Source organism: Mustela nigripes, chromosome 14 (genome assembly GCF_022355385.1).
Source record: "Mustela nigripes isolate SB6536 chromosome 14, MUSNIG.SB6536, whole genome shotgun sequence".
Lineage (NCBI taxonomy): Eukaryota > Metazoa > Chordata > Mammalia > Carnivora > Mustelidae > Mustela > Mustela nigripes.
In genome coordinates this window covers 86080431-86315135 of record NC_081570.1, presented here as the reverse complement: position 1 = coordinate 86315135, position 234705 = coordinate 86080431, and the positions used below count along the sequence as shown (strand labels likewise).

Below are 234705 nucleotides of genomic sequence, written 5' to 3'. Positions count from 1 at the left end.
AAAAAAAAAAAAAAAAAAATTTTAAAAAAAAAAAAAAAAAAAAGAAGCTTGGAAGAAGTGACCTCAAGACTTAAGTGTGAAAGCTGAGCAGGGAATAGCTAGGAGAAAAAAACTGGAAGGGGAAAAGAGGGAAGCATGGAAGGTGGAGAGTGGCGTGCTCCCTGGGGCTGAGACAAAGCCAAACTGTGTATAGGCAGTAAGAGTTGTGGTTAGAGAGAAACACAGGACCAGTACATAAGACGCTCATGTACACTGTGCAAAGAAGTTTGGATTTTATCTTGAATTTGGAGGGGAAGCATAGAAGAATTTCAAGCAGAAGGATAAATTCATAAGAGATGTGTTTCAGAAAAAAAAAATTTGGAGCAGTGTTATAAATGGGTTATATGTCAGATGAGACTGGAATCAGTCTTGAGAAGTGATGAAGTAATTCTGGAGGAAAACAGTAAGGCCTTGGAATTAGGATAGAAAAAAAGCAATTAGAACCAAGAGACATAAGAAGATAAAATTGTATTGGATTCAAATGAATTTGAAGGCATAAGCATTGGGGAGACATCAGGGTTTGGTTTCAATGGTGCTTCTTTTTACTAAAGGGAATTCTGGAAGAAATGCATCTATGGTGGGAAAGAGTAGAGTTCAATTTTGCACATTTTGAGATGCTGTAGATCAACTAAGTATAGCAGACATGCAGTTGAATGGAGGAGAAGGTAGCTTGGAAGAGAAATTGCAAGTGAAAATACAGATATGAGAGTCATAACTTTAAAAGTGATTTTGGAGCCACAGGAGCAAATAAGATCATTAAGTAGGAGTCTGTAAAGAAAGAGTTAAGACTAAGAAAGGAATCCTGAGAACACCAATATCTGAAGAGTAGACGGAATTAGGATACAGAGAAATTCAAGAGACAATCGTTTCTGCATCTAGTAGCAGATTGTTCCCCAGTTTAGTAACATGCAGGTCGTTAGCGACCGTGGCAAGAGTAGCTTCACTGAAACAGGGATGGAAGTCAGGCAAAATGGATTAAGAAAATAGAGGGGACAAGGAATCTGAGATGCCCTCTGGTAATATTTTCAATACGCCTGTGTGTGAAAGGAAGGAAAAGTACAGGGAAATAGCAAGATGGGGGCGACAATCAGAGGAAAGCTGTTCTGATTATTCTTCTCATACGCTAAAGGGAAAAAGCAAGCAGGGAGAGAAAAGCTGAAATTATGAGAAAGGATAATAGACGAAGCAGCGTCTCTGTGAATGTGGGAGAAGAGATTCAAAGAAATTCAGGCAAAGGGTAAAGGAATATATGTTTATCAAACAAGATGAGGAATACTTTATTCTGAGTAGGGGAGAAAGAAACAATGGTAGGGAAAGCACTACAAAGAGAAAATTTAAGTTACACTCAAAGATAAATTATTTATAGGACAGAGAATTCAGGGACTATAGAATTCCAACTAATTAACCTGATACTCTTTGAAAATGATACACAAGTAACAATTTATGTACATTCTCTACAGAGGAATACCATACAAAATATCAGGGCCAAAGAATAAGAAGTATTTCCATGCCATGTTTCCTTTTCCTCAGGATGTCAGGAATTAGCCATGGAAATGAATACCTAAGTGGAGATTCCTGTTTCTGCTGAGTACCCAGAAAGCATGACCACACTGCAGAGGGGTATTTACAGCATTTTAAACTAGTAATTACCGTTCATTTTTCTATGAAAACAGTTTTATTAAAACTACCCACAAAAATTGACTGAATTCATCCTCTAACTAAAATTTTACAATAGAACTTTGGCAGTTTGCATAAAAAAAAAAAAAAAAGCCACATTGAAGTGATGATGTTAAGTACTGCGCTAGAATCCTCTCAAGTTGAGTGACTCATTCCTGCATACCAACCTCACTGGGCACCTGATTCACATTTATGCCTCTGCAAAGTAAAATTACTTCATGTGATGGACCCTCAAGATTGCTTGCAAATTAGAAAATCAAATCCAAAATATCAAGTATCTATTTCATTCATTTAATCAAAAAAATAATAATAACTATGTCCCAGTTGCAAAAATGAAGAGAACACAGCCTCTGCCTTCCAGGAGTACAGACTCTATCGGTGGACCTGAAAACAATGAACTACTGGAAGAAGGTATATGCTACTACGTGTAGGAATGAGAACATGAAAAAGGCAGTGCTTCAGGCTGAAGATAAGAAAGGTTTCCTGGAACACCGAATATATAAACTGACTCTTGACAATGAAGAGGAGTCTACCTGGAGGATGGCTGTAGGGGTTCTCAAGAGAGTGGGTACAGCAGCAAAATGGCAACAGCAAGAAAAACCTGAGTTCTAGAAAGTGGGTCTAGCAAGGCTGCAGTAAAGGTATAGGATTCCTAAAATAGGAAAAATCTAAATTAGAAATTCTGTGACTTATTCTAAGGAATTTGGACTTTTATATGTAGATATGGCAGAAGGACTGAGGAATTTTAGAGAAATTACTATGCACTATGCACACTATTGCAGTGTAAACGATGGTTCGGAACAGTACTTGAGATAGGGAGACCAGTTAGGAGGCTACTCCAAGTGCCTGTGAGAAAGGACAAAAGCTAGGATTAAAGCTTGAGCAGTCGACATGGAGAGTACTGGAAAGATTTACGAGTTACTTAGGAGCTAAAACTAACAGGACATGAAGAAAAATTAATTAGGGGATAAGAGAGGGCATTCTTACTGTTAGTGTATTGCTAAGAAGCTGGCATTCTGGGTAACCTGGAAACTCTAGTCTGTAAGGACTGAAGTGCACCGGCAGTGTTGTTCCATCTGCAACAAGCTAGGATCCCTGGACAATACCCCATCAAAACAATCACCCCAGACTGTGACATAAATAAACTGTGGTCATCTGGTTAGCAGTCAAACATCCAGAAAGAGCTTCCATGTGTTACTTAAATATGTAAAAAGAACAGCATTAGACCAATCTATTAGAGCAGTAACCAGTATAATTAGTCTCCCCCACCCCGTTCTCTCGCTGCACTACTTGTGCCTGTGATCGTATGTATCACTGTGTATTATCAACTTGTCCCTATGGAGCACAGCTGTTTACCCTGTTTTCCCCAACTTGAGTATAACCTCTAGAGGGTCAAGATAGTAACTTTCACTCCTCTGTATCCCTGAAAGTACAGAACATAGAGCCTTATGCATGAGAGGCACATCAATATTTTTTGTATCGAAGCAGGCACAATTATGGCCAATTATAGGGCTTCAAATTAGTTGTAGAAGGACTTAAGCTAAATCTTTGCATGTGATGAACACTCATGAGTGTGCAGGAATCTGTCAAAAATGTGATCCTCCAGCAATAAGTCAGTCTAGCTCTCAGGAGGCTTTCTGGGGGAGGGGTATAAAAATATTGCCCAAAGATCTGCAGAAATGTGTAAAAACCTCAGTTCCTTCCATGCTTATTCATTCCTGTGTCCAACTGGTTACAAGAAGGGAGGAAAATCCCCAACTCATTCTAGTTCTGTTGAAATCTCACCATAAGATGGGGTTTTTGTTATTAATTTTGTAATAATCCAATGTGATGACAGCCCAGAAAGTCCAGATGAGAGCTCTCCTAGGACCTATTTCTTCATGGTTTTAAGCATCAAACTGAATGTAGAGTGTTATTAATATATAGCTGAATTTATTTCTATTTTTCTGACATTTGACAAAACTTCTAAATGTAAGAAACTGGTTCCAGTTTGGATTGATGTCAGGCTCTAATCAATCCCTGCTCTCCTCTTTCCCATTTAATTGGGCTCATGGTCCTCTACATTGATTTATATAATCAACACATCTCAACTTACTTTGCCATTGAGTCCATTCAAGACTGATTACCCCCTCTGACATATGTCAGTACGCTTCCTTGTTGCCAGCCTCTCTCCTCTTGATTCCAGTAAGCACATCATTCCTGGAGTGCTCCTGTGAAGCAGCACTTTCAACAAGACATTCTACAAGTACTCAGCGTCTATTATGAGCGAAGCACTGACCCAGGTGTTACAGAAAACGTAAAGACAAAACACTGCCCCTTTCCCTTAAATTCTACAGCCCAATGAGAGAAATAACCAAAGATAATAAAAGAAATCAAAGGAGGAAGGAAAAAATTTGCAGCTTAGGTGAGGTGTGAAGATACTATAGATGAAGAGCTTCTAAACTACAATTTAAAAAGAGTGAGATTCCTGAGGGATTAAGTAGGAAAGGAATATTCCAGGTGACGGCAACAACACTGAACAGTGGGCAGCCACTAATGCTAAGGGATGGTATCAAATAATTCAAGAAGACTATTAAACATCGGGACAGGAATCTCAGCCCATGTTGTCTACTGAAGACCACTCTTTCAAGTGCTATTTCATCACATAATGATAGGGCATGTATCCCTGAAAACGAACAAACAAAAAGTCAAGTAGCCCCAGATCCAGGGTATCTATCAAAGCAGAAACACAGCAGGTGAAAAAGTTTAAGAAACAGGCAGTTGGTCACCGGGCCATCATGATCAGCTGAGCAGTTGTATGTAGTCCCTGTGAATGGCACTTCCTAAAGGTGCCCAACCTGTTCAAAAGTACTCACTGATCCTGACAGTTTCAGATAGATAAGTACTTAGGGTTTTGGGAGGTCTTGCTTCGCAAAAGGAAGTCATTTAAGGTGAGATGGAGCCGAGGGCAAGAAATCAAGTCTCTCTCAGAAGACTGAAATCAGTTGTATGGTTTATCTCCTGAAATAACAAGGCAGAGCTGCATGTAGTGATGAACTAGGTACAAGATAAGGAACTTGATTAATGAGAAACACAGGGAGGCCAGACAAAACAGAGATGAACAGAAAATGAATAAAAATGTTGAGTGATGCCAGTATCAAGATTAGTATGATTCCGAGTATAATTTCTCTGGCCCCAGCATATTACGAAGCCATGCCCCCAAAACCGCCAATCTACCAATGGAGTTTAACTGGCCACAAACAAGATTATTAGAAACTGAAAAATGTCATCATTATTCAAGAAAAAAATGTTCAAAACTACATTTTTTAAGTTATTAACACCACTTTCTTCTTTCATTACAAATAACATTTCAGTCACATTATAATTTTTAAGACCTTCAAGCATTATCTTGGAAATCCATGTTATTTGAGTTTCAAATATTCTAATTGCAAATTCACTTTTTTTATGGGGATGGGGAATGGTCTTGAAGTGCAATTTTACCTGAAGACATAGAAACTGTGTAAAACCAACTGACCAGAGAAAATCTTTGTTCGGTACTAACGTTAACCAGTATTAACTGGTTACTAAATTGCAGGCCTTTTGACATACACTTTACTCATGTTATTATATTTAATCCTCACAAAAACCTAAAGACAGTAATATTTATAATGGCAGCTAACATTTACTGACTACTAAGTACAAGACACTGTTAAAAATACTTAATATCGGGGCGCCTGGGTGGCTCAGTGGGTTAAGCCGCTGCCTTCGGCTCAGGTCATGATCTCAGGGTCCTGGGATCGAGCCCCACATCGGGCTCTCTGCTCAGCAGGGAGCCTGCTTCCCTTCCTCTCTCTCTGCCTGCCTCTCTGCCTACTTGTGATCTCTCGCTGTCAAATAAATAAATAAAATCTTTAAAAAAAAATACTTAATATGGACTATTTCCTCATTTAATCCACATGACAGTCCTATGAGATAAGAACCTTTATTATCTACATTTTACACATAATGTAACTGAAAATTTGGGAACTTTCCTAAGGTCACTAGTGCTAGTAAGAGAAGCCAGAACTCAAGTCCTATAGTCTGACCCCAAAGCCCAGGCTCCTGACCACAGCTTTTTACTGCTTCTGCAATTGGTATACTAGGAATAAACAATATTTTTGATACTACTGTTGGAATCCCATCAAATATTATTTAATGAATACCACGAGAGGAATAATAGTCAGAAGAAAAGATATGACTAAAACTGATTCTATATGAGCCTGGATTCCCATAAACCATTATTTTCAGAAAAAATTTTTTGTATTTTTTTTATAAAGGATTTTGTTTATTTGAGAGAGAGGGAGAGGGAGGAGGACCTGGGAGAGGGACAGAGGGAGATGCAGACTCGCTGCTGAGCTGGGAGCCTGATGTGAGGCTGGAGCCAAAGGCAGTCACTTAACCAACTGACCCCCCAGGCACCCCTATTTTCAGAAAATGTAATGAGTCCTGACAGTGAGTTAAAAAAAAAAATGCTAAAAAGACACAATGCTATTCAAAGGAAAAACAGAAAACATTATTACAAACAAACCAAAACCAAATAAAATCAAGTAAAAATCCAAAGAAGTAAGTTTAGGGTAAATCATATCCTATGCCTGCCTAGGATTTCGAAAATGCAAACCAAATCCACTCCAAGAAAATTAAATTTGTGGAAATTCTGCAATTTCACATAGACAAGGGTTTAATTTTGGTTGAAAATATTTTTAGATTTATTGTGGGGGAAAAAAATCACTCTCTATAAGTATGATAAGTGACATACTGCTAAATTTTAATAACTCAAGGTCTATACAGTTTATTAGTATACAAATTTAATCACAACTTACATGGTTTAAAAAATATATTCTGGTTATGTTAATTTCCAGGCTTAAGGAATTATTATATTGCTCCCTCTCATATCAAATCTTTTAAAAGAGGGAAAGTAGGGAAGGAGAATGAAGAGGAAGAGACTTACTGTTGGGGTTTAGAACAAGCAAAGCAAATGCCACAAAAGTGCAAAGAGCCCAGGTTGATTCCTAAGCTAGAATCCACAGAAGGAAGTTCTGAATCTTATAAGATGTGTTAGAAGCCATTGTGCTTAAAGCATTCATTTTACTGATAGCAAAACCAGTTCTATTTACAGTTACTGGTAACAGACCAGAAGAAGTGGGCAACCTGATCATAGGCATTCTCTTTGTGGGTAACTATATTCTTTAAGCACATGGTCATTGTTGCACGCATATTAAGGCCCATTTAGAAAATGGGTTTAAATTAAGGTACAGATTCAGCAGTTAAGTAACATTGTGGTGCAGGACATAAATACTTCTCCTTTTAAAAAATAAATTTACTTAGGGGCACCTGGGAGGCTCAGTGGGATAAGCCTCTGCCTTCAGCTCAGGTCATGATCTCAGGGTACTGGGATCGAGCCCCACATCGGGCGCTCTGCTCAGAGGGGAGCCTGCTTCCCTCCCTCTCTCTGCCTGTCTCTCTGCCTACTTGTGATCTCTCTCTCTGTCAAATAAATAAATAAAATCTTTTTAAAAAAATAAAATAAATTTACTTAGAAATGTTCTCAATTAATACTAACTTTTTTCATCAGAACTGCAAATTAAAACCATGAGATATCACTACACACCCACCAAAATTAAAAAAACTCACAATACCAAGTGTTGGCAAGGACATGGAGAAATTAGAATCGTCAACAGCTGGCAGAAACATAAATTATACACGTTCTCTGGAAACTTGTCTGGCACTATCCATTAAAGTAAAAACACATATCCTATAACCTAGCAATTCCAATTCCTGCATAATGTCTGAAGAGAAATGAGTGTTTGTAAAGTCCAACAAAAGACAAATATGATATTCATGGATTTATTCTTATTGGCCCCAAATTAAAACTGCTTAAATGTCCCATCAACAATACAAATAGATAGCGATATGTTCATAAATCTATTCAGCAAAGAAAAAGGATGAACTATGCAACACCAAACAACATGGATCTCATAGAAATAAAGGTAAGCCAAAGAAGCCAGACACCAAAGACAGCATAATAGATGATTCCGTTCATAAGAAGAGACAAACTGATTTATGCAATTAGAAGCCAACTAGTGGTTACCTTAGCAGGGGGAAGCATTTCCTGGGAGGGGGACAAAGGGAACCTTCTGGGATGCTGGAAATGTTCCCTATCTTGAACTGGGTGATGGGTACATGGTTGTACACAAATGTAAGAATTCATCCAATTTTACACTTAAAATTTTGAGGACTTTACTAAATGTAAGGTATCTCCCATCTCCACAGCACTCTTTTGCTCAACTTTCTATGAGATTTATCCATGTTGTTTTGTGCTAATAGTAGTACATTCTTTCTCTTTATTGCAGAGTACTGTATGAATATACTAATGTACCACAACTATCCTTTTTATTTTTGTTGGGCATCTAAAAGTTTTTATAAGAAGACTAAATTTAATTTTTAGATCCCAAATGAACATCTTCGCTCGCTACATTTCATGTACTAAAATACTATTTGCATATTAGCCTTCTTACACTTTAAATATTAACAAATTGCCAGGCAACACTTATTTGGCGCTGACCAGGTCTACAGTGCTGAACTCTGTAACAGAATGATAAAACCAAAGACAGGTTTTCTCAGAAAGAGCACTTCAGAGTATAACAATGTTTAAGATGACCTTTTGTGAATCAATAAAATATGGTATCTAATGGATTGATCTTAAAAGTAATGAACTCATGTAATTATATCATAGAACTATTGTGAATAGGGAAAAAAGAATAAGAACTGGTCCAAGTGGGATAGAGAAGGCTAATTCTCATAGTCTGATGGACTCTGTAGATAATGATAAAATAAATTTCAAACTCTATTATTAGTCAACATTTATTGAGTCTTTACCAATTGTCAGCCACTTATGCTAAGCCCTTTATATGTATTCTTTCATTCAATCCTCACAACAATCCTATGAGACGTGGTACTATTATGTCTATTTCATAGATGAAGCAACTTGAGATTTAGAAAGGCAATAAGGAAACTACTGAGTGGAAACTCCTGGACTTAAGCCAAGGTCTCAATGACACTAAAATCTTAATTTTTTTTTTTTTTGAGAGGGAAGGAGGAGGGCAGGACAGAGGAAAAAGGAGAGAATCTCAAGCAGACTTCCCATTAAGCCTGGAGCTCTATGTGGGGCTTGATCACAATCCTGAAATCATGACCTGAGCTGAAATCAAGAGTAGGATGCTTAACTGACTAAGCCACCCAGGCACCCCTAAAATCTTAATTTTTAACCATTAAGCAAACTTTCCCCTGCAGAGTCATTCCCTTATAAATAAAAATTTTATTTGTAATTTATTTACATATGTACACTGAGCATATGCCAAAACACTGTTCACATTAGTAAACCAAATGGATAAAAAATAAAATCCTGCCTTTATGGTGTTTATATTCTAGTAGAAGGAACTGACAATAAAAATGGACACAATAAATAAGTAGATCACCCAGCTATGTTTGAAGGTGAACAGTGCTATGGAGGAAAAGAACAGATGAAGTAACTGGAAGTGCATAGTTCTTTGTTTCTTTATTTTTTCCATGAACCCCAGGAAAACTCAACTCTGGATATGTACAGTTTTATAGTTTTTGTAGCAGGAGGTGAGTTCAGAGAAGCAGGACAGAGGTACAGTGAGTGGGAGCATCTGGCTAATATACAGCCTGGTAGGTCCTTTTTAAAATTATTGCCTTTGAGTGAAGGGGAAACCACCCTCCTTCTCCAACTAAATCTTGGCTAGGTGCCATATGCTTCCCTGAATATATCTTAAAAGGGCACATTTTAATTATTTAAACATAAGAAGAGTGAAACTATGTACCCCCAATTCTACCTTTTTAACAATAGACTTTGGAGGAAGGAATCATCAAATATAACTTCTCCTAAAGCAATGCTATCTTTAATTATCACTATTTGTGAACTGATATAAAATAATGACTATCAATCAATTGAGGTCTCTAAGCTCCAAGAATATTAATCAAGATTTCCTCTAACAATGAGGCAATCTCTGGGAACATGTAGGTTGAAAGGCCAGCTTCAGAGTAAAATAATATTCTCTATTCACAATGAGGTCAGATGGAGTTTACTCAGTAGCCCTGATGTCTTCTTTTCAATAGACAAACAATGAACTGAAATAAGAAAATTGAAGGATGACTTCTTTTAGATGTAAGTTAATTACAGTTGTTCATAATATAGCAGTGTCTCAACTGTTATCACTTTAAAATATAACTACTATATGATGTGTTGATGACAATGGAATGGAAAAGCCATCAGTATTAACTTCTTATTACTCTCTACATCTTTCACATTTTATGACTATTGCCTGAAAGTCATAGATTAGATATAAGGAAGAATTTCTGACAGTGTGGGTACTAAAAGTGAGTTACTGACAAAAGTTATGAAAACATCTTAAAGATCTTTCAGGAAAAGCATAAATATTCACCCTCAGGGACAATTTGGTACTCTCCTATCTGCAAGCAGGAATATAAAGAAGAAAACTCTTTAGGCTTCATTTCTCTTTGTTATTCTTTAAAATAAAAAGGCTTTCACTGCATCCTTCTTTTTTTTTTTTTTTTGCTCTAGAATTGCATTTCTTTATAATCATCCCCCTCTCTTCTGCTAGATGTGAGATTCAAATTTGCTATGACATTATAAATATGTATTCTAACTGCTTTCATTATCATCAAAATAATGCTACCATATTGATTAAAAACTGAAACTGTTTTAAGGAGAATTCTCAAAGCTCTGCCTAAATTAGGTGAAGAAATGATATCATTTAATCAGCTACATACTTAGCTATGTTTTGTTAATCTGTTACCTAGATGAGGGGTTTATCTTTCATGCAAAATGCAATCAATATGTCTATGTATGTCTGCAACTCTCTTGGAAATGCATCAAAAAATAAGATGGGGTTGATGGCTGGGTGAATGGATAAACATGTGGTAAAGCAAATACAGAACAATGTTAACAACTACAGAACTTAAGAGGTGACTAGATGAATGTTTACTGTAAAACTGTTTCAACTTTTCTATATGTTTTTGAAATTTTTAATAATAAATGATTGGGGAAAATGCAATTATATTTGAAACTGTTTTAAATGGTATGGGAGAATGTCCATATCACAAAGAATAATTCTGCAAAAAAGACTATGCAAGATTTTGCTGATTATATTTAATGAATTGCGGGGGATTGAGGGGGAAGATTTCCATAACACCTTTCTCTATCTCCAGAAAAGTCCCCCAAATTTACACTTTTATTGAGAAATGGAGGCAGGCAAAAAGGTTTGAGAACTCTATAGGGAAAGTAGTTTCTTTGACTGAATTCTGAAGAGCAAAATCTGAAATCCCTTCAGTATCTAAAGAGAATATTACCTTACCTACTGAGGATAACTTCATTTTCAATACAGATTTCCTGAAAGAACATAAACTACACCTTCTTTTCGATTAATTACTCCTTTTGGCACTGTCCTTTCCCTGTAAATCTACCTGAACTTACTCAAAGCAAATCTGACAAAAACACATAAAAAAGGAACAGTGTGTTGGAAAATTTACCTACTTGACAGAATGCATATGAGGTATATGTGAACTGTGTCATAAATCTTTTAACATAAATAACTTTCTGAAGTGGCATGAACAAGGCATGTTTTTGTTTGACATTCTGTCAATGACTTTTGGTAGTCATCTAAAACATACTATACCCTGCATCTCATAAAGATAGAAAAAAGTACATCATAACTCAAAGAAATTGCTAAGCTACCAGTGTATATACATAATGATCTGTTTAACAAACATTTACTGAATACTATGTGCCAGACACTGTGCTAAACCTTAGGCAGGACCTAACTATGAAATTGATGGTTTGGTAAGGAAGATACACAAACAGACAATTACAAAGCACTTAAGTGATTGATAAGTATATGCACAGTATTACCCTAACTGAAAGCAGATACCTAACCTAGCACATGGATCTCTGGAAAGGCTTCCTAAACTTAGTCTTTTTTTTTTTTTTTAAGATTTTATTTGAGAGAGAGCTCACCTGTGTGCATGAGCGGGGTTGGGGCAGGGGTAAGGGCAGAGGGAAAGGGAGAAGCAGCCTCCCCGCTGAGCACAGAGTCCATGGGGCTCAGACATGGGGCTCGATCCCAGGACCCCAAGATCATAACCTGAGCCAGAATGAGAGGCTTAACTGACTTAAGCCATCCAGGCACCCCCTAACCTTAGTTTTAGAGAATGAGTAGCAGTGATCTAGGTAGGAGAGAATGGGAGAGAGTGAGTATTCTCTGCTGATATGGCAGTCTGACTAAAGTCATCACAAAGGAGAATGCTGTGAGCACAGAAGAGTACTGCTAGGGAAGAAGCTCATGATTCAGAGTGGAGAGACATGAGGCTAGAGAGAGGTAGGCAGTAGTTACTCCAGGGATGATCCTGTGGGATACGATAAAGAACCTGGACTTTCTCTTGGCTTCAGAAAGACTTTTTTAGAAGAGAATGACATTTTCAGACTGCATCTTAGTGAGGTCTTTTTGGACCGTGAAAGAAGTATGAATGTGATGGAGACATGGTGACCAGCTGTGGGAGTGACATGAAGACCTAAGGAAACACTGTGATAGTAGGCACGGTTTATATTAAGAGAGGCAGATATGTTAGATTTGATGCGGGGTAACTTCCAAGTGTCTGGCTAAAGATGATAATGCCTTCCATCTGAAGGAAGGTAATATAGAAGGAAAAGCCAAGCTGAAAGGGAAGATAATGGGTTTGGCTTTGGATGTGTTGAATGTGATATGCCTCTGGGTTATCTAGGTGATTTCCAGCAGAAAGTTAAATACAGGAGGCTGAAGGGGAGGTCTGAATGGGAGGCTAAAATGTGAGTCAGCAAAATACTAAAGATAGTCAAAATTACATATTCAGAGTTTTATTTTGTTATTGCTTTCAATTTCAGTCTTTCCAACAGGTATGCACTAGTTTTTCACTATGGTTTTATTCCTTATTTCCCTAATGTCTAATGATGTTTAGCATCTTTTCAAAGCTTCTTTGAGATTAGTGTATCTCCTTTGGGGATTTATCTTATTCTCTCTGAGATTCTTGTTCAAATTCTTTGCCTCTTTAAAAATTTAAGGTGTTTTCTTATTTTTGCCTTTTGAGTGTTATTTATGTATTCTTGATACAAGTCCTTTACCAAATATTTTCTTCCCTTGCGTGTCTTCAACAGTGCCTTTTGAAGGACATACGTTTAATCTCACTGAACTTCAATTTAATTGTTTCTTTCCTACATCATGCTTTCGGTGTTGCACCTGAAAAGTCTTTGCCCAAGTAAAATCACATGTATTTTTTCTCTACGAAGTTTTATGGTTTTATGTTTTCCATTTACATCCATGATCCATTTTGAATTATTTTTTGGTTTTGGTATGAAGGATGGATGGATGTAATGATACTGGATAGGCTTAGCCATGAAAACTGTATTAAATGAGAGATGCAAAGGGTAGATGGAAACTAGGGAAAAAAATCAAAATAAAGGCTTAAGAAACAGGAGCTGGGCAAAAAAAAAAAAAAAAAAAGACTCAAGGCATTGTCTGAAAAGTAGCAGGAAAATTCTGAATAATCAACACTGCCTACTAAGATAAACAATGGAAATTGTCTTTTTAACTTGGATGAGGTCACCAGTGACCTTACCAAGAGCATTTACAGTCAAAACAAACCATTCCGATATCGGAACTACATCTAACCAACCACTTGATAGGAATTCCCCCAGTGGAAGCAAATGAAGTTTGAAATTCCTGAGCACTCTTAAATGTCACTTTTCTAGGCACAGGGGCATGGCCGGGGCGGGGGGAATGTCTGGGCTTCCCGACAATGAGGAAGACTGAGGCATATCCCAGTCACACCCCTCGGGGCACTCCGGAATGAGGTCTTGGGGTTGGGGGCAAACCCCAAGCATCATCGCCCCGCTGGGAAATCAGGATCACACTGATGGCCAGATTCGCCAAACTGATACCTCACCAGGGAGGCAGCTGGTTAAACAACAGCAGAATGCAAAGGCGAGGTTGGAAATCTCTGCACTCGGGCAAACCCGGGCAAATTAGAAAAGTCCCTCCCACCCGCCACCCATTCGTGTGACTGGAAGAGGAAAGGCGCACGCCGAGGGGCTGCGCGGCCAACCTCGGGGCCAGCTCCTCCCGGACGAAGAGCTCCTGCACTTACCCTGTCCTAGGATGGGGGTGTGTAAAGCCACGGGCTAAGGGGACCGCGGGTACTCCCCGTCCTTTACCAGCGGTCATGCTGGGGGGCTCTGGATGGACTCCCTTGGCCAACTCACCTCTCCCTCCCCGCCCCAGCAGCGGGCCAGCCGCTTCTGGTCCAGTTCTCCCTAATCCCCGCCCCCCAGAAGAGGCCGGCTTGCCCGCCCCACCAGCTAGTCGTAAAGTGCAGTAAAGGCGCCATCATTTTGCGGCACCGTAGGTGAGGCCGGCGGCGTGCGTATTCGCTCTGCGCGAATCCGCCCGTTCGGTAGCTGGTATTTCGGAAAGGCTGCACTTAGCAGTTTGGGGACCCAACTGCAGTTTTTAGAGGGTAACTGACTGCTCTTAGTTTGGTGTAACGAGAAAAAAGGGAGATGGGGTTCTTTAAAAACTCATCCCAGAATCCATATTTAAGAGGCGTGAAGTAAGGTCCTCAGACCTCGCTTGTGACTTGCCGTTCCTTCTTGTGCTATCTTGGTTTTCATTTTCGTGTTCATCGCCAGATTTTACGTATCTTCCGTGTAGCTGACGCTTGTTTTTCTTGTTCACTTCGTCCTGCAGTCTTCATCCCCCTGGACTTTGAAATGCTTTATTTGATCGGCTTGGGCCTGGGCGATGCCAAGGACATCACAGTCAAGGGCCTGGAAGTTGTAAGATGCTGCAGTCGAGTGTATCTAGAAGCCTATACTTCAATCCTGACTGTAGGGAAGGAAGTCCTGGTAGGTGGTTAAGGTTCTTCAGTTCCTCCGAAGAAAGCTAACAGCTGATTTTCATTACGCTAAGCTGAACCCAATTTTCAGGTCTACTTGTTTAAATCCTTTAAAATACATCCCTGCTCATTAAGGATCACAGGAATGGGAATAATACAACAACGAAGTGACTTGGAAAATGAAAGGGTGCTTTGTCTTACTTTACAAGTCTAATTTTGTGGCTTTCGCTAGTAAATAGGAAAGTTATTTTACACTCCTGGGGATAGTTATCAAAATCCCTTACTTCTTGAGATAGCCAAATTTTTTTCTGAGTTGAGCGCTAATGAGGTACTGACATAGCCTTAATGAGTTGGTTATATATTCAGAAACCAAGCTGAAAGCTTCTGCCTTTGAAGTATTTCCATAGGGAATGGTAATCGCCTTTCTGTCAGTACCCTATCCAGAGAGGTCTTAACTTTAAGAAGACTGCCTGTAAGGCTAATATACATAGTCTCCTATGAGACTCTCTACGAGAGAGAGAGAGAGTGAGCCTGGAACTTAATAAATACCTTAGGATTTGTTAATGTATCATACATTTAGCTTGCTCTTGTTAAGGGCTCTACATTTTGGAGGAGGGGTTAAGTAGTTCAGGTTCATTGTCAAACTCCAAATAGAATGTAAATTAAGATGAAGAGAGTGATGGATATGTTATAGGAGGAGAGAGAGGATTTTAGCTGGTCTATCAAGGCTTCTGAACAAAAACGTGACCTAGAGAATTTCTTCTATTCTCTCCGATTCACAAGCCCAGAGAATTCTCCTCTCCCAAGTTACTTCAAAAATCTTAAGGAATATTTAAAAAAAAAAAAAATCTTAAGGAATTAAAGACTGCTACTTGAATTGGCCATGCACTGATGTGGAAGTTGTGTCTAATGGCCAGCTTTGATTTGTTGACTCTCATTTGTTGGGTTGGAACCAAAATATCTCAGTTCAAGATAATAAATATTCCTCTCTTACCAGTGATCAAGGAAAACTAGAATGAACTTAAATTCATCCAAGAGAATAGAGACAGATAATAAGTCAGCGTTTCTATAGGATAAGGTATCACGGCATGGCATAGAGGAAAGTTGGACCTGACTTTGTCTTCTCTGTTACATGTTACCATGTCAACCTTGGACAAGTCCTTTAGCCTTAGTTTTTTTACTTTGTGAAATGGGGATAATAATGCCTACCTCATAGGTTCTTAACATAGTACCTGTAGCAGAAATGTTGAGAAATGGTAGTTGTTAATGGACATTTCCAGATTTCTTTAAACCTCAGTAGCTTCATTTGTGAAAATGGAGACAATAACCAATTGGAGGGTTATATAGGATTTTATTAAGATGATGTATTTGAAAGTGCTTTATAAACTTTAAGTGCTAGCTAAATGGTAATTTTGGTTGCTATAATTTTTACAAGTTTTTTTTTTTTCCCCAAAACATATTGTTGGGGCTAGGCCCAGCCTCACCTACAGGTAACTTACGTGTACTTTGTTAAGGTGCTGGACTGTCTGTTCCTTCACAATAATAAGTGCTAATATTTATAGAAGGCTTACTATGTACTGTTCTAAGTGTTTTATATGTAGAACAGGATTACCGCTCTGTAACTACTACTCACATTTTATAGGCACAGAGAAACTTGCCCAAGGTCATACAGACAATAAGTGATAGCGACAGAATATAAGCCAAGACAGTCCTGAGTTGAGAAGCCCCAGTTTTAACATTTATACCATAGAATGTCTGTCTATACTCCAGGATGGATAATAGCTTTACAAAATAATGATTTCAGAAAATGTCCCAAGAGAAGGTAGGATTCAAGCAAAATGCTTTGTGTATCACAAAGTTCCATTGGTCTGCTCTCCATAACCTCCTCCAGGTCCTTAGTTCATATTTTTCCCTGAGCAACTGGCTGTGCAACATCAGCCACCTTTCATGACTCTTTTCTGGAATAAAGTAAGGTATAAATAAATTCATGCCTTATATTGCCTAGTAAAATCTCAGAGCCACTTTCTCTTCAGTGACTCTATTTCCTTTCATTTTTACCTTTTTTTAAAAAGAAATTGATTTTTAGAAAAATTGTTATGTGTTCATACCTATATTTATAATCTGGTTTCAATAACTAGATAATTATTGTGTAGCAGATAAAAAAGATTGGAAAAGTCTATTTTCCTCATGAATATGTGCTTGCTTTTATCAATAATGACACAAAATAGTATTTTATAAATGGCATACATGGATGTTGCTGAAGAAATCTTGAATTTTGGGTACCTGGGTGGCTCAGTTGGTTAAGCATCAGACTCGGTTTTAGCTCAGGTCATGATCTCATAGGTCCTGAGATGGAACCCCAGTCATGCTTTGCACTCCATGGAGAGTCTGCTTGAAGATTCTCTCCCTCTGCCCCCTTCCAACCCTCCTGTGCTATATCTCTTTCTCTCTCTCAAATAAATAAATAAATCTTTATTTTTTATGGTTTTTTAAAAAGATTTTATTTGAGAGAGAGACTGAGCAAGAGAGAGCACAACCAGGGGAGGGGCAGAGGGAGAGAAGGAGGAGCAGACTCCCTGCTGAGCAGGGAGCCCCATGATGTGAGACTTAATCCTAGGACCCTGAGATCATGACCCAAGCCAAAGACAGATGCTTAACTGACTGAGCCATCTAGGCACCCTCAAATAATTAAGTAAATCTTTTTTTAAAAGTCTGTAATTTATCTTTTTTTACACTGAAAGCTGTTGTTTTCAAATTGCCAAATAGGTAGTATTATATATATGTTCTGTATTATTCAAAAGTTAATTAAACTAGAGACTTTGAATCCAGGAAAGAGGTTTAGTGTATACACTTTGAATTTTGGGGCACTTTCTGTGAATAAATTATAATTTTATGTGCCATTTGGTGTAATAAACCTGTAGTGCCTTATACAAAGAGGCATAAGCTATGGTCTTTGTTCTCAAGTAGTTCATGATTCATCTGTATTATACTCAGGAAAACTTAATAATGGGAGATTTAAATACAATTCATGACAACAGTGGGAAGAAGAAACTGTAAAATTATATTGCTGGGAAGAACTTAGATGATCTTATTTAAGCCAGTGTTGTTTTCATGAATTAAATAGTAGAAGCTGTCTCAGATATTAAGTAATTACCGGCTATTAATTCCAATTGAAATACATATAAGAAGATCACCTTAGGTCGTGGTGGTCAGAGAATACTATAGAATAGATGGTATTTGAGCTGTCTCTTAAAATAATGCATCCCAGTCTTTTTGTTTTGTTTTTCGTTTTCATGGTCTAGATAGAAAATGCTAATATTTATACAGCTCGGTAGGGTAAATAGATGAAGCCGCTTTGGCCAAAGGGGGCTAACCTTGGGGCTGTAGCTATCATGCAGAAAGCAGAGGCAATCACTAAGCTCTGTCAGTTCCTCATTTGGTTTTTTGGTCTTTTGCCTTTTTTTTTTAAGATTTTATTTATTTATTTGACAGAGATCATAAGTAGGCAGAGAGGCAGGCAGGGGGTGTGGGGAAGCAGGCTCTTTGCTGAGCAGAGAGCCTGATGCGGGGCTCAATCCCAGAACCCTCAGATCATGACCTGAGCTAAAGGCAGAGGCTTAACCCACTGAGCCACCCAGGCACCCCTGTCTTTTGTTTTTTTTTTTTTTAAGTAGGCTCCACATCCAACGTGGGGCTTGAACTCACAAGCCCCATGACTCTGAGATCAAGAGTTGCATGCTCTACCAATTGAGCCAGCCAGCCACCCCTCTGTCTAATCTGTAGTACATGTAAAGTTTTGCAGTCAACCAAGGTTCTGTGACCTTGGGCAATCACTTAACTTTGTGTTCTTTTTTTTCATTTCTTAAACAGAGATAAAAATAGGGACTGTCTCATAGATTGTGGTGAAGATTAAATGAATTCATATGCATAAGTTCTTAGAACTATGCCTGACCCAGAGTGATCTAATGTAGACGTATTACAATTTTGTTAGTATAGATAAGACTTGGTAAAGGGAAGAAAAAGAGTATTCCTTACTAAAGAAAAAATAATTGTGAGCAAAAGCATGGAGGAGATAACCATAATAATTTGCTATACTTGTTCTTGGGCATCACAAAAATAATTTCCTTTTCTTCCAGTGTGTCATTTCCCTCTCTTTTCTTCCTAATCTACTTCATCTGGATACCAGCTCACTCTGTCCTTGTCCTCCTATCCAGCTGCTGTGGCTTGATAGTGGAGAGACAGACTTGCCACTGAGAAAACTGAGGCAATCATCTGTGACCTTTATTAACTTCCCATTTGTCCTTCCCTTAAATCTGAATCTGTCTTACCCCAAGTCTTAGAAAATGACTTGTTAGATGAGGTTCTCAGTGTGTTGAAGACAACTCTACTAGGTGTGTTTTTTCCAAACCTCTTCCTTCCTCTGAAACCTTATTCCCATCAATTATTCTTTCTTTGTTATGTTTGATATATATTAACATCCTTCCCCCCTCATCTTGAGACCATATTCAGATTTTGTTCATTCTGAAATCTCTCCCCTTTTCAACATCTCTTCTCCATAGTTATTATTGTTTCTGTCTCTTTATCCAAAGCCCTTTGAAGAAGTGGTATACTTTTCTTGTCCCTACTTCACTCATGTCTCAGACTCCTGCAAGTTTACTTCCATTCCTCTGAAATATTTCTGTTTGTTGAACAATTATTTAGTAGCTGAGAATGCCACAGGATAGTTTTCACTTTTTGTTTTACTTCTGACATAGTTAATCACTGTTTGAAACTGGCTTTCATGACATTACTTTCTCTTGGTTTTACTTGTACTTTTCCAATTTTTTTCAGTCCCTTTCGTAAGCGCTTACTTCTCTGTTCCTTCTTTCAGTGTTAGAGTGTTTGGGGTTTTCTTTGGGTTTTGTTTTCTTGTTTAGGTATCCTACTTCTAGCCTCTACTTTTCTATTTTTTTTTCAAACTAAATTAATACTTTTTCAAACTAAAGTTAATACTTTAAATGGCATAAAATTTAAAAGATACTAAATGGTATATTTAGTATTGAAAGATTTCTATCCTGGTTCCCCTTCCAGGAAGCACTTATTGCTAATTGCTTACGTATCCTTCCAGAAATACCCAAAAGCAATTTTAATTTTGAATTTTTACCCTGTCCTCCTTACAAAACCTGTCACCCTAAAGCAGGAATGAATTTTGAGTTTTGCCTTGATTTTCATGAGTGGAGAAGATTAGGGGTGATACTGTACAAAAACTGTCTCATCAGTCATTGAATAATATATAAATGTAAAACTATTTGTTAAGTAATACTACCCTTTTTTAACCACCCCCCTTCCCTGACTCTTACTAGGTTCCGTGCTCTTAAAACACTTAATGATGTGGTAGGTAACTCCCTACTAAACGTTATAAGCCACAGGACAGGGGCCACATATGTCTTATTCACCACTGTTTCCCAACATCAGGCCTAGAATTTGGTGTGGAGGTTGTGCACAAGAAATCTTCTTTGAGTGAGTGAATGAATAAATAACCAGGTAGATAAATTAAAAAGAATGTAATACCAGGTTTCTTACTGGTTGTGCTTTCTTTTCTTTTTAACTTCCCCCCTCCCTAGGAGGATCAGCCATTTGGTTATACTGGAGTGTTTGGGTATGTGTGCACAGGTGTGCATATGTGGATAATTTTTTTAAAATAAACGTGTTTCTTTTTTTTTTTTTTTTTTAAAGATTTTATTTATTTATTTGACAGAGAGAAATCACAAGTAGTTGGAGAGGCAGGCAGAGAGAGATAGGGAAGCAGGCTCCCTGCTGAGCAGAGAGCCCGATGCGGGACTCGATCCCAGGACCCTGAGATCATGACCTGAGCCGAAGGCAGTGGCTTAACCCACTGAGCCACCCAGGCGCCCCAAAATAAACGTGTTTCAATTAAATGATGAAATGTTTCTTAGGTAGGATAAGTGATAAATATGGAGAGATATATGATAGAAGTCTTGAGAGTGGGGTTTTTTGTTAAATCATTTATAAAATATTGGATAGGATTTAGGATTACTGCTAACATTAAGCTAGTAGCATGTGCCTTTTGATCTTAAGTGTTTGTTCAGGAAAAAATAATCATTTCCTTCAATTTTCAGTAATCATATGTGTCTTAGATATATGTGAATATAAATGTTCTGCCACTAATAAGTTTTCTGGGCTCATGAAATTGAAGTAAGTTATATACAAATTCATGATTAAGAAAAAATAACATGGTAAAAGTGAAAATAAGGAGAATATTTTTCATCAAACATTGTTGTCATTGGGAACTTCTAGAGCATTATCTCTGAGAAGATATGCAGAAAAAGGGAAAGGATCTTTTTTCACATTTTAGGGACCGATTCTAGTTAAGTATTAGGCAATAATTATCAGAATTGGTACTATGACCTTTATCTTCAAATGCTTAGTTATTTGTTTATTTACTCTTTTGCTTGACAGGTATTATTGAGTACAGCAATCCTTGTAATATTTGACATCTGATATAATCCTTAATAATTCAAACAGACTTATCAGCATGTAAGAAATATTATTTGTCTATGCATTCACTTTTACTATATTTGAATTACATAATACTCCACAGGAAATCAGTTAATAAGATTCATGACCTTGCATAATCATTTGTAACCACTACCACATGACCATTAGCACACTAGTTCACTCTCTCTACTTACATGCTGCCACTCCAGTTAAGGTCAGCCTCCTAGGTTTATTTTTTAGAGTTGAACTTCAGGGGATTGGTTCACAAAGCACTTTATCCTAGAGCCTTCCTTTATAATTAGAATTTTTTTTCTTTTCTCTGCAAGTCTGCCTTTTTAGCAGGATCTGACAGTTTTAAATTAATGTTTCCTGCAATTATATAGCAATATTTGCTGCTTTTGTAGGTAACTAAATCTTAATTTTCTGGTTTTTTTCTTATTGAATTTACCTTTTATTTTAGCCAGGGTCCTGTAGGTTTTCCAATGGAAAATTTAATAAAACCTAAATTACCATGTGTGTTTATAATTATTATTTAACATAGTCTGTATTATTCTGTTTCTGAAATAAAGCTCATGCATGCTTGTTCTCTGTTCATTCTACAATGTTCTGCCTGATCTGTTAGACTCAAATTTAGAGGTAAATTTAAAATGCAGAAAGCCTCAGATGTTAGGTCTACCTCCTCTTGGGATATTAAGATAGCCCCAAAGACAGAGTTTAATTGCAACATGATATAGAGTGCTAGCTCACTGAGGAGTCCTATTCAATGATCTGTGTTTGGATGGTTGCCAAGATTTGCACCAGCCCCAGACAAAGATTGATAGTGTGTGTGTGTGTGTGTGTGTGTGTGTGTGTGTACACGTACATGTGTTGAAATGGTCACCTGCTCTCTCATTTTGATATTGAACTTAAATCTGTAGGAAGAGTTTTATGGAAGAAAATTGATTCTTGCTGATAGAGAAGAAGTGGAACAAGAAGCTGATAATATTTTAAAGGATGCCGATATCAGTGATGTTGCATTCCTTGTGGTTGGTGATCCATTTGGGTAAGTAAAAGCAGGTATTTTGAGTTTTAATTTATTTGCTTTTTTAAAAAAAATCAATAAGAATTACTCTGTTATATTTAAAACCTTTTACTTGCCAGGTCCTAATAAAGGACTATGTTTCTCTAGGTTCTAAAATTTCATTAACTTTAATTATCTTTGAGCTTAATGAAGAAAATCTGCTTGATAAGGATGTCATCATATGTATCACTTGCATTGGTTAGTTAGTGTCAGTTCTAAAGTTTGTATCATTGTTCCTGCTGTTCTTTTAGAAGGTAACTTAGGGCATCAAATAACTTTACTATATTATTATTAATAAGTTTATTATATTATCAAGAGTCATACATACCATTTATTTTGCAGGTAAATCACAAACATCTTCTACTTCTTTTTTCTTAGACTCCCCCCCCCCTTTTTAATCACCTCATATTTAGCAGTATTGTCACTTGCCTTGAATTTAAAATCTGTCCAGCTTCAAATTTCAACTTCTTATATCTGTTGGGAGCTCTTTTCTTCCCTGTTACTAAAAAGGTAGGTTTCTACTTGTCTTGTTAAGCATCATCAATCTCTAATGTCAAGCCAAACATAGGAGTTCTTTGTTTCCAGCTGGTGACCCAAGATTTATGTCACAGATTTAAGGAACATAAGGACAATTAAGTCACTATGAATTCACCACCAAGGATGTTTTTCAAAGGAATGGAGTTACATGTGCATGTGTCTGTCAAAAAAAAGTAGTTTACATCAATGTGGTATACCAGAGATTGTGTTACATAATTTTTTTTCCTTAATTTTTTTATAAACATATAATGTATTTTTAGCCCCAGGGGTACAGGTCTGTGAATCGCCAGGTTTACACACTTCACAGCACTCACCACAGCACACCACACCCCCCCCCACAATGTCCATAACCCCACCACCCTCTCCCTGTGTTTCATTATTATACTTGGTTGCAAAGGACATTGTGCAATCACATATTTTAAAATGTCCAAATTGTTTTCTGTAAAAGTAAGTCTTTCTCCAAATTAGCAGTACCTATTTTCCTTTTTTGTTTCTTTTCAAGATTTTTATTTATTTATTTGACAGGCAGAAAGAGCACAAGCAGGGAGAGCAACAAGCAGAGGGAGAAGGAGAAGCAGGCTCCCCACTGAGCATACAACCCAGTGTGGGGCTCCATCCTAGAACCCTGGGATCATGATCCGAGTTGAAGTCAGATGCTTAACCCACTGAGCCACCCAGGAGTGCTTTTTTCTTTTCTTTTTTTTTCTTTTTCTAAGCCACAAAATAGTAAAAGGTAATGAAAAAAACCTATATATTAAATGTCTTGAAACTCTTAGGATTTTCTTATTGCACTGGATTCCAGCCAAAATCCCATATTTTTTTTTTCCAAATATTTTTTATTTACTTATTTGACAGAGAGAGAGATCACAAGTAGGCAGAAAGGCTGGCAGAGAGAGGGGGAAGCAGGCTCCCCGCTGAGCAGAGAGCCCAATTTGTGGCTCGATCCCAGGGCTCTGAGATCATGACCTGAGCTGAAGGCAGAGGCTTTAACCCACTGAGCCATCCAGGGTGCCCCATATTTTATTTTTCTAATCACTAATTTTGATTGCATTTTGCAGAACTATTTTTCCATGACAATTTAAAACTTAGAAAGTATTAGCTTTTCACTAGTATGAGAAGCACTGCTTTTGAGTTTCCTTTTTTTTTTCTTACAATTATTGGTTTGTTATATAATAAGGGATATGATAAAGGCTATAGAGGAACAACCAGATGAAGAGGTACATGAAGAGAGAAGAGTCCCAAGCATGGGAGCTTCTGTCCTGGAGTTGGAATGGGCCATCCTCCCGGCACATAGATGTGTTCACCAACCCAGATGCTCTTTGAATGCCATAGTTCAAGGATTTTTACGGAGGCTTCATCATGTCGACATGACTAATTATTAACCCAATATTTATATCGTTTTATTCCCAGTTCAGTACAGTAACGTATTGCCTGGTCCCGATGTAGACCCATGTTGTGGTTAAATTTATATTTATGAAACTACAATTTGGAAATCTTATTTGAGCTCAGAATGAGAGTTACTACCTCCATCCATTGGCCAGATATGAAAAATACTGTCCAACTTTCCCTTCTGCCTGTCCTTCTTGTCCTAAAGCTCACACTCATGCCAACCAGCTTCCCTTCCCTGATCATCTGCTTTCTCATTCTATACATCTGTTCAAACTCTATCCTTCATCTGTAGTGCCCTTTGCTCTATATCTGATTGTCAGAAGTCCAGCCATCTTTTGAAGCCTAACTCAAATACCACATTCTCAGTGATGCAGTCATTTTTTACCCAGATCAGAAGTTCTATCTCTTCCTAACTGCTGACACTTCATGTGTTTTCATACATTGCTTCACAATGTTGTTGTTTTTTTTTAATAAAAAGAAAAATCTACTCTTTAGGTTTGTAGGCTGTCCTTCACACTCCTATCTCTAGCTTACTTTACAATATAGTAGATACCAATTAAATAATAAGGTAAAGAGTTGTCTAATATTTTGCTTAGGGGTCACAAGAGAAGACCAGGCATATCTTAGACTGACATTGTCCATTCAACAAATATCTTTGAAACATCTATCTCATGGCAAGAACTCTGACGTGCTGGATGTATGTTAGATGATAAAACATGGGGTTTATAGTTTAGTAGAGGAGATCCACATCAATCAAAGAGAAAATAACAAATTTAAAATTTTGGTAGGCCTGTAAGGGAAAAAATAAGGACTAACAGGAATAGGCTAATTTCTGTGGGGTCATATGGGAAATCCTTTTTGTTGGGGTAATTTAACTAGGTATCTGAAAAATAAAAGGCATCGCAGAAGAGAAGAGCACTGTAAGCAGAGGGAACTACAAGACTGTATTCGAGGATCTGGAAGAGCACAGGGAGTAGGGCTGGGAGAGGGAGTGAGGAGTTCAAGAGGTAGGTGGGACCCAGATCATGTAAGACCTTGGAGGGGGTAGGAATTTTGTTTGAAGTACTCTGGTAGGGACACCTGGGTGGCTCTAGTCGGTTAAGTGTCTACCTTTGGCTCTGGTCATGACCCCAGGGTCTTGAGATCAAGTCGGGCTCCTTGCTCAGAGGGGAGCCTGCTTCTCCCTCTGCCTGCCCCTCTTTCTGCTTATGTGTGTGCACTCTGCAAAAAAATAAAATATTAAAAAAAAAAGTGAAGTACTCTGGTCAATCTTTGAAGGATTTTAAGCAGGAAAAAATCACAATCTGATAGACATTCTTAAATGATCACTCTGACTGCTTTCACTGAGTGCATTTTAGGGAGGCAGGGTGGCTTTGGTAGAGGAGAGAAAAAGGCTAAGTGGAAAAGTTGAGAAGGAAGAATCCCAGTGTGTATGTGATAGGTGAGGAAGAGGAAAGAAGCAAATTTTCCAGAATTCCAGCTTTAGGAACTGATAGTTGTTGGTGCCAGTTCTTGAAATGATGAAAACTTGTAGGGAAAATAATTGCAGAAGATAAGAATTGGTTCTGGAAATGTTTTAAATTTGAGATGTCTTGCAGACAATTTGATATCTGCTGCTAGAGCTCAAGGGAGGTGTTACCTGGGATATGTGGTTTTTGAAGTTATGAGTATATATCGGGGAGAAGGAGAGATAGGGTGTTTAAAGCCAGAGAAATGAATGAAATCAGTAGGAAAGAACAAAGGGAAGAGAAGGTGATCAATCCTTAGGAGACTTGCATTTTGTGGTCTGTCAAGAGCCAGAGGAGGAAGAAAATCAAGAGAATGTGTTATCACAGAAACCAAGAAAAGAGAAGACTTTAGAGAGGAAGGAATGATTAACTCATACACTGCTGAAAGGTTGGGTCAAGGATGAGGATAGAAAAGTATAAATTTAAAGGCATAGAGTTTGGAGTTTTTCATTGGTGGCTTTATGGGGGAGTTGGTGCTTGAGCTGGGTCTGGGTAGAATTCTGTAGGTGGAAATTGTAGAGGAGGTCAACGGGGTGAGAGGGGGATAAATGAAGAAATGAGGCCTACCAGAAGTACCTTAGTGATGTTACTACTCTGCTCCAAAACCTTAAGTGACTTTCCATGGCCTAAATCTTTTAACAGTCTATCTCCTTTCTCCTTCGGCTACTCTTCTTTTTAAATATGTTAGAACCCAGTTTACTTCTTTGCCATTTCATAAATGTTTTTGCAGTATTCATCCTCCATGTCCTTGCTCTACTTTTTTCTTAAAATAGACTTTTCTTACCAGTTTGTTTCTTTTATTCCCAATTTCATTGAGATTTAATTGATGTAAAGCACTGTGTAAGTTTAAGGTACACAACAAAATGATTTGACTTACGTCATTTCTTTTGATGGCTGCATAGTATTCCATTGTGTATATATACCACATCTTCTGTTGATGGACATCTAGGTTCTTTCCATAGTCCCTGTACGCGCCCGATCTCGTCTGATTTGACTTACATCAAATCATTGATTACCTCAGTAAGTTTATGATTTATAACATCCATCATACAAAAAAAGAGGGGTGCCTGGGTGGCTCAGTGGGTTAAAGCCTCTGCCTTTGACTCAGGTCATGATCCCAGGGTCCTGGGATAGAGCCCCACATCGGGCTCTCTGCTCAGCGGGGAGCCTGCTTCCCCCCCACCCTCTGCCTGACTCTCTGCCTACTTGTGATCTGTCAAGTAAATAAACAAAATTTAAAAAGAAAGAAAGAAAGAAACTTTTTTTTTCTTGTCATGAGCAATCTTAGGATCCACTCTCTTAACTTTCAAGTATACCGTACAACATGTTAACTCTAATCTCCCCAGTTTCTACTCAGTAAAATAGATTAAGACCCTGTTCAGATGCTACCTCTTCCATGAATCCTCCATTATTTATTCAGAAGCGAGTGCCTTTCTTTTTTTTCTTTTTTTTAAACTCTTAGACAATTAATTTGCTCTATGTCATTGACTAATCATGTAAAATCTTGTATTCAGAGTTGTGTAGTAATTATTGTCCTACAATTATTTTTCATTTTCTCACTGGATTACTATTGAGAAACAGTTGTTTGGATACAGTGTTTGGGAGACAGTATGGTAGGGAATATGTACATTTTAATTGATGCCTTAAATGGATAAACCTTAAATGGATAAACGGTATGGTAGGGAATATGTACATTTTAATTGATGCCTTAAATGGATAAACCAGGAAGAGAATACAGAATGCACAAAGCACTGAAATTCCTCCTTACATATAACAATAAAAAATTATTTGTTTACTTTTAAGCCCCTTTCCACGTATCCAAATAAAAACTTTAAAAAGAAGAGAAAATTACTTAAATTCCTTATTCTCATATTTCTTAAATTGTAGTTTATATAACATATTTACCATTTAGTCCTTTTTAATTGTGCAATTCAGTGGCATTAAGTAGTGTAACCATCATCATTATCCACTCTTAAATTCCTGAAGAAGGTAATTGAAAGTCAGTTAAGTCAGTTGATGAAGTTCTTTTTCCCTTTTGTCCAGGTTATTGATAGAAATGTGGACATTAATCACATAAAGAATATAAATGACTTTTAAAAAAAACAGTACATCGATAGATCCAACCCAGTCATGTGAAAAATGACAGTCTTAAGCTTTCTGTCCCCATAAAGAATAGTTGAACAGGATCATCATGAAACAAATTTTAATGATGGTTCCATTTTGTTATTAAATTCCTTATTTTAAAATGCTCTGTAACAGGGCACCTGGGTGGCTCAGTCGTTAAGCATCTGCCTTCAGCTCAGGTCATGATCCCAGGGTCCTGGGATCAAGCCCCTTACTGGGCTCCCTGCTCAGCGGGAAGCCTGCTTCTCCCTTTCCCACTTCCCCTGCTTGTGTTCCCTCTCTGGTTATGTCTCTTTCTGTCAAATAATAAATAATTTTTTTAAAAATGCTCTGTAACTATATGTATTTTATAATCATTGAACACATAATTTTTTATCCATAATGTTGTGTACCTTTTCCTTCATGGCATACACATTCATTCATAAAAACATCTTTATTCACTTGTCTTCTTTGTGCTGTTATGTAGGGATTTGATTATTTCCATTCCATGTAATGCATTTGAACACTACTTGGTATCTAGTAATTATCCAATAAATGTCAACATTATTACTTATTAGTCCATTTATTTCTCCAGTATAAGTAAAGCTTCCATGTTTAGATTAATATATATGATCCTTTTTCCCTCCTTCCATTCTCCCTTCCCCACATTTTGGATTTTTTTTTTTTTTCTCCAAAATCCGTTTATAATACCCAGAAAATCAGAAGTTTTGAATTTGGGTATTTTCAAGCATATATTGTTTAATTACTTTTCAAAAGGACTGTACCAGGGTGCCTAAGTGACTCAGTTGGTTAAACATCTGACTTCAGCTCAGGTCATGATCTCAGGGTCCCAGGATCAAGCCCTGCATTGGGCTGCATGCTCAGCAGGGACTCTGTGCCTCTCCCTCTGCTCCACCCCACCCCTCTCTGTCTTCAAATAAATGAACAAAATCTTTAAAAAAAAAAAAAAAAGGACTAGCAATTTCAGTGCTTCTGGTGGTCTGTGAGAACATCCCTTTCACCATATTATTGCAAATACTAGTGAATTTTCAGATCATAAGCTGTAGCACTGTCAAGGCAATACTTTATCTACAAACTAATGTTATTATAAGATAAAGTTTGTTTATTTTTAAGTGAGCTCCACTCTGGGCCTGTATACACACACACATACATAAATACACACGATTTTGACTAGAGCCAAGTGCCCAGAAATAGTAATAAGTCTGTCTTTACACACATGTACTTTTCCAGTCACCATTAACTGAAGCGTTTTCATGAAGCCGGACTAGAAGAAATGCCCAGTGTAATGGTGTAAGCCTGTGTTCAAACCAATTTTTTCTTTTCATGAAGCAATATAATTTGGGTAATCATGGTGACAAAATACCAGTTTTTCATAGCAGAAATCTGAGGGGCTTACTTAATCACATTTATGGCAGCTTCACAAAATCAAATCACTTCGCCAGGTCATTAAATCTCCATAGTATACCAGCCACATCTGGTCATTTTAAATGAAGTTGTGATAAAGAGAGATACAATTTTAAACCAGATTTTCTTTCTGCTCATCTATTCAGATAACTCAGCAAGTAACTAATTCAGTTTTCCTTAATGTTAAGTAGTAAAAGTCTGAAGATGATATTAAAAACATTCTTTATAATTGGTGTTTATATTATTTTTTAAAAGCTTACTCTAAATCAAATTAATGATTGTTTTTCATACTAGTTTTTATTTTATGTGTGATTAAAAACAGACTTCCCTGGTGGGCGTTTGCTAATCTGTTCCTGACTGCCTCATGGGGTGAGAGCCCTTGATCTTCCTACTTGGTATGCATTGACCAGTTGACAGGTTCTGGTGGTTTAGATGTAGTTTCTCAAACATGCTAATGTTGTTTTCCCCAGCAGGGCCTGGAGTTTTCATGAAGGGGAAAAGCCTTTAATAATGCAGTTCTAAATTGATGTGGGGTTACATTTCACAGTATCCATATTTATATTAATGTATATTCTCTATCCTCACAGTCTTATCTAATTATAACCATTAGATTTATCTCAAAAAAGGAAAGGCAATAGGCAGGATACGCACACATGTACACATGCACACGCACTAATTATATATACAGTAACCAGACTGAAAACAGTTATAAATAAAATCACTGGTAGACAGATGTAAAGTCCAACTACGATTATATCAGAGGGAACCCTAATATAAAGGCAAAGAATGACAGGCTACAGAAATGTTCTGTACCATCTGCTTTGTTGTATTTCAAAACACAAAAGAGAAAACTTCAAAATAGAGTAGGTCTAATTGTGCCATAATTTAGAACTCAGAGCAGTCATTTTAAGAGTTTAAAGGAGACCTAAAGCTAAGAAGTTTGAGAATTGCTGCTCAGTTCAGTTGCTGAGCTTACATTCCACAGATGTCTTTGCAGTTATTAACGGGACAAAAGAGCAAGTGAAACTTCCCTTTCTCTATAGCTGCCAAGGCTGCTTTTAGGAGTGTAACAAGTGCAGTTCAGCTTTATGATGGGCATGTGGAGACTTAACGCTTTTCTTGTCAAAAAGCCCGAAAATTGAGGAAAAGCAGCCCCCATAACCCTTTGATCAACTAGAACTCATGAAATATTACACTTTTACCATCTTAAAAAGTCAGTGTTGGTTACTTTCATCCAACTTGATCTTTTCTCACTACAGGGCTACCACACACAGTGATCTTATTCTGAGAGCAACAAAACTGGGAATCTCCTACCGAGTTATTCACAATGCTTCCATAATGAATGCTGTAGGCTGCTGTGGTTTACAGGTAATACTACAAAGAAGGTGTTTTTTTAATAGTAGTTAGCAAAAATGTTTTGGAAAACTATAAACTGCAGATAGATTTTGTTACATATCATGAATTTTAAGATGTTATCATTTTATATAATACATTAGTGGGTACAAAATTTTTTAATACTGAGTTTTTTATACTATTTTCCTATAACTTTTTTCTCCTGATTGGAATGGACCACTGAAATTTAGCTGCAGAAAAATTTTAATATTATATCCAACTTCTGCCTACAAAAACAGGGAAATTTAATTAAATTGGCTAAGTTTTCCTAAAACCTTTTCACATTCTTCCAAATAACTTATTCTGCATTTCTGAAGCATGTATTATAACACAATTGTTATTTTCTGTGCTGGCAACAGCTTTGTGACACAGCATTTCTTAAAAGAATCTGTAGGAGAACCAAAAGCCAGTCGTATTAGGCTTTTAAACCACCTTTGTAATTATTGCTATGTGAAGTTGGTTAATTTTAATCCAGCAGTCTTGATTCCAGGGGGCTGAAAGAGTTTCCAGGGTTTTCTTCCAAGCTGCTGATACTCGCTTTTCAAATTTGGTATTTGTGTTCTGATGTTGGTCTATATATGATCTGTGACAACTCTTGACTGCCCATGGCCAACACTGGTTTGTTGGACACCTTCCTATTTCAGATATATCATAATACAAAAAAATGTGCATCCTAGAATCTATGAAATGAGGTATTTCTCAATATGTCTTCCTGGAATGCATAATTTAAAATAGATATTTATAGCAAGAAGATATATTAGCATCGGACACCAGTGCTGTCTCTACAGCTTTAGAGGTTTCTGTATTTTCTGTGTTACCTAGGAAGAGTAACACAGTAATTGACATCCTGGCCAGTCATCTCAGAAATACTGCCTTTGGTTCTGAAGAATCAGAGAAAAGGTATAAATGATTCACCTTTTAGTATTCATCACTTGCTCTTAGTTATTACATTGAAATGGGCAAAAAATTTTGCTATCTCTTTTGTCTTTTGTCTTTTGATAAAATGCATACTTTAAAAAACCTTGCCAATTCAACTGCTTTACACTTTAAAGCCCTTCTGAACATTTCTGTATTGGAGTAAGTAAATGGAGTTTCTTGATTCTCAGTCTAGTATTCTTTTTTGTAGACAGTGTACTTTTCAAGAACTGATGATTGCCATGAAAAAGGAAAAAGGAATGAATTAATCTTGTGATAGACAAGGGTGTATAATAATCCTTAAGCTAATGGGTTATATATTTTCTTTCATATTGGTTTTATTTTTATTTCTGGTAGGGAAAGTTAACCTAGCCCATTTCCATCATATTTTGGTCTAAATTATCATAACTTATCATTTAGAGGCATTTGCTTCTTTTTAAGCATAACATTTTTTAAAAGATCCTTGTCTTCATCGTGTGTATATCTATCATTCAGACTGACAAGAACTAAACTATGGTGAACCTGTCCTGATTCTCTAGACTGGTAGAGGGGTGCATTGTTATTGTTTTCATGTTTAAAATAGATGAAGGTATTTGAGAGGAAGTATACTGCGAGAATTGACAGTCTCCATATAAGCCCTATCCACATGATACATAGATTTTTTTTATTTTTTTCTTTTTTTTTTTTAATTTAGCTTTCTGGGCACCTGGGTGGCTTAACCCACTGAGCCTTCGGCTCAGATCATGATCTCAGGGTCCTGGGATTGAGCCCCGCAGCAGGCTCTCTGCTCAGCAGGGAGCCTGCTCCCCCCCTGCCCCACCCCCGATGCTGCTCTGCCTATTTGTGATCTCTCTCTCTGTCAAATTAATAAATAAAATCTTCAAAAAAAAAATTTTAGCTTTCTTGTCAGTCTCATATAGGATTTTTCTAGGCAGCCACAAAGCATTGTTTCCCCATCTGGGTTCTATTCTCTAATCTGGGTATGAAAATGACTTACTACTTATGTGAAAAACAGGAAGTACCTTTTTAGGTTCTGTCTTATGTATCTGATGAAATTGCTATGAAAGTATATTTTTTGTGCCACTCAAGCTATTTATATTCCAGGAGAAAGAGGTAATTATTGATACCTTTTACACAGTCTTCTAAGATTAAAGGCATTAAAAATACAGTCATGATAATTCATGGCACTTTTAAATTTTTAAAACAAATGTATGGATACCCAGCATAATACATAAACTTTGGCAAAGTCCCCTTCCTGATAATGGCTGCTCTTTTTCTCTTCAGTATTTGGATCAGCATTCATGGGAAAAACAATAACCTATATCAGTGGTTCTCAGATTTTAGTATTCATTAGAATTACTTAGAGAGTTTATAAAACAGATGGCTGGTCTTCCCCTTTAGTTTTCAGATATAGTAGATCTGGGGTGGTAGCTTGAGAATTTGCATTGCTAGCAAATTCTCGGGTGATGCTGAAGCTAGTATAGGTACCCACTTTGAGAACCACCAACCTAGGCAGATAAAAAATTTCTTAGAAAGTTAAATAACTGTACTTTTTTTCAGCATGGCAGAACTGGAAAAGTAGACTGTAGTTCCCAGAAATACACTTGCTAAATGTAGAATATATTACCTTGCCATGTTCTCTTTCTCAATTTTTTAAAAGGGAAGTGGGCACCACTTTCGAAAGACATTCTGTCATCTCTGTGAACACTTTCCCATGAGTTATTGGGAAAACAGCCATCAAGTTATTGAACAGAAGTGCTATTTTGGGTGCTGTGACAGACCTAAACGGTACATGCTTTGCAACATTTTTAAAAAGATTTTATTTATTTATGAGGTGGAGAGAGAATGAGCATGAGCAGGGGTGAAGGGGTGCAGAGGAAGAAGGAGAAGCAGACTCCCCACTGAGCAGGGATCCCAATGCAGGGCTCGATTCCAGGACTCTGAGATCATGACTTGAACTGAAGGCAGATGCTTAACCGACTGAGGCATCCAGGCACCCCGCAATATTTTTATATTAAGTTAAAGAGTAGTAGTTTTGAAATTCCTAACCTGGAAATTGATACAGCTTTTTTTTAAAACATCAATTTGTTAGCCTTTCTGAATTAAATTTATCAATTTGTTAGCCCTTCTAAATTATCTTATTGTTGTTTGCTAAAGCAGCATAGAGAGCTCAGAATTTACTGTTAAGTATTTTTCATTCATTTTATAATTTATTAAACTAGCAAAAGATGCCTTATAATCAGTATTAATGAAGGTAAGTAACACTTCTAAACACACAAAACCAATTGATACGCATTGTTATAGGCATGCCATAAAATAGAATTTTTTATTGCAAACCCCATATTCCTATGAAAATTTTCCTTGTTAAATGGAATGTATGTTAGTGACTACCAAGTTAGACATCATTAAGAGGAATAGCGATCCATATATTCAACAATATTGTTTGCTTACTTATTGTTTTCCTATTGAGTGCCTTTGGATAAACTGATAAACCTGTCCAAGAAAGTCCCTGCTCTCAAAGAGCTTATATTCTAGTAGGAAGGAAAGGCAATAACAGCAACAACAGATAAATGTCAGGTAGTGGGAGGTATAAGAAATTCGCATACACTGATAGATGTTAGAGAGTTGGCTTCACTGTTGTAGTTGGGTGGTCAAGAGAGGTCTCACTAAGGTGGTGTTATTTAAGATTAGATAAGAATCAAGAAAAAACTAGCATATTCTAGTCACATGGAATGGTTTATGCAAAGACTCTAAAGATGGAAATGACCTTGGCTCCTCCAAGGAACCAGAAAAAGACTTGTAAGAGGCTAGTAGGCAGGAAAAAAGCAATCTGAGGTCAGATGGATAGGTAGATAGGCTCTCTAATCCAATGTCAAGCATTTGAATTTTATTCTTAACTGAATTGATCATGTAGAAAAGTATGATTAGGTTTAATTTATTTCCAGACACTGAAGTCTCTCCTTTTGTCTTATGAAGAATTAGTAGTTCTATCACAGATATTAAGTACATGTATGTTAAGTGAAAGAAACATGACCCAGGAGACCATAGGTTGTAGGACTTTGTTTATATGAAATGTCCAGAGAAAGCAAATTTATGAGGACAGTGATTAGTTGTTGGCTGGGGCTGGAGGTGAGAACAGATATTACTTATTAATTGAAAATAAGGGATCTGATTGGAGTGATAAAAATTTTCTAAAATTATGTGTGGTAGTGGTTGCACAATTTGGTAAATGTACTAAATATCATTGGATGTCACTTAAAATGGGTGAATGTTGAGGTATGTAAATTATATCAATAAAGTGGTTTAAAAAATGAATTACAAGAGATTTGCTCAATGAACAATAAAGGAAATGCATTCCCAGCAGAGAGAAATGTTCAGTTAAAGAAGAGAGTCATGGGAGCACTTTGGGGAATCTGTGAAGTATTACAGAAACACACACACCCCCAGAGAATACATACATATGTACCACAGACCCTTAGCTCCCTAGAGATTAGTTAACACAAGATTGCAAATATATATGTTGGATAAAAACTGAGTATATAAATTGGATAGAAATGGCAAAGGAAAAGTAATAATGGGAAAGGTTTAGAGTTTAACTGCAAATTAAAAGGTCTAGGTTTTGCTCAGGCCAAAAAAAAATATATATATATATTGGGGGGGCTCTTGATTTTGCTCAAGCAGTTAACTAAGGATTCTTCTAACTTTTCTGGATCTGGATAGTCAGGTTTCCTAACTGTAAGATAGTGAGATGGGGATGGGGAGGAATGCCAGACAAGATCAGTGGTTTGCTTCAGCAATTCTGCAGAAAATGAAGTACTTGTGACCAAATAGCAAAAAATAAATCCCCAGGAGCCCAATCTTTATCTTTACCCCTATTGATGTTCTGTTTAAGAATTGATTTGGAAAAAAGATCTGGCACTAAGAAGTATGAGGAATACTAAACTGCATAAACTTTAATGTCCTCTAGATTTAGAAACCAAAAGCTGGGCTGTTTTCTAACTTGAGGCAAAAGACCTTGACCAAGATACATTAGATACTCAAATTTTCATTAAGTATATCTTTGGATTTTTTACAATTTAAATATTAGTTTTAAACACGTGTAATTTAAAATCATGTTTTTTGAAATTCCTAAATAACAGATATTTCTAACACTTGTGTAATTTGTATTTTGAGGATTTCTCTAGTAAAAAAAAATCCATCTATTTGTGAAGAGCCAGGCAAGTTGGTTGTATTTAGGCATTCCCAATAATGAAAAATTGGGGGTTTTTGTCAGTATACAAAAGGCGAGAACAAAGTTCTTTTCTCAAATTCTTCAAATTAAGCATTTAGCACCCTAATCATGTAGAATCAGAATTGTTTTCCCATTATTTCCTCTTTAAAAGAATTGTTTCAAAAAGTAACTTTGTTTTCCTTGATAATGAGTGTCTTATATACTCATAGAAAATTGGGAAAATGCAATAAGTATAAAGACGTACATGCAAGCAAGCATCTATAGTCCTACTACCTGGAAGTAACCAAAGTTAGTTCCTAGTTTGGTATGTTAATTTTTAGTCTTCAACTCTTACCAGTATACATTGGCCTAAAGGTGACAAGCTTAATAAAGCAGAAATGACAAATTCTAGCATATTTTCATTGTGCAGTATTTATCATTTCTTGTTATCATTTGTGTGATAGAACAGATTCTTTTTATAAAATGTGGTGACTAAAAATATGGAGACTGAAATGTGGTCACTAAAATTGTGTTTGAGACGTTTTAAAGAATAGATAAGTGATACAGTTCAGGGAAACCAGGTAGCAATGATTTCTTCATTAAAAACTGCATTATCAGTTGCAGCTGACTTCAGGGAAAGGTTGTATAATTTTCTCATTATGAAATGCTTCCACTTTCTCTGTTGCGTGAGTGACCTTAATTATTGCCATATGTTCCTCTGTTTATATAATACATTTTTACTTTGGGAAAAATGTATATTACTTTTAAAAAGCAACAACTCATTTCCTTCCTTTTTTTCATAATACAACACTCACTGCGATAAACAGCATTGTTTTGGCCTTGTAGTAGTTCTTGCTGGTAGTTTTCAAAAGCATTGACTTGATTTCATTGTCCAGGAACTGATGTAGAAATGATAAAGTCTAACCTAGTCCAGAGAACATTAAACTAGGTAATGAGGAGATACACGCTCTACATTGCAAAATAACCTTAGAAGAACTCATCTAAGTAAGCTCCCTGTTCTTAGTCACCTCGGAAATATTTTGACCACCTGCTGAATCATGGGCATATTAAAAATGTTTTTTCTTTCCATTTCCACTCTGTTTTGTTTTTTGTTTTTATAGATTTTATTCATTTGAGAGAGAATGTGTGTGCATGAGTGGGGAAGGGGCTTAGGGGGAGGGGGAAGCTGACTGCCTGCTGAGCAGGGAGCCTGCTCTGCTAAGCAGAGCCCAATCCCAGGACCCTGAGATCATGACCTGAGCCAAGGTCAGATGCTTAACCAGTGGAGCCACCAGAAGCCCCTCAACTATCATTACCATCATTCTCTTCCACTTAATAGTTTTCTTTTTAAAATCACAGGTGTGATTGTACCATTCTTCTACTCCCGCAATTCTTCTCCTGTGCACAGTATTCAGTTACTTTCTATGTTAATGTGTCGGGCATACTAACTTCTTGGTTTACTCGTCTTCCTATCTTCCATTGTACCCACCCCATCCCAAGTGGATTCATCTTTAGAATTACATGCTTTAAATGAAAATTCTTTCATTTAATTCATGTGTGAATTCTCTCATATGTGATAATATAAATTTTGTGGCTCTTTTATCTTCAGCTTTATCTGTGTACATACTATGTGGCCATGTGCATAATCTTTCTAAGCGTCAGTAAAATCATTGTTACATCAGTGTTAAGAAAAATGCATGTGCAAATTAAAAAAAAAAACAACTCCAAGACCAATATTTTGTATAGGAAACCAGTAACTCTTGAACATGTGGTTTTGTGGTATGTTTTTTGACAACTCTGCTGGGTCAGCTTTCCTTTACTTCACAGATTTAACTGATCTGATTTAGGATTTATGTTTACATGTAAAAGGTAACATGTAAGGCTTCACAGAGTTCTTATTAGCAAGTTAAATTTTCTAACTTTCCTGTACATAAAGGTTTTTTTTTTTTCAAGATTTTATTTATTTATTTGACAGAGATCACAAGTTGGCAGAGAGGCAGGCAGAGAGGCAGGCAGAGAGAGAGGGGGAAGCAGGCTCCCTGCCGAGCAGAGACCCCGATGTGGGGCTCGATCCCAGGACCCTGAGATCATGACGTGAGCTGAAGGCAGAGGCTTAACCCACTGAGCCACCCAGGTGTCCCAGAAGATTTTTTTTTTAAGATTGATTTTATATTAGAGAATGCACAAGTGGTGGAGAGGAGCAGAGGAACAGGGAGAGAATCCTCAAGCAGACTTCCTACTGAGCACAGAATCTGAAGCAAGGCTCAATCCCAGGACCCTGAGATCATGACCTGAGCCAAAACCAAGAGTTGGATGCTTAACCAACTGAGCCACCCAGGTGTCCCAAGATGTTTTTTAACTTAAAAATTGTAAATTATTTTAATTTGAATATAAATGATGAAAGCATTAAAACCTAAGTATAAAATGAATTTTATAAAATTTCTGTGCTTTTGAAAGGAAGTATTGTGGCAGTGAGATAAATTAGAAGATTATTAAGGTCAGGCAATGAGAACTCAAGCTATAAAATAGAGGTAAAAGAAATGAAGTCAGTTCTAGGTAAGTTATAAAGCTGGAATTGACAGGAATTGTCACATAGTAAGCTGTCAGGAATTAGATACTTGCTAAAAACGAGTCAGGCAATGGCTATTTCTAGATAATTGCTCAATGCCATGCTAAATATTGCCTAAGGGTTCCCACCTCTGGTAGGTTGTTCATACCATCTTGCTCTTTCCCCATGATTAACTTCCCCCATCTTATTCACCCTTAAGTTCGAGCTTATATCCAGTCTTTAGAAGTCATATTCAGGTGCTTTCCAAGTAGGAGTAATGCTCAACTCTTTCAGTACAGCCTATATCTCATTTTTTATGATTATTATTTACTACCTAATATTTGTCTTGTGCATCTTCTCACTTTAGCGATTGCCTTATCTCTAATTAAATGGGTCATTTTGAGTTTTTATCTTCAATAGATGAAAACATAATCCAATATCAAGTTAGATAAACTACTTTCTTTATAACTTCAGATTAAAACCAAAAAAAGACCCTGTGTTTATCTACTGTTCTTAAAAAGCAGCTCTTTTTGTGGTCTCTAAATTTATATTTGCGTCAGTAATGTTTTGGGGGAAAATGATCAGAGCACAAAGGCTGATATTTATGAGACAGTGCCAAGACTTCTGCAGCCTCATTCTCATCACTGTATGATTTTACTTCAGTTTCTTTTATGGTTTACTGGTAAGTCCTTGGATTGTGAAACACAAAGGACTGATCTTTCTGTTCTTTGAGGGACTGACATCTTAAATGGTGAAACCGTTTGCATAATGTTTCAGAATTCATTGAAGAAGTTTGCAGCACAGCTATGAGAATGGTTACAGTCTATAAATCAGGGTCCTAGAAAGCAGTGCTTATGTGAGGCTTTCTTTAATCCCCAAATTAGACAGTTCCAAGCAGCTTTTCCACTGCATGCTGCAGCTAGTGTTTATATGTGACTAGCATCCCAATTCTCTCTTAAACCTTCTATCCCTTTTCTCTCTGAATGAGGAATTTGCCTTCATGAGTATATTTCTATGGCATTTAAAATATTGGAGATCTATTTAAAGGGTTTATATATGGTTGCATATAATATTTTCTTTAACCTCAGTAGTTTTCTTTTTTCCAGAGTAATAATAATATTTCAAAGTCTAATCAGAGATGCCAAAAGTCCTTTTTAGAATGTAAACAGTTGAACTTGTCAGAATCAAATCATACAACAACAATAAACATCAACAACAACTATGTCATTTCAAATATTTGGTAATATTTTTGAGTTCACTCCAGTAAGGAGAGCAGTTGGATTATGGCAAGACACAACATTTTAGAAAATTTTCATATCATCATTATGAATATAATGGTTATTATATTATCAAATCCCTAACGTTTATTGTTTTTACTCTGTGCAATGTATTAGGTACTCTACACACTTTATGTCATTTAATCCTTTTTTAAAAAGCACATTATTAGGTTTATACTTACACACATTTCACAGGGGAGTGTCTCTTGGAAGTCAGTAAGGTTCCTTGTCAGTGATCACCGGGCTGGTAAGAACCAGAGCCATGACTCCAGGCTTTTGCCTGCTCTGTGAGGAATAAGCAAGACTACATTCTCCACGAAGGCCAGAGCTTTGATTTGCTTCTCGCTTTTATACCTATGCACAGCATAATGCCTGGCACATAGTGGAGGATCTGTAATAAATATTTTTAGATAAATTTGCCTCTCGTAGAACAGTAATAATAGTGGAACCCTCCAGTAAGACTAGGTCTAGTCCTTGTAGCTTGGGTGAATGTATTCCAGGAATCCCACATTGGAACACATTGGAACTCATCAGTTGGATGCATTTTTCACAGAGAAACATTATATGTGGCAAGAAGATTCAAGACTTGACATTCTTGCAGTTACATGGGTCTTTCCACACTGGTCTGAGAATTCGACTGCCACTGGATGGCGTGGATTCCATAGACTTTTTAGACAGTTTTCAAGTGGACTTTGGGAATAAAGCTCATTGGTAGGTAAGTTGGAAGTTGTGGCTGTGTAAGGGACATGATGAGCTTTCTCTTAGGAACTCAAAGTCACCATTAAGAGTATTGATTACAGGGCGCCTGGGTGGCTCAGTGGTGTAAGCCGCTGCCTTCGGCTCGGGTCATGATCTCAGGTCCTGGGATCGAGTCCCGCATCGGGCTCTCTGCTCAGCAGGGAGCCTGCTTCCCTCTCTCTCTCTCTGCCTGCCTCTCCATCTACTCGTGATTTCTCTCTGTCAAATAAATAAATAAAATCTTTAAAAAAAAAAAAAAAGAGTATTGATTACAGTTTGTAGGACCTTAGTGTACAAAAAATGAGAAAAGTTGAGCTTTTCTAGGAATGAAAAATGGAGGACCCTGAATGCCCCAGCTTTTCTGTTTCCTTTCTTTCTGCCTTCCCCTTACCTCTTACAACAGCTTCTTAAAATGGTTTGAGAAGCCTTAGGATGATAATCCCTTCCTCAGGCTTAGAAAAGTTCAGTGATGTCCTGCAGTCACACAGCTATTCCAATCACAGTTTGTGGCAGAGGACTAGATTTGATTCCCCATACCTAGTGCTTTCCAGCTCAGTTATAAATTCTTTCAAGCACTGTTTAAATTGGGTAATTAAATCTTTATGTAACAGCTTCAGTCGCATATTACTTCTGAAAAATTTTTCCATGTTCACAACCTCAGGTGTAGGAAAGGACAGTGTGTTTTTACTATTCCTGTTTTGTAGATTGAGACTTAGAGCATTGTCACACAGCTAACAAGTTGCAGAACCAGGATGCAAGACTGAATTTTCTTAGCATAGGTTGGAGTTGCACTTACTTAAGTGAATTGTACAGCCAGACTGGAAGCCAGCTGGAACCAAGCAAGCCTCTTGGTTGTGGGATGGTCAAGTGGGATGGGTGGGCCACTTGGGAAAGGGACAAAGGCCCCTTTCATTGAGCTTTCTATGGAGGAAGCAAATAGTGGGTAAAGTAAGGGGGTAGATTTTGAGAACTAGCTGCAATGAGTGTCCAATGTGTGAATTTTACTGAGCTGGCAAGGTGGAAAGGAGAACTTCTCAGTCCTGGGTTTGAGTCTTTTCCATTATTCACTAGCTGTGCAACCCTAGACAAATCAGCTTGATCTTTCTGAGCCTTGGTGATCTCATCTGTAAAGTGAGCATAATAATTAATAGTAATAATCACCTCACTAGTGAACCCAGCTCTGGCTGCTCAGAAATCTTTATTTCCTTCTGTGTTCCTTCTGTGTCAATATTTTTAGCAGCTACATGGCTGAATCATAAAGTGGTTACAAATATTGCTATACTGAATGGAGAAACACTGGAAGCACTACTGGAAGGGCACCAGAGAGACAGATATCACCTGCCAGAGACAGAAGAGAACATTTATTACCTTTGTGACAGATTTGATCCCCAGCCCATCTCAAGTCTGGTTCTCACTTTTTGTTTTGGTGGTTATCTTTGAAATAGTAAGTAGTGAATTGTTCCATCATTAATTCATGCTTTTATCTTTTCTAGTTGTATAAGTTTGGAGAGACGGTTTCTATTGTTTTTTGGACAGATACTTGGAGACCAGAAAGCTTCTTTGACAAAATAAAGAAGAACAGACAAAATGGCATGCACACATTGTGCTTACTAGGTAAGGGTTCGGGAGTTCCCTTAAAGTCACAATATGGAGTTGTCATTTTCTCATTTTGTTCTGCCGCTCACTAGCTGGAGCTAAGAAAGGACCCAGCCTAGCCACTCTGCACACTACAACTTATTCATACTCTCTGGGAGATAATGCATTTTCTGCTCCAGACACCACATGGCTATTCCTGCATGCATGTGTACCATAGTTCACGCTCCTCTCCTCTAATGCCCTAAGGGACCCTCTCTAGCATTCTGTATCTTACCCATTTACCCATCAGGACCCTGTTGTCAGTTGACTGCAGTTCAGCAGACCTATAGTAAGCATTTATTCTTACCAAGGGCCGTCCTGTATCTTCCTAGAGATGTTCTTTGAATACTCTAGTATTGATGCTATCAGAATTACAGATGTAAAAGAGACTCTGGAGATCATCTTACTGAAGCCCATTTTATAGATGTAGTTGAGTCCCAGAGATATTAAATTGTTTTCCCACTGTGTTACCCTATTTTATTGGTGGCAGAATTGGTAAAATCAAGATAGCCTGTCATTCATAGTTGTTTACTGTATCTTGCTGTACTTTATGTCCTTTGGAGAGTTAGGTTTTTTTGGAACACTAAGGAAGTATTAGACATGGGTCCTGCCCTAAGGGTTGTGAAATCTTGTTGCTAAGTCCATGAAAGTTTAAAGAACAATTAAGTTCTGTTATATGGACAGGCAGGAAGGACAAACCAGAACTTTGGCTCTTGAATTCTCTAAGAGCTGCCCCTTTTCTCGGCTTTCCTGGGAAAAGGCAAACAAGGTTAAACAATATATCTTCCTTGCTCCATGAACAAAAGCAGGAACAAGGTGTGAAGTATAAGATACCATGATTCCAGATCCTCAAACCATAGATCTCATCATTTAATCATCTGGAATTCTCATCATTTAAATTAGTATATATTATTGGATGCCTATTATGGCCCAGACCCTATAGAGTTTAGTGAGAATATACCATATTAGGAAACTACAGGGAATTTAAATGTACTTGGAAAGACAAGATATGTATGATATAGTTAGAGATTAACAAAATATAGTAATAACTATGTAGGTATTTCAGAGAACAAAGAGCTTTTGAGGGGAAGTTAACGTAGTTTTATGAAGGAGTTAGGATGTATGCTACTTAAGGGGTAGCTTAAGATGGGCTTGTGGGTGGGTGGTAGTAGAGCCACATGAATAAATTTATTGAGTAGACCTTTATAGAGTGTCTGCTGGGTATTTTGCATTATTCTGGGTGCTTCTAAGATGAATAGGAGATGCTTACCTTCCAGCAAGTAGAAGTAGAAAGAATAATTGTGACCTGTGTGAATACAAGGGAAAAATATTAAGACTGGTCTGTCTTAAGATTAAATATTCAATAATGCAGTCTAAATGCAGTTCGATCAAAAAGCATTTGCCTATAAAAATTCTCCCCAACACTCTTCGTTTTTAAAACCAGGTTCCATAGAACATGTTACTTAAAAAGTTAAAATATTAAACTAAAAACTTTACTAACATTAAAACTAAAAACTTCACATTTAAGAACCTCAAGATGAATAATAAATGTTTTAAATTTTAAAAAATCAAAACAGATACCATGTAAAGGCAGTCTAAGGTTGACATGCACTGTTAATTGTACTGTAGGCCATTTTCAGTAACCAGTATGCATTTTTTTCTTCTATGTGCTAGACAAGTGCAAGTATTAAATTTAATACTTGAACCTGAAAAGTACATTGACTTCTGGTTCCAAGAACATTTATGGATACTTCTAAGGGATTAACCTCTTCTGTATTTTCCTAGGAAGCTCTTTTAGTCTCCTTTATAAGAACAACTTTGATAGTCACTTAGGAAAGCTATAGAAGTCTATCAAAGAGACCCTTCAGTTGCACCGTATTTATTTTTGCAAAAGCAAACTTTGGCTGAACCGTTTGTTTTTAGCATGTAGAACAGGAAGCAGCTGTTGCTCTTGCTGTTGTATACTGAGTTCCTGTGAGGATGTAGAGTGCTTGTGCTCTTTTACCTTCTACCATATTGTTCGGCTGAGCATCAATGATTAACAAGTGTAAAGAATCAAATATTTGTGATACTTGCATTTCAAGCTTTAGGGGAGCAGAGATTATGTGTGTCCCTGACAGTCAGTGCTTAGGAAAGCCCTGCTGAAAGTATGAATGATATTAAAGTGCTTATTTATAAGTTATTAGTCCTGTCTTACCTGTTCACAGGAAAGCAAAGGTTTCTTTTCAAAATGTCGTGAGAATTTTCTTCTGTTATGTTACATATATTAAAGTTTACATCCTATGCCTGAAAAATAGGTAAAGAATAGGAATATAACAAGACTTCTCAGTTGAGTCTCTGCGGTTACCAGCTAGTAGAAATGAACACAGTGATTTTGATTAGCTGTTAGGTAGTGCATATGCCAATATTTATCTAACTCTTTCCTGTGTCTTCTTTTCCAGCAGGAAATTGGGTCCTTTCAGGATGGTCTGAGGGCCAACCTCATGTTTGTTTTCTAACTAATGATCTTTACACACCACAAGCTTCCATTCTTCTCTTCACTTTTTCCATAAAAAAGTGGCTAGATAACAAGTGGGAGGGAAGATTGTCATAAGCTCTCATATGAGCATTTGGGAGACTTGAGAAGAATGTTTCCCAAAAATTTAGGTGACTCAGCTGAAGTTTACACATAGGGTTTTGGATAGTTAATTAAAAGAGAACTGTTTTTCACTTCCTACAGACATCAAAGTAAAGGAGCAATCTTTGGAAAATCTAATCAAGTAAGTTCTTATTCAGAGAATGTTTACATCTATATTTAATTCCTTGGACAATAAATTCTATTTCAACAACAGGAGTTCTAAAGATTATTGAAAATCAGCTTTCAGGGATACCTGGATGGCTTAGTCGGTTAAATGTTTGCCTTTGGCTCAGTCAGTTAAAGCGTCTGCCTTCAGCTCAGCTCAAATAAATAAATAAAATTTAAAAAAAAAAAAAAAAAGAAAACTTTTATTAACAGTTAAAAATTAAATACTTAATCTTATGAAATGAGAAAGCAGTGTGATAGGTTAGAAACAGCAGTAGACCTCACAGATTCAGTACTGAGAATGGTGGTTGGCACCTAATAAGCACTCGTATTTATGGAATGAATTAATGAGTTGGAAGTCAGAGACATGGATTTGAGTTCTGAGTCTCTCTGGTTTTATGTGCCCTTAGGCAAGTTACTTTGGTTTCCGAGCATATTTTTCTCATATGTATATAATGAGAATTATAATCCTTTTTTTGGCTTTCGGGGCAATGTGCAATAATATAGTAGCTACTACCCACATTTGACTGATGAGCACTTGAAATATGGCTAATGTAACTGAGGAACTGAATTTATAATTTAACTTATTTTTTTTAAAGATTTTATTTATTGGGGCACCTGGGTGGCTCAGTGGGTTAAAGCCTCTGCCTTCGGCTCAGGTCATGATTCCAGGGTCCTGGGATCGAGGCCCGCATCGGGCTCTCTGCTCAGCGGGGAGCCTGCTTCCTCCTCTTTCTCTGCCTGCCTCTCTGCCTACTTGTGATCTCTGTCTGCCTAATAAATAAATAAATAAATCTAAAAAAAAAAATGATTTTATTTATTTATTTGTCAGAAAGAGCACAAGCAGGGGGAGTAGCAGGCAGAGGGAAAAGCAAGCTCCCCACTGAGCAGGGAGCCCGATGCAGGACTCAATTCCAGGACCCTGGGATCATGACCTGAGCTGAAGGCAGATGCTTTAACTGACTAGGTCACCCAGGTGTCCCTATAATTTAATTTTAATTAATAAAAATAATATTCAACATAGTTACTGGAAAAGTGTATTTAGAATAACTTCAATATGTAAATCTACTTTTATAACCATGAATTTTATGACATTTATATGCAAATTAGGTATTTCTTTTTTTTTTTTTTTTAAGATTTTATTTATTGATTTGACAGAACGAGATCACAAGTAGGCAGAGAGGCAGGCAGAGAGAGAGAGAGGAGGAAGCATGCTCCCTGCCAAGCAGAGAGCCTGATGCGGAACTTGATCCCAGGACCTTGAGATCATGACCTGAGCCAAAGGCAGAGCCTTGACCCACTGAGCTACCCAGGTGCCCAGATTAGGTATTTCTAATGAAAATTTAATACTTGAATTATGTGCTATCAGTATGAAATAGCAGATGTCAAAAACTTAGTACAGAAACAATCTCTTTAAGAATTCTTACAGGAAAAAAATAATTTTTATAGGAGTAAATGTTGAAATAAATAATATTTTGGATATATTGGATAAAATAATATTAAAGTTAATTTTGCCTTTTTTCACTTTTTTAAATATGGCTACTAGAAAATTTAAAATTATGTTTGTGGTCTGCATTATATTTCTCTTCAATAATGCTGACTTAGAGAATTGTTTTGAGAGTCAGTAAAATATATGAACTGTTTTGTAAGTTTACAAAAGCAGTATTTTTATTATGCTTATTGGACAGACATGGTAGGCTTTAGAAATAAACACATCCAACACATCAGAAATAAACACATCCAACCCCTCAAGATTTTCAGATATTTATCACTTTAGTTTACTTTTCTTAGAGAAAGAAGTGAAAAGAGGAATATGTGGTTTAAACACATATTTTAAAAGTGAACACCATAGAACCTGATAAAGCAAGGATCTAGAACAAAATGCCACTTAAACTATCTTTGCCTAGGGTATCACTTTAAATAAAAATAACTTTGATTTGAACATTTGTCATTAAGTTGTTGGACTTTTACTTCTGCCGACATTTCAGTGAGATCAGAGGACTGTAAAAGTAGAACAATGAAAAAAGCTTAAGCTTAAAAAATTATGGTATTCATGCTTTAGTATGCTTAAAGTGAGTATTGTGCGAGTGCTTTAAACAGAATATGGACTGTGGTACTTGACTCTACCTGGGGGGATAATTGCATTAAAAATGTATTATGTGATTTCATGGCTAAGAACAGTGGCATCTAGTTTTATACTTACAGAGGAAGGAAGATCTATGAACCTCCTCGGTATATGAGTGTAAACCAAGCAGCCCAGCAACTCTTGGAGATTGTTCAGAATCAGCTAATACGAGGAGAAGAACCAGGTACTCAAGGCCCTAAAAGGGTTCTTTTATTCCTCTACTGCTGCACTGAGATATGTACATGATATAACTTCACATACACACTCACGCTCCACCACCTCTGCTATCATCACTGAAGCAAGGGTCAGTGTGTTTGCACTGTGCTTTTTCTTGTCCTTTTTTTTTCTTTTTTTTTTTTAGATTTATTTATTTATTTATTTGACAGAGAGAAAGAGAGAGAGAGGGAGAGAGAGAGAGAGATCACAATTAGGCAGAGAGGCAGGCAGAGAGGGCAGGTGGGAAGCAGGCTCCCTGCCAGGTAGAGAGCCTGATGCGGGACTTGATCCCAGGACCCTGAGATCATGACCTGAGCTTAAGGCAGAGGCTTAACCGACTGAGCCACCCAGGTGCCCCTTTCTTGTCATTTTTTAAATCAATTCTAACTTGTATTTCATAGGCTGAAAGGTGTACTGAAGGAAAAATAATGGAGTTCATCCTAGGAAAATTACTACCATTCCAGAAAGTGAGGATTTTTCACAAATTAACTCTAAATCAGATTTTATGTGAATATGTTAATATACAAATATTTAGGTAAAATGCAGAACTCCCTTTTTAGCTTAAATCTATGTATGGTGAAATCTTTCCTGCAAAAAAATGAACTTATTCTGCTTTTTCTCTTTAACAACACTGAGCCCAGGGATAGTTTTCTTCGGGATAAAAACAAGAGAATTTATCCTTACATTCTTAACACTTTGTCGCACATGTGTACTGTGGACTGGGGAGGACCATTGCACTCCTTAATTATCACAGGAGACTGCATGCATGCACTGGAGATAGAGATGCTACATCTGTTTCCCTTACTGGACTGCGTGTGGTATATAGTGAAGTGGTGGTCATCAGAACATCTTCATTGAAAGAGCATCATTATATGAGATCATTATATGTTTTGAGGTGCTTTGAGTATCTGTCTTGATGGCATAAGATACATGAAGAGATTCTTGAATGACTGTTGCTTACTGTTTTTTCATTAATAGGCCTTGTTAAACATGAAACAGATAATTTGCAAGAGTTTTCCATATCCATAATTTTGTACACTTAAGCCTAAATTTGCATGCCTGCTTGCCCTTGTAGATATCATTTGCCCCATTTTGATCATATTCAATTGGGACAGCTTTCCCAAGTAAAGAAAAGGTCAGCACTTAAAAGTGAAGGTCAGGGGGGCCTGAGTGGCTCAGTGGGTTAAGCCTCTACCTTTGGCTCAGGTCATGATCTCAGGGTCCTGGGATCGAGCCCCACATTGGGCTCTTTTCTCAGCAGGGAGCCTGCTTCCCCTTCTCTCTCTCTGCCTGCCTCTCTGCCTACTTGTGATCTCTCTCTCTCTCTGTGTCAAATGAATAAATAAAGTCTTTAAAAAAAGAAGTGAAGGTCAGCACTTAAAAGCATAAGTGATGTCATAATGCTTGTTATTTGTTCAAGGCTCCGTAGTTTACTAAATACTTAATGTCTGTTATCTTATCCCTTACAACCACTATTTAAGAAAAGTAGTATTCTGCTTTTTAAAAATGAAAAAACTAAAGTTTGACATAGCTGATTAGGTGGCCAAGCAAAAAATCAAATCTGTGGATTTATCTCATAATCCCCTTGTTTTTCTTGTAATCCCCTTGTATATCTTGGTCAGTGTGAACATATCTCAAGCAACCTACTAAAAATATAGGCAAGTAATAAACATTGTTCACTCAGAAGCTATTGAAAGACAAATGCTATGCAGTTGTAAAAAATATGGATATACATAATTGTTTACTGAATCCTAAAAACTTAAACTAGGGCAAGCCTTTGGAATTCTGAAAGAGTAGAGTTAGGAAATATCACTTTATATGTCAGGTAGTTTATATAATTTGGAAAAGCATTAGATAAATCAATAGATAATTGATCTGTAATGAGTGAATGAGGAGATTTAGGATATTTAGGGCTTTTTTAAGAAATGTACTTTTGGTAGTAATTTTAGTTTAAGTGTTGGACAGGATAATGCATTTATTGAATTGAATGGCAATATTTTTTTTTTTTCTCTTAATAGCAGTCACTGAGAAGACACTCTGTGTTGGCTTAGCCAGGGTTGGAGCTGAAGACCAGAAAGTTGCAGCAGGCACTTTGCAGCAAATGTGTACTGTGGACTTGGGAGGACCATTGCACTCCTTAATTATCACAGGAGACAACATGCATCCACTGGAGATGGAGATGCTAAGTCTGTTTTCCATACCAGAAAATAGCTCAGAATCCTGTTGATGAACTACATGAACATTTTCTATTGTTAGATACTAATTTCATTCATATATGCATATATACATATTTGTATAATGAACAGTTCTTTTGGATTACCTAATAATTGTAAAGCAAATGACCAAGAAAAAAAGATACTGATTCAAAAATACTTGGTTTCCTGTGGCAATGATTTTTTTTTTCCCTATGACATCATTAGTTGTTGCTATTTTGGCAGTTTTTCAGTATGTACACACCTGGAGCAGACCAAGCCTGAAAACTTGCAGAGACATTCCTAAACAGAGTTGTTTAAAAGCAGTTTTGGGGCACCAGGTGGCTCAGTGGGTTAAAGCCTCTGCCTTCGGCTCAGGTCATGATCTCAGGGTCCTGGGATCGAGCCCCGCATCAGGTTCTCAGCTCAGCAGGGAGCCTGCTTCCCCTTCTCTCTCTGCCTGCCTCTCTGCCTGCCTCTCTGCTTACTTGTGATCTCTGCCTGTCAAATAAATAAATAAAATCTTTTAAAAAAATAATAAAAGCAGTTTTTACTTATGAAATGAGTTTATACAACATAGAACTTTCTTGTTTCTTAAAAAGTCAGCTGTTAAGACCATAAAATGAGTTGTCCTGATAACAGGTGGTATTAGAGCATATAAGCAGAGGTGGGAAGAATAAGTCCCACCCATCAGTCCTACTTACTTAAAGATCAGCAGAGCACATGCCACAAAATGACATCCTTCTGAATTGCCTTGTCTTGTTTAGCTGACATCCTAATTATGTGGTTCATATTCTGCTGTATTTTGGAGGTTATGTAATTGCTGAATTATAAATGTTCAGCCAGCCATGTACAGTTGCTGTTTGGTTTTAAATAGCATCTTTCACATTCAAGTTGACAAATGGAAAACTTACTGACTACAAAATACAGTTTTAAAAAATTTAAGTTTGGAAGCAGTGGATTAGTTAAGATTTGTCATATCACTTACCTCAGTTGACACACCACTGTATCTATGCGGGTAGTCATATTCTTTCTCCCAGTTGGAAATAGCACCTATTTATCATATTCCCTGACTGTAGAGTCTTGTACTTAGTTCATAACAGAAATAGCTTTGCTATATGCTAGTTTAGTTGGTCTAACTTTAAATATTTCCATGGCTTAATCAACCATAGCTTAAATTTCATTAAATTCATTAGAAGTTGAATATACACTTTTCCTACTTCCTGGGAGCATTGATTAACAAGACATTTTGGCTTTTTTCTTTTCTTTCTTTCTTTCTTTTTTTTTTTTTTTTTTAAGTGTTCTCCATGCCCAGCATGAAGCCTAACACAGGGCTTGAACTAATGACCTTGAGGTCAAGAACTGAGTTGAAATTAAGAGTCGAACACTCAGCCAGGCGCCCCAACTTAATTCATTTGAGATAAAAGATATTTTATATATATGAAATATTCCATATTTAGTCTGTTACACAAAAGAGGTGAGAGCCAAGGACATTTAAGTGCTAATTCTCTGTTTTTTTCTGAAACATTACAGCAAGCATTCAGTAATTATAAAAGGAAAGACTTCTGCCTTTGGTCTTGGTGGAATAGCTTGTAATGTTCAAGGCCTCCCAATTAATAAATGCTGGACAAAATATAAATATAACTGTTGAAATACACTGGGGAATGACCAAAAGCAGGCTGAAAATTATGCTTGTATATAGGTTTTTCCCTCAGGACATTCCCCAGATTGCTGGTAAGGGATGCTAGTACTCAAGAGAATGTTGCAGTCTTAGTGGCTAGAGGGGTCAAAGAAATTGGGGGCTGCTAGAGGACCTATATATTGAGGAGGAAATTCTAGAAATGAAGGTGGCACTGAAGGAGGAGCAAGCCTTCCAATCTGCATGTAGATCTCTTAACTCTTTGGCCAACTCCTGAATTGTGCTGGTACGGGGAAGTCTCCATGAACCTGTTGATGAAAGCCAAAGCTAGAAGGCTGAAAAATCAGAGCAGATCTTGTTGCTCTGTATTGCAAGAGGAAACAGAATTTCGAGTTTGAATCCTGACAAGTTGGAAGGCTTGGTAAGCATCTTAGGGTTTCTGTCAAATCCCTAAAATGGCTGTGTACTAGAAAAGACTGTGCACAGGACTAAGGATTGCACTGAAACTAAAGACAAAACCTTGAACGTAATGTGAAACCCATCCTCCATAAAATCAAGGTGAATAGTCAATGATTTAACTGCCTGCTGGAACAAAACACTTCCAGGGCATGATAACAAAATGAATCTCTTTAGCATATCAACAATGACTAGAACATAATATAACACATTAAAAAAAAAAAAAACAGGAAGATGTGATTTTTGGTCAAAACCAGGAGGGAAAGGAAAAAAAAAAAAACAGTAAAAAGAGATCCTAACACAATCCAGATCTTAGAATTAGCAGATGGGGATTTTAAAGCAGTTGGTAGAACTGTGCTCAAAGATGAAAAGGAAAAATGGTTGTAATGAATGTATATAGATGGGTGCTCTCAGAGAAATGGAAACAAAAACCCAAATGGTTGGACTTAACAGCAGAGTGTAGATGGCAGATGGATAGAAATTATCCTGTCTGAGGAATAAAGAATAAAAAAAGGGAAGAAAAAAAGCACAGAGCCTCAAAGCCATGTTGGGTGATATTCAGCAATTCAATGGATGTGTAATTGGATTTCCAGAAGGAGGAGAGAAAATAGGGCAGAAAAAAGAGTAAATAAAGGTCAAAATTTTTCCCAAGTTTGGTGAAACTATCAGTACATAGATCCAGCTCAGTAAACTCTAAGCAGAATAAATACAGAGAAAACACCTAATAACATCACAGTTTAAACTGAAGAGAACCAAAGATAAGAGAAAATCTTAAAAACTGCTGTGAGTGGTAGTAGGGAACCCACTACCCACCAGGGAGCAATACATGTTGGCTGCTTCACCTCAGAAACAGTGAAGTCATGAGACAACAGAAAAGGATCTCTAAAGTACTGAAATTAAAAAGCAAAACCAACCAAACACTATCAATCCAGAGTTCTATATCCTGTAAAAATGTCCTCCAAAAATGAAAGCAAAATAAAGCAATCTTCATAAAAATAGAATTTGTCTCTAGCAGACCTGTAAGAAAAGCTGAGGGAGGATTTTTAGGCTGAAGGTAAATGATGTTAGATGGAAGGAAATAGTAAGTATATGAGTAATAAAAGGCTCAATTTTTTCTTAATGTTTTTTAAAAGATAACTGACAATTTAGCATGGTATGCTGGCATATAGTTAGATTTCAACAGTAATACAAGTTACAGAGTTTAAAGTATATCACACCATGGCAATTCTTATATTTTACTTAAAGTGGTGGAATACTGGGACGCCTGGGTGGCTCAGTCATTAACCGGCTGCCTTGGCTCAGGTCATGATCCCAGGGTCCTGGGATTGAGTCCCAACCACATCAGGCTCCTGGCTCAGCGGGGAGTCTGCTTCTCGCTCTCCCTCTGCCTCCTGCTCCCTTTGCTTGTGCTGTCTCTTTCTCTCTCTCTGTCAAATAAATAAAATCCTTTAAAAAAAAAAAAGTGGTGGCATACTAACTGTAGACTGATCAGGTTATGTATATTATGCTTTGAAACCGCTTAGTAACTGCTATAAAAAAAAAACAAGGCAGAAGTTAAAAAAAAAAAAGGAATTAAAATTGAATTGTGAAAGGTTCGATTTGTCAAAAAAAAAAAAACAACAGGGGAAAGGAGGAAATATAGGTAAAAAAATATACAGGACAAATAGCAAAATGGTAGACCTAAATTCAACCAAACTAGTAATTATGTAAATGTAATTATGTAAATCAAACGCTCTAATTAATACATTTTTTTAAAGCGCAACTATATGTTGTCTACAAGAATTAAACTTCAAAGACATAAGATGAAAGTAAAAGAATGGGGGAAAAAATAGAACATACAAACTGTAAGCATAAGAAAACAAGTGGCTGTATTAATATAAGACAAAATAGACTTTAAAAGGAGTACACTGGAGATAGACTTTTCATTGAAGAGGGGTAGTTCTTCAAGAAGATACAATCCTAAACGTGTCTTCATCAAATACCAGCTTCAAAATACACAAGGCAAAAACTAACAGAGGAAGTACAGACCAGTCTACAATCAGTTGAGGATTTTAATGAACCTCTTAGCAACTGATAGACAAAAATATTGATGATTTGAACAAAAATTATTTGGACAAAATTGATATTGTTAGATCACCACATGCAGTTGTGGTAGAATAGACATTATTTTTCAAGTATGTATGAAACATTCATCAAAATAGACTATATGCTTGGCTATTAGCCACAATGGAGTTAAGTTAAAAATCACTAACAAAAAGGGGTCTAGAAAAGTCTCAAATATTTGGAAATAAAACAATACATTATTTTAACTGAATAAAAACAAAATCATAAAATGTGGAAATTTGTGGGATGTAGATGAAGCAGTGCTTAGAAATTTATAGCTTTAGAAGCCTATATTAGAGGGGCGCCTGTGTGGCTCAGTGGGTTAAAGCCTCTGCCTTCAGCTCAGGTCATGATCCCAGGGTCTTGGGATCGAGCATCATCCCAGCCTGCTTTCCCGCGCCCCCTGCCTACTTGTGATCTCTTTCTGTCAAATAAACAAATAAAAAATCTTTAAAAAATAAGCCTATATTAGAAACAAAGGATGTTTTAAAAATCAACGATCTATTTCCATTTTAACTAGAAAAAGCATCTAAAAACTGTAAGTAGAAAGAAGGAAATACTGAATATCACAGCAGAAATCAGTGAAATAGAAAATGAACAATAAAATTAACAAAGCCGGGCGCCTGGGTGGCTCAGTGGTTTAAAGCCTCTGCTTTTGGCTCAGGTCATGATCTCAGGGTCCTGGGATCGAGGCCCGCATTGGGCTCTGCTTCCCTCTCTCTCTCTCTGCCTGCCTCTCTGTCTACTTGTGATTTCTGTCTGTCAAATAAATAAATAAAATCTTTTTAAAAAACAAAATTAACAAAGCCAATAGAATGTCAAAAATTTTAAAGGCTATCAATAGTAAACGTTACAAGGATATGAAGTAATTGAAATTTGCCTGCTGTTGGTAGAAATATAAATGACACAACTACTTTGGAAGGTAGTTTTAGTTTTTTTGTTTTTTTTTTAAGATTTTATTTATTTGAGAGAGAGATCACAAGTAAGCAGAGAGAGAGAGGGAGGAAGAAGCAGGCTCTCTGCCTAGCAGAGAGTGGTTTGTTGCCTAGCAGAGGGCCTGATGCAGGACTCAATCCCAGGACCCTGAGATCATGACCTGAGCTGAAGGCAGAGGCTTAACCCACTGAGCCACCCAGGCAACCCGGTGGTTTTAGTTTCTTACAAATTAAATCCTGTGAACTGGCAAGACCAGTTCTAGGTATTTACCCAAAAGAAGTGAAAACATTGACAAAAATTATACAAGAATGTTTATAACTGCATATATTTATTCATAGCCCCAAACTACAACCAAGCAATGTGTCCATCAATAGGAGAATGGATTTTAAAATTTTGCTGTATTTTACAATGGAATATTACTTAGCAATAAACAGAACAAACCATCGACTTCTACATGAATTTAATCATTTTTAAAAAATTTTTTAATTTAAAGATTTTATTTATTTGACAGAGGTCACAAGCAGACAGAGAGGTAGGCAGAGAGAGGGGGTGGGAAGCAGGCTCCCTGCTAAGCAGAGAGCCTGATGCGGGGCTCGATCCCAGGACCCTGGGGTTGTGACCTGAGCCCAAGGCAGAGGCTTTAACCCACTGAGCCATCCAGGTATCCCTCCTACATGAATTTAAATACAAGTGAAAGAAGTCAGACACGAAAGAGACTTATAATTCCATTTATATGAAGCTTATCAATAGGAAGAAATAATCAAAACAGGGTTTGCCTGTGGAGAGAATGAAGATTGTCAAGGGATAAAAGGGAATCTGAAGTAATGGAAATGTTCTGTATCTTGATTGGGGGTTGGTTGTATGGATATAACCATTTACCAAAACTCATTCAAATATATAGATTTAGGATCTGTGTATTTTTCTGTATAAGGATTGTTAAATACAATAGGGTACCCAGTTAAATTGAATTACAGGTAAATAATGAATATATATTCATTATAAATATATATATCCCATTCCATATTTGGGGCACATTTATGCTAAAAGAATGGTTATTTATTTGAACTGAAATTTTTTTTTTAAAGATTTTATTTATTTATCAGAGAGAGAGGGGGAGAGAGTGAGCACAGGCAGAGGCAGAGGGAGAAGCAGGCTCCCTGCTGAGCAAGGAGCCCGATGTGGGACTCGATCCCAGGACGCTGGGATCATGACCTGAGCCGAAGGCAGCTGCTTAACCAACTGAGCCACCCAGGCGTCCCTTTGAACTGAAATTTAATGGGGCTCCTTTATTTGCTAATTCTTGTGACACTGTTCTGTGTGTACTTTAACCTCAATTTAAATGAAATTATAGTGGCACCTGGGTCACCCAGTCAGCTAAGTATCTGATTCTCGATTTCAGCTCAGGTCATGATCTCAGTCAGGGTCTTTTTTTTTTTTTTTTTTTTTAAAGATTTTATTTATTTATTTGACAGAGAGAGAGATCACGAGTAGGCAGAGAGGCAGGCAGAGAGAGAGGAGGAAGCAGGCTCCCCACTGAGCAGAGAACCCGACGTGGGACTTGATCCCAAGACCCTGAGATCATGATCTGAGCCAAAGGCAGAGGCTTAACCCACTGAGCCACCCAGGCGCCTTTCAGTCAGGGTCTTGAGATCAAGCCCCACTCTATGTTGAGCATGGAGCCTGCTTAAGATTCTCTCACCCTGGGGCGCCTGGGTGGCTCAGTGAGTTAGGCCTCTGCCTTCAACTTGGGTCATGATCTCTGGGTCCTGGGATCGAGCCCCACATCGGGCTCTCTGCTCGGGGGAAGCCTGCTTCCTCCTCTCTCTCTCTGCCTGCCTCTCTGCCTGCTTGTGATCTCTGTCAAGTGGATAAAATCTTAAAAAAAAAAAAAAAAGATTCTCTCACCCTTTCTGCCCCTCCACTACTCCCACATTCTTTAAATAAATAAATGAAATTGTAAAATGAAAAGTGTGCATTATGCATCAGGAAAAGGAACACTATTATCTTTGGTCTACTATCTTGAAATCCTAGTGTTTGATAGTTAAATTAGAAACACCTGAATACTACATTTATTTGTTTAGTAGTTTCTAGCTCTTCAATAGTAAATTCTCAAACAGTGAAACCACCCCTATAATCTAGACAAACAGAGTTTCAACACCAAAAATACTTCTTCCCACTATCCCTTTATATTCAAGCCTCTACCCACCCACCTTTTAGTGACTATATATAGAGTTAAAAGATTCCCATTATGTTTTTTTTAAATCATCTTTTTAAAAGATTTTATTTATTTATTTGAAAGAGAACATGAGAGGAGAGAGGTCAGAGGGAGAAGCAGACTCCCTGCCCAACAGGGAGCCCAATGTGGGGCTCTATCCCAGGACTTGATCCCGGGACTCTAAGATCATGACCTGAGCCAAAGGCAGTTGCTCAACCAACTGAGCCACCCAGGTACCATTCAGGTTTTTATGTGACACGAGTTTTTATTTTTGCAGAGTAGATACTCAGGAGTGGGATTCCTGGGTCATGTGGCAAATGTATATTTATAAGGAATCACTGAGATGATTTGCAGAGTGACTCTATTATTTTGCATTCTCACCAGTATTGTAAAATAATTTCCATTGCTCTGTATCTTTGCCAGTATTTCATATTGGGAGTATTTTTTATTCTAGCTATTCTGATAAGTGTGTTGTGGTAGTTTTAATTTGCACTTTGCTAGTGCAATGATGGTAACATCTTTCACATGCTTATTTATCATTTTTATATCCTATTTTTTATATCCTATATATCCTATATCCATTCATGTCTTTTGTTTTCTTATGCTTAAGTTTTGAGCATTCTTTGCATATTCTGGATACAAATTCTTTGTCAGATAGATATGTGATTTGTAAATATTTTCTTCCAACACACAGCTTGTCCTTTTATTCCCTTAACCGTCTGGTAAAGCAAAAGTTCTTTATTTTGATGAAATACAGATTATGAGTTTTTTTCTTGTGTAGATTATATTTTGTTACCATATCTAAGAACCCATCATCATACTGAAAGAGATGTAGATTTTGTCCTATGTTTTCTTGTAAAATTCTTAATAGTTTTGCATTTTGCATTTATTATTTATTTATTTATTTTTAAAAAAGATTTTATTTATTTAACAGAGAGAGATCACAAGTAGGCAGAGAGACAGGCAGAGAGAGAGGAGGAAGCAAGCTCCCTGCTGAGCAGAGAGCCCGATGTGGGGCTCGATCCCAGGACCCTGGGATCATGACCTGAGCCGAAGGCAGAGGCTTTAACCCACTGAGCCACCCAGGTGCCCCTGCATTTTGCATTTAAGTCTAGTTTTAGATTTTATTTTTGTATGAAGTGTGAGTTTTAGTATTGTTTTATTTGCACACAGATGTCCAATTGCTCCAACACCATTAGTTTTTATTTTTATTTCTTTAGCTTTCACCATTAGCTTTTTAAGACTGTCCTTTCTTTATTGAACTGCTTTTGCACCACTGTCAAAAATAGTTGGCGATATTTGTGTGGATCTTTTTGATGTTTTGTTAATTTATGTTTCCCCTCTGTGATACCACATTATCTTGACTAGTTTGGGTTTATGGTAAATCTTAAAATAGGGAATGTGATTCCTCTCATTTTATTCTTCTTTTTTTGAAATTGTTTTATTTATTCTCATTCTTTTGCTTTTCCATATAAATGTTAGAATGAACTATTATCTATAATAAAGCTTGTGAGATTTTGATTGAAATTATTTGACTATGATGTGTTTAGGTGTGGGTATTTTGGGATTTGTCGTTTTTGGAGTTTCTTATAGCCTCTTATAGCCTTTTGTAGGTTTATTTGCCAGGTTAGGAAGTTTTCAGCCATTATTTCAAATATTTTTCCAGCACTGTCCAGTTCAGGATGGTATACAGAGTCTTTTCTTTCCAGGGGTCTGATAACAAATGTTCGACATTTCTTCTTATGCCACAGGTCCCTGAAATCTGTTTTTTGTTTTTTACTCCAGTTTATTTTCTCTGCCATTCAGAGTGGATAACTTTTATTGCTCTATCTCCAAGTTCATTGACTCTTTTCCCATCTTCATTTTCTGTTGAATCCATTCTGTGTGGTTTGGGTTTTTGTTTGTTTTTGTTTTGTTACTGGTATAAAATTTCCATTTGTTTCTTTATAACTTCTATTTTCTTTTTTTTTTTTTTAAAGATTTTTTATTTATTTATTTGACAGAGAGAAATGACAAGTACACTGAGAGGCAGACAGAGAGAGAGAGAAGGAAGCAGGCTCCCTGCTGAGCAGAGAGCCCGATGCGGGACTCGATCCCAGGACCCTGAGATCATGACCTGAGCCGAAGGCAGCGGCTTAACCCACTGAGCCACCCAGGCGCCCTATAACTTCTATTTTCTGTCTTAATATTTGTTGCAAGATTATTTCTGATGGCTTGTTCAAGTATTTTTATAATGGCTGCTTTAGAGTCTTTGTCAGATAATTACAATATTGACATCATATCAGCCTCATCTGTTGATTTTTTTTTTTCTTCCACTAGTTGAAATTTTTATGGCACTTTGTGGAGTAATTTTTTATTGTAGTGGGACATTGTGAGTATTATGAAATTCTGGATCTTGTTCAGATTCTATGGAGAATGGCAATTTGTTCTAGTAGGAAATCAACCTGATTAGGTTCAGAATGTAATTGCTAATTAACTTCTGTGGGCTATGGTTCCTCTATCAGTTCAGTTTTCAAGGATTGCTTTTTTCTTTGGATTTATTTCAGGTTTGTGCCCCTCTGTAAAGGACCTAGACAATTTAGGGCCTAGCTGATTGGATAGTTTAGTTCTGAAGATGTTCTGGTATGCTGAATAGGGTCATATCCAAGCATTAGTGACTTGAGGGTTCATAAACAACTTTATGCGGTTGCTTTGCTGTGTCCTTCCCATGCCATGATCTCTGCTGCTTCCTGGTTTCCTAGGGTCCCCTTCTCAAACCTCTGGCCATAAACTTGGGTTTCTTGTTAATCTACATTGTTGCTTTGTCTCATACCTTCATCCTTAGCCTACATCCTAACCCATGTGGAGGGACAGAAAGAAAAAAAGCAGAGGGACTTGTTCTACACTTTTGAAACTACAGGTCCACTAAACAGAGAAAAATTCCCTCCTCTTATGGGATTTCATCATTTTTGGCCACCACTGCAGAACTGCTTGGGGGAGAAGTCTTTGGACGCCAATAGGAAGTCTTTGCTCCAACTAACAGAACTACAAATGTAGTAACTTAGTATTGTTTCGAAGTTCTGTAGAAATCTATGATCTGCGTAGAGATTATTGCTCAAGGGGAAATAGTATGAGACACATACAGGACAGATAACCCCTGTAAAGTTGAACAGCAGTTTGATCTAACTTAATGCCTATGATGGGAAAACAGTGATGGCTCATCAGTTACTATTTTACTTATCATTTTGGAAGTGGTACTATATTTTCAAAAGTCCAAGCCAAATGGAAGGGTTTTAATTGTTGCGAAACTATGATTAGATGTGAATCTGAATTTCATGTTTATTTATACAATGTTACCCTTTAAAAATACTACTACTACTACTGTCCACCTATATTCAGGAGATACTCTTTTGAATGCCTTTGTTTTTATATTTTTTGTTTTAGCAGTTGCTGTCTTAGAAACAATGCAGTTTTCTTTAACAATGCATACAGAACGATTTTCTAAGGAGGAATTAATCTTCATATTAAATTCATTATTTTTTCCAATAAATTTTGATTGCCTAAAGTGTGCCAGACTCAAGGCATTTGATTATTATCTGTTAACTTTATTATTTCTCTTGGTTATAGGAATTTAGCAGATTAAGTTGTACATCTAAATGTTAGTAGTATGTGCTAAGCCCGAACATTATGGTAGAGTTTTTTGTTTTGGTTTTTGTTTTAAACCTGAAATAGGGCTGATTGAGCTAATAGATTGTTTGAACGAACTGGAATCCCATTGATATGCTGTTTTCTTTTTCTTTCATTTCTTTCCTTCCTTCCTTTTTTCATAATGAAAAATATTAAAGTGCTGTCCTTCTATCTGCATCTATTGGACCAGTTGGTCTCTGCCTGTCTGCTCTTTCTGTGGTTTAATGACAAGTTTATTGTCATACTGTAGGTAATGAGATTGGATAAGGAGGAGAGGGAAAGCATTACAGTTTCTAAAGTTGTTCAGAGGATTTGTATTTGATGAGCATTAGGAAGGTGCTCGATTCCTGAGCTGGAGGACTGAAAGTGGAAACTGAGAAGCTTACCTAGTGTGTCAGTACAACATATGGTGGCTTCTGTGGGGAAGGAAACAAAACTCTAGATAAAGATTGGGTAGTGAGGTGTTCTAATACATAACTTGCTTATACCAGCATGTAAACAGAAGAGGCTGCTCTGAGGGAGTGGTGATGGGCCACTGCAGAGTTCTCTTAGGTGAGAGGCTAATTCTAGAGAACACGGGAAAGACAGGGAGTCCCTCATAGGTGCTCTAGATCTAGGTCAAAGTCCAGTGTGCAGAAGGGCCAGCAGAAGGTAATCAGGAAGCCAGCATAGAGGAAATGTTTCCAGAGTATCTGGGTAAAACGTCTGATTCAGCAAAAATTCCTCATACTTCTTGCCTAAGGCCAGAATTGTTTGTGCTGACAGTTGGAGGAGAGGGTGTCATGGACATGGCTCAAGCCAGGCATTCCACAGTGACTGCATGGAGTCATCAGTGATGTCCTAGAATAAGGCAGTGGGAATGAAAAGGTGAATATAAAATATTTCAAAGGAATGAAGGGAAAGACTTCACAATAGGGAATCTAGGAAATGAAGGGGAGAAAGGCAATGTTTAGATGTCCAGGAACTAAGTAAGGGATTCTGACAGAAATTGGTGGTTGTGAAGCTACTTGAGTGGAAAAAATAAATTATTTTCTCTTTGCTGATGTTGAGATGTTAGTAGTTCTGCCATGGATGTGGCAAGAAGCCACTAAGGGCCTTTGATTAACTTCTACAAAATAAAGAGGACTGAAGCCATATTAGTAGGAGCTATGGAAATAGTTAGAAAGGACACATTAGAAGCACATTCAGACCACATATGAGGTATTCAACAGCACAAACACTGAATATAAAGCTGTTGTTGTGTGGCAAAGATTGATAGTAAAGAGGCTGCTTTGATAGAACAGTATGTTTGAGAAGGTGGGATAAATGGGATCTGGGGTTTTGTGGCGAGGTAAAAAAAATAAATTAAAAAAAGCTTTTTTATTGCTTTTGATTAGAGGGGGAGAATTTTGGAAAGATAACAGAGGCTCATGTTGGTTTTAGTCTTTATTTCCTATAAATTGAGGTCATGCATAGAGAATGAGGTAAAAGAAGAATTTGGAGTTAATGCAAATATCTGGAAATAAATACTGCAAATGTCTTTATAAAGTAAAGTAACGGATAAGAACCACAAGGAGGACCTTCACATATTAAGACCTTTCCAATTTCCTAGTATCTCCTCCCTCTGGTGAGTTCTCCCATTTTCTGGTCCTGAACACCATTCTTTCTCTTTCATTCCTCAAGTCCTCTAGCTCTGAATCCAGTAATTGTTAGGTTCACAATATTCCTTTCAACTGATCAAACTGATAGACAGAAATCAGGTGAAGATTTTGAAACAAATTTTATTGGAAGAATTTTGATACAATTATTTATTCTTTTTAAATACACCTGAAGTTAAAATATATACATGATACATGAATATCTTCAAGTAGAAAAAAAAATGAAATATACATGATGGATTCATTGTATATTTAGGCAAATCATAATTGCTCACTTTAGCACATCCAAACCAAATTACAACACAGTCCTTGAAATCTGACATTCCAATCTAGCCTTGTATTCAAATGTTTGTTTAGAAATGTCTTGGTGCCAAAATCTTCATATAGAAATCAAATCCAAAGTCAAACTTGGCCACATGATTAGAAACCACTAAAGACAGGGAGGTAAAGTGTTGTAGGGGTGTTTGGAATATATCGAGAAGGGATTTGGCAATTTTTAATTCACAGTATTTCCGATATTAAAGATCAATTCTGTTTATTGATCAAACTCACAAGTGTTGGGGCAAAATATCACTTGGGAAGAAGTATCACAGAATTTTTGCTATTAGAGGAAAATGTGATTATTTGGCAAACTCCTGACAGGATACATCTAGTTCAAAACAGAATCTTCACTGAGGCTAACTGATACATGGTATGTGGTACCTTAAACAAAATTCCAATATTAAAATTCAAAATAAAGCTTTTTCTTTTTTTACTAGTAAAAAGGGGGAAATTTTGCCATGGCAGCAGCAATTAAAAGATGAAAAATAAGAAATATAGAGAAGCTCTACTAAAATTTGGTATTTAGAGGGGAAAAAAGAAAAAAAGAAACTGTTCTAGGAATATTTAAATCACTAAATGAATATATGTAGTGTTTTGTTTGTTTGTTTGTTTGTTTGTTTTTTAGAAGCACCTTCAGGTTATACCCCTGAAAGAGTTTTGGATAATAATATATCTGGAGATAAATGAAACAAGGTATGTCATACACAGATCCTTAAAGTAATATCAATATGGCAGTCTTCTATAGAAACCAAGGAGGCGATGTGGTTTCTCATTTGGCAATACATAATGTAAAAATTCAAGTGACCCAGCTTCCAGTCTCAGTTCTGCCAAATTTCTATCCAAAAACATGGATAACATCTCTTTATGTCTACTGTGCCTGGATTAAAATAGCGAAGCAGCTCACAAGGCTCCTTGAAAAATAATGGCCAAAGTGGATACAAAGTCACTTTTTTGTGCAAAAATGCCAAAGAAAAGGTGAGGTGTCTTCTGTAATAATAAATCACTGATTCTATCTGTCCCCAACCATGAGTTTTGTATCCACTACTACCTACAATATTTACTCACTAGTTAATCATTTACTGAGCATGTAAGTGGAAGTTCATACTAAGTTTGGGGATAATGAGATAGATGACAAGACAAAGACATTCTTTTCTACAAACTTTCCAATATCATCAGATTTGCCAAGTACTAAATTTTCAAAGCCACGGAAAGAGTTCAAAATTCAATACTATTACTAAGCATAGACTGCTACTAATTATGAAATAGATTTCTTCCTTGGAAAGGTATCTATAAAATGTAATGTTGTACATCCTCAGATCCCTCTCAAGCAGCACAAATTATTCTTGGAAGATAATTCCCTCAACAATCATGTTAACCTCTCTTAGCCAGGATGGAATCAGTTTCTCTTTACTTACAGACTGGCAAGGACTCGCTTCTGAGTCAGTCCCTTTTTTAAGCAACTTTGAGCATCAATAAAACTTTCTTTTGTAAAGGTTTTAAAAATTCTTAAAGGAGTTCTGATTATTCTTTTTAGTCTGCACAGTTTAAATTCAATGGCAAAGGTAGGAAATAAGCATGAGAGCACTGAATGAAGGAATGAGTTTAAGCAATGTATATGTAACAACTGCTACCCCATAATCAGTTTTGTCATGCTAATTGTTCACTGATTTTATTGCAGAGTCTGTTCAAATCTGCTACAACCTCTTGTATTTTTTTTACCACTGTAGAATGATATACATAAAACGGAGCCCTCATCCAAAAAAGCTCTGGATTTAAAGTCAGTGCGTTACCACTGGCTATCCCTTAGGCAAGTCATTTAAATTCTCCCACAACAGCTTCCTCATCTGTAAAATGCGGTGATGGTTACGAATTCCTTCCCCAGGGAGGGAATTTGAAAATGCTCAAAAAAGCATGCAAAATTTCTTTCTTTATTGAAATGTGAGGCTTTCAAATGTGACAACACGGAGAAGACCATACAAAGACACAGAAATACTTAATGAAGGTTGAATCCCACCCTTTCCATATAATTTGTAGTTGGGAAATAGTCAAATACAAACCAAAGATGTCCTCATCAAAAAGACTCACATCCATTTGGCCTTTAAATATAATGATACTTCTCAGCAGATACCTTTTTTGATACATAAATTTTCACTGTAAATAAGTCTATCTCCATGGTAGAGATATGGATCACTAAGGCTGCTGGTGGGTCATGTCTTGAGACAATCTTCTTCTATTAATAAAACTTTTAATGACTGTTCTCAAAAAATAAAATTTCTCTCTCTCTCTTTTTTTTTTTTTGCCAAAGTTCTTGTGAACTGGAAAATGATTTCTGTTTTGAAGATGGTAACAGAAAGAAAAAAGTTCAATTTTATCAAGGTAATGCTTTTACGTTGAGAGTAAGCAATTTAACATTTGGGGTTCTGGTAAGACCAAAATTTCACCCTACTGAATTAAAAGACTTGTTTTGTTCTCTATTTCATTTAATGCCAAATTTTGTGTGGTTCTGAGGATAAATGTTAAAAATCCAAAAACCTCCCCAGTAAATGAAAACGGAAGTATCAAGACCGAAATGATATGACCTGTGAGAATTAGCCTGGTTTCTAGAAAGTACCAGCTCACAGACTATAAACAGAATAAAGAAACTTAGCAATCCTTAAACTGGATTTAGCCTTGGGCAATTAACAGAAAAATTCACTCACAAGTTAAAAGTATCCAAAGTACAGAAATCATCATATTTTAAAAATCAGGAACTGGTTTCATAAGAGTAAAAAAGTAAAAGTACAAAAATTATTATTTTCCATAAAGAATATTCTAAACCTCATAATGGAAGTATGGAAATAATATTCTGAACTTCATATTTATGAAAAATAAGACAATAAAACTCCATTATAAAGTGCCTTAATGTACCAAAAATGGAGGTCAGCTTTCCTTTATTTACAAATGCTTTTTCATCACATTTACAGAAAGGCAAATATTACACTGGTGAGGCAGCACAGTAGAATAGAAAGAACTTGACTTGGAGTCAGAAGACCTGGATTCTAGTCTTGGCTTTGCCACTAATTATCTCTGTGACCTTGAGGAAATGACAGCATTTCTGGGCTTCAATGTTCTCATCTGTAAAATGAGAGGTAGAACGAGACTGCTTTTAAGGACAGTCCCTTAGATGTAAAATTCTGTGTTCAGCAATGACGTATTTTTGTTCTTAAATCCCAGCATTATATGAGGATGACACCATATTAGTAATCTTTATAAAATTGATAATTCCATAGGTAAAAACATTATAGAACTCTGACCAACTGCATTTGGAGTCACCAATGGGGCTGTTTTATAAGGTGCACAAGTCACAGTATTTTGGTTACTGGTGTCTACACGGAGGCTTTGAAGAATGCTGAAGCATCTGGAGACAAGGGACATTCCGATGTCACTAAACGTCTGCTGCTACTTGCTTATGCCTCTGCAGAAAACCGCTTGGCGATGACAGGAATACAGAGATACAGTTGAACTACACACTGTCCTTCACAAAAGTGCACAGGGAGTCAGCAAAATAAAGCCACACATATGGTAAGCCCTTTGAGTAATATAATCTAGATTTTAAAAACACAAAACTAAAACAGGTGTATTTCTGTTTGGGGATGTTTACTAAGCAAGGTAAACTTTCCCAGAGCAAAACAAATTTGTTCTCCAGGGAATATTCTGATTTTTAAAATACCAGCAAACTTATACTCAGAGACTCACTGCCTAACCTTAGAGACATCTCCCATCTATTACAACAATCAGGTAGTTTCTCAGTGAAATTGCCTACTTTAGCAGTAGACCTGTGCCAAAAACACAGGTGAGACAGAATATTTGTTAGAACGAGAACAAAATTGCTTTTTCTCACACTGATTTGTTACTGCTGCACGCACAGGTTTCAGGACATTTAATTAAAGCATAAATGTTAATGCCAACCTGCCAAATGATACGAGCTGGAAATCTCTTAAATAAGGTGCAAAATTAGAGTTCCATATCAGTCTAATCATCTGTATGCTCGATGCCTTATCAAAGACAAAACACATATGCATGCACTTGTGTATTCAGAGTATAGTTAAAATGACGCGTACTTTCACATAGAATGGAGGGCCTGATGAAAGGCAGAATCCGACCTTCAGAATGCGCTGTCAGGTATACAGGCCAGTGCAAATACTGTCTCCATATGTGAACAATCAGTACAATCAGATATAATACTAGCTTTTAAAGGCACACATCCCAAATTCCCACCTTCATCTACATCTGACATTTTCCACGATATGCCAAAATGCACAGAATATCCCAGGCTTGGTAGCGGATACAAACTTCCAAATGGCCATTTACATATATAATGAAAAAAACAGTACATTATCAGAACATTTCTTTTTATACTTTCCCTCCCCAAACTCTCAAGAACTGTTTTAGTTAAACACATTCTACTGCAGGGATTCTTAGCTTTAGAACTGCCTGGCAGCAAGTAAACATGTTTTGAAAATACTGCTTAATCTGCAAAAAGGGGACTATCAACAGCTCATAGCAATCTGCAGCAGTTTGGGAAAGCATAAAGAAAGTAGTCCAGTTCTCCTAATACACTTTAGTTCATAAATTGTAGATCAGAAATAAGGAGAAAGATATTCTAAAACTTACACAAAATCAACAGCAATTCCTGCCCCATCAGTGAAAAGTGCTTATTACTGGCCTACATTCTCAACAATCACATTTCCATCCTGCAGAGTTTTTTCCCCCCAAGAATTCTCGTTTTTTTTTTTTTAAAGTTAAGAGGGAACATACATTGTGATAAAATGAAGAACAATGGGTAAATAGCTTTCCAGATCAGTATTTCTTCAAAAACACAGAGAATATTTGAGTGTTCAAGCACCTGCATCTCAAATCACAATTTTATTTTTCAAATACACAAAAACCTAGAAATCAACTTATTAACTTCTAAGACACCTGTTTTATCACAACTGATCTGTATCTTCAATAGTTCAAACAATAAAATGTTGCTTTTAGGATTTCTGAAAGCAACTGTATTTGTGCAATGCTTGCACAGGAAAACAAATTGTATGACTTGGCATTTGAAGAATGAAAAAACAAAGTAACATTGTCACAACCATTTCTGCCTTCCCTCTACATTGCCTTTCGTTAATAAAATCCATAGGGGCTCCTGGGTGGCTCAGTGGGTTAAGCGTCTGACTCTTGATTTCGGCTCAGGTCACTGTCTCAGGGTTGTATGATAAAGCCTGGTGCCAGGCTCCATGCTGGGCGTGGAGCCTGCTTAAGATTCTTTCTCTCCCTCTCCCTCTGCACCCCCCACTAGAAAAAAATTAAAAAAAAAAAAAATCCATAAAAATAGCAAGGAGACACACAGGGAAGTTTTCACAGACACAGTAGCTTTCAGAGAAATTTGGGATTTAGCAAATGTTTTAAGTAAGTCAGAACAATCATCTATATAACATGTGTTTGCAGAGTTCTGAAAACACAGTCCATAGGATAATGTGATAACTGAATTTGATTTAAAAAGCAAAGTAACACCTACTTTTTTTTTTTTTTTAAGATTTTATTTATTTATCTGACATAGAGAGAGATCACAAGTAGGCAGAGAGGCAGGCAGAGAGAGAGGGAGAAGCAGGCTCCCTGCTGAGCAGAGAGCCCGATGCGGGACTCGATCCCAGGACTCTGAGATCATGACCTGAGCCGAAGGCAGAGGCTTAACCCACTGAGCCACCCAGGCGCCCAACACCTACTTTTTGACGAGACCGAGTAGTAAGAGAAAACTTTTCATGTATTTAAACCTAGGCTGGAAGTACACACAAAGACAATCAGTATACATCACTTAGAAGAGTCTTACACTTTGTACAGATTATAGAATTATCCATTGGAAAAAACCATTCACATGACCTTTGATGGTACATTTTTATGCTGGCAAATACATTTTCTGATACAAAGGCACTTTGAAAACCCAATATGGTTTGGTTCATAAGTTTGCAAGGTACAAACAATTTTACAAACATATGATTATACTGAAGAATGTCAACCATTGTGACATTACATATAAAACGATTTCCATTTTTTTTTTTAAATAACACTAGTTTTGTGTAAATGAAAGCAGTGGTTTCCAGCAGCTTCAGTGAAGACTTTCCAGATGACTCGACGCCCAGCATCTGGATTTGTACTGGCTAGGATGATGACTGGGAGTGAGGGCATTTTTGAAATGGAAAAAAAAAAAACCCAGTAAACAAAAAACAACATTCTGGGACAAAACTACAAACGTCAGAAATCAAAATGGTTTGGAGGGAAGAGCACAAAAGACAAGACCAAAAGTCCAAGAGAGATCCTCTTAATTTTGCTCCCTTAGCTGTGCGCTCTTGGCCGAGCACAACTGCGGACACTACCTGGTCTACTTGGTGCTGGGGAATTGTAGTGACGAGTTTTCTGTTTTAAAAAGCTAGCTACAACATTTTGAATTGTACAGTACCGGAAATATTAGGTGCCCCAAGAAGGATAACTTCTTTCATTTGTTACATGGCCGCAAAATCAATCTGTACATAAAGCTGTCTCACTCCAGCCTGAAAAGTTAAAAAAAAAAAATCAGAAAATCGAACCAACCAATAGCAGCCTATACATTTTAGAAAAGTAACAGAAAACAAAACAAAACAAAATCTCATTTTTTTGAAAAAGGAAAGCATTATTTTTCTTTTCTGTCTCTGGAAAATAATTCTCCATTCTTCATCAGAAAGGGCCAGTCATTCTATCTTAGAAATAATTATATTCATAATTGCAGAAAGATCCTCCATTTACCTCTACAGAAGCCATGCTCTTCATTATAGACAGTGTCCAAGTGAAATCCAGAACAGTAAGGTTACCCAGCTACTGGTACTCTGCTAGCAAACAGCACAGTGCTTGCCTAACTGGCTACTAAAATCATAAACTGATTCAGTCTCAATCTTCCTATGACAGACGATGAGCAAACACTTAAGGAGGACCATCTGTTGGTTATTTAATTACATTCTAACGCCTCTCTTCAATTTTGGATATGAACCCGCTATTCAAGGACTGCTCTCAAAATTGCTCCCAGCTCTCCTATGTTATCAATTGTTGTACATTTTTGCCTACAATTCCTTTTCTCTGTTCTCTCTTGAACGCATTTCAACTGAACTTTTGCCACCCAGCACTTTGCAGAGCTGTTGGTCAAGGTCACCTCCAAGTTGCTTGGACCAGTGCTCACCTGTCCATCCTCTAAACATTTACTTTAAAGGCAAGGACACAGGCACATACTCTTCCCTACTGAAACACTTCCCTCTTGCTTGGCTTTCAGAGAAGACTCACTGGTGACCTTCTACCTCAATTATCAGTCTTCCTCAGTCTCCTTTGCTGGTTCTTCCTCCTACCTTTGAGCACTTAACACTGAAATACTTAAAGGCTCAGTCCTCACAGATTCCTTCTTTTTCTCCATTTGTTCCCTAGTTGGTCTCATCTAGTATCCAGACTTTTAGTACTATCTGCATGCTCACACCTCCCACACTTGCACCCCCCACTGGGACCTACCTGCCATCTACTTCACAGTTCTACCTAGATGTCTGACCTCCTCCCTGAAAGTCTGGTGATCTTGTATATTCTATGGCTCAATGCCATCCTCGGTGTTACAACCTAAAGACCTTTCTTTCTCTCACACCCATTAGGAAAACCTGTTTGCCTTACTTTCAAAGTAGCCCAATCCCAGAACCTGACCATTTTACATCACCTCCATTGCTATGTTTACTGTCACTCACCCGTTATAACGTAATCTCTACATAACAAGGATTCCGTCTTTTTTTTTTTTTTTCCATTGCTGATTCCTAGTACCTGAAATAGTGCCTGGCCCACAGTAATTGCTCAATAAATGATTACTGGATGAACAGAAATTCTATTAAATTCCTTTCAAACAAAAATAACTTTTAAAAATTAAAGCACAAGTAGTTACAATAAGCATTTTCTTGCCAGTATCAAAGAATAAAAGGTAAATTAGAATATTAATGGAAAGAGAAAAAAATCAGTCAGGGATTAACACTACAGTAAATTCTAGCATGGCCTTTTTTTCTTAGCATTCAAATGGGCGCACAACATGAATCAATGTGTGAGAGGAGCAGGAACTACTCAAATGGGATAAAAAGCTGAGTAGACCCTAGAAGCTTATCAGCACAGAAGAGGTTTTAGCTTTCTTGACTCATTAAAAAAAAGTAATAAAAATGAAAAAAAAATGATAGTAATAATCATAATAATAATAATAATAATGAAATAAAATTTAAAAATCCTTGCTTTGGTCAAGTAAAAGCTCTGCAAAACTGCTTGTTATTCAAATTTATGGAAACTACATTTAAGAGCAGCCTTTCCTTAAAGAGGCTTACGGCAGAAAAAAGACAACTCAACATCTGCATGATTTTGAGCCAAGATTTAAAATCAAATCTCAGTTTTTCTCATTTTATTTATTTTTTATTTTTTATTTTTTTTAAAGATTTTATTTATTTGACAGACAGAAATCACAAGTAGACAGAGAGGCAGGCAGAGAGAGAGGAGGAAGCAGGCTCCCCGCTGAGCAGAGAGCCCGATGTGGGACTCGATCCCAGGACGCTGGGATCATGACCCGAGCCGAAGGCAGCGGCTTAACCCACTGAGCCACCCAGGCGCCCCGCAGTTTTTCTCATTTTAAAAGCATTGATTCATACCAAGTTTACCTATCTCATAAGATTGTTCTTTGTTCATCTAATATTTGACATGTATTTAATAAACCCTTGTTACATCCCAGGATTGTATATGAATATATGAGAAAGGATTTCATATGCTGAAAAGGCTATTTAAATAAACTATTATGACTCGTTGTACGTATATCTGATTTACTCAACCGAGACGGTCTCTGAAATAAGTAAGGAACTCTTCTGCAAAATTCTTCTATATCTAACCTTAAGAAAAAAACTACTGCCCCAAGTAAATTGGCTTAGTTCCTTTTCTCCTTTTCTCTTTTAACAAAATTGTTAATGAAAGTAAAATGGGCAAAGTAAGTTGGTTTCCCATTACTATCCCAGCCACTTCCCTCAGCCCCAGCCTAACACAGTGAAGACAGTAATAAGAAATGAAGTTAGCCCAAGGCAATTAAAAAAAAAGAGGAAAAACAAAGAGGCTAGGTAAATTGATCTTTGCATAATCATGAGTTAATTACTCAAGCTTGTATCTTTCCCCTGAGGGGCTACAGCTTTCCATAAAAAGTCAGTCTAACAGAAAAAGGCATTTTGCTTCATCCAGCTGTCCTGAGGGGGATGGCTTCAAGTTTTCCACCCTCCCATATTCCTTTCTCTCAATTTCCTTCAAACTAGAAAGAAAAGCAGAATTTCCAAAGAATCCTATAGTGAGTCACCTACTCCCTGAATGCAAACTAGGTTTTCTATAGTTTATCCACACCATAAACACAAGACAAATACTCTAGCAGATCAAAACACCGCTCAGTTGCAGCAAACACTACTGCTGGGATGGCACTGGGAGCTGGAGCCTGGTCTTTAAAAGCCTTGTCTTTACCAAGTGAAAACCATATAAGATTGTGTCTTATATCATGGGAGTCATGTAAACCATGATTCAGTCAATACTTTTTGAATCATTAAGACATTTTTAACACAATAAATGTGAACCTGGTGCCATAGACTTAGGATACCCTCATGATCAATATTCATCGTTGCGGAAAGGAAACAAATCAGGAGTTAAAAAAAAAAAAAAGAGGGGCGCCTGGGTGGCTCAGTGGGTGAAGCCGCTGCCTTCGGCTCAGGTCATGATCTCAGGGTCCTGGGATCGAGTCCCGCATCGGGCTCTCTGCTCAGCAGGGAGCCTGCTTCCCTCTCTCTCTCTGCCTGCCTCTCCATCTACTTGTGATTTCTCTCTGTCAAATAAATGAATAAAATCTTTAAAAAAAAAAAAAAAAAAAGAAAGAAAGAAAAGAAAAATATCACGCAGGAATATGGCTACAGAAAATTATTGGTTTGTCTATATTCTCTACCAATTCCACAGAAACTTTATACTTTATACTTTAGTTTTCGACTGAACATATAACAGTAATCTTTATCCCTTTAAAATGAAGTCTTGAAAACTGCCTTCGTCCTCCGTGTGAAACCTAAATCGTCTCACAATTAGTGAAACAGTGAGTGAGTATGATGAAACGGTAAGTCATGAGCAGTAACTTGGGCCTGGCTTCCTTTTTCTATAAACTACAAATAGCAGCACCTGTTCTGCAGGAGGCTGAGGCGAGGCGTTAAGCAGCTGTCGCAGCGCCTGGCGCATGCTGGGCTCTCACTGAAGGCCCGGCGGCTGCTGTTGCTGCTGCTGTTTCTGCTCTCTACCAACCAACTAGTGAGGGCTTAAACCTTGTGGCTTAATTAAAAACAACGAACCCAGGGGCCTGTTGGCCTCCCATCCCATGGCCATTTACTCCAACCTCCTCAGGAGGTTAAGTTCTGGTGGGCATCAAGCACACAGGATGAAGAAAATGGAAAACTGGCTAAGGAGAAGTTGCAGAGTTGGCAAGCAGAACTGACACTTAGGACAGATGAAAACCTTCTACAGACAGGAAAACAAACAAAGGGTGGAAGACTAGCTAGCCCCCAGAAGAGGGGTAAGTAGCTTCTCCCACTCTCTGGGCGGGGTCAGCAGTCAGGCCGGAAGGGATCAAGAGCATGGAGGCTGGTGAGGCTCCTGAAACTCGGGGAACTCCCATCTGGGCACAGGAGGAGGTTTTCTGGTTCCTTCCTGGGTATCAGTGTGAACTTCTATTTTGAGGCCAGAGACTACAGCACCAAAAGCTGAAGCAGGAATCAGGGGGTTCAGGACTTAATATGCAGAAGAGGAGAAAAGATGAGGAAATCACAATAGAAGTTCTATCAGGGGGGCACGTGGATGGCTCAGATGGTTAAGCCTCTGCCTTCGGCTCAGGTCATGATCCCAGAGTCCTGGGATCAAGCCCTGCATCAGGCTCCCTGTTTGGTGGGAAGCCTGCTTCTTTCTCCCTCTCCTTCTACTGCTTCCCTTGCTTGTACTCTCTCTTTGTGTCAAATAAATAAATAAGATCTTTTAAAAAAAAGTTCTATCAGGGAGCAAAGTAGGTTTGTCTTCTGTGCTTTGTGGAACTGAAGAGGGTACAAGCATATTCTAGATTTTTTTCCTACCATTATTTCTAACAAAATAGTATATTAAAAAATTAACAGATGGTATCAGTAAGTTTAAAAGACACATAAAATGTTAAACTGCCATCTTAATCTTAATCTTCTGGTTCATATATTAAATACAAAAAATACCTATTTCATCAATTCCTGAAGGATAACTCCTTTTTAAAAAGTTAGTGCAGGGGAGAATGGAAGAGAGAACTTTTTCTATGTCAACAGAAAATCTTGTAGTTTAAAAACTGGATTATCCCTTACCTAATAATCCTTAAGGAATCTAAGTTCACCCAGTCACTTATTTTACTCTTTAGTAATGCACAGCTTTAGCTGGCCATTAAAGACTTAATGAGAATAAAACCATGCTTAATATTCAGTTCTAAAATAATCATGCAGCTTAAAGTTTTATCAACAGAAAAGAAAGCTGTAATTCTCAAACTGATGTTGGTTTTTTCAGTTTAAAGTTGTCTTCACAGATATTTTAACAAGGACAACTTTTTAAACCAAAACTATCATTTAAATTCTGATTTAAGATCAGTTATAAGGGTGTCTGGGTGGCTCAGTTGGTTAATCATCTGCCTTCAGCTCATGTCAAGATCCCAGGGTCCTGGGATCGAGTCCCACATCGGGCTCTCTGCTTAGCAGGGAGCCTGCCTCCTCCTCTCTCTCTCTCTCTCTCTCTCTCTGCCCGCCTCTCTGCCTATTTGTGATCTCTGTCAAATAAATAAATAAAATCTTAAGAAAAAAAAAAAAAGATTATATCAGTCATTTGCACTTTAGTGAGAATGGTTAATCAGAGATTTTACTCAAACAGGTCATGATCTCAGGGTCCTGGGATCGAGTCCTGCTGAGCAGGGAGCCCGCTTCCCCGTATCTCTCTGCCTACCTCTCTGCCTTCTTGTGATCTCTCTCTGTCAAATGGATAGGTAAAATCTTAAAAAACAGCAACAACAACAAAAACCAAAAAGTATTAACTTATTACTGAGTAAATCCTTCTTTTAGTCTTTCGAAGCTTCAATTCTGCATATGTTGGAACTAAAATAATGATCACTAAGCAATTTGAAAATAAAGAAAGGTATGGAATATAAGTCATTAGTAGGGTGATTCCTCCTCCCCTCTGGAAAAAAATGTGTTGAACCATCTTCACTGCAAGGCCCTGCTCTGCAAGGAATGAAATAGAGTGGGCTTGACCTTGGTTGATGAAAGGGCTGAAAATATTCTTCAGAGCTTAAAAATTTCAAAACCCCAATACAGATTCCAAAACCAAAGCAGCAGCTGAATAAACTTTCAGCTTCAGCCATTTTAAAAGCCAAGATGTCTAAGGTTTCCAGAAGAAGCCTCCGCCACCTACTGCAGTTGCGACTTCAGCAGTTCCTAAGCCCGGACACAGCTGCTTGCGCATTTCTAAACCTAGAAACAGCATTCCTTTTCAGAGGGAAAACCGTGACTAAGTGCCCAAGTCTTGGGAGAGTACTGCAGCATGTCCGAGAGGTCAACAGAAGCTCACACTAAGGAGGGCAGAAGGACTAGGAGACAGGGGAAAGGAGAGAGCGATGATGTAGAAATGACAGTGAAAAAGCAAGGTTATTGCAGCCACATTCTCCTTTTGCCTCTAAAACTCCTCCTGTTTTGAGATGTGAGGATTCAGACATACTGTGCAGGTCTTGCATGCCTCATTACGACATGACAGTCATACAGACTTCAAAGTGTCTGTTAAAGAGACCTAGTTCTTGAAATTCTGGAGTAAGCGGTACAGCATACAGCTTCCCAGTAGAGTAAGTCTTGCTTTGCCTACATAAAATTATTTCATTATTTATCCCCAAAGGAACATAACCATACATTTCTCATTATTAGAGAAGAGAGATCATTTAATTTATGCTAAGATCCTGAATTTAAACTGCATATTATGTTCTGTTTTCCATGTCTGAAGATACATTGTGTCTGTTTCTCTTCCTCTCATCCTTTTCCCCACCTTCTTTCCCTCTTTGTGTGTGTGTGTGTGTGTGTGTATCTCTATTTCTATATATCATTACCACCTTTCATGCTGTGGTTAAACAGACCAATGGGAACCCAACCATATTTTTTCATACTTCGCACATGTAAAGATGGTGTTGGTCAAATACAGTTTGAAGAATTTGTTTATTTAACAAATTTTTTATACACATACATTTTTCTTAAGCATTGAGAATGGAAAATCATGACGTTCGGAAGAAACCTGCAGATAAATATGTGTATCACAAGATAAAGTTATGCAGCTTAGAGGGGTCTTTAGGCTTCAGAGAGAAAGTAACAACTAAATTGGGCCTTTAAGTTAGAGGAGAGGATCTTTGTCCCACACAGAAAAGTTAACAGTCTACAGGGGTATGAGGTATATAGGAATGAATAGTGGGAGGCTTGAAAAGTTAATGGGGTCATACTAGAAAGTTTGGGTTTTATCCTGGTGACAATGAGAAACCTCCAGTTTTTGTTTTTTTTAACTTATTTTGAAAAAATAAAATCAACTATCTTTAATATTTTTGCCACATTTGCTTTATTTCTCTATATTTATTTATAATCTTTGTACTTCTGTTGAATAATTGAAATTAGACATCCTGATCCTTTGCCACTAACTCCTTCATGGATCTGGTAAGAATGGGGACATTCTTCGATAACCACAATCCATTATCACACCCAAGAAATCTAACACCTACAAAATTATTATGAACTATTATGCAGTCCATATTTAAATTTCCCAATTACCCAATAATTTCCTCTGTGCCTGTTCCCCCCCCCCAATCTAAGATTCAGTTAAGGATAAAACACTGCATTTAATTGTGAAGTCTCCTCTAATCTAGCATAACCTCCCACTATTCTTCCCCCCTTTGTAGGCTAACAGTCTCGTACAAGTTTCTACAAGCTGGGTTTCTCTGGTGGTTTGCTACTGATTAGACTCACATTAACCATTTCTGGCAGAAGTACCACACACTCACTACATCACACCAGAGGCACAGGCCAGTTTTTAAGAACACATTTTTAAGGCATGGAAACAGTTCCTCATTAGATCTACGTGTTAGATAATTTTGGCAGCAGTGTCAACAACCAGATTTTTCACCAAATATTTCCAGCAAAATAGAATGAAAAAAGAATTTGTATTCTCTCACTCTCTCCTTAGATGTTGTTGACGTGATGTTCTTATTCTCCCAACAGATACCTAGTTGATTATCAGTCACATGACTATGTCAACTTCAGACAGCATAGCATCAAGTAAAGTGATTTGGCTGCAAGCTATGCACTAATTTATGATTCCAAATACAATAGCATATTAAGCTTTTAAATCTCACAAAACTATGGCTTTGCTATCACACAAAAATGTTAACATAGTCTACTTTTAGCTAAAGCCACTGACAAGGCATTATTCTTATTCCAAATGTTATTTTAGTTCTTGGCTTTAAACAGCATTTAACATGTCTCATAAGGAGTATACATACAGTAAAGGAGAATCTACTTTTTCTTTCTTTCTTTCTTTTTTTTTTTTTAAGATTTTTATTTATTTATTTGACAGAGATCACAAGTAGGCAGAGAGGCAGGCAGAGAGAGAGAGAGGAGGAAGGAGGCTCCCCACTTGAGCAGAGAGCCCAATGTGGGGCTTCATCCCAGGACCCTGAGATCATGACCTGAGCCGAAGGCAGAGGCTTAACCCACTGAGCCACCCAGGCACCCCGAATCTACTTTTTCTTAAAGGAATTCCAATCAGTATAATGACAGAACGAGACTATCTTCCTTAAGCGTATTAGCTAAAATAAGAACTCCCAATTTTGACTATATGGTTGAAAGAAAGTACTGTTACGTTTCCTTATAGTATTGGGGGTGTGTGTGTGTGTACGTGTATTTATATACATACATATTTAACATGCTAAGTAGTAAATATTTCTTAAACTAGTAGATAAGATAAATTCAAAGAATTTTAAGAGTTAGTGAAAAAGTCATACCTGAGTAAAAATATTATGTGTTTGGCTTAAAATCCACCTGGCATCAGCATCAGGGGCTACTACTAATTTCAAGGTTCCAACATAAACATCAGAACATAAGGTCCAGAAATGCTGTTCTTGTAAACTGTAAACTCCTTGCAACTGCTGCACCTGGAACAGAAAGGGCAGATATTAACACTGTAATCAAACATAAGGGCCCCCTTGTTTTATTAGGTATGCTGTTTTATTATTATTTTATTGTTTTATTATTTTTATTAGTCAACAGTTCAGTAAACTATTTATTTAAAGATTTTATTTATTTATTTGACAGACAGATCACAAGTAGGCAGAGAGGCAGGCAGAGAGAGAGGAAGGAGGAAGCAGGCTCCCCGCCGAGCAGAGAGCCCCACGTGGGGCTCCATCCCAGGACCCTGGGATCATGACCTGAGCTGAAGGCGGAGGTTTTAACCCACTGAGTCACCCAGGCGCCCCAGTAAACTGCTATTTAGATTATTAACTGTAACACTGTTATTATACGACGTATCAGTAAACATGGATTCTATTCTCTAGCTCAAAGGAGGAGTCAGAGATTATTTGAATTAGTTAACAAATACTTATTGAGTACTCTTTATGTGCCATGGCAGGTGTTTGGGAAATGTGAATGATCACATGCCAAAATCTGCAGGGCACAGCTGAGAGAGCACCTAGACAAAAATTTAGACTTTCAAGTACATTGATCAGAAAACAGGCATAAACTCATTTGCATTTAGAAACTAGAAGAACAAAGTAAATTCAAGGAAATAGTAAGGAAGGAAATAAAGGACAGAAATTAATGGTCTAGAGACTTAGGAACTATTAGAAATCACAATATCAAAAAACTAGTTCTTTGAAAGATTACTGAAAATAGAGAAGTCAGTGTTTCTCAAAAGAGGCAGATTTAGGACAGGACGGTTCTTCCCTGTGTCAGAAACTATGGGACCCTTTGTATCTCCAAGCCCCGAGGGAGCTAAATGCCAATATATACTTTTCTCTGAATCGTGTTACAACAAAAAGAAGAAGGACATCTCTCAGTTTTTCCAATGGCTCCTTAAGGTTTCCACAGCCTAAGGCTGACAACCACTGGCAAGACAAACTTTGATGGAGGTTTAAAAACAAAACAGAGGGATGCCTGGGTGGCCCAGTCGGTTAAGCGGCTGCCTTCGGCTCAGGTCATGATCCCAGTGTCCTGGGATCAAGTCCCATATCGGGCTCCTTGCTCTGTGGAAAGCCTGCTTCTCCCTCTGCCTCTGCCTGCCACTCTGTCTGCCTGTACTCTCTCTCTCTCTCTAACAAATAAGTAAATAAAATCTTAAAAAAATAAAATAAAATAAAACCAAAACAGAAAAAGCAGAATGAAAAAATAAAACTACAACCACTTTTAAAAACCATAAAAGGGAATACAAGATGAATGTGTAGCTTGTGAATATACAGAGCGCTGCCACTAAGTGGAATCCAAACACCTCCCACCGTCTCTACTGTTATCAGCATAGCTGACATTATCCCTAGTGTGAATTATTATAATAGTAGAAGTGTAAAAATATAGTATTATAATAACTGGTCTATTTCTGGCCTTGCACCTTTTCCACCTATTCTCATCACTATATCCCACGTGCGATCCTATTACCTTAGGTCAGATCCTGCCTCTGTTCAAAATCCTCCAATGGCTTCCCACCTTACTCTGAATTAAAATCAAAGCTTTCACAATGACTTATATGGGCCCATGTCACATGGCCCGCTTGTTACCTAATCACCTCCTCTCCAAGTAGGCATCCCCATGCTCTCTCTTTCTCAGCTAAATCAGCCTCCTCACCATTGGCTGGAAAGTTTCGCATACTCCTGGTGCAAGGAACTTGCTATGCCCTTTGCCTGAAGTGTACCTTCCTTCCACATTTCTACTGGGTTCATTTTGTCTGGGTTTTTACTCAGATGTCATCTTCTCAGTAAGCTACTGTAGCTCCTGTACTCTTGGTCTTCTATTACTCTATATAAAATAATAATGTTTTCATTTTTATGTTTCTTTGCCATGTTTTACTTTTTGGAGCATAATATCACACACTGTATTATTCATTTATATTATTTATATTTTTTTACTGTCTGTCTCTCCAGCAGAACTTAAGCTAAAAAAGGCAGGGTTATGTGTATTTTTTAATGTTTTGTATCCTTACCATCTAAAACAGTGTCTGGCCCAAGTAAGTGCTTAGTAGATTGTGTGTGTTTAAAGACTTAGAAACTCACTCCTTAGAGTACTTTTAAGAAGGGTAATTTTAAGGAGACAGTATATGTGTATAAGATACACACACACAATAAACACACAATTTTGAAAATCTAGACAAAATGGATGTTTCTGGAAATATAGAAAATGCTATAATTAAAAAAAAAGAAATGCCATAATATAAGAAAAATAGAAAATGTGAAAGGACCATTAAAAATTGAAGAGGTAAAAAAAAAAATTCAAAAGTTAATGGTTAATATCCAAAATATAAAAAGAACTCATACAACTCAATAGCAAAAAAACCAATCTGATTAAAAAATGGACAGAGGATGGGAACAGACATTTTTCCAGAGAAGACATACAGATGGCCAAGAGTAAAACGTGCTTAACTCACTAATCATCAGGGAAATGCAAATCAAAAACCACAATGAAATACCATCTCACACCTGTTAGGATGCCTATTACCAAAAAGATAAGATCTTTTTCAATTCTGAGATTCTCTGATTTTTAAGTAACCTATTTGGGATGTTAATTAAGAACAAGTTGACTTTAGAGCTATCAAAAATATTTATTTTTTTTTCAGAATTTGATTAATGTAGGCATTATTTTCTATAAACTCCAAAACAGTTGGTAGGAAATTTGAGAAAATACTAACAATGGCCTTTTTAAAAACTGCTTTTACTGGGAAAAGTGGTCAAGGTGGACTTTTTCTTCCTCTTTCACGACTCTGATGACACAGTGGCTTGAACCTGATATCACTCTACATGTTTCCAAATGGCATCCTCACGGGATGGTCTACTGTGAATAAAACAACCGACTGAATAGATCTCCTCTACCTCTAAGAGTGCAAGTGCTCTTGTAGCTAAGACTGAGGAATGCTCCTATATACTCTGCTTCAAGTTAAATAATATGGGGAAAGCGTAGTCACAGATGCTTTTCCTACTTGGACAGTGTGGTATGACAGAAAGGGCATGAGCTTGGGAATCAGACAGATATGAACTAGAATTCTGGCTCAGCCACTAGCATTTGTGACCTTGGATAAGTTACTTAAATTCTCTTAACCTCGATTTTATCTATGGAAAGGAAGATAAAACTTAGCCTATATAAATATGGTGAAGACCAGAAACCATATATGTAGAACAGTTCGTTCAGGGGCCAGCTTATAGTAAGCATTATTCAATAAACTGACCCTTTCTCTTCCACAGTTATGATGCCTACCCTCCCTTAAAATGATAACCACAAATGTCAAATGAGTAACACTTCATTTTCCATATCTAAAAAAACACCTTTCATACTTTCTTTTTCCTTCTTCCTCTTTCTTTCTCTCTCTCTCCCTCCCCTTTCCCTTTTCCCTTCATTTCCTTTCCTTCTTTCAAGATTTATTTATTTGGCAGAACATAAGCAGGCAGAGCAGCAGGCAGAGGGAGAGGAAGAAGGAGAAATAGGCTTCTTGCTAAGCAAGGAGTCCTATGCAGGGCTTGATCACAGGACCCTAAGATCATGACCTGAGCCAAAGGCAGACACTTAAGACTGAGCCACCCAGGCACACCCTACCTTTTTTTTTTTTTTTTTAATTTTATTTATTTGACTGAGAGAGCACAAGCAGGGGAAGAGGCAGAGCAAGAGGGAGAGGCAGGCTTCCCACTACTGAGAGCTTAACACAGGGTTTAATCCCAGGACCCTGGGATCACGCCCTGGCCTGAAGGTGGACACTTAACCAACTGAGCCACCCAGGCGCCCCTCCTCTGGCATTCCAATCTGTTTGATGACACTGCCTTATAAATGATAAAATAGAAGGACATAAAAATCCCTTATCTTGGTACCACCAAATCCACCATTTGACCCTCATCTCTGTCAGCACTTTCTGCCTCCCTTCTAGGGGTACGGTAGCGCTGGCTCCCCTCTACACTGAATTCCTCCATAATGTTTCTGGTTCTACCTTTTTTTTCTTCTTTAGACAGAGAGAGAGAGAATACAGGGCTCCATGCAGGGCTTGAGCCCACCACCCTGAGATCATGACCTCAGCCAATCAAGAGTCTGACTCTTAACTGACTGAGCCACGCAGGTGCCCGTGGTTCAATACTTTTCATCTTCTCAAGAACTTCATTCCTGCAGTGGTCACCTTCACTACCATATCATTGATTTCTTCCTCTAGGATGGCCCGTTATCAACAAACATGCTCCAGAACTGCACTGTGTAATACGGAAATCACCAGACACCCGTAGCTATCTAAATACAGGAGAATGAAACTACATTAAAAATCAATTGTGCTACCCATACACCTTATGTATGCAGCCACATTTTGCTTGTGATTTCCATACTGGGCATTGCAGATTATATAATATTTCCATTACTGGGGAAAGTTCCATGGGACAGCACTATTCCAGCATATCCTATTTTAAAAACAAACAAACAGCCCCTGCCATAATACTATATCCATACTCAGGCTGTCAACTCATTTTTTTGCTCCCTTTAACAGCCATACTTCTTAAAAGAGTTGTCTGTAGCTACTATCTCTACTTCCCCAACTCATTTTCACCTAATCTACTCAAATCAAGGTCTCCTTTCCAAACGCCTCTGAAACTGGTCTCATCAAGTTATTAGTGCTGTTCTTGATGCCGATCAATGATCACTTCTCTTCCTACCTTGCTCGCCCCACAGAAAGGGCATCAATGCTTCCTTCTTCAGTTCTGAGAGACCACCTCTTCGGTTTCCAGCTCCCTTCCTAACCACTCCCTTTCCTGGCTTTCCACCACCTGTGCTGTAAACCTGGAGCTAAAAGTAAAGCTAAAAAGAGCTGAATTCTCCCAAGGAAATCTCACATAACCCCAATATTTTAAATATTATTCATATATCAATGACTCAAAACTCTACCTAGTCCCAATCTTTCCCCTAAAACACCAGATTTGCATATTCAACTACTTCACTGACATTTCCTGTAAGAGTATAGAAGGCATTTCAATTTTAACGTATCCAGAATAGAACTCTTGATCTGGAGAGAGCTTCCATCCTCAAACCTGTATCAACACAGCCTGAATCTTAACAAATGGTACCAGCATCTACCTCTTTGAGAGTCACCACTTTTTCTCCCCTTCACTAACAGAATCCATCTCCAAAAATGTATTCCAAATGTGTCCTTATCTCCATCTTCATTGTTCCCTCAGTAGTCCTAATCACCATTTTTCCCCACTTAGATGACAAGAACCTCATAACTGGTTTTCTTTGCTATCATTCTCTCTAGAATCTGTTCTCCAAATAGCAAGCAGAATAATCTTTTAAAAACACAAGTTTTATGACACTCTTCCCGCCTAAAAACTTTGTCATACTTTCCCCTGGATTAAGATTAAAACTAAACCTCTAAATAAGACCCAAATCTCTGAATGATCTGGGCCCTACCACTCTCTCCAGTCTTTCCAGCCACTCATCCCTTTATTGACTATGCTTTAGCCACAGTGGCCTTTTCTTCTGGTCTTCACAACTCTAAACTAGTTCCAGTTGTAGAACTCCCACATTAGCCTAAAGAGTTCCTTGGTCTGAAACATGAAACACTCTTCTCCAGATTTTCACAAGGCTGGCTCCTTCTTGTCATCAGGGTTTCAATTTCCTTGAGTATAACTTCCTTAGTCAACCTAATGTGATCATCCCTGTCTACCACATCACTTTGTTTATTTCTCTTATAGTAACTATCAAAGATATTTTCTTATTTACCAATTTATTGTTTAGTGCCTGTTTTTCCCCACTAAACCACAACCTTTTTGAACACAGACACTCTTTTGTCTTGTTTACGCTTATTTACTTAGTACCTTATTAGAATACCTGGCACTAAGTAGGAGCTCAAAAAATATGTTGAATAAATGCTTACATTATCTGCTATTCATATCCGTATTTTAGAAGAACTGCTCAAATTCTAAATGAGGACAATCTCTGCCACATTTTCTTTACTGAAGTTCAGTATTTTCCAATGATTTTATTCTGGTTTGTACAAATGGCATTCATGGTTAGCATTCAATCTTGGAAGAAACACTAAATTATACGCATATGCTACCCATATTTGTAAAAGTTAAAAACCCTAACAGCTTGAAAACAACATAAAATCTAATGGTTTGGAAGCTTTGAAACTTACCCTCTGATAGCACTGAGGCAGAGTATTTTCCAACACCGGAGGAGTTCTCTGCATTAATATTCCAACAGACTCTCTTAAAAGAGGAATAACACTAAACAAAAGTAAAAAAAAAAAATTATTAAAGCCACATTCTGATAGTCCTATTCTGCAAGAAAGTAGTCATATAATGCTTCTATAATAGAACATAACAAGATTTATCAGAATAATATGAGGAAAAAGAATCTAGTTGTTATAAATTTTTCATATGATCAGTAAGTTATTATCTAAAATAAAAGAGCTAGGGGTGCCTGGGTGGCTCAGTCATTTAAGCATCTGCCTTTTGCTCAGGTCATGATCCCAAGGTCCTGGGATCAGGCCCAGCATCAGGCTCCCTGCTCAGCGGGAAGCCTGCTTCTAACCCTCCCACTCCCCCTGCTTGTGTTCCCTCTCCCTCTGTCAAATAAATAAATAAAATCTCAAATAAAATAAAATAGCTAGACCAAAATACACCAATGTATGAAACACTAAACTATACTACTGAATAGTATTGGAGCATCTAAAAATCTAAACACAGCAGTCATTCAACTACTATTTAAAATACAATTTCAATTGGCCAGAAGCTTCCAAAGTAATCTATAAGGTACATCATGGCTGACTGGTCCTTATTGCTTATTATATATTTACACGTATATATTTGAACAGGATATATACAAAATATATATTGTAAAGGGATATACAAAAAATTAATATGGTACATTAGTCTATTCATCTAATATTTTTACAACCCAATTATGTATCAGTCTTCTTTCATTATTCAAAAAATACAGAAGCCTGGATATAACCACAGATCTAGTGTATCAACACCTTTAGCGATGGGGCCCAAACATCCATCTGTACTGGTGTAGCTAGTCCTCCACCAGTATTTGGAAATTACTATTTTAAGCTATTTGGATGATTAAGTGCACAGAAACAAGTAACGTATAATGATAACGGTGACGCAGTGCAATAGTTCTCTTATCTAGACACCAGGTTCACCTTAGTACAGTCTTATTTGTTTTCATTTCTGACATAAAATATCTGAGGGAAGGCCAAGGCATCTGTTTTTAAACAGCTCTCCACACGATTCCACTGAATCAGGGTGGCAATGCCCTGCTCTACTGCTTGAAGCAGACTGAGAGGTCAGACAGCTTCATTACACTTAACAGCTTAAACCAGTGCTCTCTTTCAAACGTGGAGAATCTCAAACTTCCCGAAGTAAAAACCCTCCTAATTAGAGCTGTAGGAGATAGAGATAAAAGGAACAAACATACATTTTAAGAAAGGCAGAAGTTGAGACGTACCTTAAAAATTAGTGATATTTCTTTTTTAAGTTTTATTTTTATTTAAGCAAACACACACCCAACATGGGGCTTTAACCCAGGACCCCAAGATCAAGAGTCACATGCTCCTCTAACTGAGCCAGCCAGGTACCCCCCAAATTAGTGATATTTCTGAGAGGTGGAAAGGAAGAGAAGACATTATAAGAACAAAGACAATGAGAACAGAGACAATGTTTGTCTTGTTTATAATTATATTCCCAAGGATGCCTAGTAAAATGCCGGTCACAAAGTGGGCCCACGGTAAAAACTGGTTGGTTAAATCAATGACAGATTTATAAATATTAGATGTTTTAGAATCTAGATTAAAGATAGGAAATAGCCACAGGGAAGCACTGACAAGTCCATTCCCACACTTTATGTGCACAGTGAGAAGTACTTGGATAATGAGAGTAAGACAGGAACAGAGACAACTAGGAAAATTAAACAGATACTGAGAGAAACAACCAGTGTCTAATTGGATATAGTAAAGAAATAGTAAAGCAACATCAAGGACAAGCCCAAAAGGCAAAATGTATGGAGGGGATGGCAATAGTGAAAATGAAATTATCAATGTAGAGAGGAGGTTAAGTCATATTCAAGCGAAAATATTCTTTAGTCAGATTAAGAGCTAAAAATAATTAGATACCACCCTTAATTCCTCCTTCTCCCTTAAAACCTCCATGCTCTAAATCACCAAGTTCTCATGATTTAACACCCTACATATTTCCTGTCTCCATTCCCTCCCCTTCATTCTACTACACATGTCTACAATAATCTCCATATCTTCACTTGGATTATTATAATAGCCTCCTAAGTGCGCCATTTTTTAGTATATGTGCTGCCGAAGCAAGCACTAAGTGGGTCATTTTTATCTCTAGTCTTATTTCAAGTCCACTGTGATAGTCGGCTTCGAAGACGGATCCCAACAGTCCATGTTTCCCTAATATTCATGTTCTTGTGTAATCCCCTACTCTTCTCTTAAGTGTGGGCTGGACCTAGTGACTTGTTGCTAATGAATAAAGTACAGCAAAAGTGACAAGATGGGACTTCTAAAATTAGATGAAAAGACTCCGCCTTCTGTCTTGTTCCCCTGCTCTCTTGCCCTCTCACTTCTTCACTCATGGCTGTCATGCTGTAAGCTGTTCTATTGAGAGGCCCAAGTGACAGGGCACCAAGTGATGCCTCTGGAGAGGAACGGAGACCCTCAGTCCAATAGTATAGAACGAACTGAATACTTTCAACAATCACTTCAGGGAGCTTAGAAATAGACTCTACCCCAAATGAACCTTGGAATAACTGTAGCCCTGGTTGACACCTTGACTGCCACCTTGTAAATGACCCTGAGCCAGACAGCCCCACTGGATATGACCAGGTTTCTGAAGCAAAGTAGACTATAAGATAATGCCTGTTATTTTAGGTACTAGGTTTTTGTATAATTTGTTATGCATCCTTAGATAACTAATACAACCATTCTTTATAAAACTATTAGATTAATTTATCTAAAATCAGTTACCTGATCCTGTCCCTTCCCCATTAAAAAAAAAATCCCTTGAAAGCTCCTCCATGACTTGGGGATTAAATGTAAACTCTTTAACATGATATATTTTTAGATCTGCCCCACCTAGCTTCACCTTCTATCAGTCCTTGCTTCACATTTTCAGCCCTCTAAATAAACATACCTGGACTTTACTTTTGGCTGTTCCTCCTTTCATCCTTTGCTCATGTTGTTACCTCTGTCTAGAATGTCCCTAAACTGCCCTGTAGTCTGGCTTCTATTCCTTCTTTAAAATCTCAAGTGTCACCCCTTCTAGGGTGTACTTCCTGATCCCAAACTGTTTTCCAAACTGTATGAAATGTCCTCTCTGTGCTCCTATTTAAAAAAAAAAAAAAAAAAAGAAAAAAGAAAATCAAAATCTGATACCTATGGTAATGTTAGACAGAGAGCAACTGAAGTGGAGTTAAGGATTTTGACAGTAAAAGAATATGGTTATTCCTTCAACTAACCTGAAGAGCAGTGTCTGTTTCTACCTACTGTGCCATTATTATACAGGTGAGGATGCCCTGGGTTTATAAAAAAGGCAAAGAAAAACAAGATGGTAGACTGATAAGGTACAATTCAACCATTATGACATTTTTCTTTCCTCTCTCCTTCATTTTTAGGGAAAAAGTCAGGAGTATTTTTATATACCTTATAATTTTTATGTTTTCCCACTTTCCTTACTATTATTCAGAAAGTAAGGCACCAAAATGGTCCTCCTAGAATAAGAAAAAAGTTTGAGAATAAAAAAGTTTTTTTTTTAATGCTTTCTCTAGAAGGCACATAGAAAAATTTCACTTGTTTGAGCATTTTTTCTTCAATCTTTATCCCAAGGAACTGCAAATAATGCCTAAAGATATCTGAGGTGCAAAATGCACTCGATTAGAAACCACTTGAGATACTTGAGATATACGTGGCAAATTGACTTACTCCATCGTTAATTAGGTAATCCTATAAATGAATTTTTATTAAGCAACTGCTAAGAATAAGCAATTATTAAGCACTACTGTATACTCTGCTTGGCATCAGATTTTCTAGAACCAGATGGAACCCAACTCTTGAGTTGCAAATGAAGGTCTAGAACACCAAAGGAACTTGCCTAAGGACACAGCTAGTGAGGAGAGCCAGAATAATAAGACAGAGTCTTTTGGCTCTAACTTCAATTTTGAAAAGTTAAAGTCAACAAACATTTATTATATGCCTACCATTTGCCAAGCACGTGCTAGGCACTGAAAATAAAAAGATAAATAATATACAATAACTACTTCAAAAGGATTAACAAGTTTTGAAAAAGCCTATAGACAGGTGACTGGAAATCAGGCAACAAACACTTATTTAGGGCCTACCATTTGGAAGAACGCACATATGAATGCCAAACAACTAGACACGATGCCTCTACCCATTTTCATTTCCCATGAACTTCTCGCGACAGTTTTCTTTATTACTATGTTGTAAACTTACTTTTAAATCTACAAAAATAAATAAGAGTTGGGAAAACTGGAAAAGAACCCAGCTCTACTATAGCAGAAGGCATACAATATGAACAATGATACTAAGCAACAGGTGTGAAACATCTTTTTGCAAACAATCTTAAAATACTTGATGTTTTAGAGTACCCTAGGCATATAGTCTTATTTTTCTAATTTATGTGTGATTTAAAACACAATAAAGAGACGACTGAGTCCAAGCTATAATAATCCCTGAAGAGATTGGCTTTCAAATGTTAAGTACACTCTAATACACACTCTCTCTCTCTTTTTTTTAAAGATTTAATTTATTTATTTGGCAGAGAGAGAGAGAGAGAGATGACAAGTAGGCAGAGAGGCAGGCAGAGGGAGAGGGAGAAGCAGAGAGTCCCTGCTAAGCAGAGAGTCCCCGGAACTCGATCCCAGGTCCCTGAGACCATGACCTGAGCCACCCGGCGCCCCTCTAATACTGTCTTTAATAAGTCACCCAGGAAAAAAAAAGTCACCCAGAACCATCTACAAATTTATCCAAATCTTTGTTCAAATTTTTAGTCTCTATTTCATGTATGTTGCCTCCCAAAGCCAGCTGCTCCTAACTACCACATCAGTTAAAAAGAAAGAAAGAAAGACCCTAATATTTTCTCTTTTTCCATAAAATTTGTTTTCACATGTGGCCCTTAGTTTGAAGATTGTAGAACTGATGAAGAATTTCCATGATCACAGATAACAAACTATTTTTTTAAAATATTTTTATTTATTTATTTGTAAGAGACAGAGGGAGAGAGAGCAAGTGAGCACAGGCAGACAAAGAGGCAGGCAGAGGCAGAGGGAGAAGCAGGCTCCCCGCCGAGCAAGGAGCCCGATGCGGGACTCGATCCCAGGCCCCTGGGATCATGACCTGAGCCGAAGGCAGCTGCCCAACCAACTGAGCCACCCAGGCGTCCCCACAGATAACAAACTATTAAAAGTAATAGGGAATTTAGAGATCACTCATTTTAACACTCAGTTCAAGAACTATAATGCATAATCCTGATAGGCTTAGTTGGTTAAGCCTCTGACTCTTGATTTTGGCTCAGGTCATGATCTCAAGGTGGTGAGATCAAGTTCGTCTATGGCTCCACGCTCAGCAAGTACAGGGAGTCTGCTTAAGATTCTTTCCCTCGGGCGCCTGGGTGGCTCAGTGGGTTAAGCCGCTGTCTTTGGCTCAGGTCATGATCTCAGGGTCCTGGGATCTAGTCCTACATCGGGCTCCCTGCTCTGCAGGGAGCCTGCTTCCCTTCCTCTTTCTCTGCTCGCCTCTCTGCCTACTTGGGATCTCTCTCTGTCAAACAAATAAATAAAAAAACTTTAAAAAAAAAAAAAAAAAGATTCTTTCCCTCTACCCCTACCCCCGCCCCTAGTGTGAGCAAGCACATGTGCTCTGTCTCAAAAAAAACCAAAAAAACATAATGCAAATGAACATTTTAATAAAATTAATTTTAAAATAACTAAATAAAATTATCATAATTGATATAAGGAATTAATAATAACTTTTTTTTAGGTAAGTGTCAATGAGGTATTTACTGCTTTTGATGTTATTATAAAATTCAAAATGGTTGCCTGCTTCAGTGGAATTTTAATAAAATGTTTACATTCAACAGCATTTCACCAAAGCACACTGATGTGTCACACTAATTTTGTCCAACAGTAATTCTGAAATTATTTAAGGATTTCAGCTGTATCTGTAAGTAGGTCATGAAACTGTGGTGGAAAAAGAAAGGTGCTTGCTAAATCGCATGGTGATATAGCAATTTAGAACAAAGGTCAATTTCTATAACAATTTCAAAGATCATAAAATGTAAAAGAAACCTGCAGAAATTTTATTTTTGCCTTTTAAAATTGTGTTTAGCTCAGGAGTTTGTGTCCATATTTTTCTGATTAACTATCGTAATGGGAAATCATAAAACAGATTTTAGCATGCATCTATCTACCCATAATGAAAGGATATGGGGGAAAAGACAAGCAAGCTTAGCAAATTCCTGACTTAGCTAACACTCAGAGCTGCATCCAAACCCAAAAAGTAAGCATTTGGAAACAATTAGAGGTTCACTGCTGGTTGACTAACTCAATTCTAACTTTAACATTGAAACACCATTTTCCTAGCATATATAAAAGGCATGAGTCATTCGGTATATGAGTTTACCAGTAAAACAGGGTAATGGTTTAATTCTTCAAAAGCTGAAGGTAAATTAAATGTATAATCATATAGTCATAAACATAAACTTAATGTAGGCTTAAATGCTAACGGATTAAATAAGCAATAGTTACTACTCTTTATTGCCAGTAACTTTGCAAATGAAAATATATTCAAATTTCACTTGAGAAGCAGCTTTTAGTGAAAGAGTCTCACCATTTCAACTGTAAATTATCTAGCAGTAATGATAAACAAGCCAAACAAAAGAAAAGGGATACATTATGAAAACTTCTGAAGAACAGACTAGTGATAATCGTAATGCTAGGCAATAAAAAATTTCAGAGCTGAAACTATTACTTAGATCTGAGAATAAACATCTACAATAATAATTAAAACATAATCACTGATTCAACTTTTTGAATTGGCTTATGGGCTCAGTCCTTCTGCATATTATCAAGGGTTCTTACAATCTATGAACCTAGAAAAATATAGGTGTACTTTTTAAAGAACCCATAAACTTTGAAGGTCTGGTATATGTCATTCACTTGAAAATGTTTAGTGGACAAAAAGCCAAAGAAAACGGACCCAAAGTTGAAATATACTTTACATTTAGACACAGTAGTCCTAGGGCAAGCTGTAAATAAGCAGTCATATTTGCATAAATATGATTATTTCATAGTGATGAACAATCACCTATTAACACAGAATTTCAAGAATCATAATGCAGGGCTGCCTGGGTGCTTCATTCGGTTAAGCCTCTGACTCTTGATTTTGGCTCAGGTCATAATCTCAGAGTTGTGAGATCAAGCCCCAAGTGGGGCTAATACAGAAGAGATAACTCCATACCACAGGAACTGTGGTTTACCTTATAATTATGCTAGGTTTCAAAACCTACGGTTTAAAATCAATGCACACAGTACCTACTTTAGTCAATAATGGTGATAACTGGATACCCTAAAATACCCCTAACTCAGAGCCAAAGTCACGAAAAGGTCACCCTTTCTTTAAACTTCTGGAACTTAGTTATAACACCTAATAAATCTGGTCTTTGGACCAAAAGCATTAGTAAGTAATGTCATGTTAGTAAGTAATTAGTAATGTCTTTGTTTAGACAACACTTAATAGTGTTTAAAGTGTTTTCATAATTTTTTTCTTATTTGATCCTCACATCAGCCTTAAGTAACCTTAAGAGAAACATTCCATTCCGAAATGACAGAATGTCAGATATAGGCAAGATTTTAAGAGATATTAAGGCCAGCTCCCTCATTGTGCATAAGAGAAAACCTTCTAGGGACATCAAGACAACTTGCTCTTTGTTACATACTAGGAAGAGGCAGAGTTGGATGTGCTGATTCCAATGCTAAAGTTCTCTCCACTACAGCGTCTCATCATGATTAAGTCCTCCAGAGTCAGAGATCGTGTCATGTTCTTTTTAGTCTCAGTGCCCAGCATAGTACTTGGAATATATAAGCACTTGGCACATGTCTGCTGAATATATAATCTATTTAAGAATTTCAAACACTCTGGAGGATTTTAAGATTATAGAATAGTCCTTGTTTGATGTGACTTTCAACCCTTCAAAGTAATAGCTAAATAGAAAAACAACAGGGGTCCCCTCAATTTAGTTACACCCCCAAATAATTTTTTGTTGAAGATTTATTTGACAGAGAGAGAGATTGTGAGATAGCAAGAAACAGAGAGCAGAAGCAGGAGGAGCAGCAGGCAAAGGGAGAGGGAAGAAGCAGGCTCCCACCAAGTCAGGAGCCAGATGCGAGACTTGATTCCAGGACACTGGGATCATGACCTGAGCTAGAGGCAGATGCTTAATTGACTGAGCCACCCACCTGCCCCTCCCCAAAGAATTTCTAATAAAAAGAAGCAAAAGTATCTTATCCTCTATTCAAGTACAGATGAGAAAGAATTAAACTCAGGCAGGAGCAATCATTGTTACCAATTCTTGATTTGCAATTTATTATCTTAATAAAAGCTCCTTTCTTTATTCTCATGAATAGAAACTAAAATCAGACCAGCTATATAAGAAAAAAATTATTAAATCATTTATTATATATCCATAAAGAACAAGGGTGTAGATAAAAAAAAAAAAATGAATGCAAATTCACACTGATACCCTGTCAAGAGGCAGGGAACTGGAAAGAGACAAGGGGATCAATGAAGGAAACGGGCAAAAAGCTCCACAAAGTACACAGTTTTCAGAAGATGGGGCAGGAATAAATTCACATTATTTGTATTACATATGGTGACATTTGTATTGAAAAGATCATGAGACCTGGAAGAACCTCCCCACTCCTTCAGTAACCCATTTGAAAGCAGCAGCTGGAGGATAGACAAAAGCAGGAGATAAAGTTCTTTAAGGAAATCTGCATTTTGCAAACAGTTTAGAAGTGAAGACACAGGATCTTGTTTAGAAAAACCAGATAAGACGGCAGGAAATATTTATAACCATTATCAAAATCAAATTAATTATCATTCACATAGGTTCAGTGATCACAAATTTTAACTCAGAACAAAAACGACTTGAGGTCAGCAAGAAAAATGCAAAAGGACTGGAACCAAAGTGCTGATTAATCTCTAGGTTCAACAAGGTTATTAGGAATTTGGGCTAAACTCTCTGTCTGGTGAAAGTTAAAAAATGGTATACTTGTGACTGATTCGATTTCTGTGCGGTATTCAAACCATAACATTTCCTCACCCTATAGAAAAAGAGGTTTGCCTCTAGATGTGTGTGTTCCTGTGAAGAACCTGTTATCCAGTAATGAGGGCAGAGACAAGTAGCAAAGGGCACTGTTAATATGCAGCAACTCATCTTACCTCTTAAATGATGGAAGCAGTCACCAACATACTATATTTCTTTTATTCTTATATATTTCCTTTATTCTTTCCCTCCTTTCTCTCTGTCTCTTTTCCCTCACTTGATAATGAAAGAATGAGGCAGTTAAATACGGGGGAAGAAAAAGGGGCATGTGAGAAACCTTTTAAGTGAATGGTGCCTGCTTTCCAAAAGCATTCCTTTTGGGACAGAAGGGAGGCAAGCAATTAACACACAATGCTTCCCAATTTTTTGCCAATTTGTGCTAGACTTTATATATCTTAACCCACTTAATCTATACATAACAAATTATGAGGTAAGCATCACTGTTAACCCCACTCTAAAGCTGAAAAACTAAGGCATAGAGAGGCTAAGGCACCATAGAGCTAACTGGTGAGAACAGAACTTGAACCCAGGCACTTGGATGGACTCCATAGCAAATGCTCTTAGCCACACTACAGTATTTCCTCCAATGAAGTCATCAACATGGCTTTGCTAGCTCTCACAAAGCACCTCTGCCTATAGGAGAGGTCTGACGTTTAGGAAAAGCTGACCCTCAGGGTGAATAGGAAGCCTGGACCACAAAAAGAAATTTAAAAGCTCAGGAAAAGAGGAGCAGTAATAACAATGTAAATGTTTTCCACCATCTGAGAGCTGACTGGTATTATCAAAACTTGAATAGAAGCAAATTCCTACCCCTAGTTACCATTATGGGCCCATCTTCAAAGAGAACTTCCAAAGTCACTGTTTGTGAGAAGTAAACCAAACATGGAAATACAAAACAAAGGCAAAAAGACCCTTATTAAATTGTTTATACAAATCAAACTTTTAAAATACCACTCTGAGAACAGACCTTTTACTGAGTATCTCAAGGTAGATTACTAATTGCTACATTACACTGGATGACTACATGAAAATACTTAGTTGCTGAGATGGGGGGGGGGATCATGTTTTCCAAGGATTAATTAAGCAAGAGAACAGAGTCACTTACGTGCAGGCTATAGCTAGTGGGAAGAGAGTTTGAAATTAATTACACACAACTTAACAATTAATATTAAAACTGAAGAACCAAGAGGGACTGTGATTTTTTCTTTTGGCAGCCAAGTGAAAAGAAGTGGAGGAAAAAAAAAAGAGTAAGAATGAGTAAGTGATTCAGAGTTGAAAAAACAATATGATTTCCACCTTTAAAGATTTATGTTTACTTTTAATTGTATTTTTTTTTAAAGATTTTTATTTATTTGTCAGAAGAGAGACAGCATGCGCGCACAAGCAGGGCAAGCAGCAGCCAGAGGGAGAGGGAGAAACTGGCTTCCTGCTCAGTGGGGCTCAATCCCAGGACCCTGAGATCATGACCTGAGCCAAAAGCAGCCGAGTAACTGACTGAGCCACCCAGCTGTCCCCACTTTTAATTGTATTAAAAAAAAAAGTATTTTAATTCCAGTTAATTAATATACTGTGTTATAGCAGTTCCAGGTATACAATATAGTGATTAGAAAATTCCATATATTATTCAGTGCTGGTGATAAGTGTACTCTTAATCCCCTTTACCTCTTTCACCCATCCTCCTCCCTACTTTTATTTTTTTTAAAGGCTAAAAATGTCAATGATTCTAAAGCCAAAAGTATATTAAAATACACACACACACACACATATGTATATATTTGAAGTTTCACTTCTAATCCCTTTGCCAAGAGGTAAACACACTTACTTTTGGTTCATTCTTTTAGAGTTTCTTTTGGAAATTTATAGGAAAACATGCATGTTATATATGTATCTCTTCTCCTGCTTCTATAAAAGGTGGCATGTGGTGCATCATCAAGGCGTTGCTTTTTTTTTCTTTTCTTTTCTAAGTAGGCTCCATGCCTAGTGTGAAGCCCAAAGCAGGGCTTGAACTCAGGACCCCAAGATCAAGACATGAGCTGAGACCAGGAGTCAGATACTCAACTGACTCAGCCACCCTGGCATCCCTCAAGTGTTTTTAAAAAAATATATCTTGACAATCACATATTACCATATAGAGGTCTTCCCTATTATTATTTTTTTTAAATGATAGATAACATTAAGTTTAATGTTAAGTTTGTCTTGACCTGTTTCTTAGTAACAGCAGTATTAACACTGTTGTGCAAAAGATCTCTAGAACTTTTTCGTGCTGTAACAGTGGAATTCCATACCCATTAAACACTAATTTCTCCTCCTCTCTGCTCTGGCCCTTGTCAACCACCTTTCTACTTTCTGTTTCTGTAATTCCGACTACTTTATCTATTTCATCTGAATGGACATATCATATAGTACTTGTCTCTTTTGGACTGGCTCATTTTGCTTAGCAAAATGTTACAATTCACCTATGTTTTATCATGTGACAGCACTTCCTTCTTTTTAAAGACTGCCTAATATTCCACTGTATGTATATACGTTTCTGTTAATCCATTCATCTGCTGATGGACATCTATCTGGGTTACTTCCACCTCTTATCTCTTGCAAATGCTACAATGAATACAGGTATGTGCACATCTCTTTGAGATCCTGCTTTGAGTTCTTTGAGATGTATATCCAGAAGCGGGATTGCTGGTAAATCTATTTTTTACTTTGTGAAGAACATCCATATTTTCCATAATGGTTGTACCATGCCATGCCTACAAATACTGCACAAAAGTTCCAAATGCTCCACATCCTCATGAATATGTATTATCTGTTCTTTTGATAATGGCCATCCTGATGAATGAGAATGAGTAATTTGGATTTCACGAATGATTAGTGCTATTTGAGCATCTCCTCTTATGCTTATTGGTCAGTTGTATATATTCTTTGGAGAAATGTCTATTCAAATCTTTTGCCTGCTTTATCATCAGATTATTTGTTTGTTGTTACTGTTGCTTGAGTTGTACATTTTCCTTATATATTCTGCATATTAACCCCTATCAGATTATATAATTTATAATTATTTGCTCCCATTCCACAGGATGCCATTTTACTCTGCTGTTGTTTCTCACGAGGCACCAATAGTTTTTAAGTCTCATTTGTCTATTTTTTAATTTGTGCTCTGTCCTTTGGGTTCATAGCCAAGAAATAACTGCTAAATCCAATGTCCTGAAGCTTTCCCTTTAAGTTTTCATCTAGAAGTTTAAGAGTTTTAGATAATATATTTAGGTCTTTAATCCATTTTGAGTTAATGTTTGCTTGTGGTTATAAGGTAAGGGTCCAACTTTATTCTTTTGCATACAGGTATCCAGTTTTCTTAAAACCATTTGGTAAAGACAGACTGCATTTTCCCCATTGTATAGTCTTGGCACTCTTGTCAAAAATCATTTGGCTATATACATATGGTTTATTCCCAGGCTATTTGTTCCATTGGCCTATTTTTATGCCAGGACCACACTATCTGAATTGCTGTTGCTTTGTAGTATGTTTTGAAATCAGGAAGTGTGAGGCTTCCTTCTTTCTCAAGATTATATTGGCTATTCATCATCCTTTGAGATTCCATACAAATTTTAGGAATTTTTTTATGCAAAAAAAAGGTTATTGGGATTTTGATAGTGATTGCATTGGACCTGTAGATCACAAATGTAGATCAGAAATGTACATTTAAACAATATTAAGTTCTAAGATCCATAAACAAGAGAAATCTTTCCCTTTATTCTTCATACCTTGTTTGATTTCCTTTAGCAATGTTTTATAGTTTTCAGTATACAAGTCTTTCACTTCCTTGGTGAAGTTAATATTATTAAGTATTTTATCATTTTCAGTGCTGTAGTAAATGGGATTATTTTCTAAATTTATTTTAGATTAGTCATTGTTAGTATATAGAAACACAACGGAGTTTTGAGTGTAGATTTTATATTTTGCAACTTTGTTCTTTTATTAGTCCTACAGCTATTTAATGGAATCTTTAGAGTTTTCTACATATAAGAACATGTTATGTGTGAACAGGAAACTTTAATTTCTTTTTCAATTTGTATGCCTTTCTTTTTCTTGTCTGATGGCTCTGGTTAGGATTTTCAGTACTATGGTTAACAGTGGTGATGAAATTGGGCATGCCTGCTTTGTTCTTGATCTTGGAAGAAAACTTCTGAGTCTTTCCCCACTGAATATGATGTTAACTGTGGGTTTTCATATATGGCTTTTACTACATTGAGGTAGTTTCCTTCTTAGTGTGTTAAGTGTTTTACCATTTCATTGCTGTTGAATTTTGTCACATGATTTTTCTGAGTTGATTGAGATGATCATGTATTTTTTCATTCACTTTCCATTTGGCATATAACATCAATTGATTTTTGTATGTTGAACCATCCTTGCATTCCAAGTGTAAATTCCACTTGGTCATGAAGCAAGATCCCTTTTTAATGTGCTGTTGAATTCATTTTGCCTAATATTTTGTTCAGGACTTTAATTTTAGTCAATATTCAAGACGAATATTGGTCTATAGCGGTTTTTTTCTTAAAGATTTTATTTATTTACTTGTTAGAGACAGAGAGAGAGCACAAGTAGGGGAAGCAGCAGGCAGAGAGAGAAGCAGGGTCCCTGCTGAGCAAGGACCGCATTTGCAGGACTCAATCCCAGGTCCCTGGGATCATGACTTGAGCCGAAGGCAGATGCTTAACTGATTAAGCCACCCAGGTATTTCTTGGTCTATTGTTTTCTTTTCCTGTCATGTTTTTGTCTGGTTTCAGTACCTGGGTCACTCCTGCCTCATAGAATGACTGGGAGTCTTTTCTCCTCTTTAATTCTTTGGAAGAGTTTGAAAAAAGAATTGGTGTCAATTCTTCTCTAAATGTTCGGTAGAACTCACCAGTAAATTCATCTGGTTCTGTGCTTTTTTTGTTGTTGTTGCTGTTGAAAAGTATTTAATTAGTGCCTTAATTCTTTAATTACCGGCTCCTCTCTATAGGTTTGTTCAGAGCTTTTTGCTTCTTCATGATTCAGTCTTAGTAGGTTGGATGTTTCTAGAAATACATCTATTTCTTCTAAGTTTCCAATTGTTGGCAAATAACTGTTCACTGTAGTTCCTTATATTTCTTATTTTTGCAATATCAGTTGTAAGTCTCCTCTCTCACTGTTAACTTTAGATATTTGAGTCTTTTTTTCCTAAGAGTTTGTCTAGCTAAGGGTTTATCAGTGTTGTTGATCTTCTCAAGAGAATCAAGTCTCGGTTGTGTTGTTTTCTATTGTTTTTCTATTCTCGGTGTCATTTATCTCTGCTCCAAACTTTACTATTTCCTTCTTTCTGCTAACTTTCTAGTTTTTTAGTTTTCTTTTTCAAGTTCCTTAATGTATAAAGTCAGGTTGTTGATTTGAGGGTTTTTTTTTTTTTTTGCTTCACAAAATTAAAATGAGATAAAATAAAGTCATGTGACCATCCTGAGATTTTAAAAATGTAGGTTATTTATCACTATGAACTTCCCTCTTAGTACTGCTTTCACTATGTCCTCTAAGTTTTGATATGTTGTGTTTTGTTTTCATTTGTCTCCAGACATTTTCTAAATTCCTTTTTAATTTCTTCTTTGACCCACTGATTGTTAAAGAATATGTTAAGTTCCACATAATTTTAGATTTTCATGTTGTTCTACTTATTTCCAATTTCATTCCATTTTGATCAGAGAAGATATTTTGTATAATTTAAATCTTCTAAAATTTGTTAGAACTTTTGTTGTTACCTAACATGTAGTCTATCTGGCATATTGTTCCATGTTTGCTAGAGAAGAATGTGTATTCTGCTGTTCTTGGATAGAGTGGTATACATATTCTGTAAAGTCCAGTTGGTTTACAGTATTGTTCAAGACTATTCTTTTCTTATGGAACCTCTACTTGGTTGCTCTATCTGTAACTGAAAACAAGGTACAATATTCTTCTTTGTCTCTTGTGGCAGTTTTTGTCTTAAAGTCTATTTTGTTTGACATACCTATTTTGTGTGATGTAAGTATGGCCACTTCAATCTCTAGATTCCTGTTTATATAGAGTATCTTTTCTCACCTTTTCACTTTTAGTTTGTGTATATTTGGATCTAAAGTCCATCTCTTACAGGCAGAACAAAACTGGATCATGTTCTCTCTCTCTCTTTTTTTTTTTTTTTTTAATGGGGCAAGGGGCAGAGGGAGAGGGAAAGAATCTTAAGCAGGCTCCACAGAGCTGGATGTGGGCCTCAATCTCACAACTCTGAGATCATGACCTGAGCCTCAATCAAGAGTCAGACATTTGACCAACTGAGTCACCCAGCTACCCCATGCTATTTTTTTAATCCCCTCAGTCAGCCTTTGTCTTTTAATAGGTATGTTTAATCTGTTTACATTTAAAGTAATTACTGGTATGAAGGACTGCTATTCCTATTCATTGTTTTCAGTCTTAAAGCTTTTTGTTCCTCTTTTCCTCTCTTGCTTTGTGTTTCATTGATTTTTCTGTGGTGACATGTTTTGATTCACTTCTCATTTCCCTTTGTGTATATTCTACAGACATTTTCTTTGTGGTTATCATGGCATGTGACAAGTTACTTTCCTCTTACTTTCAAGATTCTCACGTCATATGTGACATGTGACAGTTTAATTATGATGTGTCTCATTGTATGCCTCTTTAGATTTATCCTAATTAAGTTTCCTGAATTTGTATGTCCATTTCTTTTCTCAAAGTTGAGAATGTTTTGGCCATTATTTCTTCAACAGGTTCTCTGCTCCTTTCTTTCTTTGCTTTCTAAACTCCCATATCTGTAGGTTGTTGTTCTTGTCCATCAATCCCTTTGGCTCTCTTCACTTTTCATTTTTGGCTTATCTGCTTTAGTAATTTTTGTTAAGTCCTGTGTTCAAGTTCACTGACTCTATCTTCAGTCTGGTCAAATTCACTAAGTCCTACCAGTAATTTTTCAATTTAGTACTGTTATTCTTCAGTTTCATAATTTCTTCTTGGCTCTTCTTCCTAGTTTCTACCTCTTCGTTCATATTCTCATTTTGTTCGTGCATCATATTCCTAATTTTGCCCATTTGTCTATCTATGCTTTCTTTTTTTTTAAAAAAAGATTTTATTTGTTTATTTGACAGACAGAGATCACAAGTAGACAGAGGCAGGCAGAGAGAGAGAGAGCAGGAAGCAGGCTCCCTGCTGAGCAGAGAGCCTGATGCGGGTCTCGATCCCAGGACTCTGAGACCATGACCTGAGTCTAAGGCAGCGGCTTAACCCACTGGGCCACCCAGGCGCTCTCTATGCTTTCTTTTTAGTTAATTAGGTATCCTTATGATGGTAATTTTTAATTCTTTATCTGGCAATTCATATCTCCTTCTTTTTAGGATTTGGTTTCTAGAGATCTAAGTTACTTCTTTAAATGTGTTGCAGTTGGCTGTTTCTTCACATGTCTTATTTTTTGTTTTTGGGATTTTGGCATCCGAAGAATCAACCAACTCTCGAGACTTTATGGTCTGGTTTCATACAAGAATGACTTTCTCTACTCAGCCTGGCTAGAGATTCTGGGGGCCTCAAAAATCTTTTCTTGGTATGTGTCCTCTATGTGCTTTTTTTTTTTTTTTTTTTTTTTACAAGTAATCTGTCCTGTTTGGAGAGGTTTCCTGGCTTCTACTCAGGAGCTTTTATGTGTCTGGAATAGTACAGCAAGCTAGGCTGTAGTAAATCCAGTCCTGGGGTTCCATCTAGTGTCTGTTGGGGGTACTGCAGACTCTAATGCAGGACGTTGTTCTCAGGGATGCCCAACCAGGCATCCTGTTTGTCAGTACTTGGATACAAGCAAGCAAGACACTCTCTCTCAGGCAGTACCTTCCAAAAGTCTGTTGGTGGTATGCTCAACTCCTTTCCCTCTTTAAGGATAATGTGGGAGTTGGGGTTTTCCTCCCAAACATTCCACCCTGTGCAGGGGTGGGGGTGGGAGTGGCTCTAATGATAGAGTTATGAAGTGTCAAACATTTCCTACCAAGCCTCCACATAGTTGGCTTCCTACTAGCCTGGAATGCAGGAAACTCTGAACTAGTTTCAGGATTTCTGCAAATCTATTTTGTCAGTTTGCTGTGTTAAAGTTCTGTCCTTAGTGAAGGAAAGAGAATTTAGGGCCTCCTTTTCTGCTATCTTCCTAATGTCACCTCTCTTCCCCCAACTTCTTCTTTTTAGGACTGCACAGAACTCCCTTTCTGATGGACATTTGTGATCTTTCCAATTTTTGGCTGTAACAAATAAAGCCACAAAGAATGACCTTATCGATATATTCTTTTACATTTTTGCCAGTTCATCTTCAGGATATAAATATTTCTAGAACTAGGACTCCTTAATCAAAGATAAATGCACAATTAATTACGCTAGATACTGTCAACATTCGTTCTGCAGAAATAGAATCATTCTCATTTCTGTCGGCAATGTTCTGCCTGTTTTACCTAGAGCCTTGACAAAAAATTATGCAAACTTTTGGATATTTATCCACCTGATAGATGAGAGGTGGTGTCTCAATGTAATTTTAATTTGTATTTCTTTTTTATAAGTGAGGCTGAACTACTTTTATATGTTTATTTATTTTTTTTTTTTTTTTTTTTTTTAGATTTTATTTATTTATTTGACAGAGAGAGATGACAAGCAGGCAGAGAGGCAGGCACAGAGAGAAGAGGAAGCAGGCTCCCTGCCGAGCAGAGAGCCCGACGCGGGACTTGATCCCAGGACTCTGAGATCATGACCTGAGCCGAAGGCAGTGGCTTAACCCACTGAGCCACCCAGGCGCCCCTACTTTTATATGTTTAAATGTAAATTCTATTTCTTTTCCTGTAAACTAAATGAATTTATATTTTTGTCAATTTATCAGGCTATTAAGTCTTTTAATTTTTCTTTTTGGAGCTTTCTCTATATTAGGGAGGTTAGTCTTTCATGTTCTAAGTAGCAAATATTTATCAGTTTATTATGTCTTTTACTTCCCTTTTAATTTTGTTTTTTATTTTTTAGAAATATTTTATTTATTCATCTAAGAAAAGAGAGAGACAGAGTGAGACAGAGCATGAGGGGAGGTCAGAGGGAGAAGCAGACTCACCATGGAGCAGGGAGCCTGACTCAGGACTTGATCCCAGGACTCCAGGATCATGACCTGAGCCAAAGGCAATTGCCCAACTGAGCCACCCAGGTGGCCTTTGCTTGTTTTTTAACGTCAGAAAACCAATGTTTCGTTTCTAAAATTCTGCCATATATTTCTAGGGGGTGCCCATGGTCACCTGCTACCTTTGGCACCAGGTTTTCTATGTGGCTGGCAAACAGAGGCCATCAGCAGACCAGGCCAGAGAGGTATACAAGGGGGCTCTACCTTGCGGCTGGTATCAATAACTTCCTACTTCACTTCTTACTACAAGATAATGTTCTTGCCTCCCAAGTCCCAGATCTTGATGCTGGGGCCCGTGGCAATGCAGAGACAGTATTGGTTAGGACTGAAGCACAGGGCATTGATGATATCCCCACCATCCAGCATATAAAGGTGTTTGCCTTCATTGAGATCCCACAGCATGGCTTGGCCATTCTTGTCTCCAGAAGCACAGAGGGACAGTCACAGAGTTCAGATAGCTGATGTGGCCAATGTGATTAGTCTTCAGCTTACAGTGTGGCAGCTTCCGTACCTTGACCAGCTTGTCCCAGCCTCAGCAGATAATAATGGGATTGCTGCTACTGGATGGAAAGCAGACACAAGACATCCACTCCGCACGGCTCTCATAATGGACAGTATATTTGCATACAATCCATAGTTTGATGGTTTTATCTCAGGGGCTACTGACAACTTGTTGGTTGTTGAAGGCCATACTCAGCACATCCTTGGTGTGGCCTACAAATCTGCATGTGGTGGTACCGTGGTACCTGTTGTGAGATCCCGGAGATGAAGGAGTCCATCCCAGGAGCCTGAGAAGGCAAAGTGGACACCTCAGGAAACGACCACATCACTAACAAAGTGGGAATGACCCAAAAGGGCATGCTGTGGGATGCCATGATCAGTCTTATCCCTGGTCAGCTTCCACATGATGATGGTCTTATCTCAAGAGATGGAGAGTATCATGACCAGGAACTGGGGAGTGGTGGTGATCTGGGTCACCCAGCTGTTGTGGCCCTTGAGGATGTCACCAAGTATCATCTGCTCAGTTATGGTGGCAGCAAAGTGCAAGTATCGCCGTGGTGACAAGACTGGAGTTAGATAATATTTACTGTAGGAGTGCTTTACTTGTTAATTTTGTTGTACCTATGGAAATATTTAAATTCTTTAAAAAAAAAAAAAGAATCGAGTTGGATAGCTGAGAGAGACTAGCACTACCGTTGTGGCTCTGCTGAGGAAAAGAACTTGACTTCCCTTTCGATGCTTTCTTTTCTATGCCAAAGTTTTTTCATGTAACTTAATTCACCAATCTTTTTTCTTACTGATTCTAGGTTTCAAGCCATAGTTATTCCCCTAATACTCTCTTATTAGAAAATAATTCAGACATGCTTTCTCCTAGTATTAGCATGGTCTAATGTTTTACTTTCTCATCAAGTTTGGAACTCGTCCAAGTATACATAGTATTAGCTACAGTTCCAAATTTATCTTTCTCCAAATAGCTGTCCAGTTATTAGAAAGCCTATCTTTCCCCCACTGAGTTGAAATGCCACCTTCATCCTTATTAAGTTTGTATTTGCACATAAATCTATTTCTGGGGGCATCTGGGTGGCTCAGTCAGTTAAGCATCTGCCTTCACAGTGTCCTGTGATCAAGCCCTGAGCTGGGCTCTGGGCTCAGCAGGGAGCCTGCTTCTCCCTCTCCTGCTCTCCCTGCTTGTGCTGTCAAATAAATAAATAAAATCTTTAAAAAAAAATTATTTCTGGACTTTCTGATCTGCTCTGATAGATTTGCTTCTTCAGGTACCTCCCTATTTTAAGTATAAAGGCTTTCTTTACATTTTATATTTTATTTTTCAGGGTTTTTTTGAGCATTCCCTCCTGCTTGTTTGTTTTTCCTTAAAAGCTTTAAAATCAACTTTTACTACCAACCTCCAGGAAAAAAAAAACCTGCTGGTATTTTTATTAGAATAGTTTTAAGTTTATAAATAAATGTAAGAGTTAACATATTTATGATACTGATTCTTCAAAAACAAAAAAGACTCTGTTCAAGTCCATTTGTATTTTTAAAGAAATATTTAAAAACTCTTCCTCACACAAGTTTTGCACATTTAATCTATAGACTGAATTTTGCTTATAAATAAAGGGTATTAATTTTGTACATCAATTTTATATCCTTAACTGTACTAAATTATGCTTGCCAGTTTTCCCATTATTTTCATGAGTTTTACAGAAATAAAATGATAGATTTTACATAAAATAATCTCTTCTTTCAAATTTTTTAAGTCTCAAACACTTTCTGGTCTAAAGTAGTCTCAAACACTCTCTTGTCCAATAGGCTAATGATCACTAATACATTACCATATTTGCTCTGCTCTTTCCAATAGTTATATATCTTTAAGATTTTATTTATTAGAGAGAGAGAGAGAGAGAGCGTGCAAGCGAGCCAGGGAGGAGAAGTTGGGGGGAGGGCAGAGGGAGAGGGAGAAGCAGACTTTCCACTAAGCAGGGAGCCTGACGCAGAATCATGAAGTAGAGCTGAAGAAGATGCTTAACATTCTGAGCCACCCAGGTTGCACTCTTTCCAATATTTCTAAGACTGTCCACCACCCTCTTAACTAGGATTCATGCTGTGAACTACCAAACACACAAAATAATTTGACTACTTCCAAATTTCCCCAAGGATAGTAACATAACCAGTACTTTTCTAGATGCATAGGTGAGAGGTTAATACTTATGAACAAATGAATTCCTTAGGGATTCTCTCCCAGAATGCTGGCTGAGAAAGGCTGTTAGACTAATTAGTGTTTATAAATGCTCTCACTATGATGGTTTTATGTATGATTTAAAAATAGTTATTACGCAATGATGTTCCTATTTATTCAGTTTTATAATTTAGACACATATATAAATAAGTAAAAAAATTAAGAAACTGCTTACCTTACCCCAGAAGTATAGTTCATAAATTATAACCACTTGAAGGATGAGGCACAAAGGAAATTATTAGGCAAAACCACTTTTGATAAAAAATGCCGTAATTTCTTATGTATATGACTATTTGAAGATATGGCAGCTTCTTAAATGTTTTTAAAAATGCTACTTTTGGGCGCCTGGGTGGCTCAGTGGTTAAGCCGCTGCCTTCGGCTCAGGTCATGATCTCAGGGTCCTGGGATCGAGTCCCGCATCGGGCTCTCTGCTCAGCAGGGAGCCTGCTTCCTCCTCTCTCTCTCTCTGCCTGCCTCTCTGCCTACTTGTGATTTCTCTCTGTCAAATAAATAAATAAAATCTTAAAAAAAATAAATAAATAAATAAAAAAATAAAAATGCTACTTTTTAGTTAATAATTATCTGTATATCTATTAAGTTAATAATTATCTATTATCGGGGCACCTGGGTGGCTCAGTTGCTAAGTGTCTGCTTTCAGCTCAGGTCATGATCCCAGGGTCCTGGGATTGAGCCCTACATTGGGATCCCTGCCCAGCGGGGAACCTGCTTCTCCCTTCACACTCCCCCTGCTCATGTTCCCTCTCTCTCTGTCTCTCTCTGTCAAATAAATAAATAAAAATCTTTTAAAAAAATAATTATCTATTATCACAAATAATTATCTATTTAACCACAGAATCAACAAGATTTATCAAAATCAGTATCTGGTCCAAATTCTGTATTCATTAACAATGATGATCATCCATGATTTAGAATTTCAAGTACATAATTTTGTTTTCACTAGTGTATATTCTCTTTCTATTTCATATTTCTATTTATGATTATAACTGTCATTTCTGAAGTCTGTACTTCAGTTTGCCTCTGCAAGTTGAACTATTTTTTTCTTCAAAATGATGAGACTAAATTACCTGAAGAACTTTTACACCTAACAAAAGACAATTTCTTTTGTTCAAAAGTTTTTCTTTGTATTTACAAATGATTATGGTAAAAATAATTCGTAAAATTAACCAATTAAAAGTAAACCAGTTTCCACAAATGGGAACTGGTGAGTTGTAGAAAACCGATTAAGAAAAAAAAAATTCCAGCACAGCTTCAAAGATACCACACCAGAAACAAAGCTCATTTCTGCATCCTGTTTATGTATTTTTTTCCCATCATACATAGGTACCTCTTTTATTTAAGTGAATCAAAAATCAAGCTACAGATCTATGTAAAAGGCATCACTTTTAAATAAATCACAGTGTGATTCAAAGCTACAACTAATTGTTCAAATTTCTGCATGCTAAGTTATGAATTTCATTGCCATTCCAACTCAACTACTTAAGGGAAAAGGAGCAAAATGACTCTGAAATCTCTTAAAAGAAATGTATTTTCAGAAGATAAAAAATGACATTCTCACTGCTGAACTGCATCGCTGCTTTTCACTGAGAAACAAAATTCATCACAGCACAACTCAGTTTTACTAAGCAATTTAAAGCATCCTTTGCCTGTGATAGAAAATGTTGAAAGAAAAACTTTTTCTAAGAAATCACTTTCACTGTGAAAGTGAAAACAGAACACTGGCCAGCCTATAAGAAGAGATGCCTATTTTCATAGCATGTTCTCAATCGAGAAACATTTAGGTCCAGAAAACATCTAGAGCCCTATTATTTCTTTTGCTCTTGGTGAACTGCAAATACATATATAAAAATTAAGGGTAAGAAAAATTACTTCTTATAATCATTTTGTCAAGTTGCTAAGAGTTTTCATGTATTTCCTAAAATCAGTTTTGGCTAACCAGGCAAACTCTTACTTAATTTGAAAAACATCTGAGTGATTTGCTTACAAGTATTTCATTATCATATGAATATTTAAGCAAATTAAGTTTGCTCCCTTAACATAAAAATAGACAACTGGAATGTCTTTATTTTTGTACTCTAGAGCTATTACTTTTTTTATTACCTTCTATTTAAAAAAATATGTTTTTGAGGTAAAGTCAGAAATGTTAATTTGCCTTAAAGACGTTAGGAAAGAAGCACAATTTTAGAAATGCATCACCGCACCCAAAATAAATGTAAAATAAAATAGCACCCCCCAGAGAGACCCAAATAATGTTATATGTATATATATGCACTCTGATATTTTCCTGATACATATATACTTCATATATACTCTTATTTAATAATGAATCATTCTATGTGTTGCCCTGTACCTCATTTTACTTATCATTGAATGACAGACTTGCTACCTAAAAAATCATTATGAAACTTTACTGACTTAAAATAATAATTGTATTTTTACTTTTCATCTAGAAACTTTGAATGCTTTAATGCTGACCAAGCTTAATAATCAGCATATATAGTAGAAACTCAATGTAAACAAAACAAAACACCACTCTAAAAATAACTGTAAAGAAATGTTATTAACAGTGGTAATGTGACCTTCAGGTGTTGTGATCCCAACTGATTTTTCTTTATACTTTCTATTGTACATCATTTTCCAAGTTTTCTACAATGACTATGTATTATAAAAAAAAAAAAAACTAAAAAAATTTTCTTAACAACGTAATTTTAAATACATGCTATAATCAGAAATACTCTTTTAAAAAAGGGGCTCAGAATAAAAGAAAAAAGCCAAAATAAAACCCACAAAAACAGTAACATGGTCCTTTTGGCTGGTGGAAGTATGAGAATTTTTTTTCCTTATCCTCTTCTATACCAAGTTTCTCTATCAATAAACTTATTTCCATAATCAAAAAAAAAAACCCAAAAACCAACTGTGTAATTTTCATTAAATCCCCAGCCTCTTCTCTCAATAGCAGGAGAAAAGAAAAAAAAACCCTGGCTATTGCCTGAGGACACCGTTGTCCCTACAGCAGTGTTTTCTCTCCCACACTCCAGTACTGCTGGCGTTAGTGATGAGGTAAATGTTCTCACTACTATTTCCAGATCTCTGCTCCACCTACTTACCCCCAAAAAACAGTTCCTTTAAGACCTAGGCCATCAGATTATTCCATCTTCTACCCATCTTGACTCCCAGTGCTATGATTCTGGATAGCTCCCCTCTGTCACTAAAGAGTGTAGCCATGGGCTTATTCTCTTTCCCCCTCTACTTTTCTCATGACTCTTAGTTTAAATACCCATATGGGCAGCCCATCCAGCACACATGGCCTCGATCTGATGAATTTATCCTGGACCCACACCTACAGCCACTCCAGAGACCTGCAGATCCCAAGTTCAAGCCTCTTACAGCCTGAACCTCCCCTACTCAACCGCACTCACCCGCACTCACCCTCCTGCCGGAGTTCCGACCTGCTAACCCTCTCTCTTGCTTTTCTCCTCTTTTTCAGCATCTATTACCACCTTTAAATCTTTATTTCCCACCGCTATAATCCCTGCTGTGCTCTGTTCTCACTCTGTCAGCACTCCTCTGACAACCCCGAAAGGACTGAATCTATCTACTCCATACCCTTCATCAAGTAGCAGAGAAGACTAGAGAAAAACATACAATGGTGCTGGTGGTTTTCACTTTAAATTCATGACCACAGACCTCAGAGTGGGCCCCCAGCGCTGGCAGGCAATCCTGCTGCTCCCTTTTACAGCAAAAGTCCTTAAAGAGGAGTTGACTACAGTTGCTAACCCCATTTCGCTCCTTCCCATTCTCTCCTGAAGCTCCTCTGAAGAGCCTTTCCTTCTCATTACCTCTTGGCTAAGTTACCAATTATCCGTCATCCTTCCGTGACCACCAATCCACCGATCCACCGATCCATGTGATCCATCGATCACTGCTTCCGTCTGAGACACTTTCTTCACACAGCTCCTAAGACAATGTGCGTTTCCGACTCCTCCCATCTCACTGCCACTCTCCTTAGCTCGAGCTGCTGCCTGTGCCCTGCCTTTCAGGGTTCAGTCCTCAGCCCTCTTCTCCTCTCTACCAGCTCTCACTCTCTGGGAAAACTCATCCAATCTCATGGCTTTAAGTACCATACACAAGCAGATGACACCAGAGTTTATCTTCCACCCCAACCTTCCCCCTGAACTCTAGACGCTCTACACTCTGTCCTGTATGTTGCACTTCAGCTGTACTTTCCTTCTCACTGCATCTTACACAGGTCAGGCAGCTTCCCACCTGAGTATGTTTACCTGACGCTCCCTCTCCCAGGAATAATCTTCCTTTGAACAGTCGCCCGCCTTTCTCCTTTACTATTAAGGGCTCTGTCACCTTATGCAGAGTACTTTCCAAGCCCTTCTAAAATAACACCCCCTTACACTGCTTCATAGCATTCACCCCCCCTAAGACATTACGTTATCTATCTGTACATTCATCTGCTTTATTCACTGTAACACCTATTAGAATATAAGCTCTGTAGGGGTTGGGTATTTGCCTGTGTTATTTACTGTCTAGCACAGAGTATGCACTAAAATATTTATTGAATTATTTTTTTAAAAGATTTTATTTATTTATTTGACACAGAGAGAGAGAGAGAGAGAGCGTGCGCACAAGCAGGCAGAATAGCAGGCAGAGGGAGAGGGAGAAGGAGAAGCAGGCTCCCCACTGAGCAGATAGCCCACGTGAGGCTTGAACCAAGGACCCTGGGATCATGACCTAAGCCAAAGACAGAGGCTTAACTGACTGAGCCACCCAGGTGCCCCATGATTTTTAAGATATGTTAAAGTTTCCTGGTTTATCTCCAAGACGTGAGATTATGAGAACACTTCAATAGATAAGTTATACATTTCACTAATGTTTGAGGTTTTTTTTTATAATTAAATGTATTATTTTTGTCATCAGAACAATGGAAAAGAACATATAAAAATATTAAAGTTTAACAATAATGAGAAAGAATCAAATTTATAAATTTGAGACTATATATTTATGTAAACTAGTGAGAAAACATTTTACAAATACTCGAAAGACTTACATAGGGATGATACACAGGTTTTATCTTGAAAGCTAACTGTAGTTGACCGATTGTGGCTACGTGAAACATCATACTGAAAGGAATCCTGAAGCTAAATTGGGTTCTCCAGAATAGAAGGATGCTTTTCAGGAAAATGGAAGCAGTGTGAATTATGATTCATGCCAAATAAATGCCACTCAGTGACTTTATATCTGTATGTGTACCATTTCCAATCCTTTGTATTCAGCTGAGTTCTCCCAAGAATTCCACATTTGTACATCCCTGCCTAGGAGAGATCTCTAGACAAACATCTAGTGAGAGACCTCAAATTTGGTCACAACCAAAACAGACCTTTTGATCTGCAGAGGCTTAACTGACTGAGCCACCCAGGTGCCCCATGATTTTTAAGATATGTTAAAGTTTCCTGGTTTATCTCCAAGACGTGAGATTATGAGAACACTTCAATAGATAAGTTATACATTTCACTAATGTTTGAGTTTTTTTTATAATTAAATGTATTATTTTTGTCATCAGAACAATGGAAAAGAACATATAAAAATATTAAAGTTTAACAATAATGAGAAAGAATCAAATTTATAAATTTGAGACTATATATTTATGTAAACTAGTGAGAAAACATTTTACAAATACTCGAAAGACTTACATAGGGATGATACACAGGTTTTATCTTGAAAGCTAACTGTAGTTGATGTTTCAAAAAGAAACAAACATCATTCTTCCTCTAGTCTTTCCTCTTGCATAAGGACCCCTTCACGCACTAGGCTGCTCATGTAAAAGCTCTAAGAATTATCCTTGATTTCTCTTTCATTCAACCCTGTACTAAACATTCTTAATCCATAAGCAAATCTTATTAGCTCTAAGCCCGAAGCATTTTCTAACTTTATCTGTATCTTTCCAGCTCCTAGATGAGACTGAGAAGTAAAAGGGTAACATGAGCTACCATGGCCTTTCATTTCATCGACTCTAATAGGTTTCTAGCTGCTCTGCCGTTTTTGCACTCTTGCCCCCTGTAATCCATTACCTACATACCAGCCAAAGTAATTTTTAAAAATACAAACCAAATAATGTCACTTCCCTATGATTTTCCACTGCAGTTGGGAAACTGCAGTGTTTCCCTAATCCTGGCTAATTTTCCCAGGTTTGTCTCTCCAATTTTAACACAAACCACTCTCCTCTTACTCCCTACACTCCTGCCATATTGGTCAACACTGTTTTCACTATAGGGTTTTGATACTAGCTCTTTCTTACAGAATGCTCTTCCTCTGACAGGCTCTCTGGTGACATTCTGATATCAGTTTAAATGTCCTCTCTTTAGAAGACTTCCTTTACCACTCAATTTAAAGTAGCAACCCAATCCTACATCCTATGTTAACTCTCTACATGCTACAAATAACTATTTGATATTTGCATAATTTATTTATTGTTTGTTGTTTCTCTCGCTCTCCTACTGTAATGTAAGATTAAAACAGTATCATATCACCACTTTGGTGAGAGGGTCTATTTAATAAATATTTGCTGAAAATGATTTGTACAGTTTTTAAATGTGTCATATTCCAGTAAAAAAGTTGTGAGTAATGAGGAAGTGGTGATGCAACATGGGGGCTTAAGTGGGTAGGAGAAGAATCAATGAAACAAGATGGGATTGGGAGGGAGACAAACCATAAGTGACTCTTAATCTCACAAAACAAACTGAGGGTTGCTGGGGGAAGGGGGGCTGGGAGAAGGGGGATGGGGTTATGGACATTGGGGAGGGTATGTGCTTTGGTGAGTGCTGTGAAGTGTGTAAACCTGGCAATTCACAGACCTGTACCCCTGGGGATAAAAATACATGTTTATAAATAAATAAATAAATAAATAAATAAATAAAAATAAAATTAAAAAAATGAAAAAAAAAAGTTGTGAGTATGTATTTTTTTTTAACTGAATGGGAACAGAACTAAATAAGAATTCCTTATTTGGGAAAAGAGAAAGTAATTCTCCAAGGCTAAAAACACATTAATTTATTTTGATTCAAATCCAAAATATACACACTTTTTGCCTGGCAGATTCCGGTGCTGACTTTACAACAATGAAAAAACAACTTGCCCTCATGGAGCTTAAAAGAGAAGAAACAAGCTATTTCAATTTGGTAAGTAAATGCCATGAAAGGAATAGTAAAAAGTGCTATAGGTATATATATATAGCCTGAGAGGTGGACAATCCAGAAATGCTTCCTGAAGAAAGGGCTGTTTAAACTGCAATCTGATCTGAAGGATAAGCAGTTATGATGGACATACTTGTGGGAGGAGGGAGACAGGCACTCAGGGTGTAAGAGTATCTTGGGCAAAGGAAATATGGTCAAAGCCCAGAATCCAAGCAGCTCATAACATATTTTCAGAAAACTTAAAGTAATTTAATGTGACTGGAGAAGATATAAATTGAGAAGGGGTGAGAGAAAGACTGAGAAGTAAATGGGTAACATCATAATGCCCCACTGAGCCATTTAGACTTCTTATGAAGGTAAGAAAGTGCCACTGAAGAACTTAAAGCAAAGTAATGTTTCTCCATTTACCATAATCTTCACTTAAGAAAGATCACTGTGGCCACATGGTAAAGAAGAGTTTAGAGAGGGACAGAGAAGCCTATCTCTTCAAAGTGACAACAGATAGAAGAATTAGGATAGTAAGAGCAGAGCCAAAGTAAAAAAAAAAAAAAAAGCAATTATTAAGATCCTACTGTATTAGAAGCAACTAAAACTTCTAATACAAAACAAAATAAACTTGGGACATGCAAATACAGAGGTATAAAAGTTACCAAATCCATCAGGAGTTAAGTTTTATAGAATTCTCTGAGATGTTAGCTGAACTTTCAAGAAAGTATAGTTAAGATTTCCAAAGATGGGGGTGCCTGAATGGCTCAGGTGGTTATGCATCTGACTCTTGATTTCAGCTCAGGTCATGATCTCAGGGTCATGAGTTTGAGCCCTGCGTTAGGCTCCAAGCTGAGGATGGAGCCTGCTTAAGATTCTCTCTCTCAGTGGGCTCAGTCAAGTGTCTGCCTTTGGCTCAGATCATGATCCCAGGGTCCAACCATAGCTGTCTCCCCGTTCAGTGGGGAGTCTGGTTCTCCCTCTCTCTTTGGCCCCGTCATGGGCACACAAACACTTTCTCACTCTCTCTCAAATAAATAAATAAAATCTTAAAAAAGATTCTCTTTCTTCCTCTCCCCACCACTCACATGCCCTCTCTCAAAACAAAGCAAAGATTTCCAAACTTTCAAACTTTCTAAGACTTTTACATAGTAGCATTGCTTTCTAGTATAAATAATTTGAAGAAACTTAAAAAATAATCTGCATGTTTAAAACGTGTAAATTTTTTTAAAGAACTTCAAAATCTGTATTTATGAGTAACTGATAAGATTATAATTCCTCATAATTAAATAAATGTATTCTATTCAACCATAAGCTGTAAAAATCATCATATGCCCTCTAGTTATCATCAGAAAGCAAGTTTTGCTGACAGTAAAATCATTATGGATAAATAAAAACAGTAAAATCAAGACATATGTATAGATATGTATATATAATTCACATGAAATAATTCAAGACTGAATAATTCAATACTGAAAGGCACTTATTATTTCATTATTCTTATAAAAATTAAGTCAATAATAAAATATATTTCAGAGTGTGATAAATTTGAAATACTATTGAATCTAATTCAACAAATATTTATCGAGAATTTATACACACACACAGACACACACACCTTGCATACACATTACAACAGAGATAAACTAGACTAAGAGACAGACCCTTCCTTAAGAATTTTATAAAACTAGATAGAGAGACAGACACTTATATACCTCAATAAGCATTTTTATACGACTTCTGCAATGATAATGTAACTAATAAATTAAATCGTTATAGAAGAGACTATAACATTCTTTTGCATTTGTAAGATACAGATTAAGATTCTAACTATAGTTAATATATTTTATATTATCAGTGTTCTGCTCTACAGATAAATGTTGGATTAAAAAATATCCTACTAATTTGGATTGCAAATCCAAAAGTCTAATTGCTAAATACCAAAAAGAAGCATTAAAACCTAAACAAGAAATAAATGGCAAAAGAAAAAAATAGGAAGATGCAGAGAGAAATAATCTACATAGGAGTTTGTTAAAGGCCAAAAGAAAGCCAACACAATCACAATTTGTACTGTAGATCTGTAATTTAAGTACCACATTTCTCACCTCTCATTTTAATACCTGAAAGTAACATACAACACTTACCTTATAACTATAAGCATGGCTATCAGGATTGAACAAATAGGATCTGCTATCATTAGACCAAAATTTTGCATCATGATGGCAGAGGCAATTACACCAATACTCCCAAGTGTATCTGCCAGAATGTGTAAAAATACACCTGGGAACAAAGCATAATCAGAATCAAAATAGTATCTTCTGATCAATGAAAAATACAAATATTTCTTAAAACTGTATTCTTGATTTTATATATTAAAAAACTAAATACCAATCTGAAAATCAGGGAGAATTTAGATTCACTGATCAGTAATGAAGTAATAATACTCCCAGAAATTTAAATAATCTTTCCTTTTTTATATCAGCAGGGGTTAAAATATCTGATTCATAAATTATACTTGTTTTTAATGTTCCTTAATATTTGATATAACATACATGAGGGATAACAGAAATAAGTTTATTTTAAGCACATTCAGCTCTGGTTAAAAAATTCCACAAGTTAATTAATAATTTGTTAGAAGAAAATGGTATTAGGCTGAAAGAACTGTTAGAAGAAAATGGTATTAGGCTGAAAGAATTGTTCAAGAACACGTTTATGATTACAAATACATGGGTACACAGAGCCCTCTGCTGGTAACTAACATTATTACTACTTGAAACTAAATTTCCTATGGACTGTGACTGTAAATCCTGATATACTTATTAATTATCCTGAAGGTTTTGTTACCTAAAATTATACCTTAATCTCAAACCTGATAAGAAAGAAATTATAAATATGAATATTAAAAGCAAATATAAAATATTTTAAAGACTTCTAATAAAAGTTAATTAAATTAACACTTGCTATTATTTAAATATTAAATAGGTAGGATACTGATATTCTGTCTTGAAACCTATATAATATTGTGATATTGTGATTATAATAAGAAATATGTATTTGGTCTTCATTCTGGTTTCTGGAAAACCCTTGGAACTTCCTAAGTGACAGAGACAAAGTTTCTCCAGTTAATGTTAATATACTTTTGGACCCCACCTAAGGATGGGAGCTGGCTGCCAGGAGAATCAATCATATGATTAGAGGGTTGGAACTTTCAGTCCCAGGCCCCTCTGACTTCCAGTTATCAGAAAACTGCTTGCTGGTATGAGAATACATTCTTCACTCCCCCACTGGAATTGGGCACAGAATTAGTTCGTGGTCAGAAGCGGGATCAGAACCAGAACCCATTAAATATTAACAGTTAATAATTGAATGGAAAACCATTAAAACGATCAAGAAGTTTAAAATACATTATTTCTTAAACAGACTTAACTAAGACAATAAATTATTCAACATTTAGATCTTTAATAGGTAAAATTTACTGTATAGTAAAACATTGTCTTTGAAATAAACTTAAATCATATTACAAAAAATGGATCATTTTAAAATAGTATTTATTCTATCTGAAAAGAAATAATAAATAAAAAGCATGTGTCTACTTTAGAAGTATTTATTCTACTTTATTATTCACTGGACAATTAAAGGCAAACCATTTATCTTTGAGGTATAAAACAGATTTGCTAAAACTTGAAAACACTTTCTAATAATTTAAAAACAGACTATTACTGAATCAAATCTTAATGAGCTCTAGGAAATTATCTTTGTCGACTACTGTGTAATTTTATATCAAGTATTATACCAAAGATAATTCATCCCACCGTACTTAATATATTTCTTCATTCATATGGAGTATTGACCTTTATAACTATTCTTCAAAAAGCTAAATGGCTCCATTTCCTATAACAAAAATATGCTGAAGCTTACTTAGAGACAAAAAACTCTTCTTCTAGGGTATTTCAAATAGCAAAGAATTAAACAGACTAATAAGTGTCAAGGCCACATTAAGTTTAAAAAATAAAACTGAAGAAAAATACCCATCAAAGTAGATTGAAGGTATCTAAGCTTCAAAACTCTTAAGTGACATGTGATTTCAAGTCTTTATATTCTTTAATCAGTGTTTTAGTAGGATCAGACATGAAAACAGCTCTAAATACTGAAAGGGAAGAGAAAAGAATCATTTGTTCTTGATTTTTCTTTGACTGAAAAGTCCCCAACCTGAAAACTGGCTCTATTAGCAAGTGTTATTAACTACCTAAACCCTACTTACTTTCTAGTAACTGTTTCAAGAAGAAAAAATCACTGAAGAAAAAAGTTTAAACCCATATGTTTAACTGATAGAAAAGTTAAGAGCTGGACTTGGTAGCATATGGATATTTTCACAGCCCAAGAACACTCTAGACTGAGGTCATATATATATTTTCTTAATTTTTTGTACTTCGTATCTGGTAATTTTAATATGTGTGTCACTGGGGTTCTAAATCTTTGCTTTATTGTTGTTGATCCTTTCCTCTAGCCAGAGGTCATACTGAAGATGCTGCAAATAACTGAAAAACTCATTTATCTCAGTTTTCATGTATGAGTATCCACATGGAAACTTTGAATGCCAGACACTTTTCCCTATCCTTGAGATACCTACTGGGCTGCTGCAGACACCATAAATTGATGGATACTCAGAAAACATAAAGTAATTTTCATAACAGGTTATATAAAAGATAATTAGGAAGGCAAATCTAACCTCCCTTCTCTCAACTTGTGATGATTTCCAAAACTAAAAATAAACTCATATTATCAAAGCTAATTTATAGCATTGGATATAGATACATTACATATGCATGATTACAAGCTATTTCAGCAAATGCTATTCTAAACCAATTCTATATATTTTGCAAATGGAAAACTAGTGACTGGAAGACACATTTAAGCCTCCTGAAATAAACTCCTCAGTATGGAGGAGCACATTCATAGTGGGGGGAAAAAAAGAAAAGCTAGAGCTGTATCAAGAAATAGTGGAGAAAAATAGGCACACTAGGGATTGGATCACAAGCTACTGAGGGAGTCAGAGTGAAGTCAAAAGTTAAAAGCAGGAAGGTGGGGAGCTGGGAATTAGGAAACTTTGATGATGAAGTCTAAACAGAAATTCAGAGCCAAAGATCGGCTCCTACCACAAAAAGAAAAACTGTCATAATTCACAGATAAAACTGATTTTCTCTGCTTTATAAAATTTTGTAATGTACTGTTTTACATGGCATGTAAGCTTCTGCTTAGCCATCGTCATTTGATGCCAGTGGATATGACGACAAAGGTTTCACTTTGCATTTTATATAGAAGTTAATATTAATATAACAGAGTCAATTTTTTAGAGCAAGTTTCCATTCATAGCAAAACTGAACAGAAGGTAGAGAGATTTCCCATATATCCCTGTCCTGGGATTCCAAATTGTCAAAATCTCCTAGCAGAGTAGTAGATTTGTTACAAGGGATAAAACTACACTGGCGTCATTATCACCCCAAATCCAACTATATTAGGGTTCACTCTTGGTCTTATACATTGTGAAGGTTTGAATGCATTTCATTTTTTCCTCTAAATCTTTCCACAGTGTAAATACATACTAAATACTGAACTTGGAAAAAATATTTAGTAATTCTATGGAGGCAAATATAATTATACTATGATATTACTATAGTCATGTGCATGACTATTATTTATAGTTAAGCAGTATAGCTTCTAACCTCTGTTATCTTACTAAATCTATAAAAATAGCCAAGTGATAGTTCAAAGAATGTAGGCTAATACGCCTAATAGTATATATTTTAAAAGTCACAAGGAAAGATAATACTGTAGACACAAATACTTCTACATATTTTTCTTACAGGAAAATTTCAGATAGCTCAACACAATGAAACTTGTTTCATAAAACTGAGAAATATACAAATTGCTTGTCATACCTTGTAAAATCTGTCTGCTGGGTCCTGCTGTTTCTTTTAAGGAGGGACCATCTGTAGAGAGTTAAGTTATTTTAAAATATATCTTCAATTACCAACTCCATTTTTCTGATTCAGAGAACACTTCATTCAAATATATCATGAAGGATGCATGACTATATACAGCCACAACAGACTTACAAAATTATTTTTTAAATTTAATATAATAATTTAATGGAGATAGACATGGGCAACTTCAAAATGCATCAATGGTACATAATATTTAGGAAATTATTATATCAAGCAATCTGGTAAAAAATGGTAAATTAAGAACATAGTGAAAAGTCTCCTGCTATTCATAACATATCTTATACTACAGTTTGCTACATTAATTTTACAACTGGAAAACTGAAACAAAACGAAACTACTGCTGAAAGTTACAAGAAGTCCAAGAAATGAAGCCAGGTTAGCACCCAGGGTAACCAGACTGTGGCAAACAAGAGTTTTCCAACAGCTTCTAGATGGATGTGGCAAGCTTTTCAAAGAAAGGAGATAAAATACTTTCCATTTTACCTTTATGATGAAAAAATTTAAAAATACTGTAATTTCTATACTGACTCTGAAGATACTATGAGCTTTAACATCAAAGCAGAAAACATAGGTAAACGATGTAAAAGATCAGCAATATTGAGATCATCAGGAGGTCTGACAAACTTTCTGAACATATCTAACAGAAAGCCTGCCTGGGGTCATGGTTCTTGGCCCACAGTACCAAAGAGCTAACATGGTCTTACTACAGCTTTGATAAGAGACGGTAACAATGCTAGAAGACGTTGCCCAGTGATATGGCACTGCATATGGTGGGGAGAAAGACGCAGTCACCTTAAAAAATCGTGCTGATTGTCAAAAGGCTTAACTGTCCTAAAAATCCAGCTCCTGATCAAGGCAAGAGATTTGCCTAAAGGTAGTAGATCCAGATAAAGACAGTAATTTTTTACATAATTATGTGGAAAGGTATATTCTGCTATACTAATATAATGGTTGTATAAAACAACATTAACTCCCATGTACCTATGTAAAATCTGAAAAGTCCTTCTGGACAAAAAAAAAATCTGTTATCTGTGGTAGAGACTGGCTACTTGTTTATCACCCATTTCTTCTTCTTCTTTGGTAACAAATAAACTACATTTCCCATGCCCTCTTAAGTTATATATCTAACAGTGTTAAGCAAAGAAATATGACAGGTAGGGTGCCTGGGTATCTCAGTCAGTTACATGTCTGTCTTTGTGTCGGGTCATGATCCCAGATCCTGGGATCTGGTTTGCAGGGAGCCTGCTTCTCCCTCTCCCTCTGCCTGGCACTCCCCCTGCTTGTGCTCTTTCTCTCTCTCTGTCCAATAAATAAATAAAATTTAAAAATATATATGACAGGTAAACCACTTCTAGGCTCATCAAAATGCCCCACATGATATTCTATGTACCCTATCTCTGGAGAGATACAGGGAATCCAGTGAAGGACTCCAAGGGTCAAGAATCCCAGGGATGAAAGGAACCTAGATCCCTGAATTGAATGAGAAACACCAACCAGCCTTTACCCTGTTAACCCAAGAGCAATATATATACTTTTACTGTTTGGGTCACTGAGATAGGAGCAGTTAAACCAAGCAAACAAAAAACCAGCTAGTTTAACTGACAGTGTAGCATTTCAATAAATATAAAGCTCACAGTATTTCTCAGTGAGACTATGATGTCTCCCAAAATGGAATCATGGCCCTATTATTTGTGTATCCTCAGATTGGCTAATAAACAGTGGAGGCAGAAATAACAGTAAAGAGAAGATTCTGGAGTCAGATTTTCTTTCTTTCTTTCTTTCTTTTTTTAAATATTTATTTATTTTACAGAGTATGCAGGGGGTAAAGGTGAGGGGAAAGAAATGGAGGAAGAATCTCCAGCAGACACCCCACTGAGCAAGGAACCCTATTCAGGGCTCAATCCTATGATCCTGAGATCATGACCAGAGTCAAAATTAAGAGTGGGACACTCAACCAACATAAAAAACTAGGAGGCAGATGCTTAACCGACTGAGGCACCCAGAAACCACTGGAGTCAGATTTCCTTGTGTTTGAAGCCTAGCATTTCCTTTTACTAGTCACTGTGATCTCCATGTGCCCTGAGGTCATGTAAATTCTTCTTTGCCATTTACCCTTCTCCCCCTTGGCTAAAAAAAAGCTACCTTTCACCTATTTAGATTCTTACTGCAGTGCATTACTCAAGGTATAAAAAAAATTCTAGGGCAACAAACAAGGGGTCAATTGCAAATATTGGTGGTAATGCTACAAAAGTAATGACTCTATTGACCAACCAGCAAAATCCCTTTGTAAGCAATACAGTTTCCAATTGTTTTTAATAGAATTCTAATGAAACTGTCAATCTATAGATCATCAAAAATAATTCTTGATAACAGATCACTGTGTAATTTTTGGAATGTAATTCTGAAGGTGTTCAAAGAATTGACTAGAACTGCTATAAACAAAATTTCTTCTATTTAAGGTTTCTTATTACTTACATTATAAAGCTAGAAAATAGGAACAGAATTATTGGCAAAACCTTTTTATATTGATAAGTGTCATTTATCCATACACTAGTTGAGGAAAAAAAGAGCTCAAATTATCTCACTAAGATATGTATTTTAAGTGAAAATGTTGCCTTTTACGATTATACATGTATCAACATTTTTCAAGTAGAATTACTTTAATTGACTTTTAGTAAGAACTACAATAACTCCATCCAAAAGAAGTGTTTAAATGCTAAATCTTATGTTTCTAGGAAATAAAAAATTTAAATTTATATATGCATTTTATTGCCAAGAAGTAAAACACATGATTAATCAATAACTTAACCTAATATAATCCATTATTATAAAATGCTGGAATGAAAATAAAAATTCAAAGATAAACAGGATGTTGTTAAATTTATAACTGTAAGTTTTTGAATGGGTGAGAGTAGTTCTCAAATCACTAAGTTATTTGGAGTCCACTGAATATATTCCAGAGTAACAGAGAAGTTCCATTCTAGGGGCACCTGGGTAGCTCAGTTGCTTAAGCATTTGACTCTTGCCTTTTTTACAGTATGTTTCTTACAGTTTCTCAAAAAGTTAAAAATGGAACTACCATATAATCCAGTAATCACACTACTGCGTATTTACCCAAAAAATACAAAAGCACTAATATGAAGGGACATATGTACCATTATTTATTGCATCATTATTTATGGTAGCCAAATTGTGGAAGCAACCCAAGTGTCCATCCATAGATGGATAAAGAAGATGTGGAAGGGAAGTATCAGGCGATATTTACCAAAAATGACAATGACAATGTGCAAAACTGAAAACCCATATTGTATTTTTATAAGCCTATATGTAGTACAAAAGGCCTTATCATACTTCAAAAAATTATAATATTCATTTGCTAAAATGTAATTGTTTCTCATTCATTGACACTCATTTAAAATAGTGGCACAAAGTATAATGTAGTCACTGAAAAAAACTATATCCACAGCATTATACTGAGTTAATTTCATTATATACTAAACATGAATTAGCCCTGGGAACCATTTAGTCTGATTCATTAGAAAGGCAGTTGATTACAAAACCTTTTCAAGATACTCTTTCAACTAAGAGAGTAATCTATACAAAAGTTCTGTGTATTTGGAAGGCTGTCCATTTGAAAATATTTTGGCTGTACTCACCATGAGAATGAAAGTGTCCATGCCCATGAGCATGATCATGACTATGTGCAGCACCGTGTTTCAATTCGTGACTATGGCAATGATCCCCATGGCCATGTGCCTGATCCAGAACACCATTAAAAAGGGAATGACTGTGTCCATGGCCTAAAAAGTAGTTAGAACAAAAAGTATGTAAAAACATATTATGAAAATGGTTACAGTAATACTGACATTAGTGAAAAGAACTAGCTTTAAAAAGAGATTCAATTAAATATTTACTTGTAAAAAGTGTTACAGATTCATTAAAACGGACTGAGTTCCTACCATGGAATATGGGAAAGAAATGAAATATGGAGGGAAGTGGTAGACTTTACTAGAAATGAAAATAAGTGAGAAGTACACAGAAATATTTAGAGATTAGATAATGTTACTCATTCATTCAGAAAATACTTATTTGGAAGATACTATGTTATAGGTACTGTTCCAGGCACTGGGGATAAAGCAGTGAAGACCACAGATAAAAATCTTAGCTAAAACTTTGTGAAGTACTACTATATATACAATCGAAGATGAAACAAAATGTATGCATACGGTCACTTTGAGGCAGAGGCAGGGAAGCTACTGTATTTGATAAAAGATCAGCAGAATTACATTATAGCAGGTAGAATCTTTAGAAAAAACAAAAACAAAATAATGCTGAATCCTCTGTCCATAGCAGACCTAAAAAGTATTAAACCACCAAAGAAACATCTTATATAAGATATTACAAAGCACAGAAAAAGATCAGATGTTACCCAACTCAAAAACATCACTAATATTCACAAAAATCCTAAATACCAGTAAACCAAATCCAGTATTGCGTTATACGGAAAATCACTAATAAGGGGGAGATCAACTCCAAAATGGCAGAGAGGTGATACTGGCAAATTAGCTCTCTCTCTAAAACAACACAAATATAAGGAACACATCTAAAAATTAACCAGTTCAGAACTCTGGTAATTAACCAAAACCAGAAAACAAACTAAGAAGCACCCATCTAAGAAGAAACTATCAAAGAAACTATCAAAACCGTAAGACTAGACAGTTTTTGCTATTTTTACTTGGGGCTATTCCGATTTCACCTCCTGTACCAGCTCAACTGACAGTAGCTAAAAGCCAGCAGCACAGCATACAGTGGAGATCTGACTTCTTTGGAAGCTGTTAAAAGCAGCATCTCCAGAGCACAGTTAAGTATTTTGTTCAAACTTGCAGTTCCTTAGGAAAACCTCTATTCTCAGTGTGGCGAATATTAGTCAGCTCTAAAAATTCAGTGGCCATACACTGCAGGAAAGCAATAAATCCAAGACAGTCATGCAACAAGAAAAACAGCAATATTAGCAACAATAAACTTTGAAGGGAGAGGGTAATGACACCAGTGTCATTATGATATAAAATGTCCAGTTTTCAACAACAAAAATTATAAGACACGCAAAGAAAAATGAAAGTATGCCACATACACAGAAAAAGAAAAGCAACCAACAGAAAACGTTCCCAAAGGAGACCCCGATTTTAGACAAAGACTTTATTTAAATCAGCCATTATAAATACGTTCAAAGAAATAAAGAAACCCATGTCTAAAGAATGAAAATATAACAACAATAACTCACCAAATAGAGCATATCAATAAAGAGAAATTATTTTTAAAAAACCAAACAAAAAATTCTGGAGTTAAAGAAATATAATAACTGAAATAAAATATTTATTAGAAGTGCTCAACAACAGATCTGAGCTACAGTTAGGCAAACCTAAAGATGGATCAATAGAGACTATCCACTCTGAGGACCAGAAAAGAAGAAAATTAAGAAAAATAAGCATAGCCTTAGAGACCTGTGGAAAATCAAGTATACCAAATTAAGCATTAAGGAGTCCCCAAAAACCAAAAGGAAGTCAGAGACAGAAAAAAGTACCTGAAGGAACAATGGCTAGAAACTCCCCAACTTTGATAAAAAAATAAAATAAAATAAATACTAATCTACACATTCAAGGAACTTAGGGAAATCAAGAAGAATAAACTCAAACAGAGCCATACCTAGAAACATCATAGTCAAACTGATGAATGTCAAAGAGACACTGAACACTGTACACCAAGATAAAAATAATTTACCATATATAACAGAACTTGACTAAGATTAACTGGTGACTTCTCCATAAAAACGATGGAGGTCAAAAGCCAGTGGGAGGACAAAATCAAAATGTTAGAAAAAGACTCAACCAAGAATTCTAAATTCAACTCTCTCCATTCAAAATAAAGGAGAAATAAGATATTACCACATAAACGAAAACACTACCTGCAAATGGAATGAAAGAACACTAAATAGTAACCAAAATCCACACAAAGAAATAAAGAGCACTGGTAAAGGTAATTATGACAGAAGATAAATGTATTTTTAAATTTGTGACTTGTTTCTTCTCCTGTATATTTTGAGAGACAAATGCATTAAGTAATAATTTTAAAACTGTACTGATGAACATCATAAAAACACGCAATTTGTATGATAATAACAGTACAAAGAAGGGAGGTGAATAGGGAAGTATATTGGAGCAAAGATTTTGCATATTACTAAATTACTATTAATCTGAACTAAACTGATTTAAATTAAGATGATACTTGTAATCCCCAGGACAACAATTAGGAAAATATTCAAAAATATATAGTAAAAGAAACAAGAGAATTAAAAGGTATACTAAAAAGTATCTACTTAAAAACAGGAATCAGGGAATAGAATAACAAAAGGACAGAAGATAAAGAAAACAAATATTATAATGGCAGATGTAAATCCTACCTTAATAGTAATTACATGAGATGTAAATTGTTTAAATTGCCCAATCAAAAGACAGAGACTGTCAGAATGGATTAAAAAAATATGATCCAGTTACATTTTGTCTATAGGAGACATACTTTAGAGTCAAAGACATAATAAACAGGTTGAAAGTAAAAAGACAGAAAGAGAAATACACCATGCAAGCAGTTAAAAAAAAAAAGAGCTAGAATGGTTATCATAATATCACCCAAAATAAACTGTATGTTAATAATTACTTTAAGAAAAAAAGAACATATATAATAACATGTTGAATCTATCCGGAAGATATGACGATTATAAACATAGTGCACTGAACAACACAGCTCCAAAATGCATGAACCAAAACCTAAAATAACTGACCGAAAAAATATACAATTCAATAGTAACAGCTGGAGACTTCAATACCTACTTTTAATAATAAATAAATAAGTAGGCAGAAGAGCGACAAAAAACTAGAAGATTGAACAACTATGGACAAATTAGACCTAAACAGACACCTACAGAACACCACAGAATACATACTCTTCTCCAGTATATATTTGTCCATACAGATCAAACACTAGGTCATAAAATAAGACAGTAAACTGAAAAGAGCCTGAAATCCTAAAATTGTATCATCTGATCACAATGGAATTAAATTAGATATCAATGACAGAAGAAAAATGAAAGACAAACTTAAATAAGAAATTACAAGGGAAACTGAAAAATACTTTGAGATGAGCAAAAATGAAATGAAAAAACATGACATACCAAACTTAAAAATTATATTTCAGCAGTGCTTAGAAAAATATTTCCCTATGACCAAAGGGGCATTCTAAAAAAAAAAAAAAAAAAAAAAAAAAGGATAAACCTTTAACTAAATTAGCCAATAAAAAAATGGCAGAAGGTACAAATTACTAAAATGGGGACAGGAGGACTTCACAACTGACTTTATGGAAATAAAATGAACTTTTTAAAAAGACATACTAAAGTAAACAAATAAGATAATTTAGATGGAATGGACAAACGAACATTCCTAGAAATCAAATCTGAATAGAATTATAACAAGCAAAAAAAAAAAAAAAGAAGAAGAAGAATTTAAAAACTTCAAAAAAGGAAAGCCCAGGCCCAGAAGACTTCATTTGGAACTCTGCCAAAGTTTTAAAAAATACCAATACTGCACACCCTTCCCTGCCCACCCCCTTAAAAAACATAAACAGAAGAGAAGGGAACACTTCCCAACTCATTACATAAGACCAGTATTATCCTGATACCAATACCAACCAAAGACAACAAAAGAAAACTACAGGCCCAAATTCCTTAAGAATACAGACACGAAAGTTTTCAACAAAATACTAGCAAACCAAATGAAGCAATATATAAAAAAGATAAACCATGGCCAAATGGAATTTATCCTAAGAGTGAAAAGGTGGTTTAATACCCCAAAACCAAGCAATGTAATACGTCGTCTTAATAGAATAAAGAATAAAAACAAATTGATCATCTCAAAAAATGAAGGAGAAAGTTGTGACAAAACCCAATTCCCTTTCATGATAAAAAAAAAACCAAAAACCTAGTAGACTAGGAATAGAAATGAACTTCCTCAATCTGATAAAGGGCAATTCTGAAAAATACAGGGCTAACATAGCTAACATCATATTTAATGAAGAAAATAAATAAGGATATTTATTTATCCTAAAGTCAAGAAAAAAAATAAGGATATCCTTTCTCACCACTTTCTATTTACTGAAATGTACGGTACTGAATGTATGTACCAAAGCAGAGCGCCTGGGTGGCTTAGTTGGTTAAGTGTAGGACACTTGGTTTCGGCTCAGGTCATGATCTCAAGGTAATGAGATGGAGCCCTCCCTTGGGCTCCACGTTCGCGGCGAGTCTGCTGGAGATTCTCTTTCTCCCTCTCCCTCTGCTCCTCCCCCCACTGGCATGAGTGCATTCTCTTTATCAAATAAATTAAAAAAACCTTTAATATTGTACTGAAACATCTCATCAGGGCAATTAAGCAAGGAAAAAAAATTCAGATGCAAAAGGAAGAAGTAAAATTATCTCTATTTGCAGATGACATGATACCAAAAAATTCTACAAAATCCACTAAAAATGTATTAGAATATTGAACAACTTTAGCAAAGTGGTAAGATGCAAGATCAATATCCAAAAATGAACTGTAACCCTATACATTAGTAAAGAAGAATCAAAAAATGAAATTAAGAAAGCAATCACATTTACAATTAGCTACAACAATAAAAAGCCTAATTATAAAGTTAAGAAGTGTGAAACATGTACACTAATCATAATAAAACATGTTGAAAGAAAATAAAGAAGCTATAGTAAATGGGAAGGCATCATCCCATGTTTATGGATCAGAAGACTTAGAATTGTGGGGCACCTGGGTGGCTCCAGTGGGTGAAGCCTCTGCCTTTAGCTCAGGTCATGATCTCAGGGTCCTGGGATCAAGCCCTACATCGGGCTCTCTGCTCAATGGGGAGCCTGTTTCCCCCTCTCTCTGCCTGCCTCTCTGCCTACTTGTGATTTCTCCCTCTCTGGCAAATAAATAAATAAACAAATAACTTAAAAAAAAAAAAAGACTTAAAATTGCTAACATGACACAGTACTTTCCAAATTGATTGACAGATTCAATACAATTTCTATCAAAATCCCAACTGCCCTTTTTTGCAGAAATTGATAAGCTGATCTTAAAACAATTTTTTAAAGATTTACTTTAGAGAGAGAGTACACATGCACACATGGGAATGAGCAGAGGGAGTGAGTGGAGGAAGAGGAAGAGAGAAATTTAAGCAGACTCTGTGCCGAGCAGAGCGCGGGGCTTGATCTCATGATCCCAACTGAGATCATCACCTGAGCCTAAACCAAGAGTTGGATGCTTAGCCAGATGCACCATCCAAAAGCCCCTATATGGAAATATATGTAAGTAAAATAATCTTAAATTAGTAAGGAATAGGTAAAATTATCTTAGAAGAATAAAGTTGGATAACTCCTATGTTCCAATTTGAAATCTACCTCAAAGGTACATTAAACAAGACAGTAGAATACTAGCATAAGGATAAACATATAGGATCAATGAAATAGACTTGAGAATTCGGAATAAACTCTCACATTCATGATCAACTGATTGTTGACAAGAATGCCAAGACAATTCAGTGGGGTGGGGAGGGATAATCTTTAACAAATGGTGCTGAGACAACCAGAAATCTATATATAAGAAAATGATATTGGTCCCATACCTCACACCATATATAAAAAGTGACTGAAAATGCATCACACACTTAAATGCAGACCTAAATGGATATATTTTAACGATAAAACTTAAGGATAGTTTCTTAAAACTATCAATGTAATTACAAATTTTAAATTAACTAAAGAGAAAAAATGATTACTTTAGATGCAGGAAGAAAAAGTAATATCCTTAACTTGATAAAATAGTTTCATTAGAAACAGACCATAAACATCAGACCAAATGGTAAAATGTCAGTAACATTCTTCATTGACTTAAGAAGAATGCACATTAAAGTCATCTGGAGAGCATTAAAACATGCTGATGTTTGGGGCATCCTCCAGAGATTCTAACAAAAATGTTTTGGGATAAACCTGGGCATCAGCATTTTTTTAAATTACTTGGGTGATCATTCAGGGACACAAGGATACACACCAAGTATATCTAATCAACACTGTGCTAGAGGTCCTACTTATGCATTAAGACAAGCAGGAATAATAGTTTTTACTCCTAATAGCAATAAAAACATTCAATTACCTAAAAATGAACTGACCAAAAAATACAAAGATCTTTATCGAAATAGCTAAGACAATTTAGTAAAAGACATAAAAATTCTTTTATGCATTCCCAGTCAAAATCCCCAAAAGATTTCTCATACAACTTGACAAGCTGATGAAAAAACTAGTTGAGCAAGATAAGCCCAAACAACTTTGAAAGGTAATTTAATATAGGCTAAAAGTGTTCTTTTACCTCAATGGGGTAAAAGGCAGGTTAATAATTGGTGCTTGGAAAACTGCTTATTCACACTGAAAAAAAAACAAAGTTAAGTCGTAACTCACCCCATTATGAAAACAAATTACATACAGATGAAGGAACAAAATGGATGAAGAAAAAAACCCTGACATTTTAACAGTATTAAAATATGAGTATATGTTTATGACTTGGGAATAGGAAACTTCTCAAACAAAGTAGAAAACATACCAGAAAAAAAGTAAGACAGAAACACTAAGCCTACATCCAAATTAAGAAACCCTATATAAAAATTTAAAGATAAACCATAGATTGGGAAAAGATGTTTGCAACACAAAAAACAAATGATTAGTATACAAAATATATAAAAATTATTATAAATGGATTAACAGGAAGACCATAGAAAAACAAGTAAAAATAAACAGACAATTCTAGGAGAAGAAAAACTTGAGTGGCCTAAAAACACAGAAAGATTTTCAACCTCACTACTAATCAGGGAAATAATAAATAAAATGAGATAACATTTTTATCAAAGTGATAACAAAACAGTGTTAAAGCCATAATAGTAAGTTTTGATGTGAATGGGATGAAATCAGTACTGGCATTCATTGCTGGGGTAAATGTGGATGAGTCATTTTGGAGGGCAATTTGCCATTGTCTATTGAAACTAAAAAACTGTGTTTCCTGTGTTCCAGCAACTCTATGTATATTCCAGCACATTGCAATGCAAAGAACTTTGTGTGGTGATAGACCTGTTCCACATCTGCTATCCAATATGATAGCCCTATGTGGCTCCAGAGCACTTGAAACATCACTAGCCTAATTGAAGAAATGAATTTTTAATTTTATTAAATTTAATTAACCATAATTTAAATTTAAATAGCCACATGTGACTAATGGCTACCAAATGGGTCAATACAGCTTTCGAAAAACACTTGCACATGTTCACAAGGATATGCTTCATGTGGAAAGAACTTTAAAGTCTATATACAGAAGACCAGTTTAAAAAAGCCATCGTATCCCACACCATGGAGTTTTATGTTAACAAGAGAAGGCAGACTAATGTTTATCAAATAGAAAGATCTCAAAGACAGAGGGTATAATGAATCATACCCACATACACTCTAATTTTTAGGAACTAGATTTGTTTTGTGGTTTTTATGTTTATTTGTTTGTTTCATATAAATGTTGTCATACTAAACAGATCAGCTGCAGGGTTCTGGAAGAATCCACACCAAGCTGAGAACATGTGTAATCTTGAGATGGCACTCAGAGGAAAGAACATGGAGAAGGGGGAGTGATGGTTCAGGAAGACATTAATAAAAGTCTATTAACATTTTTTTTCATTAAAAATCAACATAGGCTTTAACTTTAAAATTTATCAATTTTCAAAAATGACAATTATGAGGGAAAAGAGAAAAATGAAGAAGCGTAGTGTTCTAACCATCATACCAGAGCCATGAGAATGTCCATGACCTCCATGCTTGAAAACAAATATTCCTACTAGGTTTACCACAAACCCAAGAACTGAAACAAGAAGCAGTCTCTCATGGTGTACATCGGGAGGGGCTAATGCTCTCTAGAAAACACATAATACAAACAAAGAGCATTGATATAATTTCTGATTAATCAACTGGTAAAAACAAAAAGCATTCTTTAAAAATTTATTATTTTCAAAATTAATCAAGACAGTTTATAGAGAAAAAACAAAAACAAAAACAACAGTGCTCACTTACTGTAGACAAGGTAATAATTACTATTTTTAAATATTATAATATTTAAATAAATAAAAAACCCAGATATTTAAAAGCATGACTATTTCGTCTAAAACCTATCTCTCTTTGGTATCTTAAATAATATTGTCATTCATTTTAAGTTCACTGATCTTTCAATTTTCTCTTTCCTTTTTTTTAATTGTACCAAATATTAAAGATTCACCGGCAAAACTCTCAGGTTTTTTTTAAGAACTCTTTCCAACAGACCTCACTACCCAGATTGTGCTTTTATTTTTCATAGAGTAAACACTTCATCCATAGCCTATAAAGCACTATCATTTAGTTGTTTTCAATTTCAAGTAGTTTCACATATACTTAATTTTTTCAACTATTTTATAAGCTCCTTTTACATAATATTTTACCTAACCTGAGACTGTCCTCAATATTTAATAGCGTGAAAGAGCTCTGTAACATGTATTTTTAGTTCATAAACATTTTCATTATAGAAATGTAATTTAGTGAGTCTAATCATTATTTACAATACCTCAACTCCTTCTGAGAAAATAAAAAAAGCAGTGAAGATCAAAAATAAGCCATTGACAAAGCCAGCCAGAACTTCCGCTCTAACATACCTAAAGAAGAGCAAAGCAAACAACTGAATTATTATTTCTTAAAAATTAAATAATAAATTTATACATATTCAGAGCTTCTAAACCATATTTATATGGTTATAAGCAGCCAGCAAAGTCCTAGTATTATAGTAGAATTTGTTTTATTCTGCATATATTGTAGAAATGAGGAAATGAATTTAATTATAATGAACTATGTATAATAGCACAATACTGCAAAATACATCCATTTCTACAAGCCAATAAAGACCTTCTTAGAATAAGCAGATTTAGAAAGACCTTTCACAGAAATGTAAATCTCAAGTTGCCCCTGGAGAAGGAAAAACTAGACTAGACAAGTTGGCAAAGGAAGGATCTAAAGATAAAAAGGAGAAGAAAAGGACTTGAAAGAGGGGTTTTTCTAACTTACTGGTTGCTTTTTTCTAAGAATTCCTTACATTTTTTTGTTTTCTAACTTTCTGCTCAAATATTTGGAAAATGGAGCTTTGATCTGGAGGAAAATAAAATTATTTCTGAATTACCCCAGAGATAACTTGAGATTTATATTTCTATCACTCTTTTCTAAGATAAATATATTAAACAAAAACGTTTCAATTACCTATTTTTAGAATCATTCTAGCTTCACATAATACTAATTAAACTATGTTAAAAATACCTGTCTTTTTCTCCATGGGCTTCTGAAGCTTTCTGCTTCCTACCTGCGTGAAGCATTGGGGAAAGATTTTATTTTTTCCATAAGGTACTATTTGGCTTAGTTAAAGTCATCAGAAACAACTTTAACTTGGCAGTTTTACACGTCCTAACATTATTCAAAGGGTGCTGACAGCAGTTAATCACTCTGGTCCTTAAACAATATAATAGGAGAATCAGAAACACTGCTTCTTCTAGCTTTCTATGTCAATTTCTAGGTAATACAATTTTTACTATAAGAACTATGTTTAAAGAAAGGAGAACAAACTATTTAAAAAGCATTCTATTCAGTCCTGTTGGGAGTTTGCTCTGTCAGTCCATTCCACCATAGTACATATTTCTCCACTCAGAAATAATGCATACTTCTACCTTCTAACACATACGAATAAATTAAATTTACATAATATTTGTCAAAGCATATGCCTTTTTATTTTTCAGGAGAACTTTCATTAAATTCAGCTGGCTTTTCATAGTAAACACTGAGGAATTGATCTAATATATCAGCAGGGTTACTAACCTCAAAATGAAAAGCACTTTCTTTTAGCCCACTCTTCTACTCCCATAGCTAATACCTGATGGAAAGCCTTTTGTCCTTGAGTTCCATTAAATTTCAAGATCAAAGGTAGGAATGTTATCCAGGTGTCTTTTTGTCTCTAAAGCCTAGCTTAATAGGTGCTCCATAAATTCTGATAAACTGCTGGGCTAAAGTGACTTAATTAAGCTTAATATATTTGCTAAACTTGGTTGCAGGATTGAAGTGAAAACCAGACATACTTGCCTTTACAAATGACTACATTTACTTGAATACAGTGAGTCTTGGAATGAAAACAGCACATTCATGAAAGTGCTATTGCCTAATGAAGTATGACGGTATCTGAATTCTTTAGCCAAGGCAACAAAAGATTCAATGATACGTACATACATATAAAGACATATACAGGTGCATTTATCTACCTTTCAGACATATATTCTTTTATGCTGGCATTGCTATTTCAAAAACAGGAATGTGACCAGACAGGAAGATGACTTTTCTGTAAAGAAATACTGAAAAGTCTTCTGCTTCTCATATTCCTCCTGTTACTCTTCTACCAGTCAGTCTGCTGCCATGATCATACTGAACTGGTCGGTTAGGGATTCATCCCCAGGCTTAGCCTATTCGGTGTCACTTTGATGTACTGGTACCTACATTTTACTACTGCTGCTACTCACTACTATAGCAACTATTAATAGTTTCAAATGCTGCATTAGATTTTACTAATTTTTCCCTTCTCAAAAGAAAAAGCAAACAAGAAGACAAAACAAGAAATAAAAAGGTGGCAAGAATATCACTCTCCTATATTAACTAGAGTTGAATAGTTAAAAGCTATGATACTGAGGTATTCAAAGCTGTTCCTAAAAACCATCTTAGAATGGGACACTGTGCTTTATAAATAGAAAACAACAAGTACCCTAAGATTTAAGGTACTGATAATTTTAATTGTCACCTACTGTTTATCCTGAATACTTTTTAAAATTTTTTTCTGAAAAATTGTTAAGTAAAATATTCTAATCAGATTTTTTATTTATAGTACATATGAATTACTAATTTTCCAACATAGGATTAGAACTTTACATGCAATCTTTCTTTAATGATCCAAAATACACTTGGGAATCTTTTGATTGCATAATGCCATGGAAAATGTTCTCTTCTGAGCTATTTGGATTTATAGATATAGAGATCCCTCACTGTACTCAATAGAAACAGTATATTAGTGTTTTTTTTTTTTTTTTTAAAGATTTTATTTATTTATTTGACAGAGAGAGATCACAAGCAGGCAGAGAGGCAGGCAGAGAGAGAGGAGGAAGCAGGCTCCCTGCTGAGCAGAGAGCCCGACGTGGGACTCGATCCCAGCACCCTGAGATCATGACCTGAGCCGAAGGCAGCGGCTTAACCCACTGAGCCACCCAGGCGCCCTATATTAGTGTTTTTTGTCTCACTTTAATAATCTTACAAATAGCCACATCACTTTGGTTATACCCCAAATCAGCAAGTTCTGTCACAGAATTTCATCTTTCCTTTTTTTTTTTCATCTATCTTTCTTTTGGCACTTGTCACAATGTACAGTTTTTATGGTATTTTTTACAGCATTGTTTCCTCATTAGAGCACAAGTTCCTCCAAGGCAGAAGCCATGTTTTATTCATCTTTAAAAGTAGCAAAGAGCCAGACTCATATGGGCCCTCGATAAATATCTGAAGAGAACAAGAGCACATAAAAGAGAAAGTGCATGCATTCTGGCTTGAGAACAAAAGCGATGGTGGAGAGAAAGAAGAAGTAGTGAGGGAACAAGAGTAAAAGAGAGAACAGGAAACAGTGTGCATAAGACTGTGGATGTGAGCAGGTAGGACAGAAGGAGAGACACTATAAAGGAAAGGGAACCTTCCGGAAGGAGGATTAGTGAAAAAAGGAAAGAGACTGGGGAAGGAAGAGAAGAAAGAACTAGGGCTAAGAAGTTAAGAGGGAGGAGGAATAAGAGCCTGAGAGAGACAGTGGCCGAGGGTAGAGAGAGAGAGAAAAAAAAAAAAAAAAAAACAGGAGAAAAGAAAGATAAAAGATGTGTGGGAGAGAGAAAGAGAGGAAGGGGTGTGAAAGGCCGAGGAACAGGGAGAGATCATGAGCAGAGGCACAAGGAACTGGAAAAAAAAAACAAGAGAAGGGAGGCGGGAGTTCAGGACAGATGGCAGAGAAGATGAGGATGGGATGAGAGTGAAAGAGAAAACAGGTAAGAGTGAAGAAAGGAGATAATGTGAGAAAGCACTCACAAGGGAGGGGGACAGAAGAGAAAGAGTCAACAAGTAAGAGGTGAGAGAGGGGAACAGGAAAGAGAAAGAAGGTGGAGAGACAGAGAAGGAAGGTATTACCCCTAAGTGCTGCTTACACATAAATATAATTACACTGCAAAATACTCTATGAACTTGAAAAAGAAAACATTCAGGCAGAGTCAATCAAACACTGGACACTCCACTGCTTCTCCCAATCAGAGATGGCAAAAGGCAAACTCTGCCTCTAAATAGTACTAGGCTCAGAAGTGAGACCAGATGTTCCAATATAGTCTCTCCAGCATAAAAACACTCTCCAATATTTGACTAATTATCCAAATTGAGCAAGAGTACGAAAAGAAACATTTTTCATAAAAGCATAGCTTGAAGAGGGTAAATAATATAAAATCACATCAGGAAATGATAACTTTAAATAAGTCAGTAACAAAATATCCGTCTAAAAAAGAAACATGACCATTTTTATATACTGAAAGTTTCTTCTTCTCCCCCATCCCCCCAAAATAGGTTAAGCAAAAAATTTCACTTAAAAATTTTTGGTAAAACCAAGATGTCCTATCTCTAAGCAAAAGAACGCAAAAGAATTTAGATGCAAAAAAAAAGTACATGCTCTAGATTCCAATTAAACACCGTTCCAAAACAGGTGAAACGAATCCACTGAGTTAGGGAGTACTGCACAGGAAGGACCCAGAAGGAGGCGATGGGGGGCAGGCGGGTTAAGGGCTCAAGTTACACAAATGTGTTCAATTTGTGAAGATTCATGTGCTTAAGATTTGTATTTTTTATGTATTTCTTATGCTTTAATTAAAAGGTTTTTAAAAAGTCTTACCCATAAGAGAAAGCATCATTATCTCTCCATTTTGAAATAACAGATGCTGCCAATCCAGCCAAAATGGCAGTGCTATCGAAAAACATGTGAAAAGAGTCGGAAATCAAGCCTAAGCTGTAAAAGAACAGACATATTGGCATATTATAATAGTAACCAAATAGTAAGCATCCTTCTCTAAATTCTCTCAATGTCCTTCTGCTTATCAGGAACTAATCTTCTAAAAAGACAACCTTGAAATACCATATATAGAAAAATATTAAGGACAAATTTTAAACACCTAAGAAGGAAATCCTAACTACCCTTGCTCAAGGGGGAAAAAAAACAGCTTCTACTGAAAGAGGGGTAAAAACAAAGCTAGCTGCTACTGGAGAAGGGGCAGGAATTTGTCCACCCCCTGGTCACTGGTAGAGGTCAGCTGCCACTGAAAGAGAGAGAGAGAAAAACCCAGCCATCTACTGCTGGGGGAAAGTCTGAAGCCACATTGGGCCAAGATCTTACATTGATAAAAAGCAAAGGTCTGCTGCTGTTGGAAGAGGGTAAGACAACGGTTTCTTCTTTTGATAAAAGGCTGTGGGGAGAGGTGGGAAAAGGGGCAGGAACATTAATAATACCCACTCTGGCTCTAAGTATGAAGGGACTGCCTAAAAATAAGGCTCCAGCACGAGAACCAAATTCTCTCTCCCCTGCAACCAAAGCCTTGACTAGAGTACAAAACAATAGCAATCTATCTGCGAGAGCTGAGCAAGGGCAGACTCCCCTGGGGCAAGGTGTGCAGGGCTTGCTGAAAACTGAGAGTGGAGCAAGAACACTGAAAAAATCCTCCAGGACCCCAAGCCCTACCCTAAACAGAAGCCACTCAAAAAATCTGAAGTCAGTGGCTGGTTGCTAGTTAACTATTGATCAGAGACTCAAAACCCCCACACTAATGGCCTGACAAAGTAATAGGTGTGCACATTTCTGGGCATCAATACTATTAACCTTGGTCCCTATTATTTTTTTAAACATAAATTTTACCAAACATTTAAAGAACAATAAATACCAATCCCTTACAAACTCTTCCAAAAAAACAGATCATGAAGAAATGCTTCCCAATTCACTGTATAAAAGCAGTATTACTCTCAGACCAAAATGCATACCAAAATGAGACAAAAGACACTACAAGAAATGAAAGAGACTAATCTTTCTCAAATATACATAAAAAATCTTCAACAAATACTAGCAAATGGAATCTAAGAATATATATTTTTAAAAGTATACACCGTGACCAAGTGGGATTAATCCCAACAATGGAAGGTTGGTTCGATATATGAAAATCAATCAATCAAACACATTATATCAATAGGATAAAAGACAAAAACCACAAGATCATCTCAACAGGTGCCAAAAGAGTTGGACAAAATTTAACATTCCCCTTCATAACAAAAACACTCAACACACTTGGAATAGAAAGAACTTCCTCAATTCTTAACTGGCATCTACGAAAACCCCACAGCACAATTAATGGCTAATGACTGAATGTTTCCCCCTAAGATCAGGTATAAGATAAGGCTGTCCCCTCTCACTACTTCTATTTAACATTATACTGGAGGATCTAACAAGGGAAGTTAGGAGGAAATAAACGACACCCAGACTGGAAGTGAAGGAATAAAACTATCACTATTTGCAGATGACAGGATCTTATATATATAAAATCTTAAGGACTCCACTAAAAACCTATTAAAATAAATAAGTTTGGCAAGGGTGCAGGACACAGTTATCAACATACAAAAATGAACTGTATTCCTATATAGGAATGATATAAAAAATAAAATAAAATTTCCACTTGCAATAGCATAAAAAAAATACACATTTAACAAAAAAGTATAAAATTTATACTCTAAAACTATAGAATACTGATGAAAAAATTAAAAAGACCTAAATAAATGGGAAGACATCCATATTTATGGATCAGAAAACAATACTGTTATAATGCCAATACTTCCCCAATTGATCTACAGATACAACTCACTCCTATCAAAATCCCAGCTGACTTCTTTGAAAAAAGTGATATTCTTAAAATTCATACAGAAAAGCAAAGGTGGAGGACTCAAACTTCCCAATTTCAAAGTTTACTACAGAGTTACAGTAATCAAAACAGTGTGGTGCCGGCACAAAAGTAAACCTATAGAGCAATGGAACAGAATTTAGAATCTAGAAACAAATCCTTACATTTATGGTCAACTGACTTCTGACAAGGATGCCAAGATGCAAAGAACAGTGTTTTCAACAAATGCACTGTTACACCTGGATACCCACATGCAAAAAATGGTTTTTGCCCTTACTTCATACCATACACAAAAATTGACCCAAAATAGATCAAAGACCTACGCATAAAATCTAAAATATTCACCACGTTGGATTGGGCAACAGTTTCTTATATAAATAAGACATCAAAAGCACAAGTAACAGCAAAAACAGAAAACACAGACTGGACATCACTGGAATTTTAAAATTTATATTCCTCCAAGGACAATAATAACTAAGTTAAAAGATAATGCATGTGTGTGAGGAAGTATCTGCCAATCATATATTTAACAAGGGGCTTGTATCCAGAGTATAGGAAGAACTCTTTTTCTGTTTTAAAAAAAAATTTTTTTTAAGATCTTATTTATTTATTTGACAGACAGAAACCACAAGCAGGCAGAGAGGCAGGCAGAGAGAGAGGAGGAAGCAATCTCCCTGCTAAGCAGAGAGCCCAATGCGGGGCTTGATCCCAGGACCCTGAGATCATGACCTGAGCCGAATGCAGAAGCTTTAACCCGCTGAGCCACCCAGGTGCCCCTTAAAATATGTTTTTAAGTAATCTCTACACCCAACAGGGGCCTCGAACTCACAACCGTAAGATAAACAGTTGCGGGCTCCACCGTCTGAGCTAGGGAGGAAAAACTCTTAAAACACTTCAAAAAAAAAAAATAACCCATTTTATTTCTCTCTTCCTTTCTTTTTTTTAAAGATTCATGTATTCATTTGAAAGAGAGCGAGCGAGCTCCAGAGGGAGGGGTAGAAGGAGAGAGACTCTTAAGCAGTCTCTGCACTGAGTGTGGAGCCTGATGCAGTGCCAGATCTCATGACCCTGAGATCACAACCTGAGCCAAAACCAAGGTGTCACTTAAACAACTATGTCATCCAGAAGCCCCAAGATAAATCATCTTATTTTTTAAATGAACAAAGAACCTGAGTAAACATTTCTCCAAAAAAAAACCACAAATGGCCAATAAACACATAAAAGATACTAAACATCATTAACTACCTTTCAGGGAATTGCAATTCAAAACAATGAGAAACACCTTCATACCCACACTTTGATAACTAAATAAAAAAAAAAAAATCAGTAAGAAGTGTTGGTGAGGATGTAGAGAAACCAGAATTCTCCCACACTGCTGGAATATTATTTGGCAATAAAAATAAATGAATGCTCACACATGCAGAATATGGATGACCCTTGAAAACATCATGCTAAGTACAACAAACCTGTCACAAAGGATCATACATTATGATTCCATTTATATGAAAGGCCAGAGTAGGCTAATATATACAGACAGAAAGTAGATTAGTGGTTGCCTAGAATTAGGGCAAATCAGGGGATAAGGGAATTAGAGGGCAATGGCTACAGGATATTAAAAGCCATTTAATTATATACCTTAATCAGTGAATTGTATGGTATATGAATTATCTCAATAAAGCCCTTTTTAAAAAATGATAACTATTTAAGGCAGAGATCAGCAAGCTATGGCCCAGATCACCACCTATTTTTGTAAATAAAGTTTTACTGGAACACAGTTAAACTCATCCATTTATATACTGTCAACCGTTGCTTCTGTGCTGTAACAGTAGAATAGAGAAGTTGTGAGAGACCTTATGGCCCTTGAAGCCTAAAATATTCACCATCTGCTGTTTAGAGAAAGTTTGCTAACTCCTGATATAAAGCAACACAGGTGCACTGTATTATGGAGTTTCAACGCATAAAAGTGAAATGAATGGCAATAAGCGCTTAGGACAGTAGAAAATAGAAGTTTTTTAAAAAAGATAAACATACTTGTGGGAAGTTAAAAATCCCTATTATGCACACTAAAGCAACCACTAAAAAAAGTCACTAAAGGAGGGACACAGAATTCTGCACCAACACAAAGCAGATGTTCTGCTACCACTGAAAAAAGAGCAGGAAACTCACTCTCACCAGAGACTATCCACATGTACACAGCAGAGTTTTGCTTTCACAAGAGGGGCAAAAATGTTGAAAACAACACAAAACTTACTCCCAAGGCCAGGTTCACAGGGCCTGCCTAAGACTGAGACAGGGTTAAATTATGAATGCTCCCTGCTGTCGCTAAAAACCTAGCTCTAAGTAATAAGAAACAGCAGCCTACAGCTTGGGGGGAGTGCTAACAGGGAGGGTGCGAATGCCATGAATATGAAGAGAAAGCTTCTGTGACACATGCAAAAACCTAACCAAATAATGCCTTGACAGAAGATGCATATCTATTTCTAGTTTATAAATACTATTATCTTAATAACCACAGCTTTTTATTCACTATGTCCAGCCTTTGATCAAAAATTTCAAGATAAAGAGTACGAGAAAGAACTCAATGCGAATAAAGCAGTCACCAGAACCAGACCAAGATACTGGCTCAGATACTGGAACTATCATCACTATAATTAATATGTTAAAGGATCTATGGGAAAAGGTGAACAAAATGTATGAATTACTGGGGAATTCCAGCAGAAAAATATGAGATTTTTAAAAAAAGATTTATTAATGCAAGAGAGAGAGAGAGAGAGAGAGAACATGAATGGGATGGGCAGAGGGAGTGGGAGAGAATTCCAAGCAGACACTAAGCTGAGCAGGGAGCCTGACATGGGGCTCCATCTCACAACCTTGAGATCATGACCTGAGCCAAAACCAAGAGTCTCCTGCTCAACAACTGTGTCATCCGGGAGACCCTGAAAAAAAATTTTTTTTTTAGATTTTATTTATTTATTTGACAGACAGATCACAAGTAGGCAGAGAGAGAGAGAGGAGGAAGCAGGCTCCCTACTGAGCAGAGAGCCAGATGCGGGGCTTGATCCGAGGACCTTGGGATCATGACCTGAGCCGAAGGCAGAGGCTTTAACCCACTGAGCCACCCAGGTGCCCATGAAATATTTTTTAAAAAAAAGTAAATGGAAGGGCACCAGTTGTTTGAGTATCCAGCTCCTCATTTCAGCTCAGGTCATGATCTCATGGTCATGGATCCAGCCACCATGAGGAGCTCTGTGCTCAGTGAGGAGTCTGCTGGGGATTCTCTCTTTCCCTCTGCCCCTTCCCCTGCTTCCACATGCATGCATGCACACATTCTCTCTCAAATAAAATACTTATAAGAAAAAAATTTTGAAAAATAAAAAATGAAAATTAAATGGAAATGGGAGAAATAAAAAACAAGGTATCAGTGCTGAATAATTCTTCCAACTGGTTTATGAGAAGACTGGACACAGCTAAAGAAATAATTCAGTGAACTTGAAGATAGCTCAATAGAAATGTTCTGAAAGCAAGCATATCAACAGCTCAATATTTAAAACTAAGGTGTATCAGAGTGGTTAGGAGCACTACTTCTGAAGTCAGAGTACCTGGGTTCAAATCCCAGTTCCACGACTTACTAGTTCTGACAATCTCAAATTGCTTAACTACTTTGCACCTCAATTTTGCCCTCACTTAAACAGGATAATAATAAAAATGTCTGTCAAATAAATAAATAAAATCTTTAAAAAAATAAAAATAAAAAAAATAAAAATGTCATAAATGTTATAATGATTGAATTAGTATCTGTGAAACATTTATCACAGTGCTTGCCACAATTAAGCTATATTAATATTCCTATTATTACCATTATTATTAAATGCCTATATTAATTACTAATATCTCATAATACCTAGTGTTCCCCCCATGACCTATAGCTCTTGACAATTTGGCCAGACACCAGAGCCTTCAGTTATAAGTGCTACAAACTAAAGTGAAAACCATTCCTCACCTAAGTAGAAAAAGTAGTTTTAAAATGTTCTCATAATCTGGAATAATTATAAAATTAGAAAATGAAGTAAAACAATACAATACATTAAAAAATACAATAATTTTTTTAAAAAGATTTATTTATTCTAGAGAGACACAAGGAGCGAGCGAGCGAGGGCAGGCAGCGGGGAGGAACAGAGGGGCAGAGACAAACTGACTCCACACTGAGCATGGAGCCCCACCTCAGGGCTCAATCTTAGGTCCTGAAATCAGGACCTCAGTCAAAACCAAGGGTCAGGGGCTTAACTGACTGAGCCACCCAGATGCCCCCCAAAATACAATAACTTGTAAATCTCTTTCAAGTCATCAAGAAGTATTTTGGAAAATGTCTTAAATTTTATCTTAAACTTTGTATACTTTATTCAAATATAGATGCATAATACAGTTTAAGCACTGTTTGTACTCATTTAATACCCAACTCAAAGCAGAATGAGAATAAAGGAATAAATAAAGACTAAATAAGAAAACTGATGCCTGAGGAGGACACAGTAAAGGTTCAATTCTCTCGGATCTGTTATTTTATTATTATTTTTTTTAAGATTATTTATTTATTTATTTGACAGATAGAGATCACAAGTACTCAAAGAGGCAGGCAGAGAGAGAGGAAGGGAAGCAGGCCCCCAGGACCCTGGGATCATGACCTGAGCTAAAGGCAGAGGCTTTAACACACTGAGCCATCCAGGTGCCCCTCAGATCTGTTATTTTAAAAAACTTTCCTTGAATAATTGGATCTCTATAATACTACTTGAACCTTATAATACTTGAACCTTAACAGTCATGTAACACTGAAAATAATAACTTTATTATATTTTCAAATATGAAAGACCCATTTGATGAATATCTCTGTACTGTATTATAAAACCACTAGTAAAGACATTGCTTGTGATTTTTTTTTCTATGCTGTGACAAAGGACTAATATGGTAAGTTACTTTCAAAATTTGGTTTCAGAAAATGATCTATACTGATAAAACAAAGTAGTCGTTTTGTAGTAAAACCAGACAATGAAAATTTTTACCCATCCTCCCTTAACTTTATGGAATTTTACAACTAGATTTAAAAGTCAATTTTAGTAACTACCTTAATTTACATATTTAGTAGGCTTATTTTTTTCACCCTATAAATAGTTCTTAACAGTTTTCTTTCTTAATTTAAGGATTTTATTATATATGTGATTTCTATTTTAAATGGCCATAAATTAGTTGTAGAAGGTTCAGGGTATTCATTCTAAATAAATATAAATTAAAAAATATTTACTGATATACAGATGTATGCATATATTTAGTAAAACCTGGTATGGGTTGAATTGTGTCCTCTTCCAAATTCTTAATTTTAAGTCCTACATCTCCAGTACCTAAGAATGTGAGCCAGTTTGGAAACAGGGTCACTGCAGACGTAATTCATTAAGATTAGGTCAGTAAGGTGGGCCCAGATCCAATGACTATTGTCCTTAGAACAAGGGGAAACCCGGAGACAGACCGCACCCACAGAGACCACTGAGTCAAGATAAAGTATCAGATGAAACTTCTACAAGCCAAGGAATGTGAAAGATTGCCAGCAAAGCAACTGAAGCTAAGGGAAAGAAAGCATAAACAGATTCTTCCTGGCCGACCTCAGAAGGAACTAGCATGGCCAATTCCTTGATCTTAGAATTCGAGTCTTCAGAACCAGAAATTGTGGTACTTTGTTACAGTGGCCCTAGCAAATTAATACACACTATCTTTTTTTTATGACAAATTTATTTTAAATATATTTAGTGGACATCACACATTGCCCTAAGAGGGGAAAGATGGTGAATGTCTTCTGTATACTACACCAATTAGGTTCCCTTTTCAAGAGTTTTAAATATAGCTTGGGAATTTTAATACTCATCAAAATGAGATTTTAATTTTATTTAAATTTTAAGTAACTTTAATTTTCATTAAAATGTTATTTCATTTTCAGTATACTGTAAAATATGAGTCTACCTGAAAAACCATTCTCTCTTCTAAAGTGGAAGAATATCATGTTCTTAAAGCATTGCAAATGGTCTTTTTATTTAAACCTGGTATCATGATTTGAAAATACTCAGCGGCAACTCTGTGGGCAAACTCATATGAAAAAGTATATTTCTAGTTCTCTATTCACCTATCATGTATCAAAATACTACTCCTTAGGAAGGTCAATTTAATTGTTCCTCTTCAGGATTAGCAAATGTTTCCTATTTTGAATTATCATTTAAACTACATGGCATAGGGGCACCTGGGTGGCTCAGTGGGTTAAAGCCTCTGCCTTCGGCTCAGGTCATGATCCCAGGATCCTGGAATCGAGTCCCGCATTGGGCTCTCTGCTCAGCAGGGATCCTGCTTCCTCCTCTCTCTCTGCCTGCCTCTCTGCCTACTTGTGATCTCTGTCTGTCATATAAATAAATAAAAATCTTAAAAAAAAATACATGGCATAAATTTCCTTATAAATGAAGACAGCACAGAGAGTATTTCACAGTATCTGATATATATACCAAATGTAACCTGATGAAGAAAAATTAGTTGCTAAAAGCAGCACTCTTGTGCTGCTCATCTTTAAAAATTGTCAGTTTCTCTATGATTTTTTAACTTTTTTAAAGTGACTACTTTCTAAAGATATTTTAATAATGAAAACTTCTTAGGATACAAAAGAGAAACCTGATCGTTGAAGCAAAATATAATAAATGTAAATAGAACATTTAGCAAAAGAAACTTTCGAAAAAGATTTTAAGGTCTACTAGAGGCAAAAACAAGGGAAGGAAGAAAAAAGCCCATAAATTAAGACTTAAGACACATATCCACCAAATACTATAGATCTTGTTGGGATTAGATCATGTTTGGATTCTGATTTATTACAACAACTATAAAAAGAAATTATGAGATAATAAGGGTCATCTGAACACTTTTAACTAGACAACTGATATTAATAAATTGCTAATTTTTTAATGTTGCCAATTTTTTTTTTTAAAGATTTTATTTATTTATTTGACAGAGGGAGATCACAAGTAGGCAGAGAGGCAGGCAGAGAGAGAGAGGAGGAAGCAGGCTCCCCGCTGAGCAGAGAGCCCGATGCGGGACTCGATCCCAGGACCCTGAGATCATGACCTGAGCCGAAGGCAGCGGCTTAACCCACTGAGCCACCCAGGCGCCCTAATGTTGCCAATTTTTAAAGATGAGAATGGCATTGAGTAATATTTTTTAAAAAGGGGGTGGGCTCTTATTTTTTAGACACTCATTCTGAAGCATTAGTATTTCTTTTGAAAGAAATTACAGTTGGTACCTGTGTTAAAATAATCCAGTGGTAGGACACGTAAAAGCATAAGGAAGGTAAAGGCAAGAGGAAATGGAATAAGTTACATTGACAAATGTTAAATCTGGGTGATGGGAAGGGACATGAGGTTCATTAAACTCTCTACTTTCACTTATGTTTAAAATTTTCCATACTAAAAAATTTTAAAAAAGGTCTATTGGTAACCAAGCTACAGTATATTTACAGTAGTTGTTAAAGATTAATTAAAAATTGAATATAGGGAATAATCAAGATAGATTTTCCTTAGATGGAACGGAGAAAAGAAACACCTAACTCTCAATTTATTACCAAGAAATCAGAATCCTGACATTTGTATAAATTGTTAAACTAATGACAGTGACAACAAAAAACCCTCAACTCCACTACATTCCATTATATAATCCCTTACTTAAAAAAATTCTCAGCAAAATGGAATATTTATCTGCATTTTTAAGATGAAAAGTAAAACTGTAGGAAAATAAAAGTCATGACCATGGACTGGGAAGCAATGTTGTTTTTTGAGAGACAAGCTGATAGAAGATTAAGATACACATGTTTTAATTCTATTGAAAAATGCAATTAATGGTGTTTTCTTTACTGAGGAGTTACTTTACAAGCATATGCTATAACATATTATACAGAAATAGGAACAAATCTATGTCCGGTATGGCCTAAAACATTTCCTGAACAAATATTTACTTTGGTAATACAAAGACATTTATCTTTAGAGTTGTATGATTTCCCTTTATGTCTAAAGGGAAAATGATTGTAATAGCCTTGGTAAAAAATATTACTGAAATTAAATTTTCTAACAGACAGTGAAGTACACATAAAATAAAACAGAGTAAGAACAAAGGAAACTATACTGAGATACTAGAAAAAAAAATCGTGGTGTAGTGGAAAAAAAAACAAAAATGAAAACAAAAACAATGAGAGGTGCTTCTAGGCTCTCTTGTTACTCTAGGGGAAAAAAACTCTGGGCCTCAGTTTTCTATCTATAAAAGAAGTCAAACTAGCTTATCTCTTTCTAGTCCCACTTGCTGAGCCTACAGTATCTTTCCTAGCAAAGAATCTTTGACTTTCAGCAGAATACCTGTTTGACTGGAACAAAGACATTTGCAACCAGGCATGACCAAATTGATAAAGGTTTAGCCACTGAAATATAAGTCAAAGTGCTCTACGTCTGTCCAGATAAATCACCTTAAAAGACACTATATACACTTTTTACCAGTTTTTCTCTCCATTCTGAACAATCTGCTGCTAGGAATGGCTGGAACTCTAATAGCCATCCTGGAAATAAAGTTTTGTCTTATTTAAGAAATCATTATTTGGAGATTTTTCTGTAATTTCAGAAAGAATTTAATCTTTGTACAAAACCACATACTTGGGGCACCTGGATGGCTCAGTCGTTAAGCATCTGCCTTTGGCTCAGGTCATGATCCCAGAGTCCCTGTACTCCCTGCTCAGTAGTAAGCCTGATTCTCCCTCTCCCACTTCCCCTGCTTATATTCCCTCTCTCCCTATTTTACTCTCTCTGTAAAACAAATAAATAAAATTAAAAAAAAACATACTTATACTATATTAATTTGAGATTTAGTAGTTACTCAACAATAAATAGCAATGAAAATGCTAGAAGGAAAGAGAACTCTACAGAATGAAAAAATCACATATGGTACTCCTACTATTTTCCTACCAACTTCAAAGAATAAGAGAAAAGAGGAGTTTAATGATTTCTCCCCTCTACTAGGGCTAGTTAGTATATTTAGTGTAGGTAGATTAATTCCATATATTCATTATTCCCTCCTTCTTCATTCAGCAAATATGTATTAAGCACACTATGTGCCATGTACGGAGGTGCCTGAGTAAGACAGAAAAGATCGATACTTTAATAAATTTTACATTCTAGTGGAAAAATAAAAAGCAGTGGATATTTAATGGTGGAAAAATACACAAAGGGCTTAGCTATCCTTCCACTGATGACACATTCCCACCATCAAAAATATAAACCAACCATAAGTTCTTCTTCTTCTTTTTTTTTTTTTTTTAAGATTAATTTATTTATTTGGGAGAGAGAGAGGAAAAAAAAACGCATGCACACAGAGGGAGAAAGAAAAGCAGACTTCCCACTGAACAGGGAGCCTGATGCTAGGACCCTGAGGTCAGGGGACCTGAGCCAAAGGCAGACGCCTAACTGAATGAGACACCTAACCAAATGGCCTAAGTTCTTCCTTTAAATAATAAAGTCTCCAGAAGAGACTGTAGACTCAGAAACAAACTGAGGGTTTTGGAGGGGGCAGGGTGGAGGGTGCGGTGAGACTGGTGGTGGGTACTATGGAGGGCACGTATTACATGGAGCACTGGGTGTGGTGCATAAACAATGAATTTTGGAACACTGAAAAAAAATAATTAAAAAAAAAAGTCTCTAAATAAAAAACACAACTATTTAACATTTTTTGCAACTAGTTCAACTGTTTCCATAAACCTTTATTTGTGAAGAGAGAGCATGTTTTATCCATCTTTTAATTCCATAATAGAAAAAAACTGACATTTCATGTTCACATCTTGAAGCTTAATTTTTATAGAATGAAAATGAACACAAAAATGACTACGATAAAATAAATTTTGGTGAGGTTTTTCAAGTAACTTAAAATGTAATTGAAACTTCAGGAACAGAGATAATCTAGTCAAATAAAGAAACTGTTGATTAGTCAACAGAAGGGACTAAAAACTGTAATATCTGAATAAGACATAGAAATCCAGATTATGAAAAGGCCCAAGCAATTTATAAATATGCCAACGCTTCAACAGCTACGTATTGGACTCTCAATCCTCTGATAAAAATTAGTATTAGGGGGCGCCTGGGTGGCTCAGTGGTTTAAAGCCTCTGTCTTGGGCTCAGGTTGTGATCCCAGGGTCCTGGGATCGAGCCCTGCATCGGGCTCCCTGCTCAGCAGGCAGCCTGCTTCCCTTCCTCTCTCTCTGCCTGCCTCTCTGCATACCTGTGATCTCTGTCTATCAAATAAATAAAATCCTTAAAAAAAAATTAGTATTAGGTAATAAGTGGTTATGGATATGGAAGTTAACATAATGATGAATACCTACTAAATGATTTAGGTATGACAAATACTAGTTCAGAGCTAGATTTCAAATGTGGAAGATAAAACAACATAATCAGAGAGAGTAAACTGGAGGAAAAGAGATCCTAAGGTCAGGAGAACAAGCCACTAAAGGGCAGAAGAAAAAGTCATGTACCACTGATGTTTTTCTTGTGTACCGATGCATGTAGACAAATGACTTGGAAAACAATGGTTTTTAGTACAGTTGATCTATGCACAACACATGCTTGAACTGCTGGAGTCCACTTGTACGCAGATATTTTTCCATACATTATAGTACCATAAATGTATTTTCTCTTCCTTATTATTTTCTTAATAAGATTTCTTTAGCCTACTTTATTTTAAGAATACAATGCATAATACATATAACATACAAAATACATATTAATCAACTGTTCATGTTATCGCTAAGGCTTATGGCTGATAGTAGGCTATTTGAAGTTAAGTTCTGGGGGGAGTCAAAAATTATACACAGATTTCTGACTGCACAAGGTTCACGCTCCAATCCCCATGTTGTTCAAAGGTCAACTATAATTTCCTCAATAGACCTCTACAGATAAAAAATTCACTTTACACTTAACTTTCCATGAAACAAGTGGTTTAGGCACTTCAAATATTATTTCCTTGATCAAGACATTTCACACAGTAATTTATGCATGGAAGGCCACAGTGTATTATAATATAAAGTAACTGTAGCTAAAGTGTACATATGCAAACCAAGTTATAGTCTTGATACAGTTAGTACATATGCCACGATTTGGCATAATTTAAGAAGAGAAAAATAAATTATAAATACTGTATATTTATAATAAAGTTTGATTTACAATACATCATAGTGCTTTTACTATACACAATATATCGAAGGACAGTCCTATTATAGGATACCTATATCAGCTTCCCCAAAAATTTAAAGTGGTTATTATGTATACTAAGATTTTATTATCTTTCAATGTGCCTTTTAAAGAGGTGACTAAATCAATAACCTTCATAATGTACTGAGTATTTTTTATAAAATTGAGTTGACATCTGAACTGAAAAGAAGTCCACTTTTTCACACAAAAATGTAAATGTCACAAAAAATGGTGATCTTATTTAATGTCATTGTTCATTCTTAATAGAGATTAAGATCAAGGACAGAAAGTCTCTCTGAAAATGGACTAAGGAAAAAAGACTAACTCTAATTAACAGAAAATAAAGCATAAATGGCATGGGTTCTTAAGCTGCGGTTCAAGAGGTATTTCAAGGAACACAGTATCACCCTGAAATTTTATATAAAATTTTAAGTGTTGGTTTTTATCAGATTCTCATATGAGTGTGAGATTTAAAGAGCACTCAGCACACTTAGAAGTGTAATGACCTTATTGTTAGCTGAAGAATTTTACAAGCCCCTACGTTATTCAACAACAAATACCCAAACAGTGCTTCACTTACAGAATCCCTGAATTTTACTCTTCCTAAAGAAGTTTCAAAACCAAACAAACCCAAAGATGGCACATACAAACCCATCAATTCAAGAGATGTAAGTTTGTAGAAAACTATATGGGATTTTCTACTGCAGTCAAAATCAAGAGGAAAATCAAGAGACAGTTGTAACATATTTCTCTGGGTATACCCTTTATAAAGCCCTTTCCCACCCCAAGACCTAATAAATTAAGCTGAACATCTCAGATATTCCCTCTCGGAATCTTAAGGGTGAAAACCAAATGCCACTCCCCCACGAGGGAAGCAAGGAACACTCCCACCCCCAAAGAGGCAGGAAACAGGTTTCTCCCGATTTCAAGAAAGTGAGCAAAGCTAAGGTTTGTAGTCAAGGAGGACTATCAGCCAAAATGAAGGAGACTTGTCACTGCTGTTTGACGGGAGGGGTGGGAGGGCGGGACCCAAATCTTAATGCTACTGCACTCGATGGGCCCCGGATCTTCAACGTAGCCTTTCCAGATTGGTGTGGAATTGAGAAAGCCACTCAGCAGCAGAGCTGAATGGCAAAGGCAAGACCTGAACCTCCTGGTGAGGAGCTACGTGGCACTAAGCAAACAGGGCTTCGTCTCCCCCACCCCCTGCTTCCGCCCTGCTTTTCCCTTTTGGTTACCAGTTGCTCCAGATGCCGTAGAGTAGTTCAACAAAAGCGAAAGAGAGGTTCAGGCACAGGAAGAAAAACAGGTTCCGGGACGTCTTGTCCGACAGGATAGACCTGGGAGTGATAAAAGTGGAGAAGAGGCGGGAGTCAAAGCGGTGCCAGGACCCGGAGGTTGGGTGCCCTTTCAAGACCCTCCCAGTCCAAACGCTCCTTTCCTCACAGCGAAGGAAGCTGTCCCTGACGCTCCCGCCCTGGACCTCGGGCCATCCTTAGGTCTGGGCCTTCTCCCCTTCGACCGGATACCCCCTTCCCGCAAAAAGAGCACCCCGCACCTAAACCAGCCCGAAATCTTGCCGAACAGATTGAACTTGGGTGGTTTGTATTCATCGTCCTTGATGGACAGGGGCAACATCTTCTCCGCCCGGCGAAAGGCCGGGTCTACTCCCCTCTAGAAGTGGATCCGTGGGTGATGGCAGTGACAGTGGTGACGCCTCAGACGGGATTCCCCAGCGTTTGTCCCGGGCCGCGCGCCGCTTCGAGACACAGACAGACACAGACACACACCCGGGAACTCGCCGACTTCCGGCCCGGGCCGCGCAACGCGTCCTGGGACGCGAAAGGGAGAGGCGGGGCCGGGGGCGGAGCCAGCGCGGCGGGGGAGGCGGGGCTTACGGCGGGGGCGGGGTGGGAGCTGCTAAGAGGTAACGGGGCAGAAAAAGGTGGCAACTGCTGGGTAGTTCGTGAGCCCCCCCTGCGATGCAGACACGAATAAAATCCAAAGGTGGCGGCCCACAGACTGGGATGGCTGGGAGGCTGAAGGCCCGCTCTCGCCCACCCTGACCGCCTACCACTGATATTCCCGGATGCGCGGGCGTCCAGCGCCTGCCCTTTCGCCATTTCCCCCTATTGGCATTTTTAAATCCCGGGGTCCGAGATGGCAATGCTTTAGAACCCAGGCGGCAACCTGTACTGCAGCCGCCAGTCTGCAGGAAGCGCAAGTGATGGTTTTGCCGGGGGAACTCGGGGTGCACCCAAGTCCTGGTACGCCAGTCCCCCGAAAACAGAGCCTGGCCTTCCCTTACGGCCAAGTGTGAGGCAATCAATACATGCCTTCCGAAACAATGTTAAATGAATCCAGGAGAAGCCCTTTAAAGGAAACCCCTCAGAGAGACCGCGTTGGAATTGAGGTTTGGGTAAGGCATCGCCTCCCGGACAGTCTCAATCCGCGAGCCCCTCAAAACTCTCGAGTTCGTGCAGGTCCCCTTCACTTCCAGGTCATCCCGGGGGCCGCAGCCGCGGCTGTAATTCTTGTCAGACCCTCCCTGCGCCTTTGAGGGAGGTGCTGAGGGAGCCGACCCGCCGGTGGGGCGCGAGGATGCGCGGGGCGCAGAGAGGCGAGCTCTCGGGCTTGTCCCGGGAACCCACAGTCGTTGGAACGTTCCTGCGGGCGCCTTTCCGGAAAATTGTTGGGATTAGGTCAGGTGGCCCGTCACGTGAATGATTAAAAGTTGTTACCTTGGGGAAGAAATGGGGGAGAAGGAGGACTGGCTTTTTTGGAAGTGGGCTGGAAACTACAAAACCGAGCTTCTTGGGAACTGCCTTTTAGTCTAACAGGAAGTGTAGCGTCACCGGGAGGGAGGGGCGGCCACCGGGGGACTGTCCCCTGCTTCAGGCGCTCACTTTGCGGGCGGTGTGTTTTTCAGGTTAACCGCTCAGCGCGTGAGGCAGGGCGGTTTGCACGCGGCTGGGTTTAGAAAACAAACAAACAACAACAACAAAAACAAACAAACAGAAAATGAGCGAGCGAGACGCCCCTTCCGTTCTATGAGCACCAGGCTGCAAGCAAATAAATCGGCTGGCCCCGCTGCAATCTTCTGCACTCGAGGTAGGGATATAGCAAATGCCCTCGTGTTAAAAAATGTTTTGCAGTGAGGATCTATACATGTTTTACTCTCGTTCTTGGAACTTTGTGTGAATGGGGTAGTGATTCGTTGTCTTTATTTTTGGGAAAATGTAATTTTTTTCAGTGTTCATGTTAACGAAAACTGCTGTGTAAAACAGCTAGATTCCAGAAATTAAGTTCTGTGAAGAGTATTTTTGCCTTTCTTGGCCTAGGTTTTATTATTTTAAACATAGAACTATTTTCAATTAGTAGAATTTACTTATTTTTTTTAGGAGGCTTTTATATGAGCCATAGACTTTGAATTTTACTCTCCTGCACTGCTGGGGAAATATTAAGTAGGTGCAAACTAGGTTAAAGATAAATATTTCCATGGTAATTGGGTTTTTCTCCAAAACAGCTTTATTTCAATATGATGTAACTGGGGAGGGGTGGGAGATCTAGAGAAATAGCCAAATTTCAGTAACTGATTTTCCGTATTTTCTTAATTCATCAAGGTCAGCTGCAGTTTGAGCCTGTATTTTTGCATTCCACCTCTGAAAATGAATTCTGCATTTTATTCCATATTGCTATGAATGAGAAATTGCTCAGCTGGTTTATGGAGAAATCTGCATTACCCCATTACTCCTTTCAAATACTTTTGAAATAAGTTGGAGAAATTGAAGTTTAATTTCAGTTATATTGGTTTCCTGGGACTCCCAAATTGCCCCACACCCCACCCTCAGAGATATAGATATTCCCGTGAGGGTCTTCTCCTTTCAAAAAGTGATGATGGCACTTCACATCTTTCAGTCTTAGATGACATAATTAGTGACTTTGATACTAAAGGCATTTTTTTGGAAACAAATTGAACACTAGTTAGTGAGGAAAAGTTCTACAAGTGGGAAATGTTTGCATTTCACTTCTTTTTTCATTCTGAAATATTTCGTCCATATATGTTGACCAATATATATATTGTCATATCAAAGTTAAAGTTAGTTTGTTTCATTCAGGAGTCATTTAATGAGTTTCTACTATCTGCTATGCTCTGTGCTGGTACAGGGTGGGAGGAGGAAAATAATTATAAAGCCAGTTAAGTCCAAATTCTTTCCCTGGAAGAATTTTATGGGAAGAAGCAGCTGATGTGAGGAGACGGGGTGACAGGCAAATCAGTCTAGGATTTTAGAATTGTGTGATGTTTCAGATGTGCACTAGGTAAGCCCTTGGTGTATCACAGGGAGAGAACTGTCACTCAGTGAGTCTTGATAATATACCAAGCCTTTTGTCCCAGCCATCTTGTTGCCCCTTCAGATAACTTGTTTCATGAAAGAACATTATTTTGGAAAATCGAAAAGGATTCTTCAGCTCAATTCAGATGGTCATCACAGATGCAGGATTTTGAAAGATTCCAATCATAATTCTTAATTCTTTCTTGTCTTAAAAGATTAAAAGGGGTTTCTTAGGTCATAAAAATAGATATTGTAATAAACATTTTAAAATTAATAAATGGATTTCTACCCTGAACTTTGAAATATTTGCTTAGATCATTTTCTACTAGTTAACTGCATTACATTAACTAGGCAGACTATACGATGGAAAAAAACCCAGCTTCTAAAACATGTGATTGAGGACTGTGAGAAATGAATGCAGAGCGGATGAAGGGGCAGACGCTTATCTCCAGTTAGGGTTCCAGCTCCTTTCAGGCAGTCATCAGTAAGGAATAGGAAGGATGCCATCTGTCATTCCTTAGTAATCAACCCTGGTATTTAACTGCAGCCCTATTTTAGACCCCATGATTTTTTGGATGCTTCAAATTGAATGCCCTGTGAACCTTGACTGAATAAAGAAGCTGTGATGGTGGATAAAACTACAGATTCTTAAAAATCTAGAAATCGAGTGTCAGGGTAAATTGCTAATGCATTCCAAGGTTTTCCTCCATGGTACATATATATGGCATATAGTTTTCAAATGTAAAAACACATCAGACAGGTGGGATGATATGAGTTTATTCTGCTTCTGTATACTTCCCAGAGGTGAACACAAAACATAGCAAGGTTAGCTCCAGGCTCACAGGAAGACTTTACCTATCTCACTGCCTAACTGTAATTTTTAGAACACAGAGTAACTCATTTTAATTTCTAAAAATAATCTGAAGCGTATAGGCCATGGCATTGAAAGCATTTTTAAAAATTTCCTGATGGTTGACAAAAACATCACAGAAAAATCTTTGATTTCCCCTAATAGCACCAAGAGATCCTGTTCCTATCAATTACAGAAGCCATTAAGAAAATTTTTTAAAAAGTTAAAACTTTATCATAATGAGGTAAGTACCAGTATGGGATTTTGTTTGTTTGTTTGTTTTTTAAAAATTGGGGTAAAATACACATAACATAGTATTTGCTATCTTAACCATTTTTAAGTGTGTAGTTTCAGAGTATTCAGAATATTTACATTGCTGAGCAGCCATTCTCCAGAACTTTTTCATTTGGCAGAACGGAAATGCTACACTCATCAACCAACTCACCATTTCCCCCTCCCCCCAGCCCCTGGCAACCACCATTCTACTTTTTGTCTCTTGTGAATCTTTAGATGCCTCATATCAGTTTGTCTTTTTGTGACTGGTTTATTTCACTTAGCATAATAGCCTCGAGGTTCATCCATGGTATAGCATGTGGTAGAATTTTCTTCCTTTTAAAGGCTAAAGACTATTTCATTGTACTTATATACCACACTTTGCTTAGCCATTCTTCTGTTAATGGATATTGGATTGCTTCCACGTTTTGGCTCTTGCGAACAATGCTGCTGTGCACATGAGTGTACTACCAATATTTTTCTCTAAGAAAAATTATTTCCTCTAGAGATACTCTTGTGTCCTTGGAAAACTTGAGCCAGGGTCTGTTAGAAAACTCTTTAAGGCCTCCTTTAGTCTTACCCATTGAAATAGTTCAGCATATGGAATAAAGCCAATACCCATAAAGTTGAAATATTCTTATAGACTAGAACAAAGGTGAAGATAAGAGACTACACAAGACACTGAAAATACAAAGTGGCAAAAGTGTGGAGTTTGGTGTGACCAACCACTCTTTCTGTGGCTCAGGGAGAATCACTTCATAGTCTCAATCTCCGCCATCCCATCTCTAAAATGGGGTGGATATATTTTAATTTCCTTGTCTCTTAAGATTTGAAACCTTAATGATTTGAGATATTATATAACACACAGGTGGCAGAGGTCTGACAGTTTTCATTACTATTGCTAAGCTCTGTGAGGGCAGGAACTGGGTTCTCTTTGCGTCACCATCCCTAGTGCCTGACAGTGCTGGGCACGGGGTAAGTACCTCTAAATGTTTGTTGACTGGTGGATATTTGCCATGGGGATTCGGACCTTCCTCTAATAGTTAGAAAGCTTGTATGAGCCAGGATTGCTTTGATGTAGGTATGATATCTGAAACTATTTATAAATTATAACTCATATGTATGAAATCTGTTTCTCTTAGCAATTTTGGAATGTGAGTTTATTGCTGAACACCACTGTTTTCTAAAAGAGAAGTTTCCATAGAATATTCCAGAGATCCGTTGCCTAACAATCTTGCCTTCTCTCCGTTTTCCTGTGACTGAAACAGAAGTTCAGATGAAAAACTCTATTATGCTAGAATGGTAAAAGTAATATATTTGCAGATGTACTTGGTTTCTTTTGACCCATTTCTGGAACTAATTTTGCATGGCACTGTACTGAGCTAAAAATGCTTTTCTATTTCTAGGCTTTCTTCTAAGGATGCATTGACTCCTTGGATCCTTACAAGTCATGGATGTTCCTCTTAGAAATAAGGCCTTTCCTACTCCTGCCCTAATACATGTCCCTGGAATTGGTCCTCTCCAAACATCATCGTCACCATTATCTTCATCATAGCTGCAATTAATTGGCAATTCCAGGAGAAAGATCCAAGGCTAAAGTGAACTCTCATCTTGCATAGTTTTATGTAACATAAGCTGGGCGCTTTGAGGGTAGAGAGGACCTTGCTGTCTCTCTCAGTAACAAATGGCTGGATTAAAGGAGGAGGTACTTAAAAAAAAAAAGTTCCATATAATACTTATGTGTTATTTCCTCTTAAATCAGTGATAATGAAGCAAATCCAGTTAATAGATAGTAGCTGTCTGAGAAAGTATAGAAAAGGAATCTGATGCTTTTTACAGGCTTAGGAGCTTAAAAAAAAAAAAAAAAAAAGCCAGGACTGTTGGGCAGCTTTTGCTATGAATCAAGGGGTGGGAATGAAGAGAGAAGTGGAAACACAGGTACTTACTGTCCGCTATCCCTGCTTTAAATGCTACCCTTGGTGTTCATTCAGACTTGATTTACCTATAAAGGAATGGCTCACTCTGCCTGGCTGCCAACAGGAGAACGTGATCTTTTGTGTACCCAGTACGGAAATTCTTTCCTTACAGCCTGAAGTGAGAAATGACCTGTCACAGCATCTATCTAGTCAAATGCGATATTGCAGTACATGTAGCTCTTTATCCATCTGCTTTAGCAATACTGTTGCAGAACTACAATTTCAAAATGCAGTGAGGGCCAGAACTAAGCCTTCTAAAGGACAGGCTTTAAACTGGCTGTCAGTGATCTTATATATGTAGCCAGTTTTACTGTGACCAGAAAAGACGAATTGTATTGATCCGAACAGCCAATCCATGACTCATTTGGTCCAGATTGTGGTCACCTAAATGATCCATTCTGAACACTATACAATCGATCCTAAGTACAGCAAAATCACAAGTTGAATCCCACAGTATGGACACTATTATTATTTATTACTGTAAGTCTGTCCCTACTCTTGGTTTTCCTATCCTAAATAATTTCCTATTCCTAAATACGAATAATAAAGAATATTTATTGGTAACACAAAATCAGTTAACTTATTTTGATGTGTTTAGACCTGTGAAGAAAGTGATGGGAGTTAGGAAGAGCCTTGTAAGAACAGATGGGTTCCCCAGGAGGAAGAGTGAGGGAAAAATCATTTAGGAAGCAGAAGATAGCAGTTGGTAAAGGATGAGAAAAGTGGCATGGCACTTCTAAAATAACAGTGAAAAGAATGAATTTCTTGAATATGTAGAAAATACTAAAGGCAAAGCTCTTCTCAGAATGCTGGATAGCACCTGGCAAAGACTTGTAAAGAAAAGTGACCTTTCATGTGCTATTTCTGGCATTCTGTGTTTTGCCGGGAAGTAAATTCTTAGTGTATGTGGCTTGAAATTTTAATGGAAGAGGCTTACTATGGGCAATAGTGAATGACATTTGGCAGCAGTGTTCTCAGTTTTCTTTTTCTGCCAATTGTCTTGAAGTCTAAGGAGTTTTTTTGGTCAGTGTCTGGACCCAATCTAAAATTTCATTTCTCAACTAGGTTATATTTTATTTTCTGTTGGTTTAAATCCTGTATTCTGCCTGCCAGATTAAGTCATCTAGCTTCTAATTTTTGTTAGCTCCTTGAAGTTTGGGGAAATTCACAAGGACAATATTATCTAGGAAGTGATGATTTTCCCCCAAGGCAAATCAGCTCATTCTCCCAAGAGCTTCCATAAAAATAAGGACGTGCAAAGGTATTTTAATGCAGAATATCTTTGAAAAGATTAAAAAAAAAATGAGAGTTCTGGGAGGTTTTTATTTATCAAGTAGCTTGGCCACAAAACTGAAAGTAGAAACATGGCTCGTGCTTGAGACCACATTTCTGACTGGCTGGCTAGTCACCAAATGGGGGATAACTCAGGTCTTTTGCATAGATGTTGGTTTCTTGGTTACTACCTAGTCTTAACTGGGCCTTCATTCACATTTAATTTAAGTCTTTTCTGTTAGTTTCAAGCATTTCTTATCCATTGTGGAGTTGAAGATGGTTTAAACAGAGTCCCTCACCCCATTTAACCACAGAGTTGACAGCACTCACTCAAAAAATGGGCCTGGTGCTGTCCTGGATGACAAAGACTAATGGAAACTGCCTTCCAGATACAGTCAGATTCAAAAAGGGGCATAGTCAATGGTTGTGATACCTGGGAACAAAGCCTAGTGCACCATGTTCTGAGATCCCAGGAGCACTGAGGATGGAGAGCATGAGCAGTGTTTGCAGGGGAGAGGATGTTTGAAAGAGACTTGGGAGGGACCTGGGAGTGTGAGTTCGTCAGGTGGGGACAGGAAAGGGCTTTGTAGGTGGGGAAAATAACATGTACCAGCACATGGGAGTCCTAGGCTGGCACACTGGCTGTTGGTATCGTTAAGAGCCAAGTCCTGGAATTTGGCACCATGTGTCCCTTTGCTGTGGATTGAGTGGTATGTGTCATCTGCATGCCATAAACCTGGTCAGAAACTGCTCATTAGTTGCATAGCTGTCTCTTACAACTCGTGCACGTTCACAGAAGGAAAGCCCAGGTTCTGAATTGGCCTCTGCATTCCACTGCGGAGATGATTTTACGTCTTGGCAGCTGAAGGCCCTTTTCTGAGCATCTCTATTCTATAATCATCAGTTTTTCAACAAGTACATATTTTGCAGGAGGAACCAGAGGAGAAAACAATCTGTACGACATGAGACAAATCTAGTAGTGAAATGGCAGAATAGTTATCATTCCTCTGCCATCTGTGGCATCAAAATGAAAATGACAGCTTCTCAATGTACGACGTCAGACTGCTAGCTGCTTTTCTGCTTTTATGAGTCAGAGGACATAACTAATCTTTGTTCATACTATGCTCTGGCATATTTGTTTTCAGCTTCAGTATGGATAATTGTTGCTTTTTCAGTCTGAAGGTACTAACCCCGAGGAAAGGATTATTCATTCAAAAGCTTTCCTTCTAGGGAGTTTGGATAGATGATGTAAGTAAATAAGTGACTAGTGGGTCTTTGAAAATTCAGATTGCTTGGTCCATTTAGAGACACCCATTAGAGAATTGCAACTGTCACTTTATAGACTATGCATTATTTACTTTCTTACTTTTATACCCACATTTAAGACATTTTTTTTAGCATCTCAAATAATGCTCTTCCAAAAGCTATTCAACTCTCAGATGTTAAAAAATTTCTGACATGGTGACCCCACAGTTCCACTCCCAAGTACATACCTAAGAGAAATGAAAACATGGTCACATAAAAAACTTGTCCATGAATGTTCATAAGCAGCATTACTCATAATAGCAAAATGGGGAAACAACCCAAATGTCCAGCTACTGATAGATAAACAAAATGTGTTCTATCTATGTGGGAATGGAATGCTACGTGGCAATAAAAAAACATGAGCGAGGTACTTTCATATATATATGAGGACATGGATGAACCTTGAAGACATTCTGCTAAGGGAAGAAAGCTGGTCACAACAACCACACATCTGATTCCATTTATATGCAATGTTCAGAATAGGCAAATCTATGGAGACAGGAAGTAGACTAGCAATTGCCTGGTGGTGGGGAAGGGCGAGGTTGGGGGAGATGAGAACAGGGTGTGGGGGGGAATGACTGCTAATGAATGGGTCTGAGGCTTCTCTTGGGGATGTAGAAAATGTGTTAAAATTAGAGTGTGGTGCTGGTTGCACAATCCCGTGAATACAGTGAAAGCCACCGAAGTGTTTAGTTGACCCTCAAACAACATGGGTTTGAACTGTGCATGTCCCTTATGTGCAGGTATTTTTTAATAAATACAGTACAGTGCTATAAATGGACTTTATTTTCCTTATGATTTTCTTAATAACATTGCCTTTTCTCTTGCTTACTTTATTGTAAGTATGCAGTCTATAATACGCATAACATACAAACTGTGTTAATCCAATTTTTGTGTTACACTAAGGCTTCTGGTCAACAGTAGGCTACTAGTAGTTAAGTCTTGGGGGAGTTAAAAGTTATATGTGGGTTTTGATTGTGCCGAGTAGAGTAGTTGGTGTCCCTAATACCTGTGTTATTCAAGAGTCAACTGTACTTTAAGTGTGTGAGATTTAGGGTATATTAAATAAATCTTAACAGAGTTGTAAAAAACACTCCAGCATACCAAGCATAAATATTTATATTATTGTACAGATAGTGACAGTCTTGTGTGGTGATACTTTGCTACACCATTGCAGAATTTACCATAACACAGGGGGAAGAGTTCTGGACGATGCCATCAGGAGATCTGGATTCTTGTGCTGGGTCTGCTGCTGGTGTGCTGGGTCTGCTGCTGGTGTGCTGGGTGTGTGAGCCAAGGCTAGTTTCTCATGCCTGGACCTTGAGTTCTTTCTGAAGTAAGGAAGTGACTTAGAGCTCTGAGCTGTCTTTTGGCTTATATGTTTGTACAGTAAAGTGTATAAATACTGGGGCAGTTTTGGATCAGTGGCTTTACCCCTTATTGTTTGAGTAGAACCAGGGTGGTAAGGTGTTCAGAGGCCACCTGGCTAGCAGTCCTTCCCTGATCATGTTCAGGTACATCGTGTTATGTAAAGTAGTTGTAGAGCAGGGTTTTCAACCTCAACATTACTAGCATGTGAAGCTGGATAATTCTTCCCTTTGGAGGGGTGTCCTGTCCATTGCAGGATATTAGCAGCTACTCTGATGTCTGCCCACTCAATAGCATCTCTACTTCAGTCCTGACAATCGAAATTGGCTCCAGTCTTTGCTATGTGTCACCCAGAGGATAGAGTCATCCCCCCATTGAAAACTCCTGGTGTAGAAGATTCTAGAATAACAATATGAAAATAACTAAAAGGATATGCTCTCTACCTATGAAGAACTAGTAAGTTAACGTATATGCAAAAAATATCATTGGGGAGGTCTTTGATTCAGATGATCAGGAGAAGAGGAAGGAAGACATTTTGTTTTGTTTTGCTGCCATTTACTGTATTTATTAAAGTCACATTTAATCTATGGTAGTCATGGATTGGAGAAAGGCAGAGAAGGATTAGTTAAGCTGTCAGATCCTTTTTAGAATGAGACAGGGTGTCAGTAAATATATACAGACATTAAAAACAAACAAACAAACAAACAAACCAAGGATGCCTGGGTGGCTCAGATGGTTAAGCGTCTGCCTTCTGCTGAGGTCATGATCCCAGGGTCCTGGTTTGAGTCCCGCATCGGGCTTCCTGCTCAGTGGAGAGCCTGCTTCTCCCTCTCTCTCTCTGTCTCTCATGAATAAATAAATAAAATCACAAAAAAAAAAAAAAGAATAAAAGTCTTAAGAAGAGGGCATAGGAGTTGAGGGCAAAAGAACTGGGAGGAGCCTCCATTTACTTCTGGTTCTTTCCATGTAAGATGTAGACTATCCTAGATGTGTTCTTCCTTGTATCTCCTGTTCAAAGCTCAAAGCTGTGAATTTGGTGGTAAGTTCTTTCTCTGGAAAAAGAATAGAAGAAAGCTAGAACCTGAAATCCAGATAGCCAGTGGAGTCATCGTTATTCTCCAGACTGATCTGAAACTGTTTCTAGAGGGCTTACCGTGGAGTTCCAAACTTCACCTGTTCTCAAAGTATAGACTTGCTGCTTGCCCTGCAGTCTCTGAAATTCTTGTTCTTCTTGCTTTTCTGTACAGACTAAAAATTTACATGATTGTATTGGGTTGCATTATTTAGTAAATACCATAAGAAATATTTATGCTGTGTTTCTAAAGATAAATTATTCACATCTCCCAACACATTTTTTGATACAGGTAAAACAGGGATTAGGAGTTATCTGAAGGAGGAAATTTCTATGATGGTCATGGGGCTAAATCCTACTTAAAAGTATAGGTTAAAGTAAAATACTCGTGTGTGTCTTCAACAATAGCTATAGTAGGGTATATAATTACATAATTATATATAAATATAATTACATAATTATATTTATAGTAGACTATAGTAATTAATTTCATTACTTTTTCTACACTAATGTTGCCAGATAGTTACCCATATCTGCTTTAGAAACTAGAAACACCTTGGTGTAAGTTTTGCAATAGGCTATTCCTACTCGGCTATAGAAAATGAACACAAAGATCTTAATCAGGGCATATTTTAATGCAATTTTTGGGTGATTCTTTCCTCTGAGTGTTTATAGCTAGCCATTTTTATGCAGAACTGAAAAATGTGTTTTATGAGACCTGCTTTTGATTCAATATATTAGAAGAATTTTCAAGGCCTTTGAACCAAGATTATTAATTCATAATGGGTTTTCCTTGGTTGATTAGATTAACAGTATGTGTTGTTTTAGTAAGAGGGTATATGCAATGAAAAACATAGTATTCTACAGCATTAAATTACTGTCCTTGAAAAATAATCATAATAAGCTGAGGTTACTTCAAATATAATTCATTTTATTCATATCTTGAGTGAGGCCATGATAAAAGGAGAAACATAAAATTGCTTTTCTTAACAGAACATGCCGCAGAGAAAGTCCAGGGGAGAATATTCTTTGAAAACTCTGAAAAGGTTACTACAAGGTAACATTGCTTTCCAAATCTGGACTATTGCCAAGTGAGAGCTGCTGAATGACAATGACCATCCCCTTGATCTTATACATAAGCTTTTCTTTGCTTGCACAGGCCTCAATGCACTCTCCAATCTTGGAGCCAATGCCCCTAGCCCTGTCATAATTCTCCATTCCCCATTCTCATACACTTCAAATGGAGATGTTAAAGGCATGGTCCATATGGTCTCTCTATGTCCTTGCTGAACTGTATATGGAGAAACCATTTCTACAATTGCAAAACACTCCTTACCACATGAAACATGATCACGGGAGTGGGATTGTCACTTGAATTCCACCACGGCTAAATCTCCTCCATGAAAAACAAAAGGCTGGCTGAACATCATTTGGAAATTAAAGTGAGATTTCACTGGGAATCTAATCTGGAGATGGGAAGATATAGATTACAGTTTTAGGATTGGCTGCGGTACGGCGGTCTGGCTGCACGCGCCCAGTTAAATGACAGAATGTGGAGTCAAGAGCATAGGCATCCACACACAATGAACTTTTCTAAGGAGACGGCAACAACCAAAACTAAACTGTACAGAGGCAGTGGTATGCAAAACAGAGAGGGTGGCTTGGTGCCATTGGCATACCGCTGCTGGGAGGGAGCAGTAAGTAGTTTCCTCCAGCTTTATCACATTTGTCTACATTGTGGAATAAATGAGAGTATTCTTTTATTATATCATCTAAGAAGAGAAAATTTTTAAAGATTTTTAGAATTTATTTATTTGAGAGAGAGCACAAGCTGGGGAAGAGGCAGAGGAAGAGGCAGATACCCTACTGAGTAGGGAGCCCAATGGGGGGCTTGATCCCAGGACCCTGGGATCCTGATCTGAGCCTAAGGCAGTTGCTTAACCGACTTAAATTGCTTAACCCAGGCCCCCCTAAGAAGAGAAATTGTATTAAAGATAATAAGAGAAGGGTGCCTGGGTGACTCAGTGGGTTAAAGCCTCTGCCTTCGGCTCAGTTCATGATCCCAGGATCCTGGGATCGAGCCCGGCATTGGGCTCTCTGCTCAGTGGGGAGCCTGCTTCCCTTCCTCTCTCTCTGCCTGCCTCTCTGCCTACTTGTGATCTCTTTCTGTCAAATAAATAAATAAAATCTTTAAAAAAAATAAGAGAGTGTAAATGATGGATCCATTAAAGTCATCAAGAATAGTATTTCATTCTTTCCACTTCTAAGATCTATTTTTTTCTTAGAGGTTTTTGTTTGTTTGTTTGTTTGTTTATTTTTAAGAGGTAGAGGCTTTAACCCACTGAGCCACCCAGGTGCCCTTAAAGGTTTTTCTAAATGATTTTTGTTTTCTGTCTTTTTATGGGTATCTTTGAATATTCTTGCTCCTCATTTCTGGCTTTTGTACTTGAACAGAACAGTTGAATAGCTCTAGGATATATATGCTGAGATGTGTAAGAAGGCTCAGCTGCCAAAATACACAATAAGGACTCACCTAGAAGGCTTATGGAGGCCTGTGGAGGAGCAAGTAAAGTCAAATCAGAAGCAGAACTAGCAGAATAGTAATGATAGCAGTAAACCCGAGTAACAGTGGAAGTTGATAGTGCTCAGAAGAAGGCAGCAGGGATGATAGTAAACTGTGTTGGAGGCTAGGGAATCAGAGCTTCTGGGTCTCTGTAAAACCGCCTAGTCGATTCTGTCTTTTCTTACATACGTGACTGAGAGGTCTGATCAGCCAGGAACGTGTGACCAGTGAATGTCCAGACAACGTTCATCAGATGTTCACCTACTGTTCTGTGACCTTTGCAGGTGGATCCTTTAGGTATAGTGAGGAATAGGAGAGTATGTAGCTGCTTACAGTACCTTCTGAGCCTCCTGGACTGTGAGAGAGGGTGATTCGGAAGCTCCAGAGTCCTCCATCCATTCAGCCTGAATTTATATCAAGCAGTACATTCCTTAGCCCATAATGAGGAACAGCCTGGCCCTGGCAGCAGATTTTCTTGGGTATAGAGTTCAGATCCATTTCTTAGTGGCTTCATAAGATAGTTAACCCAAGTATCCAGGCTGTAGTAAAAGATAAACTAGATCCTGTTCCTGCCCTGATCAAAACCTTCTAATGGCTTCCCATCTCAATTAGAATAAAATCGATACTCCCTATTTGGCTGACAAGATCCCTGGTCATCTGGCCCTTACTCTGATGTATTCTCTTTGTTACCACTACACTAACTTATCTTTGAGCTTACTTTTCATCTGCCTCTCTCTACTATTTCCTCTGGGTCTAATAGCAGAGACTTTAACTTATTCATTGCTCAATTCACAGATCCTAGAACAGTGCCTGGTACCGTAAGCACTCATAACTATTTGTTTCTTTTACTGAGTGAATAAGTACATACCATGATATGTGAAGCATATAGTAGACGGCCTGATAAGTAGTAAACCCACTATAATTGTTTGTTGCTGGTGCTGCTACCATTATTATCTGCTTCCTTCATTTGGCTTCTGCCTATGATTTCATTTGGGAAGAAGTTTGCTACCAAAAAGTACTTTTAAATTTTGCACATTAGAGTGTAACTGACCTTTGAACAATGTGAGGCCAATGCCCCACACAGTCGAAAATCCACATACAACTTGTGACTCTCCCAAAACTTAACAACTAATAGCCTACCATTGACCAGAACCCTTACCTATAACATAGTTGATGAACACTTATTTTCTATGTGTATTATATACTATATTCTTACAATAAAGTAAGTCAGAAAAGTGGAAATGTTGTTAAGAAAATCATAAGAGAAAAATTCACTGATGGTCCTGGGCTTGATTTACTGAAAAAAATCCACATATTAAGTGGGCCCATGCAGTTCAAACCTGTGCTGTTCAAAGTCCTGCTGTAGATGTGTATCAGAACATCAGGTTGTACACTTTAAATAGACACCATTCTTACATCACTGATAGTAAAGCAGTTTAAAGGATTAGTGCAGTACTAAGAGAAAGGTAACCCAATTTAAAAAGATTGTCCTCAGTCCAAATTCTTCATGCGAAAATGAGGGCAGATTTTAGAAATACACGGCCAATTCTTCTGGCTTGTGTGTAGATGAGCTTCAGTCCACAACCGCGAAAGCAAGCAGGCCCAGAAGGGCAGGTCTAGTCACGGCCACTTTTCATTTTTCCCTTAGGCCTAGTCGCCCTACCAAAGAGGCAGGGAGAACTGAATGCAAATCAACTCAAATAAGATTTACCTCCATGCTCCTTGAAAAAGCAAAACCAAAAACGTGGTAACTAGGGAGAGCACTAATACTGCATTTTATTGCGGTTTCTATTCCAGGTGTTGCCACATCTGCAAACTTCCCGGGCGAGTGATGGGCATTCGCGTGCTTCGCTTCTCTTTGGTCGTCATCCTCGTGCTGCTGCTTGTAGCCGGGGCTTTGACCAGTTTACTTCCAAATATCAAGGAAGACAAGATGCTCACGTTGCGCAGGGAAATAAAATCCCAGGGCAAGTCTGCCCCGGATTCCTTTACTCTAATAATGCAGACGTACAACAGAACAGATCTCTTGCTGAGACTCTTAAATCACTATCAGGCCGTGCCATATCTGCATAAAGTGATCGTGGTGTGGAACAACGTTGGGGAGAAGGGACCAGATGAGTTATGGAACTCTCTAGGGCCTCACCCTGTCCCTGTGATCTTCAAACTGCAGACAACAAACAGGATGAGAAATCGACTCCAAGTCTTTCCTGAACTGGAAACCACTGGTGAGTTGCTGCTGGGGTCCTAGCCGGCCTGGGCTGTGCTCCCCAGAGCAGGGGGGCAGATGTGTGGCTTTCCGGCCTTCTGCTTGTCCTGACCATGTGGAGAAAGCAGGGAGAGGAAATCAAAAGAAAGCACTCTGGAAAACTTAAGGGACAGTTTTCAAGGTGCCAAGCAGCAGTTTCATAGGGAAGAAATCACAGACGTCTTGCAATGGTGACAAAGAGGTTAATGTGAATGAGATCTAATTACATTATTACTGTTTCACAGAAAGTAGTAAAATGCCATTCAGCTTACACTTCATGTATTATTTTTGCTACCTCCCTTTTCCTTCCATCTAGAGCAGTTTCAGAAGCATGGTAATTTGCTTAAAAGATGCTCAGTTTTATTTGTTTATAGGTTCATTTGTTTCTAGGGTAATGGATGAGAGTTGCATGATAGTTTTCTCCTCAGACAATTATTAATATCAATTACAATTCAAATAAGCACTTTTTCTGCTAGACAAATCTCTCCAGAAATACATTTCTTGTTTACCAATTTTGTTCAGGAAATTATTCATTTGAATAAATCTATCTAGGCACCGTTGTTCATTACTAGTTTTGTTTTCAGTTCCAAACTGTTGTGTATAAATTTTTTTTCCTTTTGTTGCAGCGGTGTTAATGGTAGACGATGACACGCTAATTAGTGCCCAAGACCTTGTCTTTGCTTTCTCAGTTTGGCAGGTAATGTTGCTCTGTCCTTTATGACTTCATCAGTATAAAGTTTTCTCTAGGGTTTAGTCGGGCAGCGTGGTTTATTGTGGGAGTCATCTCAATCAGTGTAGACAGGATTTATCTTAGAGACAGATACATTTGTTGCATGGTAATCAACATGTCTCGTGTTCATTTAAGCCAGCCTGCAAGTTGTGGTATCTTTTATCTATATTCGATTTATATTTGATATGGGGGAGAAGAGCTAGAACTACCTTCCAGAGAACAATGAGGAAATGATCTGGTATAGCAAAGACTAGAGTCTAGAGATATTTTTCTTTAAGGCCACAGATCTGTGTCTCAAATGAGAAGTATATTTCTATACAGAAGTATTAATATTATATATAACTTCCTTTAAATGAAAGCGTTTATTACACCCACAAAATTTAATCCTATTGCTGGGACAACTTTTTAGGAATTAGTGATAGTAATAATTCCACATGCATCATTGTGGTGGTAGTTTTATTTATTTATTTATTTATTTATTTATTTTGTTTTTTCCCCCTAAATCCTAGCTAGGATAAACAGGCATAAATTGTTCACTATTCTGTGAACACAATTCTTTGCTACTGAGTATGTGTATGTTTTCAAGGTGCCAAACTACTTCAAAGCGAACTACTGTTATGTCTAATAGTAGTTGGCTTTTACAAGTTGCAGAAACCAGGACTGAACACCAGTTTTCTGAAGATATGTCAAAGAATTAAACACTGTGCTACCCAATAAATGGTCTAATTTGCGCTACAGTAACCCTCCTTAATTAGTTACATGCTATATAAGAACCTTAGATATTAATGGTAAGTGGTCATGGTACTCAGCAGATATCAGCACTCTCAAAACTTCAGTTTCTGACTTTATGCCAAGATCAAAACCTTTTTTTCCCCCAACAGCAGTATTTCCAGCCCTGTAAATAAAGCTTCTTAAGCAAAAAAATTCTAACATAACATTCCAGCTGTGAAATTTCTATTTCAGGTAAAAAAAAATCAATTTACCTTAAATGTCAGGGATGGGCAGGGTGGGGGAATAAAAGAACTGTGTTTCATTAGAAAATCCAAGTAATATGGATAAATATGATTTTGGGGTTCATAGAAGAATAAACAAGAACAGTTTCAATCCATTGCCCAAGGTAACCTGATTCCTAAAGTTCAGTCCCATCAGTACGTGACATAGTGGAGTGATTCAGGGAATAGAGGCAGGCAAGGCTGGAGTGGACATCTAGCGTGGCTTTGTGCTCACTGGTTACCACTGAATCGTGCTATGACTTTTCCTCCTTTGGACCTGTGAGGTCCTCCTTTGGACCTGTGGAACCAGATTCACTCTCCTAGATGATGTCAATGGCACTTCCTCTCTGAAGCCCCCCCACACTTTATCCTTGACTCCCTGCCCATTCCCTTTGCCTCCCAGCAACACAGCTGTCACCCTGTCCTCAGTGCTTCCAACAGGCTCACCCAACTGTGCATACAACCATCTCACACTATGGAATTCCTTATCCACACAGCTGGATCATACCCTCCCCAGATGATGACTTGTTTGGAAAGGGATTTAACCCAGCCTGGTGTGTGTGTGTGTGTCCCTAGTTTAATGTCTGTTCAGGAAATGAGTGAAACACAAATTACTTATGAGATTGAACTAAATTAACTCTATAAATTCTTCTTTTCTGTGATTCACTGGTTTTCTCTTGTTTACTGGGTTTTGTTTCAGTTTTAGTTACTCTCATCTTAATTTTATGGTTTTGCTACTATCCTTTCTTCAAAGATTCTGATGTGTCATTATATATATATATGTATATATATATATATTTTACTGGTATCTTTAAAAAGGAAACACCCAAGCTGAGAAGAGAGAAAAATATAACGTTGTTTAAGATCAACAGTGACTTTCAGGAATATTGAAATCAACATGGAAAAACAGTAGAACCCTACCCGTAGAGTCACAATTTTATATGCTCCTAAGAGATTGAAACAGCTTTTCAAAATAATTTATCTTCTTATCTCCTATATTAAATAGCATTCATACAGTCAGCTTCTTTTGAAGCAAATTTAGAAGAACCAGACTCTTTGGTGACTAGATTTTATTAATGTCAGAGAACGTTTGAATTTAGAGAACATTTGTAAGGTTAGAAATTTTGTTAGCAATTTGGGTTGCGATGGAATTTTGACCTGCAAATGTATCAGGGCATAGGTTTATGAAGTCCCCAGAGTTATATGAAATTGAGATGTAGAAGTCAAGAATAAAATAAAATTGGTATGTCAGTTTAATTATCTCTGTAATAAATCATTGCCTTTCTCACCATGTCTGCTCTCAAGAAATGCCACCCTTAATTGTTCTTTTTCCACCTTTTCAGCAATTTCCTGATCAAATTGTAGGATTTGTTCCTAGAAAGCATGTATCTACATCATCAGGTGTCTACAGTTATGGAGGGTTTGAACTGCAAACACCAGGGTTTGGAAATGGCGACCAGTACTCTATGGTGCTGATTGGAGCCTCCTTCTTCAATAGCAAATACCTTGACCTGTTTCAGAGGCAACCGGCTGCTGTCCATGCCTTGATAGATGAAATCCAGAACTGTGATGATATTGCCATGAATTTTATCATTGCCAAGAACACCGGGAAGACTTCAGGGGTATTTGTGAAACCTGTAAACATGGGCAATTTAGAAAAAGAGTCTAACGGTGGCTATCCTGGAATGTGGCATCGAGCTGAGCACTTTCTGCAGCGGTCTTACTGTATAAATAAGCTTGTTAGTATCTACGACAGCATGCCCTTAAAATACTCCAACATCATGATTTCTCAGTTTGGTTTTCCCTATGCCAACCACAAAAGTAAAATATGAAACTTAAACAAAAACAAACCTCCAAACTGCTTAGTATTTGAGTAGCTTCTCTTTGCTGGATTGGTGTTTTGTTTTGTTGGGGGGGGTGTTGTTTTGTTTTGTTTTGTTTTAAGCAACATCATGAAATTTTATCCACTACAGAAAGTCTCTGCAAAGGAAAAAAATGTACCGTGCTTCTAGGACATAAAATTCCCAGGAACTTCAAAAACCAAGAAGCTGGTACTCTCAAGATAGATCTTTTTGCAAGGAATTTTCATCCCCGGATAGAACTCCTTGGTCAGCAATTTTATTGTTTACATTCTGAGACTGTTCTCCAATTTCTTTGACTCCTGGCATTTGCCTTAAGGACCCATAGCAAGTTGTCTCCAGGATCAGAAACTCCAGAAAAGCATTTCTCCACTTTCCCCTGAAGGATGATTGTTTTCATTTGAAGCCTGAAATGCATCAGTGTAGAGAAAAGCCATGTGAAGGTAGAATAGTCTCCATCTCTTAGAAAAACAAGTGGAAAACCCATGAATCCCAGTGCTTTCATTGTGGTCTTCGCAAGCAGCCCTTTTCAGCACTAACTCTGCCAGCATGGTTTTGATGCAACCATCAGGGCTTTGATTTCGTTGATAAGTCCATTGTGACTGGGAGAGTTCATTTTAGTAGCTGAAGGATGTCTAGCTGTTTGCTTGATTTTTGTGAATATTTACCGCATGGATCACAAAAAAATGCAGCCTGTGTTTCTTATGTGCAACTTCTATGCAGCAAGGAGCAAATGTGTTTCCAGATTCAGGTAGTGCATTGTGTCCCTGAATCTGACCATGAGAGTGTACGTTAATTCTTATATTTCACATAAACTGTGTGTTGTTTAAGAAACTTAAAATCTTCCAAAAGAACGGTTATTAGGAACTGACGAAAGTTACAATCCATAGTATCAAAAGATCTTTATTGTTAGGCATAGGTTACCTCATGGATACTAAAGAGTTATGTGTATTATACACAAAGGTAATCTCTCGTATTCAGAGCTACTGCTGCTTTTTTTCCCCCCCCAAAAAGACTCAAGGCATTCATCATGATGATATTTTGATTACATACAGGAAAGAAATAACTGAATCGTAACAGAGGAATTTTACAGGGAGTCTGCGTCGGTAAATTAACTCGCTCACTCTGTGAATTAGTATCTGTGTTGCACATGGTGTCTGCGTTTCGTCCTTGTTCACACCAGTAGCAAGGAATACTTAATTAAGCCCATCTTCTACTTTCTCCTCTTCCTGTTCCCTCTCGTCCTCCTATAATGTCATTGTATTATCACATTTGCAAAACTGTGAAAATATTATAATAATCATGGTTAATGTTCCAACAATGAGGTCTCGAGGTCTCTGTGCAGTTAGTGTAGTATATGTTGTTTCTTTACGTTGGCATGTGTATGTGTCTTAATGCAGTCAGATAAAGCCAGTAGAACCCAGAACCTCACTAAAAACCTATAATGTTCACTATCTGCTTTGGCCAACCTTGGTAGTGATTTTTTGCCTCTTGGAATTCACCTGGGAGATAAATAAAATAAACTTCTACCATGCAGATGTTCTCTTAATTAAGCAGACTCACATTTTTGTTGTCCGTATTTTTAAAAATTTTTAAATAATCTATTGCTCGGGGTAAAGCAGAGGCATTGGCTACATTCCCCAGGGGGAAATTCTCCAGTGGGAAAATATTCCTGGATTTTATTTCCCATTTTGTATTCTCAAACTTGTCTTAAGCACCACGAAAGTTAATCATATCATGTTTTCAGACATAGAGCAAATATGATCACAAATTGAAGTTCACTCTATGATATAGAGGACTTTGCATTGTGGCTTTGATTCTACTGAAAATCTTCCTCTGCATGCCTCTTATTCTTGCTCCAAGTGATTGGGAGAAGAGATGATGCTCAGGTATGAAACTGCACAAGGAAAGCAATGTAGCTTAGAGGCTAGGTGTGCCAGGGGAGTATCTGGACTCAAATCCTTCCTAGATCTCACATTTACTTAACTTCTTGGAGTATTGGTTTCCTCATCTGCAAAAAAATGCGAGTCCTCTCTATGTAGGGGTTTGCTTTAAGAAGTAAAGGGAATAACTTATTTCAACGTAGCACAATGCCTTGCCCATTTTAATGGCCAATAAATTAAGGCCTTTGGGGTAAGTTTTGCTAATAAGTGCAGTCAATTCTACAACTCAGCACCTAGGTATTAGAAAGCCCCTAGGCCCACCAGGTGAGATATTCAAGAAATTATTCCTGTATAACAATGGGCAGAGAACCACGGCAATTTTCAGGTCATTTTCTTTATTTCAAATGCCCCTCTTCTTATTCTTAAAACCGTAGCAATTTTGGCTTATTCAGAACAGCATAAAGAAAAAATGAGAAGCACCTCACCACACTAATAATAGCTAAGCACATCTGTATCTATTCCTCCTGACTTTCCAAGGCATATATTTCAATAGAATGATTTATTTGGTATTTCATTGGATAGATAAACTCTGATTTATATAGTTAATCCTACTACCATTTTGTTGGATTTCTTACTATCAGGACATTTGGGTAAGTGCCCTTCCTTGCCTTTGAGCACATCTATAATGATTCCTTTATAGTAAGACCAAGAACTTCAATACCTGGACCTATGTAGTAGTATGTGTGTTTTTAGAGTTTTTGATACATATTGCTATATGCCTCCAGAAGCATTCCTTAGCTGCACTATTAGTATCACATCTGAGGGCACCTGTTTCCCATCGGACTTCCCAACATTGTATATTTAAAGTTTTCTTTCCTTTTACCATGTATAAAATTCGCAAAGGTGGCAGGATCTGGAAGGACTTTGGCTGTGTCGAGAACTCTGTTAAGAAGGCTGAAAAACAGGAAGCCCAGCTGTCAAAAGATTCAAAGGCCCTGTAAGCTTTAGGAAGCTTTTGAAGTGCTTCTAGAAACTCTTTGTTCCCAGGCTTGAAATATAGGCAAGGGACTGCTGACCCTTTGCTTGTCCCAGCAACAACAAAACTGGGGGGCAGGGGGCGCCTGGCTGGCTCAGTCGGTTAAGCGTTCAACTCTTGGTTTCCACTCAGGTCATGATCTCATAGATTATGGGATTGAGTCACCTGTGGGGCTCCATGCTCAGCAGAGCCTGCTTGGGATTCTTTCTTCTCTCCCTCTGCCCTGCACCCCTACCCCCCAATAAATAAATAGATCTGGGGAAAAAATGTTCATATTCATTCCTCTTGGAAAGACCCAAGACTGACTCAAAGATGGGTGTGCCTACTTCTTGTGTGCTTACATGCTCTATGGGATATAGGGGAGGACAGGAAGTAGAAGTCAGGAGGAGGAGTTGGAGTGGAGGGCTATGCTATGATGGGGGAAGGTTGGGGAGGTGCCAAGTCTCACTGGCTGCTAGGGCTTCAGTGGTGAGATGTGATCATCCCTTACCCCATGCTATGTCATAAACCAGTATTTAGTGTCCTGCTAGGGATCTCCCAACTTTGCACTCTCTCTCTCTCTACTCCCTTCCTCCTCACTTCCTATTCCTCCTTTTCTTCTTACATGAAGGTCCTCTCAATATAAGACCCAAAAATACACTTACTCTAGATGAAATAAAAAGAACATTTCATACATTGGAGACATGCACTGAGTCCCGGCTCCACTTAATTTCCTTCTCTGGAGAATGGGGATGAAAATACCTGCTGCCTGAAAACTTCCCTGGTTGCTTTCCGTTTCAAAGAGCATAATGTGTAGAGAGAACTTTGTAGCATCAGGAAAGCACACAGTTTTTTTCAAAGCCATTACAGATAAAGAAAGCGCAGCTTGGCCAAGAGTTAAAGAAACTTGGTCGTGAGTTAGGAGCTGTGTCAAAATTATACCTTGGAGCATAAAGAAGCAAGAATGAATATGCAAGTACTAAAAACAATTTAAGGAACCCACTTTATTAACTCTGGCTCAGAACAGAATATTCAAATTAAGTGTTTATCTAAACTAGAGATGACTCAAGGCTTCTTCTCTTTTTATATGTCAATATTTTATTTAAAAAGAAAAAGAATTAAATTCTCTGTCAGAATATTTTAAGTAGTTTACAAAAATAAACCTGAAGGAAACAGCTTTAATTTACAGCAGTGGTTTTTAACTTGGGCTGATTCTACCCTCAGGGTTCACACGGCAAGGTCTGGAGACATTTTGGTTATTACAATTGGGGGCATGCTACTGGCTTAGAATAGAGCAGCCCCCCAACACAAAGAAACAAGCATCCCAAAATGTCACTAGTGCTGAAGTTGAGGAAAAACATGCTTGACGTTATATTATAGAATATATGGTTGGTAATTTATCTATATAGCACATACTTTACCGCAATGTAAGTTGCACTGCTGAAGTTTTATCCCATATAACAGTTCCTATTATATGGGACAGAAGACTAAAGGGGCAGGGAATGTATATATATTACTGATAAGAAATCTGGTGCATAATTCTGTTACACCAAATCTGTTCAGAGAGTCAGAAATTTTTCTAGTTAAGGTTTATTCCTAAATTTTTTTTTTTCTTTCTCTCCCCAGCCCCCAAATCTGTATGTCTTTATTTTCACATCTGAAGAAATAAGAGCTTCAGTTTCTGGGAAGGACCTAGGATAGATACGTATTTCTGAATCACTACTGAGCAATATTACATAATACAGTGTGTATTTTAATAACACATCTCTATTTAGAGAAAGTCAGGACGACTGACTTAATCTAAGCTAAATATAAATTCTCAAATTATCATATTTGAGTGTTAAGGTATTTTTGGTTTAAGCAATAAACTTAATAAACAGCTGGGGAAGACAATTTATACAGGAAAGAATGATGCAATGGGAGAATTCGGAAACATTTTTCTCCTATCAGCTAGGTAACGATTTAGGTTATGTAAATTTAACTGGGTCTCAGTTTTCACATCTACAAAAGAGGGAAATGAACTAAATGATAAGTAAATTTCTTAACAGCTATAAAATGTGGTGACCCTAAATCAGTGTTGAATTGGTAGGTTTTAAAGGGATGAGGTTAGGGGCATTGAGTGGCTCAGTCAGTTAAGTATCCAACTCTTCGTTTCCATTCAGGTCACCGTCTCAGGGTGGTGGGATCAAGCCCTGAGCCGGCCTCCATGCTACATGTACTCTCTCTCTCTCTCAAATAAATAAATTTTTAATTAATAAATAAGTAAAAGAACCAGGTTACACTTTCTGACAAGAAAAAATAATCCCTTAGAATTTAGCTCTGTTGGAGCTTAGTATCTTCCCTACACCCTCTGCCTATCTCCCCAGGAATACTTTTTCAAAGTGAATACCAATTCAGTAATAATTCAATTAATATGAATTCAACCAATATACATCATTACCGTTGTACTGTTTTTGAACCAAAAGACATAATGATTATGACGTGACAACGATGAGGAAGAAGATGATGCCATCAGTTAGTGGTAAACGCCGACTAGAAGAGATTATGATTTACTTAAAAGGCGTGTTACTACTCAACCAAGCTTCTGTTGCCCTGGCCTTTGAGAAGATCCCAAAGAGATACACAACAGGGTAACAAGCCACTTGAATCAAATTGAACTCTGAATCAGAAATAATCGGGTACAGCCCTTAATTTGATAAAACCAGAATGCAAATACAAGTTTTGAAAACAAAAAAAAATTTTTTGAAAGACTGAACTGTGTGATTCCATTGAAATTTATAAAACTACTTTTATGGAATTTACTGTGTTGCCAGCAGATGTCAGTGCAACCTAATGAACATTTTTAGCAGCTCAATTACCTGCCAGTAAACTGAGTGAAAAAGAGTCCTAAAATAGCAAAGTAAAAAACCAACTGTCAATGTTTTTGATTAAGAATATCTTCTTCAGGGGAGTTATAGGATAATATCGGTCTTTCAAGAAGTTACTTAGCTAAGTGGGTCCTGGTCTAGGTACATCGTATTACATAAATTGTAACACATGGTATTATTATCATCATAGTTTATGTAACAACAGCATTTCTCCATGACCCATAAAAAACATGATCTTAATTAAGTACAAAAGCTAATCTGTGATAAAGTGTAAGAATAACAGTATTTTTAAAACCCACACATCATAGACACTAGGGCCGAACAAAACTCATTTGTCTCTATGAAACATATTTACAACCTTTGAAGAAACACATTAATCCCTAATGAATCCTGAAATATCTCTAGTGTGATCGCATTTGTTTTGGAGAATGTAGACTTTAGCTTTTAGCAAAAGTTGTTAATCCAATGCAGTACCAGCAGCACCTATTATGTGAGGAACACGCACTGACATGATCCTTTTGTAACAAGCCTGCAGTGCAGATACCAGGATCACGCACATTTGAGGATTTAGTAATTGACATTCAGGGAGGTTAGGTAATTTGCCTAATAAATAAAGGTGGCACAGCAAGTCAAAATGACAGACTGCAGTTGATTCCAAGGCTATACTCTTCTCTTAATGCACTACTCTTACCTCTCAGAAGGTAAGAGTATTGGGCTTATTTTAAAGAGGCTCGTGAAATAGCCTTTAATTGTTGCTTTCTCATCACACTTGGAGTTAAAGCTTTATTTCGCCCAAAAGACTTCTATAACAATGATATGGGACGCAATTAGAATTAGTCTAAAATATGGATAGAATAAAGAAGTATGTGTAAAATTACTATTAAAAAGCAAAAGCCAGTTTCTTGTAAAGTTAAATATGTATTTTCCATATAACCTCGCAATCCCATGCCTGGGTATTTACCTGAGAGATATGAAAATTTATATCCACACAAAGGCCTGCAGACAAATGTCTACTGAAACTTTATTCATAGCCATCAAAAGCAGAAAAGAACTCAAATTTCCAATAACTAGTTAAAGGATAAACATAATTTGGTTTATCTATACATTAGAATGCTTTTTAGCAATGAAAAGGAACAAACAGACTACTGATACACGCAACCATAGGACTGAATCTCAAATCAGTTAAGCCAAGTGAAAGACGACAGTCACAGAAGATTCCATGTATACGACCTTCTGGAAAAGGCAAAACTATAGAAGGGCTTGTGCTTTCTCTCTCTGTGTCAAATACATGGATAAACTCTTTAAGGAAAAAACCCTCATAAAACCATACCCTTAAAATTGGTGAATTTTACTTCATGTAAATTTTGCCTCAATAAACCAGGCTTTTTTTTTTTTTTTTAAGTAAACGACATTTGACAAAATTCAACATCCATTTATGATAAAAATTCAACAAAGTGTACATAGAGGGAATGTACCTCAGGCCATGGATGACAAGGCCACAGCTAACATCATACTCAGTGGTGAAAAGTTTAAAGCTTTTCCTCTAAGATGAGAAATAAGAAAAGGATGCCCACTCTCCCCACTTTTATTCAACATAATATTGGAAGTCCTAACCACAGCAATTAGTCAAGAAGAAGAAATAAAAGACTCATATAAAACATTAGCAATGTCATTAGCAGTAAAAACTTAAGAAAAGTTGAGTCCAATAACAAGAGATAGAAGAGAAGTTAACAAATTAAACATTTGTCCTGGAAGATCTTGCCTAATCTGGAAACGCAGGAGACAGAAACCAGAATTCTCATATCAAATGGCCAGCCCACTTGCTTGTGACCTTGAGCGAAGCATGACTTCTCTCCAAATCTTAGGTAACTCACTGGTAAAGAAATTGCAATAAATATTTGAACTCTTTGACCGTCTTGAACTTCTCAAGCTAGAAAAACAAAACAAGGATCCTATTTGCCATTTGGAAAAAAAAAAACTGCCCCTCACTGGTCATTAAAGGAAAACCCAGGTCTAATATGTAATTCCTTTGGTAGAGAAACAGAATTAATAAAATTAGCTCTATTACTCACCATTCCTTTGGAGAGGGAAATTTTATAATTTGGCCAGCAGGTGTCATGCACTCATCTAGGAAAAACTGACAAGTCTTCATATCGAGATGCTTTTCAGATTAATGTTTCCCTAATATTTTTATCTGGGGTGATTATGAATGCTGTTTCTCTGTACAAATGCGTAGAGGAAGGGAAATGTCCTATAGATTCGATCTTTTTCTCTGTTCTAATAAAATATGGCAATTAAATCTGTATACCAAGATGGAAATCTCTTACTCCATTATGTTAATGTTCCAAGATTTTTAAAAAACAGAGTAGTGGCTCTTGAACATTGCTTATCCAGTCTTGGCACACTCAGCCCTTTAATGGTATTTCCTTCACTTTCAGTGTCATCTCCAGCATGAAGCCTTCTCCTGGCAAATCACATACCATTATCTCTATGTATCCAAATAAAGCAACTGATACATTCTCTAGTAACTCTTTATGCATAGGTCTGTGTCTTCTTTTTTGGCCACTCCTCAAACTATAAATTCCTAGGAGGTTCTTGTGCTGCATCCTCAAGTACATAGCATAGTAGCTTGTGCTCAGTAATGTTTGTCAGTGTAAGTGAAGACGTGAGCCAACGCTTGAACCAATTCTACCTTCTCCCAAACGAGTGGTTTTTTGATGACCCTGTGAAAAAAGAGAGGGCTGACAGGTGGTCAGATCAACAAAAATGTGTAGAGACACACATGGCTATTTTCCCTGGAGAAGTATTTGGGACAATTGTAGCTTATCAAACAAAATAAGAGCAGTGTCATATAGAAATAAAAAATTTGGGATAATGGAGTTGGTGCATGGCTATGTAATGGACCAGCAGAAGTCTTAACCTTTTTGTGCCAAAGACCCTTTTAACATCTGGGCAAGCCTAAGGATACCTTCTTGATTTTTTTTTAAAGATTTTATTTATTTATTTGACAGATCGAGATCACAAGTAGGCAGAGAGAGAGAGTGCAGGAAGCAGGCACCCTGCTAAGCAGAGAGCCTGATGTGAGGCTTGATCCCAGGACCCTGGGATCATGACCTAAGCCAATGGCAGAGGCTTTAACCCACTAAGCCACCCAGGCGCCCTTCTTGATGTTTTTTAAAAGACATGCTTTTAAAAGACAAAGTAAAATACCTAAGATTACAAAGAAAACTAATTACATTTAAATACAGTTTTCAAAATATGTTTAAATGATTTGTTAATGAGATCTAGCAGTAGGTTTGATAACTACCATATTTTCATAAAAGTGATGAGTGTAAATGATATTTTCAGACATCTGTGACAACTGTAATATGATATGAAAATATGTTTTTGACAGTCAGAGGTACTGCTAATCCTTTGCAGTTTTGCCTACATTTATAATTGATAAAAATGCTAAATTTCAGGCTAGCAAAATTAAAGTTGTACTTCTTCCTCCCTTCTAAATGCACAGACCCCTTAAATTCTATTCATGAACCACTTGAGGGGGGGCTATGGACCAAAAGTTAAGAACCCCTGAATCAAAGGAAATTAAAATGGCAGAAATTTCGGAGTTATGAAATCTGAAGGAGCAAAGGGATTTTCCTTCTACTAGTAGTCTTCTCTTTTCCTTCGTGAAGTTCACAGTACTCACTTCCTCACCTCTCATTTACTCTTTGCCCCATCACAGCAGGGTTCTATCTCTGTCTTTTCATGAAACCAGCCTTTCCCGTTTCTTGCCTGATGTGTAGACAGAATACAGTCCCACGGGTATGTCTTGATCCTCACCTTGTCTGATTTCTCTGTGGCTTTTGTACTGTTGACTAAGTCTTATAAAACTTCTTTCCTCTTTTGTCTTGACTCTGTTTTTCTTGTACCTCTTTGGGTTTTTTTTTTTTTTTTTTCAACCCTCCTATCCATCTCCTCTCCGGCCTGTGGCTATGTCCTGGGGGTCCTATCTACCTTCTGCTCCTCTTCTCACTCTGCATACTCCCTCATCAATCTAGACTACATCTTTAGGACAAACCTCTTTCTTGAACCTAAGACCCTATATCCATCTATCTATGACACAACTCTTCTTAAATGTACCAGGACATCCCTCAAACACTATACATCCAAAATTAAACTCACCCTCATCTCCTTCCTGTGTTCCCTGTTTGGGTGAATTGACACTGTAAGGCAAAGCTGGTCGAAAGTCTGGAAACTTTTTGATTTCATCTTTTCCCTTACTCCCAGATATAAAATTAAATGCCAAATTTTCCAGATTATCTATTTTAAGATCTCTCAAGCTTGCTCATTTTTTTCCTAGGTCTACCATAACCTCCTTAGACATTTTGATAGCTACCAATCAATCATTGCTTATGATGTGTCAAATACTATGCCAAGTGTTTTACATACACTGTTTTTTTTAATCCTCAAATCACCCCCTGGGGTAAAAACTACTATGCCTAAAGTAACAAATGGGGAGATAGTAGCAAAGGGAGGGAAAGAATAGCCCAAGGTTATAGGGCTTTTAAGTAGCAGAGTCAGGATCAGAGTGTTGGTCCATTGGACTCCAAAACCTGTGAGCCTCCTTGTTGCCCTCAAGGTCTCTGGGATTGCCTTCCTGAAATCCATTCATTATGGTACCACTGAAGTTCTTTCAATCACAGGCAAATCTGACTGCCTGTACTTTTGCAGTGTTCCTGAGACTCCTCCACTGGGCTTCCTGAATTCACCCCTGCTTACCTCTCCAGCTTCCTCTCTTGCCACCCAGCTCGCACTCCACACCTGGCTGCTTTTCATTCCTTCAGCACACTTCCTTCTTCTACCCAACTCTACCAGTCTGCTCAGGCTGCCTCAACCAAGTACAAGTACTCCAAGTACACACGGGGCGTCTTAAACAACAGAAACGGACTTTCTCACAGTTCTGGAGGCTAGAAGTCTGAAATTCAAGGTGTCAGCAGGGTTGTTCCTTCTGAGGCTTTTCTCCTTGTCTTGCAGATGGCCGCATCCTCCTCACATGGTCTCTCTGTGCGCAACGCATCCCGGCTGTCTCTCTGTGTGTCCAAACTTCTTTCATATAACACCAGACAGAATGGATTAGGGCCACCCTAAAGGCCTCATTTTTAACTTAAACACCTCTTGAAAGGCCCTAACTCCAAATAGAGTCACATTCTGAGGTCCTGGAGGTTAGGGGGCTGCGCCCCATAAACTAAGGAGAAGACACAATTCAGCCCCTAACACCCACTCACCCAGCTAACTCCAATTTACATCTCTTGACTCATTCATTTGTACCCCCCACTCTGGGAAGTCTTCTCTGGCTACCGCAGGTCTGACTTAAGGGCCTCTGCCATTAATACTGTTACTGCCCCTAGGCTTCTCTACGATAGCATTTACCATTCTGTATTGTAATTACTTTTTCACTTCTTGAAGCCCCCCCCCCATCCCCCACCCAGCACCTTGAGGGCAGAACACACCTCAGTATTCATTTTTTCTAGCTGCAGCCCAAAACCCAGTAGGAGGATCATATCAGCATTTAACCAACCAATCAGTCAGTTCACAATTTGTTAGTTAATAATTTCCAGAAGCTTATTCTGGTCAGGGACTTTTCAACAAGTGAAGGATATGGTGGTGAACAAGACGAACAACTCCTCTCATGGAGTTGGCATTTTAGCAGGCAAACAATAAATAGGTAAAAACAACAAACAAACAAAAATATAAAAGTAGAAATTTAGTACTGATGAAGAAAATAAAATAGGTAAGTGATGGGGAGCTGCTTTAGGGGACTTCTTTGGCTGGGGGTCCAGGGAAAGCTGGAAGGAGACATTTGAGATGCTACTTGAATGAGGAAATGTAACTATGTGTGACCTATGGGAAGAGAAGAACTTCAAGCAGAAGGAAACATCAGAGGCACAGGCTGTGAAATGGGAATGAGCCTGGCAAGTCCGAGAGACAAGAAGAATGCCAGAGCGTGTAGAGGGCAGCGACAGATGGTGAGAGTAGAAGGACAGAAGGTCAGACGCTTGAACTGTGTTCTAAGAGCAGAGGAAGCCACTGAAAATTCAGGCTGGGGCTGGAGACGTTATGATTTGTATCCTTAGTAATATTGCTCTAGGGTGCAGGTTTTAAAAGGGCAAGGGTGCAGCTGGGAGACCTGTGGAGAAATTGCTGGCCATGACTTAGATCAGTGGTTCTCAATCAAGAGTGCTTTTGCACCCTTGGGCCCCTGGAGAACATTTGGCACAGTCGGTTGTTACAACTTTGGAGTGGGCATATAGTGGCTAGAGGTCAGGGATGCTATTAAACATCCTTCCACGCACAGGACATACCCTCATGACAAAGAATTATCTGGTCAACGTGTTGATAGTGCCAAGGTTAAGAAACCCTGATAAAGAGAGAAACGATGGTGGTTTGATTGGGTGATAGCAATTGAGGTTGTGAGAAGTTAGTTAGCCTTAAATTAAGATGCATCTGGAGATTGCTGTAAGCTGTACAGGACTTGTTAACTCCTAGATTTGGGAGTGATGAGGAACTGTGATGAGGAACACTGGGGATGAGTCATCAAAGCACAGGTGATATTTAAAGCTATGCGGCTGGGCGAAATCACCCAGGGGGATCATGTAAACAGAGAGAGTAGAAGGGCCTGGTGGAACCATGGGTCACAGCGGGATTAGGATCCTGTGAGAGGAGACAGAGCCAACACACAGGGAAGTGTGAGGTCCTTAGGAAGGCCGGATAGGTTGTGTGCCAAGTTCAGGGGAGGGGGGCCTGAGGAGCAGGGGCATTTCTTCTACTGAAAAAGGAGGGAAGGCAAGTCCATGAACAGAGATGTAGGCAAGCAAGTGGATTTCGTAGTGGAAAGGAAAGCAGTTACCACCTGATTGCTCTGTCATCGCTATGAACTGAGGTCAGGGTATGAGTGCCAGTTGGGTGTGAGTGTGAGTTTGTGCGTGTGTGTGTGAGAGAGAGATAGAGAGAGATACTAGATACTAGAGATGTGAGAAGAGAGGATATTATGAAACAGCTAACTTGGAGGGGAGTAAGAAGTCAGCGTGGAAACGAGCTAGAATGGCCTAATAGTGTTTTGAACCACTTGAAATTCACAGTCACAAATTTTAAAGTGAGTACAGTCAGTACAACTTCTAGATTAAAAATTAATAACTTCTCTTGAATGAATAAAATGTCACAGTAACAATAATATTAACAGCTACCATTTCTTGACCACTTACAATAGAGCATGCATCATCTTTTACAGAACACTCTTTATATATATTTTATTATTCTCAAACAACCTTACATGATAGGCATTATTATCCTTAATTAACTGAGAAAGAAACTAGGACTCAGAGAGATTAAGTAATTTCTTCAAAGCCGCACAATAAAAGGACAATATTCAGAGAGCTGGGTCAGTGGACTCCAAAGCTCATATCCTTAACGAGTGTTTTCTCTCCTCCTCAGAAAAACACTGTCCTGTGCAGGGCTCTGTAATTTCCCTATTCTTTTCAGTAGGCCAAAGATGTCAGCAATTCTCAGAAGAGTTGTGGGATTAATGGAGATAATGTTAGGGGAAAAAAATCACCTGAGGTTCATTAAAAATGCATAAGATTGACTGGTATAATTTGTTCGTTTGTGATTTTTCTCTTTCAAGATCCTCCTTGAGGCTTACTTAAATCCAGTTTTACCTGTTTATCCAAATGGTCGAGGGAGGGCCTGCAGAGGGATAAACAGACTGGAAAGGGAACAGGGTACAGCATGTGATTTGGCCTCAGCCTCCAACCCCCAGTGGGACAGTCTGGAGTTCTGAAAAGGGACGAAATTACTTCTAACAAGAAGTAACATTCTACTTCCCCCACCTCCCACTCTGGTCGCAAAGGAGATGTGAGGGTTGAGAGTTTATTGAGGACCTCAAGAGATTATCTGAAAAGAATGCAGATTTCCCTTTGTAATTTGACCCTGACCGCACGTGCCGCGCACTACCATTCTTGGCAGCAGTGCGGTTCACAACAGGACTTCCAGTTTCAGACTACATGCAAATGTGACAGTTCCTTCGAGTCGGACCCACTGCAGCAAAACGTTCCATTGAGGGTCTGTCATTTAAAAGAGCTGTCAGCCATATTCTTGACTGTCCTCCCTCCAACAATTAAAAAAAATTTAGGGTCTGTGGATTTTCTTCTATTTCCTGTCCTTTTTTAGTGAGGATACTGCGTAGAAGAGGACAAGGACTGGACAACCTCCAGATCTGATTAATTTCCATACAGCATTGCTGATACGACTGTATATCACGTGGAAAATTGTGTTTGTTCTGGATCAGTTTCAGTAATATTTACCTACCACTTGCCATTAATCACCTAATGCTGCTCTATTATTAAAAAGCTATTTAAAAACAAACAAACAACAACAACAACAAAAAACCCTTCCAACTTTCCTGACACCTTTGTTTAAATACTTAATGAAAGATCGAGGCTCCTGGATGGCTCAGTTGGTTAAACATCTGACTCTTGATTTCAGCCTAGGTCATGGTCTCCCTGTGTGGGACTTCACACCCAGTTCTGCTTGAAGATTCTCTCCCTCTGCTCTTCCCACACTTGTGTGGGCCCACACTCTCTTTCTCTCTCTCTCAAATAAATAAGTAAATCTTTAAAAAACATGTATGAAAGATCAGCAATTCTCAGCATTTAAGAGCAACTTATTTGTTTTTTTCTCTGAGCCTTGTTTTGAGTAATTTGTCTATGTTCACCACAGTGATTATGAAATATGTTGACTAGGACAGGCACTGCATTTGACACTGGTGAGACAGCATCTCTCTTTTACACACAGCAGGTTAAGCCCCTATGTATTTGGTTTTTCTTCTCCAGGAAAGACTTTAAGAAATCATGTACCATTCTACAAAATTTGTTAAACCCCTTCTGCCTAGCACTGTGTCATATGTTTGAGATCCAAAAGAGGAGAAGAAATGTATACTGTTCTTAAGGAATGGGAAAAGACAACAATATCAAGTGTGACAGAGTACAGGGAGCTTTACTAGAGGGATAGAGGGAAACCAAAAGAAAAAACACACAACTTACATAATGTTCTAACCTTTCTGTCCTAAGGTGATGCCACTGACCGTTTCTCACTCTGATGCTTCATGACCAACAGGGCTTTGCAGAGAGGCGATGGGCTGGTACCATTTACCATCAGGGAACCTGGGTTCAGGAGTCAGATAGACCCGCGTTAAAGTTACGTATCCAGCACTCAGTAGGATGTGAAGGTGGCAAGTTTGTTAACCTCAGTGAGCCCAAATTCCTGTATTTTCAAAGTAAATCTTATCACAAGGGAGGCAATATTGTGTAGTGTCTGCGAGGTAAAGCTCTGCTGCTAGGCTGCCTGGACTCCCAGCCAGCTGACCCTGGGCGAGTGATTTCACCTCTCCATTCCTCAGCTCTCCAAATGCGTGATAGGGGACAATAATTTTACCTATGTCATTGGTCCTGGGGTGGAGTAAATGATTAAAGTGCCTAGAACAGTGGCAGGCATATTATAACTGGTCAATAAACGTTAGCTATTACTATTATGGTTATTATTATTATCATCTCCTTCAATTGTCATTGAAAATTAAAGGAAATAATGAAAGCAAAGTAACTAGCATAGTTCCTAACACCCACTAATTACGTACTAAATGAGATAAATAAAACTAATTGAATGAAATGCCACACTCTCACCTTTCTCTCATCAAGCCTCTAGCCATGATCTCAACAGAGGGAGCTTCTATTTTATTTTTATTTCTTTATTTACTTATTTTTTAGAAAGACATAGAACATAAGCAGAGGTAGGGGCAGGGGGAGAGGGAGAGCAACTTTTTTTTTTTTTTTTAATTAACATATAATGTATTTTGGTTTCAGAGATACAGGCCTGTGATTCATCAGTCTTATGTAATACCCCAGTGTTCATCATTTCACACTTCCTCCTTACTGGAGAGAGAGAAATTTAAGCAGGTTCCATGACCAGCACATGGAGCCCGACATGGCCTATGACCCTCAGACCATGATCTGAGCCAAAATTAAGAGTCTGACACTTAACTGACTGAGCCTCCCAGGTGCCCCAACAGAAGGAGTTTAAAAATGTTAAGTCAGATGGGGATGCCTGGGTAGCTCAGTCGCTTAAATGTCTGCGTTCGGCTCAGGTCATGATCCCAGGGTCCTGGGGCGGGAGAGTCCTGCACTGGGCTCCCTGCTCAGCGAGGTGCCTCCTTCTCCCTCTACCTCTGTGTGTGCCCACACTCTCTTGCACTCTCTCTCTCAAATAAATAAAATCTTTTAAAAAATGTTAAAATCAGATATATATCACGATTCTTCTTACAGTTTCCAGAAGTTTTTCTGACTCACTCAAGAATTAAAGGCAAAATCCTCTGGGTGTCTTATAAGTCCCTCAATGACCTGGTCCTGCCCTCTCTGCCTCGCCTCATAACCTACCATCCCATGTCCCACTAACCCTGCCTCAGCCACATGGGTTCTGGGCTATTCCTTGAACATGCAAAGCCGACTGCCATCTCCGACTTGGGCTGTTGCTTCTCCTAGGAAGGCTCTTCTTCTCTCAGGTACTGGTGTGGTGGGCATCTTCCAGCTGCTCAGGGCTCTGCTCACGTTTCCTTTCCAGTGAGGCCATCCTCTTCCTGCTACCCCTTATTCTGCTTCATGGTTCTGCTTAGGACACTGTTAGGTGATATACCCTATGTTTTATCTATCTCTTTATCTAGCTCTTGTCTTCCTTCGCTAGAAGGTAAGGTAACTTTTGTAATTTGGAATTTGCTAGACATATCTATTTAAGTATCTATCAATGATCAGTTTCAAAAATTGACTATTATCTAGGCCTTGAAGCAAAAGTTGACATATTTCAAATTATTTTCAAAACATATTTACTGGATACAACTTAACTAAATTAAAAGTCAACCATAACAATGAATTTTGGAACACTAAAAATAAAATAAAATGGGAAAAAAAAGTCAACCATAAAAGACAAGCAAAAAAATTCTTATATACTTGGAAAGGAGAAATTAAGATGTGTATCAAAAGTATTTATAACTAAAAATAATAAAAATATTCCATATCAGAATATAAGAGGCCAGAAAAAGTAATTTTTAGAAAAAAAGATACAGCTTTATATGCTCACATTAAGATAGCATAAACAAGGGCGCCTGGGTGGCTCAGTGGGTTAAGCCGCTGCCTTCAGCTCAGGTCATGATCTCAGGGTCCTGGAATCGAGTCCCGCATCGGGCTCTCTGCTCAGCAGGGAGCCTGCTTCCCTTCCTCTCTCTCTGCCTGCCTCTCTGCCTACTTGTGATCTTTCTCTGTCAAATAAATAAATAAAATCTTAAAAAAAAAAAAAGAAAGCATAAACAAGCTGTACATACAACCTAAAAAGAAAAAGAAGAACAGAAGAAAAACAAACATTTGAATAAAGAATATAATAAAGCTAAGGAAAAAATGTATGGTTTAGAAAACATAAGATAGGGGCGCCTGGGTGGCTCAGTGGGTTAAAACCTCTGCCTTTGGCTCAGGTCATGATCCCAGGGTCCTGGGATCGAGCCCCGCATCGGGCTCTCTGCTTGGCAGGGAGCTTGCTTCCTCCTCTCTCTCTGCCTGCCTCTCTGCCTACTTGTGATCGCTCTGTCAAATAAATAAATAAAATCTTAAAAAAAAAAAAAGAAAGAAAACATAAGATATAGTAACTAGGATCTACAAAGTCAAAGTTGGTTCTTAAAGAAACTATTAAAATAGACAAACCTCTAGAAAGATTGATAAAGGAAACTAAAGTTGGCACAAATACATAATAAGGTTTGCAACAGAAAATGAAGATAAATTCATATCCTGGAAAATTTTTTAAAGATAATTATACTTCAGTTGATTTATGCTAATAAGCTGAAAATTTAGAAAAATATATAACCCTTTATCAATAGTTCAATAACCATTAGAAGCACTAACAAAATAATTGTGCATCTCCCTAAAGAAAGCAGCAATCTCAGATGATTTTATTGGAATGTTATACCAGATTTTCAAGGCAAAATTTATTCTATCTTTTGCAAACTCTTTGAGAAAATAAAAAAAGAAGGAACATTCCCTACTGTATTCTGTGAGTTCCATATAACCTTGATAACAACCAAACAAGGACTGTATGAGAAAAGAAAATTACAGGCTAATTCTACTTAATGTATATTGAAGAATCCTACACAAAATTAGTAAACTAAAACTGGAAATATACAGGGTAAGAATCATGATACATCATGATCAAGTTAGATTATCTCAAGAAATGCAAGGCTGATACAACTTTAGAAAAACTCTAGATGTTATTCATCAGAAGAATTAATTAAAGCAGGTATATCCTATAAATTGTCTCTTGGAAATTTGAAGTTATCCCAAGGAATAATTGGGAAAGAAAAAAAAAAGTTGTTTGAATTTAAACCCAAAGTTCCTAAATTTGCCTGGCTCTGGCTAAACTGTTTTTTGTTTTGTTTTGTTTTGTTTTGAAACACCTGGCAGAATGAAGTAGTTAAAAATGAAAGCAAATTAGTCTCCCACATCTGAGTTTTGTTCTTCAAAACATCATGTTTCATATCATAAGTGTGCCCCTGGATATAGCTTTATTTTCTCTTATTGTGAGATTTCTATCCAAATTCACACAAACTTTATAAGAAACTTTTTTTTTTTTTTTTTTAGATTTTATTTATTCATTTGACAGACAGAGATCACAAGTAGGCAGAGAGGCAGGCAGAGAGAGAGAAGGGAAGCAGGCTCCCTGCCAAGCAGAGAGCCCGATTGGGGGCTTGATCTCAGGCACCTGAGATAATGACCTGAGCCGAAGGCAGAGAGGCTTTTAACCCACTGAGCCACCCAGACGCCCCTACAAGAAACTTTTGAAAGGCATTATTTTATTACTAAGTTTGGTAATCAACATCTGCTCCATTCTTTTATTTTGCAATTTAATTTTAAAATATAAAAAGAAATTGTTACTTCTGGAACATGACCTGTGTTTTTTTAAAAAAAATCACTAGAATAGTCTATGATCAAATTTCTTTTGCCAGATTTATGTAGGAATTTACTGAAATATTTATTGAGCCTAACATAGGACAGGCACTGGGCAAAGTGCCCTGCAAGCATGAACCTGTCTCTTAGAGAATTAAAGACACTGGTTCATGGTCACTGTTCCCAAAATATCTGCCTTTAAAGATCAGTCTTTTTCTGCCAGATTTGGAAAAAGAAGTAGTGGACTGAGACATTTTTCTTGATAGTTACAGAAATTCAGTACAGATAGTACAAAATAGTTTCTTTCTTTCTTACATATAGTTTCATTTTTCTTGGTTAAATATTTTTGTATTGGGACCTTAGCCAGATGATTTTTTCAATTTTGCTGGACACTCTATCGATCTACCAAAGTTTTTTCATTGAATTTTATATAAATAAATACTTTTATATAAATAAATTCTCATTTGGCATCCTCCACAAATTATAGTAATTTGTGGTAGGAATTTGGTTTGATATCAAAAATCATTGCTGGGTTTTTGTACAAGAGGGAACTTCCATGACCTCTATGTTCGAACTGTGGGAAGGATGAAAGGGAAGAGAATTTGTGTTTGACTTCATGGAATCTTCCAGGTTTTAAGACTCCCTGCATTGTATTCTATTACCTCTTGACCTTTCATACTCAGCCTAGATTTTATCATTAATGATTTATAACTTATCTTAATAACTTATGCAACTCTTCTGCCTCTTTGCCAGGGACCCACCCTACCTGAGAAAGCCCCAAGGCTGGAAACCCTAAAAAATACTTTTGCTGCTATTCTATTCAGTCAGCTAAATTCTAAAGAAAAAAAGTTTCCCAATCATACAATTATCCCTCTGTAATTTTAGTTTTTCAAAATTTGCTGGGCATTACATACTGCTTACCAAACTATTCCTTGTTGGAACTAAGGTTAGCTGTATTTCTCTTTCTTCTTCAGCAACTGTCTAGAAGCTTCATTTTTTCTGCTCAAGACTTTAGTTTATTTCTTCTCCATTCACTAACAGAAAAGAAATTTCTTTCTTCTTCGTAGAAAATACTGAAGCCATTAGACCATCATTAGAGCTGTGCTTTAAAAGATTTACCTTCTGGGGCACGTGGGTGGCTCAGTCTGTTAGGCATCTGCCTTAAAGCTCAGGTAATGATCCTGGGGTCCTGGGATAGAGCCTGCTTCCCTACTTGGGGTGGCGGAGGGTCCTATTTCTACCTCTCCCTCTGCTCCCCTCTCCCTGTCTCTCGCAAACAAATAAATAAATAATCTTTAAAAAAAAAAAAAAAAAAAGAGGGGCGCCTGGGTGGCTCAGTGGGTTAGGCCGCTGCCTTCGGCTCAGGTCATGATCTCGGGGTCCTGGGATCGAGTCCCGCATTGGGATCTCTGCTCAGTGGGGAGCCTGCTTCCTTCTCTCTCTCTCTGCCTGCCTCTCAGTGTACTGAGAGGTACACTGTCAAGTAAATAAATAAAAAATCTTTTAAAAAAAAAAAAGATCTTTCTTACATTGTTTGTTTTCATTCCCAATTAGTTGCATGTATTTGTTGTTTCAAATGACATATCCCTAATATCATCCATAGAAGAAAAGTAGTTACTAAAGGTGTTTCTTTCTTTTTTAGGAAGCTATCCTAGTGTTTTTAGTCATCTGGATAATCCCCAGTTCTTGGTGAATCTTCAAAACCCATTTTAAATGGATTAGAAAATAGGCACACAAAGTCCCTTAATATATTATAATTTAGAGCAGCTAGACTGGTGAAACTGACTACATTCCAATTATTTTACTTGCTATTATTTTATAATATTTGGAAAATAGTTATTATTTTTCAAGTGTCTTTTTTTTGCTAACACGTTTGGTTGAGTATAGGTAAATAAATTTAACTATTTATTATGATTGACACAATTCTTTTTAGAATACCATATTAAATAGCTCCAAAATAAATTTAATGGATCTCTATTGCTATAACTGATCTATTCAGTCTTGTGCTAGGAACTTCACTGGCCTTATTTCATGAACACCACTAAGATGGTCTTAGGTAATCACAGTAATGATATTTTGAGACATCAGAATAATTACACACACACACACACACACACACACACACACACACACTTTAAAGGTAGATTAAACCAGATGGTTTAATTTGTAAGCTGGGGTAGAGACTACATCTTGTGCTTTTCTCTGTGCCTCAGAGGGCATAATGCAGACAAATGAATACGGTAGTCACATTATGCTTGGATGAATAGTAAGAGGGGCTGAGGGTATCAGTAATGTTCCCATGACTCTGAAACCAGTTGCTTGCAGTCACATTCTGACTCCATTACTTCTTAGCTGTGTGACTTTGAGCAAATGATAAAACTCTCTGAGCCCCAGATTCTCAGTCATTCACTGTGCATAATAATTAGATCCCCCTCACTGTGGATTTTTGTGATTCATTTAAATGAATCCATACGTGTAAGTATTCAAGATAGTACCCAACACATAATAAGCTTTCAGTTAGTCTTAGCTGTTATCACTCAGAATAGATATGCCAAAGCAGAGCACTTCCCTTTTAATACTTTGCATATACATATTTTCTAAAACTGTTACTCCAGAATGATCTGCACAGAGCAACTGGTCAATGAGATTCTTCCTGCTGTGAGGGCTAGATGAATATTATGACTCTAGATCAGTTCCTGACACATAGTAGACATCAATAATACCACCTTGCTTTCTCTCTTTTCTTCCTTATCTTTCATGTCCTTTGCTTCATGTCTCTTTCTGACAGCTGCTCTTACTATTATCGTATTGTGAATAACTTTTTGGCATTGGTAATCCTGCAACTTTGATCTCAAGATGTCTATTATTCTTTGGATCTTTCATCTTCATTTACAAGAAAATCTTGGCTCTGTCATCAGATACGCCTGAATTTAAATCTTGGCTCCGCCACTGAATCTCAGTCTTTTTTTGCTCATTGGCAACAAGAGGATAATTTAATCTATTTTACAGGGTTGTTGAGAGGGTTAGGGTGATTATATGTTGTGTTCCTATTAGGATGCTTGGCACATAGTGGGTGATCAAAATCTATTAGTCCTTCCCTCCATAAACTGATTTATGCTTGGCACATAGTGGGTGATCAAAATCTATTAGTTCTTTCCCTCCATAAACTGATTTCCCTCATTTCATATTTTTCTGTAGTAATTTATTTCTCTAAGGGGTGGAGATAAAATTCTTAATTGATGTTATCCCACATCTTTTTCACAGGATTTCAAATTTTCATTTTCCACAAGAACCGAAGTAGTTTTGAATCCTCCAACGTCTTTTAAGGAGTGGGTGAGGGCGTATATGAAATACAGAACTTTATAATAAAATAAACCTGCAATTTATTGGTGGTTGTAATTTTCACTTAAATTATTATTTAGGGGCATTAACCATCAAATTTCTCATACATATTGAGGGCTACGTGTGAAGTTCTCAGATTACAAATCTGAAATTTTAGGAAAATAATTTTATTTTCCTGTAGCAACTTCGTTTCTGTTGCAAAAATTCCCTTAGGAGGACGATCTCAGGCTGTAACTGCTCTTCTCCATTTAGACAACCACCTCTGCTAGTTAGCCTGCCAAGAATTTGATGTCCTTATTCTCTAGTTGTGCCACAACTCCCTCCCCTTCCTTCTTCCTTGCCCCTCTCTTTGGGGGCAGTGGAACAATCCGGTCTAGCAGCCTGCAGAGAAGAGATGAAGGGTGAAGGTAACATGGAGGAAAAACAATTAATCCCACACAACATCATCCCCCAAATAAGGATTTTATCTAGATTTTTAAGTATTTCAGTCTCCGTTGGATTTAGGTTTTCTGCGAACCTAAAACACATGTGTGAGACTGGAGTTTACATTTTCATATGAAAAGATCTTCTAGTAGGCTTTGATTTCTGACAATAGACTTAGCTGCAGAATTTTTGTGTCCAGATAGTGCATACTGGACAAGTATACTCATGGAAAGGAACTTAAGACTCTTCCATTTTCAACAATCTGGTTCAGTGTAATATTTGATATTTTTAATTTTTTAGTTATTTAGTCCGAAAGTCTTCTTTGACGCATCAAGAGGAAACTTTATACTTCCAGAGTTCCAAGTATTATTTCTAAGGTAGCATTTAACACTCTGTTTGCCATATCCCTTAACAGACGACTCACTGAAGCCCTGTTCAGTGTCTATTTCACTGTTGCATCCCTAGGGCCTAGCCTAGTGCCTGGCCCATACTAAGAGTACAGCAACTGCTTAAATGAATAAGTGAACAAATTCATTGGTATTATTTAAAACTTTTCTCATCTATCCTCAATATATGAGAGGAAAGGAATAAGTATAAGAAGTGTTGTAGAGGTCTTTTAGTCCAATCATCTTACTCAAAGTAAGAATCCTATATATAGAATCTCTAAAGAGTTCGGCTTTTGCTAAAATATTTCCAGAAGAGGGAATATAATTAGCTTTTTCCTTTTATGGGTAGTTCACATTTTTAGAAAGTGCTTTTTTTTAATTGAATCAAAATCTGCCTCTGTTTCTAGCTGCCCTTCGGAGTTTTGTAGATTTGAACTTCTATAGTATAATTTTCCAAATTTGTTCAAAACACACATAATCAAAAACATTCAGAAGGTGGTAACAACAGTTCCTCTTTGATAACAGAAATCACCATCAGCTGGAATATCTACTTTTTTTCCTCCAATAAAATACACAAGTCTTGCTTTTGGACTAGTCATAGAAATGTCAGAAATGGAAAAGGACAGAAATACTGGTGGGCATGGCTATTATAGTCAAGAAGGGGAAATCAGCTTCGATGCGAGAGAAGCATTTCTTAGGTGCTTTGTGATAGATTATATAACACAAGATGTGGATTCATTTCTGGTTGTTGTGGTATCTTATACTAGAAAATGCTCACCAGAATTTCTCTAGATACTCCCCAGATCTGTACTGCCTAGCTGTCATTCTCACCTCAGATTCTATGTTCGATGAAAGCCTAAAATGACCTTCTCTTCTTAACCAGCTACTTCTACCAACTACCCTATCATTGGCACCGTCATTTCCCTGGCTTTGTAAAATACGAGGTCTGCTTATCCTGCCCGTCCCCTCATCCTGTCAGCTGCCCAATCGTGGCCATGCCTCCCCTGCTGTGCTTCTCACATCCACTTCCGCCTCCCCAGTGAGACTGACCGGTGGCGCTCACCCTTGGTGTGATTCAACTTCTGCTTCCCTTCCTCACTCCAGCTTCCATCCCATTTTCATCCAAAAGGCAAGCCACAGCCATACTAGGTGTGTCTTGAATTCTTCTGTCATCGGTCTGTCACCTGATTTAAAACCCACGACATATGGATGTCCTGCTGCACCAGAGGCTAACCTCCTCTGTCTCCTCCTTTTCTCTAACCCTCTACCCCCCTACTCTCACACTGTACAGCTTTATTTTAGCCACTGCGTCTCCTAACCACTCCCCACCCCAGACTCCAGGTCCTCTACAGTGGACACCCTCCCTTCCTGCCATGTATCTGCACCCACCCACCCACAACCATGCTACATTTGCATTTCTATGATCTTCTCTGTCTTGTGGGCCTCTGTTCTTAAGCCCACCCTAAGTCCTATTTCTTTCACAAATTTTTGTTCCAGAGATTCCAGGCTCTATTCATCTCCTTCCCTTTCTCTCCTTTATCATTTTTATCGTGAATGGCTAGCAAAAGTAAATAAAACTTATGTGTACAGTTTAACAAATGCTTGTAAAGAGAACACCCAGGAGATCACCACTCAGATGGGAAAGAGACTATTACTGGAAAATACTGGAATATACTGAGAGCCTGCCCCTTGCTCCCATGTGTCTCTGCCCACCCAATTCAACAGTACTAATAGTCAGTACCTCATAATTTAGCACTTAAAGTAATTAAGTACTCTCTTGATTTCCTTTATGGCTTCAGTGTATTGATTTTATTCCTCCTACTCAGTTGTAGGCTCTCGAAGGGCAGTGCCTATACTGACTATTCTTTAGAATAACACCCCAGTATCTCAAGCAGTGTTAAGTGAATATGAGTATTCAACAGATACTGGCTCATTGATTATAGACTAAGAAAAAGCAACACTGAGAACAAACAACATGTATGTTTATGTCCAAGAACTAACATTGTTATATATTTCAAACGCATGTGACCTTTAGAAAATGGCACAGTTCTATTCTGCAAAGTTCTTTTCCAACATATTATGCCCCCTGGTTTTAGGGGCTTTTCCCCCTCCTTTAGATGGCATTTAGCTTTCCTGGAGATTCCTCAGGGAATTTCCAGTTTTGCAAAGCACAGTGTACTAAAATACCTTACCAGTGAATAGAAGTCCATGACAACACTACAAAAACACCAGAGAGTCTTTCCCTTGTTTCAGTTAAAAAAACCCAAAACAACAACAACAAAACTAAAAACCCTGCTATAATCAAGAAACTGCCTTTCTCTTCCACTGCACAATTCTCTCAGGAAACAACTTTCCATGGTATCCAAATGTCTTTAGAGTTAAATGCCGTTGCAAACGTTGGTAACATTTCTTATGTGGAAAGTTTCATCACACAGAACTTCCAGGAAAGGCTTCATGCCAGTAAAAGGGAAGAAAAGTTAAATGAATAATAAACAAATAAAGAAAAGTAAACATAGGAAATACATATAAACAAACAAACAAAAAAGAGATATCTGTGTAAGTAAAAATGGGACTCAAGGAAATTATGCAGTGTACATTACATAAAAGATGCACAAAGTATGCCAATGATGGCACATCAAAATACAGCATATATATTACAAGACCCTTTTAATTTTAAAATTTGGTCACCTCTCTGAACCACGGAGGTGTTGGGTTAAAAAGGTTTTCTTGCATAGGAGAATCTGAGATTTAGCAGCAGAAGGAAGGAAACCCGTATTTTTGTCTTATCCTGAAAACTTCAGTGACTAGGGCAAAATTCATTGCACTGAAGAATTATTTCTGGCTCAGGCTAATTATAATGAAATGGGAGAGATAAGCAGGAAGAAAATCACATTTACTGAAATGGGTTTCTTTACAACAGCTAACGTCATGCACTGGCCACTGAAACATCTATATTGAGGGAGGACAGTAAGCTACTAAACTTACATCTGACAAGCAGCACCCAAGCCATTCAACAACTGAACTAAACTGTCAAGCTTCAGATAGGAAGAGAAGGACAGACATGATTCAGAAGAGTCAGTTGTTTGTTCAGTCAATAAATACTTGTTGAGCTTCTACCTTGTGCCTGGCCCTGTTGTGGCTACTTGTGATATACCAGTGAGAAAAACAGACCAATGTCCTTTTTCTCATGGAGCTACATACTGGTGATAATGACTTGTACAGTTTGATATGCCACTTTTATGAATTTCAAAAATATATATATACATATATATGTGTGTGTATGTATATATGTGTTTGTGTATATATATACTTAAAATATATATATATTTAAAAAAGAGCAAGAGGGCAGGGTATGGAACAAGAAAGTTAACCCATGCAATTATAAAATGGCTAAGGAAGACTTTTATTGTTCCTTTAAATTGCTATTTTACTTTGTATAAGGTATAATTATTTTTGTTACTGTTTTTAATAGTTTATTCTATTTAGAAAAGCAAGCTTATATTACCAAGTGGCTATATCCTAGACAGCACTGTCTGGAAACAGACCCTTTATTAGTCATCTTGGGCTGCCATACCAAAATACCATAGACTTTGGTTTAAGCAACATAAATGAATTTTCTCACAATTCTGGAGGCTGGAAGTTTGAGATCAGGGTGAAAGCATAATTGGGTTCTAGTGGGAGCTTTCTCCCTGGCTTTCAGTTGGTTGCTTTTCCACTATGTCCTCCCATGGGGAAAGAGAGTAAAAGAGAGTGAAAGAGAAAGAGAGAGAGAGAGAGAGAACAGCACGCACGCTTTTTAGGTCTCACTTTATAAGGCACTAATCCTATGATGAGGGTCCCGCTCTTTATGACCTCATCTAATTCTAATTATCTCCCAGGTCCCATCTTCAGATACCATCATATTGGGGGTTAGACCTTAAAGTATGAATTTTGGAGGTACACAAACATTCAGTCCGTAACAGACATGTGCAGAGGGCCTTTTGGGGAGTGCTCACTGGAGATATACTTACAAGGCAGAGAAGAGTCAGGACTCAGCAGAAGGAAAAAAATGACCAGCAATGGAGTTGAACAGAGGCCTCAGCCAAATTTATGAGGACCTATGGAGCTGGGATAACACTCCAGAGATGTAGTGAATTAAGGCAAGGGGGTAGTCATTGGCCTTTGGCCACTCCTTGAAGGGCAGATCCCTGAGCAACACAGTACCAGAGAAAGAGACAGTTATAAGCCATCAGTAACTGATTGTTCTGGCAGATGGAAGAAGAGTGTGTAAGCCCTAAAGAAATGATGTGGAAAATCACCACCATGTATCCTAAGTTTTCAGAAGCTAGAACATCATGATAGTTAAAATGGACTGAAGTTAAAATTTGAGGTCTGGGTGACCTTAAAAAAGTTAGCTGAAATCTGTAAAAAGTGGTTGTAATGATTCTAAAACAAGATTATTATAAGGATTATATAAATTTTAAGATAAGTAAAGAAGCTTGTAGAGTGCCTGATCCATAATTTTGATAAATAGGAGCTTTTACTACTACTCTATTAATAGCTTACATTCCTTCAACAAGATTGGACATGTGCAAATAAACAATCAGGTTCTCTGATATAACATAATTTGAGAAGTTTTTGGTACCTATTGACTTCAGCGTCTCCGAAATGTTCGGAGTTGTAGTCAAAATTAGCAGACAAGTGTCTGAGATGACAAATGGATTTAATCTCAAATTCCAACCAAGAGAATTGGGAGTGGCTGTTGAAGATTGTGGTGTGAGGAAACTTTCTGAGGAGTTGCAGTTAAGATGCAACTGGATGTGAAATAACTTTGTGCAAGAATAAGTTAACAGAAATTATCTAAACCAAGGAAGACAGACAAAAATGATTTTAGAAAATGAACAAAGCATATGGTATAACATACGTGCAACTGGAGACCCAGAAAGGGAGGACAAAGCCAAGGGGACACACAAAAATGTCTGAGGCAGGAGTGGTCTAAGATTTACCAAAAGCAATGAAGTAACGCATGTTCATTTTAGGTTGCTGACATATAAGTATTTGTTATATCAACCTACATTTTTACTTAATTTTTTAACTCTCAATATTGAAAAGATTAATGTCCAAGAGAACAGGTTTTGGAATCCGGCTACTTGTGTTTGAGTCTGTTCCATAATAATTCATGAGTCACCTTCAGCAGGTTTCTTTAGCTCTCCAACCTCTGCCTACTCATCTGTAAACTGGATATAACTGCATACATGCCTTATAGAGAACATTACAAAATAATAAGTGTTACATTTTAAGCGTAGTCCCTGATGCTTAGAAAAAGCACAGTAAATGTAAATTTTCTCCTCGCCCACCTCTCCTCCTCCTCAACTCTTCCTCATCTTCCTCCTCATCCTCCTTTCTCTTCCTTCTCCTTCATCGCCTAGGAAATTCTGAGCAGTGGCCATGCCTATGCCCAAACACCAAGCTCATATCTGACACAGAAAACTGTAAGGCTATTCCCAGGTAACCATAATTCAATGAAAAGTTGCTTTGAATACATTATAAATGAGGTACCATATATGCACCATCATCGAGAGAGGGTGAGCCAGCATTTACATGGGAGACTGGAATAATCAAGTCTGTCCATATCTGAAGACATATCCTCTGGTCAAGCATACTTCTCTGCTGGACATGCCACAAAGTCTGGAGAGTAATGCCAAGCAGCCCACCACTCTGTGACTAAGCTTTAGTTCTGAAGAGAAAGCAAGACAATTCAAGTAGCCCACCACCAACATTATGGTTTCCCACTTCCTTCCTAACCAAGTTTAGCATTTAGTTTGCATTTCTGGGACAACAATACACTAGAATGATGTCTTGTTTGGTGAGTCTATACCAACATTCGTTCCCTTTTTAATGGCCAGTGATCCTTTACATTTGCACTGTTTTTCTCTATTGTACTATCTGGCATTTATTCATATGCAAAAATAATGTTGATTTTCTTACATATGCAGTATTAAAATTTTCATACTATTCATTTCCATTGGTTCTCAATTTCTTAGGAAGAGCTATGTGTTCCAAATATTCCAAAACCCAGAAAAATTCTCTGTGTTCTCTTTTTTCCAGATTACTTCTAAAAATGGTAAGAGAGAACAGTACTAGTTTTTGTTCTTGAGGAACCACTGTATACAGTTGACCCTTGAATAACATGGGTTTGAACTGCATGGGTCGACTTGTACATGAATTTTTTACAATACAGTACTGTAAATGTATTTTCTCTTCCTTATAATTTTCGTTTCTCCATTCTTTTCTCTGGCTTTTATTTATTTATTTATTTATTTATTTTATTTGACACAGAGAGCAAGATAGACAGTGAAAGAGGGAACACAAACCAGGGGAGTGGGAGGGGGAGAAGCAGGCTTCCCGCTGAGCAGAAAGCCCAATTCTGGGTTTGATCCCAGGACCTTGAGATCACGACTTGAGCCAAAGGCAGATGCTTAACCAACTGAACTACCCAGGTGCCCCTCTAGGTGACATTCTTGTAAGAATACATTATATAACACATATAACAGAAAATATGTTAATCAGCTGTTTGTTATCAGAAAGGCTTCTGGTCAATAGTAGACTATTAGTAGTTAAGTTTTTAGGCAGTCAAAAGTCATATGTGGATTTTTGACTTGACTGGATCAGTGCCCCTAATCCCTGCATTGTTCGGGGGTTGACTGTGATTCCCTCTTCAAATTAGTGTTTATTACTGCCTCTGGTTGTGATCTTCAGATCAATTTATCAATTCACACATTTTAATGCATTTAGTTAACAAATATTTATCAGACACCCTTCTTAGTGGTAGACACCAAAAACATGATGAAGATCTTGCCTTTGTTGAGCTTACAGCTAAGTGAGGAAAAAAGACACAGTAGAACATCACCCCTGATATGAGAACAGTAGCCTGATGGTAACAGCCTAACCAGCATCCATGAAGTCAAATCGTTGTATAAGGTCAAACTGTTGTAACAAATGGAAATCTCTAAAAAAAAAAAAAAAACCTCCTGATGGTTGTTCTTCTCTGATTGAACCTGACTGATGCAAGTATTGAGCAGGTTTCCCTAGGCTTTCCATACTGAAGGGAGGCAGAGTTCTCCAGGCAAGGCAGGTAGTGAGAGACACACAGGGAGAAAGTTTGCTCCTACACTAAATTGGTTGAAGCCAATCTTGGACAGGTGGCTGCAGTGGTGGCTGGAAGGGGAGGTGAAGCTGGAGAATCTGAAATGGGGCACAAAAAGCATCTGACACAGCATTCTATAAATAAGAGGGTTTATTGGATGCTCAGGAAATGCCCAGTGCAGTTAGGGATGGAAATAGGAAGGGGGAAATTTATGATTCTCTATCCCTGCAGGACACTGTCCTCAAATAAAAGTCATCACATTACTAGGGTAATTGTAACATTCCCTTTTTCTCATTAAAGCTTGTTCCTTACCTTAGTCTGGGATGATTTCAGGTTTCAACTGAACATCCATATTTGGTAAGGAGGCTGATGTTTTTGCTGCTGCAAAAAGTGCAACTTGTCGCCATAAAGTTGGAAAGAATTACGAATGTTCTTCATTTGGTGGTGTGAAGCACTGAGTTCATAAATTCAATAGCATGGGACCTCTGGGAGTCTCTAAAAGTAGGATGGCTTCTTCGAGTTTGAATAGCCTCCCAGCACTTGTCTACTAAATGCAGATTCTGACACTGCTCTTATCTTTTAACTTTCACCCCTTTCCCATTTAGCAAGAGGAGGGGATTATTGCAACTGTAACAACAATATGACAATATGACAAAAAAAGGTGGTCTGGGCTTGGTATATATTCACAGCATGTGTGCAATGTTTGCAAATTTCCTGCTATGTTTTGTCCAACTATAAATGTTTACAACATAAACCCATACCTATTGTAAACAACTATTTTTATACTACTGAACAGAAACTAGGAAATCAGAGCTTTTGTTAACTAGCTTTATTTCTTTGGGTAAGTAACGTAAACTGCCTGGGCTCCGGCTTCTTTTTTTTTTTTTTTACATATAAGTGTTTTGGTTAAATAAATTTTCTTCTCTTTAAAAAAGTTTATTCTTGGGGTGCGTAAGTGGCTCAGTTAAACTATTGCCTTTGGGGGTGCCTGGGTGGCTCAGTTGGTTAAGCGACTGCCTTCGGCTCAGGTCATGATCCCGGAGTCCCGGGATCGAGTCCCACATCGGGCTCCCAGCTCCATGGGGAGTCTCCTTCTCCCTCTGACCTTCTCCCCTCTCGTGTTCTCTCTCTCTCTCACTCTCTCTCAAATAAATAAATAAAAAATCTTAAAATAAACAAAGCAAAACAATTGCCTTTGGCTAGGTCATGATTCTGGAGTCCCCAGAACAAGTCCCACATCAGGCTCCCTGCTCAGGAGAGAGTCTGCTTCTCCCTCTGACCCTCCCCACTTTCATGCTCTCTCTTTCATCCTCTCTCTCAAAGAAATAAATCTTTTAAAGAATTTAAAAAATAAAAAAAATTATTCTTTAGGCTTTCATTTTGCAATGAGACTTCTAATCAACAAAGAAGCCCAGAAAATGTCAAGGAAAGTAACATGGTATCAATTATTTTTATTATTCAGTTTCAAATTCCATTGATATTAATAGTTTAATGGCAGTTTGTGAATGAATTGTTTATTCTCTTAACATAGGAAAAAGTAACACCCAAATCCTTATTATACTGGGACATATTGTTTTTAGATTTTTATCATTTAAAAGTGACAGGAAAAAAAAATCCCTTTTGGATTTTCTAAAGGAAATGGAACAATTCACCTTAATAGTAATAAGTCAGCTAAGTGAAGCTTCCAGACGTCATATTCTCCCGGGAATACCTTGAAAGAAAGATCAAAACCCTTTTAAAATTCCTGTAGCCTCAAAAGCTTTCGTTTTTCTTGGGAATTTCCCTTAACTCCAAAAAATCTTAAAAGATTCAGATCTAATGAAAACTGAAAGAAAATTCCCTCACACTTGTGTTTATCAGGATTTTGAAAGCCCGAACTTTAAAAATCTTAGTGGGTGACTCGGTCCGGATGTGAGACATTCTGAGATCATCATGTTCGACCTGATTCTGATCGGATATAAAAATAAACCCAACCCAGCAGCCAGGAAGCGCTACGCTTTTCTGTATAAAACTAAAACAGGTCAAAAGTCTTTGTCAATAATGAAACAAAAGCATGAAAAGTAAGGAAGGTGAGGAAGAAGAAAATAAGCTTCTAAATCTTAGAAACAAGAACGAGAGACGTATCGCTCAAGCCAGGAACTGTGAGCGCCGGCGCCATGGCAGCCCCCCACCCCCACCCCGGTTCTCGCACGTCCGGCTCGCATGGCTTCCGCGACTCACAAACGTGACGCTCTGTGCGCATGAGCGCGTAGCGCCGCTTGCGTCTACGTGCGTCTACGTGCGTCTACGTCCGCAGTTCAGGTGCAACTGAACAGATTCCGGAAATGTATTTTCATGAAGGTGCTGAAGATCCTCCTGGAAAACAACTTATCCTGAGGGAAGAAAAGCCAGATGGTCTGTGTGCGGAACCCAGTGTCAAGGTGTGGTCATCAGAAGAGAGGACTCCTGTTGCCCTTAGATTGATGTCATGCCCGTGAACCCTTCTGGGTCGGGGAGAGAGCTCAGTGAGAGTGCAAGAGTGCTCAGAGTGTAAGAGTGCATGCATGAAAAGAGCATTTCCATGAAAGCTCAGCAAGGTGTTGGTAGTCCTTTGAATAGGGTAATGCAAAATGGGGAGAAGAGGCATGCCTCTCTTCAGCACAATCTAGCGAATTATTTTAGCACATCGAGGGAGAAGCGCACGGCAAGCGACTACAACCTTCCAGTGGGGTGTAGCAGATGCGTAAGACTTAGCCGCGGGGTCTGTTGGATGCCCCATGATAACTGACTGGATATGTTCATTAGCACTCTTAGAAATCCACTATTCCTGGGGAGACTGGGTGGTTCAGTCGGTTGAGCGACTGCCTTTGGCTCTGGTGGTGATCCCAGGGTCCTGAGATCAAGCCCCGAGTCAGACTTCCTACTCAGGGGAGAGCCTGCTTCCCCTTCTCTCTCTGCCTCTCCACTGCTCCTGCCACCTTTCTCTTTATCAAATAAATAGAACCCTAAAAAGGGGGGAAAAAAGAGAGAAAGAAAGAAATTCACTATTACTTCCAGAAAGTTTATAGGCAAAAAGATGGGTGTACTATTCAGGATCGACGAGGTGGTAATAACAAATGCGCCATTTCTGCTTACCAGCCAATGATCAGAAGAGGTCCTATATCCTTGCCTAAATGCAAGTGAACCAGAGATTAGGTGGCATCTCTGTCACCATAAAGAGTGAATGCCGTAAGGCGCACGCAGTTGGGGGCAAGGGCTAGTGGAATACACATGTCATTTGACCTCATTCATTCCTACATGAGACCAAAGAAAGTGGCCTATGTACATATTTTTACACAATTCTCATGATGGTCAAAGGAAACAGATTCGGAGAAGTAACATACCAGAAATCATACAGAGGTTATAAAGCTGTTCAGTTCTCTTTGACTCTAAAAATGTTCTTTTAATTATTATTATTATTCTGTGTTTGCCATTATTTGCTTTAAAACGACCCCAAACATTTATTGAGTTCCTTTTCTGTTCTCTCTGATCTTGCTCAGTTTTTTCACAGCAAACCAGTGAAGTAATAAGATCAGTGTTATTCTCATTGGGCACAGAGAACTTAAGTTACTTGATCTAAGTCACAAAGCCTGAAAGAAGAAGAGATATGGCTGAGCCCACATCTTCTGCCTTCAACTCTAGAGCTATTTCCGTTCACTCTATCAAAAAATTGCACCCAGAGAGGTTAAGAATTTGCCTAAGGGCACACTAGGAAGCAGGAGACTGGAATTTGAAATCCAACCCCACAACTCCCATGCTGATGCTCTTCACATTACAATGTCTCTCCTCGGTTAGTGACACAAATCCTTCAATTATACCCATTATCAATGTCATCAGTTATGAGCTATACACTTGGTTCCCCGCAAAATATTAGTCCATACAGTGACTGTTACTCTGGAGAATAATGGCTTCTTTCTAATTTAAAATTTTATGTTTCATTTGACCCAGTCATTGAACATCTCTAAAGCATAACCTTCTTTACTTTTCACAGACTGTATACAAATAACTTATCCATGAATTGTTTTATATTTGAAATATATAGGACAGATGCTTAACTGTAACCCATCTGATGTTTTTGAGGCAGAATCTATGAAGAAAACTTAAACAGTGTCAACTGATGTAAGCTGAGTAGGAAGGCAGGTGAAAGCTATCAGGAAAAAAGGGTTTAAGGGAAACAGATATTAAATAATTGATTAAGATTGAATACAATTTTTTTTCTCTAAACATAAGGGAAAATGTATGTCATGAAAAATCATAGGAAACAGAGCCTATGGTGAGAATTTATTAGGGTGTGGATAGAATAAAAGCAGGGAAGAGAAAATTAAGAAAGTTAAAAGGCATCTGAATATCAACTAATATCCAGGTTACTTCTCATAGGCAAAACTCCAGCCCACTTGTGTATAGGGTTTGAGACTCCTTGCAAGCAGACTAAACATTGCTTACCTGCAAATAGACCAATTTTCACATACAGGCTCTATTTTTTTTAAAAAGCCTTTATTGTAGGACATGTTTGTAAGGCGGCTCCCAGTGTCAATCTGCAAACTGTTATGAAAACAAGGGATGTTAAATTGAACTTTCACCATTTCCCCTAAAGTGGAAACAACCAGTTCTAATCACAGAGACAGTCAAAATGACTGCCTTTAAATCCAAAGTTGATGCAAGGGATCTCATCTCAGGCTCCTCAATAGAATGGTTTGAGGAGGAACTGTCAATAAACTCTGCCTTATGGGCCCGCCCATAATTCCAACTTAATTGGAGTAGAGGGATCCAAGTGACGATAGTTTTTTTTTAAAAAAATCCTTCCCAGGTAATCTGACTTCTGTGGTATAGCCTTCCACTGTCACTGTGCTTGCATGTACATTTCCTTGAATAGCTGTCCAGCCCACCCAAGCAAACACAACAAAAATCTAACTCTTGGGGGGATTAACCATTTGTGACTTTGACCAGTTGGAGTTATTAGTGATATTTTTTTAGTTTAGTTTAGTTTAGTTATTAAGTGTGTTCTCAGCAAATGCATGTCATGGGCGGCACTGAATCGCATTTTTAATATGAGAAGCAACATAACAAGTTAGTGAAAAGCCTTTTACTCTAACGAACCCAGTAAAAACCTTTCCCACATCTTTCTGTTAAATTTAAAACTTTATCTTTAGCAGTTCTCTTGGTTCACTTCTGTGCCCTTCCTTGCATGTGGTATGATTCTCAGCATGTCTGCTGTCTTTGTTCTTATATTCATCTATTCCTTTGTAATGTGGTAATTAGTTTTAAATTGAAAGCCGATCTCAACTGAGAGGGCTGAGCTGTTATTACTGCGGGCTAATGTACCACTAGAAGACCAGGCACAGTAAAATAAAAAGTTCTTATGTTCTCTAGTTGGCTTATTATTACCAGTAATTAGGGAAACATTGTGCAAAATTTATCACTTAAGCATAAATGAGAATAGAGATTAAAAAAAAAGCAAAGATTATTAAAATGAGACACTGAGTTATCAGGGAGCAATCACTAAGCCTAAGTCATTTTATGTCCCAGAAGAGCAGAGAGGTTCATCATCCAAACTCTGATCCACTGGTGGAAGGAAAGTTTCTGGAATCCTGGTTATCCTCCGAAATGACAAGTAAGACTCTGTGTGTGTGTGTGTGTGTGTGTGTGTGTGTGTGTGTGTCTGTCTGTCTATGCGCGCGCGTGTGCGCACACAGGCGTGCACACGCACAAAGTAATACATTTAATTACCCAACATTCTTTACAGTATCTAGAAAATCCATACCTCTATTATCAGTAATTGACAGAAAAAAGGGAGAAATGACTTTAAATTCTAAATGATATGTAAAGGGCATATCATATGTAAAGGGTAGTCTCCTAAGAAATCAAGGCACTTGTCTTTTATATGAGTGATCTTGCTGATACATTAGTATCCAATACCCATTTCTTTCCTGGAAAGAAATCATGTTTTCTTCAGATATACAAATCCTTTACATATTTTCATGTTCTAGCCGATGCATAGAGATATTAGAATCTCAGAGTCGTTGTAAAATAAGAAACTTCTTTTTATGTTGCGATTTTTTGTTTTTCTGTGTTCCTACTTTATCAGAAGAATTGTCTTTTTTTTTTTTTTTTTTTTTTGAGACTTACTTAACAATTCCTCTTCTCATTTCATCCTGTTAGAATTCTCAGGGAGCACTTAGGGAGATCCTGACTACCCCACATGAACAGGGATCAACCAGTACAGAATCACTGGAATTCCATCAAACTGCACAAAATAACTCAAAAATTATAAGACTAGAATAGAGCTCCAGGTTCTCAGCCCTTAGTGACAGACTGATTATTGCCTTCACATTTTTGGAATAGACTTACAGCCTATATTCCTACAAATACCCAGTAATTTAAATAATTAAGCCTATGAGCATTTTTTGTGAAAGTTTGCCCCATAAGGCCTTTTCATAAGCATCAGCAATTTGTTAAAAATCCATGGTTTCTGCTCCTTGTTCTGTTGTTATAGCAACCATCATACCTAGACATAAAAAAAAAAGACCACCACCTAACCAGTAACATCAACTTGTCATGAGAATTTCTATGTTAAATACAAAATGATAAATCAATTTCTAACTGCTGAACCATAAAATCAAGATAAAACTATACCCTTTGATTTCTTTTAGCAAATATAGTAATAGTAGTGTTGGTGTTGATGGTAGGTGATGAGACTGGAAAGGTGACATTGGAAGAGAGAGAACAATATTAGACACTTATAAAACTGAGTTTAGTTGGACAAAAGTTAAAATTCAGTGGTAACTGACACCAACACTGTCCAAACATTGAAATACTAATTGTGAAGTGGCCAGTTGCTATGGAGGTATAAAATATCAGATCCATGTTGTACCTATCTAATAAAAAAGCTTGCCAGTTACGTTCATCATTTGGCTAAAAAGATGTCTAAAATATCCCTTGTGGCTATTCTGATGAGTTGTTGCACCAAAGTTAGGAGAATCTTAATGTGGAGCCTTAGGGTTCTAGCGCAAAATCATGCCATGAGCAGGGGAAGTTGTTCAACATTCAGAAAACAGCTCCGAGCCTGTTATCAGACACACTGAAGACAGAGGGTCTGCCCATGAGGGAACAAGTAAGCATGTGGCCAGAGCTGTTCATCGTAAGTTGAATTTTATCAAGCACCCCAAGTCATAAGATCAAGTGGGCCCAGAACAACTCACTGTAAGATAGAGATAGACTATCTGGAGGCAGCTATGAGAATGGGCCAGAAAGCACAAATAAGTACATGACTAAGTGTCCCACACCTACATATCACCAAACTCTGTTATATAGGCCTTAATCTTACCTTACTTTTATAGCCACAGTGGGTACAGGGATAAGATGTTGCCTTTATGGATAGTTTGGCTCCAAGTGTGGGTATGATCTAAAAAAGGACTGCTGCATCCCTATAGCCCTATTGGTGGGGAGGGTTAACCTTCAGCAGCTAGGGGAAACCCTACCACTGGCCAGAGCTTTGTGGAATGCATACTTTTCTTTGTGTGGAAATGGCCCCAAATGAGAATACACATAGACTCATGGATAATGGTGCATATCTAAGGACCTGGAAAAAGAAATACTCAAAGATAAGGAATAAGAAAGTCTGGAAGAGACGCCTATGGATGACCTAAAGAAGTGAGTATGCAATTTGAAGATCTTTTTATCACATAGTAATACCTCACAGAGATCACCTACCATAGAAGAGGCACTAAGAAAAATAACCAAGGAGACAGAATGATTCAGCCAGTAGACATCATCCAGCCTCTGTCAACACTCCCAGGCTAGCCCAATGGAGTGGACATGTTGAAAGTGATGAAGACTTATGTGCAGGGTTTAGGTGGCTCCCATTCAGTGGGTGATCTAGTTACTGCTGCTGTCAAATTCTCATCCTACCTAGACATAAAAATAGGGCTGTAAAATAGGCCTATAAAAATAGGGCTGCCCTGGGGCACCTGGGTGGCTCAGTGGGTTAAGCCGCTGCCTTCCGCTCAGGTCATGATCCCAGGGTCCTGGGATCAAGCCCCTCATCAGGCTCTCTGCTCAGCAGGGAGCCTGCTTCTCTCTCTCTCTCTCTCTCTCTGCCTGCCTCTCTTCCTGCTTGTCATCTCTCTCTGTCAAATAAATAAATAAATAATCTTTAAAAAAAAAATAAGGCTGCCCTATTCAGCCCCATCCCTCAAAGAGAGCAAGGGGCCACTTGGAATCAACTTGAAAGCAAAGATCAATTGGAACATCATCAAGTCTCCTTTAGAAACTCATCACAGGACCAAGCTATTACACTGGGTTTCTACTTGGAAGTTTTGATTTCCACTTGATAGTCAGATGTTAGAGATATTTATTTTAATCTTCCCTATTAAAAATTAATATTTAGCCTGATAGTCTTCACCAAATAAAATGTTGCTGAGTCTCACTCACTAAAATGGAAACTGTCCAAATTGAAATCATTCATCAGTCAGTCCTCAGCATGACTAACCCATTTAGGTTAGATATGGGTATTAATGAAACCAAAGTTGGAAGTCATTAACCTTTTTAAAAATTTTATTTTAAGAAGGCATATTTTATTCTTAGAATATCTATGCAGCAGAAGCTATCTGGTACAGACCATCCATCTGCTGCTTGCTATTCACTCAAATTGATATAGTTGGTAGAATGCTGTTGTAGTTCCTCCTTCTAACTCTTGGTTCTGGAACTCCTTAGTGCTATTCTTTGGTGATCCATATTTCTTTGATGTGAACTCAAACTAGGTCAGTGGCTACACTCTTAAGAAGGTTAGCTAACCTAATGTCACCATGCTATGATAGAACCATACCTTAGATGTATCAAGCACTGAGAATATTTTGTTGAATAATTAATATGAATGAATAATTTTATAAAACATAAACCTTTATTTCATAAGAGTCTCAGAAAACATTTTAAAATCATCTATCCTCTATATCCATAGCCACACCCCTGGTCTAAATCGCTACCATCTGTTGCTTGTGGTACTTCTAATTACTCTTACGTCCCCTCCAATGTATCTTCTGTAGGGCTGTTAAGTGATGTTAAAGTGAAAATGTAATTACTTTCTACCCCTGTTTAAAACACTTTAATGGTTGCTCATTGCTTTACATCCCTGTTTGAAACACTTTCATGGTTGCTCTTTATCTGAGGATAAAAACCTCAATACTCACAAAACTTTTAATGGCAAATGGTGTTCCTAGAGTTATATTAGGAGCAGTGACCTGGAAAGTGAGACCAGGTGATTTTCCTAGAAGATGGGATAAAGCAGCAAACACACTTCTTTTCCTGTTTATATTGGGTAGCTTGGGAACATAAGGGCAACCCTCAGGATGCCGCTGCTTTCCAGCCCCACTTCCTTCCACTCCTCCTTGTTCTGGGATCCATCTCGGCTGGCGTTCTTTCATTTCTTAAATGTCTCAAGCTCCTTCTATCTGGGGGCTTTTTTTTTTTTAATTTAATTTTATTTATTTATAGGGGCCTTTTTATTTGTTGCTTTTTCTACCTAGAGCCATATCATCGTTCTAAATGCTACTCATCCTTCAGTTCTCAGCTTAAATGTCTTTTTTTTCTTTCAGGGAAAATTTCCTTGGACTAGGGCAGTTCACTCATCTCCACCATCATAGGTTTTATTCTTCAAACATGGAGTCTGGTCCCTCCCATTAAACCATAAGCTTTGGGGAGGCAGGGGCAATGCTTCTGTTGTTCACTGAGGTATTCCTAGAGCCCAGCTCAGGGCCTAATTCACTCCAGCCATGCTTTTTAAAAATATTAAATATTTAATATAGAAATATTAAACAACACATTACTGCACATGCAATGGGCCAAATAAGAACTCAAACAGCAAATCAAAATATGTTTCAAAATGAAAGAAAAAGAAAACACAGTATCCTAATACCTACGGGATGCAGCAAAGGCAAATATCAGAAATGAAATTTATGCTATAAGTGCTTGTATTAAGAAAAGAAGTTCACATAAACAACATTATACCATAAGGAACTAGAAAAAGAAAAGACTTAGCTGAAATTTAGTAGAGGAAGGAAATAACAAAGAAAAGTCAGAAATAAAATAAGGACCAGAATTAACAATAACATAACATTGAAAGTAATGACCAATTTAAAAAAATAAACAAAATTGGTAATGCTTTAATTACATTAATTAAGAAAAAAAAAAAAAAAGAAAAGAAGGGGTACCTGAGTAGCTCAGTCAGTTAAGTGGCTGACTTTTGGTTTCGGCTCAGGTCATGGTCTCAGGGTGGTGAGATCAAGCCCAATGTAGGACTCTGCTGGGTGTGGAACATGCTTGGGATTCTTTCTCTCTCCCTCTGCCTTTCCCCCCACTGGTTGTGCATGCTCCCTAAAAAAAAAAAAGAAAAGAAAAAGAAAACAAAGAGAAGACTCAAAAAATCAAAATGAGAAATGGAAGAGAAAACAATACAACAGACAACCCCAGAAAAACATAGTGTGGGAACAGTTATATGATAACAAATCATGTAACTTAGGGAAAAAAACCAAAACAGGTTATTCCTAAGGCACAAGTTACCATGATTGAGTCCTGAATCTTGGATCCAAATAATACGAAATCTTCTTAGACCAATAACAAGAATGAAAGTTGAATTGGGAATCACGAATCTCCCAGCACAGAAAAGCACAAGACCACATGGTTTCACTGATAAATTCTACCAAACATTTAAAAAAAAAACAGTGATGATCTTTATAAAAATTTTAATAGGTAATAAAATAGAGGGAACACATTCAAAATCATTCCATGAAGTTAGTTAATACTGCCCTGATACCAAAGCAGGATAAAAGTAATACAAAAAAGTCTAGTTTGCCTGATATAAGTATTGCTACTCCAGCTTTCTTTTGACATCCATTTGCATGTTAAATGTTTCTCCACCCCTCGCTTTCAATCTGTATGTGTCTTTAGGTCTAAAATGAGTCCTTTCTATGCAGCAGATGGATGGGTCTTGTTTTTTTATTCATTCTGACACCCTATACATTTTGATTGGAGCATTTTGTCCATTTACATTCAAATTAATTATTGATAGATATGTATTTATTGCCTTTTTAATTTATTTTGTCTGGAGATTTTCTCTGATCTTTTCTTGTCTTTGTCACTTTTGGTTTCGCCTTTGCACTCAAAGAGTCCTCTTAGTATTTCTTGCAGAGCTGGTTTTGTGGTCACGAACTCCTTTAATTTTCGTTTTTCTGGAAAACTCTATCTCTCCTTCAATTCTCAGTGATAGCCTTGCTGGATAGAGTATTCCTGGCTGCAGATTTTTCCCATTCAGCACCTAGAATGTATCCTGCCAGCTCTGTCCTGGCTTGCCAAGTTTCTGTCGAGAAATCTCGAACTACCATTATGGGTTTTCCCTTATAAATTAAGGGCCTTTTTTCCTTTATCATTGTATTTTGCAAATTTAATTACAATATGTCTTAAGGTTGGTCTGCTTTTGTTGATTTTGTGTCTGTTGGATTTAGATGTCTGTTTCCTTCCCCAGGTTAGGAAATTTTGCTGCTATTATTTCTTGAAATAAATTTTCTGCCCCTTTTTCTTTCTCTTCCTTTTCAGATACTCCTACAATATGGATATTATTACGTTTGATGGGGTCACTGAGTTGCCTAAGTCTATTCTCATGTTGCATAATTCTTTCTTTCTTTTGTTCAGCTATAATATTTTCCATTATTTTGTCTTCTAGATCACTAATTCATTCCCCTGCTTCTTCCAGCCTGCTCTTCAGTGCATCAAGCCTATTTCCAATCTTGTTTACTGTATTCTTCTCCGATTGGTTCTTTATTAGCTTTTATCTCTGTGGTGATGGTCTCAAGCCCACTGAGTATCCTTATAGTTGTTGTTTTAAATTCTCCATCAGTCATGTTACTTATATCTGTTTATTTAGATCTCTGGCTGTGATCTTATTTTGTTCTTGCATGTGGGATAAATTTCTGTCTTGGCATTTTATCTAATTGTAATGTGGTGTCCAGTAAGAAGTGAGAAAAGAAAGTGACGCTCATGATTAGTTGGTCCTTGTGTCATGTATAAATTGGGAGTTGTAATGTCTTCTTCCAAATCCCTCCTGATAATAGATGCCGTGTGCTATTTAGTTAGTGTACTATTGTAATCCTATAAAAGCATGTTGAGACTGTAGGATGTGAGTCATGACAAAAATCTCAAAGATTATGATTTTTTTCTTCTACCCAGGAGGGCTCTATTTTTTCATCCCTCCTATAGAAATGCATGTTATGAAGAACTTAATAAGATGAAATAAGATAAAGCCAAATATCAAAATATAAAATCAAGGATAGATCATAAAGTACCAATTTCTTCACTTAAATTATATGGTTCAACACTACATTTCATTTCTTTGAAATCAACCTGGCAGCCTTAAAATTTGCCTGAGTACTTTCTTCTTGGATTCTAAATTTCCTTTTTTTTTTTTTTAAAGATTTTATTTATTTATTTGACAGAGATCACAAGTAGGCAGAGAGGCAGGCAGAGAAAGAAAGAGAGAGGGAAGCAGGCTCCCTGCAGAGCAGAGAGCCCGATGTGGGGCTCGATCCCAGGACCCTGAGATCATGACCTGAGCCGAAGGCAGCGGCTTAACCCACTGAGCCACCCAGGCGCCCCCTAAATTTCCTTTATAATGGACTACATACTTGAATTTATTTGGTCTGTTTACCAGCCTATTTTGTTTTGACCTGATTTAGTTAGTAGATCATTGGTTTTTTTGCTTATTTAACCAGTTTTCTGCATGTTATAAGGCAGAATACCCTCCAATCAAATCTGCTACAAATCAGGTTTTTACGTCTGTTTTATATAGAGGCTAGGTTTTTACTAAATTTATTGAATCCATTAATTTAAAAAAGTTGATCTAGTAAATACCAGTTATTGGCATTCTAAACTTATTTATGTGTATAGAAATAGCCTACTCCTATTTTCAACAGCAATAATAATATAATAGTAAGCTCCTATGAGTTGGGTTTTTTTTTTTGTGAAAATTATATATGACTTCAATCTTATATAAGGGTCAAAATTTCTTATTTTTCTATTCAGTTTCTTATTTTTTTATTTCCTATTTTCTGTTCCATTTTCCATCACGGTAACAATGGTAATTGCTTACTTGAGCATATCTCCTTCCTTCTATTTCTTTTCCTTCACTTTGTCTTCCTGTGTGATCTATTTTTATTGTTTTCTCCTGTCCATTTGAACTTTACAGACCTTGAACGTGGTTATATTTACCTCTCATATACATACTTTCTGTCTGGAGACTAGTTCCTAAAGATTGCATATTTTGGAATCTTTTTGTTCAGGCCTGCTATAAGGAGGAGATGTTTTTAGTATAACTTAGCTGATGATCACAAGTATTACAATTCACATCAGTAACTATTTGGTCTTTTTGATACTCAGGGGCTAATGTGCTTGCTTAGGAAAAAATTTAAATTAAATTCATAAATATAATATGTTTAGATAAAAATACAGTCATACAAATTAATTCACAATACAACGATATGTTGTATTGGTTTCTGCACAAGGCCCTGTGTCACACGATTGTAGGTTGAAGGACCAACAAATACTGAAATGCCAGAGCAATTATGGCTCGGTGGCGCTTCCTTGCATCTCTAGCAGTTCCATGATGATTCAAATCTTCATTAGTTGAAAGGTGGAAGATGGACAACATCTTGCTGAGGCATCACTTCAGGAGCTAAGGCCAATGTTTGTGGGACAGTTCTGTGCACCTGTCCTGCTATGGTAGTCAAGTACTTAAGGATGACTGAGCTTCAAAATCAGGTTGATTTCACAGTGCTGTTGACTTGACCAGCATGTCTTCTAAACTGCAGAACTTCTGCCTCTCTGCCCCTAATGCCTGATCATTCTCAACATGTCTGTGTGTGTGTTAGTGTTAATGATAATGTTAATTACTCTGCTAGTTCTGACCTTCTTAACCCTTTCCTTCAGTTCTTCCATTGGACAACTGATCCTCTGAATATTCTGATAACTGTACATTCTCAACTTGCCTGATTCTTTTAGGACTTCAAAAACCTGACTCTCCCGTTTCTGAAACAAAACAAAACAAAACAAAACAAGGTTTGACACGTTATTTTTAATGAATCATACAGATAATATAAGTCATTTGAGAGGGAGGAGTAAAACTGTGTGCTTTGCTGCACATTCCCCTTCTTCTGCATCCATCCTTGTCCATATATACCCCCACATTCCTGCTATGACTGGGTTTGCATCTCATTTCTCCTCTGATCTCACAGTGGCCAGAGTTAGTTGGCCACTTTGAGGCAAAAGAGCTGAGCTTTCATTATTTCTGCACTGGACAGTTAATTGGTTTCAGGCTGCTGGGCATATCTGTTCTCAGGGAGGCTGGACAAGGGATCCCAGTGGCCGTAGGTGGGTCTCTGGAGAAGGGCTAATATGCCAGACTTCAGGAATAAAGCACGCAGAAATTAGGAAATAGATACTAAAAAGTCATAAAAGGGATCTGAGGACATCTGAGTGAAGTAACACAGTGACCATTGTGCTAACTGTCGTGGTGGGTAGTGTCTGATGTGTCTCTAGGTGATATTTTTTTTCATGAAACCATCTAAACTCCCCTAGGAAATAAAGAAAAAAAGAACTGGCATTTCCGTATGCATTTGAACTTATTCATTCTGTCTTTTTTTTTTTTTTTTAAGATTTATTTGCTTTTAGAGAGAACATGCACATGCGGAGGTGAGGGGGGTGATAGGGGCAGAGGAAGAGGGAGAAAAAGAATCTCAAGCAGACTCCTCGTGAGCACAGAGCCTGATGGGGGGGGTCAATCCCAGGACACTGAGACCATGACTGAAGACAAAACCAAGAGTCAGATGCTCAACCAAATGAGCCATCCAGGTATCCCAGACTTCTTCTTCTTTCCTTCTTCCTTTCTTCCCCTCCTCCCTCCCTTTCTCTCTTTTTCTTTTGATTTTATTTATTTATTTGACAGAGAGAGAGAAAATGTGTAGAAATGGGGGGAGTGGCAGGCAGAGGGAGAGCGATAAGCCAGCTCCTCACTGAGCAAGGAGCCAGATGCAGGCTTGATCTCAGGACCCTGACATCACGACCTGAGACGAAAGCAGACTCTTAACTGACTGAGCCACACAAGTGCCCCAATCTTGCTCATTCTTTTAAGAGATATTTATGTTGCCCAGTTTGTGGTATTTATAGAATTTATTTTCTGTTGAAATTGCCACTCATACATTTGCAGATGTATACTAATTCAGAATATTTAAATTATTTATTCAATAAAATAAGGAAATATTTAACAGAAAGAGTTGGAGAAAAACTGAAGTAACGTACGTCTGGTAGGATGGTTGTTTATGATTGCCTCTGGCTGTTGACCAATTTTGCCTCAGTTTAACAAATTCATTTTAGCATTCTTGATTGGCTGAGTATGTGTCCACTCTGTGAATTCTCCAAGCCAGCGTAACATCCCACTCATTCTCTCACAAATTAATCCAGGTGAATAAAATCTTTGACACTTAAATTAATTACTTTTTCTGTAAGTTCCTTTATTAATAAAGCAAAGCATATAAAAGGACAAGTTCCCCAAGTGATCCATATGAGTAAAAGTCCAAATTCATTCTAACCTGATAAAGAAAACAAATGGCAGGCACATGTTTGGGCTGTAGGAATTTTAATCACACAACTGTTGCAACTGACCCACATTTGACTAATTCTTTTTGTTTGTTTTTTTATGTTATATTAGTCACCCTACAGTACAAGACTACTTCTTTGGTCTCTTATTGGAACAAACCATGCTGACTGCTGATGATAGACTGCGTCATTACACACGATTTGAGGTCAGAATACATATTTAAAATAACCATAAAATAAGAGGAATTTTTTAAAGTTATGTGACAGAATCAAGGCAGATTTTTTTTAAAAGGAAAAGATGCTAAAAATATTCCTGAATGGCTGATACTTCAAAACCAGGTTATATAAAATTTAGCTGCACATTTTAATGTATTCTATATATGCAAACACATACTCTTCACCTGCTCCCAATTCACATGGGCTTTACCCCCAACAAATCATGTACTCTGTGTGTGTGTGTATGTGTGTGTATATATATATATACATATATATATACATATATACATATATATACATACATATATATATACATATATATAGTGTCTAAGCACAGACAGAAGGTTTCTTTTTTTATATAATTTTTTATTTTTTATAAACATATAATATATTTTTATCCCCTGGGGTACAGGTATGTGAATCACCAGTTTTACACACTTCACAGCACTCACCATAGCACAAACCCTCCCCAATGTCCATAACCCTACCTCCCTTCCCCCAACCCCCCTCCCCCCAGCAACCCTCAGTTTGTTCTGTGAGATTAAGAGTTACTTATGGTTTGTCTCCCTCCCAATCCCATCTTGCTTCATTGATTCTTCTCCTACCTCCTTAACCCCCCCTGTTGCATCTCCACTTCCTCATATCAGGGAGATCATATGATAGTTGTCTTTCTCCACTTGACTTAGTTCGCTAAGCATGATACCCTTTAGTTCCATCCACGTTGTCACAAATGGCAAGATTTCATTTCTTTTGATGGCTGCATAGTATTCCATTGTGTATATATACCACATCTTCTTGATCCATTCATCTGTTGATGGACATCTAGGTTCTTTCCATAGTTTGGCTATTGTGGACATTGCTGCTATAAACATTCGGGTGCACGTGCCCCTTCGGATCACTATGTTTGTATCTTTAGGGTAAATACCCAGTAGTGCAATTTCTGGGTCATAGGGCAGTTCTGTTTTCAACATTTTGAGGAACCTCCATGCTGTTTTCCAGAGTGGTTGCACCAGCTTGCATTCCCACCAACAGTGTAGGAGGGTTCCCCTTTCTCCACATCCTCGCCAGCATCTGTCATTTCCTGACTTGTTGATTTTAGCCATTCTGACTGGTGTGAGGTGATATCTCATTGTGGTTTTGATTTGTATTTCCCTGATGACGAGTGATATGGAGCACTTTTTCATGTGTCTGTTGGCCATCTGGATGTCTTCTTTGCAGAAATGTCTGCTCATGTCCTCTTGTCCATTTCTTGATTGGATTATTTGTTCTTTGGGTGTTGAGTTTGCTAAGCTCTTTATAGATTTTGGACACTAGCCCTTTATCTGATATGTCATTTGCAAATATCTTCTCCCATTCCAGACAGAAGGTTTTTAAAAAATTAACAAACACCACGATGAAAACACTGAACTTTCCCCCCCACAAAGGACAAAATAATTGCAAGGCATTCCATTCATAAATATCACAGTTTGATAAAACACACACACACACACACACACACACATTTCACACGCACGCATACAAACACACACTCAAAGTCTATATGAAATTTGGTCAATTTACTAAATTATTAAAATAATAAAAGTAATGAAGACATGATTGTAATTCTTTTTTTTTTTTTTTTTAAAGATTTTATTTATTTATTTGACAGATAGAGAACACAAGTAGACAGAGGCAGTCAGATAGAGAGAGAGGGAAGCAGGCCCCCTGCCGAGCAGAGAGCCCGATGCGGGACTCAATCCCAGGAACCTGAGATCATGACCTGAGCCGAAGGCAGCGGCTTAACCCACTGAGCCACCCAGGCGCCCGACATGATTGTAATTCTTTCAAAGCAGTAAAGGCCAGGGATAGTTGGAAAAAGATGTTCATGTATAAGTATAACATGTCAGTGCCATCAAGTTATCTTACAAGACTATCACCAGATAGTAATCAAGGACATTCTACTGACATTGATGTTGGTCTGATACATCATTACTGGCCCACTGCCATTTAGGACTGAACTACTGGAAGGACTGTAGGTATTGGGCAGTTCAAGGGGCCCTCCTCCTCTTTAGTCCTACCCTGAGAATGTTCCTAGGGCCATCGACTCACTTTACAAATGGCAGTTTAGGAAGATATTGACAAAACTCTCAAGAGACTGTAGCTAATAGTCATCCCAATGGCAAATATTCTGTTTCTAGCCTGGAATGAGAGAGGAACGGGAAAATATAACCCAGCTTAGTCATCTTTCCAAATCTGAGCTGAAAAAGCACTGAACTCCCAACTTCTGCAGTCCCTCATTTTCTAGTACTTGTTCTAAACAGCCTTCCTTTTTCTAGTGAAATATCAGCTTACCTCTATGGAATTGCCCATTCTCTCACATCTCTGGTAGCAACATGTGGTTTGTTTTACTGTTCTGTTGTTTGGTAGTTCTAAGAGGATCTACTTAAAGAATCTTGGTGTTCACAGGTTTAATATTTAGGGATATGAAAAAGTGTTGGAAACTATTGATAAGGAGGTATTGGTGGCAATGGAAATATTTTGAGTAATCAGAGAAGTTTTTGTGTGTGTGTGTGTGTGTGTTTAATGCATCATATTCAGTGAATGCACAGCAGACAGTATTTCATGTCCAGGCTTGTTACCTGAAGAATTGTTCCTCGGGGAGATGTTGGCAGTTCTCGGCAACATATTGCCGTTAATGTAGCATAAGCAGAGCATGGCCAAATAGTTACTGCCCTGCTCATCTCAGGGGGGCCCTCATTTCTCTCTGTCTTACATGCAGAGTCTTTCTGAAATCTGTTCACTTAATCAATGTAAGGAACATATGGAATCATGCAAGGTAGTTTAAGAAACAGGTCCTCATAAGTAGCCAAATTTAGTTGATCATTATTCCAAGGAAATTAATTCTATTTGAGGCTCAAAGATAATGATAGTCATTAGTATTATTTGCCAAATATTCCTGTTTCTGCCCCCATTCTGGGCACATAATAGGCTCACACTTCCATGTTCTTTTATTACTAGGAAGGAAATCATGTGGCCAGTTTTGCCCAATGAATCATGAGTAAAATGATATGTATCATCCCTAGGTTAGAACTCTTAGTTTTCACAGGGAGACCCTCAGAAATTTCTCTCCCTGTGTATGACGACGGATAATTTTAAGATATAGTTAGTGGCTATTCCACCAACCTAAATCCCCCCCGCCCCGACCCCATTGCCTCCAAATGGATATGAAACACAAACAAGGAGTAATCTTTGTTGTTTTAAGCCACTGAGCTTTTGGGGTTGGTTGTTAATCCGGGTCGTTCTAATCTACTGATGTCTATACTCATGAAGAAGCAGAGTTATAAATTACTAGTTGGTTCATAGGTAGCTCTATTTTTAATTTCTTAAGGAATCTCCACACTGTTTCTAAAGTGGCTGCACCAACTTGCATTCCCACCAACAGTGTGAGGGGGGTTCCCCTTTCTCCACATCCTCTCCAACACATGTTGTTTCCTGTTTTGTTAATTTTGGCCATTCTAACTGTTATAAGGTGGTATCTCATTGTGGTTTTTATTTGAATTTCCCTGCTGGCTAATGGAGCACTGGGTATGGGGTATAAACAATGAACCTTGGAACACTGAAAAAATAAAATTAAATTTTAAAAAACTGGAAAAAAATTACTAGTTGAATGTTACAGGAGAAGGAAAACACCTTGGGGTTGAGGGCATATCTGACCACAGAGACTGCAGGACATCTCTCTTCACAATCTTTACTTGCTCAGACTGGCAGTAAGATTCCTTTAATAGTGACATACTTCAGCACAAAGTGCACTGCTAATAACATGCTTTTTAGATAGCTTCCCAGTAGGGCTTTATGCAAAAGATAACATCGTAAGGCCTAAAAATAGTGTGGTTAAAATATGTTGATGCCTTGAAGTGAACTGTCTGTAATTCTAAATGTAATTCAGCTCATCACACTCAACACAATGGTGGAGACAAACATCATGTAAGATACATCTTTCTACTCAGGAGCTCAAAATTGTAAGTAAAAAAAAAAATGCACTTATTTCTTAAGTATGTTGTGCTGTGTATTTAAATACATTTTTCAACGAAGCCTTAAAACTTTGTGGGGCAGGCATTGCGATCTCCCTGAACTGGTGATATGGACAATTTATTGCATTTATGTGCAGAGTATTGGGCTACATCCTTAATATATATTGATTTAATTATTTACCAATGCAAGTCCACGAAGAGGAAGTGGAGTCTCAGAGGGTTTAAGGAGAATTTCCAAAGACTCACACTAGTAAGTGACAGATATAGAATTCATATCTAAGTCTAATTTCCAAGTTTGTAATTGCTCAGTGTGGTGGTAGGCGTTATGGAGGGGTTAGCATTAGAAATTTCACACCCGTTGGGAAGATGATCAACGTTTTTTTGATACAAAACTGAGAAAAACTCTAGCCAAGTTAATTACACGTAGTAAGTTCTTTTTGTAAAAAACTATTCCTCCCAGATTTTCCCTGTTGTCCTCTGTTCCAATCGTAGCCTCTATTCAGTGGTACCTTGTGATTGTTGGGGGTCTGTGTGATTTGGAAACTGACTGGAATGTCCTTTCTTTGACTTTCCTATCTAGATAACTTATATTTATTCTTCCAACTCAGTACAAATATCAACTCTTCAAGAAACCCTTTCCCACCCACCCCGGGCAAGTTCATCGTCTCTCTATGGGACCAGCAATTCACTTTGCTCCCACTTATAGCATCAACTTCATTGTGTTAGAACTTAGCTGTTCATAGGTCTCTCTTTTCTGCGAAACTGGGAGCAGGGCCAAAACATCTTAAGGATTGTTCCTGCGACTTGCATAGTGCTTGGCACATGGAAAATGCTCCAAGATATTTGAGGAGAAGGAGAAAAATTTTCTCCCCTTCAGACAGAAATCGCTGGTCCAAAATGGTAACTCAGTCATAAGACACAGACACAGCGGTCCCATCACAATAACTTGTGCCTTTGATAACTGGATGTTAGCAAGTGTTCCACTGAAACAAAACAGGCATTCCTCCAGCAGGATTTTGATACAAATACCTAGGTAAGCAGCATTGCTATTTTGAGCATCTTGTCATCTCCCACTTGTCTCCAGAGCGATGTAGAATGAGCTCTGTGCTGGCACTGAGGGTGTTTTAGGAATTTAAGTTCTGGGAGCTACCACTGCTGTTGGCCTTTCTGTCCCCAGCCACCTTTGAAACAGACCCTCTGCACTGTCAGAAGTATCCTGATTCAGAGCAAATCAAGACAGATGGCATAGTCCTTGTATGGGATTTTGATAAATAAGCTTCATAGCTCTTGGTTAAAAGGACGCTTTTCTCCATTGTTGCATGAATATTCATGAAGATCAAGGCACACTCTCTCTCTCACACACATACACATACACACAGAGTCTTTGCTCAGAAGAAAAAAATATACAGCAAGAATAAGAAAACCACACACATCTACTGTCATTTGCTTTGGACACATTCCTAGAAAATTTTATTTCCATTTATTACTTTTTTCCCATCCAGACTGGCCCAATTTAAAACCTATCTGGTCCAAAGAACTTCTTCCACTGCTCAACCACAGTTTGCAATATGAGGTAGACCCTGAGTCGCTCTTTCCAGGGGTTCAATATTCACCATTGTCAATATTTTCCCCAGTGATTGCCAATTATGATAATACGACACTGCCAAAATTCATTTATCAGTCATCTGTGAGTCCCCCCCCCTTGTAGACCAATCTGTTTATATGCTCATATTCCAGTAACAGAGAACATACGGATTGACTCATTCTGCTGTAGCAGTTCAGAATCAACAGTTTGCCTAAACTTAGCTAATTAAACCTTAAAATTAGATAGCTGATTAATTCTCTGCACACAGGGCCAGAATATTTGGGAACAAAGTATTATCACAACCCTAACAGCTATGATGGTTTATTTTTGTTGATGGCTCTTCATTCCTGCACTCGCAGTTTTAAATAGGAAGTATGTCTTGGAGGTTATTTACTCTGTTCAGCATTAAAAATGTGCCCCTGAAATGTGCTGACTTACCGGCATTTTAATGTTACAACACATATGTGCATATTGTTATGGCTCAAGTTCCCTGATAACCAAAATTAGGAGAAGATGAGATTTTGCACTTTTACGAGTTGAGGTTTATGTATTTGCAGATATATTTGTGTATTATATTTATATACATAGTAAAAAAGATGAAAGATGTGGCTAGTGTCTTCCATAGTCTAATAAAAATTCATATGAGATCTTGCTATATTATTTGGATTATCAAAGCTGCATTGCTTAAACAACTTTAACAGTAAAAGTAAAACAGCAGCAAGCTGGGTGTAAGCTTGTCCATATTATGGGCCCCGGGAAATTCGAGTGTGAGAATTTGGAAACTTTACCTTTGTAAAATTCTGTCTTCATAGCTCTAAAATGAGAGGACTGAACTCAAAATGCTGCTTAATAATGTCTTTCTCCCCTCTCTTTATCCTTGTCTTCTCTTTCTTCATTTTGCCATTGAATTCTGTGAGAGCTAGTAAAACTGTATGCATCCACGTGGAACAGAGGAACAGAAATCCTCCCAGCTCGCTCCCAGGGCCATTGCATGTATATTCTTTCCCCTCAACTTGCCCAGTGTGAGTATGCCTAGAAATGTTATTTGGCCCAAGGTGGTAAAATCTGCTAACTGCACATTTCTGCCAGGCCCTTGATAAGTGGACGGATTTGAAACAGGAGCTCACTTCTTTTCTTTTCTTTTTTTTAACATTTTATTTATTTGAGAGAGAGAGAGAAAGTGCACAAGTGAGGTGAGGGACAGAGAGAGAATCAGACTCCCTGCTGAGCAGGAAGTCTGACATGGGGTTCCAACCCAGGACCCTGAAATCATGACCTGGGCATAAGGCAGATGCTTAACTGACTGAGCCACCCAGGTACCCCAGGAGCTCACTTCTTTTTCTGATTTCTCTCTGGCCATAGCTTAGAAACCAGATGATGGCCAAACTGATGACCAAGTGAATGCAACTAACACCACCTTTGGTCATATTGTAAGGGGTGCAGGGGTCTGCCTGGATTCTGTTGCATACAGGGGAGATGTTATTTTTTTAATACGTGGAACTAGGTTACCCTGTTTCCAAGACTAAATGTATGTTTTGGGGAGGTGTTTTTATCTGCATGTGTATTTGATTCATTGACCAGTATGGCTTGTTCTTTTCTGGATATCACACTGTGGGGAGATTTCAAAAGGGTTCACCGTCTTACAGTCAAAACCCCTCTGAACCATCTTGTGAAAGATCCAACAATGGGTAAATTACACTGAATAAATCAGTCTTCTGAAATTGCATTGTGAGGGATTTTATATCCCACAATTATCTCATGGGGAAAGGAGATGATGAGTTCTGGTACAACTTAATTTCTGTCTCTGAATCTCCATACAGTTCTAGTAGTGGACAACTTGACCTTAGTCATTTCTGTATGTCTTCCTTTCCAAATCCCAGAAATTCAGATTTGTGAGGTGCTATCATGCCCACGGAGTATGGGGGCGGGGGAAGAACCTACGTGGTGTCTGCTCTTTTGTCCTCTGAAGTGATGACTGAGAACCCACCATTCTTTACAGTGTGGTCCCTTCAGATCTCCCCTGATTCCATCCGTGCCTTGGATCCAGGAAATAAATATTGATAAACTGCCATTGTTCCCATTTTCCTCAGAGGGCCTTGCCACCTTCTCAGCTGTGCTATGAGAAATCAGGCCTTAGTTCATCCTGCCCTAGAACACATAAATTCCCCTCACCTGGGCTCTCTCCTACTCCCTTTTCTCTCTTTCTTTTGCTTCCCTCTCCTTTTGCTTTTCCTTTATCTCCAAAAAAACACTTTTTCTTTCTTTTCCTTTATCTCCTTTTTCTTCCTCTGCTCCCTAGTCCAGGGGAGTCTGCTGGATTTAACAGACTAGAACACAAGTATTTAGTTTCACACAAGTATTTAACAGACATCTCAAACTTCACACGTGCAAATCAAGGCTTCTGAGTTTTGTTCCTCAAACTGCTACTTCTTCAATGTTCCCTATCTGAGACAATGACACTTCCTCACATTCAGAATTCAAAAGCTTGGAATCATCTGTGATTCTTTGCTTACCCTCATTCTCCTTATGCCAGGTCTTTACCCTTTTCACTCTTAAATCCAATCTTTACCTTTCCCTGGGGTTGTTTTATATCATGGCTAGATGGCCCTGGCTCTGGGCGATGATAACATGACTTCCTTACTTCATCCCTCCAGCAAAGAGACAATAGTGGCTTTCTGCTATACTAACCTCTGCAATGTCTTGTAACCCTATATTGGCTTCTTGGCTCTTCCATCACTTGCGTAAATAATTCCTCCTTTAATTTCCTTACTTGCATCTTATGGGCCACAGTTGATTCCCAATGCCCATGCTTAAGCATAGCAAGGGGAATGGAATGAAACAATTTGTTTACACTAGTCCACTTTCATCTTCTGGGACTGGGGAATGGCCATGAAACTCTTAGTCATTTTCCCATTTTACATATTTATCCCCAGCAGGTTTCTTTTTTACTATTCCTTAATCAAAAGAAGAAAAGATAAAGTTATCCAATTCTGTTTATTTCTCTACATATTTGGAGGTATTACTAAGTATTCTGAGAATTTTTTCTACTCACTCAAGGCTTCTGGGAATGGCAGTGAGATTAGAAACGGAGACTTGCTCTTCCTTTGTATTTGCTGAAGAATTTTATCTTCCCTTGGTTGCCATTTCCTGAAATATATTGCATTAGGTTATGTCCTTTTTTGTTGTGGGTGAGGAAAAAAAGCTATTTTTAAAAGTACTTTCCTCATTTTGGTTTTTTTTTTTTTAAGATTTTATTTACTTATTTAGAGATAGATGATTAGGGGGAGGGGCAGAGGAGGAGGGAGAGAGAAAATCTCAAGCAGATTCCACACTGAGTGCACAGAGCCCTATGTGGGGTCGATCTCACCACCCAGAGATAATGACCTGAGCTGAGATCAAGAGTCGGGTGCTCAACTGATTAAGCCACCCTGGCACCCTTACTTTTCTCATTTTGTATTACTTTTTTTTTTAAAAAAAGGTGTTTTTTTGTTGTTTTGTTTTGTTTTGTTTTTTAATAATCTCTACATCCAACATGGGACTTGAACTCATAACCTGGAGATCAAGTGTGGTACACTCTACCAACTGAGCCAACCAGACACCACTCTGTGAGGAAATTTTTATTGACTATCTTAATGCACAAATGAAGTTATTTGATATAAAATTTAATAACAGACAACATTAAACTACATCACCTAAGGTCATTTGCTAAGAGGTAAAACCATAAAGAAAATCAAGGAAGTGAATACATACTCTAAATGTCATGTGGTACTTACTCTTGAGGGAGAGAGTCATTGTGTTCTGGAAGGAACTCTAGGCATGTTTCTGGAAATTGGAAATATTCTATCTCCTGATTTGGTGGTGAATACATGATCTTTGCTTTATAATTATTTATTAAACTCTTTACATGTGTTTTGTGTATTTTTTCCTATATGTGTCTACTTGTCTATTGCCATCACCTACTAGCATATAAATTCCATAAAAGCAGGAAACATTTCTATCTTGCACCAAAAACTGACTGGCACATATGTGCTGACTTGTTGACTATTTGTTGAATACATGATGTTTCACCATAACCATCTCTGCCTATAAATACAAATGATCTTTTCTTAAGGTGTCTTTCTCCTAGTGTATCTCCTTAAAGGATTTAAACCAAGGGTCAAGCGATGCTGATGGGGGCAAAACATGTGAGTGAAAAAAGTGAGTGAAACTTTCCAGGTTGAGAGAAGGATAGTGGGGGGAGCTCTGAAGAAATGGAAAGCATGGGACTATGTATGGCTGAAGCCTCTATAAGGTTCCAGGTGATGGTGGCATGAAAACAGCAGCCCAGTATGGCTAGATCTTCTAATTTTCCAGAGGAGTCAGAAATTCAGATTTTTTTAGAAAAGATTTTAGTTATTCATTTGAGATAGAGAGAGGGAGAGAGCAGGAACAGGAAAGCAGTGGCAGAGGGAGAAGCAGACAGGGAGCCCAGACTTGGGGCTTGATCCCAGGACCCTGGGAAGGCAGATACTTAATCGACTGAGTCGACTAGGTGTCCCAGAAATTCAGGTGTCTATGTGAAATAGGTAGCGATTAAATGTTGCCCCAGGTTTTAAAAATTTCTGTATGAACCCAATAACATATATCTGTGGACCAAATTTAATTCTGGGGTTGCTGGTTTGAGATTTGGCGCAGGATGAAGGAAAGAAACTCCCTCTGGGACAAAGAAGAACGGAATCAGTTATAATTTTGAATAAAGGTAAGGAAAAGAGGAAAATAAAGGTTAAAAAAAAAAAGAATGGTATCTCAATATTATTCTGTCACAGGGTTTCTCTGAGTGATAGTCTGTGTGATCTCATGGCTATATCAGGGTGCTAAGATCAGTTTTAAAAGGAGCTACAAAAGAGTAGTTTTATTTGGGCTTTCTGGATAAAATAAGAAAAAGTGGTGCCTTGAAGAAGAGAGGGTAGATGGGAATAGAGGGTCTCCTTTCTTACAAAGCCTGTCATGCTATCTTTAAGGCAAAAGGAACACCATGAGAGGAGAAGCAAAAATCCACTAGAGACAAATTATCAAAGCTCTTAAAGCAGAGAATACAAAGAGGGTAGGAATTGGGTTGGCTTGGATGTGTGTTGCACACATAGACTTGAGTAGCTTATACAAGAAAACCAGTCAAATCCCCAAATCATTAAAGAACAACTTTACTGTTTGTTTGTTTGTTTGTTTTTTTAACTAGTTACTGTTTTGGTTGATTAGGGAAGTCTTGATCTGTATCTTTAGGTACAAACTATGTCTATTTGATAATTGCAAACACGATGCCACATTTGTGTGTTATCAAGCAGAACAAAACTAATCATCTGCTGGGGCTGTCAGTTCCCACGGGATGATCAGGCTTACTTCTCAAAACCAGAAATTTTCATACTTCTAAATTTTGAATTTGACCTTTCAGATGATAAATGGAAGAAATTCAGCTCTCCCTATGGGACTGGCTCCTGAAATTGTTTTCTAGTTAATAGATGTCTAGAAGTGCTTTCTTGTGATGGTGAAAAACGCCTGCATAGCCAAACCTACAATCCAATCTTAACCAATGAGATATGGCTTAAATGATAGTTCAATAATATGAACACTGACAATAGAATTTGAATATTGGAGGAGGGAATTTATGAATATATATATTCATATATAAATATAAATAAATATTAATGAATATATGAAAAAGAATGAGGATGGTGGTCATGGGGACTTGGTGGGCAAGAACCAGAATAAAAACAAGGCATGGAGAGAAAATCGGAAAGAGAAGAATAACTTGGGGATAGAAGGTTAAAGGGAAGAAGAAAAAGAAAATTCCAAATTTTTAAAAACACAAAACAAAGAAAAGCAGAGAGGAAACTGTGAGAAAGGAAGATAAAAGGCAAGAGAAACAGGATAGGAAGGGTTATAACAGTAGCAGGAAAATGTTTGACCCCAGATCTGGGAAATCTCATAAATTTTGCAAGGAGACGTATAGTCGGAGATACTGGAGGTCACTTTGCAGAATGTATAGTTGGCACGGAGTTGTTTTGCTTATGTTGTAATGCTGACTTCTGAATTCTGTTGCCTCCTTTACTCTGATTTCTGCTCTAGATAGTAAACAGGTTGAGTTGGTGGGGAACTAAGACGCAATCCCCAGTGGACTTGGGTGCTTCATTCTAATTCTCTAAGTGTAGCTTGGACAAAGGAGAGGACATTGCTGAGGAGGATCTCCATCTGTGTGGCAAATGCCTTTGAAATAATGCCTTTCATTGGGGAGCACGGATTCCTCACAGGACTCTGGGGCCCTAGGGTCACAGCAGCACAACCAAAACCTACTAATTACAATTGCAAACGCCCATTTCTTAAAATCTTTCTCATTTTATCCTGTTTTTGCTAGAGAATTTTGAATACATTGTTTGACAGACCCCAGATGGTATTTTGCTGCAATTTTTACCCTGCATCAGGGAGATAGTAGCTCACATAAATGTAAAGAACATTAATAATCTCACCAGTGGATAGGGAAAACTTAAATGCAAGGCACGAAATAGTAAAGAAAAATAAAAATACCACATAAAAACTTCTGTAAATATAAAACAAGTTTTAAAAGAAGACAACAAGCTGGGGGTGGGGGGGAATATATTATTAAATTTATTATATACTCCTCCATTGCCAAAGTACTAAATGCTTATGGTAAAAACGTACATATATACGTACACACACACAAGCAATATAGAGATATCTATGGAAAAGTGAGATTGACTTTGTCTCTGCCACCATGACCCACTTCTCACTCTGCTAGCAGTTTGTTAATGGTTCTGTGCACGTGTGAAGGCTTTCTCTATGTGCATATATGTCCCAAGGATCTCCACTCGCCCTGCACCACTCTCCCATCACTATAACGGTGACCTTTCACCCTTGTAGGGATAGGGGAGATATTCACTAATGACGGCTTTCCTAGAGAAGTATCTAGTCAGCAGAATATCTTAATGCCTGGGTTTCTCCTTGGGTCCCATTCATGTTGCTACAGATCACCCTCTGAAGCCCTTCGATAACATTGGCAGGATGCTATTTGTTCTTTTGCATTAGCCATGGAAGGACTGATGTGGAGTTGGCTGCTGCCCTGTCTCTTTGTCCTCCACAACACCCCTGGGTTGTGGGGTTGTGGGTGTAGATTTTATTCAAGTGGTGAAGCTAGAAGGGAAGTAGGATACCTTGTGCCAAAGATAACTCATCCCAGGTTCAGCGAAAAAAGAAACCAAGAGTTGAAACCTTCAAAGGGACTCAATCTATGGGCAAGACTCAGTCTCCCATAATTTCATATTTTAGATCTCTTGAAAAATGCCTTTTAACTTCCACCAGGGAATTTTTTTTTTTAAGGAAAACACAAACTGTTATCATTATGATGGTCTTATAATTGAGTTATTTCCAGGAGGTCTTAGCAGGACAATCAGTGACAGCTGTTGACCCAAGAAGTCCTTCCTACACAACAAGCCAGGGGGATGAGAATAGGTGGGCGCTCTGGATTTAGCCCTGTTCAGAATATTCCTTACCAACATGACTCAGACACCTGTTTATTTTCATGAACTACGCTAAATATCTATTTGGGAGAAATAGAAATATAGTTTTAATTGCCTCACAGTTTGTGAGATGTGTAATTCTCTTTGGAGTTAGTGTTTCCCCTTATTTTGCAGAACAGAGTTAATTGCTTTTTTCCACTCTTAACACCCCCACCCCATACTCAAACTCTTGGGCTTCTTTGTATCTATGGGAAAGAAAGAATTTCCTGGAACAGCAATGTCCCTTTTAATGGCTATACCCTTAGTTAAGCAACTTAAAAATTAATTTGTCTTATAATAACTCAGTTAAATTATTCCTTCCTTCCTTCCTCTCTCTCTTTTATAGAAAGAGAGCAAGATGGGGCACCTGGGTGTCTCAGTGGGTTAAAGCCTCTGCCTTCGGCTCGAGTCATGATCTCAGGGTGCTGGGATCAAGCCCCGCATCAGGCTCTTTGTTCAACGGGGAGCCTGCTTCTCCCTCTCTCACTGCCTGCCTCTGCCTGCTTGTGATCTCACTCCGTCAAATAAATAAAATCTTAAAAAAAAAAAAAAAAGAAAGAAAGAAAGAAAGAAAGAAAGAAAGAGCAAGGGTAGGTTCAGAGGGAGCAGGCTCCATGTCTGGCACCTAGCCTGATGCAGGGCTCGATCCCACAACCCTGAGATCATGACCTAAGCAGAAATCAAGAGTCAGACGCTTAACTGACTGAGCCAGCCAGGAGCCCCTTAGTTAAGTTCTTAATTAAGAATTTTGAATTTGAGAGGCACCTGCATTGCTCAGTCAATTAAGCATCTTCCCTCAGCTCAGTTCATGGTCTCGGGGTCCTGGGATTGAGCCCCACATCTGGCTCCCTGCTCAATGGAGATTCTGCTTCTCCCTCTCCCTTTACCCCTCCCCACTGCTTGTGTGTGTGCTCTCTCTCTCTTTCAAATAAATAAATAAAATCTTAAAAAAAAAAGAATTTTGCTTTTGGGAGATATAAAGACTAACTTTATCTTTCCAGTAACAACAACATCCACTAATATATAGTGTTCTATTTTATTAAAGGTAGTAGTACTGTACAGAGTCTGAAATGTGTTGGGAAATATATTTGTAGAAAAAAAATAAAAGTGTTAATATCCTTAATAAAAAGAATTCTAATAAAATCCATAAGAAAAAAATTTGTAATAGCCAAATGGGCAAAAGACCAATACCATTTATAAAGATAAATAAATCATAAAATAAGAGTGTTTCTTTCTGTAAATATATGAACCAAAATACAGTAGCAATAAGGCATTATTGTTGTCCATAACATTTACAAAACCAGTATTTGAATGGTAATTCTGGTAAAAAAAAAAATTAGATGAGTCCACTCATCTAATTTTAGTAGAATTACAATTTAGTAGAGCTGATATGAAAAACAGTTTGTCAATATATCTCAAAACAGTTTCTCCTGGTACTTCTAATTTATTAATTTTTTCTAAATAAATAGGAACATTTGATAAAAAGCTTTATGCATAAAATATTCCTTCTCATGTTAATTAAAATACCTATAATTAGGAAACAACCTAAGTGTTAAACATTAGGGGACAATACAAGTACATTAATGTATACACAAGCCACAGAATATTATGTAACCTTATACAAAATGAGTGAAGGGGAGAGGAAGATACAGACTTCCTGTATCTTCCTGTTATGGAATAGATAAGTCACAAGAATAAGATACAACAAAGGGAATAGGGTCAACAAGATTGTAATAGCATTGTATGGGGACATTTGGTAGCTACACTGTGGTGGGACATAGCCTCATGTGTAAACTTGTAAAATCACTAAGTCATACATCTGCAACCAATGTAACATTGTGTGTCAACTACACTCAAAAAAATTTTTTTAATATTTGTAGAACTTCTTTTTACTAACATAGGAAAAGATGTGACATAACGTTTAGTGAAAACTTGGGTTATAAAATTATCTTGACATCAGTATAATTCTATATGCATTAGTAATTGAATAAATGGTGGCTAATTCTAGTTATTTGGTGGTGGACAATTTAATACATTCTTCATCTTTGTTATTTTTTCCAAAATTTTCCATAATGACTCATCATTAGAAAAATAACCCTTTGTATTTAAAAATCACAAACAGAGTTAACATGGTAGCTATAGATAACGTATCAGTGATAGAAAAAAGTGGAAATAAGATCTTAACCAAAAGCTTTCTGACTCAAGCCAGAAAGTGTTTAAGACACAGTCATATAAATCTCAAATGCTGCTTATCCATTGAAATATACATCTATATTACTTTATAGTTCACTTAGAAAAGAATATCATTTCCCCAAAAGTTACAGTGGATTAGGCACCTATATTTAGAAAAATATCCCACTATTATCAAAGGAAAAAAAAAACTCGTGCTTATCTTTATAATATTAACACTGCTGTGTAGGTTAACAAGTGCATAGATGAAAAGTAATTCACACTCTCAGAAAGTGTTTAGATTAAATATAAAGCCACATAAATTAAGTAAAATATATTCTTTAAGAAGGGTCCATATAATTATTTAGATTTAGATAAAATGATTACAGATTCCTGTGGGAAGCTTTTACACTGGGTGGACTAGATAGTCTTATTTAATAAAATCTAGATGTCTTGTAATAAAACCACTGTTTAGGCAGTTAATCTAGTAATGCTCAGTGGGCAGACTTCAGGATGAATTCAGCATTTCTGAAAATAGGAAGTTCAATGTGAACTGAGGAAGCAAAAAAATCCCTATATCCTTCCATTTGTAGGGAGAGAGCCAAATAAGAAGTTCATGGAAGTTCTACATGACATTAGCATTGTCTACAATAAACAAAAAGTTAATCATATAGTTAGTTATTCCTCGGGCTAAATGGGTTGGTTCTTTGAGATGTTTCCTTAATACCATTTAGTGGTGGAGAATCTAAAATGTGACAAAACCCTATTTGGCAAAAGTGAAGATAATTGAAAGCTCTTTTATATTCTGTTTTCTCATCTGAATTGGTTAGTAGATAATTAAACCAAAAACAGAAGAACTATAGTTAATATAGTCACTTAATCAACAAATCTTTATTGAGCACTTGTCTTAGGCACTAGAGTATAGCAGTAACACAAAACAATGCTCCTGTTCTTAAGGAGTGGCAATGCAGGGGCAGAGCACCTAAGTAAATAAATACATACCATGATTTCAGGGCTTACTAAGGTCTATGAAGAAAAGATAAAGCAGGATAAAAGGTTAGAGTCAGAGTACATGGTTTCATGAAGACCCCACTGTAGACAGAGAGCATTAGAAAGGCCTTTCTGAGGAGGTCCGATTTAAGTAGAGTTCAGAGGGAAGTGAGAAACCACACCATGACCCAAAGGAAGAGTGTTCCAGGTAGAGGGGAGAAGAAATAACAAAGATCCAAGGTGGAGACAAGCTTGGCACACTTTAAGATGAGTAGAAAAAGTTCAAAGAGAGTGATCAGAGGAGGAAGAGATGAGTAAGCCCACATATTGCTATAACTTCAACTGCCATTTTGTGCTAATGACTTGCAGCTTGATGTCTTGAGCTCTGGTTTCTTTCCTAACTCTGCTCCATATATTCACTTAGGTACTGGATATCTTTATTTACATAATCCCTATAATGAAGGTCTGTGTAATTCCTATTTTAGTGACTTTTCCCAGCCTTTCCTTTGTCAAGCTCAAATCGGAGAACCTTGGAATTTTCCTTTATTTTAACTTTTCTCTCATTTTTCATATTCAATCTATCACTAACTTCTAGCAGACCTTCTTTTTAAAGTTTCTTATATCTATCCCTCTGGCCCTCTCTGATAGGATACTGAACCAACTTCTGAATTGTACACTGAAATGACTTCTTAACTGAAATAATCTGCTTTCAGTCTTTTCTAAGATTCAGTCTTACCGAATCACTTATAATACCCTGAATGTGTCATTGGAAAAGATATACATGGAGGGCCCTGCTCACAATTCCTTCAGAGACCAGATACATTTCTCATGGGAGTTGCATATTGGATGAGAAGACCTTGCCTCTCTGTTTTAGGGTTTTAGTAAGGGAAGGATGAATCTGGATTATTAGATTCCTTCCTAGGAATTTTCACACCACCAGTAAAGAGAGGAAGTATCTCTCCTCTGAGGTCAGAAGACAATAATCTCACGAGTCCAGAGTTTCTATCAATAGGGCTCATATCTTAATGGAGAACCTCATTTGAGAGCAGAAATTTGGCTGATAAAGAGAAGCAGAGGTGAAAGATGGGGAGAAGGGTCCTGAATTTGTGGTTCCAGTGATCTAGCCCTCATCTTCCCAAGGTTTAGTTAATGTAGGTTCAAATAATTCCTCTTTTATCAGGTTGAAATAGCTTTCTATTATCTGTAACCAGAGTCCTCACTACTATAGCCTTGCTTTTTACCCGTCAAATTTTTTAAAGATTATTTATTTATTTGACAGAGAGAGTCACACAGAGAGAGAGGGAACACGGCAGGAGGAGTGGGAGAGGGAGAAGCAGGCTTCCTGCTGAGCAGGGAGCCTGATGCGGCGCTCCATCCCAGGACCCTGGGATCATGACCTGAGCCAAAAGCAGATGCATAATGACTGAGCCACCCAGGTGCCTCCATCCATTTCTTTTAACTTGGCCTTCTGCTTGGAGAGTTCATCCTAGTCTCTTTCATTTTGTAACATTTGGCCATCTTTTAAGACCCAAACTATGTATCACCATCTCTGGGACACTTTCTTGGGAGTCTCTGATATGTTTTGAGTGACTTAATGAAAGAGACTCTTTTATTCCTTAACATCACACACAATTTATTGAATAAATACAAGAGGAAATGAATGAATGGGTCTCACACTGCTTGTTATTTTAAGAAAGTGTCAGCGGCCAATGTTGTATGCATTAAATCACTTATTATCCACTTTATACTCATCTAAATACTCTCCAAAATCCTTTTGCCTTTAAGTCCATGGGTATCTACTCAGACCTGTGTCTTCTTGACAAAGTTTTCTTCCCTATTAAGTTGCGTTTTACGCTTTAAAATATCCTTCCTTTGTTACGTTCTAATTTTAAGTTCCATCTATTTGAATCTCAGTAATGATTATAAGATTTTATTTACTACTGTGGGTTAAAATGTTCACATTATTTCTCATGATTTTGGCATTAACATATTAATCTGTGGGCCATATGCCTTGACTTTAAATCATTGGCCATTTTTTAGTCCTTTACATTACCATTCTATAGCATGTGAAACTGGATCATTCCATATTCTTGAAAAATCCCTCTTAGCTTCTGGGAGAACCTCTTTTTTCCTTTACCTCTATAGCGGATGGACCCTGATAGGCTCAGACTCAAGCAGACTTTAAATTTAACTTTCTCTTTGAATACATTTGAATGAAGAAAGAAGCCATGAAAAGAACAAAAACTTGTGTTTCAGGTGCTTGAAACTTCACAGTCATTAAAGAGTCTTCCTTGGCTTAAGATCAGCTGGAGTGAGTAGTGTTTAATGGGACTGAGTATTCCCAACCCGCTCTGTCCTATACTAGATAAGTGTAACTACATCATGGTGTATCTTTGTATTGGTCATGTTGACTCTATACAGAGCCAGCTCTGTGATTCAATTAGGCAATGTGATCATAAATTCCAATCCTAGGCCCTTTCTTATATACCCCATTCCCAAACCACCACTTCCTAGTTAAGGCCATCATTAGTCCTTTTTTTGTGTGTGTGTGTGGGGGGAGTCTTACCTAATGGCTCTGCCTCATTTATTATAATACCCTTCTATTCTTTGTAGTGCTGAGCAAGAAATATTCCCAAAGCACATCCCAGTTCAAATAACTTTGTGTTTCTTTATGCCTGTACGATAACATCCATGTTCCTTAGGGTGACATTCCTTGGTCAAGTCCTAATTTAGTTTGTCCCCATCACTTTGAATATTTGATTCCAACTCAGCTGATGAGGGCACAGTATCGTACAATAACATCTCATGTTTATTGAGTGTTTACTCTGTGCCCAACACTAGTCATCCTTATCAGGGTGATCATAAGATCTGACCTGAAGTAATCCTGGTCCTGACCTGACTCTTGCTCTGTCCCTCTGTCATCCCACCCAACCACCAACCTCATTATTTTACTTCCCTTCTTCTTTAGTCCTTATGATTGTGGCATCCTGAATCTTCGGCTTCTTTGGTTGCCTCTTGCCACATTTTTTTTTTTTTTTTTTTTTTTTTTTTTTTTTTTTTTTTTTTTTTTTTTTTTTTTTTTAGTTCTGTCTTCTCATCAT

At 37.4% G+C, this 234705-nt stretch overlaps 3 protein-coding genes and 1 pseudogene across 6 annotated transcripts; 2 read left to right on the top strand and 2 right to left on the bottom strand.

The window, feature by feature from the left end:
- Positions 1–14185: 14185 nt before the first annotated feature.
- On the top strand, positions 14186–49790 carry DPH5 (diphthamide biosynthesis 5). Of its 2 annotated transcripts, XM_059375523.1 has the most exons (8): positions 14186–14319; positions 14550–14707; positions 22113–22237; positions 30477–30585; positions 41791–41911; positions 44652–44691; positions 46920–47023; positions 49074–49790. In XM_059375523.1, exons 2-8 carry the CDS (start codon positions 14573–14575, stop codon positions 49280–49282), a joined length of 843 nt encoding a protein of 280 aa, XP_059231506.1. In that variant the 5' UTR covers positions 14186–14319; positions 14550–14572; the 3' UTR covers positions 49283–49790. The 2 variants fall into 2 exon arrangements, with proteins under 2 accessions (XP_059231506.1, XP_059231509.1); XM_059375526.1 differs by lacking the exons at positions 44652–44691; positions 46920–47023.
- A 12212-nt stretch (positions 49791–62002) lies between these two features.
- On the bottom strand, positions 62003–150369 carry SLC30A7 (solute carrier family 30 member 7). Of its 2 annotated transcripts, XM_059375522.1 has the most exons (12): positions 150098–150369; positions 149778–149879; positions 135202–135315; positions 130783–130870; positions 129976–130102; positions 121726–121869; positions 118004–118054; positions 114209–114344; positions 83722–83812; positions 77369–77518; positions 68705–68795; positions 62003–65334 (listed from the first exon to the last, which is right to left on the bottom strand). In XM_059375522.1, the coding sequence occupies exons 1-11, from the start codon at positions 150175–150177 to the stop codon at positions 68748–68750; spliced, it is 1131 nt and encodes a 376-aa protein (XP_059231505.1). In that variant the 5' UTR covers positions 150178–150369; the 3' UTR covers positions 62003–65334; positions 68705–68747. The 2 variants fall into 2 exon arrangements, with proteins under 2 accessions (XP_059231505.1, XP_059231504.1); XM_059375521.1 differs by having other exon boundaries at positions 62003–68795.
- LOC132001195 (small ribosomal subunit protein RACK1-like) lies at positions 97382–103269 on the bottom strand (annotated as a pseudogene).
- A 910-nt stretch (positions 150370–151279) lies between the features above and the next one.
- On the top strand, positions 151280–170927 carry EXTL2 (exostosin like glycosyltransferase 2). 2 transcript variants are annotated; one of them, XM_059375518.1, is made up of 5 exons: positions 151280–151650; positions 153889–153967; positions 165350–165777; positions 166424–166494; positions 168863–170927. In XM_059375518.1, exons 2-5 carry the CDS (start codon positions 153963–153965, stop codon positions 169349–169351), a joined length of 993 nt encoding a protein of 330 aa, XP_059231501.1. In that variant the 5' UTR covers positions 151280–151650; positions 153889–153962; the 3' UTR covers positions 169352–170927. The 2 variants fall into 2 exon arrangements, with proteins under 2 accessions (XP_059231501.1, XP_059231502.1); XM_059375519.1 differs by lacking the exon at positions 153889–153967.
- The last annotated feature ends 63778 nt before the right edge of the window (positions 170928–234705 follow it).

Excerpts from the sequence above, each read along its gene's own strand:
- EXTL2 (XM_059375518.1), top strand. Across the intron at positions 165,778-166,423 it reads TCCTGAACTGGAAACCACTG|CGGTGTTAATGGTAGACGAT; the intron begins GTGAGTTGCTGC and ends CTTTTGTTGCAG. Across the intron at positions 166,495-168,862 it reads TTGCTTTCTCAGTTTGGCAG|CAATTTCCTGATCAAATTGT; the intron begins GTAATGTTGCTC and ends CCACCTTTTCAG.
- DPH5 (XM_059375523.1), top strand. The coding sequence starts at position 14,573 with ATGCTTTATTTGATCGGCTTGGGCCTGGGCGATGCCAAGGACATCACA. Across the intron at positions 41,912-44,651 it reads GCACACATTGTGCTTACTAG|ACATCAAAGTAAAGGAGCAA; the intron begins GTAAGGGTTCGG and ends CACTTCCTACAG. Across the intron at positions 44,692-46,919 it reads TCTTTGGAAAATCTAATCAA|AGGAAGGAAGATCTATGAAC; the intron begins GTAAGTTCTTAT and ends TTATACTTACAG.
- SLC30A7 (XM_059375521.1), bottom strand. The coding sequence starts at position 150,177 with ATGTTGCCCCTGTCCATCAAGGACGATGAATACAAACCACCCAAGTTC. Across the intron at positions 121,870-129,975 it reads TGGACATTCTCATGGCTCTG|GCCATGGACACAGTCATTCC; the intron begins GTATGATGGTTA and ends ACTACTTTTTAG. Across the intron at positions 77,519-83,721 it reads TGCCTCAGTGCTATCAGAGG|GTGCAGCAGTTGCAAGGAGT; the intron begins GTAAGTTTCAAA and ends TTTCTGTTCCAG.